Source organism: Oncorhynchus nerka, linkage group LG17 (assembly GCF_034236695.1).
Source record: "Oncorhynchus nerka isolate Pitt River linkage group LG17, Oner_Uvic_2.0, whole genome shotgun sequence".
In the NCBI taxonomy this organism is placed as follows: Eukaryota; Metazoa; Chordata; class Actinopteri; order Salmoniformes; family Salmonidae; genus Oncorhynchus; species Oncorhynchus nerka.
In genome coordinates this window covers 8,387,352-8,623,328 of record NC_088412.1, presented here as the reverse complement: position 1 = coordinate 8,623,328, position 235,977 = coordinate 8,387,352, and the positions used below count along the sequence as shown (strand labels likewise).

Below are 235,977 nucleotides of genomic sequence, written 5' to 3'. Positions count from 1 at the left end.
AGAACGTGCCTGAGGCCTGAATGACACCCTAGTCACTATTTAGTACACTACTTTTGACCAGGCCCCATAGGCCTCTAGTTTAAAGTATACTATATAGGTAATAGGGATCAATTTGGGATGTAGCCAGTGTCTGTCCCCCAGCAGCAGCAGCAGCTCAGTAGAAGGGTTCTATCAGGGATATATAAGAGTCATCTAGACATGGTTCAGGGTTGTGTCACCTTCTATCTACCATCTGTCTCTCTTGAAGGAGGAACAACCATTAACAGTGATACATCCTGGTCCTGCCCATGTTCTGAAGACTTTCAGACCTTTTACAGGCTGGGTGTCAGTCGGTTTCTGCTATCTTGTCAACTCCTTGTCATTTATTGGCACGCTAAAAAATTTCATAAGACGCAATATGCAGTGCATTCGGAAAGTATTCAGACCCCTTGACTTTTTTCACATTGTGTTACTTTACAGCCTTATTCTATAATGTATTAAATCGTTTTTCCCCCTTTCAATCTACACACAATACCCCATAATGACAAAGAAAGAACAGGTTTTAGAAATGTTTGCAAATTTAGTGTTGTGAAGAATGGTCTGCAATGTAGGTACAGTGGTTTGATAAAGAATGAATACACTCCTGAGTTCACTCTCATGACAGCCACGTTGTATTCCTTCTTTTCCCTTCGCTTGTGGACTTCAATGGACATCAGCTGTATATGACCAGGCGGAAAAAAAAAACGTTCCAACCCAAACCGCTACACACAGCCTACATCGTTGTCACCATATTAGCTAAAGTAATATAATAGTCAGCATAGCTAATATAACTAACATGTTAGTAAACCCTCTACAATCATGCAGTAACGTACAGTAATGTACAGTCAGTAAGCAGTTACACCGGCGGGACACCGGCGGGCCCTGGTGCAATAATTTAGTAATACAAAAAGCTTAACTTGACTTGGAAGAGTTTCAGTATTGTGTTGTAAAGTCATAGCCAGCTAGCTAACATAGCATCCCTCTGTTATAGCCAGCTAGCTAACATAGCATCCCTCTGTTATAGCCAGCTAGCTAACATAGCATCCCTCTGTTATAGCCAGCTAGCTAACATAGCATCCCTCTGTTATAGCCAGCTAGCTAACATAGCATCCCTCTGTTATAGCCAGCTAGCTAACACAGCATCCCTCTGTTATAGCCAGCTAGCTAACACAGCATCCCTCTGTTATAGCCAGCTAGCTAACATAGCGTCCCTCTGTTATAGCCAGCTAGCTAACATAGCGTCCCTCTGTTATAGCCAGCTAGCTAACATAGCATCCCTCTGTTATAGCCAGCTAGCTAACACAGCGTCCCTCTGTTATAGCCAGCTAGCTAACATAGCGTCCCTCTGTTATAGCCAGCTAGCTAACATAGCGTCCCTCTGTTATAGCCAGCTAGCTAACATAGCATCCCTCTGTTATAGCCAGCTAGCTAACATAGCATCCCTCTGTTTGAGCAAGCTGTTTCAGTAGGCTAAATTAGCTAGCTCAGTAAGTGAATTGTTTTTAATTCTCTCTAATTTCTCTCTTGCTTCTCCTTTATTTTGGAAGTAACAAACTTAATCAAAACTATTCAACTATTGTAGTTCTCTCTCTTTGATCAACCACGTTTTATACACTGCAGTGCTAGCTAGCTGTAGCTCAGGCTTTCAGTACTAGATTCATTTTCTGATCCTTTGATTGGGTGGACAACATGTCAGTTCATGCTGCAAGAGCTCTGATAGGTTGAAGAATGTCCTCTGGAAGTTGTCATAATTACTGTGTAAGTCTATGGAAGGGGGTGAGAACCATGAGCCTCCTAGGTTTTGTACTGAGGTCAATGTACCCAGAGGAGGACGGAAGCTAGCTGTCCGCCGGCTACACAATGGTGCTACCCTACAGAGTGCTGTTGAGGCTACTGTTGACCTTCATTGCAAAATAATGTGTTTTAATCAGTTATTTGGTGACGTGAATATATTCAGTACAGTTTTATCGAAAAAGGATAACTTTAAATGTTTTACAGTAAAAACATTTCTGCAATTCACTGAGGAGGATGGTCCTCCTCTTCCTCCTCTGAGGAGCCTCCACTGAGTCAATGGCAGGTAAGGATGCTGTACAGTTGACATGGAGGGTAAGGTCAGTGGTCAGTATGGATGCTGTACAGTTGACATGGAGGGTAAGGTCAAAGGTCAGTATGGATGCTGTACAGTTGACATGGAGGGTAAGGTCAGTGGTCAGTATGGATGCTGTACAGTTGACATGGAGGGTAAGGTCAGTGGTCAGTATGGATGCTGTACAGTTGACATGGAGGGTAAGGTCAAAGGTCAGTATGGATCCTGTACAGTTGACATGGAGGGTAAGGTCAATGGTCAGTATGGATGCTGTACAGTTGACATGGAGGGTAAGGTCAATAGCAGGTATGGATGCTGTACAGTTGACATGGAGGGTAAGGTCAGTGGTCAGTATGGATGCTGTACAGTTGACATGGAGGGTAAGGTCAGTGGTCAGTATGGATGCTGTACAGTTGACATGGAGGGTAAGGTCAATAGCAGGTATGGATGCTGTACAGTTGACATGGAGGGTAAGGTCAAAGGTCAGTATGGATGCTGTACAGTTGACATGGAGGGTAAGGTCAGTGGTCAGTATGGATGCTGTACAGTTGACATGGAGGGTAAGGTCAATAGCAGGTATGGATGCTGTACAGTTGACATGGAGGGTAAGGTCAAAGGTCAGTATGGATGCTGTACAGTTGACATGGAGGGTAAGGTCAGTGGTCAGTATGGATGCTATACAGTTGACATGGAGGGTAAGGTCAGTGGTCAGTATGGATGCTGTACAGTTGACATGGAGGGTAAGGTCAAAGGTCAGTATGGATGCTGTACAGTTGACATGGAGGGTAAGGTCAATAGCAGGTATGGATGCTGTACAGTTGACATGGAGGGTAAGGTCAGTGGTCAGTATGGATGCTGTAGTGTTGACATGGAGGGTAAGGTCAGTGGTCAGTATGGATGCTATACAGGCTAACACTAAAAATATTTGTCACATGACTATAGAAATTGAAACATAATGCTTATAGAGACAAAAAGCAACAATAGCCTATAATCAAGGGGTTAGGCTATACTGGGTCCTCACCATCATCGTTAATATCATTATTCACTGAATACCTGGATATCAGTAGACATTGAATATCCCTTTGAACATGGTGAGGCTATTAATTACCCTTTGGATGGTGCATCAATGCACCCAGTCACTACAAAGTGACAGATGTCCTTCCTCACTCAGTTCCGGAGAGGAAGGAACCACTTTTCACCATGAGGCCGATCGTGAATTTAAACCGTTCCAGTTTAATGGCTGTGATACGAGAAACTGAGGATGGATCAACCACATTGTAGTTATTCTAACCTAATTGACAGAGTGAAAAAAGGAAGCCTGTAGAGAATACAAATATTCCAAAACATCCTGTTTACAACAAGGCATTAAAGTAATTGTCATGCCCTGGCCATAGAGGCTTTTATTCTCTATTTTGGTTAGGCCAGGGTTTGACTAGGGTGGGCATTCTAGTTTCTTTATTTCAATGTTTTCTGTTTCTATGTTTTAGCCGGGTATGGTTCTCAATCAGGGACAGCTGTCTATCGTTGTCTCTGATTGGGAATCATACTTAGGCAGCCTGTTTTGCCTCCTTAGGCGGTGGGATGTTGTTTTTTGTTAGCTCTGTGAAACCTACGTTATTCTTTTGTTGTTTTGGTGTTCTGAGAAATAAAGATCATGAACACGTACCACGCTGCACCTTGGTCCACTCCTTCCAACGGCATTACAGAACACCCCACCACAAACGGACCAAGCAGCGAGGGCCGGGAGGAGCAGCGTTTACTGGAGGAATGGACATGGGAGGACATCCTGAATTGGAAAGGATCCTGGACGTGGGAGGACATCCTGAATGGGAAAGGATCCTGGACGTGAGAGGACATCCTGAATGGGAAAGGATCCTGGACGTGAGAGGACATCCTGAATGGGAAAGGATCCTGGACGTGAGAGGACATCCTGAATGGGAAAGGATCCTGGACGTGGGAGGAGATCCTGGCGGGAAAGGAGGCAGCGAGAGAAAGGGCCCAGGATTACACAGGGTCACGGCTGGCACGAAAGACCGGGAGGCCACTCCCAAAAACATTTTGGGGGGGGCACACGGGGAGTGTGGCAGAGTCAGGATTCAGACCTGAGCCCAGAGTCAGGATTCCTCGTGCTAACGTAAGGAGCTGGTACTGGTCAGGCACCGTGTTATGCGGTGGAGCGCATGGTGTCTCCAGTGCGCGTTCATTGGTCGAGCTAGAGTGGGCATCCAGCCAGGAGGGATGGTGCCAGCTCAGCGCGCCTGGCCTCCAGTGTGTCTCTTCGGCCCAGGATATCCTGCGCCGGCTCTGCGTCCTGTAACCATCCAGCCAGGGCGGGTTGTGCAGGCTCTACGCTCGAGACCTCCAGTGCGCCTGCACGGCCCAGTGTATCCGGTGCCTGCTACCAGGTCTCCTGTATGTCTCCCCAGCCTGGTGAGTCCTGTCCCTGCTCCCAGAACCAGGCCTCCTGTATGTCTCCCCAGCCTGGTGAGTCCTGTCCCTGCTCCCAGAACCAGGTCTCCTGTATGTCTCCCCAGCCTGGTGAGTCCTGTCCCTGCTCCCAGAACCAGGTCTCCTGTATGTCTCCCCAGCCTGGTGAGTCCTGTCCCTGCTCCCAGAACCAGGTCTCCTGTATGTCTCCCCAGCCTGGTGAGTCCTGTCCCTGCTCCCAGAACCAGGCCTCCTGTATGTCTCCCCAGCCTGGTGAGTCCTGTCCCTGCTCCCAGAACCAGGTCTCCTGTATGTCTCCCCAGCCTGGTGAGTCCTGTCCCTGCTCCCAGAACCAGGTCTCCTGTATGTCTCCCCAGCCTGGTGAGTCCTGTGCCTGCTCCCTGAACCAGGCCTCCTGTATGTCTCCCCAGCCTAGTGAGTCCTGTCCCTGCTCCAAGAACCAGGCCTCCTGTATGTCTCCCCAGCCTGGTGAGTCCTGTCCCTGCTCCCAGAACCAGGTCTCCTGTATGTCTCCCCAGCCTGGTGAGTCCTGTCCCTGCTCCCAGAACCAGGTCTCCTGTATGTCTCCCCAGCCTGGTGAGTCCTGTGCCTGCTCCCTGAACCAGGCCTCCTGTATGTCTCCCCAGCCTAGTGAGTCCTGTGTTTGCTCCCAGAACCAGGCCTCCTGTATGTCTCCCCAGCCTGGTGAGTCCTGTGCCTGCTCCCAGAACCAGACCTCCTGTATGTCTCCCCAGCCTGGTAAGCCCTGTGGCAGCTCCACGCACCAGGCTTCCCATACGTCTCCTCACTCCAGTGATGATCCATGGCCCGAAGCCTCCAGTGATGATCCACTCATCAAACCAAAGGACAGATTTCCACAGTTCTAATACCCATTGCTTGTGTTTCTTGTCCCAAGCAAGTCTCTTTTTCTTATTGGTGTCCTTTAGTAGTGGTTTCTTTGCAGCAATTTGCCGACGAAAGCCTGATTCACACAGTCTCCTCTGAACAGTTGATGTTGAGATGTGTCTGTTACTTGAACTCTGTGAAGTGTTTATTTGGGCTGCAATTTTTGAGGCTGGGAACTCTAGTAAACGTATCCCAGAGGTAACACTGGGTCTTCCTCTCCTGTGGCGGTCCTCATGAGAGCCAGTTTCATCACACCACTTGATGGTTTGTGTGACTGCACTTGAAGAAACTTTCAAAGTTCTTGAAATTTTCCGAATTGGCTGACCTTCATGTCTTAAAGTAATGATGGACTGTCGTTTCTCTTTGCTTATTTGTCTTAAAAAATTCCACAAATGGACTTTTAACAAGGCACACCTGTTAATTGAACACATTCCAGGTGACTACCTCATGAAGCTGGATGAGAGAATGCCAAGAGTGTGCTAAGACGTCATCAAGGAAAAGGGTGACTACTTTGAAGATTCTCAAATCTAAAATACATTTAGATTTGTTTAACACTTTTTTGATTGCTAAATGATTCCATGTTATTTCATAGTTGAAAATAGTACACATTAAGAAAAACCCTTGAATGAGAAGGCGTTTCCGAACTTTTGACTGGTACTGTAGTGCTGGGTGTTGGAAACTGCCTTGATGGCTTGACTGAAATGGCAGCAGAAGGTGAATATTGGAACTGGTGTTGCACACATATCGAGATGATGCTGTGTACTATTTTGCGCAAAATCCCTAAATGTTTGATCGAGGGGTAACACGGTCAATTTGATGTGCGAGTCGTGAACATCATCCGTAGAATCGACAGTTTGCCTTCAAAATAAAAGTCCCCCATAATGCCCATGGAAACCGATGCAAACGGATAGCAATAGTGGAATCCTGCCACAATTGGACTATATAATACTAAACAAGGTTGGAATGTTATATAAATTCAACAAAATACAATAATAGTTAATTTGACATAAAAAACAAGTAATCATTTGAAATCACACTGTGGATGTAGTGTATTAGAATTCAGCATTACATTAAGGGCATACTTATATGCACTGTACAGCCTTACCTCTGCATCTTCTGTTAATGAAATGGGGTATCAGCCTACACATTCACAATTCTGAGAGTTCCCAGAAATATCGTAGCTCTTATTGTGGAACCTTAACTGGGGGAAATCACCTCACTATTTCGTGTCTTACACGTTCAAATTTCAATGTCCAGGCTTAAAACAAAATTAAATAGGGTAGATCAGCTTTAATATTGCAGATAGATTTTGTTTTCCATCAATGTAATTGTCTGCATCATTTTCAATCCCAATATATATTTTTGTGTAAATATTGTGACGCACATCAGGTTAGCCAGCAGGGGGAGACTCGTCAAAGGCCTGGTGACAGACGGAGTCTACATCACGAGGCGATGGCTCCCTCTACTGGACGTGCCAGGTCTCGACGGGCTCTCCGGCCAGGACAAATTGGGGCTGATTACTCAGCAGCTGAACGAGTCGCGTAAAGCTGCCAGAATGGCAGCACACACGAGAGCGGGGACTGGGGGACAGTCATGCGCATTACCAGAGATAACAGAGGGAGCTCGGTTTTGTTCCCCAACAGGAAACAGCAAGATTCCCGTAACCCAGGAGACGGTATCTCCTGGAGGAGACCTGTTATTTGTTTTTTTGTTTGTTATTTAATAAACGGTCTTGAAATATATATATATATATATATTATCCTTTATTATTTTCCCATAACCCTACCACCCCTCCCCTAATTGGAGTGGAGTAAACTAATGGACAACAACACTCCTACTTCCAGCTTATTCATACTATATACGTACTATAAACATTTTAGAGACACGGTATATTGTACAATAATGCTATTTAATTTGTTATTAGTCCCACCCTACAGCTCCATTCAACCCCTCCCATCTGTCTCTAAACACCATCCAGTCCCACCCTTCAGCTCCATTCAACTCCTCCCATCTGTCTCTAAACACCATCCAGTCCCACCCTTCAGCTCCATTCAACTCCTCCCATCTGTCTCTAAACACCATCCAGTCCCACCCTTCAGCTCCATTCAACCCCTCCCATCTGTCTCTAAACACCATCCAGTCCCACCCTTCAGCTCCATTCAACCCCTCCCATCTGTCTCTAAACACCATCCAGTCCCACCCTTCAGCTCCATTCAACCCCTCCCATCTGTCTCTAAACACCATCCAGTCCCACCCTTCAGCTCCATTCAACCCCTCCCATCTGTCTCTAAACACCATCCAGTCCCACCCTTCAGCTCCATTCAACTCCTCCCATCTGTCTCTAAACACCATCCAGTCCCACCCTTCAGCTCCATTCAACCCCTCCCATCTGTCTCTTAACACCATCCAGTCCCACCCTTCAGCTCCATTCAACCCCTCCCATCTGTCTCTAAACACCATCCAGTCCCACCCTTCAGCTCCATTCAACTCCTCCCATCTGTCTCTTAACACCATCCAGTCCCACCCTTCAGCTCCATTCAACTCCTCCCATCTGTCTCTAAACACCATCCAGTCCCACCCTTCAGCTCCGTTCAACCCCTCCCATCTGTCTCGTAACACCATCCAGTCCCACCCTTGAGCTCCATTCAACTCCTCCCATCTGTCTCGTAACACCATCCAGTCCCACCCTTCAGCTCCATTCAACCCCTCCCATCTGTCTCTAAACACCATCCAGTCCCACCCTTCAGCTCCATTCAACCCCTCCCATCTGTCTCTAAACACCATCCAGTCCCACCCTTCAGCTCCATTCAACCCCTCCCATCTGTCTCTAAACACCATCCAGTCCCACCCTTCAGCTCCATTCAACTCCTCCCATCTGTCTCGTAACACCATCCAGTCCCACCCTTCAGCTCCATTCAACTCCTCCCATCTGTTTCTTAACACCATCCAGTCCCATCCTTCAGCTCCATTCAACCCCTCCCATCTGTCTCTTAACACCATCCAGTCCCACCCTTCAGCTCCATTCAACCCCTCCCATCTGTCTCGTAACACCATCCAGTCCCACCCTTCAGCTCCATTCAACCCCTCCCATCTATCTCGTAACACCATGCAGTCCCACCCTTCAGCTCCATTCAACCCCTCCCATCTGTCTCTAAACACCATCCAGTCCTATCCTTCAGCTCTATTCAACTCCTCCCATCTATCTCGTAACACCATCCAGTCCCACCCTTCAGCTCCATTCAACTCCTCCCATCTATCTCTAAACACCATCCAGTCCCACCCTTCAGCTCCGTTCAACTCCTCCCATCTGTCTCTAAACACCATCCAGTCCCACCCTTCAGCTCCATTCAACTCCTCCCATCTGTCTCGTAACACCATCCAGTCCCATCCTTCAGCTCCATTCAACTCCTCCCATCTGTTTCTTAACACCATCCAGTCCCACCCTTCAGCTCCATTCAACTCCTCCCATCTGTCTCTAAACACCATCCAGTCCCACCCTTCAGCTCCATTCAACTCCTCCCATCTGTCTCTTAACACCATCCAGTCCCACCCTTCAGCTCCGTTCAACTCCTCCCATCTGTCTCTTAACACCATCCAGTCCTATCCTTCAGCTCCGTTCAACCCCTCCCATCTGTCTCTTAACACCATCCAGTCCCACCCTTCAGCTCCGTTCAACTCCTCCCATCTGTCTCTTAACACCATCCAGTCCCACCCTTCAGCTCCATTCAACTCCTCCCATCTGTCTCGTAACACCATCCAGTCCCATCCTTCAGCTCCATTCAACTCCTCCCATCTGTCTCTAAACACCATCCAGTCCCACCCTTCAGCATTCAACCCCTCCCATCTGTCTCTAAACACCATCCAGTCCCACCCTTCAGCTCCATTCAACTCCTCCCATCTGTTTCTTAACACCATCCAGTCCCACCCTTCAGCTCCGTTCAACTCCTCCCATCTGTCTCTGAACACCATCCCGTTTTCCGTTTGCCATAACCGTGCCGTTATACAAATGTTCTGACATTTTTTATTCTCATAGTTTCTACAGATTGTACATTAAAGAATACACATTTTTGCTAAGAGCATCATTATATTATTGATTGGTTGACTATGACGTTTTAAATCACCCAGCAGTGCTATTTGAGTTAGCTGCAGGTAAACGTTACAAATCTTCAGCCATTCCTGAACCTGCCACCAAAAACAAGCCGCATATGGACAGTACCAAATCAAATAATCGAATGATTCTGTTTCTTTCACAGGAAAATGTACAGCCTTACCAGTGGATCAGTGGATCTTGGGTCCATGAAATGTAGGTGTCCCGAAGAAGGCTGATACTCCATTTCATGGATCCATAGGTACGGCTGTACAGCATCCATACTGACCTTTGACCTTACCCTCCATGTCAACTGTATAGCATCCATACTGACCTTTGACCTTACCCTCCATGTCAACTGTACAGCATCCATACTGACCTTTGACCTTACCCTCCATGTCAACTGTATAGCATCCATACTGACCTTTGACCTTACCCTCCATGTCAACTGTACAGCATCCATACTGACCATTGACCTTACCCTCCATGTCAAATGTACAGCATCCATACTGACCATTGACCTTACCCTCCATGTCAACTGTATAGCATCCATACTGACCTTTGACCTTACCCTCCATGTCAACTGTATAGCATCCATACTGACCTTTGACCTTACCCTCCATGTCAACTGTACAGCATCCATACTGACCATTGACCTTACCCTCCATGTCAACTGTATAGCATCCATACTGACCTTTGACCTTACCCTCCATGTCAACTGTACAGCATCCATACTGACCTTTGACCTTACCCTCCATGTCAACTGTATAGCATCCATACTGACCTTTGACCTTACCCTCCATGTCAACTGTACAGCATCCATACTGACCATTGACCTTACCCTCCATGTCAAATGTACAGCATCCATACTGACCATTGACCTTACCCTCCATGTCAAATGTACAGCATCCATACTGACCATTGACCTTACCCTCCATGTCAACTGTACAGCATCCATACTGACCTTTGACCTTACCCTCCATGTCAACTGTACAGGATCCATACTGACCATTGACCTTACCCTCCATGTCAACTGTACAGCATCCATACTGACCTTTGACCTTACCCTCCATGTCAACTGTACAGCATCCATACTGACCATTGACCTTACCCTCCATGTCAACTGTACAGCATCCATACTGACCATTGACCTTACCCTCCATGTCCTGCCTTCTTTATCAAAGCCCTGTATCTATAGTACAGACCATTCTTCACAACACTTCAATTCATTCGTAAGAAGTGTGTAAGCAATTTTCACCTCGCGATTGTTGACATATAAATTCATGGAATGCTTATGTGCAACCTTTGAATGTGTAATGCACGCAATGTAAGGTACGCACGCTTTTGCTTCACTCTGTTCACAGAATAATGACATACGATAGATGTTTTAGCGTGCCAATAAATGGCAAGGAGTTGACAAGATAGCAGAAACTGACTGACACCCAGCCTGTAAAAGGTCTGAAAGTCTTCAGAACATGGGCAGGACCAGGATGTATCACTGTTAATGACCTCAGGTGTTCCTCCTTCAAGAGAGACAGATGGTAGATAGAAGGTGACACAACCCTGATCCATGTCTAGATGACTCTTATATATCCCTGAAATTGTGTATAAGAGATCATACAAAATGTTTTTTAGTGATTTCCTATCTTGAATTTTTTTTTTTTGGTCTGTAATGTAGACCATCCTGAAGCTGCAGTTGATTAATATATGAAATGACTTCTTGAATTGTTTTTCTTGTTATTAACCTCTCTGGGATAGGGGGCGGTATTTTCACGTCTGGATGAAAAGCGGGCCAAAAGTAAACTGACTGTTAGAACTGTTAAGGCTCCATGGTTTGATGATGAATTGAAAAACTATATGGTTTCAAAGAGCCGGGACAAAAGGAGTGGCTAATAACCCTTTACTGGTTCCAACAGCTGACCAATCAGCTTGCTGACAACTCCGCAAACTTTTTGAAAAAAAAAACATGGTGTTTGACCAGACACAATGCTATTTCTCGGGAAACTGACTTTCAGCATGCTTATAGAGAAACCACTGAACATGTACTGACACAAATGACTGACCATTGATTGGAAATTCATAGATAACAACAAGATTGTAGGAACTGTACTGTTTGATTTCAGTGCAGCCTTTGACATTATTGACCGTAACCTGTTGTAGAGAAAACGTGTGTGTTATGGCTTTTCGACCTTACCACTTGACGCAGTAAGGAGAGTGAAGTTGCTAAATACTGTAGCCAGTAATGTGGTGAGGAGGAGGAGGAGTCTACTGTGTCCAGAAATGACTTCACTTTTAATTTTTCTGAATTCAGATCACTCAAACATGGTTTTAAGCTTTGTTTAACTATTGACAGTTACAGCTGAGTTCAAGATTGTATATCGATTCGCTCTCCTTAAATATTTGTCATCTGATGTATTAGTTGCAAGACTACAAATCTTGTAGGGATTTGTAGTCTTGCATGATGTCTACTTTGAATCTCAGAGTAAATAGAGTAGAGTATATTGATAAATGGCACATTGTCCAAGAGAGATTTAGATAGCTATCAAATCGTCACGCCAGGGTAAGCCTACACAAAACACAGGTCTTATTTGAAGTGTTTTTAAAATCCCCTTATAGGAACAAATGAATGGTTGAAAAACTATTAGAACCATTTCCCTGTTTGACCTCCAGGTTTTATGGGTATTGTGACACCTCCACTGTGGGACTCTATAGTTCCAATGAATGGCTAAATTACTTCCGGACATGAAGGGTCCAAGGAGCTCCTCCTCACCATTTCATATCAGGCTGACAGTTATTGCACATTTAGTGTAGTGATTTTCACCCCTAAAAAATAATAAATACATCTACAGGACGTAAAAACCAAACAATTTTTCAGATAAACTGACTTATTCTGAACACTCTCCCAACTTGTAAGTCGCTCTGGATAAGAGCGTCTGCTAAATGACTTAAATGTAAATGTAACTCCCAACTTTGGCAGACAAGTTAAAAATTCTCACTGAAGTTTCTAGCCACTAGCTAGCTTGGAAGGGGCTCATCAGGAGGACTGACTGAACTGACTGAATCGAATCTGTTGGCCTCCACTCGACCTTCGCTGCGCAATATACATCATCAATTTGGGCAGCAGGTGTGTCCGTATAGCCTCTCCCCTATCAGAAAGGTGTGTAGCTAGTTCCCCAGTGCTACCTAGCGCCTACTGTATGTTACAGGAGACCGAAAGGTGTCACATTCTACAGGTGATTCTTTCCAATATCAGAAAGGTGTGTAGCTAGTTCCCCAGTGCTACCTAGCGCCTACTGTATGTTACAGGAGACCGAAAGGTGTCACATTCTACAGGTGATTCTTTCCAATATCAGAAAGGTGTGTAGCTAGTGCCACAGTGCTGCCGAGCGCCTACTGTATGCTACAGGTGTTTGAAAGGTGACACATTCTACAGGTGATTCTTTCCATATTCAGAAAGGTGTGTAGCTAGTTCCCCAGTGCTACCTAGCGCCTACTGTATGTTACAGGAGACCGAAAGGTGTCACATTCTACAGGTGATTCTTTCCAATATCAGAAAGGTGTGTAGCTAGTTCCCCAGTGCTGCCGAGCGCCTACTGTATGCTACAGGAGTCTGAAAGGTGTGTAGCTAGTTCCCCAGTGCTGCCGAGCGCCTACTGTATGCTACAGGAGTCTGAAAGGTGTGTAGCTAGTTCCCCAGTGCTGCCGAGCGCCTACTGTATGCTACAGGTGTTTGAAAGGTGTGTAGCTAGTGCCACAGTGCTGCCGAGCGCCTACTGTATGCTACAGGAGACTGAACGGTGTGTAGCTAGTTCCCCAGTGCTGCCGAGCGCCTACTGTATGCTACAGGTGTTTGAAAGGTGTGTAGCTAGTGCCACAGTGCTGCCGAGCGCCTACTGTATGCTACAGGAGTTTGAAAGGTGTGTAGCTAGTGCCACAGTGCTGCCGAGCGCCTACTGTATGCTACAGGAGTTTGAAAGGTGTGTAGCTAGTGCCACAGTGCTGCCGAGCGCCTACTGTATGCTACAGGAGTTTGAAAGGTGTGTAGCTAGTGCCACAGTGCTGCCGAGCGCCTACTGTATGCTACAGGAGACTGAACGGTGTGTAGCTAGTGCCACAGTGCTGCCGAGCGCCTACTGTATGCTACAGGAGTCTGAAAGGTGTGTAGCTAGTTCCCCAGTGCTGCCGTGCGCCTACTCTATGCTACAGGTGTTTGAAAGGTGTGTAGCTAGTGCCACAGTGCTGCCGAGCGCCTACTGTATGCTACAGGAGACTGAAAGGTGTCACATTCTACCCCTCCTTTTCTTTTCTCCAATAGTTCATTTCCTGGTTGTGTTTTTTAATTTATTTTTACATTTGAATCCCCAGCTTCAATTGAAATTGGCATGGTTTATAATAAGTGCCTAGTTCCGGTACATATTACTACAGTTTGTTAGATGTTTTGAGTTTTAGGTCCCACTCTAAATTGATGCCCAGCTTATAAAGGCTTCATAAAGGCTTCATAAACACTACATAAATGTTGATTCCCAGGACCACCCATACGCATGACTGTAAGTCGCTTTGGATAAAAGCGTCTGCTAAAATGTATATAGTGTACTTTATTTCACTAAAACATTTCCAGGAAGGCCCAACCTCTTTCCCTCCTGGGTGCATAGTCAATATTGGACCTGACCTCAACTTCCCCCACAATGCTTTGCTACAGGATGACACACACTCAGAATAGTGCAGTAAAAAACTTCGGTAGGGCCTTTTTAAAATCCGTATATATATATATATTTTTACCTACTTCTGTTTTTTTTCTCCCAAATTACATTTTCTTGGTTTTGTTTTTCCAGGTTTCGAATTAAATCCACTTTTTCTCTGGTTTAACCCAGTTTTTTCTCACACTTTTTTAATAGAAAAACAACTAATTGTGATTTGTTTGTGTGTTTACAACAATGCTTAAACCACATCAGGGATTTTTTTAGTATATATTTTTTTATTTCACCTTTATTTAACCAGGTAGACCAGTTGAGAATAAGTTCTCATTTGCAACTGCGACTTGGCCAAGATTACTTTTGAGGTCTGGAAAAAATTTAAGAATCTTATATTTTTTAGTATATTTGCCCTTTAATTCAGTGCGCCCTGAACTGTTGTTTGGTTGGGTTTTCTGTAACACAGTAAGATACGTGATGTGATTCGGCCGCCAATGTGTGGATTAAAAGTCCAGCAACACTCCGTATTATTCACAGCCCCCTGAAATGACACCACATGTACATTCTACAGACCCTACTGAGTGTTACCTACAATACTTTTACTGCTGAACCCAGAATAGTTCTTGCTGTATAAGCCAATATGTATTCCATTTTCAGTGATTCGCATTGGGGCCATTTATTTGACCTTGGTACATGTTTTAAAACCCACATTTAATGCAATTGTCACTTAAATATGAACAAATATGAATCATTGTTCATGTTTAGACAATTATTTTGTATATATCATGAATGATTATTGACACAATTTCTACTTTTTCTACGTTTCAGAAATTCAGTGACCCGGAAGTACTTTTTTAGTGTTGCTGATGAGACGCTGTCACGTTCTGACCATAGTTCTTTTGTGTTTTCCTTGTTTTAGTGTTGGTCAGGACGTGAGCTGGGTGGGCATTCTATGTTGTGTGTCTAGTTTGTCCGTTTCTATGTATGGCCTGATATGGTTCTCAATCAGAGGCAGGTGTTAGTCATTGTCTCTGATTGGGAACCATATTTAGGTAGCTTGTTTTGTGTTGGGGTTTATGGGTGGTCTTTGTGTTCTCTGCACCAGAAAGGACTGTTTTGGGGGGTTTGCCATGTTTGTTGTTTTTGTAATTGTGTTCATGTTTAGTTTCTCTTATTAAAAACCATGAACTCTAACCACGCTGCATTTTGGTCCTCATCTCCTTCCCAGGAAGAAAACCGTTACAGACGCAGATCTAAAATCTAATACAAACTTGTGCTGCCATTGGACAGCAAAAAACAAGTAACTTAACATTTATTTATTGTAATTGAAAATAGTTTTAGTAGTTGCGTGTTGAGTTAGATTACATTCTGTAGCTACCTCAATCGTTATGTCAAATAATTATGGTGACTTCAGAGCAACCGCTAGCTAGCTGAAATTTAACTAGCTAGCAGGCTAAGCAAAATGCTGTACAAATCCCCCTAGATATATATAGATACAGCCACATCTCATAGTCACGTCATGAGATTTGGATTTGAAAGAGGAATATAGTAACAAATCAAATGGAGTTTCCCATCTGCCCATTTAGACTTCCTGGTGCAGCACAGACCAGATGGTGAGACAAAGGCATTTTATAACAGACCTGTTAACTTTCTTTGTTATTTTTTAAGGTTGGAACCAACATGCAGTACCTTCAGCTGGAAGAGAGGCAAGAACCGTCCACCAGCTCAGGGACAAGCTACGCTACTCACAGTCCTGTGTAATGTTCAATGTACAGTACCAGTCAAAAGTTTGGACAAACCTACTCATTCCAGGGTTTTTCTTTATTTTTCCTATTTTCTACATTATATAATAACAGTGAAGACATCAAAACGATGAAATAACACATATGGAATCATGTAGTAACCAAAAAAGTGTTAAACAAATCAAAATATATTTTAGATTTTAAATTCTTCAAAGTAGCCAACCTTTGCTTCTATGACAGCTTTGCACACTCTTCACTACAATGTAGAAAATAGTCAAAAATAAAAACCCTGGAATGAGTAGGTGTGTTCAATCTTTTGACTGGTGCTGTAATTGAACATTACACAGGACTGGTGCTGTAATTGAACATAACACAAGACTGGTGCTGTAATTGAACATAACACAGGACTGGTGCTGTAATTGAACATAACACAGGACTGGTGCTGTAATTGAACATAACACAGGACTGGTGCTGTACATTGAACATAACACAGGACTGGTGCTGTAATTGAACATAACACAGGACTGGTGCTGTAATTGAACATAACACAGGACTGGTGCTGTAATTGAACATAACACAGGACTGGTGCTGTAATTGAACATAACACAGGACTGGTGCTGTACATTGAACATAACACAGGACTGGTGCTGTAATTGAACATAACACAGGACTGGTGCTGTACATTGAACATAACACAGGACTGGTGCTGTAATTGAACATAACACAGGACTGTATGTAATTGCATTGCTGGACTTCATGTATTTGTATTGTTTACAAAAAAATACAAATAAAAGCAAGATGTATGGTTTTAACATGTCTATAATGTTTAGTTGTTTTAGCTGTTAATGATAATTCCCTAAGTGTCTAAAGACTGGACTGGGTCCAGCACCGCGTGGTATGTTGTTGTTAGGTAGGTAGGTAGGTTGTAGGTAGGTAGGTAGGTAGGTAGGTAGGTAGGTAGGTTGTTGTGTGTGTGTGTGTGTGTACTGGACTGGGTCCAGCACCGCGTGGTATGTTGTTAGGTATGTTGTTAGGTAGGTTGTAGGTAGGTAGGTAGGTAGGTAGGTAGGTAGGTAGGTAGGTTGTTGTGTGTGTGTGTGTACTGGACTGGGTCCAGCACCGCGTGGTATGTTGTTAGGTAGGTTGTAGGTAGGTAGGTAGGTAGGTAGGTAGGTAGGTTGTTGTGTGTGTGTGTGTACTGGACTGGGTCCAGCACCGCGTGGTATGTTGTTAGGTATGTTGTTAGGTAGGTTGTAGGTAGGTAGGTAGGTAGGTTGTTGTGTGTGTGTGTGTACTGGACTGGGTCCAGCACCGCGTGGTATGTTGTTAGGTAGGTTGTAGGTAGGTAGGTAGGTAGGTAGGTAGGTAGGTAGGTAGGTAGGTAGGTAGGTAGGTAGGTTGTTGTGTGTGTGTGTGTACTGGACTGGGTCCAGCACCGCGTGGTATGTTGTTAGGTAGGTTGTAGGTAGGTTGTAGGTAGGTAGGTAGGTAGGTTGTTGTGTGTGTGTGTGTACTGGACTGGGTCCAGCACCGCGTGGTATGTTGTTAGGTAGGTTGTAGGTAGGTAGGTAGGTAGGTTGTTGTGTGTGTGTGTGTACTGGACTGGGTCCAGCACCGCGTGGTATGTTGTTAGGTAGGTTGTAGGTAGGTTGTAGGTAGGTAGGTAGGTAGGTTGTTGTGTGTGTGTGTGTACTGGACTGGGTCCAGCACCGCGTGGTATGTTGTTAGGTAGGTTGTAGGTAGGTTGTAGGTAGGTAGGTAGGTTGTTGTGTGTGTGTGTGTGTGTGTACTGGACTGGGTCCAGCACCGCGTGGTATGTTGTTAGGTAGGTTGTAGGTAGGTAGGTTGTTGTGTGTACTGGACTGGGTCCAGCAGCGCGTGGTATGTTGTTAGGTAGGTTGTAGGTAGGTAGGTAGGTTGTTGTGTGTGTGTGTGTGTACTGGACTGGGTCCAGCACCGCGTGGTATGTTGTTAGGTAGGTTGTAGGTAGGTAGGTAGGTAGGTTGTTGTGTGTGTGTGTGTGTGTGTGTGTGTACTGGACTGGGTCCAGCACCGCGTGGTATGTTGTTAGGTAGGTTGTAGGTAGGTAGGTTGTAGGTAGGTAGGTAGTTAGGTATGTTGTTAGGTAGGTAGGTAGGTAGGTAGGTTGTTGTGTGTGTGTGTGTGTGTGTACTGGACTGGGTCCAGCACCGCGTGGTATGTTGTTAGGTAGGTTGTAGGTAGGTTGTAGGTAGGTAGGTAGGTAGGTTGTTGTGTGTGTGTGTGTACTGGACTGGGTCCAGCACCGCGTGGTATGTTGTTAGGTAGGTTGTAGGTAGGTAGGTAGGTAGGTTGTTGTGTGTGTGTGTGTGTGTGTGTGTGTGTACTGGACTGGGTCCAGCACCGCGTGGTATGTTGTTAGGTAGGTTGTAGGTAGGTAGGTTGTAGGTAGGTAGGTTGTTGTGTGTGTGTGTGTACTGGACTGGGTCCAGCAGCGTGGTATGTTGTTAGGTAGGTTGTAGGTAGGTTGTAGGTAGGTAGGTAGGTTGTTGTGTGTGTGTGTGTGTGTACTGGACTGGGTCCAGCACCGCGTGTTATGTTGTTAGGTAGGTTGTAGGTAGGTAGGTAGGTTGTGTGTGTGTGTGTGTGTGTGTGTGTGTGTGTGTACTGGACTGGGTCCAGCACCGCGTGGTATGTTGTTAGGTAGGTTGTAGGTAGGTAGGTTGTAGGTAGGTAGGTAGGTAGGTTGTTGTGTGTGTGTGTGTACTGGACTGGGTCCAGCACGCGTGGTATGTTGTTAGGTAGGTTGTAGGTAGGTTGTAGGTAGGTAGGTAGGTAGGTAGGTTGTGTGTGTGTGTGTGTACTGGACTGGGTCCAGCACCGCGTGGTATGTTGTTAGGTAGGTTGTAGGTAGGTAGGTAGGTAGGTTGTTGTGTGTGTGTGTGTGTGTGTGTGTGTGTGTACTGGACTGGGTCCAGCACCGCGTGGTATGTTGTTAGGTAGGTTGTAGGTAGGTAGGTTGTAGGTAGGTAGGTTGTTGTGTGTGTGTGTGTACTGGACTGGGTCCAGCAGCGCGTGGTATGTTGTTAGGTAGGTTGTAGGTAGGTTGTAGGTAGGTAGGTAGGTTGTTGTGTGTGTGTGTGTGTGTACTGGACTGGGTCCAGCACCGCGTGGTATGTTGTTAGGTAGGTTGTAGGTAGGTAGGTAGGTAGGTAGGTTGTTGTGTGTGTGTGTGTGTGTGTGTGTGTGTGTGTGTGTGTGTGTGTGTGTGTGTACTGGACTGGGTCCAGCACCGCGTGGTATGTTGTTAGGTAGGTTGTAGGTAGGTAGGTAGGTAGGTTGTTGTGTGTGTGTGTGTACTGGACTGGGTCCAGCACCGCGTGGTATGTTGTTAGGTAGGTTGTAGGTAGGTAGGTTGTGTGTGTGTGTGTGTGTGTGTGTGTGTGTGTGTGTGTGTGTGTGTGTGTGTGTACTGGACTGGGTCCAGCACCGCGTGGTATGTTGTTAGGTAGGTTGTAGGTAGGTAGGTTGTAGGTAGGTAGGTTGTTGTGTGTGTGTGTGTACTGGACTGGGTCCAGCAGCGTGGTATGTTGTTAGGTAGGTTGTAGGTAGGTAGGTAGGTAGGTAGGTTGTTGTGTGTGTGTGTGTGTGTGTGTGTGTGTGTACTGGACTGGGTCCAGCACCGCGTGGTATGTTGTTAGGTAGGTTGTAGGTAGGTAGGTAGGTAGGTAGGTTGTTGTGTGTGTGTGTGTGTGTGTGTGTACTGGACTGGGTCCAGCACGCGTGGTATGTTGTTAGGTAGGTTGTAGGTAGGTAGGTTGTAGGTAGGTAGTAGGTAGGTTGTTGTGTGTGTGTGTGTACTGACTGGGTCCAGCACCGCGTGGTATGTTGTTAGGTAGGTTGTGTAGGTAGGTGTGTGTGTGTGTGTGTGTGTGTGTGTGTACTGGACTGGGTCCAGCACCGCGTGGTAGGTTGTAGGTAGGTAGGTTGTTGTGTGTGTGTACTGGACTGGGTCCAGCACCGCGTGGTATGTTGTTAGGTAGGTAGGTAGGTTGTGTGTGTGTGTACTGGACTGGGTCCAGCACCGCGTGGTATGTTGTTAGGTAGGTAATAGGTAGGTAGGTTGTTGTGTGTGTGTGTGTGTACTGGACTGGGTCCAGCACCACGTGGTATGTTGTTAGGTAGGTTGTAGGTAGGTAGGTAGGTAGGTAGGTTGTTGTGTGTGTGTGTGTACTGGACTGGGTCCAGCACCGCGTGGTATGGATTGTTGGTGTGTGTTTAATGAGGAACATGTGACTTGGTTCCAGAGGAAAGACTCTTTCCATTTCTTTAGGTTCATCAAGTTACATTTTTGTTTATGTCGTAGTCTTTCATCAAGGTCAGGGTTTCTTGGTGTGACGTCGTCTCCCAGGCTATTGAACACACAGCACATAGAAGCCTGGGATATCAACCATTCAGAGTTGGCCTTAGTGGGAGCGACCATAGAATTCTATAGGAGTGATCTCATTCAGTAAAATATGTATCGTCATCATTACTGAACATGGCTAAATTCTGCCCATTTCCACAATGTATCTTGTTAAAATGGGATGTTAAACCTAACCCTATATAATGAAGGCAAAGTTTGATGCGTTGGTCCACCAGACCATTTGGGCGGAAGTGTCTGGGAACGAGATTAGGTGTAATGTGACTAACATGACATCCCTTAGAGCATATAACATCACTTTAGAGAGTATGACATCACTTTAGAGCGTATGCCATCACTTTAGAGAGTATGACATCACTTTAGAGCATATAACATCACTTTAGAGAGTATGACATCACTTTAGAGCGTATGCCATCACTTTAGAGAGTATGCCATCACTTTAGAGCGTGTTACGCACGCCTCTATGAAGAGGGAACGCAACACCCTGCTACAACTAAACTCTCTGTGAAGCGAAAAAGGTATGGACTGTAGGTGCGAGTAAAAAATGACAACAAGCAGAATGTGGTACCGTTTACAAGGACTTTATTCCTTTACACGGTAATATGGGGAAAAGGGGCTGGACGGAACCAAAGCAAAGAAAGTAAATCTCAAAACCTCCCCCTCTCCTATCTTACCTGCCTACCCACTACTTACCTAATTTAGCACCACCTGGTGCCCTAACCAAAATACAGGGGGTGGTCCGCCCAGGTCTTACCTAGTGTGCCTAGACAGTGGGTATGCTACGGGTATATGTATGCCCGCGGGCCTCTTGCCTAAGCACTCCCAAAGTGCCTTCCCCTTCTCCCCCTGGGAACAAATGAAACAGAATATTAAACAATTTTCAAACAAACTAACAAACGACATCAAATAAGCTCTATCTGAGCAACAAACTCACAAAATATACCAACTCTCAGCAAAATCAACCTCTAGCAAAATCTCTCAGAAAATCTCTCTACAAAAAGCACTCAGAAAATCTCTCTACAAAAAGCTCTCCCTCCTGGGCAGAACACTGGCATTTATATATCTTCAGATGGAATGGGTAATTGGAGACAGCTGTCTTGACGAGGGGGCGGAGTCAGCTCTCCAATTAGCCATGGAGTCGACCAATCAGCTGCTTGAGGGATTTCCGGAGCCATTTCCTGAAATAAACACATGCACAAACACAAACTACAACACATAAACTGGGGAACGTAACAGAGCGTATGCCATCACTTTAGAGAGTATGCCATCCTTTAGAGCGTATGCCATCACTTTAGAGAGTATGACATCACTTTAGAGAGTATGCCATCACTTTAGAGAGTATGACATCACTTTAGAGAGTATGCCATCACTTTAGAGAGTATGACATCCCTTTAGAGCGTATGCTATCACTTTAGAGAGTATGCCATCCTTTAGAGCGTATGCCATCACTTTAGAGAGTATGACATCACTTTAGAGAGTATGGCATCACTTTAGAGAGTATGACATCACTTTAGAGAGTATGCCATCACTTTAGAGAGTATGACATCCCTTTAGAGCGTATGCCATCACTTTAGAGTGTATGACATCCCTTTAGAGAGTATGGCATCACTTTAGAGTGTATGACATCACTTTAGAGAGTATGGCATCACTTTAGAGAGTATGGCATCACTTTAGAGTGTATGACATCACTTTAGAGAGTATGGCATCACTTTAGAGAGTATGGCATCACTTTAGAGCGCATGACATCACTTTAGAGCGTATGACATCACTTTAGAGTGTATGACATCACTTTAGAGCGTATGACATCACTTTAGAGAGTATGACAACACTTTAGAGTGTATGACATCACTTTAGAGCGTATGACATCACTTTAGAGAGTATGACATCACTTTAGAGAATATGACATCCCTTTAGAGCGTATGCCATCACTTTAGAGCGTATGACATCACTTTAGAGAGTGACATCACTTTAGAGAGTATGGCATCACTTTAGAGTGTATGACATCACTTTAGAGAGTATGGCATCACTTTAGAGAGTATGGCATCACTTTAGAGTGTATGACATCACTTTAGAGCGTATTACATCACTTTAGAGCATATGACATCACTTTAGAGAGTGACATCACTTTAGAGAGTATGACATCACTTTAGAGAATATGACATCACTTTAGAGAATATGACATCACTTTAGAGAGTATGCCATCCTTTAGAGAGTATGACATCCCTTTAGAGCGAATGACATCACTTTAGAGAGTGACATCACTTTAGAGAGTATGACATTACTTTAGAGAATATGACATTACTTTAGAGAATATGACATCCCTTTAGAGAATATGACATCACTTTAGAGTGTATGACATCACTTTAGAGCGTATGCCATCCTTTAGAGAGTATGACATCCCTTTAGAGCGTATGACATCCCTTTAGAGCGTATGACATCCCTTTAGAGAGTATGACATCACTTTAGAGAATATGACATCACTTTAGAGTGTATGACATCACTTTAGAGCGTATGCCATCCTTCAGCACAACATGCTACCCTTTATTAAGCACACGTTTATAGCATATTCGACATAGTGGGTTATAAATTTATGTCACATTTGACATTGGTGGTTATGTCACACAGTTATGCCATATTTATGAACCCTTTTAAAAGCATGACATACGGTTATAGATTATTTTTTAACACATTTATGTAGTGCTTATGAAGGCATTATAAAGCCTTTATAAGCTGTAAGTATTTTAAAGCAGGATCGAGTTGTAATTTCGATTAAAAAGAAACACACATTATACCTAAATTAAAGTCAAATTAAATGAACTTCCCGGTGAAATAGCCCACATAGAATATGAAAACCCATATGTAACCTCACCGAGGGAGTGTCTGGTGTATGGATTAACACACACGTATCAGTCGGTGACAAGTATTTGATCAAACATAACAGTGTCAACAACAGACTACAATAACGCATTGTTAATAAACGTAATGACATTTCACAGAAAGGAGGGCAATACAGCCTCCCTGCCACCCACCCTAAACCAACACTGTAGACGACCTGCTGTCAGACGGAGGAAGGGAATGGGTGAGGTCATGACCAAGTATACAGCTGTCTAGCTGAAGGGAGAGGTTCCACTCATGCGCTTAACTTGGATGGTATAAAGATGCCTGTATTTGACCTTGGAAGGGTTTCTATGGTGTAGCAACATATCTGACAACTGGCTGGCTGTCATTCTGTTTTGAATGGGACAGAACTGTACATTACTGTTTTGCTGCCAAGATACTGTAGCCTAGATACTGTAGCCAAGATACTGAGGCCAAGATACTGTAGCCAAGATACTGTAGCCAAGATACTGAGGCCAAGATACTGTAGCCAAGATACTGTGGCCAAGATGCTGAGGCCAAGATACTGTAGCCAAGATACTGAGGCCAAGATACTGAGGCCATGATACTGTAGCCAAGACACTGAGGCCAAGATACTGTAGCCAAGATACTGTAGCCAAGATACTGAGGCCAAGATACTGTAGCCAAGATACTGTAGCCAAGATACTGAGGCCAATATACTGTAGCCAAGATACTGTAGCCTATAAATTAATGGAATGCTTACAGTTGAAGTCGGAAGTTTACATACACCTTAGCAAATACATTTAAAATCAGTTTTTCACAATTCCTGACATTTAAATTCCCTGTTTTAGGTCAGTTAGGATTGCCACTTTATTTTAAGAATGTGAAATGTCAGAATAATAGTAGAGAGAAGGATTAATTTCAGCATTAATTTCTTTCATCACAATCCCAGTGGGTCAGAAGTTTACATACACTCAATTAGTATTTGGTAGCATTGCCTTTAAATTGTTGAACTTGGGTCAAATATTTGGGGTAGCCTTCCACAAGCTTCCCACAATAAGTTGGGTGAATTTTGGCCCATTCCTCCTGACAGAGCTGATGTAACTGAGTCAGGTTTGTAGGCCTCCTTGCTCACATGTTATTTCAGTTCTGCCGACAAATTTTCTGTAGGCTTGAGGTCAGGTCTTTGTGATGGCCACTCCAGTACCTTGACTTTGTTGTCCTTAAGCCATTTTGTCACAACTTTGGAAGTTTGCTTGATGTCATTGTCCAGTTGGAAGACACATTTGCGACCAAGCTTTAACTTCCTGTCTTGAGATGTTGCTTCAATATATCCACATAATTTCAGTTCCTCATGTGAAGTGCACCAGTCTCTCCTGCAGCAAAGCACCCCGACAACATGATGCTGCCACCCCCGTGCTTCAAGGTCGGGACGGTGTTCTTCTGCCCCATTTTTCCTCCATAAATAACGATGGTCATTATGGCCAAACAGTTCTACTTTTGTTTCATCAGACCAGAGGACATTTCTCCAAATGTACGATCTTTGTCCCCATGTGCAGTTGCAAACCGTAGTCTGGCTTTTTTATGGCGGTTTTGGAGCAGTGGCTTCTTCCTTGCTTTTCTTTTGCCTTTCAGGTTATGTCGATATAGGACTCGTTTTACTGTGGATATAGATACTTTTGTATCTGTTTTCTCCAGCATCTTCACAGGTCCTTTGCTGTTGTTCTGGGATCGATTTGCACATTTCGCACCAAAGTACGATCATTTCTAGGAGACAGAACGCGTCTCCTTCGTGAGCGGTGTGACGGCTGCGTGGTCCCATGGTGTTTATACTTGCGTGCTATTGTTTGTACAGATGAACGTGGTACCATCAGGCGTTTGGAAATTGCTCCCAATGATGACCAGACTTGTGGAGGTCTACAATTCTTTTTCTGAAGTGTTGGCTGATTTCTTTTGATTTTCCCATGATGTCAATCAAAGAGGCACAGAGTTTGAAGCTAGGCCTTGAAATACATCCACAGGTACACCTCCAATTGACTCAAATGATGTCAGTTAGCCTATCAGAAGCTTCAAAGGCCATGATATCATTTTCTGGACTTTTCCAAGCTGTTTAAAGGCACAGTAGACTTAGTGTATGTAAACTTCTGACCCACTGGAATTGTGATACAGTGAATTATAAGTGAAATCATCTGTCTGTAAACAATTGTTGTAAAAATGACTTGTGTCATGCACAAAGTAGATGTCCTAACCAACTTGCCAAAACTATAGTTTGTTAACAAGAAGTTAGTGGAGTGGTTGAAAAACGAGTTTTAATGACTCAAACCTAAGTGTATGTAAACTTCCGACTTCAAATGTATGTACAGCCTTTGAATGTGTAATGTGTTACATGGGTTCGCTTCACGCTGTTCACAATGTGGTTGCCAGGGAACAAAAACGGAGGAGAAGTTGAGACTCGCACTTCATATTTGGCGTGCCAATGAATGACAAGGAGTTGACAAGATAGCAGAAACTGACTGACACCCAGCCTGTAAAAGGTCTGAAAGTCTTCAGAACATGGGCAGGACCAGGATGTATCACTGTTAATGGTTGTTCCTCCTTCAAGAGAGACAGATGGTAGATAGAAGGTGACACAACCCTGAACCATGTCTAGATGACTCTTATATATCCCTGATAGAACCCTTCTACTGAGCTGCTGCTGCTGCTGGGGGACAGACACTGGCTACATCCCAAATTGATCCCTATTACCTATATAGTATACTTTAAACTAGAGGCCTATGGGGCCTGGTCAAAAGTAGTGTACTAAATAGTGACTAGGGTGTCATTCAGGCCTCAGGCACGTTCTTTCACTGGCGTCATTCAGGCCTCAAGCATACTGGTACATGCATCACTACACAGTTTAAACTGAACGGTTGAAGTGCTCTTAACCTGTGTAATGTTTACATATTCACCTTAGATTACAGGAAGTACGAGGCGTTTACGATTATGAGGATGTAATAAAGTGACCATGACTCTAATCTGAGCTATTAATCCATATTGATCATGTAAATAGTGATACTGATGCAGAGCTACACTTGATAGAGGTTCAATCAGGAGTATACATGAGAAAACCCCAGTAGGAAGTATTTTTGGAGGTTGATAAAGCAATTCTTAAGTGGAAATCAAACTGTAGGGCCCAAATGAGTCAAGTGAAGCTGAGATGAGCCGTTGAATTGGTTGGTTGCTAAAACAACTCTTACTGTAGGGCCCAAATGAGTCAAGTGAAGCTGAGATGAGCCGTTGAATTGGTTGGTTGCTAAAACAACTCTTACTGTAGGGCCCAAATGAGTCAAGTGATGCTGAGATGAGCCGTTGAATTGAAACAACTCTTACTGTAGGGCCCAAATGAGTCAAGTGAAGCTGAGATGAGCCGTTGAATTGAAACAACTCTTACTGTAGGGCCCAAATGAGTCAAGTGAAGCTGAGATGAGCCGTTGAATTGAAACAACTCTTACTGTAGGGCCCAAATGAGTCAAGTGAAGCTAAGATGAGCCGTTGAATTGCGGCTCTACTTTGTCTCCCTACTGACGCTTAGCTTGTTTGATTGCTGGTTGCTAAAACAACTCTTACTGTAGGGCCCAAATGAGTCAAGTGAAGCTGATATGTATGTCGGCCTGGTTACACATCCAGCATTGTTGCTGAATAGGACAATGTAAAAAGGGTCAACCTTATAATGGGTATTAGGCTATTTACTCCAAATAATGTCCACATTCACACAATATTGTTGCGTTTTCATTACTGTTTTATGCTCAAACAACTGGAGTAGAGGTAGCCTAGTGGATCGAGCATTGGGCCAGCAACCAATCCACGAGCTGACAAGGTAAAAACCTGTCGTTCTGACCCTGAGCAAGGTGGTTCACCCACAATTCCCCGGCGCCGAAGATGTGGATGTTATGGCAGCGTCCCGCACCTCTCTGTTTCAGAGGGGTTAGGTTAAATGCAGAAGACACATTTCACTTGAATGACTAGGTATCCCCCTTTTCCTTGAAAGTCCTATGGGGCCTTTGGCTGTCCCCATAGGACAGGGGTGTCAAAGTCAAATGGACGGAGGGCCAAATAAAAAAATCAGCTACAAGACGAGGGCCGGACTGTTCGAATGTTCATTGAAAAATTTTTAAATGACGCATATAGTCTAGTGAACCTAATTGAACCTACTGAAAACCTAACAAATATATTACAATATGATCAGATAAATAAAGCAATATTTTCTTATGGCTCTGTCAGTAATCTTTAATTTTCAACAGACACAAAAGACAAATTTCCTTTATATAAATATCCCCATAACATGAACATTGTATTCAAGGCACCATCAGTAGACTATATTTTCTATTTTAGCAAAAGTGGGCTAAATTTACTTCAAAGAAAAAAACAATAATAGCAATTTTCTATCATCCACTCAACTGAAATATTTTTAAAATATAATTGGATTGAAATACAAAAATAAAGTGCAAAAATCTATTAATCAAAAACAACACTTTGTTTAAGGAGAAGTAACATGCAGTGAAAACAAATATTAAATTTTAACTTTTAAACTTGAACTGAGTAAAAACTAAATATGTGATTGCACAGTAATGTTCACTTGTTTGAGGTTGAGGGTGATACTTGGTGGTGTCCCATCTTTTCCACAAGTTCATCAATGTTCGGGTAAGGCTCTGAGCTGAAGAAATCCTCAGAATTGAGTGGAGGTGTTCAGCAGTAAGTCGACTTCTGTGTGATGTTTTGTTCAGGTTCATCAAAGAAAACAGTTGTTCACTAGGTATGTGCTGCCAAACATAGACAACGTTTGAGCAGCCTGGATGCGCAGCTGGGGCATTGTGCCGGGAGGAACGGGCGAACTCCGCAGCACCCACTGCCGCATATTTTGCCCTCAGTGCATCATTGCATTGAGGTCAATCAACTCCATTTGAGGTTTGGTGGTGAGCTTTCCACGTCAACAGCAAATGGGTTACCGAGCAGTTCCAACCTGCTTTTTGTGCTTCAAAGTCAGCAAATCGAAGGCCGAAAGTCAGCGGCAAGCATACCTATTTTATCAGCCAACTGTGTGCTGGAACGCACTGGTAGAGAGCTTTCTTTCATGGTCTGGCAGCTGGGAAAGTGGCTCAAATTTTCTTTCCGCATCTGCGTCTCCCACAGAGTCAGTTTGGTTTTAAATGCCTTCACTGTACTGTACATATCAGAGATGACACGATCCCGACCCTGCAGCTGCAAGTTTATTGCATTCAGATGACTCGTAATGTCACACAGAAAAGCCATTTCACACAGAAACATTTCGTCTCGGAGTTGTGTTGTGTCTTTCCCTTTGCTGTCCAAGAACAGACAAATCTCCTCACGAAGCTCGAAACATCTTTGAAGCACCTTTCCCTGGCTTAGCCATCGCACCTCTGTGTGATAAGGCAAATCACCATGCTCCGTTTCTAACTCCGTCAGAAATGCCTTGAACTGGCGGTGATTCAAACCTTTGGCTCTGATAAAGTTAACTGTGCGCGTGATGATGCTCATTACATGCTCCATTTTCAAGGCTTTACCGCACAACGCTTCCTGGTGTATGATACAATGATAAGCTGTCAGCTCACCTGTCGCGTTTCCTCTTGCATCTTTTCCCGTATCTTCGCCACCAGTCCGCTCCTGTGTCCACACATCGCAGGTGCTCCGTCGGTTGTCAAACCCACGAGTTTTTCCCAAGGCAGCTCCATCTCATTTACACATCTTGACACCTCTTCATACAAATCATGCCCCGTAGTTGTGCCATGCATAGGACGTAAAGCCAAAACTCCTCTGTCACGCTTTAGGTTGGAGTCCACTCCGCGGATGAAAATTGACAACTGGGCAATGTCAGAAATGTCGGTGCTCTCATCCACAGCCAAGGAATATGCACAAAATCTTTTCCCTTTTTCACAAGCTGCTCTTTTAGATTGATGGACAACTGGTCTACTCTCTCGGCAATGGTGTTTCTGCTCAGACTCACATTTAAAAAGAGTTGCCTTTTTTCTGGGCAAACTTCGTCACAAACTTTAATCATGCAGTTTTTGATGAAATCCCCTCCGTAAATGGCCGGGCTGATTTAGCGATCTCTTCTGCCAAAATAAAACTGGCCTTGACAGCAGCCTGGCCTTGTGATTTGGCTTTTTGAACAGAGCCTGTCGAGATTTGAGGCCTCGTTTTAATTCCTCTGCCTTTTGTAGCCTTTGTTCCATGTCCATATTCTTGTTTTTGTGTTTCATAATGTCGTCTCAGATTATACTCTTTCAGTACCGCCACACTTTCTCCACACAGAAGACACACAGGTTTTCCAGCTACCTTCGTGAACATATACTCCGACTCCCACCTTGTTTGAAACCCCCGGTTCTCAGTATCCACCTTCCGTTTTGCCATTTTTGATGGGTATCTGAAAGTTAATTTTACTGTGATGCTGACGACTGCTGTGCCAATAAATATTGAAATGAAGCAGCCTACTGCTCGGTGCGTCACCTTTGCATTGTGGGAAATGTAGTATTGGTGCGTGTAAAAGATCTGCGGGCTGCCGGCTTGCTGCGGGCCGGTTCTAATAATAAATCAAGATCATCCCAGGGGCCGTAAAAAACCTTCTTGCGGGCCGGATGTGGCCCGCGGGCCTTGACTCTGACATATGTGCCATAGGAGAACCTTATTTGGTTCCATGTAGAACCCTCTGTGGAACCTAAAACGGTTATTCTACCTGGAACAAAAAATGGTTCTTCAAAGGGATCTCCTTCTGTCCAAAAATGATGCTGAACATTTTTGTTACTTCTAGATTAGATAAAGCACTAAATACGGCTGCTAGAATCCTGACTAGAACCCCAAAATGTGATCATATTACTCCAGTGCTAGCCTCCCTACACTGGCTTCCTGTTAAGTCTTTACTGAAGACTCATCTCTTCAATAGGTCATATGATTGAGTGTAGTCTGGCCCAGGAGTGTGAAATTGAACGGAAAGGCTCTGGAGCAACGAACCGCCCTTGCTGTCTCTGCCTGGCTGGTTCCCCTCTTTCCACTGGGATTCTCTGTTACAGGGACTGAGTCACTGGCTTACTGGTGCTCTTCCATGCCGTCCCTAGGAGGGGTAAGTCACTTGAGTAGGTTGAGTCACTGATGTGATCTTCCTGTCTGGGTTGGCGCCCCCCTTCGGGTTGTGCCTTGGCGGAGATCTTTGTGGACTATACTCGGCCTTGTCTCAGGATGGTAAGTTGGTGGTTGAAGATATCCCTCTAGTGGTGTGGGGGTTCTCCTTTGGCAAAGTCGGTGGGGTTATATCCAGCCTGTTAGGCCCTGTCCGGGGGTATCATCAAATGGGCCACAGTGTCTCCTGACCCCTCTGCCCCTCCTGTCTCAGCCTCCAGTATTTATGCTGCAGTAGTTTATGTGTCGGGGGGCTATGGTCAGTCTGTTAAATCTGGAGTACTTCTCCTGTCTCAGCCTCCAGTATTTATGCTGCAGTAGTTTATGTGTCGGGGGGCTATGGTCAGTCTGTTAAATCTGGAGTACTTCTCCTGTCTTATCCGGTGTCCTGTGTGATTTTAAGTATGCTCTCTCTAATTCTTTCTTTCTCTCTCTCGGAGGACCTGAGCCCTAGGACCATGCCTCAGGACTACCTGGTATGATGACTCCTTACTGTCCCCAGTCCACCTGGCCGTGCTGCTGCTCCAGTTTCAACTGTTCTGCCTGTGGCTATTGAACCCTGACCTGTTCACCGGACGTGCTACCTGTCCCAGACCTGCTGTTTTCAACTCTCTAGAGACAGCAGGAGCGGTAGAGATACTCTTAATGATCGGCTATGAAAAGCCAACTGACATTTACTCCTGAGGTGCTGACTTGTTGCACCCTCGACAACTACTGTGATTATTAGTATTTGAAAATGCTGGTCATTTATGAACATTTGAACATCTTGGCCATGTTCTGTTATAATCTCCACCCGGCACAGCCAGAAGAGGACTGGCCACCCCTCATAGCCTGGTACCTCTCTAGGTTTCTTCCTCGGTTTCTAGGGAGTTTTTCCTAACCACCGTGCTTCTACACCTGAATTGCTTGCTGTTTGGGGTTTTAGGCTGGGTTTCTGTACAGCACTTTGAGATATCAGCTGATGTAGGAAGGGCTATATAAATAAATTTGATTTGATTTGATTTGAGCAAGAACTGGCAAATCTGGTGCAATCCATGAGGAGGAGATGCACTGCAGTACTTAATGCAGCTGGTGGCCACACCAGATACTGACTGTTGTTGGGGATGAATCAGAATAGTTGGGTAACATAGATAAGATGTTTTATTTTCATTATATGCTTGTGAGGTACTTCTCATTTAGAATGTATCTTGTTGTACTATAGTGGTGGCCATTTGCAGTTATCCTTTCTCTGTCCTGGGGTCAGTTACTTGGGCCACAGAAAGGGGAAGTCAAGCTTGTCCTCATATGTAAACATATTAATACATTTGATTTGATTTGACCGCTGAACATTTTAAGTTCTGGACATCACCTTGTTTTCTAAGAGGTGCTATACCTTAAATAATCAAATGATGCATCATTGGAGGAGGCACGACACTGTCTCCGTTATGAAAATATAGTATTTATTGTAAGTCCAAAGTTAAAAACATTGGGGTTTTTTTCATTTTTTTTCTCATTTTTTAACATTTACATTCAGAATAAAGGAAATAATATATAGTAAAGGGGACTTCTGAAAGTGGTTGAATTTCCTTAGACAGGGCTGGAATAAACCCAAATCTGGGGCACTGTACAATAACATTTTAGAGACCCCACCCCTCTTGGCAATGAAGAGAAAATGTTGCTGTTTTAAAGCTAATTTCCTGCAATTCTTCAAATTTTGCAATGACTTATGCCATGTTCTTCTGTTATCTGATTGGCCAGTCGGCAATCTGTCCCTGTCAATGTTTACCATGTCTCAATAAAGATGTCTGACATCCTCCTTCTGATGGGTGTGAACTGACAGACACAGATTAAACAATGCCATTATAAAGGAGGCCGTCCAGCAGCACTCTGCACTTTTACCTGAAGCCCACTTCACCTGGACACTAACTATGGGGTGGACAACTCTGTGGTTGTGTGTTCTCGCTCTGCCACTAACGAGCGCCATCCAGGTGAAAGCCAGGAAAGGTAAGACGATACACGATCATTTTGGAAATAGCAGTGATTTATTTTGATCTATGCAGACAAAGACAAACAGTCAAACATAGAAATAGATACTGTATAGAGATGGCGTTAGATTACGTTTCTATCTATTTCGAGTTAACTATCAGTTAAGAACAGACACATTTAGTTATTATGAACCATTTTGGTTGGAGCAAATCTGAGTGCAGTTTGTCTAGGAGTGTCATATGTTTTAATATCTTGATTCACAATCCACTACAATGGGATATTTTGAAATAGATGCTGCGTTATGTACAGTTTACAGCAAAGTTATAAATTGTGTCTCTTTCTGATTCCATACATTTAAAGTGGGTAACGTTTTCTGTTTTCGTCTCCTCAGCGCGCCAGTCCAACCATGTGAACAGCATCTGCAGCACCTGGGGCAGAGAGCACTTCAAGACCTTCGATGGAGACGTGTACCAGTTCCCAGGGACGTGTGAATACAACCTGGCCTCCGACTGCCACTCTGAGTCCTACCAGGAGTTCTCTGTGCACCTGAAGAGGAACGAGGCTACTGAGGCTGAGGGGAACCCTACGGTCAAACACGTAGTGGTCACTATCAACGACCTGGTCTTCCACCTGACCAAGACTCAGGTCGCGGTCAATGGAGAAATGTACGTTTTCCACAAATGTTTCATGTTATGTGTCTTCTAATTCATCAGGGAAGTCACACTGAGATTGACATCATTATTCAAGTGAGCCATGAATTTTTTGTATTTTTTTACCTTTATTTAACCAGACAAGTCAGTTAAGAACAAATTCTTATTTTCAATGACGGCCTAAGAACAGTGGGTTAACTGCCTGTTCAGGGGCAGAACGACATATTTGTACCTTGTCAGCTCGGGGGTTTGAACTTGCAACCCTCCGGTTACTAGTCCACCGCTCTAACCACTAGGCTACCCTGCCGCCCCGGCTACCCTGTCATAAAAAATAAAATAATGTATTGATATCTATCTATCTATCTATCTATCTATCTATCTATCTATCTATCTATCTATCTATCTAACATCTCCTCTCTGTAAAAAGTAATGGATGTATATTATGCTGTTACCTATTCCCATCTGAGACAGTACTTTGACATATTTCCAGGGATTCCATTCTGAATTCAAAAGATTTAACTGTATTTTGTGTCTGTTTGTTGTTAATTGACACGTTGGTACATTTCTCTGTCATCTCTATCATTAATTATGTTCTCCGTCTTTATTCCCAGTGTAACTCTGCCGTTCTACAATGGAGGAGTCCAACTGGAGAGGAATGCAGTTTACACCAAACTCTACTCCAAGGTTGGCCTGGTTGTCATGTGGAACGGAGAAGATGCCGTCATGGTAAGCTTTCATAAGAATCAAAACGTTACTTAGAAGAATGCATACAGAAGTCTATTTATTTATTCGCTTTGTAAGAATCAATAAGTTCACTGAATTGGACTGCTGTCATTAAACAGTGAACGGTGTAAAACGAACCCGTGCACATGCACTGATACCATGTGTGTGACTGTGTGAGAGTGAAGTCTTGTATCTCATCTCAATATCTGTGCTGCTGCCCGTGGCAACGGCATTTCTCTGAGTCTACCTTAGAACATAGTTGACCCATCACTGTTTGCGTTAGGTGGAGCTGGACACGGAGTACACCAACCGTACCTGTGGTCTCTGTGGAGACTTCAATGGCCTTCCAGTCCACAATGAGTTTGTTCATAACGGTGAGCATTTATAACAATTATTAGCATCACGAGTCATGAGCAATATAACACGTATAGTCATTTATAACACACTTATAATCATTTATATTAAAATGTACAAGTATTTATAATAGCTTATTCCTGTAAGGTTTTATGGTGTTAAGTATAATCAATATATTCCAAGTGGCTAATATGATCATTTATTACATGTACAGTCACTTATAACGACTTTGTAAGCATTTATTTAAATATTTATAATGACTTATTTAGTTGTTATTATTACCATGCTATTTATTAATATATTCTAAGTGACTGTTTTATATTCTTACATCAAGTAACATCATTATAATTTCACACAGGTTGTAAGTTCATTAATATACATGTATACACATTTATATGCGTTTCTAATCACTTATTGATAAAGGATGACATCGTTTTATTTCCGTGCAGGTCGTAAAGTGAGCCCCATTGAGTTTGGAAACAGACAGAAGGTCCACAGGCCCAACGAGGACTGTGAAGACCCCTATGAAGAGGAAGAGGAAGATGAACCTGCAGACGTTCAGCCTAAAGACGACACATGCAAGGAGTTTGTAAGTTCTACCTCCAGTCTGTTCAGCCTGACAAGTAGACTACAGTATTTCACTTCACTTCATTCTCTTGATGTATTTGACTGCCATATGGAACCAATTAAGTTCAGATCTGGCATAATATTATTCGTATTGCAACTAACAACCTCCTCCTTCTCTTCTCCCTCTTCCTCCATAACCTCTTCCTCATCCTATCCTCCTCCTCCTCCTCCTCTCCTACTCCTTCTCTCCCTCCCTTCCACCTCTTCTCCCTCCACCTCCTCCACCTCCACCTTCCCCTCCTCCTCCTCTTCCACCTCTACCACATCCTCCTCTTCCTCCTCCTCCTTCCCCTCCTCCTCCTCCTTCCCCTCCTCCTCCACCTCTAACTCTACTTCCTCCTCCTTCCCCTCCTCCTCCACCTCTAACTCTACTTCCTCCTCCTTTCCCTCCACCTCCTCCACCTCCTCCTCCTCCCCTTCCTCCTCCCCATCCTCGTCCTCTCCTCCTCCTCCACCTCTACCTCCTCCTCCTCTCCCACTCCTCCTCCTCCTTCCCCTCCTCCTCCACCTCTAACTCTACTTCCTCCTCCTTTCCCTCTTCCTCCTCTCCCACTACTCCTCCTCCTCCTCCTCTCCCTCCTCCTCCTCAACCTCCTCCTCCTCCTCCTCCTCTACCTCCTCCACCTCCTCCTCTCCCTCGTCATTCACCTATACCTTCTTCTCATTCACCACTTCCTCCTCTTCCTCCTCCTTCATCCTCAGCATGCCCAGTGTGACCAGCTCCTGCGCTCGCCGTTGTGGAGCTCCTGTGGTGCGGTCGTGAACCCTGAGCCCTACATCCAGGCCTGTGTTCAGGACCTGTGTGGCTGCAGCAACACTTCAGATAGCTTCTGTGTCTGCAGCACCCTGGCAGAGTACTCCAGACAGTGCTCCCACGCCGGGGGACAGCCACCCCACTGGAGAACAACAGCCTTCTGTGGTAATGGGACATCTCAATAACTGTCTGGGTGTTCAGGAACACATTTACTGGATGACAGTAGAGTTGCTGATCAAAAAGTCACATGCAAAAAAATAACTATTTTATGGTCCATAGTCAGCTTCAGATGATACAAATGTCTTTAAAAATATATATATATATATATACATATACATATTTACATATAATAATAAAATGCACTATCATTAATTGTCTTTGTTTTCTTAGACAAGCAGTGTCCGTTCAACATGGTCTATCTGGAGAGTGGCTCTCCCTGCATGGATACCTGTACCCACTCTGACACCAGCTCACTGTGTGAAGAACACCTGATGGACGGCTGCTTCTGCCCTCACGGTCAGCCTTTAACCAGATCACACCTCAATGTATCAGTATAACAGTGATGATAGAGATCTAGAACACACCTCAATGTATCAGTATAACAGTGATGATAGAGATCTAGAACACACCTCAATGTATCAGTATAACAGTGATGACAGAGATCTAGAACACACCTCAAAGTATCAGTATAACAGTGATGATAGAGATCTAGAACACACCTCAATGTATCAGTATAACAGTGATGATAGAGATCTAGAACACACCTCAATGTATCAGTATAACAGTGATGTTAGAGATCTAGAACACACCTCAATGTATCAGTATAACAGTGATGATAGAGATCTAGAACACACCTCAATGTATCAGTATAACAGTGATGTTAGAGATCTAGAACACACCTCAAAGTATCAGTATAACAGTGATGACAGAGATCTAGAACACACCTCAATGTATCAGTATAACAGTGATGATAGAGATCTAGAACACACCTCAATGTATCAGTATAACAGTGATGTTAGAGATCTAGAACACACCTCAATGTATCAGTATAGCAGTGATGTTAGAGATCTAGAACACACCTCAATGTATCAGTATAACAGTGATGTTAGAGATCTAGAACACACCTCAATGTATCAGTATAACAGTGATGTTAGAGATCTAGAACACACCTCAATGTATCAGTATAACAGTGATGTTAGAGATCTAGAACACACCTCAATGTATCAGTATAACAGTGATGTTAGAGATCTAGAACACACCTCAATGTATCAGTATAACAGTGATGTTAGAGATCTAGAACACACCTCAATGTATCAGTATAGCAGTGATGTTAGAGATCTAGAACACACCTCAATGTATCAGTATAACAGTGATGATAGAGATCTAGAACACACCTCAAAGTATCAGTATAACAGTGATGATAGAGATCTAGAACACACCTCAATGTATCAGTATAACAGTGATGTTAGAGATCTAGAACACACCTCAATGTATCAGTATAACAGTGATGTTAGAGATCTAGAACACACCTCAATGTATCAGTATAACAGTGATGTTAGAGATCTAGAACACACCTCAATGTATCAGTATAACAGTGATGACAGAGATCTAGAACACACCTCAATGTATCAGTATAACAGTGATGATATTTTATATTTAGTCATAATACACATTTGGTTTAGATTTAGTAATAATAAATATAATTTATAAAGTGTATTTATACAGATTTCTGTATTTTACAGTTCTGTCCATTATACCACAAATAGCATTATATCACTATATCATGTTGTCTGTTTTCACCACTCTGTAGGGACTGTGTTAGTAACACGTCTGTTTTCACCACTCTGTAGGGACTGTGTTAGTAACACGTCTGTTTTCACCACTCTGTAGGGACTGTGTTAGTAACACGTCTGTTTTCACCACTCTGTAGGGACTGTGTTAGTAACACGTCTGTTTTCACCACTCTGTAGGGACTGTGTTAGTAACACGTCTGTTTTCACCACTCTGTAGGGACTGTGTTAGTAACACGTTGTCTGTTTTCACCACTCTGTAGGGACTGTGTTAGTAACACGTCTGTTTTCACCACTCTGTAGGGACTGTGTTAGTAACACGTCTGTTTTCACCACTCTGTAGGGACTGTGTTAGTAACACGTCTGTTTTCACCACTCTGTAGGGACTGTGTTAGTAACACGTCTGTTTTCACCACTCTGTAGGGACTGTGTTAGTAATACGTCTGTTTTCACCACTCTGTAGGGACTGTGGTGATGTTAGTAACACGTTGTCTGTTTTCACCACTCTGTAGGGACTGTGTTAGTAATACGTCTGTTTTCACCACTCTGTAGGGACTGTGGTGATGTTAGTAACACGTTGTCTGTTTTCACCACTCTGTAGGGACTGTGTTAGTAACACGTCTGTTTTCACCACTCTGTAGGGACTGTGTTAGTAACACGTCTGTTTTCACCACTCTGTAGGGACTGTGTTAGTAACACGTTGTCTGTTTTCACCACTCTGTAGGGACTGTGGTGATGTTAGTAACACGTTGTCTGTTTTCACCACTCTGTAGGGACTGTGTTTGATGACATCTCAAAGAGGGGGTGTGTCACTCAGGACCAGTGTCAGTGCAAACACGACAAGGTTTACAACTCTGGAGAAGTATTCAGACAGGACCGTGAGGAATGGTGAGTCAAAGGTTTAGACTTAAAGTGCTCAATGTAAAGTACTGTGCTGTTAACATAACAAGTTATATTAAGACAGACGTCGTCACAGAGGGTTCGGATACTTGGTTTATCCTGTAAATGACTTCATCATGTGTTCTGTGTTCTGTGTGTCTGTGTCTGTGATTCAGTGTCTGTCATCATGGTCAGTGGTCCTGTAAATGACTGCATCATGTGTTCTGTGTTCTGTGTGTCTGTGTCTGTGATTCAGTGTCTGTCATCATGGTCAGTGGTCCTGTAAATGACTTCATCATGTGTTCTGTGTTCTGTGATTCAGTGTCTGTCATCATGGTCAGTGGTCCTGTAAATGACTTCATCATGTGTTCTGTGTCTGTGTGTCTGTGTCTGTGATTCAGTGTCTGTCATCATGATCAGTGGTCCTGTAAATGCCTTCATCATGTGTCTGTGTTCTGTGTGTCTGTGTCTGTGATTCAGTGTCTGTCATCATGGTCAGTGGTCCTGTAAAAGTCTGCCCAGCCCTGCTACATGTGCCGTTGAGGAGGGTTCACACGTGACGACCTTCGATGGGAAAGCATTCACCTTCCATGGTGACTGTTACTACCCCTTAGCCAAGGTGGAAAGCAAGGTAACTGACAATTACACTATACTTTTCTGAAGAGACAATCTAGATGAGAAGTGGATGACATTTTATATGTCACAACGTTTTCTCATCATTTTTGTTTGTTTTCCCTTCTCTGTTTCAGAATGAAGCCAGTCCAAAGTTCACTGTACTGGTCCAGCTGGTTCCCTGTATAAGACAGAAGTTTGACACTTGCCTCAAGAGTGTTGTGGTCTTACTAAACAATGATAGAAACAACGTGAGTATTTCCTTCATTAAAAGACGGAGATTTGACATACACTTGAACATATACACATGTATATTATACACCATCTCTGTGTATTTACAGTCAGGTCCAAATTAAAAGGCATCCTTGATAAAGATGACCAAGAAAGACCATTAAATGAATCTCTTTGGCCACAGACACACCAATGGTGGGTTTGGTGTCAAAAAGGAGAATCATATGCAAAACAGAGCCTGATTCCTGCTGTATAAAATGGTGGTGGATCTTTGATGTTATGGGGCTGTCGTGCTTCCACTGGTCTGTATGGGAGGAATGGTCTAAGATACTTCCCAATGTGTTCTCCAATCTCCTAAAACCTTGTAGAGAAAGGCTCAGTGTTGTTATCCTCGCAGGGTGAGGTATTGAAAAATAATGGAAACAGGGTTGCTAATCATTTTGGATCTGACTATAAGTACTCACATGTAAGTGAAATGTATATACTGCACAGCTAGTCTTGTGTTGAATAGGATGAGTTGATCATGGCTGTTGTTTTCTTTTCCAGGCTTTGGTGATCACCGCCGATGGGAAAGTCAGCCACAATGCACAGATCACTCTGCCTTACAACACAGGTGGGACATGGAATGATTAACAATAAGGCCTGAGGGGGTGTGATATATGGCCAATATACCATGGCTAATGGCTGTTCTTGGGCACGACACAACTTCCCTTACCAATGGTACATTGGCCATATACTACAATCCCCCAAGGTGCCTTACTGCTGTTATAAACTGGTTGCCAACATAATTAGAGCAGTAAAACTAAATGGTTTGTCACCCCGTCTGATATACCACATCTGTCAGCCAATCAGCATTGAGGGATAGAACCACCCAGTTTATAATAAAGATTATGCACACCTAATTCTAGTTATTATTACACGGTACTTCCAAAGCTATTGACACAGTAATAAGTACAGTAATGTTTAGTGGGATTAAATAGATTTTTTTTAAATAAAAAATGAATCATATTTAATTGAATGATTATTACCCCCAAACCCCCCTTTCTGTTCCCAGCTGACATTAGTGTACGGTGTCTATATTAGGACAACCTCTGTCCCAGCAGGAGCTCTTTCAGTCTTGTTCCCAGCTGACATCAGTCTATTTGTTTTTCTTCCCATAGCTGACATCAGTGTGTTCAAGCCATCGTCCTTCCACATGATGCTCCAGACCAGCTTTGGGCTGCAGGTTCAGATCCAGCTGGTCCCTATCATGCAGGTCTATGTCACCTTGGACGAGAGCTACAAGACCAAGACACAAGGTAAGTTAACTCCCAAGCTGTAGGCATATAGCCTCTGAAGGTGAGCAGATATCAGTTATATACGGAGTTTGAATTCTACTTTATGTAAATGTAATAAACATTGGTAATCTTACTCGCCAGGGCTCATTAAAATAGTAAAGACAGCAAGAAAGTACAAAAATGTTGTTGTTTCTGTTTGGTGAAGGTTTATATGGTGTTGATTACTGTTTGGTAATAGTTTATATGGTGTTGATTACTGTTTGGTAATAGTTTATATGGTGTTGATTACTGTTTGGTAATAGTTTATATGGTGTTGATTACTGTTTGGTAATAGTTTATATGGTGTTGATTACTGTTTGGTAATAGTTTATATGGTGTTGATTACTGTTTGGTAATAGTTTATATGGTGTTGATTACTGTTTGGTAATAGTTTATATGGTGTTGATTTCTGTTTGGTAATAGTTTATATGGTGTTGATTACTGTTTGGTAATAGTTTATATGGTGTTGATTACTGTTTGGTAATAGTTTATATGGTGTTGATTACTGTTTGGTAATAGTTTATATGGTGTTGATTACTGTTTGGTGTAGTTTATATGGTGTTGATTACTGTTTGGTAATAGTTTATATGGTGTTGATTACTGTTTGGTAATAGTTTATATGGTGTTGATTACTGTTTGGTAATAGTTTATATGGTGTTGATTACTGTTTGGTAATAGTTTATATGGTGTTGATTACTGTTTGGTAATAGTTTATATGGTGTTGATTACTGTTTGGTAATAGTTCATATGGTGTTGATTACTGTTTGGTAATAGTTTATATGGTGTTGATTACTGTTTGGTAATAGTTTATATGGTGTTGATTACTGTTTGGTAATAGTTTATATGGTGTTGATTACTGTTTGGTAATAGTTTATATGGTGTTGATTACTGTTTGGTAATAGTTTATATGGTGTTGATTACTGTTTGGTAATAGTTTATATGGTGTTGATTACTGTTTCTATTTCTTCTAGGTCTGTGTGGGAACTTCAACAAGGTTCTGTCCGATGACATGAAGACCCCCCAGGGTATGGTGGAGGGAACAGCCTCTTCATTTGGGAACTCCTGGAAGGCTAATCCTACCTGCAGAGACAGAGAGGAGAGGCTGGACGACCCCTGCTCCTCAGCGTGGAGAATGGTAAGCCCTCTTCACTAACTCTTTAATTGAAGGTTAACCCTTACATAACTCAATGAAAAGCAGAACATAAGTATTTCATAAAAGTTTATGTCAACAACCGCAGTATCATGTCGTTGGATTCAAATCGATGCAGGAAGCAGCAGTTTATACTGTATCAGACATATTTGAACTCTTACCATGTTCTGTTTACTCAGAGAACTATGCTAAACATTGGTGCTCCATGCTAAGAAGTTCTGACAGCACTTTTGCCAAGTGCCATGCCATGGTGGACCCCGAGCTTTACTACAAGGTAATACATTTACTATAACTGTAACTGTTACATTTCATTGAGTTACATCTGGTTTGGAATGCTCACAATTATACATATTTGTCCTGAACTTTCTTACTGTTTTTAATGCTGTTTGTAATACTGTTTGTCATGCGAAAGCTCTGGCCAATGAGATGTGTTATATATTTATTACGTATGGAACATTTACTTAAACTTGATATTTTCTGCAGCGATGCACGTACGCTAGCTGCAACTGTGAGAAGAGTGAAGACTGCCTGTGTGCCGTCTTCTCCTCTTATGTGCGAGACTGTGCTACCAAGGGAGTGGTCCTGTCGGGCTGGAGAGAGAACGTGTGTGGTAAGTGATTTACACTTCTCATATTTATGTCTTGTCGTATATTGGTGAAAGGAGATGACAGTATAGGCCTCTCCTGACTACCAATGAAAGGTTCACTGATATTCTCATTAGAATATATGCGTTCTGCAAATGGTTCTAATGCCATCGCTAAAAGTATGGGAGACAGGGGACAACCTTGGCGGATTCCACCGCCATTGCAAAAAGTAGGGGAGACATGGGGTAACCCTGACAAATTCCCCTACTCAGGGGAAATTGCGGTGCCCGGTCAAACGGTTGTGGATGTGAAATTGCAGAGCGCGAAATTCAAAAGAAATTATTAGAAATATTTAACTTTGATACAATCACAAGGTAATACACCAAATTAAAGTTTAACTTCTTGTTAATCCAGCCACTGTGTCAGATTTCAAAACGGCTTTACGGCGAAAGCAAACCATGCTATTATCTGAGGACAGCACCCCATCAAACAAACACATGACAGTCATATTTCAACCCGCCAGGCGCAACACAAAACTCAGAAATAACGATATAATTCATGCATTACCTTTGAAGATCTTCTTCTGTTGGCACTCCAATATGTCCCAGAAACATCACAAATGGTCCTTTTTTTCTATTAATTCCGTCGTTATTTCTCCAAAATGTCCATTTATTTTGCGCGTTTGATTCAGAAAAACACCAGTTCCAACTCGCCCAATATGACTACACATTATCGAATAAGTTACCTGTAATCTTGGTCCAAACATTTCAAACAACTTTCCCAATACAACTTTAGGTACTTTATACTGTAAATAATTGATCAAATTTAAGACGGAATAAAATGAAAGTGGAGCGAGCGCCAGGTCGCGCTCCCCAAACACAACTGTATACCAGACTCGACCCTCGTTCTGAACAGCCATACTTCTTCATTACTCAAAAGAAAACAACCAATTTCTAAAGACTGTTGACATCTAGTGGAAGCCCTAGGAACTGCAACCAGATCCCTCAGAAATGTAGATTCCCATAGAAATCCAATTGAAAACATGGTCACCTCAACAACAACAAAGATTCCTGGATGGTTTGTCCTCGGGGTTTCGCCTGCCAAATTAGTTCTGTTATACTCACAGACATTTAACAGTTTTAGAAACTTTAGAGTGTTTTCTATCCAAAACCAATTATATGCATATCCTAGCTTCTGGGCCTGGGTAGCAAGCAGTTTTCTTTGGGCACTCTTTTCATCCTGACATGAAAATACCACCCCTATCCCAAACAGGTTAACAACACTTACTTACTTAATCCTCTTCCTTCCTGGAGTAAAATAGAGCCTTTAGTAAAGTTTTCCAACACTGCCAATCTTAACTTTATCCAACACTTTCCATATTTCCCTACAAACAGACAAATACATTGGTAACTGCCCAGCGTCTCAGACCTACTCTGACCAGCTCCAGAGATGTCAGCTGACCTGTAGCTCCCTGGCCAGCAAAAGCCAGGGTTGTACCAATGACTTCCTCCCCGTGGATGGTTGTTCTTGCCCGGATGGACTCTACATGGATGACAGGGGCACCTGTGTACCCATGGACAAATGCCCCTGCTTCCACAACGGGGTCCACATCAAGCCTGGGAAGTCCATCAACATTCAGGAGGAACACTGGTGAGAGACTGTTTCCATCTAATAAAGTGTCTAGCTACCTATTTAAGTGACTACTTACCTACCTACCTACCTACCTACCCATCTACTTATTTACCTAATTTACCGACCTACCAAAGCAGCAAATTTGTCATATTACCTGCTAGTATAAAAAGTACACAGTCCTGCAATGTTACTCCAATATTAAAATATCTCTTGGCATCATGTGTGTTCTTCTAGTGTCTGCAACAATGGGAAGCTTCACTGCCGTTCGTGGAAGATGCGTTCAGAGAGTAGTAAGTAGCCTTTCTGTGTCCCCCGTTCAGAGAGTAGTAAGTAGCCTTTCTGTGTCCCCCGTTCAGAGAGTAGTAAGTAGCCTTTCTGTGTCCCCCGTTCAGAGAGTAGTAAGTAGCCTTTCTGTGTCCCCCGTTCAGAGAGTAGTAAGTAGCCTTTCTGTGTCCCCTTGCTATTCATATCCAATTAATCCTCTGATGTATACAGTATTGTACCTAGACTTGGGTTCAAATACTATATGAGAGATCATTTCAATTACTTGAGTCCAGGACTAGGCTTAAATCTGTTTTAAACCGGCCCTGGAAGTATCTGAAAGATAGTATTTGAACCCAGATCTAATTTGACAACTTATTGTGTAATAATAATGAAACTGCTTCTGTTACAGCCTGCCAGTCGCCGAAGGTGTTCTTGAACTGCTCCAATGACCTGGGAGTACAGTGTACACGGAGCTGTAGGAACCCGGATTTCATGGACTGTGTGAGTTGACTTGTTGACTTCCATTAGTACCTGACCTAAGGGTTGACTTCTTTATTTAATTCCCGTCTCTCTCCTTGACCACAGTTCTCCGCAGAGTGTGAGTCTGGGTGCAAGTGTCCCACGAGTCTGTGGGAGGATGGGAAAGGCATGTGTGTGAATAAACATGAATGCCCATGCAGCCATGACGGATTCCTCTACGCCCCAGGAAAACAGATCCCAAACGGATGTAACACTTGGTGAGTTATTCAGCTTTTATGGTTATATGTTACTTTCTGATCAAAAACGATACAATGTGAGGTTATGCGGTATGATATGACGTTATATGAAACAATACCATATAAAAAGGAATGGAGATGTAAATGAAATGGAATGAGATTTCATGACACGAGATGAGGGCTTCCTTCATCCTCTCTAGCTAATGTGATCAGGATTGTATTTGAAGAGGATTTTTGACTTAGTGTCTCTCATACTGTACACATGTAGCACCTGTAAGAGTGGGAAATGGGAGTGCACAGATAAGAAGTGCCCAGGAACCTGTACCATCTACGGCAGTGGCCATTACAAAACCTTTGATGAGCGCACGTATGGCTTCCAAGGAAAATGTGGCTATGTGGCTGTCCAGGTAATTAATGCTTATCAGGGCATTTCAATACAATGCAATACATTTCAATTAAATTGTGATGTGTTTTTATACAAAAAATATGTTTGTATAATAGTACTGCTATTGTCTTCTATATTACCAACTAATCATTTAAATGGCAAAAGTCTCATTTGGTTTCTAAAGTACTCTCTCCCTCTGTCTCTCTTTAAGAACAAATGTGGGAACCGGCCTGTCCAGGACAAATTCATGGTGATCACAGAGAACATACCGTGTGGAACCACAGGCACCACTTGTTCCAAGTCTGTCAGGGTTCAACTGGGGGTAAGACTGGACAAATGATACACTCCAACAGGCGGCTGGTGACACCTTCAATGGGAAGGATGGGCTCATAGTAATGGCTGGAACGGAATGAATTGAATGGCATCAAATGCATGACTGGTTTTGATGTGTTTGATACCATTCCATTTACTCCACTCCAGGCTTTATATTGAGCCATTCTCCTTTCTATACCCGTTGGATCATAATGAGAGATGATTTGACATTCATACAAACAAAAAATACATTATTTAGCAAATGCTCTTATTCAGAGCGACTTATTCAGAGAGACGGTACAATTAGTGAATTCAACTAAAGGAGGTAAAATCACCATCACAATCATTGCAAGTAAAACTTTCTTCCAAATAGCCACTAACTGCAAAAATCAGTACGACATTCAAGACATTTTCTTTCTTCATATAAAGCTATATAAAGTGTATTGTCTGTCATAGTTTTGCAAAATTCGGTAACTTTCCCCAAATTCCCTGTTTTTCCAGAAATCATAATTGCAAATTTTCTGAAATTAAAAGGGAATAAGGAGGAAATCCTTGATTTCTGGAAAACCTGGGATTTTGGGAAAACTATTTCAAGCCTAATTGTCTATGAACAGGAAGTGATAAATCCTTATCCTTACAGAGAACAGAGCTGAAACTATCAAAGGGGACCCATGAAGTGGTGGACCTAGGAGTGGGCTCTCAGATCCAGTACCGAGTGAGGACCGTCGGTCTGTACCTGATTGTTGAGTCAGACATCGGGATCGCAGTGCTGTGGGACCGCAAAACTACTGTCCGCATCGTCCTGGAGCCACAGCATAGTGTACGTTTAGTGTTGAAGGGTTAACACATTGAGAACCTGTGATGAAATAGATGAACAAGACATCAGACATCAGAGTGCATTTTGTGTTGCTAACAGCATAGTGTAAGGTTTCACATAGAGAGCCTGTGATGAAATAGGCTTCAAAATAGATGAACAAGACATCAGACATCAGAGTGCATTTTGTATTGCTAACAGTGATTGATTTGGTACAGTACCACTATGTTTGCCTTATCGTTTCTATGTGTCTATAGGGAGCAGTGTGCGGCCTGTGTGGGAACTATAATGGAGAAGGCAGAGATGACTTCACCACACAAGGTCAGATGATAGTCAGCAGTCCTGTGGAGTTTGCTAACAGCTGGAAAGTGTCAAGCACTTGTCCCGACGCAGAAAGCAACGTGGACCCATGTGGAGCCAGACCCAACCGCCACAACTGGGCTAAGATGCAGTGCAGCATCATCACCGGAAAGACTTTCCAACTGTGTCACAAGAAGGTACAGTGCTGAAACAGATTGCTATGTATAAACCGTACAGCTAGAAACCAGGTGAAAGGTTCAGACAGAACACTGATAGGATGGTGGACAGTCAAACTTCTGAACCAAAAAATACGCCCAAATCGTTTTAAACATTGACTTTCTTGTCATCCTCGATGATTTTATTCATGAACATGTCTGTTGTTAAATGTGTTTTGAATAATTCTCTAAGAAACAAAAAAATAATAATACAGTATTAGTGCATCGTGTGTTCTCTCTGTATGTGTTTTACAGGTAGACCCTAGTCTGTACTTTGAGAACTGTGTGAAAGACTCCTGTGCCTGTGATACTGGCGGAGACTGTGAGTGTTTCTGTACAGCTGTAGCAGCCTACGCCCAGGCCTGCACCGAAGCTGGAGTCTGTGTTGCATGGAGAACACCAGAAATTTGTCGTAAGTACAACACATTTTTGGGGGTTTCATTATGCTTGTGTTCCAAAGGTCACACACTTCCACTGTTTGACTGTCAGGCATTGAAATGACTTGGCAGGTCTGGTGTCATTTGACTGTCAGGCTTGGCATTGAAATGACTTGGCAGGTCTGGTGTCATTTGACTGTCAGGCTTGGCATTGAAATGACTTGGCAGGTCTGGTGTCATTTGACTGTCAGGCTTGGCATTGAAATGACTTGGCAGGTCTGGTGTCATTTGACTGTCAGGCTTGGCATTGAAATGACTTGGCAGGTCTGGTGTCATTTGACTGTCAGGCATTGAAATGACTTGGCAGGTCTGGTGTCATTTGACTGTCAGGCTTGGCATTGAAATGACTTGGCAGGTCTGGTGTCATTTGACTGTCAGGCTTGGCATTGAAATGACTTGTCAGGTCTGGTGTCATTTGACTGTCAGGCATTGAAATGACTTGGCAGGTCTGGTGTCATTTGACTGTCAGGCTTGGCATTGAAATGACTTGGCAGGTCTGGTGTCATTTGACTGTCAGGCTTGGCTTTGAAATGACTTGGCAGGTCTGGTGTCATTTGACTGTCAGGCTTGGCATTGAAATGACTTGGCAGGTCTGGTGTCATTTGACTGTCAGGCTTGGCATTGAAATGACTTGGCAGGTCTGGTGTCATTTGACTGTCAGGCTTGGCTTTGAAATGACTTGGCAGGTCTGGTGTCATTTGACTGTCAGGCTTGGCATTGAAATGACTTGGCAGGTCTGGTGTCATTTGACTGTCAGGCTTGGCATTGAAATGACTTGGCAGGTCTGGTGTCATTTGACTGTCAGGCTTGGCATTGAAATGACTTGGCAGGTCTGGTGTCATTTGACTGATTAGAATTTACAATGCTAAGTAAATGAATATGCTGTTGAAAGAACCCAAACATGGTGACAATGTGAGGATGTGGATCTAAAGTATATTTTAGCTGCTTGGTTTAAATAGATGTCTTAATGTGGAACATTACAGTGGATGATTTTGACCAGGGTACATAGGGTTCTGATAAAAAGTAATGCACTTTATATGGAATAGGGTGCCATTTGCTGAGGGCAATGTGTATTCAGTGTATGAACCTGTACGTCTTCCCTTTTGTAGCTGTGTTCTGTGACTACTACAACGATCCAGGTGAATGTGAATGGCATTACAGCCCTTGCCACACACCTTGCTTCAAGACCTGTCTGAATCCAAATGGGACCTGTGACAACCCTCTTCCCAATCTGGAAGGTGAGGCAGCATGCTATTTGATTTGATTGGCATCAGCCTGCATGTTTGTTCCATATGCACATGCCCTTCTTTGCAAAATATCAATTCGTTTTTCTTAACCTCAACTTCATTATATGTAATAACTCAATCAAAACAACTAAATCACAATGTCTTCTTTTAGGTTGTTACCCACAATGCCCTCCAGATAGGCCAATATTTGATGAAGAGACCGGGAGTGTGTTGAGGAATGCCCACCAACAGGCCCATCAACAACAACCCCACCAACACCAATAACAACACCGTGGACACCAACAACTACCACATTGACAACAGAACCTCCAACCACAACACCAACACCACCAACAACAACACAAACACCACCAACAACCACACCACCACCAACAACAACAACACCACCACCTCCAACAACAACACCACCACCTCCAACAACAACACCAACACCACCAACAACAACAACACCAATGCCACCAACAACAACACAAACACCACCAACAACCACACCACCACCAACAACAACAACACCAATGCCACCAACAACAACCACACCAAAACCAACAACAACCACACCACCAACAACCACACCTCCACCAACAACAACACCAATGCCACCAACAACAACCACACCAAAACCAACAACAACCACACCACCAACAACCACACCTCCACCAACAACAACAACACCAATGCCACCAACAACAACCACACCAAAACCAACAACAACCACACCAAAGCCAACAACAACCACACCAAAACCAACAACAACCACACCAAAACCAACAACAACCACACCAATGCCACCAACAGCAACCACAAAAATACCAACAACAACATCACCAATACCACCAACAACAACAACACAAATACCAACAACAACCACACATACACCAACAACAACAACAGCATTACCACCAACAACAACCACACATACACCAACAACAACAACACCATTACCACCAACAACAACCACAACAATACCAACAACACCACCAATACCACCAACAACAACCACACCAATACCAACAACAACAACCACACCAATACCAACAACAACAACCACAACAATACCAACAACAACAACACCAACAACAACCACACAAACACCAACAACCACACCAATTCCACCAACAACAACCACACCAATACCACCAACAACAACCACACCAATTCCACCAACAACTACCCCCCAGACACCAGAGCCAACAACTACTCCTTGTATTCCTACCTGTGAGTGGTCAGAATGGTATGATGAAGATGATGATAAAGATAAGAGTGATTGGGAAACGTATTGGAATATCACGCAGAGTGGAAAAGAAGTGTGTGAAGATCCACAGGATATTGAATGTGTAGCTACAGACTATCCAAATACAAGCTTAGAGGACTATGTAGCTTCGACAGGCCAAGTTGTGGAGTGCGATGTTGACTTCGGGTTAATATGTGAAGAAAATAAACAAACTCAGAGACCATTTAAGTGCTTTAACTATAAGATTAGAGTCCTCTGTTGCGTTGAATGTTTATCAACAACATCACCAAAACCAACAACAACACTAACATCAACAAAAACAACAACAGCACCTTCACCACCAACAACTACCACACCAAAACCACCAACAACAACGACACCAATACAACCAACAACAACAACAGCAATACCTACAACAACAACAACACCACCAACAACAACAAAACTAATACCAACAACAACAACAACACCAATACCATCAACAACCACACCAACAACAACAACTCCAATTCCACCAACGACAACAACACCAATACCACCAACACCATCAACAACACCAATACCACCAACAACTCCAATTCCACCAACAACAACAACAACACCAATACCACCAACACCACCAACAACACCAATACCACCAACAACAACCACACCAATACCAACAACACCAATATCACCAACAACAACAACTCCAATTCCACCAACAACAACAACACCAATACCACCAACAACAACACCACTAACAACAACAACAGCAACAACCACACCAATACCACCAACAACCACACCAACAACACCAACAACAACAACTCCAATTCCACCAACGACAACAACACCAATACCACCAACACCATCAACAACACCAATACCACCAACAACTCCAATTCCACCAACAACAACAACAACACCAATACCACCAACACCATCAACAACACCAATACCACCAACAACTCCAATTCCACCAACAACAACAACAACACCAATACCACCAACACCACCAACAACACCAATACCACCAACAACAACCACACCAATACCAACAACACCAATATCACCAACAACAACAACTCCAATTCCACCAACAACAACAACACCAATACCACCAACAACAACACCACTAACAACAACAACAGCAACAACCACACCAATACCACCAACAACCACACCAACAACACCAACAACAACAACTCCAATTCCACCAACGACAACAACACCAATTCCACCAACACCATCAACAACACCAATACCACCAACAACTCCAATTCCACCAACAACAACAACAACACCAATGCCACCAACACCAATACCACCAACAACAACCACACCAATACCAACAACACCAATACCACCAACAACAACAACACCAATACCACCAACAACAACCACACCAATACCAACAACACCAATACCACCAACAACAACAACACCAATACCACCAACAACAACACCAATACCACCAACACCATCAACAACACCAATACCACCAACAACAACCACACCAATACCAACAACAACAACAACATCAGTACAACCAACAACAACCCACACACACCAACAACCACACCAATTCCAACAACAACAACCACAACAATACCACCAACAACAACCACACCAATACCAACAACAACAACAACAACATCAATACAACCAACAACAACCACACAAACACCAACAACCACACAAATTCCACCAACACCAACCACACCAATTCCACCAACAACAACCACACCAATTCCAACAACAACAACCACAACAATACCACCAACAACAACACCACCAACAACAACAACAACAATAATACCACCAACAACAACCACACAAACACCAACAACCACACCAATTCCACCAACAACAACCACACCAATACCACCAACAACTACCCCCCAGACACCAGAGCCAACAACTACTCCTTGTATTCCTACCTGTGAGTGGTCAGAATGGTATGATGAAGATGATGATAAAGATAAGAGTGATTGGGAAACGTATTGGAATATCACGCAGAGTGGAAAAGAAGTGTGTGAAGATCCACAGGATATTGAATGTGTAGCTACAGACTATCCAAATACAAGCTTAGAGGACTATGTAGCTTCGACAGGCCAAGTTGTGGAGTGCGATGTTGACTTCGGGTTAATATGTGAAGAAAATAAACAAACTCAGAGACCATTTAAGTGCTTTAACTATAAGATTAGAGTCCTCTGTTGCGTTGAATGTTTATCAACAACATCACCAAAACCAACAACAACACTAACATCAACAAAAACAACAACAGCACCTTCACCACCAACAACTACCACACCAAAACCACCAACAACAACGACACCAATACAACCAACAACAACAACAGCAATACCTACAACAACAACAACACCACCAACAACAACAAAACTAATACCAACAACAACAACAACACCAATACCACCAACAACCACACCAACAACACCAACAACAACAACTCCAATTCCACCAACGACAACAACACCAATACCACCAACACCATCAACAACACCAATACCACCAACAACTCCAATTCCACCAACAACAACAACAACACCAATACCACCAACACCATCAACAACACCAATACCACCAACAACAACGACACCAATACCAACAACACCAATACCACCAACAACAACAACTCCAATTCCACCAACAACAACAACACCACCAACAACAACACCACTAACAACAACAACAGCAACAACCACACCAATACCACCAACAACCACACCAACAACACCAACAACAACAACTCCAATTCCACCAACGACAACAACACCAATACCACCAACACCATCAACAACACCAATACCACCAACAACTCCAATTCCACCAACAACAACAACAACACCAATACCACCAACACCATCAACAACACCAATACCACCAACAACAACCACACCAATACCAACAACACCAACAACAACAACTCCAATACCACCAACAACAACCACACCAATACCACCCGAAACAACCACACCAACAACAACACCACCAACACCATCAACAACAACACCAAGAACAACAACAACACCAATACCACCAACAACAACCACACCAATACCACCAACACCATCAACAACACCAATACCACCAACAACCACACCAACAACACCAACAACAACAACTCCAATTCCACCAACGACAACAACACCAATACCACCAACACCATCAACAACACCAATACCAACAACAACAACACCACTAACAACAACAACACCAACAACCACACCAATTCCACCAACACCATCAACAACACCAACAACAACAACCACACCAATACCACCAACAACAACAACACCACCAACACCATCAACAACAACACCAACAACAACAACACCAATACCACCAACAGCAACCACACCAATACCACCAACACCATCAACAACACCAATACCAACAACAACAACAACAACACCAACAACAACCACACCAATACCACCAACAACAACCACACCAATACCAATTCGAAACAACCACACCAATACCAACAACAACAACAACAGCAATACTACCAACAACAACACCAACACCACCACCACCAACAACAACAACAACACCAATACCATCAACAACAACACCAACAACAACAACCACACCATTACCACCAACAACAACCACACCAATACCACCAACAACAACACCACCAACACCATCAACAACACCAACACCACCACCAACAACACCAACAACGACACCAATGCCAACACCAACAACACCAACACCACCAACAACAACAACACCAATACCAACACCACCACCAACAACAACCACACCAATACCACAACCACCAACAACAACAACACCAGTACCACCAACAACAACAACCACACCAACAACAACACCAGTACCACCAACAACAACAACACCAATACCACCAACAGCCACACAAACAACACCAACAACAACAACTCCAATTCCACCAACGACAACAACACCAATACCACCAACACCATCAACAACACCAACACCACCAACAACAACAACAACATCCACACCAATGCCAACACCAACAACACCAACACCACCAACAACAACAACACCAATACCAACACCACCACCAACAACAACCACACCAATACCACAACCACCAACAACAACAACACCAGTACCACCAACAACAACAACCACACCAACAACAACACCAGTACCACCAACAACAACAACACCAATACCACCAACAGCCACACCAACAACACCAACAACAACAACTCCAATTCCACCAACGACAACAACACCAATACCACCAACAACAACAACCACACCAACAACAACAACACCAATACCACCAACACCATCAACAACACCAATACCACCAACAACAACACCAACAACAACCACACCAACAACAACCACACCAATACCACCCGAAACAACCACACCAATACCAACAACAACACCAACACCACCACCAACAACAACACCAACACCACCACCAACAACAACACCATTACCACCAACAACTACCACAGCAACAACAACACCAACACCACCAACTACAACATCAACCACACCACCACCACCACCAACAACCACACCACCACCAACAACAACACTACCACCAACAACTACCACACCATTACCACCAACAACAACCACACCTAAACCACCAACTACAACGGAAGCCATAACTCTAACCACAACCCCAACGACAACAGAAGAATCAACCACAACCCCCAGGACAACTGAAAAACCAACCACAACCCCAACGACAACAGAAGAACCAACCACAACCCCAACGACAACAGAAGAACCAACCACAACCCCAACAACAACAGAAGAACCAACCACAACCCCAACAACAACAGAAGAATCAACCACAACCCCCAGGACAACTGAAAACCAACCACAACCACCCCTGTCATAGATACCACAACCACTAAAGCTCCTACAACAACACCTAAACCACCAACTACAACAGAAGCCACAACTCCAATGACAACCACATCACCAACAACCCATGAATCGGTTGTCACTGGTCCTCCAATAACACCAGAACATCAAGTCAGTTCAATACCAACCACAACTGGGTCACCAACCCCTCCACCAATCACTTGTCCTGAGTGGGACAAAGTGGTAAGTACCTCAATATAACCATCACATAATCAACTGGGCTCCCTTAACGTCAATAACACATGGCCAACATTTGATGTCAACGAGGTCGAAAAGTCCTTTCAGAGACTTATTAATTGATTCCTGTGTGAATTGTGAAAGCTCTCTGATGACGTGCAATTTTCTTTTCTCTCTAAAATATCAGCAAAATGAAACTTTCTGGCTCTGCAACTGCACTTTGGCCAGATGCATTGAAAACAACACCATTGAGATAATTCCGTATGAATGCCCAGAGCCTGAGCCAATCACATGTACCAATGGCAAGAAACCAGTGCTACAATGGGATGAGTTCTACTGCTGCCAACGATTCGTGTGTGACTGTGAGTTGTGAAAGCTTCTTCTTCTTCTCCTCTGACCTGGTCAGGAAGGTAGATGGCCACGTCCAGTTTCTGTAACTAACAAACACGTCCTTATCACTAACGTTTGGAATAATACTCAATATAAATACTCAATATAAATATTACTTCATACATTTTAAAAACAAACATTTTTGTCAGAGGATCGTAATGTCTGTCTGCTTTATAACAGTGTTTATTTTCATGACAGGCGTCTGTGAGGGTTGGGGAGACCCCCATTACATCACCTTCGACGGGCTCTTCTACAGCTTCCAAGGGAACTGTACCTATGTGCTGATGGAGGAGATGTTGCCGCGTCACCACTTCAAGATCTACATCGACAACGTCAACTGTGATCCCACCGAGGACGTGTCTTGTCCTCGATCCATCATCGTGTCCTACCGCTCAACAGTTATAACACTGAAGAATCACAACCTCATTGGAGCTGCTCAGTTGGAGGTAACTTAAGTGGATAAACTGGCTCAGAAATCAATATAAGCAATTCAGGCCATATATATGTTGAATGGCTGGATTTGGGGCCTAAAGGACTGAGAAATTATTTATGTGAAAATGAAAGACAATTCTCTTCCATTATTTCATTCTCTGAACTGAATTGTGCATTAAGTTCTCAACATCCGTAGCTTTCATTGATACAACATATGAATTTGATGTTCTCCATCAACTTAATTCAACCTGTAATGTCATGATATTAGTAAGTATTGCGGTCACCTTCCCTTTTCTTTAAGAGATCCTGACGATTGATCTCTCTCTCTCTTCCATCCCTTTTTCCTATCCTTTTCTATCCCCCCTTTCGTCCATCTGTCTTTCATCCCTCTCTCCCTGCCATCTGTCTTTCATCCCTCTCTCCCTGCCATCTGTCTTTCATCCCTCTCTCCCTGCCATCTGTCTTTCATCCCTTTCTCCCTGCCATCTGTCTTTCATCCCTCTCTCCCTGCCATCTGTCTTTCATCCCTCTCTCCCTGCCATCTGTCTTTCATCCCTCTCTCCCTGCCATCTCTCTTTCATCCCTCTCTCCCTGCCATCTGTCTTTCATCCCTCTCTCCCTGCCATCTGTCTTTCATCCCTCTCTCCCTGCCATCTCTCTTTCATCCCTCTCTCCCTGCCATCTGTCTTTCATCCCTCTCTCCCTGCCATCTGTCTTGCATCCCTCTCTCCCTGCCATCTGTCTTTCATCCCTCTCTCCCTGCCATCTGTCTTTCATCCCTCTCTCCCTGCCATCTGTCTTTCATCCCTCTCTCCCTGCCATCTGTCTTTCATCCCTCTCTCCCTGCCATCTGTCTTTCATCCCTCTCTCCCTGCCATCTGTCTTTCATCCCTCTCTCCCTGCCATCTGTCTTTCAGGCTCTTATTGATGGAGTTTCCCTGAGACTACCCTTCACGCGGCACGGTGTGAAGGTGATGAACTCTGGTATCAACATGGTCTTGGAGATAGCACACCTCCAGGTGGTAGTTACCTTTGGAGTCACTGGCTTCAGCGTCAACCTTCCTTGGCAACACTTTGGCAACAATACACAGGGTCATTGTGGTAAGGACTTAGTTTCATTCATTTGTTGTCCTCAAACTATGTATCTTGGGCATTTAAACATAAGAGCTGAGAAATGATTGTGAATCACTGAAGTTAAACAGAGAGCGGTCACTTGGTATTCTGAGTATGGTGTGAGAAAGCCTAATGGAGAAGTCTTTGAATTGATGGAAATCATTTATCCAAGGTTGGAGGTGAACAACTAGCCTGGTCCCAGATCTGTTTGGGTTCTTTTTACCAAAACCCTATGGTTGTTGTCAGATATCGAACCATAGGATTTGGCAAGACAGCACAAACTGATCAGGGACCAGGCTAGCAAACAATGGTTTGGGCTTTCCTGTCTGATGTCTGTGTCTGATATTTTTACTGTATGTGCTGTACTAAATGTGAGAGAGCTCCAACAAAGATGTCCAATGTATGTATTAGTTTTAATAGCTGCAAATGGCAAAATAAACGACTTGAACCTGAACTGTATGCATCTCTTCCAGGAACATGTAGCAACAACCAGGCTGATGACTGCATGTTGCCTGGAGGTCAGCTGGTGGAGAACTGTGCTCTGATGGCAGACTACTGGCCAGCCAAGGACCTCTACCAACCTGACTGCCATGTGCCACCTGGAATCCCCACCAACTCTCCTCTCCCTGAACCCACACAGAAGCCATGCAAGCCAGACTCCTCTATCTGTGATCTCCTGAAAGACAGGTAAACCTCCCTAAAGGCACTGTGATCTCCTGAAGGGCAGGTAAACCTCCCTAAAGGCACTGTGATCTCCTGAATGACAGGTAAACCTCCCTAAAGGCACTGTGATCTCCTGAAGGACAGTGTAACCTCCCTAAAGGCACTGTGATCTCCTGAAGGACAGTGTAACCTCCCTAAAGGCACTGTGATCTCCTGAAGGACAGGTAAACCTCCCTAAAGGCACTGTGATCTCCTGAAGGACAGGTCTACCTTCGTAAAGGCACTGTGATCTCCTGAAAGACAGGTCAACCTCCCTAAAGGCACTGTGATCTCCTGAAGGACAGGTAAACCTCCCTAAAGGCACTGTGATCTCCTGAAGGACAGTGTAACCTCCCTAAAGGCACTGTGATCTCCTGAAGGACAGGTAAACCTCCCTAAAGGCACTGTGATCTCCTGAAGGACAATGTAACCTCCCTAAAGGCACCGTGATCTCCTGAAGGACAGGTCCACCTCCCTAAAGGCACTGTGATCTCCTGAAGGACAGGTAAACCTCCCTAAAGGCACTGTGATCTCCTGAAGGACAGGTAAACCTCCCTAAAGGCACTGTGATCTCCTGAAGGACAGGTAAACCTCCCTAAAGGCACTGTGATCTCCTGAAGGACAGGTCTACCTTCGTAAAGGCACTGTGATCTCCTGAAAGACAGGTCAACCTCCCTAAAGGCACTGTGATCTCCTGAAGGACAGGTCTACCTTCGTAAAGGCACTGTACAAGTTCTCTAATCAAATGTCATGCTTAGGGTGATTTAAATGACACAAATGCTGTGTGGGAAAATTGCCAGCCACTCCATTGAACAGTCTGCCAGGAGTGGCCAGCTACTCCATTGAACAGTCTGTGCTGAGGGGCCAGCTACTCCGTTGAACAGTCTGTCAGGAGTAGCCAGCTACTCCATTTAACAGTCTGTCAGGAGTGGCCAGCTACTCCATTGAACAGTCTGTCAGGAGTGGCCAGCTATTCCATTAAACAGTCTGTCAGGAGTAGCCAGCTACTCCATTTAACAGTCTGTCAGGAGTGGCCAGCTACTCCATTGAACAGTCTGTCAGGAGTGGCCAGCTATTCCATTAAACAGTCTGTCAGGAGTAGCCAGCTACTCCATTTAACAGTCTGTCAGGAGTGGCCAGCTACTCCATTGAACAGTCTGTCAGGAGTGGCCAGCTATTCCATTAAACAGTCTGTCAGGAGTAGCCAGCTACTCCATTTAACAGTCTGTCAGGAGTGGCCAGCTACTCCATTGAACAGTCTGTCAGGAGTGGCCAGCTATTCCATTGAACAGTCTGTCAGGAGTAGCCAGCTACTCCATTTAACAGTCTGTCAGGAGTGGCTAGCTACTCCATTGAACAGTCTGTCAGGTGTGGCCAGCTACTCCATTGAACAGTCTGTCAGGAGTGGCCAGCTACTCCATTGAACAGTCTGTCCTGAGGGGCCAGCTACTCCATTGAACAGTCTGTGCTGAGTGGCCAGCTACTCCATTGAACAGTCTGTCAGGTGTGGCCAGCTACTCCATTGAACAGTCTGTCAGGTGTGGCCAGCTACTCCATTGAACAGTCTGTCAGGAGTGGCCAGCTACTCCATTTAACAGTCTGTCAGGAGTGGCCAGCTACTCCGTTGAACAGTCTGTGCTGAGTGGCCAGCTACTCCATTGAACAGTCTGTCAGGAGTAGCCAGCTACTCCATTGAACAGTCTGTCAGGAGTCCAGCTACTCCATTGAACAGTCTGTCAGGAGTTTGAGTAAAGTTATAAAACCTGTTGTAACTATCAACAATCTAACTTATCACAGACTAAATTCTCACATGCAATGATGTAGCTCTATACCCCTAACCTAGACACAAAGGTGTGTTCTGTGTCTGACAGAAACCAATATGAATCTTACAGTGTATTTGGAAGGTCTGTTTCTCATATTCTTTCATCTCTGGTTTTCAATCCACAGCATTTTTGCAGCCTGTCATCCATTTGTCTCACCTGACAACTTCTACAAGGGCTGTGTCTATGACAGCTGTCACGTGTCCAACCCAGCGGTGGAGTGCACCAGTCTGCAGACATACGCTGCTGCCTGTGCCCAGTTCGGAGTATGCATCTACTGGAGAAACCACACCGAGCTCTGTGGTAGGCTTCCTGTACTCGTTGAAAACATCCTGACTCACCAGGTTAAATAAGACTCACCTAATAAGGATAGATAAATAAGTCCACCATTGAAGAGATATGAAGTACTGTGTAGAAGACCAGGAACAAGGAACTGTGTAGATGAGACCAGGAACAATACTATACGAACACAACTTAGTGTGTGTTGTAGATCAGACCAGGAACAATACTATACTAACACAACTTAGTGTGTGTTGTAGATCAGACCAGGAACAATACTATACTAACACAACTTAGTGTGTGTTGTAGATCAGACCAGGAACAATACTATACTAACACAACTTAGTGTGTGTTGTAGATCAGACCAGGAACAATACTATACTAACACAACTTAGTGTGTGTTGTAGATCAGACCAGGAACAATACTATACTAACACAACTTAGTGTGTGTTGTAGATGAACACACAATAGAGGAGGGGGGTTTCTATTTGTAAATATTAGATTAGTGCATTTTTGTATTTGAAGTGATAAATGATGGAGATAGTGGACATCCTTGTCTGGTTCCCCTTTGTAATGTGTAATATAGTATCGGCCTTCAGTCCTACAATCAACTGATTGTAAATAATGACTGTAGTCAGAACATGTTTCCATTGTGATAACACTTTTTACATCAGCAGTTGTCACAAAGTGCTTATACAGAAACCCAGCCTAAAACCCCAAACAGCAAGCAATACAGATGTAGAAGCACGGTGGCTAGGACAAACTAGGAAGAACCTAGGAAGAAACCAGAATCTGAGGGGTAGCCAGTCCTCTTCTGGCTGTGCTGGGTGGAGATTGTAAGAGTACATGGCAATTAAAGCCAGATCGTTCAGCAACAGGTTCGGTAGAGATAGGGTCGAAACAGCTAAATCGTTGAACAGGACAGGGTTCCATAGATGCAGCCACAACAGCAGAAATTGGATCAGCATTACGACCAGGTTGACTGGGGACCGGCACAGCCAGGAGTCGTCAGGCCAGATGGTCCTGAGGCTCAGGTCCTCTGTGAAGGGAGAGAGAGAGAGAGAATAATTAGGGGTAGCATACTGAAGGTCACACAGGACACCAGAGATAACAGGAGAATTATACCAGATAGGACAGTCTGAACCTCGCCCCCCGGCACATAGACTATTGCAGTATATATACTGGAGACTGAGACAGGGGGTTCGGGTGTCACTATAGACTGAGTTGTACCTTTCTTCAACAGCCAGCGACTGTCCAGCTGACAAAGTCTACAAGCCCTGCGGTCCTGCAGAACAGCCAACCTGTGATGACAAGTAGGTTTCTATTTCGAGATTGTCTAACGCAAAAACATCCTTGCTTTCATGTTTTATGTTAACTGAGGTAGACAACGTTATGACTGTCAAATAAGACAAAGAGAAAATACCTACCTACAGTTAAAGATAGAGTTGTTGTACATAGGAAATAGGAGTTGTCACTGTAATGTTGTGTTCTACAGTCCAGACGAGTCTAGGATGAACTTCACCACAGAAGGCTGCTTCTGTCCTGATGGGATGAAACTCTACAACAAGGACTCAGGGATCTGTGTTGATAAGTGTGGTGAGTGTTCCCAGTTACTCCCATTGGTCCATTTCATGTTGACGACACAAAGATGGTTAGGACTTAACCTTTCCAAGGATGTTTGAGGTCTATGAATGTTCTACTAAATGGTGGTGTTTGTGTTTTTGAAGGATGCATTGACCCTGAAGGAGTTCCGCGAGAGGTAAGTTAGGCCTTTTGGTTTTGATTCATCGTTATTTTATTTGACTAATTAATATAGAATGTTATCTAGTCCACTGGCTCTGTCATGGATGATGCCAGAGGTTTATATGAGGACCTACTTACAGCGTCCACACAGTATTATCCACATTGTCTGAATGCCAAATGGCCCCCTTATGCCCTATATTTAGCCCCCTATGTCCTATTTAGTGCACTACATTTGACCAAACCCATTGATAGAACCACACTCCCTTCTTGTTGTATCTCATCACAGTTCAACGAGAGGTTTGAGTACAAGTGCCAGGATTGCGTTTGTTTGGAATCCACCAAGACTGTGAACTGTAAACCCAAGGTCTGCTCCAAACCACCAGTAGAGATATGCACTGGACCAGGCTTTGTATATGTCAACCAAACCGATCCATCCGATCCATGCTGCTCCAACCTCGCCTGCCGTAAGGATCTCACAACACCTTTTTACCTTACATATTATACTCAGATCTATTTCAACAGTATTGTGCCGAGCTGAGCCGTACTGTGCTGGCTTGGATATGTTCTTTTCACACGGTCCTTTCCAGCACGGGTCCAGGATCTAGGGTTGATGTGTAACCAGGCCAGTGCCGTACAGCTGGGCTCAGCTCAGTCGTGTTGAAAACACACACATAGTGAAGACATGAATCAGCTCATATTATTATGTTCATACTCTGCTATTGTTTCCCCTCCTAGGTTGTGACAGCAGCACTTGCCCACCTACCAACATGAACTGTCCTATTGGGTTCGTGCCAGTGGTTTCAGTCCCTGAGGGGAAATGCTGTCCAGAACACACATGTGGTAATGTCTCTTTACCTAGATCTATACTATCTACATGTGGTATGGTCTCTTTACCTAGATCTATACTATCTACATGTGGTAATGTCTCTTTACCTAGATCTATACTATCTACACGTGGTAATGTCTCTTTACCTAGATCTATACTATCTAGACTATCTAGACTATCTACACGTGGTAATGTCTCTTTACCTAGATCTATACTATCTAGACTATCTACATGTGGTATGGTCTCTTTAACTATATCTAGACTATCTACATGTGGTATGGTCTCTTTAACTATATCTAGACTATCTAGTATTCCTGTGTTTGTATTGCTGAGACAATACCAGTTATTTTAGACAGTCCCATGGATTGGTTGTCTGTGTCTTTCTCTCAATTGGTTGTCTGTGTCTCTCTCTCAATTGGTTGTTTGTGTCTCTTGTCTCTTTCAGAGCCTAAAAGAGTTTGTCTTCACAAAGGCGTTGAATACCTGGTAATGACAAACTATTCTGCTCTCTCATCTGAAATGTTCATTACATAAATAAACACTGTTGGTTTTTACCTGTTTTAATATATTGCATTATGTGGACAGTAAGTCTCAGACGCTATATGGGTTCATGTCAAATAGTGTCAGAGACAGTGGGTGTCCTGGTTCCCCTGTGTTAGAGACAGTGGGTATCCTGGTTCCCCTGTGTTAAAGACAGTGGGTATCCTGGTTCCCCTGTGTCAGAGACAGTGGGTATCCTGGTTCCCCTGTGTTAGAGACAGTGGGTATCCTGGTTCCCCTGTGTTAGAGACAGTGGGTATCCTGGTTCCACTGTGTCAGAGACAGTGGGTATCCTGGTTCCCCTGTGTTAGAGACAGTGGGTATCCTGGTTCCCCTGTGTTAGAGACAGTGGGTATCCTGGTTCCCCTGTGTTAGAGACAGTGGGTATCCTGGTTCCCCTGTGTTAGAGACAGTGGTTATCCTGGTTCCCCTGTGTTAGAGACAGTGGGTATCCTGGTTCCCCTGTGTCAGAGACAGTGGGTATCCTGGTTCCCCTGTGTCAGAGACAGTGGGTATCCTGGTTCCCCTGTGTCAGAGACAGTGGGTATCCTGGTTCCCCTGTGTCAGAGACAGTGGGTATCCTGGTTCCCCTGTGTCAGAGACAGTGGGTATCCTGGTTCCCCTGTGTTAGAGACAGTGGGTATCCTGGTTCCCCTGTGTTAGAGACAGTGGGTATCCTGGTTCCCCTGTGTTAGAGACAGTGGGTATCCTGGTTCCCCTGTGTTAGAGACAGTGGGTATCCTGGTTCCCCTGTATCAGAGACAGTGGGTATCCTGGTTCCCCTGTGTTAGAGACAGTGGGTATCATGGTTCCCCTGTGTCAGAGACAGTGGGTATCCTGGTTCCCCTGTGTCAGAGACAGTGGGTATCCTGGTTCCCCTGTGTTAGAGACAGTGGGTATCATGGTTCCCCTGTGTCAGAGACAGTGGGTATCATGGTTCCCCTGAAGTAATGTGTAATGTAATGAGTTACTTGTTCTTCTAGCCCAATTCTAAAGTACCGAGATCAGAGTGCCAGGAGTGCACCTGCACCAACAAAGTGGACCCCAAGTCTGGTCTTTACCAAATTGACTGTGGATTCATGCAATGTGACGAAGATTGTGAAAAGGTAACAACTGGTACAGCTGCCGTGTCTGCTCACATTTCAAATATTTACCAAAAGTTGAAATACCATTGAGTAGCTTAAATGTATTCAGTCAATGAGTTTTTATACTTTAATCGGCTGGTTTCCTAGACCCAGATTAAGTAAGTAAGTAAACCTTGTCTGATTCAGAACTGCCGACAGATTAAGCCCAGTCCTTGCTTTTAAAAATAATTCTCAATTGGTGGTGAGGCATCTGTTCTTGAGTTCTTCTATTCTGTAGAGTCTCCTGGGAAGGCAATCGGTTGTATTCACACTTTAATAACGTGTATTATCATCATCATCATTATTTTTAGTTGTTGCAGCAAGTCACTCATGTGTTCCTCTTCTCCTGCAGGGATATGAGTACCAGGAGCCAGACTACTCCTCAGATGACTGCTGTGGTAAATGTGTTCAGACCCACTGTGTCCTCCAGATCAATGGGACCATGCAGTTGTTGAAGGTAGGTACCGTTTCTGTCAGTTTAACTGTCACAGATTAACTAAGAAGTAGTAAGTAAGTCTCTGTTAAATGTCTATATTGTTTGTGCGGCTGTGTGTGTGGAACAAGCTTCCCCATAAAATGAGGACAGAGGAGTGCCTGCCCATCTCCCTAAAACCACTGAAACCCCACCTCTTTAAAGAGCGTGTTAAATAAGTCCCAGTCCGCCCCACCCACTACGAGTGGTGTATGTTGTTGTCTCACTTAGCGATCTGAAGACACATGCACTAATGTAAAAAACGTTTTGGATAAGAGCGTCTGCTAAATGACAAACATTTCATGTCAAATGTGTGTGTGTGTGTGTGTGTGTGTGTGTGTGTGTGTGTGTGTGTCCAGCATGGAGATACATGGTCTGCTCCTGGTGACAAGTGCCAGCAGTACAGCTGTGTGAAAAACGGTGATAGTTATCTGACCCAGAGCTCCAACATCCATTGCCCACCCTTCCAGCAGGCCAACTGCCAGCCTGTGAGTACAGTACACAACATAACAAGAACAGAAAGGCCAGCCTGTGAGTACAGTACTCAACATAACAAGAACAGAAAGGCCTGCTGACTGCATATGCTCTCGATTACCAACCTTATTGACAATGTTTCGATCCACAATCATTTTCATCAGATCCACAGTACAGTACACACAAAATACCAGTTTCATTTGACAGAAAAATTACTTCTCTTGTCCTAATATGAAATGTATTATGTAAAGAAAACGTTGAAACTTTTTTCTCCACAGGGTTCAATTCAGACCGCTGCAAACGGCTGCTGTAGAATTTGTAAGTATGAAAGAGAAATATTCAAAGCTGTTAACAATTTCATATCAGGATTGGAATGCGATCAGATTCATGCATCATAAAACCACTGATATTCCTAATTGATAATGATTGACAAGGAGAGCCACCTTGTAGTCAGTGAACTCAAACAGGTGCAGCTCTTTTTCATGGCCTTTCCAGACAGATCATGTATAACGATGCGTCTCCCTCCAATACCAGGTGTGGAGAAGGACAAGGCCTGTAAGGTAGGATCCATGAAGAGTTTCATCAACCACAAGAGCTGCCAGTCTGTTGAGGAGGTGGAGATGCCGTACTGTGAGGGATCCTGCAACACCTTCACCAAGTGAGTGTGGAAACAATGCGAATATTACAACCCAGTGGAGCCTCATCACAGCCATAACACCATGGGGAGGGTTCCAGTATCCAGTTTAAAAAGCCTAGTGATGGACTGAACATCATTTTAAATGAATCTCCATTGAACATGCTTCTTAGTCCAGGACTAGGTTTAATCTGTGTCTGGGACACACACACACCCCTAAATGTATTTGTGTTTTGTGAAACATGTCATTTGTTGAGGTGTCTTTGTCTCTTGGGGAGTAGATGATCTCTTAATCTCTGTGAACACCTCTCTTTCACTCCCGTCCTCCAGGTACTCTGCCATGGCTGCGTCTCTGGACCACTCCTGTGCCTGTTGCCAGGAGTCCCGGTCCAGTAACCGCACGGTGGACCTACGGTGTCTGAATGGAGATGTGGTGCCCTACACCTACCTACACGTGGAAGAGTGTAGCTGCAGACACAGCGACTGCAACAGAGCCATTAGGGTGCCTGCCCGCAGGACACGCAGCAACACGCTGGTGTAAATGGGATCTGTACTAATACAGATGGGAATGGTCCAGCACCAATCCACTCGCTGCTTACTAAGGAACACCCTGCTACCCTGCTTCACATGGCTGTTATTTATCTAATCGCTTTGATTTATATGTCAAATGTAGATTAAATCATATTTAAAATGTAGAAATGTATGCTTAATTATCTTATTAAAATGCAACCTTCAAATACTTATGTCCGTTGTTTGTTTTCTTGTAGAAGTGCATGCACCTTGTTTTAGAAAGCTTTGGTTTATTAAGCTGTGAAACCTCTGTAGCCTTCTTTACACTGGCAGTTTGAAGTGATTCCTCCCCCCTAAAACGTGTTGCACATCAGATTAGAATCTGTATATTTTCCAACAGTTTGAACAGACAAAAAGCACATGGAAGCAGATATTTCCAGCCACATTTCAAACCACCTTCAAAGGTAATGCGACTTGAGTCTGAACCATCAAATCTTGCTCAATTTGACCTCAGGTGGTTTTTATTTGGCATTTTGCTTGCTAGCTTATTTGATGACAGATTAACGTTTGGTAGCTAACTAGCTTGTTATTAATTGTTAATGAGTGAATATTCTAGAAAGCTAAACAGCTACCTAGCTAGCTAGTTGACTGCTGTGGCTAGCTAAACAGCTACCTAGCTAGCTAGTTGACTGCTGTGGCTACGTAGCTAGCTAGTTGACAGCTGTGGCTAGCAAAACCCGACTTGTTTTGAAAGTTGGATAATCTTGTCCTTCAAGACGTTAAAAGTGTTCTTACACTATGATTCTGGACATTCAAAACAACTAGGAAACGTCCATGGCAGGCATTATTGTCACCTTAGCTTGCTACTTAACCTCTGAGTGATAGGAAGCATGAGCGCCACCAATCAGCCTGCACCACTGCACACACATTACTAAGACAACTAGCGTAGCCATGTCAACAAATGACTGCTGTCTGAATACACACATTACTAAGACAACTAGCGTAGCCATGTCAACAAATGACTGCTGTCTGAATACACACATTACTAAGACAACTAGCGTAGCCATGTCAACAAATGACTGCTGTCTGAATACACACAGAAAGGTGATTTGGTCACTTGTAACTGTTTGGACAGTCAGTATTCCAAAACAGATTTGAAAAACAAAACTGATCTGAGCATTAAGGCCTGCAGTGTAAACAAGGCTTTAGCTCTTTGGTGGATGACAGTTAGAGAGTCATCCCTGACATTATAATACAGAAATATATATTTGTTGTTTTGTGTTTTATCATACAGTACTAAAGTAGTACTATATTTACAAGAGGTTAGGATTAACCCTGCAAACAAAAATTAACATCACGATATCAAATCAAATCAAATTTTATTGGTCACATACACATAGTTAGCAGATGGTAGCCTAGTGGTTAGAGCGTTGGTAGTAACCGGAATCTGTTCTTGTTCTTGTTAGAGCGTTGGTAGTAACCGGAAGGTTGCAAGTTCAAATCCCCGAGCTGACAAGGTACAAATCTGTCGTTCTGCCCCTGAACAGGCGGTTAACCCACTGTTCCTAGGCCGTCATTGAAAATAAGAATTTGTTCTTAACTGACTTGCCTAGTTAGATAAAATAAAAATAAAATGTTAATGCGAGTGTAGCGAAATGCTTGTGCCTCTAGATCCAACAATGCAGCAATAACCAACGAGTAATCTAGCTAACAATTCCACAACTACTACCTTATACACACATCTAAAGGGGTGAATGAGAATATGTACATATAAGTATATGGATGAGCGATGGCTGAGCAGCATAGGCAAGTTGCCATAGACGGTGTAAGATACAGCACATACATGTGATATGAATAATGTAAGATATGTAAACATATTATTTAGAGTGGCGTTGTTTAAAGTGATCCATTTATTAAAGTAGGAGCCTGTCTCCTGTTTCTGCAGTGTGAGTCAGCTTGATGCACCAGTACACCACCTAGACAGGACGCTAGTCTATCTCCTGTTTCTGTAATGTTCCACTTTAGGGCTTACAGAATGTGGTTGTTTTTAAATTAATTTGTATAAGACTGGAATTGGATTGAAGGGGGAGAACTCAATGGCAGTTACATTTTTTGGAATTGACCCAAAACCTTGTTCCCACCTGGAAAGAGCTGTCCGGTAGACAAGATTAAATTGACTCCAACCCTGTTTGTGTGTCTCCCGGATGCTAGGTACTCTGCATAGAAAAACACCTTGATGTCAGGTGATGTCTACCAGTAACAGGAAGGTGGAGATGGGCAGTACCAGATCTTTATCTTGTCAGCTCAGGGATTCAATCCTGCAACCTTTCGGTTACTGGCCCAAAACTCCAACCACTAGGCTACCTGCCACCCCATTTATCTTAACACGGAACCCAAACCGGCAGCGCGCGTGCGTGCGCCATCGTGCATAAATGTATTTTGTCCCCCTACACCAAACGCAATCACGACACGCAGGTTAAAATATCAAAACAAACTCTGAATCAATGACATTAATTTGGGGACAGGTCGAAAAGCATTAAACATGTATGGCAATTTAGCTAGTTAGTTTGCACTTGCTAGCTAATGTGTCCTATTTAGCTAGCTTGCTGTTGCTAGCTAATTTGTCCTGGGATATAAACCTTGAGTTGTTATTTTACCTGAAATGCACAAGGTCCTCTACTCCGACAATTAATCCACACATAAAACGGCCAACTGAATAGTTTCTACTCATCTCTACTTCCTCCAGCCTTTTTCATCTTTGAACTTATATGGTGATTGGCATCTACACTTTCATAGTATTACCACGACGACCGGCAAAACATTTCGTCTTTCAATCACCCACGTGGGTATAACCAATGAGGAGATGGCACGTGGGTGCTACCTGCTTCTATAAACCATTGAGGAGATGGGAGAGGCAGGACTTGAAGCCCGATCTGCGTCAGAAATAGAACTGACTTCTATTTTAGCCCTTGGCAACGCAGATGCTCGTTGGCGTGCACGAGCAGTGTGGGTGCAATAATTTAATAACATGGATTTCTAAATTTATTTTGCGACGCTCGCACACGTGATGTGTCCGGTCTGGTCAGCATGTTAAGGGTAACCAAGGGTCTCTCTAATGATCTTATAGGCTACTTATTGGCTACCTTCATCTCTACATTATTATAGACATGTGTAACGGATGTGAAACGGCTAGCTTAGTTAGCGGTGCGCGCTAAATAGCGTTTCAATCGGTGACATCACTTGCTCTGAGACCTTGAAGTAGTAGTTCCCCTTGCTCTGCTTTTGTGGAGCGATGGGTAACAATGCTTCGTGGGTGACTGTTGTTGATGTGTGCAGAGGGTCCCTGGTTTGTGCCCGGGTATGGGCGAGGGGACGGTCTAAAAGTTATACTGTTACATATGCATTATTTGTCTAGCTTTTCTATGCAAACATATTCAACTTAATTAAAAAGCATTAAGGCATTTTCTTTCTCGTTTTATTATTTGTTGTGTGTTGCAGTGATGTGTGACTTGTGTTGGAAATCTTGGATTAAAGAACTAATTAGATTATAGCCTTATACGGAGTGGCTGCTAAAGGTCCCGATGCTTCTGTGCACGAGCATGTACTTTACAAACAGTCTCTGCACTACTCCTTCAACTGTTCAGAGAACGTGTTACTCTAACGAATGGTGCTTGTTTACTAAAGCTAGATCAAAGCTGAATCAATGTCTACAAGATCACATAGCGATAATATTGTACATAACAGAACCCAATGTAATGCCATAGTTTAACGTTACTGTAAGAAAAATTTAAAAAACACCACACAATTTCATAAAAGATGTTAGGATGATTGTGCAAATGGTTACATTTTTTCTCTCTTTCGCTCACCACTAGGTAAAATATATGCATATGCAGATGAGAGTGAGAAATGTGAGTTACAAAGATAATGTAGAGGCAAAGAAAGTCACACGTGCGCAGAACGTGATTCAGATCTTCAGTTCTGCAGAAATGCGATCCAGGGGGGCGGGACGTGGCCGGCATATTATATAACTGCGTCTATTAAAGGGGAAATCCCGCAGTTCAAACAGTAACAATTGTAAACCCTTTTTTTAAAGAAAAAAAATAGGAGGGATGGGGCTGGAGAAATGAAACCACCCTCAAATGCATATACAAAGCTATAGATGCAAGGACTGACCATCCATGACATCAAAATTTAAGCTATACACTGTAAGTTTACAAGCAAGGAATAAGTTATATTTTTCAAGAATCTATAGGTATATCATCCATTTAAATATCCAAAAATGTATGTAGCAATCGCAGATTACTCACTGAAATCTGCAACATTGATTACCTATTCCAATACATTGACGTCAAAATTGCACAAGACAAAATTAGGCTACACAATACAATATTTAAGCACTCACTCCACCAACTATTTTTGATTAGCTGTTTCTATACGGATGTTGTTGAATGTAACCAACTGGCTACCTATCTGTCATTTCCAGAGATCCTCTCACTGACAGTAATAAAATAAATCTATATTTTGTTTTTGCCAATTATATTTTAATGAATGTGTCTCTCGTTTCAAGATGTAGCTAATGTTCACCTAAATATATTGAAACTATAAATGGCATTTTTAGACTTCGCTTGTTGTTTCACCGGAGGAATTTGAATGTTGCACAACTTGGCAGCCGTATCGATGGAGGAGCACGAAGTACAAGTGGGCACAGTTTTATCATAAATATCGCGTTTAAATAACAATTACACTTAAATAAATTGTATGCTTCACATCGGAACAACACGAAACCAATATATCAACTGCAACAGCGTTGGAGTTTGAGGTAATCATGATTGATTTAGCTAACGTCACATGGACTTTTCTTGACAAGTCTGTCTCCGCGGCTGAGTTAGCCAGCTCGCTACCTAGCTCGTTAGCATTAGCAAGCTCAACAGTCGACACTGTCCGGTTTTGGTGTGCTAAAATATGCATATGCTAAGCATTTAACATAACAGCTGGTTGTTAATTGGGTGCATTGCAACATAGTGCAGAGTGTCCAATTTAAAAACGCATCTTTTGATCAATGGGTCAAATATGTTAATTGTGTAGATGATACTTTTAAGAAAACCAATGATGCAAACATGACTATCTGTTCAACAAGTTTGAGTTTTTACCTTTTTTTGTAGGATGACTAGAATTAGGGTGACCACATCAATGGAGGCCAGAGAAAAAAAGTGTTAAAAAAATCTGGAAAATTGCATCGCGTCAGTTTGGCTGGATTCGGTGCAATAAATACAGGCTACCTGGCAGGCTCACTTTCCCGTTGAACTAATCATCTGTCTAATCGAATCCGCAGGACATAAGACTATATATGGTAAAAAATAAACAGGTAGTATTTATATATTTTAGTATACGGTTTTCATATTAATTCGAAATTTCTGTTATTTTTCCGAAGATTACTCACAAAAAACAACCCTGTCTCTGAAATTAAAACGGAGCACTGAACGTGTAACTTTACCAAGCATTTTATATTTAATTCAGCTCCTGTCATGCTAATTTGGGTGTTTGCGACTCGCAGAAACAACTATGAAGACGACAACCACAACATGGAAAATGATAAAGTTTTTTTTTACGAGCAACCTGCATAAGAAACCTGCGTCGATGTCAACAGTCACGGATGTAACGTTACTTCGGTTACGAAATCCGACTTTTTGGATAAAATGCTAATGATATCTGAGAGAAAGACCCCCACTGAACGATTCAGAACATTTTAATTATGATATTTGTTATAAAATATCAAGACAAAGGGAAGTGACATTTCGTCACCAACGTGTGATTTAACCCACTGGACACTACATAGTCTTAGCGAAGACTTTCTTAAGGCAGAGGCGCAACATAGTGAGAACCGGGAACTCTTGCAAAACAGACCAGGCCGGGTTTTGTGACGTCAATGAGAGAAGTAAATTATTATTTTCTTTCTCCCATAGTTGTTAATTTTCTCAATCTAAAAAGGCAATACCTAGATTCGAGCCAATGGTTTAAGTATCAATCAAATTGTCTGTACAGTTGAAACTGGTGTTCATCCATGAAGAGCACACTTCTCCAGCGTGCCAGTGGCCATCGGAGGTGAGCATTTGCCCACTGAAGTCGGTTATGACGCTGAACTGCAGTCAGGTTCAGACCCTGGTGAGGATCTGCGTGCTCGTCAAACTGAGATATTTTGCAGACCCACAGTTTAATAAACTGTCCAGATGGCTGGTCAGACAATCTCGCAGGTGAAGAAGCCAGGTGTGGAGATCCTGGGCTGGCGCGTTTACATTACATACATTTCTGGGGTCTTTTATTTCAGCTCACGAACATGGGACCAACACTTTGCATGATGCATTTATATTTTTGTTCTGCGAATATATAGCTCTTTACCTTACCACTAATATGCATATTCTACCCCTCTTCTCTCCCTCGCAGCCATGGCAACGTTGTCGGAGGAGGTGCTGCTGGTGGTGAAGAGGGTCCGACAGAGGAAGCAGGACGGGACCCTCTACCTGATGGCAGAGAGGATAGCCTGGGGACCAGAGGGGAAAGACCGTTTCACCGTCAGCCACCTGTATGCTGACATACGCTGTAAGTGCTGAGTACCAGGCTACCGGCAGAACAGCTCACACAACACTTTGGCTTGGCTCAGTGTTGTGATAGTCTATCTGCTGGCTACACACCCATCATGGTTTCTGATAAATAAAAAATAAATTAAAAAAAAAAAATATATATATACACATTTATTTATGTCACCTTTATTTAACCAGGTAGGTTAGTTGAGAACAAGTTCCCATTTACAACTGCGACCTGGCCAAGATAAAGCAAAGCAGTTCGACACAAACAACAACACAGAGTTAAACATGGAATAAACAAACATACAGTAGAAAAGTCTATATACAGTGAGGGCAAATGAGGTAGGATAACGGAGTTAAGGCAATAAATAGGCCATGGTGGTGAAGTAAATACAATATTAAACACTGGAGTGATAGATGTGCAGAGGATGAATGTGCAGGTAGAGATACTGCGGTGCAAATGAGCAAGAAAGATAAATAACTAAATACAGTATGTGGATGAGGTAGATAGATGGGCTGTTTACAGATGGGCTATGTACAGGTGCAGTGATCTGAGCTGCTCTGACAGCTGGTGCTTAAAGCTAGCGAGGGAGATATGAGTCTCCAGCTTCAGTGATTTTTGCAGTTTGTTCCAGTCATTGGCAGCAGAGAACTGGAAGGAAAGGCGGCTAAAGTAGGAATTGGCTTTGGGGGTGACCAGTGAGATATACCTGCTGGAGCGTTTGCTACGGGTGGGTGCTGCTATGGTGACCAGTGAGCTGAGATAAGGCTGGGCTTTACCTAGCAAAGACTTGTAGATGACCTGGAGCCAGTGGGTTTGGCGACGAGTATGAAGCGAGGGCCAGCCAACGAGAGCGTACAGGTCGCAGTGATAGGCATTATATGGGGCTTTGGTGACAAAACGGATGACACTGTGATAGACTGCATCCAATTAGTTAACCTCTTGCTTCTACTTGGGACGTTTGCGTCCCAACTAGAGCTCTGGAAATGCAAATGCGCTACGCTAAATGCTAATAGTATTAGTTAAAACTCAAAAGTTCATTAAAATACACATGCAGGGTATCAAATTAAAGCTACACTCGTTGTGAATCCAGGCAACAAGTCCGATTTTTAAAATGCTTTTCGGCGACAGCATGAGAAGCTATTATCTGATAGCATGCACCAATACACTACAACACAAAAGCACAGCAGGGGACGTAAACAAAATAATTAGCATTTCGGCGTTACACAAACCGCACAATAAAATAGAAAACAGTCATTACCTTTCACCATCTTCTTTGTTGGCACTCCTAGATGTCCCATAAACACTATTGGGTCTTTATTTCGATTAAATCGGGCCATATAAAGCCAAGATATCGTTATATGTAGACTGTGTGATAAACGAAAAAAACAGCGATTTCACAACGTAACGTCATTTTTTTTAATTCAAAAAGTAGACGATAAACTTTCACAAAACACTTCGAAATACGTTTGTAATGCTACTTTAGGTATTAGTAAACGTTAATAAGCGATAAAAATCATCCGTAGGCGATGTAAAAATCATTAGCTGTCGTCTTGGAAAAAATTTCACGAGAGAGCTCTTCCAGAATGATCTGGGCGGAGACTGGAGGTAAGTGGTGCCCCTGTTTCAGTTCAACCAAGAATCAAAGATGATTCAATTCACAAGACTCTAGACAACATGGGGATGCTGTGGGAGTTGAATGCTCGGTCTTATCTAATTCGGCTCACTGTTAACAATTGCTGGAAGTGGCGCAAGGATATTTATTTCCATTTTCTGTGATCAGGTTTTCCTGCGCTTTCCGATGTAACGCACGTTATGTTATAGCCACAGTCGTGATTTAACCAGTTTTAAAAACGTCCGAGGGTTTCTTATCCACACATTCTAACCATATGAACGTACTATATTCCTGGCATGAGTAGCAGGGCGCTGAAATGTTGCGCGATTTTTAACAAAATGTTCAAAAAAGTAGAGGGTAGGAGCAACTAGTTAAGTAGAGCGTTGGAGGCTATTTTGTAGATGACATCGCCCGAAGTCGAGGATCGGTCGGATGGTCAATTTTACGAGGGTATGTTTGGCAGCATGAGTGAAGGAGGCTTTGTTGCGAAATAGGAAGCCGATTCTAGATTTAATTTTGGATTGAAGATGCTTAACCTCTCTAGGGTACGTGGGATGGTAGCGTCCCACCTGTCAACAGCCAGTGTAACTGCAGTGCGCCAAATTCAAAACAACAGAAATCCCATATTTAAAATTCCTCAAACATACATGTATTTTACACCATTTTAAAGATACAGTTGTTGTAAATCCAGCCACATTGTCCTATTTCAAAAAGGCTTTACAACGAAAGCAAACCAAACGATTATGTTTAGGTCAGAGCCAAGTCACAGAAAAACACAGCCATTTTTCCAGCCAAAGAGAAAAGTCACAAAAAGCAGAAATATAGATCAAATGAATCACTAACCTTTGATCATCAGATGACACTCATAGGATTTCATGTTACACACATGTATGTTTTGTTCGGTAAAGTTCATATTTGTATACAAAAATCTGAGTTTACATTGGCGCATTATATTCAGTAGTTCCAAAACACCTGGTGGTTTTGCAGAGAGCCACATCAATTTACAGGAATACTCATAATAAACATTGCTAAAAGACACAACTATTATGCCCGGATTTATAGATACACTTCTCCTTAATGCAACCGCTGTGTCAGATTTCAAAAACACTTTACGGAAAAAGCAAACCATGCAATAATCTGAGTACAGCGCTCAGACGACAAATCAAGCCAAACAGATATCCGCCATGTTGGCTTCAATAGAAGTCAGAAATAGCATTATAAATATTCACCTACCTTTGCTGATCTTCCTCAGAATGCACTCCCAGGAATCCCAGTTCCACAATAAATGTTTGTTTTGTTTGATAATGTCCATTTATGTCCAAATAGCTTCTTTTGTTAGCGCGTTTGTTAAACAAATCCAAACTTACGAAGCGCGTTCACTAGGAGCAGACAAAGTCCAAAAATTCCGTTACAGTCCGTAGAAACATGTCAAACGATGTACAGAATCAATCTTTAGGATGTTTTTAACATTAATCTTCAATAATGTTCTAACCAGAGAATTCCTTTGTCTTCAGAAATGCAATGGAACGCAAGCTAACTATCACGTGAGCGTGCGAGACTGAGCTCGCGGCTGCTGCCAGACCTGACTCTTTCTCCCCTCATTCAGCCCCACTTCACAGTAGAAGCCTGAAACAACGTTCTAAAGACTGTTGACATCTAGTGGAAGCCTTAGGAAGTGCAAGATGACCCCATAGACACTGTATTCGATAGGGCAACAGTTGAGAAACTACAAACCTCAGATTTCCCACTTCCTGGTTGGATTTTTTTTGCCTGCCATACTCAGACATCATTCAAACAGTTTTAGAAACTTCAGTGTTTTCTATCCAAATCCACTAATTATATGCATATTCTAGCTTTTATGGCTTTTCATCCTAAATTCCCAATGCTGCCCCCTGCCATAGAGAAGTTAATGTGAGTCTGGAAGGAGAGTTTACAGTCAAACCAGATACCTAGGTATTTGTAGTTGTCCACATATTATAGGTCAGAACCATTCCAGAGTAGTGATGCTAGACGGGCAGGTGCGGGCAGCGATCGGTTGAAGAGCATGCATTGTATTTTACTTGCATTTAAGAGCAGTTGGAGGTCATGGAGGACAGTTGTATGGCATTGAAGCTCGTCTGGAGGTTAGTTAACACAGTGTCCAAAGAAGAGCCAGAAGGATACAGAATGGTGTTGTCTGTGTAGAGGTGGATCAGAGAATCACCTGCAGCAATAGCGACATAATTGATGTATACAGAAAAGAGAATTGGACCCTGTGGCACCCCCATAGAGACTGCCAGAGGTCCAGACAACAGGCCTTCTGATTTGACACACTGAACTCTATCGAAAGAAGTAGTTGGTGACCCAGGCGAGGCAATCATTTGAGAAACCAAGTCTGTTGAGTCTGCCGATAAGAATTTGGTGATTGACGGAGTCGAAAGCCTTGACCAGGTCGATGAATACAGCGGCACAGTAATGTCTCTTATCGATGTCGGTTACGATATTGTTTAGAACCATGACCAGCTCTGAACCCAGATTGCATAGCAGAGAAGGGATTCGAAATGGTCGGTAATCTGTTTAACTTGGCTTTCAAAGACCTTAGAAAGGCAGGGTAGGATAGATATAGGTCTGTAGGAGAAATGGGGGAGGCTTGGGCGAGTTGCTGTGGAGAGTACAGTGCAGGTGATCGGGGTCGGGGTAGCCAAGTGGAAAGCATGGCCAGCCATGATGCTGGAAAGAGAATGTGGAAATAACATTTTCAAGCACAGTACTGTGAAAAGGGGGTAACGAGAGGTTCCTTGTTATGAATGGTTGCATTGATTGTTTAGTAGTAAGATCTAAGACTTTATTCTTTCTCCCAACCCTGTGCAGGTCAGAAAATCAGCCCAGACGGCAAGGCCAAGATTCAGCTACAGTTGGTCCTACACACAGGGGAGAGCACCAACCTCCACTTCTCCAATGAGAGCACTGCCCTGAAAGACCGCGATGCAGCCAAGGACCTCCTCCAGCAGCTGCTGCCCAAGTTCAAGAAGAGGGCTAACAAGGAACTGGAGGAGAAGAACAGGTGAGGGACAAATGACACGGATCCCCTTAACTTTCTTGGTCACTGTGAAGTATTCACCAGAAACCAAACGGTACCAAACAGGTAGGGAGTTACCTGAATTTGTCCATTTAGAAATACTTCTGTTTGTTGCAAAACATTTTTGCGATTTTAATGAATACACCCTAGATCTCCATAGTTTCAACATCACGGAAAGATTCCAGCGCCACTTACCACTTATCCTTAACTAGATTGCAAAAGAAAACGGCAGCTAATATTTACTCTTAGAACGTTGTGATCATGATTTCTGACTAGAATATCTTATTGACTTGATTGTGTGTGTGTGTGTGTGCTAAGTGAATAACCAACCGAAAGGCTGTTTGTGATGTATTGTTTTCTCCTCTCTCTAGAATGTTACAGGAAGATCCGGTGCTGTTCCAGCTGTACAAGGATCTGGTGGTGTGTCAGGTGATCAGCGCTGAGGAGTTCTGGGCCAATCGGCTGAGCATAAACAACGTGGACCACTCCCTCTCCAACAACAAGCAGGAAGTTGGCATCTCGGCAGCCTTCTTGGTGAGCTCAGTGATTTAATGATGGGTTGTGTCCCAAATGGCACATATTTCCCCCCCCCCATGGTTTTAACCCATAGTAGTGCACTATAAAGGGAATGGGGTGCCATTTTGGATAAAACCGATGTTTCCCATGGTCAAACTGTCCCAGTGTCCTGTATCTGTCTTGTCTTGCCCATGCTGACTCCAAACGGGGATTGTGGATGGATAAAGCCCTTTGTGTTATTTCAGGCGGACATCCGGCCCCAGACAGATGGCTGTAACGGCCTTAGATACAACCTTACATCTGACATTATCGAGTCAATCTTCAGAACGTACCCTGCAGGTAAGACACCTCGGGTTCTCGGTCATGGAAACCAATGGGAAGAGTTGAAAACGATGTTGTCACTTCACCTACTTGGTGGTTGACACGTAATGATTGGTCGTGCTAGATGGGACTTGTTGGAATAACTTTCCAATAAATGTATGCATGCGTGACTAAGTTGCTTTGGATAAAAGCGTCTGCTACGGCCTCCCGGGTGGCGCAGTAGACTACGGCACTGCATCACAGTGCTAGCTGTGCCACCAGAGACTGGTTTCGCGCCCAGGCTCTGCCGCAGCCGGCCGCGACTGGGAGGTCCGTGGGGCGATTTACAATTGGTCTAGCGCCGTCCGGGTCAGGGAGGGTTTGGCCGGAAGGGATATCCTTGTCTCATCTCGCACCAGCGACTCTTGTGGCGGGCCGGGCGCAGTGCGCGCTAACCAAGGTTTTATTTTGATTTTTTATTTAACCAGGCAAGTCAGTTAAGAACAAATTCTTATTTTCAATGACGGCCTAGGAACAGCGGGTTAACTGCCTGTTCAGGGGCAGAACAACAGATTTGTACCTTGTCAGCTCGGGGGTTTGAACTTGCAACCTTCCGGTTACTAGTCCAACGCTCTAACCACTAGGCTACCCTGCCGCCCCAGGTGCACGGTGGTTGCCAGGTGCACGGTGTTTCCTCCGACACATTGGTGCGGCTGGCTTCCGGGTTGGAGGCGCGCTGTGTTAAAGAAGCAGTGCGGCTTGTTTGGGTTGTGTTTCGGAGGGTGCATGGCTTTCGACCTTCGTCTCTCCCGAGCCCGTACGGGAGTTGTAGCGATGAGACAAGATAGTAGCTACCAACAATTGGAAAACACGAAATTGGGGTAAAAAAAGAAAAAGTGTCTGCTAAATGGCATGTAATTATATTTATATTATTAATTATATTTATATTATATACACTGAGTGTACAAAACATCAGGATATTCCTAATATTGAGTTGCGCCCCATTTTACTCTCAGAACACCCTCAATTCGTCAGGGCATGGACTTTACAAGGTGTCAAGTGTTCCACAGGGATGCTGGCCCATGTTGACGCCAAATGCTTCCCATAGTTGTGTTCAAGTTGGCTGGATGTCCTTTGGGTTGTTGACCATTCTTGGTACACATGGGAAACTGTTGAGCGACAACCCAGCAGCGTTGCAGTTCTTGACTCACTCAAACCGGTGCACCTGTTCAAAGGCACTTGAATATTTTGTCTTGCCCATTCACCTCCTGAATGTGTGTGTGCCACTCTCTCAATTGTCTCAAGTGTTAAAAATACTTAATTAATCTGTCTCTTCCCCTTCGTCTACACTGATTTGAAGTGGATTTAACCAGTGACATCAATAAGGGGTCATAGCTTTCACCTGGTCAGTCTGTCATGGAAAAAGCAGGTGTTGCTAATGTGTTGTGCACTCTGTGTATGTACCCTTCGAATGCAGCCTTCTTCACTTCCTTGGTTATCCCTGATCACTAACTGATTGGATAAGGGACGGTGTCCAACCAGATCAGTGATGTACATAAAATAAGGAGGAAGGATGTATTATGTATTCAAACAGAGCCATGTTTTTTTTTGTATCTCTGTATCTCAGTGCTAGAGGTGTCACTACAGACCCTGGTTCAGTGGTCTGTTTTTTTTGTTGTATCTCTGTATCTCAGTGCTAGAGGTGTCACTACAGACCCTGGTTCAGTGGTCTGTTTTTTTTGTTGTATCTCTGTATCTCAGTGCTAGAGGTGTCACTACAGACCCTGGTTCAGTGGTCTGTTTTTTTGTTGCATCTCTGTATCTCAGTGCTAGAGGTGGCACTACAGACCCTGGTTCAGTGGTCTGTTTTTTTTTGTTGTATCTCTGTATCTCAGTGCTAGAGGTGGCACTACAGACCCTGGTTCAGTGGTCTGTTTTTTTTGTTGTATCTCTGTATCTCAGTGCTAGAGGTGTCACTACAGACCCTGGTTCAGTGGTCTGTTTTTTTTTTTGTATCTCTGTATCTCAGTGCTAGAGGTGTCACTACAGACCCTGGTTCAGTGGTCTATTTTTTTTTTTTGCATCACACTAGTGTCCTATATTGTCCTGTCATTGACTCGCTTAACGTTTCCTTCCAGTCAAACAGAAGTATGGTGAGAACGTTCCTCATGACATGACAGAGAAGGAGTTCTGGACGCGGTTCTTCCAGTCCCACTACTTCCACCGAGACCGCATCAACACGGGCCTGCAAGACATCTTCTCAGAGTGTGCAAAGCAGGACGAGAAGGGTACAATCACTTCTCACTCAGAGGAGAGCAGTCAATGGGTTTATAGTCTTCTGGTTTAGAAAGTTATCTTATTTTTTTTGTTCATAGAGATAAGGGAATGTCTACTCACTTCCTGGATTGGGTAAAAAAAAAAAAATGTCCAGCTCCTTTTATTATATTAGTTGTGTGTGTAAAGCCTCTACCATCTACACCTAAAGCATACTGCAAGAGAGTGATACCAATATAATAATGATGCTGCAATGGTTAGTGTCAGTTTTAATTTCTGTGCTTTTCCATATTCTGCAGGCCTGAAGTCCATGGTGTTCCAAGGAGTGAAGAACCCAATGGTGGACCTGCTGTCACTGGAGGATAAGTCGTTAGATGAGGTGATGTTACATTATTGGGCACTTTACACCATTAGGAACCAAAAAGGATCTACCTGAATTTGTCTAAAAGAAACTCTTAAATTATTTATTTTTGCAACGTTTTTTGCAAGTGAATACATTCCTACAATTTACAATCCAGGGTTTCTCCAAGCAGATTAGCCGCCTCAACTTGCTCAATTTCAACATTTATTTATTACAAGTTTTAGTTGAGGTTTAGTTAACGATTTGTCCCAAATACAAAGCTTTTACTTTTTGAAATATTTGGGATTAGCCTTTATCTTGGCACCCATTCTGGAACTGACCGCAGCTCTTTGTTAATTGTTACAGTCAATTAAGTTGCTGTGGTAGCTGATGTGTAGAGTGGTGCGGCATACTCAGACACACAGGCTTTACTCCGTGCCAGTGGCACGCTGGTCATAAGGGAATATATATATTTTTTAAGTATGGGGCCTAGACAGCTGCCCTGTGGAATGCCTGACTCTACCTGGATTTTGCAGGAGAGGCTTCCATTAAAGGACACCCTCTGTGTTCTGTTAGACAAGTAACAGACCACAGATAGTACCTCACTGTTTCACTCTTTGGTGCCGTTTTCGCATCCCCGCTTATAATCTTGGGACACCACAAAATCCAGGTGGTATTTTGTTGAATGTCGGAGAGGTTGTGAGCATTCATTCACCTTCTAATGCTGCCTGCCAGCTCACCCTCCAATTCTTAACCTTTGGTCATCCCGAGAGGTGCATTGGTCCTAGGCACTGCATCGCAGTGCTAGCTGTGCCACTAGAGATCATGGTTCGAGTCCAGGCTCTGTCGTGACCGGTAGACCCATGGGGCGGCTCACAATTGGCCTAGCGTCGTCCGTGTTAGGGGAGGGTTTGGCCGGCAGGGATGTCCTTTTCCCATCACGCTCTAGCAAATCCTGTGGCGGGCCGGGCGCAATGCACGCTGACACGGTCGGCAGGTGTACGTTGTTTCTTCAGACACATTGGGGCGACTGGGTTCCAGGATAAGCGTGCGTTGTCAAGAAGCGGTGTGGTTGGGTTGTGTTTCAGAGGACGCGCGGCTCTCGACCTTCACCTCTCCCGAGTCTCATCGCTGCATCTCCCGTACAGACAAGACTGTAACTACCCAATTGGAAACCCCAAAAAAGGGAAAAAAAATAAATAAATCCTTACCCATAAGGTGGGAAACAGTTGGTCCTCTGTGGCTCTGTTGGTAGAGCAAGGGTTGTGGGTTTGATTCCCGCTGAGGCCACCATATGTAAAATGTATGCACATATGACCAGGTGGCTTTGGATAAAATCTTCTGCTAATGGCTCATTATATTAATCAGTATGTCCTCTCTCCGGGGTTATGGGTCTAACTCGACGTGTCACTAATCACTGTCCTCTCTCCAGGGTTATGGGTCTAACTCGATGCGTCACTAAATAGTATGATGTCCTCTCTCCAGGGTTATGGGTCTAACTCCACAGCACCTTCTACGTCCAATACTAACAAGACCGTGAAGGAGAACAGTAACTCTGCCATAATCAAGAGGTTCAACCACCACAGTACCATGGTGCTGGCAGCAGGCTCCGGAAAGAAAGCGTGAGTTGACGATTAAGTACATTCTCAAAAGAGATCTTCTCTGTCGTTTTCACTGCAGACCCGTGTGCTAACCTAGCGGTCTGTCTTCATAGGGATGCTCCTAACGGTCAGGCCTGTGAGACTAGCAGTACAGATGGAAACTCTAAGGATTCGGACTTCTTCCAACCACCCATTAAGAAGGTATGATGATTATCTCTCTTACTGTGAAGGCAAATCATACAAGATAAAGGCTTGTTTAAGCGCTGAGCTTTTATAAATATACTGAACAAAAATATAAATGCAACATGCAACAATTTTTCAAAGATTTTACTGAGTTACAGTTTATAGAAGGAAATCGGTCAATTGAAATAAATTCATTAGGCCCTAATCTATTGATTTCACTTGACTGGGAATACAGGTACCTTATTAGTAGGGGCGTGGATCAGAACCACCATTGCCTCATGCAGTGCATCATATCTCCTTCGCATAGATTGATCAGGCTGTTGCTTGTGGAATGTTGTTCCACTCTTCAATGGCTGTGCGAAGTTGATGAATATTGGCGGGAACTGGAACGTGCTGTTGTACACATCGATCCAGAGCATCCCAAACATGCTCAAAGGGTGACATGTCTGGTGAGTATGCAGGCCATGGAAGAACTGGGACATTTTCAGCTTCCAGGAATTGTGTACAGATCCTTGTCACATGGAGCCGTGCGTTATCATGCTGAATGAAACATGAGGTGATGGCGGGTGGATGAATGGCACGTCAATGGGCCTCAGGATCTCGTCACGGTATCTCTGTGCATTCAAATTGGAATCAATAAAATGCAATTATGTTCGTTGTCGTTAACTTATGCCGGCCTATACCATAACTCCACTGCCACCATGGGGGCACTCTGTTCACAATGTTGATATCTAAAAACTGCCCCCCCCCTGGTTAGACGTACTGCCACATAAAAAAAAAAAAAAAACCATTGGAGGTGGCTTATGGTAGAGAAATTAACATTAAATTCTCTGGCAACAGCTCTGGTGGATATTCCCGCAGTCAGCATGCCAATTGCACACTCCCTCAACTTGAGATAGCTGTGACGTTGTGTGACAACTTAGTGGCCTTTTATTGTCCCCAGCACAAGGTGCACCTGTGTAATGATCATGCTGTTTAATCAGCGTCTTGATATTCCATACCTGTCAGGTGGATGGATTATCTTGACAAATGAGAAATGTTCTCAAACAGGGATGTAAACAAATTTGTGCAACATTTCAGAGAAATAAGCCTTTTTGTGCATATGGCAAAATTCTGGGATCTTATTTCAGCTCATGAAACATGGGACCAGCACATTACATGTTCTGTTTATATTGTTGTTCAGTATATACTGTATATTCTAGCTGTGAAACATGGGACCAGCACATTACATGTCCTGTTTATCTTGTTGTTCAGTATATACTGTATATTCTAGCTGTGAAACATGGGACCAGCACATTACATGTCCTGTTTATATTGTTGTTCAGTGTACATTATGAGCATTGACTCACAGTAAACACATTCATCACTCTGCCATGCTGTGGCTATAGGCTCTTACCCTTTATGATGGTACAGAGAGCCAAACTGTGTGCTTCCTTTCCAAGATGATTTGGCACTTTTTGTTATTAAAGCTGTGGTGTGTTTCAGGTGAAAATACAAGATGTCATAGAGTACGAGGACCTTCATAGGGAGAATGGGAAGAAGACAGTGGCTCTGAACCTCAAGAAGTCTGACAGGTGGGTTCGATATCACTGAGTGGGTGCTCTGCTTTCTCTCTGTGGTTGTTCATGGACACCGTACTTTGGAACTAGTGTGCTCTCTGGCTCGGCTCTCTGGCCCTGGCTCGGCTCTCTGGCCCTGGCTCGGCTCTCTGGCCCTGGCTCGGCTCTCTGGCCCTGGCTCGGCCCTCTGGCCCTGGCTCGGCCCTCTGGCTCGGCCCTCTGGCCCTGGCTCGGCCCTCTGGCCCTGGCTCGGCCCTCTGGCCCTGGCTCTTTTTAAATGAATGTATGTAAGTTGTCGTCTGTTCTCTCCAGGAATGGAGTCCAGTCTAATTGAAGTCTGAGTTCAGGAAGTAAATTTAAATTCCCATTCAATAATTGAAAAAAATGATTCAATGATTTCTCAATAAACTGAAAAGTAGAAGCTATTTAATTCTAAAAGTTTTTTTTTTTTAAATCACTTCCTGAACTGACTGCCTTATATTCAAATTGGGCTCCTGAGTGGCGCAGCGGTCTAAGTTACTGCGTCTCAGTGCTAGAGCGTCACTAAAGACATCCTGGTTCGAATCCAGGATGTATCACAACCGGCCGTGATTGGGAGTCCCGTAGGGCGGCGGCGCACAATTGGCCCAGTGTCGTCCGGGTTCGACCGGTGTAGGCAGTCATTGTAAATAAGAATTTGTTCTTAATTAACTGACTTGCCAAGTTAAATAAAATAATAATTGACCCCAACCCTGGTTCTCTCACATATACTTTAGTGATGGGAAGAATGGCTCTTTTTTTTACAGATTATTAGATTATTTTTTTAAACCTTTATTTAACTTGGCAAGTCGGTTAAGAACAAATTGTTATTTTCAATGATGGCCTAGGAACAGTGGGTTAAACTGCCTTGTTCAGGGGCAGAACCACAGATTCTTACCTTGTCAGCTCGGGGATTCGATCCAGCAACCTTTCGGTTACTGGCCCAACGCTCTAACCACTAACCAACGACCTCGTCGTTCAGTCCAAAAAACAATCTCATTTAGTTTATTTGAGTTAGTAATGGCTGGAGAGCATGCCGGTGAACGATGACCCCAGGTTTGAGTTTATGATTCTAAAAGCCTCTCGTTCACATGGTCTCTACCATAAAGGGGATTACTGGGGCTGCCACTTACTGGGGCTGAGACTTGTAGCCTAAAAGTGGTGTTTGAACAATTTTACATGTTGATTGCTAGGCAATAGCATACAAGTGTGATTATTTATTGATCTAGTTGTGGCTGCAATCAGATTGTGAGCAAGTCTTGATGGAATGCATGGCTTGACTGCTGTGAGGGATGAGCACTATTGTTTCAGGGGCAGAACGACCGATTTTTACATTGTCAGCTCGGGGATTCGATCTAGCAACCTTTCGGTTACTGGCCCAACACTCTAACCACTAGGCTACCTGCCGACCTCGTCGTTCAGTCCAATCAGATTGTGAGCATCTCTTGATGGAATGCATTACTTGACTGCTGTGAGGGATGAGCACAATATTGTTTTAACTCTGTTTCTCTTGAACATGCCATACAATTTTAATTAATTATATGAAGAGTGCCTTGGTCTTCATTTCTTTTTGATAACTAATGGTAATGTTGTAAATGTACCTGTCTGTTCTTGCAGGTACTCTCATGGTCCCGTGCCTCTCCTGCCCCAACAGTACACCACCAGTCAAGACATCGTCAACTCTGTCAACTGTATAAAGCAGGAAATAGCCAGCTACAAACCCTGCCTTACTCAGGTTAGACACCCCTCTGTTTCTCCGCTAATCTCGGGGAAACCCAGAACTGAAGGAAAAAAACATGCGTTATTGCGTCAGAGGCTCTGGGTTTTTGTTAGGTTCTAGGCAGGAGAGGTTGAAAGATACTGTTTGCTGTTGAAATCTGTGTTTTTTAAAATATTTGTTCTAAAGGTCTTTTTAACGGTCGTAATCCTCCCTTTTACAGGTGATGTCCAGCAGTACAGCCAGTTGTGCCATCGCCGCCCTCTCTCCGGGGGGTGTTCTCATGCAGGCATTAGCACAGCAAGCCATTAACCGTGAGTTTACTGATGAACCCCTTTCCTTCAGGTTTATTTACCTGATGAATAGTCCTGTCGGCCCCGGCCAGTCACCGACAAGGATGTTATCGCTTCTGTTTCCTCGGTTTACAGAGATGGTTCCCAATGACGTTCAGGGGGAGCTGAAGCATCTGTACACGGCTGCTGGGGAGCTGCTGAGACACTTCTGGTCCTGTTTTCCTGTCAACACACTTTTCCTGGAAGAGAAGGTGACTACTGCTTGAAGAGGGCAATCTGCAGTTCAAACGATAACAGACCTGCCTACCCCCACCACTGTTTTGATAAACGGTTGAGGAATGTAACTGCTCTGAAATCCATTGGCCGTCCATCTACTGCAACCCTCGGTCTAGAATCGCGTGGGTCGGTCTAGAATCGCGTGGGTCGGTCTAGAATCGCGTGGGTCGGTCTAGAATCGCGTGGGTCTAGAATCGCGTGGGTCGGTCTAGAATCGCGTGGGTCGGTCTAGAATCGCGTGGGTCGGTCTAGAATCGCGTGGGTCGGTCTAGAATCGCGTGGGTTGTCAGTACAGCGGACCCCAAACCGATCCAAATGTAGCATGCATTGGTCAGAAAATCGATTCAAACATTAGGACATGCCGATTTCACTAATGTTTTGTTCATATTATTATTATTATTATTATTATTATGAATTTTTTGCATCTTCCGAAAATGTTTATTCTTTTGTGCCAACTGCTGGTGCGTCCCCTCTCCATCGGTGTGGAACTAAGCAGTTAAGTGTGTTGTCATTGATCTACAAGTCATTTTGCAAGCCGATCTACCCAAGGCAATATCAGTAGCCTTAAACTAAACTGTGCACGGTGCCCAGCATCGCATGCTTACCAATGCCAGGTAGACAGCCTGATCTTACACATCTCCACTGCACCTTCAAGCATTCAAAATGGCCGAAAAAAGAAAGCATGTTTTTAAATGTAGTAGCTAAGCTACCGGAGAGACGACTCATCTGGCTATAGGTTACCTGCTGAACGGGGCTTACAATAGATTTTTATTTTAGTTTATTCAGGTTCACCATCAGCAATCATTTTGGTATTTTTTTTTGTTGTTGCTTTAAACAATCGGTGTATATGGTCATTTTTAGATGTACATGGTGAAGTTGATCATTTTCAAAACGAGGACGGCGATCACTTTGCGAGGTGCGCTGTATTGACCGAGGGGAGTGAAGATCAGCGAACTTACAAACGGTTAAATCCATTCTGTTTTGAGATGGGTTATAAACTCAGTGGTCAGTTTATTAGGTACACCCATCTAGTACTGTGTTGGACACCCCCCCCCCCCTTAGCCTCCAGAACAGCCTGAATTCTTGGAGGCGTGGAACCGTTAATCAATTGTTATCAAGGGACCTAACGTGTTCCAGGAAATCATTCCCCACACCATTACACCACCAGCCTGTACTGTTGACACCGGGCAGGATGTGGCCTTGGTCTCCGGCTGCCTCTGCAAATCCTGACTCTGCCATCAGCATGACGCAACAGGAAGTGGTGTTTGTCGGACCAGGCTATGTTGTTCCACTCGTCATTTGTGTGGTGTTGGTGATGTCGTTGCCTACTGGAGCCACTTCTTCTTGTTTTTAGCTGATAGGAGTGGAACCCGGTGTGGTCGTCTGCTGCAATAGCCAATCCGTGACGAGGACCATCGGGTTGTGTGTTCTGAGATGCCGTTCTGCACACCACTGTTGTGCTGCACCTTAATTTGCCTGTTTGTGGGCCTGCCTGTTAGCTTGCATGATTCCTGCCATTCTCCTTCCACCTCTCATCAACGAGCTGTTTTTCACCCACACGACTGCCGCTGACTGGATTATTATTATTTGTTTTGTCTCACCGTTCTCAGTAAACCCTAGACACTGTCGTGTGTGAAAAGCCCAGGAGGTCGTTTCCGGGGATCATACGGCGCTCAATCACTTAGGTCACTGGTTCCAACATTCAATCAAACAGTACCTGGATGCCCGTCTGCCTGCTTTATATAGTAAACCACGGCCACGTGACTCACTATAGGAGCAAACCATTTTTTTTGTGTACGGGGTGGTGTACCTAATAAACTGGCCCTTGAGTGTATGTATAATAATTTTATCATTTATAAACTATAAATATTGATACATCTACCAGTGTGTAAACTTGACAAGTTAATTAGTGGGTGATGGTGATTTCAGAACCAAAGTGGGGGGGGGGACAAAAAACAGGCTACATTGTCTAGTTTCCTTTATGGCTCTAATCTGATAATTGGGTGGAAGATGCCTAGTCTCCATTATGGCTCTAATCTGGTAGTGGGGTGGTAGATGCCTAGTCTCCATTATGGCTCTAATCTGGTAGTGGGGTGGTAGATGCCTAGTCTCCATTATGGCTCAGCTCAGGTGCCTACATAGTACATACATCATTTACACAGTCACACAAACAGTCTGCTCAGACAGAACCAACCCCCACACACACACACACACACACAGCCAGGCTCGTTTGGATCCGGCCCAGAGGCCCGGCTCGTTTGGATCCGGCCCAGAGGCCCGGCTCGTTTGGATCCGGCCCAGAGGCCCGGCTCGTGAGCTCCAACAGCAGCAGATTTTAATGTAGAATGGAAAATGTATGTGTTTATGTAACAAATGTTAGTGCATTGAATCGTGTCACAATCAAATCGTTCTCTAATCAAACCGAATTGCACCAAATTGTTTAAAACTATATATTTTTTTAAACGTATCGTTCCTGAATTGGAGCCCGTGTGTCTAGATGCGTATCGTATCATCTTGAAAGAGAAAGATGCACATCACGCGTTGTCTGTCGTTGCATCCATGGGGTCAATATGAATTTGAAAGGAGTTGCAGTTTTACTACCTTTTCTATCATCTCTATAGCAACAAGTGAAGGCTATTTTGCAGAAGAGAAAAAAAAAACATTTTGACTGTCGCCGTTGACTCTGTTGCCATTGACTCTTACATGTCTTTTCTCGTGTGTGTGTCAGGTGGTAAAGATGCGGTCCAACCTGGAGAGATTCCAGATGACCAAGCTCCGCCCCTTCCAGGAGAAAGTCCAGCGTCAATACCTGAGTACTAACGTAAGCCCCCCCCCCTAGAGACTCATTATTTATATCAGGTAGCTAATAGTGCCCCCCCCCCCTAGAGACTCATTATTTATATCAGGTAGCTAATAGTGCCCCCCAGAGACTCATTATTTATATCAGGTAGCTAATAGTGCCCCCCTAGACTCATTATTTATATCAGGTAGCTAATAGTGCCCCCCCCCCTAGAGACTCAGTATTTATATCAGGTAGCTAATAGTGCCCCCCTAGAGACTCAATATTTATATCAGGTAGCTAATAGTGCCCCCCAGAGACTCAGTATTTATATCAGGTAGCTAATAGTGCCCCCCCCCCTAGAGACTCAATATTTATATCAGGTAGCTAATAGTGCCCCCCTAGAGACTCAATATTTATATCAGGTAGCTAATAGTGCCCCCCCAGAGACTCATTATTTATATCAGGTAGCTAATAGTGCCCCCCCCCTGGGTCAGTGTGTCTGGTAAATACTATAGACTGACCTTTTCAAAGAGAACCTTGTGTACGGTCTACAGAGGGTGTCTTTATCTGTGACCCTTGAGAGCTCCAGGACATTATTTTCTTCATCTCAGAATATGATGTTTTAAATCTCTCCTACAGCTTACTGGTCACCTTGAGGACATGTTTCAGATGGCCTACAATAAATTCCACGCCTGGCAAACACGTCGGATGATGAGGAAAACCTGAGAGGGGAGAAACGCATGGCTTTATCAGAGAGAATGGAAAGAATGAATGAACGAGTACAAGATGGATGGGCAGACCTTATTCCACCTACCAGGCTGCTGTGTCAGAGGAGAGACAGATGGCATAGTCCCCCCCCCCCCCCCCCCCCCCCGGGGGTGAGATGAAGATTCAGACGGGTGCTGCTGTTGGACCTGTGGAGTTTTAGCAGGTCCATCAGACTGCAGACTGACACACTCACTAGGTCTCAATCACAAATTACTCTTATTCGTTTTTTTTTTTTTTTTTTGCGTTTTCCTCAGTGAATGGGATTCATGGGAAAATGTTGGGGTCATGACTCTCCGCTATAAGGTTTGAACAAACATAGGCAAACTTCTTCTTCTTTTAAAAAAAAAAATGTGTATAAAACGACCAGACTTCAGATGGGAAGTCAAAAAAGGAACTCAGGAACTGAACAGACTATGTTAAATAACAATACATTTTTATAAGCAAAAGGACTGTGTGATGTGAAGCTTAACTTAATGTGAGATGCTCTCAGTACAGAGACTGAAAGATGGAGAGCTCAGTACAGATGCCACGCCCTTTCCTCAGTCATCCCAGGCCTTTTTCCCCAGTCCTCCCAGGCCTTTTTCCCCAGTCCTCCCAGGCCTTTTTCCCCAGAGCTGAGGACCGGGTCCAGGGAACCTGTCTGTACGTTGGATGGAGGCTGGCTGGCAGGCAGTCAGGCAACTGAATATAGCAATACTATAAAGACATTTGTCTACTGTATGGCTACGTCCCATAGGGCACGCTATTCCCTAGATAGTGCACAGCATTTGACAAGGGCCCTCAGAGCCCAATTGGCCCTGGGTCAAAAGTAGTGCACTGAATAGGGTGCTATTTGAGGTGTTGACTCTGCCCCCAATCACACTTTAAAACTGCACTGGTATGTAAGTCTGTTCTGTTTCTAGCTGCACTGAAGACACCGTCTGGATGTTAACTCAAACATTAAAGTGAAATATATTAATGTTTTTTTTTCTTTTTTTCTGGTTTTTAGCTTGTTTCTTTGTGTGTTAGTAGTTGGTGAGGCTGTTGTATATAATCTATGGGTGGAAGGTGTAGGATGAAGCTGCCTCTAGACACTGATCTGAGATCATTATTTGCTTTTTTCCAGAAAATTGTTTAAATTTAGGGGAAGCTGATCCTAGATCTGTAGCTAGGGGGGAAACTACACCCCAGAATGATTTACATGTAGTTGTGTGGTCGAAAATTCTTTAGAAATGCCCAAAGGTCAGAATGAAGACTACAGTAGGCTCTCTATCGTAGCCTGGTTATACCAGAGTAAATGTGTTACGTTTGGTGGTTTAACAAGGCTATAGGCTCTCATCAGGGCCGTATTCACATCTGATCTAGGATCAGATGTATTATCTGAGAAAAGAGGAAACCCACACACTGCTCTTACTAGAATCGCTGCTCTTCATTAAGCTTTCCGTATGCGTCAGAGCAGTGGGGGGGTTTCTTTAATATTTTTTTTCACGTGTTTAATTGTTACCATGTGTAACGGATGTGAAATGGCTAGCTAGTTAGCGGTGGTGCGCGCTAATAGCGTTTCAATCAGTGACGTCACCATGCACCTGCAAATAAATATAGCTCAGATGTGCGAGTGCCTTTTTGAATTTTGATTCATTATGACCTAAAAGGCAAACAGATCTTACATCATCACTACTATTCTGGGAGGCTTTCTTTTGAATCAAGAGGAAAATAAGCTCTGTAAAGCAGTGCTTCTCTCATGTCATTGTAAATAAGAATTTGTTCTTAACTGACTTGCCTAGTTAAATAAAAAATACAATTCCCTACATAGGACTCTAGTCAAAAGTAGTGCACGACATGGGGAATATAGTGCCATTTAGGAAGCAGCCCTATCATCTCATGTTAGTGGGCTATTTTGGTGTGTGCTGCAGAGGATGTCTTGGGCATTTTCTCATGTTTCAATCAATAGAGGGTTGCTAATGGACTGCACCACTAACCCAACACTTGCCTATGAAGTGTGCCTGCGCCACTGAAAGTAGTGCACACTCACAGAAACAAGATGCGAGGGGGGGATTATATTTTCATGAACCTAAAACACAAGATTTATTTTTATTTATTTCTACAAGTATTATTATGCACAGTAAACTAATCAGCCATGTTGTATTCTACACACTGACAAACCATCACTTAGGTTTTAATTTGTAATTTTAGCTGACAAACGAATGACCATGGTTACATTCATTTAAGAACTCTTGGATTTAAACGTCAAATAAAGCAATTTTTTAGGGGGGTACTGAACAGTCTAGTGTAGTAGGGACACACCTCCTTGAAGAATAGTACCAGTAAATTCAGACTTTTCAGGAAGTGTGTCCCATCACAACCGGAGGCGGAGGAGTCGACAGTTCATTCTAGCTAGAAAGTAAACAACACACGTTAGTTAAACACACACAGCTAATGACATGAACTGATAGTAAACTGTGTATCACGAAGATTGAATCGCGATTTAAACAGCGGGGACTAATGCCTGGTAAGTTTGTGAAAAAACTAAACAAACGATTGCCTAGCCGCTAACGTTAGCTCGCTAACTTTCTCTACCCATCGCAAGCGAGACTGCTTGGTTAACTTAACGTGTACCTATCAAAACAACAATAACAGTTGATAATATGGACACTGGTCAGTCAGACACAAAGCTGACTATTCAAAAACAAATAAACGGAACTTAGTTTGCGTTTTTACACTTTAGATAGCGAAGTTATGCGATTTTTCTTTCCATTGTGGAGGCACTTTCCCCACTACGCAGGGTCCCGTGATGCCCAGCCATCGTTAAAGGACATTTATTCGTACACCACCTATACCGACAACCCCCTTTAAAGTTTACAAATGCTTTCAAATCAAGCCTAAACCAGTTACTTTCAGATGGCCAACTAAATTCAATGTAAAATGAACAAAAGCCTAACGTAGTCTCTACACAGTTGTCACAGCAAGCAAGTGTTACTTTCATTATCTAATGTAAGCTGTGGCAACTGGCTGCATTGTTGGAATGTGAAAGTTTGTCAAGTTCTTTTGCAGGGAACTAGTTGTCAGATATGGTGGTTCAAAGTCATTTACAGCAAAAACCCTTTAGCTTAGTTTCAGAAATTAAACTTTTTTAGTAATTTTTTTGCTGATCATACATTTCTCAAAAGTTTTTTTCCACTTAATATGCATTAGTGCTTTTTACAGTTATCTTTTTTTATTTTTTTACTCTTGGTAGCTGGTGGGGGGAAAGTGGAGTCATGATGTTTCCATTTGAGAGGAGGATGGTGAGAGTCATATGACAGAAGGCAGCTGAGGGTTGGCTAATACTGGTAGGTCACTATAAAACTTCCCTGTTGCGGGAAAACGCAGACGGAATCCAGACAAATTAAATGGGAATTAAACAATATTCAAAATGTATTGAACTTAGTAGGAAATAAACAAAAAATGTTTTTTAAAATTTATTAGAAAATGCATCAGTGACTCGTATTTTCCTGCAACTGTTTGAAACTGATCAGGAATGCCCTGTCTGTGTCCGTTATTCCAGAGGAAAATGTGGACGGGATATATTTTTTTCCCCCAAACTTCCCCCTGTAATTATTTCTAGTTTTATTTTTCATAAAATTGACAGTTAAGACAGAAACCTGGAGTTGTCTTTTTTCTAGGCGTGAAGATATTTCAATAAATCCAGGCGATAACAGGTTACTACACTGAGTATTCCACCCTTTTTTTCTCTCTCAAGTGTCTAAACCAAACCTTCTTTGGTGTGGTGTCGCAATAATGTTTGAATTGAGGAAGTGTGATCATAATAATTTGGTTATTTTAGTGATCCGCAGTACTTCCCAAATGCCCCCCCGGGCCTTCAGATGTAAGCTAAACAGTGCAGTTACACTTGAGATGCGTTTTAAAGGCTATGGATGAGAAATGTAATTTATCATTTCTAAACGTTTAGGTCAGTTGTATGCTGCTTCGCAATCTATTAACAGCAAGGGTTGCATTAAATGTGCGCAATATGTTTTACTGATGCATTATGGCAATATTCAATTCATACGCACAAAACAGAAACACAAGCATTCACTGTGAAACTTGATACGTGTAGGCCATTCATATATAATAGTTCATGCGTAGCACTTCGTTCATTTTATCGAATCGGTTATTGTTTTCTTGCTCAACCGGTGAGCAACAACTGTCAAACTCAGACATTTCTCTCAAAACACAGGGATGTCAATTCGCACGGGACTAGTGTTATCAGAGGAGCTTGGAGTTCGCCCCCCAAAAAACTGTAGGTTATTCAGGCCGGAATTGTTACTCTCCTGCTGTAAAAATGACTGCCATGGCAGATTCGTACGGGATTTAAATAACAGAGGTGGTGTTTAGTGCTCGTGCACATAATTCCATTACTCGACCTCCACCCAGTAAAACTAATCGTGGGATACATTTTACCGGGCTGGTCATTTAGTTATGTGCACGAATACAATCCACATTCGTAATTTTAGTCCCGTCCGAATCTGCCATGGCAGTAATTTGTACTATTATCCCAGCTCTAACTCCCAGGTCCTCTGATAATACTTATATCGTGCGAGTCGTCATCCCAGTGTTTTGAGGGATATTACAGAGTTTAACAGATGCTGCACACAATTTGTGTAAAAACATGGGAACTTAAAACAAAGCATTATGTCGGCAGCCTACAGATGAAAAGATGATCTGTTTTGTCACATATCTAGTGCCTTACTTCTCTTTTTAAAAGGTGCCTTACTTCTCTTTTAAAAGATGAAGTGGACGATATTGTGCCAATGAATTGCCAAATTAGTCAGTTAATTAAATGTCTGCATAGGTTACAGACAGTTCATTATTCTTATTGATATACATTATTATTTAGACTTTCTCCGAACTGAAGGCCAATATTAGGCTATCACTAGACAAGACAAATATCTTCACGCCTAGAATAGCATCCAGGCTTCCGTCATTAACGGTCCATTGTGAATTAGGGGGTAAAAAAATATTTCACTTTTATTTAACCAGGTAGGCCAGTTGCGAACAAGTTCTCATTTACAACTGCGACCTGGCCAAGATAAAACAAAGCAGTGAGACACAAGCAACAACCAAAATGACAGGTACATGCTGGAGTAATAATTACATAATAATACTAGTCCCGGTGTGATTAGGGTTTAGGGTTAATATCTGGCAGAATGGTGTCATGATTATTTGGATCAATTCAGTGGCCGTTTCGGTTAACACACTGCAGAGCACTACAGTAACATCGCTAATCAAACAACGCTCTCTGATTGGTGCCGCGTACAGTGTTGCCATGTTCGCGGTTTTCCAGACTTTGAAAAATATGTCACAGGGGAAAGTGTATGGGTTGCGGGTTTTGGGTTTATTTTTTAAGTTTCACCGCGGCCGCCATGTAATTTCTCTTCAAAATAAATATATACTACTGTTAGTTGTTTCTGGCTGTCAGGCAGTGAGGCAGGCTGCTGCTGAGTGAGGGGTGAGGAGGGCCGAAGCGGTGCGTGTGTTGAGAGAGCGCTACAGCTATTGGCTGAGTCATTTGAGCGAGAGGGAACTGCACTTGGTCACGTTGTGACAACTTTTATCCAGTTGTAGGTAGGCTATTTTGATTTGTCATTATGGAGACACCTATTTCCATAAAACATATTAATATGCTAGAACTGATGCACATCAACAAATAATGGAGACAGAGCGCTGGAAAATGACTTTGTGTGCACTAGAGCGCATTACATACACTATCGTTCAAAAGTTTGGGGTCACTTAGAAATGTCCTTGTTTTTGAAAGAAAATTACTTTTTTTTGTCCATTAAAATAACATCAAGTGGATCAGAAATACAGTGTGGACATTGTTAATGTTGTAAATGACTATTGTAGCTGGAAACGGCAGATTTTTATTTTTAGAAGGCCAGCATCCCGGAGTCGCCTCTTCACTGTTGACATTGAGACTGGTGTTTTGTGGGTACTATTTAATGAAGCTGCCAGTTGAGGACTTGTGAGGCGTCTGTTTCTCAAACTAGACACTCTAATGTACTTGTCCTCTGGCTCAGTTGTGCACCGGGGCCCCTCACTCCTCTTTCTATCCTGGTTAAAGCCAGTTTGCGCTGTTCTGTGAAGGGAGAAGTACACAGCATTGTACGAATTGCGTCATGCGTAAGAACAGCCCTTAGACGTGGTATATTGACCATATACCATACTCCCTTGTGCCTTATTGCTTAATCATAGCAGTCAAACAAGTTACATTGACATTCATTCATGGGAAACGATCTAGCGAGTTTAATTCGGGCAAATGATCTTTTCTCTTGCGACATATTCAAATACATCTCAATGTTTTTTATTTGTAGGAAAACCCGAAATTTGTTTGTAATGTCGTTACTACAATATGTCTTCTTAATTGGCTCGATAACATTATGGAAAAAGGGTTTATTGTATAAATATGGCAGTTCCTCTCTGGGCTATTTTTCAGGCTTTTGGCCAGGTTTTGGGCTACAAACGTTATCTAGACCTGGCAACCCTGGCTGCATGCACACTTGTACCTACACACACAATGCAACTTTTCTTCGATTTTTTTTTCTTTCTTCCCAGACCTCAAAATTGGTCTCCTGATGTGGTTTAAGCATTGTTGTCGACTTTGAACGTCCAATGTTGTTTTGTATTTTGATTTAAACAGTGTAATTTTGAGAAAGAACTGAGAAAAACAGATTGTATAGGGCTCTACATTAGGAAGTTGAATGCAGCTGAGGGTTGGTCAATTCTAGCTAGCTGAGGCTTAGCCGACTCTAGCTAGCCGACTCTAGGCAGCCGAGGCTTAGCCGACTAGCTAGCCGACTCTAGGCAGCCGAGGCTTAGCCGACTAGCTAGCCGACTCTAGGCAGCCGAGGCTTAGCCGACTCTAGCTAGCTGACTCTAGGCAGCCGAGGCTTAGCCGACTCTAGCTAGCCGACTCTAGGCAGCCGAGGCTTAGCCGACTCTAGCTAGCCGACTCTAGGCAGCCGAGGCTTAGCCGACTCTAGGCAGCCGAGGCTTAGCCGACTCTAGGCAGCCGAGGCTTAGCCGACTCTAGGCAGCCGAGGCTTAGCCGACTCTAGGCAGCCGAGGCTTAGCCGACTCTAGGCAGCCGAGGCTTAGCCGACTCTATGCAGCCGAGGCTTAGCCGACTCTAGGCAGCCGAGGCTTAGCCGACTCTAGGCAGCCGAGGCTTAGCCGACTCTAGGCAGCCGAGGCTTAGCCGACTCTATGCAGCCGAGGCTTAGCCGACTCTAGGCAGCCGAGGCTTAGCCGATCTGTAAACACATCTACCATTCCAGTGTTTAATTGCTATATTGTAATTACTTCGCCACCATGGCCTATTTATTGCCTTAACTCCCTTATCTTACCTCATTTGCACTCACTGTATGTAGACTTTTTGTTTTCTTTTGTTCTACTGTATTGACTGTATGTTTTGTTTATTCCATGTGTAACTCTGTGTCGTTGTATGTGTCGAATTGCTATGCTTTATCTTGGCCAGGTCGCAGTTGCAAATGAGAACTTGTTCTCAACTAGCCTACCTGGTTAAATAAAGGTGAAATAAAAACAATATATATATATTTTTTTGGTTTGATTAGACCGTGCTAGTCAGTCTTCTAGAAATACTTTTTCAATAGCCCCTTGACCAAGCTTTTTGACAAAATATGTTGCTCAAGGTGTGTGTGTGTGTGTGTGGTGTCTGGTACTGTGACAGCAGAAAATAAAACAATATATTCTCTCTCCCTCATTTCCTTCCCATTCTCTCCTTCTCTCTAAGCTGGTCAGGACTGTAACCATGCCCATGTTACCTGTAGTGCCTGAAGTCCAGAGTCATGTGCTGGCTGAGTTTGACTGTCTGGACCCCCTGCTGTCTGCACTCCGCCTGGACTCTGGCAGGCTTAAGGTAGGTCACGCATGCACGTTATTATTAGTTGAGAAATGTTTAGAGGTTCCACTCCAAATATTCAATTGATTTGTTTGACGATATGTAAACGGTAACACGATATGTAAACTAGCAGGCAGCATGATATGTAAACGGTAGCACGATATGTAAACGGTAGCACAATATGTAAACGGTAGCACAATATGTAACGGTAACACGATATGTAAACTAGCAGGCAGCACGATATGTCAACGGTAGCACGATATGTCAACGGTAACACGATATGTCAACGGTAACACGATATGTAAACTAGCAGGCAGCACGATATGTAAACGGTAACACGATATGTAAACGGTAACACGATGTAAACGGTAACACGATATGTAAACGGTAGCACAATATGTAACGGTAACACGATATGTAAACTAGCAGGCAGCACGATATGTAAACGGTAACACGATATGTAACGGTAGCACGATATGTAAACGGTAACACGATATGTAAACTAGCAGGCAGCACGATATGTCAACGGTAGCACGATATGTAAACGGTAGCGCGATATGTAAACGGTAGCGCGATATGTAAACGGTAGCGCGATATGTAAACGGTAGCACCATATGTAAACGGTAGCACGATATGTAAACGCTAGCAGGCAGCACGATATGTAAACGGTAGCACGATATGTAAACGGCAGCAGACAGCACGATATGTAAACGGTAGCAGACAGCACGATATGTAAATGGTAACACGATATGTAAACGGCAGCACGATATGTAAACGGTAACACGATATGTAAACGGTAGCAGACAGCACGATATGTAAACGGTAGCACGATATGTAAACGGTAGCAGACAGCACGATATGTAAACGTTAGCAGACAGCACGATATGTAAACGGTAACACGATATGTAAACGGTAGCACGATATGTAAACTGTAGCAGACAGCACGATATGTAAAACGGTAGCACGATATGTAAACGGTAGCACGATATGTAAACGGTAGCGCGATATGTAAACGGTAGCGCGATATGTAAACGGTAGCAGACAGCACGATATGTAAACGGTAACACGATATGTAAACGGTAGCAGACAGCACGATATGTAAACGGTAACACGATATGTAAACGGTAGCAGACAGCACGATATGTAAACGGTAACGCGATATGTAAACGGTAGCAGACAGCACGATATGTAAACGGTAGCACGATATGTAAACGGTAACACGATATGTAAACGGTAGCAGACAGCACGATATGTAAACGGTAGCACGATATGTAAACGGTAGCACGATGTGTAAACGGTAGCAGACAGCACGATATGTAAACGGTAGCACGATATGTAAACGGTAGCACGATGTGTAAACGGTAGCGGACAGCACGATATGTAAACGGTAGCACAATATGTAAACGGTAGCAGACAGTACGATATGTAAACGGTAACAGACAGCACGATATGTAAACGGTAGCACGATATGTAAACGGTAACACGATATGTAAACGGTAGCAGACAGCACGATATGTAAACGGTAGCACGATATGTAAACGGTAAACGGTAGCACGATATGTAAACGGTAGCACGATATGTAAACGGTAGCACGATATGTAAACGGTAGCAGACAGCACGATATGTAAACGGTAGCAGACAGCACGATATGTAAACGGCAACACGATATGTAAACGGTACCACGATATGTAAACGGTAGCAGACAGCACGATATGTAAACGGTAGCAGACAGCACGATATGTAAACGGTAGCACGCACGATATGTAAACGGTAGCACGATATGTAAACGGTAGCAGACAGCACGATATGTAAACGGTAACACGATATGTAAACGGTAGCAGACAGCACGATATGTAAACGGTAGCACGATATGTAAACGGTATCACGCACGATATGTAAACGGTATCACGCACGATATGTAAACGGTAGCAGACAGCACGATATGTAAACGGTAGCACGATATGTAAACGGTAGCACGATATGTAAACGGTAGCAGACAGCACGATATGTAAACGGTAGCAGGTAACATGATATGTAAACGGTAGCAGACAGCACGATATGTCAACGGTAGCACGATATGTAAACGGTAGCACGATATGTAAACGGTAGCACGATATGTAAACGGTAGCAGACAGCACGATATGTAAACGGTAGCACGATATGTAAACGGTAGCACGATATGTAAACGGTAACACGATATGTAAACGGTAGCAGACAGCACGATATGTAAACGTTAGCAGACAGCACGATATGTAAACGGTAGCACGATATGTAAACGGTAGCACGATATGTAAACGGTAGCACGATATGTAAACGGTAACACGATATGTAAACGGTAGCAGACAGCACGATATGTAAACGGTAACACGATATGTAAACGGTAGCAGACAGCACGATATGTAAACGGTAGCAGACAGCACGATATGTAAACGGTAGCACGCACGATATGTAAACGGTAGCACGATATGTAAACGGTAGCACGATATGTAAACGGTAGCACGATATGTAAACGGTAGCAGACAGCACGATATGTAAACGGTAGCGCGATATGTAAACGGTAGCACGATATGTAAACGGTAGCAGACAGCACGATATGTAAACGGTAACACGATATGTAAACGGTAGCACGATATGTAAACGGTAGCGCGATATGTAAACGGTAGCAGACAGCACGATATGTAAACGGTAGCACGATATGTAAACGGTAGCACGATATGTAAACGGTAGCACGATATGTAAACGGTGACACGATATGTAAACGGTAGCACGATATGTAAATGGTAACACATTGTAACCCAACATTCAGCTGGCAGGTGCAAACCTACCAGCTCTCTAGATAGTTGGGGAAACCATACCTTCCTATTTTGTCTCAAATTTCGAGCAGCTGGAGGACAAACTGCAAGGACAACTGGTAGAATAAGTTTAAATGTATTTTTTTCCCCCCTCAACATTCTGACTTGTGAGGAGCATTTACACAGTTTTACACTCCCAATGTGTCAGGCTGTATATATCAATGCATTGTTTATTGAAGCCTGATTTAATCCGACTGTGTTTTGAAAAGCCTCTCTTTTCTTGTCTGTCAGTGCACCTGCCTGGCTGTATCGAGGAAGTGGCTAGCTTTGGGAACGTCAGCTGGAGGGCTGCACCTCATCCAGAGGGAAGGATGGAAGCAGAGGCTCATCCTCACACACAAGGTAGCGTATATAATGTTGTCGTCTACTTCCTGGTAATAAAATAAAATAATAAACGGATTGACAGGATATACGACCTGTTTGTTGTTATTAGATAGATACTGTACATACTCCTGTTTTTAATAACATTGCACGAGCGATCCAGAACAGCACATCTCCTGTTTCTGTAGTGAGGCAGCATGATGTACAGTACACCCCCTGGACAGGACGCTAGTCTATCTCCTGTTTCTGTAGTGAGGCAGCATGATGTACCAGTACACCCCCTGGTCAGGACGCTAGTCTATCTCCTGTTTCTGTAGCGTGAGTCAGCATGATGTACAGTACACCCCCTGGTCAGGACGCTAGTCTATCTCCTGTTTCTGTAGTGAGGCAGCATGATGTACAGTACACCCCCTGGTCAGGACGCTAGTCTATCTCCTGTTTCTGTAGTGAGGCAGCATGATGTACAGTACACCCCCTGGTCAGGACGCTAGTCTATCTCCTGTTTCTGTAGTGAAGCAGCATGATGTACAGTACACCCCCTGGTCAGGACGCTAGTCTATCTCCTGTTTCTGTAGTGAGGCAGCATGATGTACAGTACACCCCCTGGTCAGGACGCTAGTCTATCTCCTGTTTCTGTAGTGAGGCAGCATGATGTACAGTACACCCCCTGGTCAGGACGCTAGTCTATCTCCTGTTTCTGTAGTGAGGCAGCATGATGTACAGTACACCCCCTGGACAGGACACTAGTCTATCTCCTGTTTCTGTAGTGTGAGTCAGCTTGATGTACCAGTACACCCCTAGACAGGACGCTAGTCTATCACAGGGCCTTACCCTCAATCCATCTCCTTAATTCTGAGTGCCAGGTCCCATTTTTACGGCCTTTGGTTTGACTCGGCCAGGGATCAATAAGTGTCCTATTTCTTCTATCTCAGGAGGGATCTATCACTCAGGTGTCGTGTTGTCCACACGATGAAGACTTTATTGCTGTGGCAACAAGGTAAAAATGTTTTTTAAATAACTCAAAGCATAGAAATTAATTTGAAGTTCACATGTTTACTCACTTCAGTGACTTCAACTTCTTCAATAAGTTAAGTGTCAGGCTTTTTCAGTTTGCTTTCTTGTCTGTCTGCCTCCCAGTCTGCCTCTCTCTCTGTCTTTCTCTGCATGTTGTAGGTCAGGACCTGGTTGTAGCTAAACTAGGGGTAGATTTGGGATGAAAGGTTTTCTCTCTCTGTATGTCTCAATCAGGGTCTGGTGGTAGTCTAGGTGTTAATACTATACTACTGTCTCTTGTCCTCTAGTCAGGGTCTGGTGGTGATCTTTCTGTCATCTCTGTCAGGGCCTGGTGGTAGTCTGTCTCTCTGTCCGTCCTTCCTTCCTTCCTTCCTTCCTTCCTTCCTTCCTTCCTTCCTTCCTTCCTTCCTTCCTTCCTTCCTTCCTTCCTCTCTCAGTCAGGGCCTGGTGGTGATTTGTCCTTCCTCTCTCAGTTAGGGCCTGGTGGTGATTTGTCTGTCTGCCTGCCTGCCTGGCTGTCTCTCTGTCTGTCTCTCTCTGTCTCTGTCTCTGTCTTTCTTCTCTCAGTCAGGGCCTTGTGGTAATTTGTCTGTCTGTCCTCTCTCAGTCAGGGCCTGGTGGTGATTTGTCTGTCTGTCCTCTCTCAGTCAGGGCCTGGTGGTGATTTGTCTGTCTGTCTGTCCTCTCTCAGTCAGGGCCTGGTGGTGATCTGTCTGTCTGTCCTCTCTCAGTCAGGGCCTGGTGGTGATCTGTCTGTCTGTCTGTCCTCTCTCAGTCAGGGCCTGGTGGTGATCTGTCTGTCTGTCCTCTCTCAGTCAGGGCCTGGTGGTAGTGTGGGAGCTTCAACTTGAGCGTCGTGGCAGACCAGAGAGGGTCAGTGTTTCCTGGGAACACCGTGGCCAGACGCTCACCTCTCTCTGCTGGGACACCGCAGCCCTCAGGGTGTTTGCTGGGGACAAAGGGGGCAAGGTGTCCTTCCTCCGCGCTGGATCCTCCAAACTCGGAAAGGTAGTGGGAAACTAACCGTTGGGTTTTATTTTGGGGAGGTGAAAGATATATTAGCCTGGTCCCATCTCTATTTGTGCTGTCATGCCAACTCCTATGGTCTTTGTCATGCCAAATGTCTGGCATGAGAACACTGGTAATGGTTGGCTGTACAGCAAATCTGGCACCAAGCTAGGAATAGCTACTGCACTTAATGAATTGATTATCAGGTACAGTTTTTGTTTCCCTTCCCCATACCGTGATCTATTACAATCTCCATCTTACGTATCCTGTCTAGTCACATGATCCGTTGTTCTGTGTTGTCCAGGGCTCAGCGTTTGTGATCTTCCCCGTCCAGACCATCACTACTGTGGATTCCAGGGTGGTTCAGCTGGGTTATCTGGACGGGCGACTGCTGGTGTCCTCTCTCAGCCGCTGCTACCTCTGTGACACGGAGAGGTGAGTGTGGGGACATAACTGGGGGCAGTAGGCCGCCCAGATGTTACAGAAGTGTCGTGGAAGCATAGAAGAAGATATTTTTTAAATATTATATATTTAAAAAATATAAATATATATATTAAACATTTTAATATTAGTGAGTAATATTATCTGGTAAATGTCTCAAGTTTGGTCTATAAGGTTAAAGGTACCACCCAGTTCCTCCTCCTCACGATCCACAGGGAGAAGTTCTGGCGTGTCGGTAACAAGGAGCGTGACGGAGAATACGGAGCGTGTTTCTTCCCTCTGAGCCGCGGCGTGACCGCTGGCCAACCTCCTCTGCTGTACTGTGCCAGGCCTGGGTCTAGAGTCTGGGAGGCCAGCTTCAGTGGAGATGTCCTCAGCACGCACCAGTTTAAACAGCTGCTGGCTGTACCACCTGCACCTCTCATCAGCTATAGGTGTGTGTGCAGTGGCCTTCAGGAAGTGTTCATACCCTTTTTGACTTATTCTACATTTTGTTGTGTTACAGCCTGAATTCAAAATGGACTGAATAGTTTTTATTTTATTTTTTACCCATCGACACACAGTACCACATAATGACAAAGTGAAAACATTTTGTTGTGTTACAGCCTGAATTCAAAATGGGTTGAATAGTTTTTAGTTTTTATTATTATTATTTTTTAAATATTTTTTTACCCATCGACAGACACACAGTACCACATAATGACAAAGTGAAAACATTTTGTTTTATTATTGATTAAAAATGAAATCCAGATATCTAATTTACATAAGTATTCACACCCCTGAGTCAATAATACTTCATAGAAGCACCTTTTGGTGGCTATCTACAGCTGTGAGTCTTTCTGTATAAGTCAAAGAGTTTTCCACACTGCAAGATAGGCACTTTATTCATTTTTTAAAAATTCATCAAGTTGGTTGTTGATCCTTGCTAGTCAGCCATTTTCAAGTCTTGCCATAGATTTTCAAGACATTTTTTTTTTAAAGTCCAAAACTGTAACTAGGCCACTCAGAAACATTCAATGTCGTCTTGGTAAGCAACTCCGCTTTTTTTTAACCAATAGGATCCCTTCTTTGTGAGGAATTGGAAAACCTCCCTGGGCTTTGTGATTGAATCTGTGTTTGAAATTCACTGCTTGACTGAGGGACCTTAGAGATAATTGTATGTGTGGGTTACAGAGATGAGGTAGTCATTCAAATATTATTAATTTGCGCTGTAACAACTGTGTGTGTGTGTGTGTGTGTAAACTTCTAGGTCCTAGAATCTGGGGGGATTGACTCTGGACATTGTAAGCTAATATATACAGTACCAGGGTTTTTCTTTGTTTACTTTTTTCTACGTCGTAGAATAATTGTGAATACTTCAAAACTATGAAATGACAAAGAGAATCATGTAGTAACAAAAATAGTATGAAACAAATCAAAATATATTTGAGATTCTTCAAATAGCCACCCTTTACCTCGATGACAGCTTTGCAAACTCTTGGAATTCTCTCAACCAGCTTCATGAGGTAGTTACCTGGAATGCATTTCAATTAACAGTTAAAAATTATTTGACCAAGATGGAGGGTGATGGTGTGCTGCATCAGATGCCCTGGCCTCCACAATCCCCCGACCTCAACCCAATTGAGATGGTTTGGGATGAGTCGGACCGCAGAGTAAAGAAAAAGCAGCCAACAAGTGCTCGGCATATGTGGGAACTCCTTCAAGACTGTAGGAAAAGCATTCCAGGTGATGTTGGTTGAGAGAATGCCAAGAGTGTGCAAAGGTAAAGGGTGGCTATTTGAAGAATCTCAAATATATAACACTTTTTTGGTTACTGTGTGTTATTTCATAGTTTTGATGTCTTCACTATTATTCTACGATGTAGAAAATAGTTTTAAAAAATAAAGAAAAATCCTTGAATGAGTAGGTGTTCTATAACTTTTGGCCAAATAGCATTTTGGACTGGGTAAGATGCTTCAGGGGGGCGGTCACGTGTTTACGAGGCAGAGGTCCTGGGTTCGAGCCTCTGTATGAGCAGAAGGAAGCTGGGTAAGATGCTTCAGGGGGCGGTCACGTGTTTACGAGGCAGAGGTCCTGGGTTCGAGCCTCTGTATGAGCAGAAGGAAGCTGGGTAAGATGCTTCAGGGGGCGGTCACGTGTTTACGAGGCAGAGGTCCTGGGTTCGAGCCTCTGTATGAGCAGAAGGAAGCTGTACTCACTTTAAGCCGCGTGACGTCCTTTACACTAATACTGTTTGTTGTTGTTTATCTGCAGAAGTGAGCCCCATTACAACCAAGCCCAGAAGAGTTCCCAGTCCATAGCCTTCCCCAGACTGTTATACTTTGGGGATCAGAACCTGCTGACGTGGACAGACTCGGCTATCTATGTCTTCACTCCTCAGAGTGGCCAGGTACTGCTGTGGACCGAGGTCAAAGGTTAGTAGCAGTAGCTTTAGGTAGTAATTCAGCATTCTCCAGTAACAACAAACTAACTACACTGAACAAAAAAAATATATAAACTCAACATGTAAAGTGTTGTTCCTGTGTTTCATGAGCTGAAATACACGATCCCAGAAATGTTCTATACACACAAAAAAACGTATTTCTCTCATGTTGCGCACAAATTTTGCTTTCATCTCTTAGTGAGCATTTCTCCTTTGCCCAGATAGGTGTGGCATATCAAGAAGCTGATTAAACAGCATGATCACAGGTGCACCTTGTGCTGGGGATAATAAAAGACCACTCTAAAATGTGCAGGTTTTGTCACACAACACAATGCCCCAGATGTCTGAAGTTTTGAGGGAGCGTGTAATTGGCATGTTGACTGTAGGAATGTCCACTGCTTCTTCCCCTGTGGGATCGTCAAGGGGAGGAGTCTCAGTCTCATCCATTCCTCTGTCACCTGACACATGACCACCTGTTCACCTTCACTGTCAGTCATCCTACCTGTCCAGCTACCCACACAGATTCCACTAATCTTTCAATGTGTAATGGCTGAATCACTCAATTAATTTTCTTTTTTTTTTTCTTCTCCAGACGTGGTTGAGATAGCGGTGTACCGCAACGAGCTGTTCTGTCTCCATGGTGATGGCCGCATGTCCCACCTCTCGCTGTTGTCTGTGGAGCGGTGTGTCGACAGGTTGCTACGCAGGGAGGCGTGGTGTCTAGCGGCCACGGTCTGTGTGATGTTTCAACATGCGATCGCCCCCAGCAGGGTGAGACTCGTATTACTGCAGCTTTTTCACCCCAAACCCTGTCCTCAAAGTACTCTTAAGGGCGTTTTGAGCTGTAGTTCGAATCAGACTTTTTTTCTTCTCATTTGGTTCAGTTGATTTCACAATGCCAAATGTCAAACTAGCAAAAAGTTCCTAAACAAAACCACATATCCATGCAAGCATTTCTTTATTGAACAAAAATAGCCACTCTCAGTGCCGGCCCGCCCATTAGGCAGAATTAGGCTTTGGTCTACCCCTCATAGACTCTAACTTCTTTAGCACCTATTGACGATAGTATCTTCCTTACAGAGGGTTTTTGTTAAGAGCCCCGACACTCGGTCTGAAACGTTGACACGCATCGCTAGCGGTCGTGTTTTGGAAACGGGGACTATATCTTTCACATCAGCCAGGAAATAATACAAATTAAAGGTTAAATTGATACACATCTGAGGGTTTGTGTTTCCCACACGGCCATATGTTCATGTTATAGTGTTTACTGACAGACGGAAGACAGAGGAGAACACCTGGGATTATTATCTAATCTAACGTCCTCTGAACACCTGGGATTATTATCTAATCTAACCTCCTCTGAACACCTGGGATTATTATCTAATCTAACGTCCTCTGAACACCTGGGATTATTATCTAATCTAACGTCCTCTGAACACCTGGGATAATTATCTAATCTAACGTCCTCTGATCACCTGGGATTATTATCTAATCTAACGTCCTCTGAACACCTGGGATTATTATCTAATCTAACCTCTGAACACCTGGGATTATTATCTAATCTAACGTCCTCTGATCACCTGGGATTATTATCTAATCTAACGTCCTCTGAACACCTGGGATTATTATCTAATCTAACGTCCTCTGATCACCTGGGATTATTATCTAATCTAACGTCCTCTGAACACCTGGGATTATTATCTAATCTAACCTCTGAACACCTGGGATAATTATCTAATCTAACGTCCTCTGATCACCTGGGATAATTATCTAATCTAATGTCCTCTGAACACCTGGGATAATTATCTAATCTAATGTCCTCTGAACACCTGGGATTATTATCTAATCTAACGTCCTCTGAACACCTGTGATTATTATCTAATCTAATGTCCCCTGAACACCTGGGATTATTATCTAATCTAACGTCCTCTGAACACCTGGGATAATTATCTAATCTAACGTCCTCTGAACACCTGGGAATATTATCTAATCTAATGTCCTCTGAACACCTGGGATTATTATCTAATCTAACCTCTGAACACCTGTGATTATTATCTAATCTAATGTCCTCTGAACACCTGGGATAATTATCTAATCTAACCTCTGAACACCTGGGATTATTATCTAATCTAACGTCCTCTGAACACCTGGGATAATTATCTAATCTAACGTCCTCTGATCACCTGGGATTATTATCTAATCTAACGTCCTCTGAACACCTGGGATTATTATCTAATCTAACGTCCTCTGAACACCTGGGATTATTATCTAATCTAACGTCCTCTGAACACCTGGGATAATTATCTAATCTAATGTCCTCTGAACACCTGGGATTATTATCTAATCTAACCTCTGAACACCTGTGATTATTATCTAATCTAATGTCCTCTGAACACCTGGGATAATTATCTAATCTAACGTCCTCTGAACACCTGGGATAATTATCTAATCTAACGTCCTCTGATCACCTGGGATTATTATCTAATCTAACCTCTGAACACCTGTGTGTGAATTTAACTCAGGAAGTGTAGTGGAAGTGTAGTTTAGTAGGCTGGAGGCTGTATAGCTGTATGGGTCTGTAGTTTTACTGATGAAAAAGACATTACAGACAAGACTTTACAATTTACATACATTTAAAAACATGAATATGTAATGTATCTATCAGTTCCACATACATGTCAGTACACACACTCAACCAGTAGGTCACATGTCAGTACACACACACAACCAGTAGGTCACATGTCAGTACATACACTCAACCAGTAGGTCACATGTCAGTACACACACTCAACCAGTAGGTCACATGTCAGTACACACACTCAACCAGTAGGTCACATGTCAGTACACACACACAACCAGTAGGTCACATGTCAGTACACACACTCAACCAGTAGGTCACATGTCAGTACACACACTCAACCAGTAGGTCACATGTCAGTACACACACACAACCAGTAGGTCACATGTCAGTACACACACACAACCAGTAGGTCACATGTCAGTACACACACTCAACCAGTAGGTCACATGTCAGTACACACACACAACCAGTAGGTCACATGTCAGTACACACACTCAACCAGTAGGTCACATGTCAGTACACGCACTCAACCAGTAGGTCACATGTCAGTACATACACACAACCAGTAGGTCACATGTCAGTACACACACTCAACCAGTAGGTCACATGTCAGTACACACACTCAACCAGTAGGTCACATGTCAGTACACACACTCAACCAGTAGGTCACATGTCAGTACACACACTCAACCAGTAGGTCACATGTCAGTACACACACTCAACCAGTAGGTCACATGTCAGTACACACACTCAACCAGTAGGTCACATGTCAGTACACACACACAACCAGTAGGTCACATGTCAGTACACACACACAACCAGTAGGTCACATGTCAGTACACACACTCAACCAGTAGGTCACATGTCAGTACACACACACAACCAGTAGGTCACATGTCAGTACACAGACTCAACCAGTAGGTCACATGTCAGTACATACACACAACCAGTAGGTCACATGTCAGTACACACACTCAACCAGTAGGTCACATGTCAGTACACACACTCAACCAGTAGGTCACATGTCAGTACACACACTCAACCAGTAGGTCACATGTCAGTACACACACACAACCAGTAGGTCACATGTCAGTACACACACACAACCAGTAGGTCACATGTCAGTACACACACTCAACCAGTAGGTCACATGTCAGTACATACACACAACCAGTAGGTCACATGTCAGTACACACACTCAACCAGTAGGTCACATGTCAGTACACACACTCAACCAGTAGGTCACATGTCAGTACACACACTCAACCAGTAGGTCACATGTCAGTACACACACACAACCAGTAGGTCACATGTCAGTACACACACTCAACCAGTAGGTCACATGTCAGTACACACACTCAACCAGTAGGTCACATGTCAGTACACACACTCAACCAGTAGGTCACATGTCAGTACACACACTCAACCAGTAGGTCACATGTCAGTACACACACTCAACCAGTAGGTCACATGTCAGTACACACACACAACCAGTAGGTCACATGTCAGTACACACACTCAACCAGTAGGTCACATGTCAGTACACACACTCAACCAGTAGGTCACATGTCAGTACACACACACAACCAGTAGGTCACATGTCAGTACACACACTCAACCAGTAGGTCACATGTCAGTACACACACTCAACCAGTAGGTCACATGTCAGTACACACACTCAACCAGTAGGTCACATGTCAGTACACACACTCAACCAGTAGGTCACATGTCAGTACACACACTCAACCAGTAGGTCACATGTCAGTACACACACAACCAGTAGGTCACATGTCAGTACACACACTCAACCAGTAGGTCACATGTCAGTACACACACACAACCAGTAGGTCACATGTCAGTACACACACTCAACCAGTAGGTCACATGTCAGTACACACACTCAACCAGTAGGTCACATGTCAGTACACACACTCAACCAGTAGGTCACATGTCAGTACACACACACAACCAGTAGGTCACATGTCAGTACACACACTCAACCAGTAGGTCACATGTCAGTACACACACTCAACCAGTAGGTCACATGTCAGTACACACACACAACCAGTAGGTCACATGTCACACACACAACCAGTAGGTCACATGTCAGTACACACACTCAACCAGTAGGTCACATGTCAGTACACACACTCAACCAGTAGGTCACATGTCAGTACACACACTCAACCAGTAGGTCACATGTCAGTACACACACTCAACCAGTAGGTCACATGTCAGTACATACACACAACCAGTAGGTCACATGGGGGAAAGGTGTTGTGCTGTGAGGTGTTGCTTTATTTGTTGTTTGAAACCAGGTTTGTTGTTTACTTGCGCTTTATAAGATGGATGGGAGTTCTGTGCACTCATAGCTCTGTATAATACTGTATATGAGATGGATGGGAGTTCTATGCACTCATAGCTCTGTATAATACTGTATATGAGATGGATGGGAGTTCTATGCACTCATAGCTCTGTATAATACTGTATATGAGATGGATGGGAGTTCTATGCACTCATAGCTCTGTATAATACTGTATATGAGATGGATGGGAGTTCTATGCACTCATAGCTCTGTATAATACTGTATATGAGATGGATGGGAGTTCTGTGCACTCATAGCTCTGTATAATACTGTATATGAGATGGATGGGAGTTCTGTGCACTCATAGCTCTGTATAATACTGTATATGAGATGGAAGGGAGTTCTATGCACTCATGGCTCTGTAAAATACTGTACATTTCCTTGAATTTGTTCTGGACCTGGGGACTGTGAAAAGACCTCTGGTGGCATGTCTGGTGGAGTAGGTGTGTGTGTCAGTGCTGTGTGTAAGTTGACTATGCAAACCATTTGGGATGTCCAACACATTGTTTCTTATAAAAACAAGAAGTGACAAAGTCAGTCTCCCCTCAACTCTTAGCGAAGAGAGACTGGCATGAATAGTATTAATATCAGCCCTCTGATTACAATGAAGAGCAAGACGTGCCGCTCTGTTCTGGGCTGCAGCTTAACTAGGTCTTTCTTTGCAGTACTGGACCACATGACTGGACAATAATCAAGAGAAGATAAAACTAGAGCCTGCAGGACTTGACCACATGACTGGACAATAATCAAGAGAAGATAAAACTAGAGCCTGCAGGACTTGACCATATGACTGGACAATAATCAAGAGAAGATAAAACTAGAGCCTGCAGGACTTGACCACATGACTGGACAATAATCAAGAGAAGATAAAACTAGAGCCTGCAGGACTTGACCACAAGACTGGACAATAATTAAGATAAAACTAGAGCTGGCAGAACTTGCTTTGTGGAGTGTGGTGTCAAAAAAGCAGAGCATCTCTTTACTACGGACAGACCTCTCCCCATCTCTTTACTACGGACAGACCTCTCCCCATCTCTTTACTACGGACAGACCTCTCCCCATCTCTTTACTACGGACAGACCTCTCCCCATCTCTTTACTACGGACAGACCTCTCCCCATCTCTTTACTACGGACAGACCTCTCCCCATCTCTTTACTACAGACAGACCTCTCCCCATCTCTTTACTACAGACAGACCTCTCCCCATCTCTTTACTACGGACAGACCTCTCCCCATCTCTTTACTACAGACAGACCTCTCCCCATCTCTTTACTACAGACAGACCTCTCCCCATCTCTTTACTACAGACAGACCTCTCCCCATCTCTTTACTACAGACAGACCTCTCCCCATCTCTTTACTACGGACAGACCTCTCCCCATCTCTTTACTACAGACAGACCTCTCCCCATCTCTTTACTACAGACAGACCTCTCCCCATCTCTTTACTACAGACAAACCTCTCCCCATCTTTACAACCATTGAATCTATATGTTTTGACCATGACAGTTTACAATCTAAGGTAACACCAAGTAATTGAGTCTCCTCAACTTGTTCAACAGCCACACCATTCATTACCAGATTCAGCTGAGCTCTAGAACTTAGGGAATGATTTGAATATCCTCCGTGCTCATCTGTTTACCGTTCCCAGGCCAGGAAGTCGATTCCCATCGACCGACTGGATCACCTGAGGTCACAGCTCAGTGTGACCACCCACCTGGATCTGATTGGCCAGCTGGAGGAAGTGGTCGCCAAGCTGGAGCCTCTAGACTCCGCCTCCAGCAGTCGCAGGAGCAGCATCTCCTCTCATGTGAGTCTGCCTGGAGGTCCTGTTTGTCCCTATCAGGACCCAGTAGTTCTGAACTATTAAAGGTAGTTGAAGAGATGTTATATTGGTATCTCACGATTTACAATATGTTCAGTGTATCTTAATTTGTATAGTGTCTACATAAAGACACTTTTATAACCCATACACAACACGGCAGGGTAGCCTAGTGGTTAGAGAGTTGGACTAGTAACCGAAAGGTTGCAAGTTCAAATCCCCGAGCTGACAAGGTACAAATCTGTCGTTCTGCCCCTGAACAGGCAGTTAACCCACTGTTCCTAGGCCGTCATTGAAAATAAGAATTTGTTCTTAACTGACTTGCCTAGTAAAATAAAGATAAAATAAAAAATAAAAACATGCAGGTCCTATTTGTCCCTATCAGGACCCAGTAGTTCTGAACTATTAAAGCATGCATACATAACAAGCAGTACAGAACATAAGCCTTTATGTCCTCCTTATGAATGTGTAATGAAGTCTTTGTTGGTACCCTCAATCTATTCTTTATTCAGGAGAGCTTCAACGTCCTGGACTGTGGCATCTACCGTGTCATTAGCCGGCGAGGCAGCCAATCAGACGAGGAGACCAGCTCCCTGGTCAGCCAATCGATGCTTGAGGAGGAGCGGCTGAAGGAGTTTAGCTTTGTTCAGGAGGAGGAGGAGCAGCAGGGGGCGGAGCATGGTAAGAGACTGGTCATAGGTTCTGTTTAATAACCCACCAATACCAGGAGGACGTTCTCTAACCAAACTGGGGGAGGGAGATAACAGTGTTTTGTAGCATTACGGTGGCGCGATTTCATTTTGTATGGGGAAGTCAAATGTGAATGAAACTACTGTATAATAAACCTCTTAATAGCATTACGGATCAGACCCTTTTTTTTCAATGTCAGATGAAAATGACATACCCAAATCTAACTTCCGGTAGCTCAGAAAACTGAAGCAAGGAGATGCGTATTCTTGATACTATTTGAAAGGAATCACTTTGAAGTTTGTGGAAATGTGTAATTAACGTAGGAGAATATAACACAATAGATCTGGTAAAAGATACAAATGCCTCCAACGTCACAAAAAACTATGACAAATGTTTTCAACTCGTGGGATGATGGGCGAGGTGAGTGGTGCTGCCATGTGATAAGCAGTGTCCACTTTGTCAAAGGCAGGGGTGTTAAATATGTTGCTTGTCCATTCCCAGCATGCCTCTCTCCATGGTGCTGTTGGAGAGGCTCAATGTAGCAGATATAAGCCTATGGTAGGAAGAATATAACACCATTTAGTTCTGGCAAAATATAATAAAAAAAACAAATTCAAACTGTAGAACCCAGTTCCGACCATTTTGAATGTAAAAATGAATTTTAATCAAACACAACTAAGCTATATTTTATCTCCGGATGACAAATCAGAGCAAGATGACTGAATGTAAAGTACATTATTTACCTTCAGAGGTGAATATATCAAACCAGTTGCTGTGATATAAGTGTTTTGTTGATGTGCATTATCCTCAAACAATAGCATGGTATTATTTCTTACTGTAATAGCTACTGTAAATAGAACACCGGCAGTTAGATTTATAATAATTTAAGCTTTCTGTCCATAGAAATCTTTCCCAGAAAGTTGGCTGTTGTTTACAACGTCATTCTAGTCACATGATCGAGTTTGGGGTTTAGGGACACCGATCCAGTAGTATCGTCCTCTACACATTTACCACATCAGTTTAGGGACACCGATCCAGTAGTATCGTCCTCTACACATTTACCACATCAGTTTAGGGACACCGATCCAGTAGTATCGTCCTCTACACATCAGTTTAGGGACACCGATCCAGTAGTATCGTCCTCTACACATCAGTTTAGGGACACCGATCCAGTAGTATCGTCCTCTACACATGTTTAGGGACACCGATCCAGTTGTATCGTCCTCTACACATGTTTAGGGACACCGATCCAGTAGTATCGTCCTCTACACATTTAACCACATCAGTTTAGGGACACCGATCCAGTAGTATCGTCCTCTACACATGTTTAGGGACACCGATCCAGTAGTATCGTCCTCTACACATGTTTAGGGACACCGATCCAGTAGTATCGTCCTCTACACATGTTTAGGGACACCGATCCAGTAGTATCGTCCTCTACACATGTTTAGGGACACCGATCCAGTAGTATCGTCCTCTACACATTTACCACATCAGTTTAGGGACACCGATCCAGTAGTATCGTCCTCTACACATCAGTTTAGGGACACCGATCCAGTACTATCGTCCTCTACACATGTTTAGGGACACCGATCCAGTAGTATCGTCCTCTACACATGTTTAGGGACACCGATCCAGTAGTATCGTCCTCTACACATTTACCACATCAGTTTAGGGACACCGATCCAGTAGTATCGTCCTCTACACATGTTTAGGGTCACCGATCCAGTAGTATCGTCCTCTACACATGTTTAGGGACACCGATCCAGTAGTATCGTCCTCTACACATGTTTAGGGACACCGATCCAGTAGTATCGTCCTCTACACGTGTTTAGGGACACCGATCCAGTAGTATCATCCTCTACACATTTACCACATCACTTTAGGGACACCGATCCAGTAGTATCGTCCTCTACACATTTACCACATCAGTTTAGGGACACCGATCCAGTAGTATCGTCCTCTACACATGTTTAGGGACACCGATCCAGTAGTATCGTCCTCTACACATTTACCACATCAGTTTAGGGACACCGATCCAGTAGTATCGTCCTCTACACATTTACCACATCAGTTTAGGGACACCGATCCAGTAGTATCGTCCTCTACACATGTTTAGGGACACTGATCCAGTAGTATCGTCCTCTACACATTTAACCACATCAGTTTAGGGACACCGATCCAGTAGTATCGTCCTCTACACATTTACCACATCAGTTTAGGGACACCGATCCAGTAGTATCGTCCTCTACACATCAGTTTAGGGACACCGATCCAGTAGTATCGTCCTCTACACATCAGTTTAGGGACACCGATCCAGTAGTATCGTCCTCTACACATGTTTAGGGACACCGATCCAGTTGTATCGTCCTCTACACATGTTTAGGGACACCGATCCAGTAGTATCGTCCTCTACACATTTACCACATCAGTTTAGGGACACCGATCCAGTAGTATCGTCCTCTACACATTTAACCACATCAGTTTAGGGACACCGATCCAGTAGTATCGTCCTCTACACATGTTTAGGGACACCGATCCAGTAGTGTCGTCCTCTACACATGTTTAGGGACACCGATCCAGTAGTATCGTCCTCTACACATGTTTAGGGACACCGATCCAGTAGTATCGTCCTCTACACATTTACCACATCAGTTTAGGGACACCGATCCAGTAGTATCGTCCTCTACACATTTACCACATCAGTTTAGGGACACCGATCCAGTAGTATCGTCCTCTACACATGTTTAGGGACACCGATCCAGTAGTATCATCCTCTACACATTTACCACATCAGTTTAGGGACACCGATCCAGTAGTATCATCCTCTACACATTTACCACATCAGTTTAGGGACACCGATCCAGTAGTATCGTCCTCTACACATTTACCACATCAGTTTAGGGACACCGATCCAGTAGTATCGTCCTCTACACATGTTTAGGGACACCGATCCAGTAGTATCATCCTCTACACATTTACCACATCAGTTTAGGGACACCGATCCAGTAGTATCGTCCTCTCCACATTTACCACATCAGTTTAGGGACACCGATCCAGTAGTATCGTCCTCTACACATTTACCACATCAGTTTAGGGACACCGATCCAGTAGTATCGTCCTCTACACATTTAACCACATCAGTTTAGGGACACCGATCCAGTAGTATCGTCCTCTACACATTTACCACATCAGTTTAGGGACACCGATCCAGTAGTATCGTCCTCTACACATGTTTAGGGACACCGATCCAGTAGTATCGTCCTCTACACATTTAACCACATCAGTTTAGGGACACCGATCCAGTAGTATCGTCCTCTACACATGTTTAGGGACACCGATCCAGTAGTATCGTCCTCTACACATGTTTAGGGACACCGATCCAGTAGTATCGTCCTCTACACATGTTTAGGGACACCGATCCAGTAGTATCGTCCTCTACACATGTTTAGGGACACCGATCCAGTAGTATCGTCCTCTACACATTTACCACATCAGTTTAGGGACACCGATCCAGTAGTATCGTCCTCTACACATCAGTTTAGGGACACCGATCCAGTACTATCGTCCTCTACACATGTTTAGGGACACCGATCCAGTAGTATCGTCCTCTACACATGTTTAGGGACACCGATCCAGTAGTATCGTCCTCTACACATTTACCACATCAGTTTAGGGACACCGATCCAGTAGTATCGTCCTCTACACATTTACCACATCAGTTTAGGGACACCGATCCAGTAGTATCGTCCTCTACACATGTTTAGGGACACCGATCCAGTAGTATCATCCTCTACACATTTACCACATCAGTTTAGGGACACCGATCCAGTAGTATCGTCCTCTACACATGTTTAGGGTCACCGATCCAGTAGTATCGTCCTCTACACATGTTTAGGGACACCGATCCAGTAGTATCGTCCTCTACACATGTTTAGGGACACCGATCCAGTAGTATCGTCCTCTACACATGTTTAGGGACACCGATCCAGTAGTATCATCCTCTACACATTTACCTCATCATGTTTAGGGACACCGATCCAGTAGTATCGTCCTCTACACATTTACCACATCAGTTTAGGGACACCGATCCAGTAGTATCGTCCTCTACACATGTTTAGGGACACCGATCCAGTAGTATCGTCCTCTACACATTTACCACATCAGTTTAGGGACACCGATCCAGTAGTATCGTCCTCTACACATTTACCACATCAGTTTAGGGACACCGATCCAGTAGTATCGTCCTCTACACATGTTTAGGGACACTGATCCAGTAGTATCGTCCTCTACACATTTAACCACATCAGTTTAGGGACACCGATCCAGTAGTATCGTCCTCTACACATTTACCACATCAGTTTAGGGACACCGATCCAGTAGTATCGTCCTCTACACATCAGTTTAGGGACACCGATCCAGTAGTATCGTCCCTCTACACATGTTTAGGACACCGATCCAGTAGTATCGCCCTCTACACATTTACACATCAGTTTAGGGACACCGATCCAGTAGTATCGTCCTCTACACATTTACCACATCAGTTTAGGGACACCGATCCAGTAGTATCGTCCTCTACACATGTTTAGGGACACCGATCCAGTAGTATCGTCCCTCTACACATGTTTAGGGACACCGATCCAGTAGTATCGTCCTCTACACATTTACCACATCAGTTTAGGGACACCGATCAGTAGTATCGTCCTCTACACATTTACCACATGTTTAGGGACACCGATCCAGTAGTATCGTCCTCTACACATGTTTAGGGACACCGATCCAGTAGTATCGTCCTCTACACATTTACCACATCAGTTTAGGGACACCGATCCAGTAGTATCGTCCTCTACACATTTACCACATCAGTTTAGGGACACCGATCCAGTAGTATCGTCCTCTACACATGTTTAGGGACACCGATCCAGTAGTATCGTCCTCTACACATGTTTAGGGACACTGATCCAGTAGTATCGTCCTCTACACATTTAACCACATCAGTTTAGGGACACCGATCCAGTAGTATCGTCCTCTACACATTTACCACATCAGTTTAGGGACACCGATCCAGTAGTATCGTCCTCTACACATGTTTAGGGACACCGATCCAGTAGTATCGTCCTCTACACATTTAACCACATCAGTTTAGGGACACCGATCCAGTAGTATCGTCCTCTACACATTTACCACATCAGTTTAGGGACACCGATCCAGTAGTATCGTCCTCTACACATCAGTTTAGGGACACCGATCCAGTACTATCGTCCTCTACACATGTTTAGGGACACCGATCCAGTAGTATCGTCCTCTACACATGTTTAGGGACACCGATCCAGTAGTATCGTCCTCTACACATTTACCACATCAGTTTAGGGACACCGATCCAGTAGTATCGTCCTCTACACATTTACCACATCAGTTTAGGGACACCGATCCAGTAGTATCGTCCTCTACACATGTTTAGGGACACCGATCCAGTAGTATCATCCTCTACACATTTACCACATCAGTTTAGGGACACCGATCCAGTAGTATCGTCCTCTACACATGTTTAGGGTCACCGATCCAGTAGTATCGTCCTCTACACATGTTTAGGGACACCGATCCAGTACACATGTTTAGGGACACCGATCCAGTAGTATCGTCCTCTACACATGTTTAGGGACACCGATCCAGTAGTATCGTCCTCTACACATGTTTAGGGACACCGATCCAGTAGTATCGTCCTCTACACATCAGTTTAGGGACACCGATCCAGTAGTATCGTCCTCTACACATGTTTAGGGACACCGATCCAGTAGTATCGTCCTCTACACATGTTTAGGGACACCGATCCAGTAGTATCGTCCTCTACACATTTACCACATCAGTTTAGGGACACCGATCCAGTAGTATCGTCCTCTACACATGTTTAGGGACACCGATCCAGTAGTATCGTCCTCTACACATGTTTAGGGACACCGATCCAGTAGTATCGTCCTCTACACATGTTTAGGGACACCGATCCAGTAGTATCGTCCTCTACACATGTTTAGGGACACCGATCCAGTAGTATCGTCCTCTACACATGTTTAGGGACACCGATCCAGTAGTATCGTCCTCTACACATGTTTAGGGACACCGATCCAGTAGTATCGTCCTCTACACATTTACCACATCAGTTTAGGGACACCGATCCAGTAGTATCGTCCTCTACACATTTACCACATCAGTTTAGGGACACCGATCCAGTAGTATCGTCCTCTACACATTTACCACATCAGTTTAGGGACACCGATCCAGTAGTATCGTCCTCTACACATTTACCACATCAGTTTAGGGACACCGATCCAGTAGTATCGTCCTCTACACATGTTTACCGACATACACATGTTTAGGGACACCGATCCAGTAGTATCGTCCTGCACATTTACCACATCAGTTTAGGGACACCGATCCAGTAGTATCGTCCTCTACATTTACCACATCAGTTTAGGGACACCGATCCAGTAGTATCGTCCTCTACACATGTTTAGGGACACCGATCCAGTAGTATCGTCCTCTACACATGTTTAGGGACACCGATCCAGTAGTATCGTCCCTCTACACATTTACCACATCAGTTTAGGGACACGATCCAGTAGTATCGTCCTCTGCACATTTACCACATCAGTTTAGGGACACCGATCCAGTAGTATCGTCTACACATTTACACATGTTTAGGGACACCGATCCAGTAGTATCGTCCTCTACACATTTACCACATCAGTTTAGGGACACCGATCCAGTAGTATCGTCCTCTACACATCAGTTTAGGGACACCGATCCAGTAGTATCGTCCCTCATTTACACATGTTTAGGGACACCGATCCAGTAGTATCGTCCTCTACACATGTTTAGGGACACCGATCCAGTAGTATCGTCCTACACATTTACCACATCAGTTTAGGGACACCGATCCAGTAGTATCGTCCTCTACACATTTACCACATCAGTTTAGGGACACCGATCCAGTAGTATCGTCCTCTACACATGTTTAGGGACACCGATCCAGTAGTATCGTCCTCTACACATACCACATCAGTTTTTAGGGACACCGATCCAGTAGTATCGTCCTCTACACATGTTTAGGGACACCGATCCAGTAGTATCGTCCTCTACACATGTTTAGGGACACCGATCCATACACATGTTTAGGGACACCGATCCAGTAGTATCGTCCTCTACACATGTTTAGGGTCACCGATCCATCGTCCTCTACACATCAGTTTAGGGACACCGATCCAGTAGTATCGTCCCTCTACACATCAGTTTAGGGACACCGATCCAGTAGTATCGTCCTCTACACATGTTTAGGGACACCGATCCAGTAGTATCGTCCCTCATTTACCACATGTTTAGGGACACCGATCCAGTAGTATCGTCCTCTACACATTTACCACATCAGTTTAGGGACACCGATCCAGTAGTATCGTCTCTACACATGTTTAGGACACCGATCCATCGTCCTCTACACATGTTTAGGGACACCGATCCAGTAGTATCGTCCTCTACACATTTACCACATCAGTTTAGGGACACCGATCCAGTAGTATCGTCCTCTACACATGTTTAGGGACACCGATCCAGTAGTATCGTCCTCTACACATTTACATCAGTTTAGGGACACCGATCCAGTAGTATCGTCCTCTACACATGTTTTTAGTATCGTCCTCTACACACATGTTTAGGGACACCGATCCAGTAGTATCGTCCTCTACACATGTTTAGGGACACCGATCCAGTAGTATCGTCCTCTACACATGTTTAGGGACACCGATCCAGTAGTATCGTCCTCTACACATGTTTAGGGACACCGATCCAGTAGTATCGTCCTCTACACATTTAACCACATCAGTTTAGGGACACCGATCCAGTAGTATCGTCCTCTACACATGTTTAGGGACACCACATGTCCTCTACACATGTTTAGGGACACCGATCCAGTAGTATCGTCCTCTACACATTTACCACATCAGTTTAGGGACACCGATCCAGTAGTATCGTCCTCTACACATGTTTAGGGACACCGATCCAGTAGTATCGTCCTCTACACATGTTTAGGGACACCGATCCAGTAGTATCGTCCTCTACACATTTACCACATCAGTTTAGGGACACCGATCCAGTAGTATCGTCCTCTACACATGTTTAGGGACACCGATCCAGTCCTCTACACATGTTTATCGTATCGTCCTCTACACATGTTTAGGGACACCGATCCAGTAGTATCGTCCTCTACACATGTTTAGGGACACCGATCCAGTAGTATCGTCCTCTACACATGTTTACCACATCAGTTTAGGGACACCGATCCAGTAGTATCGTCCTCTACACATTTACCACATCAGTTTAGGGACACCGATCCAGTAGTATCGTCCTCTAACCACATGTTTAGGGACACCGATCCAGTAGTATATCGTCCTCTACACATTTACCACATCAGTTTAGGGACACCGATCCAGTAGTATCGTCCTCTACACATTTACCACATCAGTTTAGGGACACCGATCCAGTAGTATCGTCCTCTACACATGTTTAGGGACACCGATCCAGTAGTATCGTCCTCTACACATGTTTAGGGACACCGATCCAGTAGTATCGTCCTCTACACATGTTTAGTTTAGGGACACCGATCCAGTAGTATCGTCCTCTACACATTTACCACATCAGTTTAGGGACACCGATCCAGTAGTATCGTCCTCTACACATTTACACATGTTTAGGGACACCGATCCAGTAGTATCGTCCTCTACACATGTTTAGGGACACGATCCAGTAGTATCGTCCTCTACACATTTACCACATCAGTTTAGGGACACCGATCCAGTAGTATCGTCCTCTACACATTTACCACATCAGTTTAGGGACACCGATCCAGTAGTATCGTCCTCTACACATGTTTAGGGACACCGATCCAGTAGTATCGTCTCTCATTTAACCACATCAGTTTAGGGACACCGATCCAGTAGTATCGTCCTCTACACATTTCATCAGTTTAGGGACACCGATCCAGTAGTATCGTCCTCTACACATCAGTTTAGGGACACCGATCCAGTAGTATCGTCCTCTACACATGTTTAGGGACACCGATCCAGTAGTATCGTCCTCTACACATGTTTAGGGACACCGATCCAGTAGTATCGTCTCTACACATTTACCACATCAGTTTAGGGACACCGATCCAGTAGTATCGTCCTCATTTACACATCAGTTTAGGGACACCGATCCAGTAGTATCGTCCTCTACACATGTTTAGGGACACCGATCCAGTAGTATCGTCCTCTCTACCACATGTTTAGGGACACCGATCCAGTAGTATCGTCCTCATTTACACATGTTTAGGGACACCGATCCAGTAGTATCGTCCTCTCATTTACCACATGTTTAGGGACACCGATCCAGTAGTATCGTCCTCTACACATGTTTAGGGACACCGATCCATCGTCCTCTACACATGTTTAGGGACACCGATCCAGTAGTATCGTCCTCATGTTTAGGGACACATTTAACCACATCAGTTTAGGGACACCGATCCAGTATCGTCGTCCTCTACACATGTTTAGGGACACCGATCCAGTAGTATCGTCCTCTACACATGTTTAGGGACACCGATCCAGTAGTATCGTCCTCTACACATTTACCACATCAGTTTAGGGACACCGATCCAGTAGTATCGTCCTCTACACATGTTTAGTTTAGGGACACCGATCCAGTAGTATCGTCCTCTACACATGTTTAGGGACACCGATCCAGTAGTATCGTCCTCTACACATGTTTAGGGACACCGATCCAGTAGTATCGTCTCTCTACACATGTTTAGGGACACCGATCCAGTAGTATCGTCCTCTCTACACATGTTTAGGGACACCGATCCAGTAGTATCGTCCTCTACACATGTTTAGGGACACCGATCCAGTAGTATCGTCCTCTACACATTTACCACATCAGTTTAGGGACACCGATCCAGTAGTATCGTCCTCTACACATTTACCACATCAGTTTAGGGACACCGATCCAGTAGTATCGTCCTCTACACATCAGTTTAGGGACACCGATCCAGTAGTATCGTCCTCTACACATTTACCACATCAGTTTAGGGACACCGATCCAGTAGTATCGCCCCTCTACCACATGTTTAGGGACACCGATCCAGTAGTATCGTCCTCTACACATGTTTAGGGACACCGATCCAGTAGTATCGTCCTCTACACATTTACCACATCAGTTTAGGGACACCGATCCAGTAGTATCGTCCTCTACACATGTTTAGGGACACCGATCCAGTAGTATCGTCCTCTACACATGTTTAGGGACACCGATCCAGTAGTATCGTCCTCTACACATTTAACCACATGTTTAGGGACACCGATCCAGTAGTATCGTCCTCTACACATGTTTAGGGACACCGATCCAGTAGTATCGTCCTCTACACATGTTTAGGGACACCGATCCAGTAGTATCGTCCTCTACACATGTTTAGGGACACCGATCCAGTAGTATCGTCCTCTACACATGTTTAGGGACACCGATCCAGTAGTATCGTCCTCTACACATTTACCACATCAGTTTAGGGACACCGATCCAGTAGTATCGTCCTCTACACATGTTTAGGGACACCGATCCAGTAGTATCGTCTCTACACATGTTTAGGGACACCGATCCATCGTCCTCTACATTTACACATCAGTTTAGGGACACCGATCCAGTATCGTCCTCTACACATGTTTAGGGACACCGATCCAGTAGTATCTCCTCTACCACATGTTTAGGGACACCGATCCAGTAGTATCGTCCTCTACACATCAGTTTAGGGACACCGATCCAGTAGTATCGTCCTCTACACATGTTTAGGGACACCGATCCAGTAGTATCGTCTCTCTACCACATGTTTAGGGACACCGATCCAGTAGTATCGTCCTCTACACATGTTTAGGGACACCGATCCAGTAGTATCGTCCTCTACACATTTACACATCAGTTTAGGGACACCGATCCAGTAGTATCGTCCTCTACACATTTACCACATCAGTTTAGGGACACCGATCCAGTAGTATCGTCACATTTACCACATCAGTTTAGGGACACCGATCCAGTAGTATCGTCCTCTACACATTTACCACATCAGTTTAGGGACACCGATCCAGTAGTATCGTCCTCTACACATGTTTAGGGACACCGATCCAGTAGTATCGTCCTCTACACATGTTTAGGGACACCGATCCAGTAGTATCGTCCTCTGCACATTTAACCACATCAGTTTAGGGACACCGATCCAGTAGTGTCGTCCTCTACACATTTACCACATCAGTTTAGGGACACCGATCCAGTAGTATCGTCCTCTACACATGTTTAGGGACACCGATCCAGTAGTATCGTCCTCTACACATGTTTAGGGACACGATCCAGTAGTATCGTCCCTCATTTACCACATCAGTTTAGGGACACCGATCCAGTAGTATCGTCCTCTACACATTTACCACATCAGTTTAGGGACACCGATCCAGTAGTATCGTCCTCTACACATGTTTAGGGACACCGATCCAGTAGTATCGTCCTCTACACATTTAACCACATCAGTTTAGGGACACCGATCCAGTAGTATCGTCCTCTACACATTTACCACATCAGTTTAGGGACACCGATCCAGTAGTATCGTCCTCTACACATCAGTTTAGGGACACCGATCCAGTACTATCGTCCTCTACACATGTTTAGGGACACCGATCCAGTAGTATCGTCCTCTACACATGTTTAGGGACACCGATCCAGTAGTATCGTCCTCTACACATTTACCACATCAGTTTAGGGACACCGATCCAGTAGTATCGTCCTCTACACATTTACCACATCAGTTTAGGGACACCGATCCAGTAGTATCGTCCTCTACACATGTTTAGGGACACCGATCCAGTAGTATCATCCTCTACACATTTACCACATCAGTTTAGGGACACCGATCCAGTAGTATCGTCCTCTACACATGTTTAGGGACACCGATCCAGTAGTATCGTCCTCTACACATGTTTAGGGACACCGATCCAGTAGTATCGTCCTCTACACATGTTTAGGGACACCGATCCAGTAGTATCGTCCTCTACACATGTTTAGGGACACCGATCCAGTAGTATCGTCCTCTACACATGTTTAGGGACACCGATCCAGTAGTATCGTCCTCTACACACACATGTTTAGGGACACCGATCCAGTAGTATCGTCCTCTACACATGTTTAGGGACACGATCCAGTAGTATCGTCCTCTCATTTACCACATCAGTTTAGGGACACCGATCCAGTAGTATCGTCCTCATGTTTAGGGACACATCCAGTATCGTTTAGGGACACCGATCAGTAGTATCGTCCTCTACACATTTACACCACATCGTCCTCTACACATGTTTAGGGACACCGATCCAGTAGTATCGTCCTCTACACATGTTTAGGGACACCGATCCAGTTTCGTCCTCTACACATCAGTTTAGGGACACCGATCCAGTAGTATCGTCCTCTACACATGTTTAGGGACACCGATCCAGTAGTATCGTCCTCTACACATGTTTAGGGACACCGACATCGTCCCTCATTTACCACATGTTTAGGGACACCGATCCAGTAGTATCGTCCTCTACACATTTACCACATCAGTTTAGGGACACCGATCCAGTAGTATCGTCCTCTACACATGTTTAGGGACACCGATCCAGTAGTATCGTCCTCTCTACACATGTTTAGGGACACCGATCCAGTAGTATCGTCCTCTACACATCAGTTTAGGGACACCGATCCAGTAGTATCGTCCTCTACACATGTTTAGGGACACCGATCCAGTAGTATCGTCCTCTACACATGTTTAGGGACACCGATCAGTAGTATCGTCCTCTCATTTAACACATCAGTTTAGGGACACCGATCCAGTAGTATCGTCCTCTCATTTACCACATCAGTTTAGGGACACCGATCCAGTAGTATCGTCCTCTACACATGTTTAGGGACACCGATCCAGTAGTATCGTCCTCTACACATGTTTAGGGACACCGATCCAGTAGTATCGTCCTCTACACATTTACCACATACACAGTTTAGGGACACCGATCCAGTAGTATCGTCCTCTACACATTTAACCACATCAGTTTAGGGACACCGATCCAGTAGTATCGTCCTCTCATTTACACATGTTTAGGGACACCGATCCAGTAGTATCGTCGTCTACACATTTACCACATCAGTTTAGGGACACCGATCCAGTAGTATCGTCCTCTACACATGTTTAGGGACACCGATCCAGTAGTATCGTCCTCTACACATGTTTAGGGACACCGATCCAGTAGTATCGTCCTCTCATTTACACATCAGTTTAGGGACACCGATCCAGTAGTATCGTCCTCTACACATGTTTAGGGACACCGATCCAGTAGTATCGTCCTCTACACATGTTTAGGGACACCGATCAGTAGTATCGTCCTCTACACATGTTTAGGGACACCGATCCAGTAGTATCGTCTCTCATTTACCACATCAGTTTAGGGACACCGATCCAGTAGTATCGTCCTCTCATTTACCACATCAGTTTAGGGACACCGATCCAGTAGTATCGTCCTCTACACATGTTTAGGGACACCGATCCAGTAGTATCGTCCCTACACATTTACACATGTTTAGGGACACCGATCCAGTAGTATCGTCCTCTACACATGTTTAGGGACACATCAGTTTAGGGACACCGATCCAGTAGTATCGTCCTCTACACATGTTTAGGGACACCGATCCAGTAGTATCGTCCTCTACACATGTTTAGGGACACCGATCCAGTAGTATCGTCCTCTCATTTACCACATGTTTAGGGACACCGATCCAGTAGTATCGTCCTCTACACATTTACCACATCAGTTTAGGGACACCGATCCAGTAGTATCGTCCTCTACACATTTACCACATCAGTTTAGGGACACCGATCCAGTAGTATCGTCCTCTACACATTTACCACATCAGTTTAGGGACACCGATCCAGTAGTATCGTCCTCTACACATGTTTAGGGACACCGATCCAGTAGTATCGTCCTCTACACATGTTTAGGGACACCGATCCAGTAGTATCGTCCTCTACACATGTTTAGGGACACCGATCCAGTAGTATCGTCCTCTACACATTTACCACATCAGTTTAGGGACACCGATCCAGTAGTATCGTCCTCTACACATGTTTAGGGACACCGATCCAGTAGTATCGTCCTCATTTACCACATGTTTAGGGACACCGATCCAGTAGTATCGTCCTCTACACATTTACCACATCAGTTTAGGGACACCGATCCAGTAGTATCGTCCTCTACACATCAGTTTAGGGACACCGATCCAGTAGTATCGTCCTCTACACATGTTTAGGGACACCGATCCAGTAGTATCGTCCTCTACACATGTTTAGGGACACCGATCCAGTAGTATCGTCCTCTACACATTTTTACATCAGTTTAGGGACACCGATCCAGTAGTATCGTCCTCTACACATGTTTAGGGACACGATCCAGTAGTATCGTCCCTCTACACATGTTTAGGGACACCGATCCAGTAGTATCGTCCTCTACACATGTTTAGGGACACCGATCCAGTAGTATCGTCCTCTACACATCAGTTTATCAGTTTAGGGACACCGATCCAGTAGTATCTCTCTACACATGTTTAGGGACACCGATCCAGTAGTATCGTCCTCTACACATGTTTAGGGACACCGATCCAGTAGTATCGTCCTCTCATTTACCACATGTTTAGGGACACCGATCCAGTAGTATCGTCCTCTACACATGTTTAGGGACACCGACATCGTCCTCTACACATGTTTAGGGACACCGATCCAGTAGTATCGTCCTCTACACATGTTTAGGGACACCGATCCAGTAGTATCGTCCTCTACACATGTTTAGGGTCACCTCAGTAGTATCGTCCTCTACACATGTTTAGGGACACCGATCCAGTAGTATCGTCCTCTACACATTTACCACATCAGTTTAGGGACACCGATCCAGTAGTATCGTCCCTCTACACATGTTTAGGGACACCGATCCAGTAGTATCGTCCTCTACACATGTTTAGGGACACCATCGTCTCTCATGTTTAGGGACACCGATCCAGTAGTATCGTCCTCTACACATGTTTAGGGACACCGATCCAGTAGTATCGTCCATTTCTACACATGTTTAGGGACACCGATCCAGTAGTATCGTCCTCTCACATTTACCACATCAGTTTAGGGACACCGATCCAGTAGTATCGTCCTCTACACATGTTTAGGGACACCACATCGTCCTCTACACATGTTTAGGGACACCGATCCAGTAGTATCGTCCTCTACACATTTACCACATCAGTTTAGGGACACCGATCCAGTAGTATCGTCCTCTCACATTTACCACATCAGTTTAGGGACACCGATCCAGTAGTATCGTCCTCTACACATGTTTAGGGACACCGATCCAGTAGTATCGTCTCTCATTTACCACATCAGTTTAGGGACACCGATCCAGTAGTATCGTCCTCTACACACAGTTTAGGGACACCGATCCAGTAGTATCGTCCTCTACACATGTTTAGGGACACCGATCCAGTAGTATCGTCCTCTACACATGTTTAGGGACACATCAGTTTAGGTTTAGGGACACCGATCCAGTAGTATCGTCCTCTACACATTTACCACATCAGTTTAGGGACACCGATCCAGTAGTATCGTCCTCTACACATGTTTAGGGACACCGATCCAGTAGTATCGTCCTCTACACATGTTTAGGGACACCGATCCAGTAGTATCGTCCTCTACACATTTACCACATCAGTTTAGGGACACCGATCCAGTAGTATCGTCCTCTACACATGTTTAGGGACACCGATCCAGTAGTATCGTCCTCTACACATGTTTAGGGACACCGATCCAGTAGTATCGTCCTCTACACATTTAACCACATCAGTTTAGGGACACCGATCCAGTAGTATCGTCCTCTACACATTTACCACATCAGTTTAGGGACACCGATCCAGTAGTATCGTCCTCTACACATGTTTAGGGACACCGATCCAGTAGTATCGTCCTCTACACATGTTTAGGGACACCGATCCAGTAGTATCGTCCTCTCATCAGTTTAGGGACACCACATACACATGTTTAGGGACACCGATCCAGTAGTATCGTCCTCTACACATGTTTAGGGACACCGATCCAGTAGTATCGTCCTCTCACATTTACCACATCAGTTTAGGGACACCGATCCAGTAGTATCGTCCTCTCATTTACCACATCAGTTTAGGGACACCGATCCAGTAGTATCGTCCTCTACACATGTTTAGGGACACCGATCCAGTAGTATCGTCCTCTACACATGTTTAGGACACCATCCAGTATCGTCCTCTACACATGTTTAGGGACACCGATCCAGTAGTATCGTCCCTCTACACATGTTTAGGGACACCGATCCAGTAGTATCGTCCTCTACACATGTTTAGGGACACCGATCCAGTAGTATCGTCCTCTACACATGTTTAGGGACACCGATCCAGTAGTATCGTCCTCTACACATGTTTAGGGACACCGATCCAGTAGTATCGTCCTCTACACATTTAACCACATCAGTTTAGGGACACCGATCCAGTAGTATCGTCCTCTACACATTTAACCCTCATGTTTAGGGACACCGATCCAGTAGTATCGTCTCTCATTTACCACATCAGTTTAGGGACACCGATCCAGTAGTATCGTCCTCTACACATGTTTAGGGACACCGATCCAGTAGTATCGTCCTCTACACATGTTTAGGGACACCGATCCAGTAGTATCGTCCTCTACACATGTTTAGGGACACCGATCCAGTAGTATCGTCCTCTACACATTTACCACATCAGTTTAGGGACACCGATCCAGTAGTATCGTCCTCATTTACACATGTTTAGGGACACCGATCCAGTAGTATCGTCCTTTACCACATGTTTAGGGACACCGATCCACATGTTTAGGGACACCGATCCAGTAGTATCGTCCTCTACACATTTACCACATCAGTTTAGGGACACCGATCCAGTAGTATCGTCCTCTACACATGTTTAGGGACACCGATCCAGTAGTATCGTCCTCTACACATGTTTAGGGACACCGATCCAGTAGTATCGTCCTCTACACATTTACCACATCAGTTTAGGGACACCGATCCAGTAGTATCGTCCTCTACACATTTACACATGTTTAGGGACACCGATCCAGTAGTATCGTCCTCTACACACATCCAGTTTAGGGACATCAGTTTAGGGACACCGATCCAGTAGTATCGTCCTCTCTACACATGTTTAGGGACACCGATCCAGTAGTATCGTCCTCTACACATGTTTAGGGACACCGATCCAGTAGTATCGTCCTCTCACATTTACACATGTTTAGGGACACCGATCCACGATAGTATCGTCCTCTACACATGTTTAGGGACACCGATCAGTAGTATCGTCCTCTACACATGTTTAGGGACACCGATCCAGTAGTATCGTCCCTCATTTACACATGTTTAGGGACACCGATCCAGTAGTATCGTCCTCTACACATTTACCACATGTTTAGGGACACCGATCCAGTAGTATCGTCCTCATGTTTACACATCAGTTTAGGGACACCGATCCATCGTCCTCTACACATGTTTAGGGACACCGATCCAGTAGTATCGTCCTCTACACATGTTTAGGGACACCGATCCAGTAGTATCGTCCTCTACACATGTTTAGGGACACATTTACCACATTTACCACATGTTTAGGGACACCGATCCAGTAGTATCGTCCTCTACACATGTTTAGGGACACCGATCCAGTAGTATCGTCCCTCATTTACACATGTTTAGGGACACCGATCCAGTTTCATCCTCTACACATTTACCACATCAGTTTAGGGACACCGATCCAGTAGTATCGTCCTCTACACATTTACCACATCAGTTTAGGGACACCGATCCAGTAGTATCGTCGTCATTTCTACACATGTTTAGGGACACCGATCCAGTAGTATCGTCCTCTACACATGTTTAGGGACACCGATCCAGTAGTATCGTCCTCTACACATGTTTAGGGACACCGATCCAGTAGTATCGTCCTCTACACATGTTTAGGGACACCGATCCAGTAGTATCGTCCTCCACATTTACCACATCAGTTTAGGGACACCGATCCAGTAGTATCGTCCTCTACACATTTACCACATCAGTTTAGGGACACCGATCCAGTAGTATCGTCCTCTACACATTTTAGGGACACACATCAGTTTAGGGACACCGATCCAGTAGTATCGTCCTCTACACATTTACCACATCAGTTTAGGGACACCGATCCAGTAGTATCGTCCTCTACACATTTAACCACATCAGTTTAGGGACACCGATCCAGTAGTATCGTCCTCTACACATTTACCACATCAGTTTAGGGACACCGATCCAGTAGTATCGTCCTCTACACATTTACCACATCAGTTTAGGGACACCGATCCAGTAGTATCGTCCTCTACACATGTTTAGGGACACCGATCCAGTAGTATCGTCCTCTACACATTTACCACATCAGTTTAGGGACACCGATCCAGTAGTATCGTCCTCTACACATGTTTAGGGACACCGATCCAGTAGTATCGTCCTCTACACATGTTTACCGATCCATCGTCCTCTACACATGTTTAGGGACACCGATCCAGTAGTATCGTCCTCTACACATTTACCACATCAGTTTAGGGACACCGATCCAGTAGTATCGTCCTCTACACATTTACCACATCAGTTTAGGGACACCGATCCAGTAGTATCGTCCTCTACACATTTACCACATCAGTTTAGGGACACCGATCCAGTAGTATCGTCCTCTACACATGTTTAGGGACACCGATCCAGTAGTATCGTCCTCTACACATGTTTAGGGACACCGATCCAGTAGTATCGTCCTCTACACATGTTTAGGGACACCGATCCAGTAGTATCGTCCTCTACACATGTTTAGGGACACCGATCCAGTAGTATCGTCCTCTACACATGTTTAGGGACACCGATCCAGTAGTATCGTCCTCTACACATGTTTAGGGACACCGATCCAGTAGTATCGTCCTCTACACATTTACCACATCAGTTTAGGGACACCGATCCAGTAGTATCGTCCTCTACACATTTACCACATCAGTTTAGGGACACCGATCCAGTAGTATCGTCCTCTACACATGTTTAGGGACACCGATCCAGTAGTATCGTCCTCTACACATGTTTAGGGACACCGATCCAGTAGTATCGTCCTCTACACATGTTTAGGGACACCGATCCAGTAGTATCGTCCTCTACACATGTTTAGGGACACCGATCCAGTAGTATCGTCCTCTACACATGTTTAGGGACACCGATCCAGTAGTATCGTCCTCTACACATTTACCACATCAGTTTAGGGACACCGATCCAGTAGTATCGTCCTCTACACATGTTTAGGGACACCGATCCAGTAGTATCGTCCTCTACACATGTTTAGGGACACCGATCCAGTAGTATCGTCCTCTACACATTTACCACATCAGTTTAGGGACACCGATCCAGTAGTATCGTCCTCTACACATTTAACCACATCAGTTTAGGGACACCGATCCAGTAGTATCGTCCTCTACACATTTACCACATCAGTTTAGGGACACCGATCCAGTAGAATCGTCCTCTACACATTTACCACATCAGTTTAGGGACACCGATCCAGTAGTATCGTCCTCTACACATTTAACCACATCAGTTTAGGGACACCGATCCAGTAGTATCGTCCTCTACACATTTACCACATCAGTTTAGGGACACCGATCCAGTAGTATCGTCCTCTCATTTACCACATCAGTTTACCGACATCAGTTTAGGGACACCGATCCAGTAGTATCGTCCTCTACACATGTTTAGGGACACCGATCCAGTAGTATCGTCCTCTACACATGTTTAGGGACACCGATCCAGTAGTATCTTCCTCTACACATGTTTAGGGACACCGATCCAGTAGTATCGTCCTCTACACATGTTTAGGGACACCGATCCAGTAGTATCGTCCTCTACACATGTTTAGGGACACCGATCCAGTAGTATCGTCCTCTACACATGTTTAGGGACACCGATCCAGTAGTATCGTCTCTCTACACATGTTTAGGGACACCGATCCAGTAGTATCGTCCTCTACACATGTTTAGGGACACCGATCCAGTAGTATCGTCCTCTACACATGTTTAGGGACACCGATCCAGTAGTATCGTCCTCTACACATGTTTAGGGACACCGATCCAGTAGTATCGTCCTCTACACATGTTTAGGGACACCGATCCAGTAGTATCGTCCTCTACACATGTTTAGGGACACCGATCCAGTAGTATCGTCCTCTACACATGTTTAGGGACACCGATCCAGTAGTATCGTCCTCTACACATGTTTAGGGACACTGATCCAGTAGTATCGTCCTCTACACATGTTTAGGGACACTGATCCAGTAGTATCGTCCTCTACACATGTTTAGGGACACCGATCCAGTAGTATCGTCCTCTACACATGTTTAGGGACACCGATCCAGTAGTATCGTCCTCTACACATTAACCACATCAGTTTTTCTTTGGTGTTTACTGTCATCTTATTTATATTTTTTGGGCAGTGTTTTTTTTCTTCTCACTTTTTACAGCATTGTCTGCTTGCATTCTCTCATCCTCCCTCCCTCTCCTCTCATCCTCCATCTCTCCCTCCATCCCTTCTTCCTCCAGATCCCCAGAGCGGTGGTGGTTTGGAGGTTACTGAACCCAGCGGTAACCACCAGTTCCACCTCCCCCTGTCATTCCGCCCCAAACACTCCCGCATCGCCCTGCAGGCCGTCAGAGACAGGTGATACATCCATCTACAGAGCCTAAAGAATCCTCTGTGACGTGATACTTTTATTAGTCCAATGCTCTGGTATATGTATATTCTTTTTTTTATTTCACCTTTATTTAACCAGGTAGGCAAGTTTGAGAACAAGTTCTCATTTACAATTGCGACCTGGCCAAGATAAAGCAAAGCAGTTCGACACATACAACGACACAGAGTTACACATGGAGTAAAACAAACATGCAGTCAATAATACAGTATAAACAAGTCTATATACGATGTGAGTAAATGAGGTGAGAAGGGAGGTAAAGGCAAAAAAGGCCATGGTGGCAAAGTAAATACAATATAGCAAGTAAAACACTGGAATGGTAGATTTGCAATGGAAGAATGTGCAAAGTAGAAATAAAAATAATGGGGTGCAAAGGAGCAAAATAAATAAATGATTTAAATACAGTAGGGAAAGAGGTAGTTGTTTTGGCTAAATTATAGGTGGGCTATGTACAGGTGCAGTAATCTGTGAGCTGCTCTGACAGCTGGTGCTTAAAGCTAGTGAGGGAGATAAGTGTTTCCAGTTTCAGAGATTTTTGTATTTTTATTCCTTTAACTTAGCCTTTAATTAACCACGATGAAAATCCTTAGAGGTTAAAAACCAACTTATGAATCACCTACTGATAGCCTACACGTTCTTGATAGGTGACATGCATCATTCTTTGTGTGGAAATCTTGTGGTGGCTAGTAATGAACATATATAGATATCTCTAGTTAGTCCTTTGTGAAAATAAGTTCTTTACTAACAGGTTGTATGTAGACTGAAAGAGAAGTGAAAGTCGTAATTTTAAAATAACTTTGCTTCAAGGTGAAACCAATGAAAATGCAGATGTTCACTCTGATAGGTGGAAAAGGGAAGTAACCCCTAACAACCACATTAAATAACAGTCTTTATTCAAGACTTACATTCACTGCCTTTCGTCTACAGATACATTCGGTACGTTTCACTTCACTTACGATTCAATTCAGATTCCACATTATTACGCTATTTGTATTGTGTTGACCGTTACTCTGGTCTTAGTGTCTGTGGTGTTGACCGTTACTCTGGTCTTAGTGTCTGTAGTGTTGACCGTTACTCTGGTCTTAGTGTCTGTAGTGTTGACCGTTGCTCTGGTCTTAGTGTCTGTAGTGTTGACCGTTACTCTGGTCTTAGTGTCTGTGGTGTTGACCGTTACTCTGGTCTTAGTGTCTGTGGTGTTGACCGTTACTCTGGTCTTAGTGTCTGTGGGGTTGACCGTTACTCTGGTCTTAGTGTCTGTGGTGTTGACCGTTACTCTGGTCTTAGTGTCTGTAGTGTTGACCGTTACTCTGGTCTTAGTGTCTGTGGTGTTGACCGTTACTCTGGTCTTAGTGTCTGTGGTGTTGACCGTTACTCTGGTCTTAGTGTCTGTGGTGTTGACCGTTACTCTGGTCTTAGTGTCTGTGGTGTTGACCGTTACTCTGGTCTTAGTGTCTGTGGTGTTGACCGTTACTCTGGTCTTAGTGTCTGTAGTGTTGACCGTTACTCTGGTCTTAGTGTCTGTGGTGTTGACCGTTACTCTGGTCTTAGTGTCTGTGGTGTTGACCGTTACTCTGGTCTTAGTGTCTGTAGTGTTGACCGTTACTCTGGTCTTAGTGTCTGTGGTGTTGACCGTTACTCTGGTCTTAGTGTCTGTGGTGTTGACCGTTACTCTGGTCTTGGTGTCTGTAGTGTTGACCGTTACTCTTGTCTTAGTGTCTGTAGTTACATATGACTGAGGTGGTGTTGACCGTTACTCTGGTCTTAGTTACATGTGACTGTGTCACTGACTGTACCAGGGTTTCTTTTTCTATTGCAATGTCTTGTGGTCAGGTAATGTCAAGATGTTTTTATTTAAAATGTATTTAAAATGTATTTAACCAGGCAAGTCAGTTAAGAACAAATTCTTATTTATTAATAGTGGCCTACCAAAAGGCAAAAGGCCTCCTGCAGGGACGAGGGCCTGGGATTACAAATTTAAAATATAGGACAAAACACACATCACAACAAGAGAGACAACACAACACTACATAAAGAGAGACAACACAACACTACATAAAGAGAGACACCACAACACTACATAAAGAGAGACAACACAACACTACATAGGAGACCTAAGACGACAACATAGCAAGTCAGCAACACAACATGACAACACAGCATGGTAGCAGCACAACATGACAACAATATGGTAGCAACACAACATAAAAACTAGCATGGTAGCAACACAACATAACAACATGGTAGCAACACAACATGACAACAACATGGTAGCAACACAACATAACATGGTAGCAACACAACATGACAACAACATGGTAGCAACACAACATGACAACAACATGGTAACAACACAACATGACAACAACATGGTAGCAGAACATGACAACATGGTAGCAACACAACATGACAACAACATGGTAGCAACACAACATGACAACAACACAACATGACAACAACATGGTAGCAACACAACATGACATGGTAGCAACACAACATGACAACAACATGGTAGCAGCACAACATGACAACAACATGGTAGCAGCACAACATGACAACAACATGGTAGCAACACAACATGACAACATGGTAGCAGCACAACATGACAACAACATGGTAGCAGCACAACATGACAACAACATGGAAGCAACACAACATGACAACAACATGGAAGCAACACAACATGACAACAACACAACATGGTAGCAGCACAACATGGTAGCAAAACAACATGGTAACAAAACAACATGGTAGCAGAACATGACAACAACATGGTAGCAACACAACATGATAGCAGCACAAAACACGGTACCTACATTATTGGGCACAAGACAACGGCACGAAGGGTAAGAAGGTAGAGACACCTTAAACTGTCGTATGGTTTTGTCTGTTTATTCTTTACTTACTACAGATACTCTACTTATGATGTGTCCTGTAGGAAAGATAAAGAGCTATATATATTTTTTCTTTTCTAAAATGTTTACTGGGTCTATGTCATAAGCGACTCCATACTCCGTAGATAAAGGCACTACTTTAGACCAGGGGACGGTGGCATTTCAGAGTGGGTTGGTGTCACAGCAGAGCTTTCTACTACATCCTAGATTCTGTGTGTCTTTTCCTCAGTGTCTCCAGTTTTGTGAAGAAGACTACTGAGAAGATCAACACTCTCCAGATGAACTCTGACCTTTGGCCACGTCCCCCTGACCCTAAGGACGGGGGTCAAGGACATGTGGAGGCTGTAGCTACCACTGTACCGTTCCCAGAGGACGGTGACCACGAGTGAGTTGAGATATTGGCTTGCTTTTTTTCTTCTTGTACTGATCTATACTATTGATTCTATATACTATTGATTCTATATACTAACTATACTAACTATTGATTCTATATACTAACTATTGATTCTATATACTAACTATTGATTCTATATATATATTGATTCTATATACTAACTATTGATTCTATATACTAACTATTGATTCTATATACTATTGATTCTATATACTAACTATTGATTCTATATACTATTGATTCTATATACTATTGATTCTATAGTCTATAGTCTGTCTTGGACAGCTTTAGCGATGTCCGCGCAGTAGGAAGCTGTCGTAATTTTCAAAGCAATGAAATGGATTTGATGCCAGACCAAATGATTGTCTCCCCCCTCCTTATTTTCCCTTGTGGTGTGTTTTACCCAGGGAGTGTCTGGACCAAGGAAATGCAGAGGCGGATCAACAGGACCTGATAACGGCTACAGAGAAAGGGATGTGAGTACAGAGCAACACTACAACCCTGTTTATTATACAGGGATGTGAGTACAGAGCAACACTACAACCCTGTTTATTATACAGGGATGTGAGTACAGAGCAACACTACAACCCTGTTTATTATACAAGACTGTACATTATATGGTAACACTAGATACATACCCCTCTGGGACATGGTAACACTAGATACATACCCCTCTGGGACATGGTAACACTAGATACATACCCCTCTGGGACATGGTAACCCTATACCCCTCTAGGACATGGTAACACTAGATACATACCCCTCTAGGACATGGACATGATACAACACATAGATACATACCCCTCTGGGACATGGTAACACTAGATACATACCCCTCTGGGACATGGTAACCCTATACCCCTCTAGGACATGGTAACACTAGATACATACCCCTCTGGGACATGGTAACACTAGATACATACCCCTCTGGGACATGGTAACACTAGATACATACCCCTCTGGGACATGGTAACACTAGATACATACCCCTCTAGGACATGGTAACACTAGATACATACCCCTCTAGGACATGGTAACACTAGATACATACCCCTCTAGGACATGGTAACCCTAGATACATACCCCTCTAGGACATGGTAACCCTAGATACATACCCCTCTAGGACATGGTAACCCTAGATACATACCCCCTAGGACATGGTAACCCTAGATACATACCCCTCTAGGACATGGTAACACTAGATACATACCCCTCTAGGACATGGTAACACTATACCCCTCTAGGACATGGTAACACTAGATACATACCCCTCTAGGACATGGTAACACTAGATACATACCCCTCTAGGACATGGTAACACTAGATACATACCCCTCTAGGACATGGTAACCCTATACCCCTCTAGGACATGGTGACCCTATACCCCTCTGGGACATGGTAACACTAGATACATACCCCTCTGGGACATGGTAACACTAGATACATACCCCTCTAGGACATGGTAACCCTAGATACATACCCCTCTAGGACATGGTAACACTATACCCCTCTAGGACATGGTAACACTAGATGCATACCCCTCTAGGACATGGTAACACTATACATACCCCTCTAGGACATGGTAACACTATACCCCTCTAGGACATGGTGACCCTAGATACATACCCCTCTAGGACATGGTAACACTATACCCCTCTAGGACATGGTAACACTAGATACATACCCCTCTAGGACATGGTAACACTAGATACATACCCCTCTAGGACATGGTAACACTAGATACATACCCCTCTAGGACATGGTAACACTAGATACATACCCCTCTAGGACATGGTAACACTAGATACATACCCCTCTAGGGCATGGTAACCCTATACCCCTCTAGGACATGGTAACACTAGATACATACTCCTCTAGGGCATGGTAACCCTAGATACATACCCCTCTAGGACATGGTAACACTAGATACATACCCCTCTAGGACATGGTAACACTAGATACATACCCCTCTAGGACATGGTTACCCTATACCCCTCTAGGACATGGTAACCCTAGATACATACCCCTCTAGGACATGGTAACACTAGATACATACCCCTCTAGGACATGGTAACACTAGATACATACCCCTCTAGGACATGGTAACCCTAGATACATACCCCTCTAGGACATGGTAACATTAGATACATACCCCTCTAGGACATGGTAACACTAGATACATACCCCTCTAGGACATGGTAACCCTAGATACATACCCCTCTAGGACAAGGTAACACTAGATACATACCCCTCTAGGACGGCAGGTGGCCTAGTGGTTAGAGCGTTGGACCAGTAACCGAAATGTTGCTAGATCGAATCCCAGAGTTGACAAGGTAGAAATCTGTTGTTCTGCCCTGAACAAGGCAGTTAACCCACTGTTCCCCGGTAGGCTGTCATTGTAAAGGAGAATTTGTTCTTAAAACTGACTTGTCTGACTTGCCAAATCAAAGATGTATAGCTAGTCTGATTTATAATACCCTTCTAAGTGAACATTTGGTTTTTAATGTTCCATGTATTGTACCCATCTTAGCTCTCAGATCCAGGATCCCTTGGTTCTGTTGGACCCAGCCTGTCTCAAAGAAACTCTACAGGAGTGGATCCCTGTGTTGGAGAGGGTTCTAGGTCCTGAGCTGGATCTAGGTCTGGGAAAGCAGAGTCCAGCTGGTGAGGAGGAGGAGACGGAAGATGCTGCAGACAACCGTCCAGAGAACGTTCAGTCTGAGATCCCCTCGAGCTCTCCTGAGGGCCAGGAGGAAGGAAAGAGAGGAGAGGATTCCCCACAACAAAATGGAGGACAAGAGGACCAGACGGAGGCTCAGGACCATCACAGACCTGACGAGGCCTCGACTGAAGAGAACCTGAGGGTGTGGTCCCCCAAACCTCTCCCCCCTGACCTCCAGGCTCACCTTACCCAGCTGGCCACTCTGTACCTGGAGCTGGGTTATTTTGGGGACCCCATTGTCCAGAAAGAGAGGGGTGTAGTAGGGGTCAATGCATTCTTGAGACGGTTCTTCTTCCTTCTGGACCAGGAGCGGGTGAGGAGGATGTGTCTACTTGGCTACGGGGACCAGCCTGAGGTCCACATCTCCTTCATGGAGGCCATGCTAGGTGTGTACCATGGACAGGTTCTATGAAACACACACACACACACACACACACACACACACACACACACACACACACACACACACACGTTCACTATTAAAAGGGCTTTTCTCCCCTGCCAGAGCTAACCCAGTCCAGTAAGGTGGTAGAGGTGATCCAGAAAGGAGACCTGCTCAAATCTCTACGCTGTCTCAGAGAACTACAACCCTGGAGCGCTCCGATGCTCCTCGCTCACCTGCACAGGTAGATAAGCCCCTCTCCTCCCTCGTCCCCCTCTCCTCTCCCTCCCTCACCTCTCCTCCTCCCCTCTCTTTCTCCTCCCTCCCATCTCTACTCTCTCCCCTTAACTCTCTTAACAGTCAACCACTGTGTCACCTAGCTTTAACAGTCAATCACTAGCTTTAACAGTCAATCACTAGCTTTAACAGTCAACCACTAGCTTTAACAGTCAACCACAGTTTCACCTAGCTTTAACAGTCAACCACTAGCTTTAACAGTCAACCACTAGCTTTAACAGTCAACCACAGTTTCACCTAGCTTTAACAGTCAACCACTAGCTTTAACAGTCAACCACTAGCTTTAACAGTCAACCACTAGCTTTAACAGTCAACCACTAGCTTTAACAGTCAACCACTAGCTTTAACAGTCAACCACAGTTTCACCTAGCTTTAACAGTCAACCACTAGCTTTAACAGTCAACCACTAGCTTTAACAGTCAACCACTAGCTTTAACAGTCAACCACTAGCTTTAACAGTCAACCACTAGCTTTAACAGTCAACCACTAGCTTTAACAGTCAACCACAGCTTCACCTAGCTTTAACAGTCAACCACTAGCTTTAACAGTCAACCACTAGCTTTAACAGTCAACCACAGTTTCACCTCACTTAACAGTCAACCACAGTTTCACCTAGCTTTATTAGTCAACCACAGCTTCACCTAGCTTTAACAGTCAACCATTAGCTTTAACAGTCAACCATTAGCTTTAACAGTCAACCATTAGCTTTAACAGTCAACCACTAGCTTTATTAGTCAACCACAGCTTCACCTAGCTTTAACAGTCATCCACTAGCTTTATTAGTCAACCACAGTTTCACCTAGCTTTTAACATTCAACCACTAGCTTAACAGTCAACCACAGCTTCACCTAGCTTCGACAGTCAACCACAGCTTTGCCTAGCTTTAACAGTCAACCATTAGCTTTAAGTCAACCACTAGCTTTATTAGTCAACCACAGTTTCACCTAGCTTTTAACAGTCAACCACAGCTTCAACAGTCAACCATTAGCTTTAACAGTCAACCACTAGCTTTATTAGTCAACCACTGCTTTGCCTAGCTTCGACAGTCAACCACAGCTTTGCCTAGCTTTTAACAGTCAACCATTAGCTTTAAGTCAACCACTAGCTTTATTAGTCAACCACAGTTTCACCTAGCTTTTAACAGTCAACCACAGCTTCAACAGTCAACCATTAGCTTTAACAGTCAACCACTAGCTTTATTAGTCAACCACAGCTTTGCCTAGCTTCGACAGTCAACCACAGCTTTGCCTAGCTTTAACAGTCAACCATTAGCTTTAACAGTCAACCACTAGCTTTATTAGTCAACCACAGTTTCACCTAGCTTTAACAGTCAACCATTAGCTTTAACAGTCAACCACTAGCTTTAACAGTCAACCACTAGCTTTAACAGTCAACCACTAGCTTTATTAGTCAACCACAGTTTCACCTAGCTTTAACAGTCAACCATTAGCTTTATTAGTCAACCACAGTTTCACCTAGCTTTAACAGTCAACCACTAGCTTTAACAGTCAACCACTAGCTTTAACAGTCAACCACTAGCTTTAACAGTCAACCACTAACTTTAACAGTCAACCACTAGCTTTAACAGTCAACCACTAGCTTTAACAGTCAACCACTAGCTTTAACAGTCAACCACTAGCTTTATTAGTCAACCACAGTTTCACCTAGCTTTAACAGTCAACCACAGCTTCACCTAGCTTTAACAGTCAACCACTAGCTTTAACAGTCAACCACTAGCTTTAACAGTCAACCACTAGCTTTAACAGTCAACCACTAGCTTTAACAGTCAACCACTAGCTTTAACAGTCAACCACTAGCTTTATTAGTCAACCACAGCTTCACCTAGTTTTAACAGTCAACCACTAGCTTTATTAGTCAACCACAGCTTTGCCTAGCTTCGACAGTCAACCACAGCTTCGCCTTGCTCAGTCAACCACAGCTTCGCCTAGCTTCGACAGTCAACCACAGCTTTGCCTAGCTTCGACAGTCAACCACAGCTTTGCCTAGCTTCGACAGTCAACCACAGCTTTGCCTAGCTTCGACAGTCAACCACAGCTTTGCCTAGCTTCGACAGTCAACCACAGCTTTGCCTAGCTTCGACAGTCAACCACAGCTTTGCCTAGCTTCGACAGTCAACCACAGCTTTGCCTAGCTTCGACAGTCAACCACAGCTTTGCCTAGCTTCGACAGTCAACCACAGCTTTGCCTAGCTTCGACAGTCAACCACAGCTTTGCCTAGCTTCGACAGTCAACCACAGCTTTGCCTAGCTTCGACAGTCAACCACAGCTTTGCCTAGCTTCGACAGTCAACCACAGCTTTGCCTAGCTTCGACAGTCAACCACAGCTTTGCCTAGCTTCGACAGTCAACCACAGCTTTGCCTAGCTTCGACAGTCAACCACAGCTTTGCCTAGCTTCGACAGTCAACCACAGCTTTGCCTAGCTTCGACAGTCAACCACAGCTTCGCCTAGCTTCGACAGTCAACCACAGCTTCGCCTAGCTTCGACAGTCAACCACAGCTTTGCCTAGCTTCGACAGTCAACCACAGCTTCGACAGTCAACCACAGCTTCGACAGTCAACCACAGCTTCGCCTAGCTTCGACAGTCAACCACAGCTTCGCCTAGCTTCGACAGTCAACCACAGCTTCGCCTAGCTTCGACAGTCAACCACAGCTTCGCCTAGCTTCGACAGTCAACCACAGCTTCGCCTAGCTTCGACAGTCAACCACAGCTTTGCCTAGCTTCATCTAGAAATCTGGTGACTTAACACTCCTCTTGTGTTCGTTTCATGTTAATTAATTCTGTGTTCCCTGTCCATAATGACCGCCCCATTATAGCTGATTATAAATCCATAATACATATTATCACCTAATGTTGTGTTAGATCTTTTTATAAACTTAAGTTGTTTTGAACATTACAAGTTTTGAACTTCTATTTTCTATTTATGGCCTGTAGGCCTCATTGACCTGATCTCATACTACTAATTTTTGAGTAAAAAAAGCATAATGTATGGATTATTTTGACTATAACAAATACTCAGATGAAACATATTGGACTATTTATCACAGACTACTTTGTGTCAAAGTTTAACAAGGACTCTCTCCTCCTCACCAGTGTCATGATCAAAGATATGATCAAGAACCTCACATACAGTATATCGTTTGGTCTTTGTGCTGCCACAGAATTAATTGTGAACAAGGCCTCAAATAAGCTTTATATACCAGAGCAGTGAGAAAAGTTCTATATATTATTGAAACAAAGTTGCGATTGTTTGGGAGAATTCCAATGGGTGTGGTTCCTGTGGGGTTTGCCATGGAAGCCAAGAAGGGGTGTGTGTGTGTGTGTGTGTGTGTGTGTGTGCTCAAACACACATGCATGTGGGGGTCTAGGAGAGGAAGTGTGTCCATCTATAGGCATATGCCTGAACTAAATTGTGTACACTAATTGTAGTCTCACCCATTCATTTCTAATGACCGGTTATTTTTGACCAGGAACGCCACAGGTGTACTAAAGTTGAATAAAACACCCAAAATGGTATATGAAATTCATCAAAATGTATTTTGTGTGTTCAGATGCCCTGTGTGGACAAAGTCATGGAACCTTATGACAATCAGATTAAATTAACTACATTTTTCAGAGACAAAACTTGTTAATTTGGGGCAGCAGGGTAGACTAGTGGTTAGAGCGTTGTCAGCTCGGGGATTCGAAGTCCAAGGTAAAACAATGTGTCGTTCTGCCCCTGAACAAGGCAGTTAACCCACTGTTCCTAGTTAAATAAAGGTCAAATAAATAAATAAATACAATTTTAAATCGGTCCAATTGGACCAGAACACAGCAAGGAGGGTTAAGCCTACTGAGCATCATAATGTCTGTCTCACTCATCTGCAGTTCATGATAACGTTCTCTAAATCACCTTCCTCTCCTCTTTGTGTAGGTTGTATGAGAAACATGGAGAGTTAGCAGTTCGCTCCTTCACCCAGTTCTATCCCACAATCCTCCCCTCTGACGTCACAGCCATGGCCAAACATAGCCACTTCCTGGCTTACCTAGACAACCTTGTCCAATCACGGGCCGAGGAACAAAGGTAGGTTTACACTAAACCATGAAGTACAATGTTTTTATAGATCTTTCTCTCCATTTAAAGAGTTAATGTATCACAGCCCATCAATATGAATACATCCAGGTCGTGTTCATTAGGGTACACAACGGGAAACATTTTATAACGTTTTGCAACAGAAACTACCCAAATCCAGGTTATCCCTCTGTGCTTCAGTACATTCTTCTATTTGGTACCTAATGAACACCATGCTGTTCTGTTTCTCTCCCTTAGACTGTCGTTCCTTGGGTCCCTCCTCCAACCAGAGGCTCTGCGACAGGATTGGCTGGGGCTGGCCCTTACCCACGATGCACCTCAAAAGAGCGACACACTGACCACAGACGGACAACCGAGATGGCACTCCCATTTCTTCAGCTGGGGTTATGGTCGTCTCCTATCCCTCCTGATACGCCTTCCAGCTGACCTGGCCTCCAAACAGAAGATGGCTGAGACATGCAGGATCAACGGGTAAAGACTATATATATATATATATACACACACACACACACACACACACACACACACACACACACACACACACACACACACACAGTACCAGTCGAAAGTTTGGACACACCTACTCATTCTACATTGTATAATAATAGTGAATACATTAAAACTATGAAAAATTACATATGGAATTATGTAGTAACCCAAAAAGTGTTTATTTTTATTTTTTATTAATAAATGTTATATTTGAGATTCTTCAAAGTAGCCACCCTTTGCCTTGTTGACAGCTTTGCACACTCTTGGCATTCTCTCAACCAGCTTCAACAGCTCAAATAAGCACAGAGAAATGACAGTCCATTATTACTTTAAGATATGAAAGTCAGTCAATCTGGAGAATTTCAAGAACTTTTAAAGTTCCATCAAGTGCAGTCGCATAAACCATCAATCGCTATGATGAAACTGGCTCTCATGAGGACGACCACAGGAAAGGATGACCCAGAGTTACCTCTGCTGCAGAGGATAAGTTCATTAGAGTTAACTGTCTCTCATGAGGACCGCCACAGGAAAGGAAGACCCAGAGTTACCTACTCTGCAGAGGATAAGTTCATTAGAGTTACCAGCCTCAGAATTTGCAGCCCAAACAAATGCTTCACAGAGTTCAAGTAACAGACACGTCTCAACATCAACTGTTCAGAGGAGACTGTGTGAATCAGGCCTTCATGGTCGAATAGCTGCAAAGAAACCACTACTAAAGGACACCAATAGTAAGAAGAGACTTCCTTGGGCCAAGAAACATGAGCAATGGACATTAGACTGGTGGAAATCTGTTCTTTGGTCTGATGAGTCCAAATTTGAGATTTTTGGTTCCAACCGCCGTGTCTTTGTGAGACGCAGAGTAGGTGAACAGATGATCTCTCCATGTATGGTTCCCACCGTGAAGCATGGAGGAGGAGGTGTGATGATGTGGGGGTGCTTTGCTGGTGACACTCAGTGAATTATTTAGAATTATCGGCTCTTAAGCAACCATGCTATTTTGTTTTGTTTTTTCACATTGTTCGCAACTTATTTTGTACATAATGTTGCTGCTACTGTCTCTTATGACCGAAAAGAGCTTCTGGACATCGGAACATCAGAATAGAACATCAGAATAGAACATCAGAATAGAACATCAGAACAGGACATCACATCAGAACAGAACATCAGAACTGGGATTACTCACCTCAAAATGGACGATGAATTCTTCTTCAATGAGTCGGACGCTTCTTCTTTGGGATCCGAACACCTCAAACTTAGATTTGTCTGTCCATAATACTTTTTGTTCCAATCTTCCTCTGTCCAGTGTCTGTGTTCTTTTGCCCATCTTAATCTTTTCTTTTTATTGGCCAGTCTGAGATATGGCTTTTTCTTTGCAACTCTGCCTAGAAGGCCAGCATCCTGGAGTTGCCTCTTTACTGTTGACGTTGAGACTGGTGTTTTGCAGGTACTATTTAATGAAGCTGCCAGTTGAGGACTTGTGAGGCGTCTGTTTCTCAAACTAGACACTCTACTGTACTTGTCCTTTTGTTCAGTTGTGCACCGGGGCCTCCCACTCCTCTTTCTATTCTGGTTAGAGCCAGTTTGCGCTGTTCTGTGAAGGGAGTAGTACACAGCGTTGTACGAGATCTTCAGTTTCTTGGCAATTTCTCGCATGGAATAGCCTTCATTTCTCAGAACAAGAATAGACTGACAAGTTTCAGAAGAAAGTCCTTTGTTTCTGGCCATTTTGAGTCTGTAATCGAAACCCACAAATGCTGATGCTCCAGATACTCCACTAGTCTAAAGAAGGCCAATTTTATTGCTTCTTTTGTCAGCTATGCTAACATAATTGCAAAAGGGTTTTCTAATGATCAATCAGCCTTTTAAAATGATAAACGTGGATTGGCTAACACAACGTACCATTGGAACACAAGAGTGATGGTTTCTGATAATGGGCCTCTGTCCACATATGTAGATATTCCATTAAAAATCAACCGTTTCCAGCTACAATAGTCATTTACAACATTAACGTCTACACTGTATTTCTGATCCATTTTGTTATTTTAATGGACAAAAAAGTTGCTTTTCCTTCAACAACAAGGACATTTCTAAGTGACCCCAAACTTTTGAACGTGTGTGTGTGTGATGTACTTAAATACTGATCATGGGTGAAGAGACATTACTTGATTTCTGCCAGAGGGGGGCGATATCATCTCACCATTAAATGCAGGCTAATGTTTTTCCATGTGTACCTGTGTTAGGACTGTTATAATGACTGTTCTCTGTGCAGGTACTGGACTGGCTATGTGTACCTGTGTTAGGACTGTTATAAGGACTGTGTTCTCTGTGCAGGTACTGGACTGGCTTTGTGTACCTGTGTTAGGACTGTTATAAGGACTGTATTCTCTGTGCAGGTACTGGACTGGCTATGTGTACCTGTGTTAGGACTGTTATAATGACTGTTCTCTGTGCAGGTACTGGACTGGCTATGTGTACCTGTGTTAGGACTGTTATAATGACTGTGTTCTCTGTGCAGGTACTGGACTGGCTATGTGTACCTGTGCTGTGAGCTCCAACGTCGTACAGAGGCTTTCTCTACCATCTGTAGACTGGATGACATGAGTCTGCTGGAGGAACCCAGTGGTAATGACTGTCATAGTAATCATTTGAATTAAGGGATTAACCTCTCAGTGTACTACTACTACGGTTTAGTAAATATTTGGTCTACATGATCACAACCCTGAATGCTCTTATTTCTCTCTCTATATATGTCTTTAACTCTCTCCTGGTGTGATTCTCAGGCATGGTGCCTCAGACCATGGATGAGTGGAAGATGCTTCTCCAGCTGTCTCAGCAGTGTAGTAACAGCAGACCGTCTGACCATATCCCAACCCCAGATCCCAACCCCTCCTCAGCTCCCACCCCCTCCTCGGCTCCCACCCCCTCCTCGGCTCCGACCCCCTCCTCGGCTCCTACCCCTTCCCTGGTTCCTACCCCTTCCCCTTCCCTGGCTCCTACCCCTTCCCTGGCCCTAGCCTCCAACGGGACCAGCCCCAGCCTGACCAACGGTGGCGCTGCAGCTGACCATATCCAGACAGAGGTGACTCCAGAGAACCTGGTCTTGCGTCTGGCCCGGGCTGTGGGCCCCGACCGGGCCCTTGAGGCCCTACAGGAGGTGGGGATGCAGTCGGACATGGAGCTGGGGCCACACTCCACCCTGGTCTGTGAGCTGCTCCGTGTGGCTGAGAAGAGACAGAGGTGGGTGATGGATGATACCAGGGACTATGATACCAGGGACTATGATACCAGGGACTATGATAACAGATACCAGGGACTTTGATACCAGGGACTATAATACCAGGGACTATGATACCAGATACCAGGGACTATTATACCAGGGACTATGATACCAGATACCAGGGACTATGATACCAGGGACTATTATAGCAGGGACTATGATACCAGATACCAGGGACTATAATAGCAGGGACTATGATACCAGATACCAGGGACTATAATAGCAGGGACTATGATAACAGATACCAAGGACTATGATAACATATACCAGGGACTATGATACCAGGGACTATTATACCAGATACCAGGGACTATGATACCAGATACCAGGGACTATGATACCAGATACCAGGGACTATGGTATCAGGGACTATGATACCAGATACCAGGGACTATGATAACATATACCAGGGACTATGATACCAGGGACGATGATAACAGATACCAGGGACTATGTTATCAGGGACTATGATACCAGGGACTATGATAAGATACCAGGGACTATTATACCAGATACCAGGGACTATGGTATCAGGAACTATGATACCAGATACCAGGGACGATGATAACAGATACCAGGGACTATGATACCAGGGACGATGATAACAGATACCAGGGACTATGATACCAGGGACGATGATAACATATACCAGGGACGATGATAACAGATACCAGGGACTATGGTATCAGGGACTATGATACCAGGGACTATGATACCAGGGACGATGATAACAGATACCAGGGACTATTAAACCAGATACCAGGGACTATGATACCAGGGACTATGGTATCAGGGACTATGATAACATATACCAGGGACTATGATACCAGGGACCATGATACCAGGGACTATGATACCAGATACCAGGGACTATGATACCAGGGAATATGATACCAGGGACTATGGTATCAGGGACTATGATACCAGATACCAGGGACTGTGGTATCAGGGACTATGATACCAGGGACTATGATACCAGGGACGATGATAACAGATACCAGTGACTATTAAACCAGATACCAGGGACTATGATACCAGATACCAGGGACTTTGATACAAGATACCAGGGACTATGATACCAGGGACGATGATAACAGATACCCAGGGACTATGATACCAGATACCAGGGACTTTGATACAAGATACCAGGGATTATGATACCAGGGACGATGATAACAGATACCAGGGACTATGATACCAGATACCAGCGACTGTGATACCAGGGACGATGATACCAGGGACTATGATACCAGATACCAGGGACTATGATACCAGATACTGTGGTATCAGGGACTAGGATACCAGGGACTATGATAACAGATACCAGGGACTATGATACCAGGGACTGTGATACAAGATACCAGGGACTATGGTATCAGGGACTATGATACCAGATACCAGGGACTGTGGTATCAGGGACTATGATACCAGGGACTATGATACCAGGGACGATGATAACAGATACCAGTGACTATTAAACCAGATACCAGGGACTATGATACCAGATACCAGGGACTTTGATACAAGATACCAGGGACTATGATACCAGGGACGATGATAACAGATACCCAGGGACTATGATACCAGATACCAGGGACTTTGATACAAGATACCAGGGATTATGATACCAGGGACGATGATAACAGATACCAGGGACTATGATACCAGATACCAGCGACTGTGATACCAGGGACGATGATACCAGGGACTATGATACCAGATACCAGGGACTATGATACCAGATACTGTGGTATCAGGGACTAGGATACCAGGGACTATGATAACAGATACCAGGGACTATGATACCAGGGACTGTGATACAAGATACCAGGGACTATGATACCAGGGACTATGATACCAGATACCAGGGACTATGATACCAGGGACTATGATCAGCTAGTTAAAAAAACATGTCATTGATTGATATCATAACAATCATCCCCTAGACAACACAAGGTTATACAAATAGGGCCAAAGACAACACAAGGTTAACAAATAGGGCCAGAGACAACACAAGGTTAACAAATAGGGCCAGAGACAACACAAGGTTAACAAATAGGGCCAGAGACAACACCAGGTTATACAAATAGGGCCAGAGACAACACCAGGTTATACAAATAGGGCCAGAGACAACACAAGGTTATACAAATAGGGCCAGAGACAACACAAGGTTAAAGAAATAGGGCCAGAGACAACACAAGGTTATACAAATAGGGCCAGAGACAACACCAGGTTATACAAATAGGGCCAGAGACAACACCAGGTTAACAAATAGGGCCAGAGACAACACCAGGTTATACAAATAGGACCAGAGACAACACCAGGTTATACAAATAGGGCCGTAGACAACACAAGGTTATACAAATAGGGCCAGAGACAACACAAGGTTATACAAATAGGGCCAGAGACAACACCAGCTCATATAAATAGGACCAGAGACAACACCAGGTTATACAAATAGGGCCAGAGACAACACAAGGTTATACAAATAGGGCCAGAGACAACACAAGGTTATACAAATAGGGCCAGAGACAACACAAGGTTATACAAATAGGGCCAGAGACAACACAAGGTTATACAAATAGGGCCAGAGACAACACAAGGTTATACAAATAGGGCCAGAGACAACACAAGGTTATACAAATAGGGCCAGAGACAACACAAGGTTATACAAATAGGGCCAGAGACAACACCAGGTTATACAAATAGGGCCAGAGACAACACAAGGTTATACAAATAGGGCCAGAGACAACACAAGGTTATACAAATAGGGCCAGAGACAACACAAGGTTATACAAATAGGGCCAGAGACAACACAAGGTTATACAAATAGGGCCAGAGACAACACAAGGTTATACAAATAGGGCCAGAGACAACACAAGGTTATACAAATAGGGCCAGAGACAACACAAGGTTAACAAATAGGGCCAGAGACAACACAAGGTTAACAAATAGGGCCAGAGACAACACAAGGTTAACAAATAGGGCCAGAGACAAAACAAGGTTATACAAATAGGGCCAGAGACAACACAAGGTTATACAAATAGGGCCAGAGACAACACAAGGTTATACAAATAGGGCCAGAGACAACACCAGGTTATACAAATAGGGCCAGAGACAACACCAGGTTATACAAATAGGGCCAGAGTCAACACCAGGTTATACAAATAGGGCCAGAGACAAAACAAGGTTATACAAATAGGGCCAGAGACAAAACCAGGTTATACAAATAGGGCCAGAGACAACACCAGGTTATACAAATGGGGCCAGAGACAACACCAGGTTATACAAATGGGGCCAGAGACAACACAAGGTTATACAAATAGGGCCAGAGACAACACAAGGTTATACAAATAGGGCCAGAGACAACACAAGGTTATACAAATAGGGCCAGAGACAACACAAGGTTAACAAATAGGGCCAGAGACAACACAAGGTTAACAAATAGGGCCAGAGACAACACAAGGTTAACAAATAGGGCCAGAGACAAAACAAGGTTATACAAATAGGGCCAGAGACAACACAAGGTTATACAAATAGGGCCAGAGACAACACAAGGTTATACAAATAGGGCCAGAGACAACACCAGGTTATACAAATAGGGCCAGAGACAACACCAGGTTATACAAATAGGGCCAGAGTCAACACCAGGTTATACAAATAGGGCCAGAGACAAAACAAGGTTATACAAATAGGGCCAGAGACAAAACCAGGTTATACAAATAGGGCCAGAGACAACACCAGGTTATACAAATAGGGCCAGAGACAACACCAGGTTATACAAATGGGGCCAGAGACAACACAAGGTTATACAAATAGGGCCAGAGACAACACAAGGTTATACAATAAACACATATGATACTAACGTTTCTCTGTTTTTCCTGTCTACCCCAGGGCTCTGATCCAGACCATGCTGGAGCGCTGTGATCGCTTCCTCTGGTCCCAGCATGCTTAGTGAGACAACACCAACCAACGCGCCTAGCGGGTCCTCAACCAACGCCATTCAGAACAACTATTACGGACAACTGCTCTGGGGAGTAATGTTAGGGTCAATTCCAATTCCAAATCAGGCAGTTAAACGGAAATTTAATTTCCAGTTATCCACATTGAAAAAAGCAATTTAATTGACTGAATTGAAATGCAATTGATCCCAGCCCTGATCTGATCCAGAGCCGATCTGATCCGAAACAAGTTAAATTACCCTTAATGTGACCACAATGCTTACTAACTACTTTTTAAACGGGGCCCTAATCATTTATGTTGTACCGTTCATGACTACTTTTTAAACTGGGCCATAATAATTTTTGTTGCACCATTCCGGAGTTACATTCCTCACCAACATTCTAGAATGCGACTCTGGTTGACCTGGTACTGTCAAGACAGAAGACTGTATTTAAGTTGTTATATTTTATAGTTGCCAAAACCCTGCCTTTACCGAAGAAATATGGGATTAATCTATAAATGATCTGAAAGTATTGTTTTTGAATTGTGAGATCCTCTGATGCATTTTCAATCCTGATGATGGTATATCTGACTTCCTCCTTGGGTCAAACTACTGCAACATGGTTATAAAGCACCTGAATTCATCGTTTTGAAGATATTTGTGAAAATATAATTTTATTGAAATGCTCTAGTCTATTAATATAATATTTAATGTGAATAATAAAATATATGATGGTGATCTGATCCACGGATTGTCATTATTACAAATGAAACTTTATTTAAAGAATGCTTAAAAATGGGAGAAAGGCTTACTCCCTCCAGGATAAATTGATGTTTTCATGTTGCTGTGTGTGGAAGAAGAGAACGACACATGCAGAGTGTCTCTTGTGCAAGCGGGTGAAGTTGTTGTGTTGGTAGTACTGTCATTAGAGATCGTATTAATAACGCTGGATTGAAACTAGTCTTTTGTTTTCTCGTGAAACGGTGATAAATCCACACCTGGAACATCAAAGAGATACAACGAGGAGGAACGAGGGAGAGAGAGAGAGAAAGTACAGAAAAGTTGTTGCTGCTGTATCTTGATGTCCTTCTAAAACAATGTCTCAAATATAAAACATTACATTTTCAATTGGAACAAATTTGATTGACCTCAAAAAAAAAAAATGAGCTTGATTTTCCAGAAACAGTCCTCATATTATCTCTCCTTCTCCTCCTGTCCTTCGCATAATCCTCTCCACTCACTCATCTCCTATCTCCTCCGGTCCTGTCTGGCCCACCTGGTCGTGTCATTGGAAGCCCCTGGCTTAGTGACAATCAGATTCAAAGGTTTCGACATTTGGGCAGAGCCACTGAAGACACTGACACTCAGTGTCTTAGAACAGAGAGACAGATAGATGGGCGAAACAGATAGACGGGACTTTTTTTTTTTTAAATATGTAATTGAAGACTGTGGAATAATATGGATGACGTCACCGTTACATTCCATGCTGTTTATCCTGATCGGAATTACAGCTGACTTTCTTTTTTTTGAAAGAGTCAAATCGGCACCTAGAATTATTGCTTCCTGATTCTTTGCAGTGGAATTCATAGCTATTGCATGTGGATGTATAAGAAAACTACTGGTCCGTTGAGTCGTTCTCTATGACAAGTGTCCTTCATACCCCATTAATGAACCCAGAGGGGGGATGTCTCTGGAGTTGTGCCTTCCTCTAATGAACACGTGTCTCTGGAGTTATGCCTCCCTCTAATGAACATGTCCCTGGAGTTGTGCCTTCCTCTAATGAACACGTGTCTCTGGAGTTGTGCCTCCCTCTAATGAACACGTGTCTCTGGAGTTGTGCCTTCCTCTAATGAACACGTCTCTGGAGTTGTGCCTTCCTCTAATGAACACGTGTCTCTGGAGTTGTGCCTTCCTCTAATGAACACGTGTCTCTGGAGTTGTGCCTTCCTCTAATGAACACGTGTCTCTGGAGTTGTGCCTTCCTCTAATGAACACGTGTCTCTGGAGTTGTGCCTTCCTCTAATGAACACGTGTCCCTGGAGTTGTGCCTTCCTCTAATGAACACGTGTCTCTGGAGTTGTGCCTTCCTCTAATGAACACGTGTCTCTGGAGTTGTGCCTTCCTCTAATGAACACGTGTCTCTGGAGTTGTGCCTTCCTCTAATGAACACGTGTCTCTGGAGTTGTGCCTTCCTCTAATGAACACGTGTCCCTGGAGTTGTGCCTTCCTCTAATGAACACGTGTCTCTGGAGTTGTGCCTTCCTCTAATGAACACGTGTATCTGGAGTTGTGCCTTCCTCTAATGAACACGTGTATCTGGAGTTGTGCCTCCCTCTAATGAACATGTCCCTGGAGTTGTGCCTTCCTCTAATGAACACGTGTCCCTGGAGTTGTGCCTTCCTCTAATGAACACGTGTCTCTGGAGTTGTGCCTTCCTCTAATGAACACGTGTATCTGGAGTTGTGCCTTCCTCTAATGAACACGTGTATCTGGAGTTGTGCCTCCCTCTAATGAACATGTCCCTGGAGTTGTGCCTTCCTCTAATGAACACGTGTCCCTGGAGTTGTGCCTTCCTCTAATGAACACGTGTATCTGGAGTTGTGCCTCCCTCTAATGAACATGTCCCTGGAGTTGTGCCTCCCTCTAATGAACATGTCCCTGGAGTTGTGCCTTCCTCTAATGAACACGTGTCTCTGGAGTTGTGCCTTCCTCTAATGAACACGTGTCCCTGGAGTTGTGCCTTCCTCTAATGAACACGTGTCTCTGGAGTTGTGCCTTCCTCTAATGAACACGTGTATCTGGAGTTGTGCCTTCCTCTAATGAACACGTGTATCTGGAGTTGTGCCTCCCTCTAATGAACATGTCCCTGGAGTTGTGCCTTCCTCTAATGAACACGTGTCTCTGGAGTTGTGCCTTCCTCTAATGAACACGTGTATCTGGAGTTGTGCCTTCCTCTAATGAACACGTGTATCTGGAGTTGTGCCTCCCTCTAATGAACATGTCCCTGGAGTTGTGCCTTCCTCTAATGAACACGTGTCCCTGGAGTTGTGCCTTCCTCTAATGAACACGTGTATCTGGAGTTGTGCCTCCCTCTAATGAACATGTCCCTGGAGTTGTGCCTTCCTCTAATGAACATGTGTCCCTGGAGTTGTGCCTTCCTCTAATGAACACGTGTCCCTGGAGTTGTGCCTCCCTCTAATGAACATGTCCCTGGAGTTGTGCCTCCCTCTAATGAACGTGTCCCTGGAGTTGTGCCTTCCTCTAATGAACGTGTCCCTGGAGTTGTGCCTTCCTCTAATGAACGTGTCCCTGGAGTTGTGCCTTCCTCATCTGACAGATCTGTATAGGGTTCTATTTAATCTAGAGATTATAATCCAAATACTGGTGCTTGAGGAAACTTCTTTTTTTTTAAGAGGATGTTTTTAAATACAGGCATCTTTAACAAAATGCTCCGTAATGTCGCTGTTCTTTATGACATAAAGAAACTCCATTTTATGGATTGTAAAATGAATCAAATGTAAACATACTGTAGATGAATGTATTGCTATTGGCTCAGTAGACAAAATGGTTGAGAAGAATCTATCCCCTCTCGCATTGCAATAAGAGCTCAAATGGTTCTGGTCAACAAGACCCGGACAGAGAGGTCTTTGATGTTGAGGAGTTGTCACCAGACACACTGATAAGTGGATTCTGGACATTCCTAATGACCACACACACAAGCACATGCGCATATATACACACACACACACACACACACACACACACACACACACACACACACACACACACACACACACACACACACACACACACACACACACACACACACACACACACACATGTGCATATACACACACTCACACACCCCTGTTGACTGTGCTGCCAGGGTATAAATGAGTCTTCACCTGTATAAGGAAGACATGCCACACACACACACCTGTTGATCACAACTCACGATGCTTAGCAGCGCCCTTTAAAGAACATATTATTAATTTGGGCCTCCTAAACAATGTGTTTAGGTTGTTAAGTCTGTATGGTACTAAATGACACAGCCGTTTCAAACGCCAGCACATTCAAATGAACACTGGTTGATGCCTGATTCAGACCTGCTTCTTTTGGAGACCTGCACTAACAAATAGATGGACATGCCACCGATGGTAAGGATGTATTTTTTTTAAATATGGCTGGACGTCACCTTCTACCTGATTTACCTTATTTACCTTCTTTCCATTCTGATATTTTAAGGCAAAATAAATGGACGTGAAAGTATACTACCTCTATGTTGATCTGAAAGTATACTACCTCTATGTTGATCTGAAAGTATACTACCTCTATGTTGATCTGAAAGTATACTACCTCTATGTTGATCTGAAAGTATACTACCTCTATGTTGATCTGAAAGTATACTACCTCTATGTTGATCTGAAAGTATACTACCTCTATGTTGATCTGAAAGTATACTACCTCTATGTTGATCTGAAAGTATACTACCTCTATGTTGATCTGAAAGTATACTACCTCTATGTTGATCTGAAAGTATACTACCTCTATGTTGATCTCGTGACAGAGTGTAAAATGTGGTTCTGGGTTCCCAGATGACCTCTATGTCATTGTTTTTATGTTACATGTCTTGTTGTTGTAGGGTCTCCTACTTGTTCTGTCTCTAACTCTGCTCTGCTGTCTACCTCACCCAGCTTCACCAGCCGAGCTAGCTCACAATGACTCAGGTACACTGTTCTGTGTGTTAAATGGCCTGTTGAGAACACTTCATATTGTCATGAGATTATCCGACATTTTTAAAAGGGGGGGTCATCCATGTTTATGACAAGAATTATCATTGGATCCTATTGGATCGTCTGTTGTATAATTAAAGGGATTGTTGGGAACCGATTATGTCGTCCAATATAATAAAGGCTAGTGTCATAAAGGGTAGTTTCATATCAGTTATTATTGATCAGTATCATTAGCTAGGTTTCCATCCAAATGGTGACAGATTCGAATATTTTAAAAATCCGCACTGGACCTGTTGCTGATTAAAACAATTAAAAAGTCATTGTGTGATGACATATTGCACACAAAAAAATGTGCTGCTTAAGTTTTCATGCTTTCATGTTTAGATATCTAAAATTCCAAATGTGTTTCAATTACATTTTCCACTCTATTACTACCGAAACTGTTGCATTAAATAGCAAATGCTCCCACGCTGGTTCTTGGCCAGTTCGCTCTCGTGCGGTTCGGTTCGGCTCGTCTACATTATGGATAAAAGCAAAAAAATAATTGTATTTGTTAAGCATCGATCCTCAGGTCACCAAAATAAGACCCTCGATATTTTATTGAAAAGGAGCATCAAGCTCACAACCTTGGACTTTCACCACCCTGTGAAGTTCATCATAATTTATTTATTCTGTAGCCTAATAGACCGTGTGCTTTCCCGACGAGTTGTAGTGGGATGACCACACAGCTGGCTGCCACACATGTCGATGCGTGACTCCAAATGGGTACTCTGCGCGCATAAAAAAAAAGGTCGGGTGGAAACCTGGTTAGAGAGAGTTTTCTGGAACATTTTGTATCTTAAAATGTATATGCACTCACTATACTTTAAGTGTGGTTAGTAAGGTAATTACACATGCGCGCCACCAGGTGGTGCAGCACTTTGAGTACCTATTGCTAGCATTGTTAGAGTATTGGAACGAACCCCGGCACACGTTGAGTGCAGCCGCTTGCCTGTTACGCAACGCTCTGGGTGAGTTATAAACTAATCTGTTTATAAAGGGCTACTACTCCTTGACTCATTCCAAGGCATAAATAGTTCCATTGGGTTATTCATTGTATTGTATCATTTCCAGGGGTTCCCTATCTGCCCTCTACGTTGGTAGAGGAGGCTCTGAAAAGGGCTTTAGAACGTACTAATGCTGCTTACGCCCACACCAAGGAGAGGTGAGCCAATAGAAGAAGACTGTCGTCAGTAAATTGCTCTGATTATTTGTGAAAAGCCATGTTGATGTTTATGAAAAGAGAAATGCTATTTACCAATTAGGGTCTGCCTGTCTCTTCATCTGCCTGCCTGCCTGTCTGTTCATCTGCCTGTCTGTCTGTTCATCTGCCTGCCTGCCTGTCTGTTCATCTGCCTGCCTGCCTGTCTGTTCATCTGCCTGTCTGTCTGTTCATCTGCCTGTCTGTCTGTTCATCTGCCTGTCTGTCTGTTCATCTGCCTGTCTGTCTGTTCATCTGCCTGTCTGTCTGTTCATCTGCCTGTCTGTCTGTTCATCTGCCTGCCTGCCTGTCTGTTCATCTGCCTGTCTGTCTGTTCATCTGCCTGTCTGTCTGTTCATCTGCCTGCCTGTCTGTTCATCTGCCTGTCTGTCTGTTCATCTGCCTGTCTGTCTGTTCATCTGCCTGTCTGTCTGTCTGTTCATCTGCCTGTCTGTCTGTTCATCTGCCTGCCTGTCTGTCTGTTCATCTGCCTGTCTGTCTGTTCATCTGCCTGCCTGTCTGTTCATCTGCCTGCCTGTCTGTCTATTCATCTGCCTGTCTGTCTGTTCATCTGTCTGTCTGTCTGTTCATCTGCCTGTCTGTTCATCTGCCTGTCTGTCTGTTCATCTGCCTGCCTTTCTGTTCATCTGCCTGTCTGTCTGTTCATCTGCCTGCCTGTCTGTTCATCTGCCTGCCTGTCTGTTCATCTGCCTGTCTGTCTGTTCATCTGCCTGCCTGTCTGTCTGTTCATCTGCCTGTCTGTATGTTCATCTGCCTGTCTGTCTGTTCATCTGCCTGTCTGTCTGTTCATCTGCCTGTCTGTCTGTTCATCTGCCTGTCTGTCTGTTCATCTGCCTGCCTGTCTGTTCATCTGCCTGCCTATCTGCCTGCCTGTCTGTCTGTTCATCTGCCTGCCTGTCTGTTCATCTGCCTGCCTGCCTGTCTGTTCATCTGCCTGCCCGTCTGTCTGTTCATCTGCCTGCCTGTCTGTCTGTTCATCTGCCTGTCTGTCTGTTCATCTGCCTGTCTGTCTGTCCATCTGCCTGTCTGTCTGACCATCTACCTGCCTGTCTGTTCATCTGCCTGTCTGTCTGTTCATCTGCCTGTCTGTCTGTTCATCTGTCTGTCTGTCTGTTCGCCTGCCTGTCTGTCTGTTCATCTGCCTGTCTGTCTGTTCATCTGCCTGTCTGTCTGTTCATCTGTCTGTTCATCTGCCTGTCTGTCCATCTGCCTGTCTGTCCATCTGCCTGCCTGTCTGTCCATCTGCCTGCCTGTCTGTTCATCTGCCTGCCTGCCTGTTCATCTGCCTGTCTGTCTGTTCATCTGCCTGCCTGTCTGTCTGTTCATCTGCCTGTCTGTCTGTTCATCTGCCTGTCTGTCTGTCCATCTACCTGCCTGTCTGTTCATCTGCCTGCCTGTCTGTCTGTTCATTTGTCTGCCTGCCTGTCTGTCTGTTCATCTGCCTGCCTGTCTGTTCATCTGCCTGTCTGTCTGTTCATCTGCCTGCCTGTCTGTCTGTTCATCTGCCTGTCTGTCCATCTGCCTGTCTGTCTGTTCATCTGCCTGCCTTTCTGTTCATCTGCCTGTCTGTCTGTTCATCTGCCTGTCTGTCTGTTCATCTGCCTGCCTGTCTGTTCATCTGCCTGCCTGTCTGTTCATCTGCCTGTCTGTCTGTTCATCTGCCTGTCTGTTCATCTGCCTGTCTGTCTGTTCATCTGCCTGTCTGTCTGTCTGTCTGTCTGTCTGTTCATCTGTCTGTCTGTCTGTTCATCTGCCTGTCTGTCTGTTCATCTGCCTGCCTGTCTGTTCATCTGCCTGTCTGTCTGTTCATCTGCCTGTCTGTCTGTTCATCTGCCTGCCTGTGTCTGTTCATCTGCCTGTCTGTTCATCTGCCTGTCTGTCTGTTCATCTGCCTGTCTGTCTGTCTGTCTGTCTGTCTGTCTGTCTGTTCATCTGTCTGTCTGTCTGTTCATCTGCCTGTCTGTCTGTTCATCTGCCTGCCTGTCTGTTCATCTGCCTGTCTGTCTGTTCATCTGCCTGTCTGTCTGTTCATCTGCCTGCCTGTGTCTGTTCATCTGCCTGCCTGTGTCTGTTCATCTGCCTGCCTGTCTGTCTGTTCATCTGCCTGTCTGTCTGTTCATCTGCCTGTCTGTCTGTCTGTTCGTCTGCCTGCCTGTCTGTCTGTTCATCTGCCTGTCTGTCTGTCTGTTCATCTGCCTGTCTGTCTGTTCATCTGCCTGCCTGTCTGTTCATCTGCCTGCCTGCCTGTCTGTTCATCTGCCTGTCTGCCTGTCTGTTCATCTGCCTGTCTGTCTGTTCATCTGCCTGCCTGTCTGTCTGTTCATCTGCCTGCCTGTCTGTCTGTTCATCTGCCTGTCTGTCTGTTCATCTGCCTGTCTGTATGTTCATCTGCCTGTCTGTATGTTCATCTGCCTGTCTGTATGTTCATCTGCCTGTCTGTCTGTTCATCTGCCTGTCTGTCTGTTCATCTGCCTGCCTGTCTGTTCATCTGCCTGCCTATCTGCCTGCCTGTCTGTCTGTTCATCTGCCTGTCTGTCTGTTCATCTGCCTGCCTGTCTGTCTGTTCATCTGCCTGTCTGTCTGTTCATCTGCCTGTCTGTCTGTCCATCTACCTGCCTGTCTGTTCATCTGCCTGCCTGTCTGTCTGTTCATTTGTCTGCCTGCCTGTCTGTCTGTTCATCTGCCTGCCTGTCTGTTCATCTGCCTGTCTGTCTGTTCATCTGCCTGCCTGTCTGTCTGTTCATCTGCCTGTCTGTCCATCTGCCTGTCTGTCTGTTCATCTGCCTGCCTTTCTGTTCATCTGCCTGTCTGTCTGTTCATCTGCCTGTCTGTCTGTTCATCTGCCTGCCTGTCTGTTCATCTGCCTGCCTGTCTGTTCATCTGCCTGTCTGTCTGTTCATCTGCCTGTCTGTTCATCTGCCTGTCTGTCTGTTCATCTGCCTGTCTGTCTGTCTGTCTGTCTGTCTGTTCATCTGTCTGTCTGTCTGTTCATCTGCCTGTCTGTCTGTTCATCTGCCTGCCTGTCTGTTCATCTGCCTGTCTGTCTGTTCATCTGCCTGTCTGTCTGTTCATCTGCCTGCCTGTGTCTGTTCATCTGCCTGTCTGTTCATCTGCCTGTCTGTCTGTTCATCTGCCTGTCTGTCTGTCTGTCTGTCTGTCTGTCTGTTCATCTGTCTGTCTGTCTGTTCATCTGCCTGTCTGTCTGTTCATCTGCCTGCCTGTCTGTTCATCTGCCTGTCTGTCTGTTCATCTGCCTGTCTGTCTGTTCATCTGCCTGCCTGTGTCTGTTCATCTGCCTGCCTGTGTCTGTTCATCTGCCTGCCTGTCTGTCTGTTCATCTGCCTGTCTGTCTGTTCATCTGCCTGTCTGTCTGTCTGTTCGTCTGCCTGCCTGTCTGTCTGTTCATCTGCCTGTCTGTCTGTCTGTTCATCTGCCTGTCTGTCTGTTCATCTGCCTGCCTGTCTGTTCATCTGCCTGCCTGCCTGTCTGTTCATCTGCCTGCCTGTCTGTTCATCTGCCTGTCTGCCTGTCTGTTCATCTGCCTGTCTGTCTGTTCATCTGCCTGCCTGTCTGTCTGTTCATCTGCCTGCCTGTCTGTCTGTTCATCTGCCTGTCTGTCTGTTCATCTGCCTGTCTGTATGTTCATCTGCCTGTCTGTATGTTCATCTGCCTGTCTGTCTGTTCATCTGCCTGTCTGTCTGTTCATCTGCCTGCCTGTCTGTTCATCTGCCTGCCTATCTGCCTGCCTGTCTGTCTGTTCATCTGCCTGTCTGTCTGTTCATCTGCCTGTCTGTCTGTTCATCTGCCTGTCTGTTCATCTGCCTGTCTGTCTGTTCATCTGCCTGCCTATCTGTTCATCTGCCTGCCTGTCTGTTCATCTGCCTGCCTGTCTGTTCATCTGCCTGCCTGTCTGTCTGTTCATCTGCCTGTCTGTCTGTCTGTTCATCTGCCTGCCTGCCTGTCTGTTCATCTGCCTGCCTGCCTGTCTGTTCATCTGCCTGTCTGTCTGTTCATCTGCCTGTCTGTCTGTTCATCTGCCTGCCTGTCTGTTCATCTGCCTGTCTGTCTGTTCATCTGCCTGTCTGTCTGTCTGTTCATCTGCCTGTCTGTCTGTCTGTTCATCTGCCTGCCTGTCTGTTCATCTGCCTGTCTGTCTGTTCATCTGCCTGCCTGTCTGTTCATCTGCCTGCCTGTGTCTGTTCATCTGCCTGCCTGTCTGTCTGTTCATCTGTCTGTCTGTTCATCTGCCTGTCTGTCTGTTCATCTGCCTGCCTGTCTGTCTATTCATCTGCCTGTCTGTCTGTTCATCTGTCTGTCTGTCTGTTCATCTGCCTGTCTGTTCATCTGCCTGTCTGTCTGTTCATCTGCCTGCCTTTCTGTTCATCTGCCTGTCTGTCTGTTCATCTGCCTGCCTGTCTGTTCATCTGCCTGCCTGTCTGTTCATCTGCCTGTCTGTCTGTTCATCTGCCTGCCTGTCTGTCTGTTCATCTGCCTGTCTGTATGTTCATCTGCCTGTCTGTCTGTTCATCTGCCTGTCTGTCTGTTCATCTGCCTGTCTGTCTGTTCATCTGCCTGTCTGTCTGTTCATCTGCCTGCCTGTCTGTTCATCTGCCTGCCTATCTGCCTGCCTGTCTGTTCATCTCTGTCTTCATCTGCCTGCCTGTCTGTTCATCTGCCTGCCTGCCTGTCTGTTCATCTGCCTGCCCGTCTGTCTGTTCATCTGCCTGCCTGTCTGTCTGTTCATCTGCCTGCCTGTCTGTCTGTTCATCTGCCTGTCTGTCTGTCCATCTGCCTGTCTGTCTGACCATCTACCTGCCTGTCTGTTCATCTGCCTGTCTGTCTGTTCATCTGCCTGTCTGTCTGTTCATCTGTCATCTGTCTGTCTGTCTGTTCGCCTGCCTGTCTGTCTGTTCATCTGCCTGTCTGTCTGTTCATCTGCCTGTCTGTCTGTTCATCTGTCTGTTCATCTGCCTGTCTGTCCATCTGCCTGTCTGTCCATCTGCCTGCCTGTCTGTCCATCTGCCTGCCTGTCTGTTCATCTGCCTGCCTGCCTGTTCATCTGCCTGTCTGTCTGTTCATCTGCCTGCCTGTCTGTCTGTTCATCTGCCTGTCTGTCTGTTCATCTGCCTGTCTGTCTGTCCATCTACCTGTTCATCTGCCTGTCTGTTCATCTGCCTGCCTGTCTGTCTGTTCATTTGTCTGCCTGCCTGTCTGTCTGTTCATCTGCCTGCCTGTCTGTTCATCTGCCTGTCTGTCTGTTCATCTGCCTGCCTGTCTGTCTGTTCATCTGCCTGTCTGTCCATCTGCCTGTCTGTCTGTTCATCTGCCTGCCTTTCTGTTCATCTGCCTGTCTGTCTGTTCATCTGCCTGTCTGTCTGTTCATCTGCCTGCCTGTCTGTTCATCTGCCTGCCTGTCTGTTCATCTGCCTGTCTGTCTGTTCATCTGCCTGTCTGTTCATCTGCCTGTCTGTCTGTTCATCTGCCTGTCTGTCTGTCTGTCTGTCTGTCTGTCTGTTCATCTGTCTGTCTGTCTGTTCATCTGCCTGTCTGTCTGTCTGTTCATCTGCCTGCCTGTCTGTTCATCTGCCTGTCTGTCTGTTCATCTGCCTGTCTGTCTGTTCATCTGCCTGCCTGTCTGTCTGTTCATCTGCCTGTCTGTTCATCTGCCTGTCTGTCTGTTCATCTGCCTGTCTGTCTGTCTGTTCATCTCTGTCTGTCTGTTCATCTGTCTGTCTGTTCATCTGCCTGTCTGTCTGTTCATCTGCCTGTCTGTCTGTTCATCTGCCCTGTCTGCCTCTGTTCATCTGCCTGCCTGTCTGTTCATCTGCCTGTCTGTCTGTTCATCTGCCTGTCTGTCTGTTCATCTGCCTGCCTGTCTGTCTGTTCATCTGCCTGCCTGTCTGTTCATCTGTTCATCTGCCTGTCTGTCTGTTCATCTGCCTGTCTGTCTGTTCATCTGCCTGTCTGTCTGTCTGCCTGTCGTCTGCCTGCCTGTCTGTCTGTTCATCTGCCTGTGCCTGTCTGTCTGTTCATCTGCCTGTCTGTCTGTTCATCTGCCTGCCTGTCTGTTCATCTGCCCTGTCCCTGCCTGTCTGTTCATCTGCCTGCCTGTCTGTTCATCTGCCTGTCTGTCCATCTGCCCTGTCTGTTCATCTGCCTGTCTGTCTGTTCATCTGCCTGCCTGTTCATCTGTCTGTTCATCTGCATCTGCCTGTCTGTTCATCTGCCTTCTGTCTGTTCATCCTGTCTGTCTGTTCATCTGCCTGTCTGTCTGTTCATCTGCCTGTCTGTCTGTTCATCTGCCTGTCTGTCTGTTCATCTGCCTGTTCATCTCTGTCTGTTCATCTGCCTGCCTGTCTGTTCATCTGCCTGCCTGTCTGTTCATCTGCCTGCCTGCCTGTTCATCTGCCTGTCTGTCTGTTCATCTGCCTGCCTGTCTGTTCATCTGCCTGTCTGTCTGTTCATCTGCCTGCCTGTCTGTCTGTTCATCTGTCTGCCTGCCTGTCTGTCTGTTCATCTGCCTGTCTGTCTGTTCATCTGCCTGCCTGTCTGTCTGTTCATCTGCCTGTCTGTCTGTTCATCTGCCTGCCTGTCTGTCTGTTCATCTGTCTGCCTGCCTGTCTGTCTGTTCATCTGCCTGTCTGTCTGTTCATCTGTCTGTCTGTTCATCTGCCTGTCTGTCTGTTCATCTGCCTGTCTGTCCATCTGCCTGTCTGTCCATCTGCCTGCCTGTCTGTCCATCTGCCTGCCTGTCTGTTCATCTGCCTGCCTGCCTGTTCATCTGCCTGCCTGTCTGTTCATCTGCCTGTCTGTCTGTTCATCTGCCTGTCTGTCTGTCCATCTGCCTGTCTGTCTGTTCATCTGCCTGTCTGTCTGTTCATCTGCCTGTCTGTCTGTCCATCTGCCTGCCTGTCTGTTCATCTGCCTGTCTGTCTGTTCATCTGCCTGTCTGTCTGTTCATCTGCCTGTCTGTCTGTTCATCTGCCTGTCTGTCTGTTCATCTGCCTGTCTGTCTGTTCATCTGTCTGTCTGTCTGTTCGCCTGCCTGTCTGTCTGTTCATCTGCCTGTCTGTCTGTTCATCTGCCTGTCTGTCTGTTCATCTGTCTGTTCATCTGCCTGTCTGTCCATCTGCCTGTCTGTCCATCTGCCTGCCTGTCTGTCCATCTGCCTGCCTGTCTGTTCATCTGCCTGCCTGCCTGTTCATCTGCCTGTCTGTCTGTTCATCTGCCTGTCTGTCTGTCCATCTGCCTGTCTGTCTGTCCATCTGCCTGCCTGTCTGTTCATCTGCCTGCCTGTCTGTCCATCTGCCTGCCTGTCTGTTCATCTGCCTGCCTTTCTGTTCATCTGCCTGTCTGTCTGTTCATCTGTCTGTCTGTCTGTTCATCTGCCTGTCTGTCTGTTCATCTGCCTGTCTGTCTGTTCATCTGCCTGTCTGTCTGTTCATCTGCCTGTCTGTCTGTTCATCTGCCTGTCTGTTCATCTGCCTGTCTGTCTGTTCATCTGCCTGTCTGTCCATCTGCCTGCCTGTCTGTCCATCTGCCTGCCTGCCTGTTCATCTGCCTGCCTGCCTGTTCATCTGCCTGCCTGCCTGTTCATCTGCCTGCCTGTCTGTTCATCTGCCTGTCTGTCTGTTCATCTGCCTGCCTGTTCATCTGCCTGCCTGTCTGTTCATCTGCCTGCCTGCCTGTTCATCTGCCTGCCTGCCTGTTCATCTGCCTGTCTGTTCATCTGTCTGTCTGTCCATCTGCCTTCCTGTCTGTCCATCTGCCTGTCTGTCTGTTCATCTGCCTGCCTGTCTGTTCATCTGCCTGCCTGTCTGTTCATCTGCCTGTCTGTCTGTTCATCTGCCTGTCTGTTCATCTGCCTGCCTGTCTGTCCATCTGCCTGCTTGCCTGTCTGTTCATCTGCCTGCCTGTCTGTTCATCTGCCTGTCTGTCTGTTCATCTGCCTGCCTGCCTGTCTGTCCATCTGCCTGTTTGTCTGTTCATCTGCCTGTCTGTCTGTTCATCTGCCTGCCTGTCTGTCCATCTGCCTGTCTGTCTGTCTGTTCATCTGCCTGTCTGTCTGTTCATCTGCCTGCCTGTCTGTTCATCTGCCTGTCTGTCTGTTCATCTGCCTGTCTGTCTGTTCATCTGCCTGCCTGCCTGTTCATCTGCCTGTCTGTTCATCTGCCTGCCTGTCTGTCCATCTGCCTGCCTGCCTGTTCATCTGCCTGTCTGTTCATCTGCCTGCCTGCCTGTTCATCTGCCTGTCTGTCTGTTCATCTGCCTGCCTGCCTGTTCATCTGCCTGTCTGTCTGTTCATCTGCCTGTCTGTCTGTTCATCTGTCTGTCTGTCTGTCTGATAATATGGGTACTGTCCTCTGTCCTTCCAGGGTGAAGACATCTCTGTCGGAGGGTGCTCTGAGACCCAGCGACCTCCTGGCTCAGTTCAAGCAGATCGGACCCCAGACCAGGAGGCACATCAGCGCAGCTGAGCTGCTGGACAATACAGTGGAACTGATCAGGGAGATGGTCTACACCAGTACCATGGCCCAGTCCAGTCTACCTGGTACTGTCTAATCCTAATCCAGTCCAGTCTACCTGGTACTGTCTAATCCTAACCCAGTCCAGTCTACCTGGTACTGTCTAATCCTAATCCAGTCCAGTCTACCTGGTACTGTCTAATCCTAATCCAGTCCAGTCTACCTGGTACTGTCTAATCCTAACCCAGTCCAGTCTACCTGGTACTGTCTAATCCTAATCCAGTCCAGTCTACCTGGTACTGTCTAATCCTAATCCAGTCCAGTCTACCTGGTACTGTCTAATCCTAATCCAGTCCAGTCTACCTGGTACTGTCTAATCCTAATCCAGTCCAGTCTACCTGGTACTGTCTAATCCTAACCCAGTCCAGTCTACCTGGTACTGTCTAACCCTAACCCAGTCCAGTCTACCTGGTACTGTCTAATCCTAATCCAGTCCAGTCTACCTGGTACTGTCTAATCCTAATCCAGTACAGTCTACCTGGTACTGTCTAATCCTAATCCAGTCCAGTCTACCTGGTACTGTCTAATCCTAACCCAGTCCAGTCTACCTGGTACTGTCTAACCCTAACCCAGTCCAGTCTACCTGGTACTGTCTAATCCTAATCCATGGCCCAGTCCAGCCTACCCGGTACTGTCTAACCCAAGGCCCAGTCCAGTCTACCTGGTACTGTCTAATCCATGACCCAGTCCAGCCTACCTGGTACTGTCTAACCCTAACCCAGTCCAGTCTACCTGGTACTGTCTAACCCTAACCCAGTCCAGTCTACCTGGTACTGTCTAACCCTAACCCAGTCCAGTCTACCTGGTACTGTCTAATCCACGGCCCAGTCCAGTCTACCTGGTACTGTCTAACCCATGACCCAGTCCAGTCTACCTGGTACTGTCTAACCCTAACCCAGTCCAGTCTACCTGGTACTTCCTAACCCATGACCCAGTCCAGTCTACCTGGTACTGTCTAATCCACGGCCCAGTCCAGTCTACCTGGTACTGTCTAACCCATGACCCAGTCCAGTCTACCTGGTACTGTCTAACCCTAACCCAGTCCAGTCTACCTGGTACTGTCTAATCCTAATCCATGGCCCAGTCCAGCCTACCCGGTACTGTCTAACCCAAGGCCCAGTCCAGTCTACCTGGTACTGTCTAATCCATGACCCAGTCCAGCCTACCTGGTACTGTCTAACCCTAACCCAGTCCAGTCTACCTGGTACTGTCTAACCCTAACCCAGTCCAGTCTACCTGGTACTGTCTAACCCTAACCCAGTCCAGTCTACCTGGTACTGTCTAACCCTAACCCAGTCCAGTCTACCTGGTACTGTCTAACCCACGGCCCAGTCCAGTCTACCTGGTACTGTCTAACCCATGACCCAGTCCAGTCTACCTGGTACTGTCTAATCCTAATCCAGTTCAGTCTACCTGGTACTGTCTAATCCTAACCCAGTCCAGTCTACCTGGTACTGTCTAATCCTAATCCAGTCCAGTCTACCTGGTACTGTCTAATCCTAACCCAGTCCAGTCTACCTGGTACTGTCTAATCCTAATCCAGTCCAGTCTACCTGGTACTGTCTAATCGTAATCCAGTCCAGTCTACCTGGTACTGTCTAATCCTAATCCAGTCCAGTCTACCTGGTACTGTCTAATCCTAATCCAGTCCAGTCTACCTGGTACTGTCTAATCCTAACCCAGTCCAGTCTACCTGGTACTGTCTAACCCTAACCCAGTCCAGTCTACCTGGTACTGTCTAATCCTAATCCAGTCCAGTCTACCTGGTACGGTCTAATCCTAATCCAGTCCAGTCTACCTGGTACTGTCTAATCCTAACCCAGTCCAGTCTACCTGGTACTGTCTAACCCTAACCCAGTCCAGTCTACCTGGTATTGTCTAATCCTAATCCATGGCCCAGTCCAGCCTACCCGGTACTGTCTAACCCAAGGCCCAGTCCAGTCTACCTGGTACTGTCTAATCCATGACCCAGTCCAGCCTACCTGGTACTGTCTAACCCTAACCCAGTCCAGTCTACCTGGTACTGTCTAACCCTAACCCAGTCCAGTCTACCTGGTACTGTCTAACCCTAACCCAGTCCAGTCTACCTGGTACTGTCTAATCCACGGCCCAGTCCAGTCTACCTCGTACTGTCTAACCCATGACCCAGTCCAGTCTACCTGGTACTGTCTAACCCTAACCCAGTCCAGTCTACCTGGTACTTCCTAACCCATGACCCAGTCCAGTCTACCTGGTACTGTCTAATCCACGGCCCAGTCCAGTCTACCTGGTACTGTCTAACCCATGACCCAGTCCAGTCTACCTGGTACTGTCTAACCCTAACCCAGTCCAGTCTACCTGGTACTGTCTAATTCTAATCCATGGCCCAGTCCAGCCTACCCGGTACTGTCTAACCCAAGGCCCAGTCCAGTCTACCTGGTACTGTCTAATCCATGACCCAGTCCAGCCTACCTGGTACTGTCTAACCCTAACCCAGTCCAGTCTACCTGGTACTGTCTAACCCTAACCCAGTCCAGTCTACCTGGTACTGTCTAACCCTAACCCAGTCCAGTCTACCTGGTACTGTCTAACCCTAACCCAGTCCAGTCTACCTGGTACTGTCTAACCCTAACCCAGTCCAGTCTACCTGGTACTGTCTAACCCACGGCCCAGTCCAGTCTACCTGGTACTGTCTAACCCATGACCCAGTCCAGTCTACCTGGTACTGTCTAACCCTAACCCAGTCCAGTCTACCTGGTACTGCCTAACCCATGACCCAGTCCAGTCTACCTGGTACTGTCTAATCCACGGCCCAGTCCAGTCTACCTGGTACTGTCTAACCCATGACCCAGTCCAGTCTACCTGGTACTGTCTAACCCTAACCCAGTCCAGCCTGCCTGGTACTGCCTAACCCATGACCCAGTCCAGTCTACCTGGTACTGTCTAACCCATGACCCAGTCCAGTCTACCTGGTACTGTCTAACCCATGACCCAGTCCAGTCTACCTGGTACTGTCTAACCCTAACCCAGTCCAGCCTGCCTGGTACTGTCTAACCCATGACCCAGTCCAGTCTACCTGGTACTGTCTAACCCATGACCCAGTCCAGTCTACCTGGTACTGCCTAACCCATGACCCAGTCCAGTCTACCTGGTACTGTCTAATCCATGGCCCAGTCCAGCCTGCCTGGTACTGTCTAACCCATGACCCAGTCCCGTCTACCTGGTACTAAACTATCACATTACACATATACTACAGAGCCGACCTGATCCGAGCCGAGCTGTGTTGGCCTTGTTACCATAGTTGCTGGAACTATGTCAGAAAACACAGTATGGTTTGAGTCAGCGGTACGGTTTGGGTTGTGTGTAAATCTCCCCCAACAGACCTGTTGAACGAGGACATGCAGGTTCTCCTGAAGGCTAAAAGCTGTTCCCCAACAGACCTGTTGAATGAGGACATGCAGGTTCTCCTGAAGGCTAAAAGCTGTTCCCCAACAGACCTGTTGAATGAGGACATGCAGGTTCTCCTGAAGGCTAAAAGCTGTTCCCCAACAGACCTGTTGAATGAGGACATGCAGGTTCTCCTGCAGGCTAAAAGCTGTTCCCCAACAGACCTGTTGAATGAGGACATGCAGGTTCTCCTGAAGGCTAAAAGCTGTTCCCCAACAGACCTGTTGAATGAGGACATGCAGGTTCTCCTGAAGGCTAAAAGCTGTTCCCCAACAGACCTGTTGAATGAGGACATGCAGGTTCTCCTGCAGGCTAAAAGCTGTTCCCCAACAGACCTGTTGAGTGAGGAGGACTTGCAGGTTCTCCTGCAGGCTTCAAGCTGTTCCCCAACAGACCTGTTGAGTGAGGAGGACATGCAGGTTCTCCTGCAGGCTAAAAGCTGTTCCCCAACAGACCTGTTGAATGAGGAGGACATGCAGGTTCTCCTGCAGGCTAAAAGCTGTTCCCCAACAGACCTGTTGAATGAGGAGGACTTGCAGGTTCTCTATACAACGGCATGGCGCAGTGAAACATCGGAAGCCATTCACTTTCAATGGAAGTAAAGCGAGAGAAGTGGAGTGGGCGGGGGAACCGTTGAGCGATGTGAGCGATGGCATTGGGCGAAGGAGCTGTACAGGGCGGGACTAAAGTTGGGGACAGTTGAACTTTATGAAAATCCTCTGCAATAACGCAAAGCGAGGGACCAATCGAAGCTCGCCATAGCTTCAAACCCCTACCGGATTGGCTGTCAATGGCTGTTGATACGTAGCACATGAGGGTGGGTGGGGGTGGCAGAGTAGCCTAGTGGTTAGAGCTGTTGGACTAGTAACCGAAAGGTTGTGAGTTCAAACCCCCGAGCGGACAAGGCACAAATCTGTCGTTCTGCCCCTGAACAGGCAGTTAACCCACTGTTCCTAGGCCGTCTTTGAAAATGAGAAATTGTTCTTAACTGACTTGCCTGGTTAAATAAAGGTCAAATTCAAAAATGAGGGTGAGGCTAGTTTGGCTAGGAGAGGCCGCTTGTTTGAACTCACAACCTCACTCCCCCCTCCGCCCCCCTCCGTCTCCCTCCGTCCCCCCCCAACAGACCCGCTGAGTGAGGAGGACATGCAGGTTCTACTGCAGGCTACAGGCTGTTCCTCTGAGATGCAGAGACCCCTCTGTAAGACTGGCTGTCTGTCTGAACGCTACCGTTCATTCACCGGGGAGTGCAACAACAGGTCTGTCTGTCTGTCTGTCTGTCTGTCTGTCTACCGTTCTTTCACCGGGGAGTGCAACAACAGGTCTGTCTGTCTGTCTGTCTGTCTGTCTACCGTTCATTCACCGGGGAGTGCAACAACAGGTCTGTCTGTCTGTCTGTCTGTCTGTCTGTCTGTCTGTCTGTCTACCGTTCATTCACCGGGGAGTGCAACAACAGGTCTGTCTGTCTGTCTGTCTGTCTTTCTACCGTTCTTTCACCGGGGAGTGCAACAACAGGTCTGTCTGTCTGTCTGTCTGTCTGTCTGTCTGTCTGTCTACCGTTCATTCACCGGGGAGTGCAACAACAGGTCTGTCTGTCTGTCTTGTCTGTCGTACCCCTGCACATTGACTCGGTGCCGGTGTCTGTCTTGTCTGTAGTACCCCTGCACATTGACTCGGTGTCTGTCTTGTCTGTCGCACCCCTGCACATTGACTCGGTGTCTGTCTTGTCTGTCGTACCCCTGCACATTGACTCGGTGCCGGTGTCTGTCTTGTCTGTAGTACCCCTGCACATTGACTCGGTGTCTGTCTTGTCTGTCGTACCCCTGCACATTGACTCGGTGCCGGTGTCTGTCTTGTCTGTCGTACCCCTGCACATTGACTGTCTTGGTACCCCTGCACATTGACCGGTGTCTGTCTTGTCTGTCGTACCCCTGCACATTGACTCGGTGCGGTGTCTGTCTTGTCTGTAGTACCCCTCATTGTCTGGTGTCTGTCTTGTCTGTCATTACCCGGTGTCCCTGTACCCCTGCACATTGACTCGGTGCCGGTGTCTGTCTTGTCTGTAGTACCCCTGCACATTGACTCGGTGCCGGTGTCTGTCTTGTCTGTCGTACCCCTGCACATTGACTCGGTGCCGTGTCTGTCTTGTCTCTTGTCTCGGTCGGTGTCTGTCTTGTCTGTCGTACCCCTGCACATTGACTCGGTGCCGGTGTCTGTCTTGTCTGTCGTACCCCTGCACATTGACTCGGTGCCGGTGTCTGTCTTGTCTGTCTTGTCTGTCGGTGTCTGTCTTACCCTGCACATTGACTCGGTGCCGGTGTCTGTCTTGTCTGTCTTGTACCCCTGCACATTGACTCGGTGCCGGTGTCTGTCTTGTCTGTCGTACCCCTGCACATTGACTCGGTGCCGGTGTCTGTCTTGTCTGTGTACCCCTGCACATTGACGGTCGGTGTCTGTCTTGGTGTCTGTCTTGTCTGTCTTGTCTGTCTTGTCTGTACCCCTGCACATTGACTCGGTGCCGGTGTCTGTCTTGTCTGTCGTACCCCTGCACATTGACTCGTACCCCTGCACATTGTGCGGTGTCTGTCTTGTCTGTAGTACCCCTGCACATTGACTCGGTGCCGGTGTCTGTCTTGTCTGTAGTACCCCTGCACATTGACTCGGTGTCTGTCTTGTCTGTCGTACCCCTGCACATTGACTCGGTGCCGGTGTCTGTCTTGTCTGTCGTACCCCTGCACATTGACTCGGTGCCGGTGTCTGTCTTGTCTGTCGTACCCCTGCACATTGACTCGGTGCCGGTGTCTGTCTTGTCTGTCGTACCCCTGCACATTGACCCGGTGTCTGTCTTGTCTGTAGTACCCCTGCACATTGACCCGGTGTCTGTCTTGTCTGTCGTACCCCTGCACATTGACTCGGTGCCGGTGTCTGTCTTGTCTGTCGGTGTACCTGTAGTACCCGCACATTGACTCGGTGCCGGTGTCTGTCTTGTCTGTCGTACCCCTGCACATTGACTCGGTGCCGGTGTCTGTCTTGTCTGTAGTACCCCTGCACATTGACTCGGTGCCGGTGTCTGTCTTGTCTGTCGTACCCCTGCACATTGACTCGGTGCCGGTGTCTGTCTTGTCTGTAGTACCCCTGCACATTGACTCGGTGTGTCTGTCGGTGTCTGTCTTGTCTGTCTTGTCTGTCCCCTGCACATTGACTGTCGTACCCCTGCACATTGACTCGGTGTCTGTCTTGTCTGTCGTACCCCTGCACATTGACTCGGTGCCGGTGTCTGTCTTGTCTGTAGTACCCCTGCACATTGACTCGGTGCCGGTGTCTGTCTTGTCTGTCGTACCCCTGCACATTGACTCGGTGCCGGTGTCTGTCTTGTCTGTCGTACCCCTGCACATTGACTCGGTGCCGGTGTCTGTCTTGTCTGTAGTACCCCTGCACATTGACTCGGTGCCGGTGTGTCTGTCTTGTCTGTCGTCTTACCCCTGCACATTGACTCGGTGCCGGTGTCTGTCTTGTCTGTACCCTGTACCCCTGCACCCCTGCACATTGACTCGGTGCCGGTGTCTGTCTTGTCTGTCGTACCCTGCACCTGCGGTGTCTGTCTTGTCTGTAGTACCCCTGCACATTGACTCGGTGCCGGTGTCTGTCTTGTCTGTCGTACCCCTGCACATTGACTCGGTGCCGGTGTCTGTCTTGTCTGTAGTACCCCTGCACATTGACTCGGTGCCGGTGTCTGTCTTGTCTGTCGTACCCCTGCACATTGATTGCCGGTGTCTGTCTTGTCTGTCGTACCCCTCGGTGCCGGTGTCTGTCTTGTCTGTCGTACCCCTGCACATTGACTCGGTACCGGTGTCTGTCTTGTCTGTAGTACCCCTGCACATTGACTCGGTGTCTGTCTTGTCTGTCGTACCCCTGCACATTGACTCGGTGTCTGTCTTGTCTGTAGTACCCCTGCACATTGACTCGGTGCCGGTGTCTGTCTTGTCTGTCGTACCCCTGCACATTGACTCGGTGCCGGTGTCTGTCTTGTCTGTAGTACGGTGTCCCCTGCACATTGACTCGGTGCCGGTGTCTGTCTTGTCTGTCGTACCCCTGCACATTGACTCGGTGCCGGTGTCTGTCTTGTCTGTAGTACCCCTGCACATTGACTCGGTGCCGGTGTCTGTCTTGTCTGTCGGTGTCTGTACCCCTGCACATTGACTCGGTGCCGGTGTCTGTCTTGTCTGTCGTACCCCTGCACATTGACTCGGTGTCTGTCTTGTCTGTAGTACCCCTGCACATTGACTCGGTGCCGGTGTCTGTCTTGTCTGTCGTACCCCTGCACATTGACTCGGTGCCGGTGTCTGTCTTGTCTGTAGTACCCCTGCACATTGACTCGGTGCCGGTGTCTGTCTTGTCTGTCGTACCCCTGCACATTGACTCGGTGCGGTGTCTGTCTCTGTGCCGGTGTCTGTCTTGTCTGTAGTACCCCTGCACATTGACTCGGTGCCGGTGTCTGTCTTGTCTGTCGTACCCCTGCACATTGACTCGGTGCCGGTGTCTGTCTTGTCTGTCGTACCCCTGCACATTGACTCGGTGCCGGTGTCTGTCTTGTCTGTCGTACCCCTGCACATTGACTCGGTGTCTGTCTTGTCTGTAGTACCCCTGCACATTGACTCGGTGTGTCTGTCTTGTCTGTAGTACCCCTGCACATTGACTCGGTCGGTGTCTGTCTTGTCTGGTACCCCTGCACATTGACTCGGTCGGTGTCTGTCTTGTCTGTAGTACCCCTGCACATTGATTGTCTGTCTTGTCTGTGTACCCCTGCACATTGACTCGGTGCCGGTGTCTGTCTTGTCTGTAGTACCCCTGCACATTGACTCGGTGCCGGTGTCTGTCTTGTCTGTCGTACCCCTGCACATTGACGGTGTCTGTCTTGTCTGTGTCTGTCTTGTCTGTAGTACCCCTGCACATTGACTCGGTGCCGGTGTCTGTCTTGTCTGTCGTACCCCTGCACATTGACTCGGTGCCGGTGTCTGTCTTGTCTTGACCCCTGCACATTGACTCGGTGCCGGTGTCTGTCTTGTCTGTCGTACCCCTGCACATTGACTCGGTGCCGGTGTCTGTCTTGTCTGTGTACCCCCCGGTGCCGGTGTCTGTCTGTACCCCTGCACACATTGCCGGTGTCTGTCTTGTCTGTCGTACCCCTGCACATTGACTCGGTGCCGGTGTCTGTCTTGTCTTGTCTCGGTGCGGTGTCTGTCTTGTCTGCACATTGACTCGGTGCCGGTGTCTGTCTTGTCTGTAGTACCCCTGCACATTGACTCGGTGGTGTCTGTCTTGTCTGTACCCCTCATTGTCTGTCTTGTCTGTACCCCTGCACATTGACTCGGTGCCGGTGTCTGTCTTGTCTGTCGTACCCCTGCACATTGACTCGGTGCCGGTGTCTGTCTTGTCTGTCGTACCCCTGCACATTGACTCGGTGCCGGTGTCTGTCTTGTCTGTAGTACCCCTGCACATTGACTCGGTGCCGGTGTCTGTCTTGTCTGTCGTACCCCTGCACATTGACTCGGTGCCGGTGTCTGTCTTGTCTGTCGTACCCCTGCACATTGACTCGGTGCCGGTGTCTGTCTTGTCTGTAGTACCCCTGCACATTGACTCGGTGTCTGTCTTGTCTGTGTCTGTCTTGTCTGTCGTACCCCTGCACATTGACTCGGTGCCGGTGTCTGTCTTGTCTGTCGTACCCCTGCACATTGACTCGGTGCCGGTGTCTGTCTTGTCTGTAGTACCCCTGCACATTGACTCGGTGCCGGTGTCTGTCTTGTCTTGTCACATTGACGTACCCCTGCACATTGACTCGGTGCCGGTGTCTGTCTTGTCTGTCGTCCCCTGCACATTGACTCGGTGCCGGTGTCTGTCTTGTCTGTAGTACCCCTGCACATTGACTCGGTGCCGGTGTCTGTCTTGTCTGTCGTCTGTCCCCTACCCCACATTGACTCGGTGCCGGTGTCTGTCTTGTCTGTAGTACCCCTGCACATTGACTCGGTGCCGGTGTCTGTCTTGTCTGTCGTACCCCTGCACATTGACTCGGTGCCGGTGTCTGTCTTGTCTGTAGTACCCCTGCACATTGACTCGGTGCCGGTGTCTGTCTTGTCTGTAGTACCCCTGCACATTGACTCGGTCGGTGTCTGTCTTGTGTCTGTCTTGTCTGTCTGTACCCCTGCACATTGACTCGGTGCCGGTGTCTGTCTTGTCTGTCGTACCCCTGCACATTGACTCGGTGCCGGTGTCTGTCTTGTCTGTCGTACCCCTGCACATTGACTCGGTGCCGGTGTCTGTCTTGTCTGTAGTACCCCTGCACATTGACTCGGTGCCGGTGTCTGTCTTGTCTGTCGTACCCCTGCACATTGACTCGGTGCCGGTGTCTGTCTTGTCTGTAGTACCCCTGCACATTGACTCGGTGCCGGTGTCTGTCTGTCTTGTCTGTCGTACCCCTGCACATTGACTCGGTGTCTGTCTTGTCTGTAGTACCCCTGCACATTGACTCGGTGCAGGTGTCTGTCTTGTCTGTAGTACCCCTGTCATTGACTCGGTCCGGTGTCTGTCTTGTCTGTCGTACCCCTGCACATTGACTCGGTGCCGGTGTCTGTCTTGTCTGTAGTACCCCTGCACATTGACTCGGTGCCGGTGTCTGTCTTGTCTGTAGTACCCCTGCATTGACGGTGTTGTCTTGTCTGGTACCCCTGCACATTGACTGTCTGTCTCTGTCTGTCGTACCCCTGCACATTGACTCGGTGCCGGTGTCTGTCTTGTCTGTCGTACCCCTGCACATTGACTCGGTGCCGGTGTCTGTCATTTGTCTGTCTGTCTTGTCTGTAGTACCCCTGCACATTGACTCGGTGTCTGTCTTGTCTGTCGTACCCCTGCACATTGACTCGGTGCCGGTGTCTGTCTTGTCTGTCGTACCCCTGCACATTGACTCGGTGCCGGTGTCTGTCTTGTCTGTAGTACCCCTGCACATTGACTCGGTGCCGGTGTCTGTCTTGTCTGTCGTACCCCTGCACATTGACTCGGTGCCGGTGTCTGTCTTGTCTGTAGTACCCCTGCACATTGACTCGGTGCCGGTGTCTGTCTTGTCTGTCGTACCCCTGCACATTGACTCGGTGCCGGTGTCTGTCTTGTCTGTAGTACCCCTGCACATTGACTCGGTGTCTGTCTTGTCTGTCGTACCCCTGCACATTGACTCGGTGCCGGTGTCTGTCTTGTCTGTCGTACCCCTGCACATTGACTCGGTGCCGGTGTCTGTCTTGTCTGTAGTACCCCTGCACATTGACTCGGTGCCGGTGTCTGTCTTGTCTGTCGTACCCCTGCACATTGACTCGGTGCATTGACGGTGTCTGTCTTGTCTGTCGTACCCCTGCACATTGACTCGGTGCCGGTGTCTGTCTTGTCTCGGTCGTGTCTGTCCCTGTACCCCACATTGACTCGGTGCCGGTGTCTGTCTTGTCTGTCTGTACCCCTGCACATTGACTCGGTGCGGTGTCTGTCGGTGTCTGTCTTGTCTGGTACCCCTGCACATTGACTCGGTGGTGTCTGTCTTGTCTGTCGTACCCCTGCACATTGACTCGGTGCCGGTGTCTGTCTTGTCTGTCGTACCCCTGCACATTGACTCGGTGCCGGTGTCTGTCTTGTCTGTCGTACCCCTGCACATTGACTCGGTGCCGGTGTCTGTCTTGTCTGTCGTACCCCTGCACATTGACTCGGTGCCGGTGTCTGTCTTGTCTGTCGTACCCCTGCACATTGACTCGGTGCCGGTGTCTGTCTTGTCTGTAGTACCCCTGCACATTGACTCGGTGCCGTGTCTGTCTTGTCTTGTCTGTCGTACCCCTGTCACATTGACTCGGTGCCGGTGTCTGTCTTGTCTGTAGTACCCCTGCACATTGACGGTCGGTGTCTGTCTTGTCTGTCGTACCCCTGTGTCTGTCTTCTTGTCTGTGTCTGTCTTGTCGTACCCCTGCACATTGACTCGGTGCCGGTGTCTGTCTTGTCTTGTCTGTGTCTGTCTTGTCCCCTGCACATTGACTCGGTGCCGGTGTCTGTCTTGTCTGTCGTACCCCTGCACATTGACTCGGTGCCGGTGTCTGTCTTGTCTGTCGTGACCCCTGCACATTGACTCGGTGCCGGTGTCTGTCTTGTCTGTCGTACCCCTGCACATTGACTCGGTGCCGGTGTCTGTCTTGTCTGTCGTACCCCTGCACATTGACTCGGTGCCGGTGTCTGTCTTGTCTGTCGTACCCCTGCACATTGACTCGGTGCCGGTGTCTGTCTTGTCTGTCGTACCCCTGCACATTGACTCGGTGTCTGTCTTGTCTGTAGTACCCCTGCACATTGACTCGGTGCCGGTGTCTGTCTTGTCTGTCGTACCCCTGCACATTGACTCGGTGCCGGTGTCTGTCTTGTCTGTAGTACCCCTGCACATTGACTCGGTGCCGGTGTCTGTCTTGTCTGTGCGGTGTCTGTCTTGTCTGTCGTACCCCTGCACATTGACTCGGTGCCGGTGTCTGTCTTGTCTGTAGTACCCCTGCACATTGACTCGGTGTCTGTCTTGTCTGTCGTACCCCTGCACATTGACTCGGTGCCGGTGTCTGTCTTGTCTGTCGTACCCCTGCACATTGACTCTTGGTGTACCCCGGTGTCTGTCTTGTCTGTCGTACCCCTGCACATTGACTCGGTGTCTGTCGGTGTCTGTCTTGTCTGTCGTAGTACCCCTGCACATTGACTCGGTGGTCTTGTCTGTAGTACCCCTGCACATTGACTCGGTGCCGGTGTCTGTCTTGTCTGTAGTACCCCTGCACATTGACTCGGTGCCGGTGTCTGTCTTGTCTGTCGTACCCCTGCACATTGACTCGGTGCCGGTGTCTGTCTTGTCTGTAGTACCCCTGCACATTGACTCGGTGCCGGTGTCTGTCTTGTCTGTCGTACCCCTGCACATTGACTCGGTGTCTGTCTTGTCTGTAGTACCCCTGCACATTGACTCGGTGCCGGTGTCTGTCTTGTCTGTCGTACCCCTGCACATTGACTCGGTGCCGGTGTCTGTCTTGTCTGTAGTATTGACTCGGTGCCGGTGTCTGTCTTGTCCCCTGCACATTGACTCGGTGCCGGTGTCTGTCTTGTCTGTAGTACCCCTGCACATTGACTCGGTGCCGGTGTCTGTCTTGTCTGTAGTACCCCTGCACATTGACTCGGTGCCGGTGTCTGTCTTGTCTGTCGTACCCCTGCACATTGACTCGGTGCCGGTGTCTGTCTTGTCTGTCGTACCCCTGCACATTGACTCGGTGCCGGTGTCTGTCTTGTCTGTAGTACCCCTGCACATTGACTCGGTGCCGGTGTCTGTCTTGTCTGTCGTACCCCTGCACATTGACTCGGTGCCGGTGTCTGTCTTGTCTGTCGTACCCCTGCACATTGACTCGGTGCCGGTGTCTGTCTTGTCTTGTCATTGACTCGGTGTCTGTCTTGTCTGTCGTACCCTGCACATTGACTCGGTGCGGTGTCTGTCTTGTGTCATTGTCGGTGTCTGTCTTGTCGTACCCCTGCACATTGACTCGGTGCCGGTGTCTGTCTTGTCTGTGTACCCCTGCACTGTCTTGTCTTGTCTGTAGTACCCCTGCACATTGACTCGGTGCCGGTGTCTGTCTTGTCTGTAGTACCCCTGCACATTGACTCGGTGTGTCTTGTCTGTGTACCCCTGTCTTGTCTTGTCTGTCGTACCCCTGCACATTGACTCGGTGCCGGTGTCTGTCTTGTCTGTCGTACCCCTGCACATTGACTCGGTGCGGTGTCTGTCTTGTCTGTAGTACCCCTGCACATTGACTGCGGTGTCTGTCGGTGTCTGTCTTGTCTGTCGTACCCCTGCACATTGACTCGTGTGTCTTGGTGTCTGTCTTGTCTGTCGTACCCCTGCACATTGACTCGGTGCGGTGTCTGTCTTGTCTGTAGTACCCCTGCACATTGACTCGGTGCGGTGTCTGTCTTGTCTGTCGTACCCCTGCACATTGACTCGGTGACCCCTGCACATTGGTGCCGGTGTCTGTCTTGTCTGTAGTACCCCTGCACATTGTCTGTCTCTGCACATTGTGCGGTGTCTGTCGGTGTCTGTCTTGTCTTGTCTGTCGTACCCCTGCACATTGACTCGGTGTCTGTCTTGGTGTCTGTCTTGTCTGTAGTACCCCTGCACATTGACTCGGTGCGGTGTCTGTCTTGTCTGTCGTACCCCTGCACATTGACTCGGTGCCGGTGTCTGTCTTGTCTGTAGTACCCCTGCACATTGACTCTTGTCTGGTGCACATTGGTGTCTGTCTTGTCTGTAGTACCCCTGCACATTGACTCGGTGCCGGTGTCTGTCTTGTCTGTCGTACCCCTGCACATTGACTCGGTGCCGGTGTCTGTCTTGTCTGTCGTACCCCTGCACATTGACTCGGTGCCGGTGTCTGTCTTGTCTGTCTTGTACCCCTGCACATTGACTCGGTGCCGGTGTCTGTCTTGTCTGTCGTACCCCTGCACATTGACTCGGTGCCGGTGTCTGTCTTGTCTGTAGTACCCCTGCACATTGACTCGGTGTCTGTCTTGTCTGTCGTACCCCTGCACATTGACTCGGTGCCGGTGTCTGTCTTGTCTGTCGTACCCCTGCACATTGACTCGGTGCCGGTGTCTGTCTTGTCTGTAGTACCCCTGCACATTGACTCGGTGCCGGTGTCTGTCTTGTCTGTCGTACCCCTGCACATTGACTCGGTGCCGGTGTCTGTCTTGTCTGTCGTACCCCTGCACATTGACTCGGTGCCGGTGTCTGTCTTGTCTGTAGTACCCCTGCACATTGACTCGGTGCCGGTGTCTGTCTTGTCTGTCGTACCCCTGCACATTGTCTGTCTCGGTGCCGGTGTCTGTCTTGTCTGTCGTACCCCTGCACATTGACTCGGTGCCGGTGTCTGTCTTGTCTGTCGTACCCCTGCACATTGACTCGGTGCCGGTGTCTGTCTTGTCTGTAGTACCCCTGCACATTGACTCGGTGCCGGTGTCTGTCTTGTCTGTACCCCTGTACCCCTGCACATTGACTCGGTGCCGGTGTCTGTCTTGTCTGTCGTACCCCTGCACATTGACTCGGTGCCGGTGTCTGTCTTGTCTGTAGTACCCCTGCACATTGACTCGGTGCCGGTGTCTGTCTCTGTCTTGTCGTACCCCTGCACATTGACTCGGTGCCGGTGTCTGTCTTGTCTGTCGTACCCCTGCACATTGACTCGGTGCCGGTGTCTGTCTTGTCTGTAGTACCCCTGCACATTGACTTGGTGCCGGTGTCTGTCTTGTCTGTCGTACCCCTGCACATTGACTCGGTGCCTGTGTCTGTCTTGTCTGTAGTACCCCTGCACATTGACTCGGTGCCGGTGTCTGTCGTACCCCTGCACATTGACTCGGTGCCGGTGTCTGTCTTGTCTGTCGTACCCCTGCACATTGACTCGGTGCCGGTGGTGTCTGTCTTGTCTGTCGTACCCCTGCACATTGACTCGGTGTCTGTCTTGGTGTCTGTCTTGTCTGTCTTGTCTGTAGTACCCCTGCACATTGACTCGGTGCCGGTGTCTGTCTTGTCTGTCGTACCCCTGCACATTGACTCGGTGCCGGTGTCTGTCTTGTCTGTCGTACCCCTGCACATTGACTCGGTGTACCCCTGCACCGGTGTCTGTCTTGTCTGTCGTACCCCTGCACATTGACTCGGTGCCGGTGTCTGTCGTACCCCTGCACATTGACTCGGTGTCTGTCTTGTCTGTAGTACCCCTGCACATTGACTCGGTGCCGGTGTCTGTCTTGTCTGTCGTACCCCTGCACATTGACTCGGTGCAGGTGTCTGTCTTGTCTGTAGTACCCCTGCACATTGACTCGGTGCCGGTGTCTGTCTTGTCTGTCGTACCCCTGCACATTGACTCGGTGCCGGTGTCTGTCTTGTCTGTAGTACCCCTGCACATTGACTCGGTGCCGGTGTCTGTCTTGTCTGTCGTACCCCTGCACATTGACTCGGTGCTCGGTGTCGGTGTCTGTCTTGTCTGTCTTGTCCCCTGCACATTGACTCGGTGCCGGTGTCTGTCTTGTCTGTCGTACCCCTGCACATTGACTCGGTGCCGGTGTCTGTCTTGTCTGTCGTACCCCTGCACATTGACTCGGTGCCGGTGTCTGTCGTACCCCTGCACATTGACTCGGTGCCGGTGTCTGTCTTGTTGTACCCCTGCACATTGACTCGGTGCCGGTGTCTGTCTTGTCTGTCGTACCCCTGCACATTGACTCGGTGCCGGTGTCTGTCTTGTCTGTAGTACCCCTGCACATTGACTCGGTGCCGGTGTCTGTCTTGTCTGTCGTACCCCTGCACATTGACTCGGTGCCGGTGTCTGTCTTGTCTGTAGTACCCCTGCACATTGACTCGGTGCCGGTGTCTGTCTTGTCTGTCTCGGTGCCGGTGTCTGTCTTGTCTGTCGTACCCCTGCACATTGACTCGGTCGGTGTCTGTCTTGTGTACCCCTGCACATTGACCGGTGGTGTCTGTCTTGTCTGTAGTACCCCTGCACATTGATTCGGTGTCTGTCTTGTCTGTCGTACCCCTGCACATTGACTCGGTGCCGGTGTCTGTCTTGTCTGTCGTACCCCTGCACATTGACTCGGTGCCGGTGTCTGTCTTGTCTGTCGTACCCCTGCACATTGACTCGGTGCCGGTGTCTGTCTTGTCTGTCGTACCCCTGCACATTGACTCGGTGCCGGTGTCTGTCTTGTCTGTAGTACCCCTGCACATTGACTCGGTGTCTGTCTTGTCTGTCGTACCCCTGCACATTGACTCGGTGCCGGTGTCTGTCTTGTCTGTCGTACCCCTGCACATTGACTCGGTGCCGGTGTCTGTCTTGTCTGTCGTACCCCTGCACATTGACTCGGTGCCGGTGTCTGTCTTGTCTGTCGTACCCCTGCACATTGACTCGGTGCCGGTGTCTGTCTTGTCTGTCGTACCCCTGCACATTGACTCGGTGCCGGTGTCTGTCGTACCCCTGCACATTGACTTGGTGTCTGTCTTGTCTGTAGTACCCCTGCACATTGACTCGGTGCCGGTGTCTGTCTTGTCTGTCGTACCCCTGCACATTGACTCGGTGCCGGTGTCTGTCTTGTCTGTCGTACCCCTGCACATTGACTCGGTGCCGGTGTCTGTCTTGTCTGTCGTACCCCTGCACATTGACTCGGTGTCTGTCTTGTCTGTCGTACCCCTGCACATTGACTCGGTGTCTGTCTTGTCTGTAGTACCCCTGCACATTGACTCGGTGTCTGTCTTGTCTGTCGTACCCCTGCACATTGACTCGGTGTCTGTCTTGTCTGTAGTACCCCTGCACATTGACTCGGTGCCGGTGTCTGTCTTGTCTGTCGTACCCCTGCACATTGACTCGGTGCCGGTGTCTGTCTTGTCTGTAGTACCCCTGCACATTGACTCGGTGGTGTCACCCCTGCACATTGACTCGGTGCCGGTGTCTGTCTTGTCTGTAGTACCCCTGCACATTGACTCGGTGCCGGTGTCTGTCTTGTCTGTCGTACCCCTGCACATTGACTCGGTGCCGGTGTCTGTCTTGTCTGTCGTACCCCTGCACATTGACTCGGTGCCGGTGTCTGTCTTGTCTGTCGTACCCCTGCACATTGACTCGGTGCCGGTGTCTGTCTTGTCTGTAGTACCCCTGCACATTGACTCGGTGTCTGTCTTGTCTGTCGTACCCCTGGTGTCTGTCTGCCGGTGTCTGCGGTGTCTGTCTTGTCTGTCTGTACCCCTGCACATTGACTCGGTGCCGGTGTCTGTCTTGTCTGTCGTACCCCTGCACATTGACTCGGTGCCGGTGTCTGTCTTGTCTGTCGTACCCCTGCACATTGACTCGGTGCCGGTGTCTGTCTTGTCTGTCGTACCCCTGCACATTGACTCGGTGCCGGTGTCTGTCTTGTCTGTAGTACCCCTGCACATTGACTCGTGTCTGTCTTGTCTGTAGTACCCCTGCACATTGACCCGGTGTCTGTCTTGTCTGTCGTACCCCTGCACATTGACTCGGTGCCGGTGTCTGTCTTGTCTGTCGTACCCCTGCACATTGACTCGGTGCCGGTGTCTGTCTTGTCTGTAGTACCCCTGCACATTGACTCGGTGCCGGTGTCTGTCTTGTCTGTCGTACCCCTGCACATTGACTCGGTGCCGGTGTCTGTCTTGTCTGTCGTACCCCTGCACATTGACTCGGTGCGGTGTCGGTGTCTGTCTTGTCTTGTCTGTACCCCTGCACATTGACTCGGTGCCGGTGTCTGTCTTGTCTGTACCCCTGCACATTGACTCGGTGCCGGTGTCTGTCTTGTCTGTCGTACCCCTGCACATTGACTCGGTGCCGGTGTCTGTCTTGTCTGTCGTACCCCTGCACATTGACTCGGTGCCGGTGTCTGTCTTGTCTGTCGTACCCCTGCACATTGACTCGGTGCCGGTGTCTGTCTTGTCTGTCGTACCCCTGCACATTGACTCGGTGCCGGTGTCTGTCTTGTCTGTCGTACCCCTGCACATTGACTCGGTGCCGGTGTCTGTCTTGTCTGTCGTACCCCTGCACATTGACTCGGTGCCGGTGTCTGTCTTGTCTGTCGTACCCCTGCACATTGACTCGGTGCCGGTGTCTGTCTTGTCTGTCGTACCCCTGCACATTGACTCGGTGCCGGTGTCTGTCTTGTCTGTAGTACCCCTGCACATTGACTCGGTGCCGGTGTCTGTCTTGTCTGTCGTACCCCTGCACATTGACTCGGTGCCGGTGTCTGTCTTGTCTGCCGGTGTCTGTCTTGTGTCGTGACTCCCCTGCACATTGACTCGGTGCCGGTGTCTGTCTTGTCTGCCGTACTCCTGCACATTGACTCGGTACCGGTGTCTGTCTTGTCTGTCGTACCCCTGCACATTGACTCGGTGCCGGTGTCTGTCTTGTCTGTCGTACCCCTGCACATTGACTCGGTGCCGGTGTCTGTCTTGTCTGTCGTACCCCTGCACATTGACTCGGTGCCGGTGTCTGTCTTGTCTGTCGTACCCCTGCACATTGACTCGGTGCCGGTGTCTGTCTTGTCTGTCGTACCCCTGCACATTGACTCGGTGCCGGTGTCTGTCTTGTCTGTCGTACCCCTGCACATTGACTCGGTGCCGGTGTCTGTCTTGTCTGTCGTACCCCTGCACATTGACTCGGTGCCGGTGTCTGTCTTGTCTGTCGTACCCCTGCACATTGACTCTGTGCCGGTGTCTGTCTTGTCTGTAGTACCCCTGCACATTGACTCGGTGCCGGTGTCTGTCTTGTCTGTAGTACCCTGCACATTGACTCGGTGCCGGTGTCTGTCTTGTCTGTCGTACCCCTGCACATTGACTCGGTGCCGGTGTCTGTCTTGTCTGTAGTACCCCTGCACATTGACTCGGTGCCGGTGTCTGTCTTGTCTGTAGTACCCCTGCACATTGACTCGGTGCCGGTGTCTGTCTTGTCTGTCGTACCCCTGCACATTGACTCGGTGCCGGTGTCTGTCTTGTCTGTAGTACCCCTGCACATTGACTCGGTGCCGGTGTCTGTCTTGTCTGTCGTACCCCTGCACATTGACTCGGTGCCGGTGTCTGTCTTGTCTGTCGTACCCCTGCACATTGACTCGGTGCCGGTGTCTGTCTTGTCTGTAGTACCCCTGCACATTGACTCGGTGCCGGTACTCCTTGTATGTAGCCTCGTTATTGTTATTCTATTGTTATTATTTCTGTATTTTTGATTGAAATATTGTATTTTTAAAATATTTTTAACTCTGCATTGTTGGAAAGGGCCCGTAAGTATTTCTCGGTAAAGACTTCACCTCTTGTATTCGGTGGCATGTGACAAATACAATTCGATTTGATCTCTGGCTGTCTGCTTGTCTCTCTTTCTCTCGCTCTGTCTGCCTGTTTGCCTGACAATGTCCAGCCAGTAGGGTTCAGGTTGAAACTACAGTGTGAAAAGACAACGTCCAGCCAGTAGGGTTCAGGTTGAAACTACAGTGTGAAAAGACAACGTCCAGCCAGTAAGGTTCAGGTTGAAACTACAGTGTGAAAAGACAACGTCCAGCCAGTAAGGTTCAGGTTGAAACTACAGTGTGAAAAGGAAATGAGTGTTTGATTTGACATGACTTGTAGTTTGTGTGTGTCACCCACATTGTCAACCCTCTCCAGACAGCACCCTAAGTGGGGTGCGGCCAACACCCCGTACTCCCGCTGGCTCCCCCCAGAGTACGAGGACATCAGAGGGGTCCCTAGGGGCTGGGACCCTGAACACACCTACTATAACTACACCTTGCCCCCGGTAAGAGTCCTATCCTATCTACTACATCCTTCCCCAGGTAAGAGTCCTATCCTCTCTACTACATCCTGCCCCAGGTAAGAGTCCTATCCTATCTACTACACCCTGCACTGGTAAGAGTCCTATCCTATCTACTATACCCTGCCCCAGGTAAGAGTCCTATCCTATCTACTATACCCTGCTCCAGGTAAGAGTCCTATCCTATCTACTACACCCTGCCCCAGGTAAGAGTCCTATCCTATCTACTACATCCTTCCCCAGGTAAGAGTCCTATCCTCTCTACTACATCCTGCCCCAGGTAAGAGTCCTATCCTATCTACTACACCCTGCACTGGTAAGAGTCCTATCCTATCTACTATACCCTGCCCCAGGTAAGAGTCCTATCCTATCTACTACACCCTGCCCCAGGTAAGAGTCCTATCCTATCTACTATACCATGCCCCAGGTAAGAGTCCTATCCTATCTACTATACCCTGCACTGGTAAGAGTCCTATCCTATCTACTATACCCTGCCCCAGGTAAGAGTCCTATCCTATCTACTATACCCTGCCCCAGGTAAGAGTCCTATCCGCTATACTACACCCTGCCCCAGGTAAGAGTCCTATGCCCCAGGTAAGAGTCCTATAACTACACCCTGCCCCAGGTAAGAGTCCTATAACTACACATGCCCCAGGTAAGAGTCCTATAACTACACCCTGCCCCAGGTAAGAGTCCTATAACTACACCCTGCCCCCAGTAAGAGTCCTATCCTATCTACTACATCCTGCCCCAGGTAGGATAGGACTCTTATCTACCACACCCTGCACTGGTAAGAGTCCTATCCTTTCTACTACACCCTGCACTGGTAAGAGTCCTATCCTTTCTACTATACCCTGCCCTGGTAAGAGTCCTATCCTATCTACTACACCCTGCCCCAGGTAAGAGTCCTATCCTATCTACTACACCCTGCCCCAGGTAAGAGTCCTATCCTATCTACTACACCCTGCCCCAGGTAAGAGTCCTATCCTATCTACTACACCCTGCACTGGTAAGAGTCCTATCCTATCTACTACATCCTGCCCCATGTAAGAGTCCTATCCTATCTACTATACCCTGCACTGGTAAGAGTCCTATCCTATCTACTATACCCTGCACTGGTAAGAGTCCTATCCTATCTACTACATCCTGCCTCACCCTTCTCCCTCACTGTAATAACCTCACCCTTCTCCCTCACTGTAATAACCTCACCCTTCTCCCTCTCTGTAATAACCTCACCCTTCTCCCTCTCTATAATAACCTCACCCTTCTCCCTCACTGTAATAACCTCACCCTTCTCCCTCTCTGTAATAACCTCACCCTTCTCCCTCTCTATAATAACCTCACCCTTCTCCCTCTCTATAATAACCTCACCCTTCTCCCTCTCTATAATAACCTCACCCTTCTCCCTCTCTATAATAACCTCACCCTTCTCCCTCTCTGTAATAACCTCACCCTTCTCCCTCTCTCCTCCCTGCCCCTCTCTGTTCCCTCCTCTTTTTTCCCTCCTCTCATCCCACCTCACTCTCTCCTCACTCCCCCTCTCTGTTGCATCCTCTCCCCTCTCCTCCAACCTCCTACCTCCCTCTCTCCTCCTCTCCCTCACCCTCCCCTCCTATAATCTCCTCTCCTCCCACCTCCCTTGCTCCCTCTCTCATCCCTCCCTCCTCTCTCCTCCCTCCCCCTCTCTGTTCCCTCTTCTTTTTCCCTCCTCTCATCCCACCTCCCTCCCTCCTCTCTCCTCCAACCTCACTCTCTCCTCCCTCCCTCCCACCTCCCTCTCCTCACTCCCCCCTCTCTGTTGCATCCTCTCCCCTCTCCTCCAACCTCCTACCTCCCTCTCTCCTCCCTCCCCCTCTCTGTTCCCTTCTCTCTCCCCCTCCCTCCTCCTCCAACCTCCTACCTCCCTCTCTCCTCCCTCCCCCTCTCTGTTCCCTTCTCTCTCCCCCTCCTCTCCTCCAACCTCCTACCTCCCTCTTTCCTCCCTCCCCTCTCTGTTCCCTCTCCTCTCTCCCCCTCCTCTCCTCCAACCTCCTACCTCCCTCTCTCCTCCCTCCCCCTCTCTGTTCTCTCCTCTTCTCCCTCCTCCTCTCCTCCCTCCCCCTCTCTCCTCCCACCTCCCTCCAGGTGCGCCTCATATCCCAGAACGTTCTCTACACCCACAATGAGAACATCTCTCTGGACTCATCTCTGTCCCACCTGCTGGTGGAGTGGGGTCAGTGGATCGACCATGACTTCGCTCTGACCCCTCAGAGTCCCAGCACAGCTGCCTTCAGGACCGGGGCCGACTGTACCCGCACATGCAGCCGGGACACTCCCTGCTTCCCTATAGAGGTGAGGCACTCCCTGCTTCCCTATACAGGTGAGACACTCCCTGCTTCCCTATACAGGTGAGACACTCCCTGCTTCCCTATACAGGTGAGGCACTCCCTGCTTCCCTATACAGGTGAGGCACTCCCTGCTTCCCTATACAGGTGAGACACTCCCTGCTTCCCTATACAGGTGAGACACTCCCTGCTTCCCTATACAGGTGAGGCACTCCCTGCTTCCCTATACAGGTGAGGCACTCCCTGCTTCCCTATACAGGTGAGGCACTCCCTGCTTCCCTATACAGGTGAGGCACTCCCTGCTTCCCTATACAGGTGAGACACTCCCTCTTTCCCTATACAGGTGAGACACTCCCTGCTTCCCTATACAGGTGAGACACTCCCTGCTTCCCTATACAGGTGAGACACTCCCTGCTTCCCTATACAGGTGAGACACTCCCTGCTTCCCTATACAGGTGAGACACTCCCTGCTTCCCTATACAGGTGAGGCACTCCCTCCTTCCCTATACAGGTGAGACACTCCCTGCTTCCCTATACAGGTGAGACACTCCCTCTTTCCCTATACAGGTGAGGCACTCCCTGGTTCCCTATAGAGCTACAGGTCAAATCAAATCAATCACAATTTATTGAAAGTGTAGTTGAGGTCTTAACACAATTTACAACAAAAAAAATGCAGTAATTTAAAAATTCATAAATGATTTATACCCATTGATTGTTTAAGAATATAACTTATAAATGCCTCATGAGCTTAGTTCAACTGTCCCACTCCATCAGAACCCAAAATAAAAAAATGGTTTTACTCCAATGTTTGTAAACAAAGTAAATGTAAGGGGCAGGGGCAGGGCTGTGGGCCCGAAGGTTGTGGGTTCGCAGACCACCATGGACAAGGTGCAGGGCTGTGGGCCCGAAGGTTGTGGGTACGCAGACCACCATGGACAAGGGGCAGGGCTGTGGGCCAGAAGGTTGTGGGTACGCAGACCACCATGGACAAGAGGCAGGGCTGTGGGCCAGAAGGTTGTGGGTTCGCAGACCACCATGGACAAGTGGCAGGGCTGTGGGCCAGAAGGTTGTGGGTTCGCAGACCACCATGGACAAGGTGCAGGGCTGTGGGCCAGAAGGTTGTGGGTTCGCAGACCACCATGGACAAGGTGCAGGGCTGTGGGCCAGAAGGTTGTGGGTTCGCAGACCACCATGGACAAGGTGCAGGGCTGTGGGCCAGAAGGTTGTGGGTTCGCAGACCACCATGGACAAGGTGCAGGGCTGTGGGCCAGAAGGTTGTGGGTACGTAGACCACCATGGACAAGGTGCAGGGCTGTGGGCCAGAAGGTTGTGGGTTCGCAGACCACCATGGACAAGGGGCAGGGCTGTGGGCCAGAAGGTTGTGGGTTCGCAGACCACCATGGACAAGGCGCAGGGCTGTGGGCCAGAAGGTTGTGGGTTCACAGACCACCATGGACAAGGGGCAGGGCTGTGGGCCAGAAGGTTGTGGGTTCGCAGACCACCATGGACAAGGTGCAGGGTTGTGGGCCAGAAGGTTGTGGGTTCGCAGACCACCATGGACAAGGGGCAGGGCTGTGGGCCAGAAGGTTGTGGGTTCGCAGACCACCATGGACAAGGTGCAGGGCTGTGGGCCAGAAGGTTGTGGGTTCGCAGACCACCATGGACAAGGTGCAGGGCTGTGGGCCAGAAGGTTGTGGGTTCGCAGACCACCATGGACAAGAGTAGCGGGGAAAGATCTCCTTTACAATAAAGGCATTGCATGAATCTACCATTTTGTTTTTTGCGGGTTCGAGTGCAAGTAGCCTTTTATAAACACATTTCATGCAATTCTACATAAGTTTACACGACTGGAGAGCCTAGCAGGATCTTTTTTCACTACACTAATTACCAGGTAATAATGGACAGAGAGGGGCTTATGCATCTTCTCATAGGCCTATTTCTCCAATGCCAAATCAGTGTGTCTTGTATGTAACGAAACTGTCCCCCCGTTTTAATTCAATCTGAGACGTCATTATGAATCTGAGCATGGCCTAGACTGAGTAGACCTACCTACGCAAAAAAACGTGGCAGCAACACATTGGTTGAATCAATGTTGTTTCAATGTCATTTCAATGAAATGACGTTGAACCAACGTGGAATAGATGTTGAATTGACGTCTGTGCCCAGTGGGTCACAAGTGTTTCACCTAAAAGCTGTCTGGGTTTAAAACATCTTCTATATTACAAAAATGATAGCGACATAATTAGATCACTTCACAATCAAAGATGAGGGTCGGCATTGGAAACACAGCCTAATAACAGCCTAATAATCGGGGCGGCAGGGTAGCCTAGTGGTTAGAGTGTAGAGGTGGCAGGGTAGTCTAGTGGTTAGAGTGGAGGGGCGGCAGGGTAGCCTAGTGGTTAGAGTGGAGAGGTGGCAGGGTAGCCTAGTGGTTAGAGTGGAGGGGCGGCAGGGTAGCCTAGTGGTTAGAGTGGAGGGGCGGCAGCGTAGCCTAGTGGTTAGAGTGGAGGGGCGGCAGCGTAGCCTAGTGGTTAGAGTGGAGGGGCGGCAGGGTAGCCTAGTGGTTAGAGTGGAGGGGCGGCAGGGTAGCCTAGTGGTTAGAGTGGAGGGGCGGCAGGGTAGCCTAGTGGTTAGAGTGGAGGGGCGGCAGGGTAGCCTAGTGGTTAGAGTGGAGGGGCGGCAGGGTAGCCTAGTGGTTAGAGTGTTGTACTAGTAACCGGAAGGTTGCAAGTTCAAATCCCCGAGCTGACAAGGTACAAATCTGTGGTTCTGCCCCTGAACAGGCAGTAAACCCACTGTTCCTAGGCCGTCAATGAAAATAAGAATTGGTTCTTAACTGACTTGCCTAGTTAAATAAAAGTGAAAAAATAAATAAGCAACTAAATCACTGAAATATAGACAATTCATCAATTGCAAATGACATGGCCCTCCCTAAAACCACACTAAACCCTGCCCCCTGAGTGAATTTGAAAAAGCGTGGTCCTCCCTAAAACCACACTAAACCCTGCCCCCTGAGTGAATTTGAAAAAGCGTGGCCCTCCCTAAAACCACACTAAACCCCCTGAGTGAATGTGAAAAAGCGTGGCCCTCCCCCAATTTCCTCCAGGTCCACATTTTGTACATTTCGAACCATCCCTAAATAAACACTAAATAGCCTCCAACGGGGTTAAAACTATAATGTTGATATCATGGATGGTCAGTCTTTGCATCAGCTCTGTCTATGAATCTGAGAGTGGTTACATTTCTCCTGCCCCATCCCTCAGCTTTTTACCAAAACAGGGTCTGGGAGCACCCCTTTTAAAAATGGTTTTAACTGCTGATTGAAGCTTTAAATAGCTACTTCTGGCCAGTCTAATTCTTTCCTGCTCTGAATCTATTCAGTGTGAAACGCGCACACACTTCCCCTCTCCCCAGATCCCGCTGTCAGACCCTCGTACTGGTATACAGAGCTGCATGCCTTCCTTCCCCTCTCCCCAGATCCCGCTGTCAGACCCTCGTACTGGTATACAGAGCTGCATGCCTTCCTTCCCCTCTCCCCAGATCCCGCTGTCAGACCCTCGTACTGGTATACAGAGCTGCATGCCTTTCTTCCGCTCGGCGCCCAGCTGTGTCAGGAGCGAAGCCTTCACCGGGGCCACACCCCACCATCACCGGGAGCAACTGAACGCCATCACCTCATTCGTGGATGCCAGTATGGTGTACGGTAGCTCCTCCCCCATGGCTGCGGCCCTGAGGAACCACTCCTCTCCACTGGGTGTTCTGGCCCTCAATGACCAGGCCTCAGACCAGGGTCTCGCCTACATGCCCTACCTGCCTCGCCTACAGGGACGCCTGGATCCCTGTGGGCCACGAAGCGGGTCTGAGGCCAACTCCACTGGAGCCACAAGTGCCTCTGACACATCTGCTACTGCACCAACAGAACAGGAGAATATTACATCCTGTTTCCAAGCAGGTATGTTACAATCCATCAATCAATTAATCAATCAATCAATCAATCAAACAAACAAACAAAAATGTATAAAGACCTTTTTTCAACATCTCTCACAAAGTGCTTTACGGTAACAACCTAGATATCTGCTGCTATAAACTGTGTGCCTAGATACAGAATGTTTCTATAGCAACGCGCATGCCCCGCCCACCTGAGGGTCTGTCTTTTTCAGCAGTATTTGCTGTGTTTGAGGGATGCAAAATCCACTTATCACTTTAAATCTGGCTGGGATTGATTGCTTTCCTTTGACTCTTCCCGACTCTTTTATGGTCTTGCTTGATGTTTTCCCCCCGTTAACGTTACCACCTCGGAGATGTTCGCAACGACCTGTCACACACACCCCGCTAATGGCTGACATGGGCTCAATGGGAGACCTGTCACACACACCCCGCTAATGGCTGACATGGGCTCAATGGGAGACCTGTCACACACATCCCGCTAATAGCTGACATGGGCTCAATGGGAGACCTGTCACACACACCCCGCTAATGGCTGACATGGGCTCAATGGGAGACCTGTCACACACATCCCGCTAATGGCTGACATGGGCTCAATGGGAGACCTGTCACACACACCCCGCTAATGGCTGACATGGGCTCAATGGGAGACCTGTCACACACACCCCGCTAATGGCTGACATGGGCTCAATGGGCGACCTGTCACACACACCCCGCTAATGGCTGACATGGGCTCAATGGGCGACCTGTCACACACACCCCGCTAATGGCTAACGCACCTTCTCCACACTTACATCACAAGAAAGAGTAGAAAGATTATTTTTATTTTGATGGGTGTACATGTTTTAAATGGTCTTTTTAAAAATATATATATATTTTTTTCAGATGGTGTCCTGCTATTGACACACCTGTTGAATTATGCAACAGAACGTGGCAACAACAGTAATTAATGATGAGGCAGTCGAGACAGTGCAGATGAGTGCTAATAGGGTAGACAGAACAAGTGTTTGGTGGTTTGCAGTCCTACTACACCCATGTATGTTAATTCATTCATATATATATATATGCAAATACTCCCATATGTTTATGCAAATGAGGCACACATAATTGTCTTTGTTTTAACACAAACTATTCAAAATCCCTGAACACCATTCATTATAATGTCTAAGCAAGTCAAATGTTTTACGCTCTATAATTCAGACAATATTTGAATTATATTGTATTTTATTAGAATTGTTTTTCAAAATCTTTGAACAGTTTCTATGACCATTGCTAATGTACTGTAGCACAGCTCGGGTTAAAGATTGTGGTGGAAGTTCAACACCAGGGACACTCTAAGTCTTAATATGAATGATTGTTCATTGTCCGTGATCTGAAGAGGTTCCAACTCAATGCATCATAATACACATGTCAATCAGGAGCTCTGCCTGGGCAGACCCAGCAGTTGTCTTATATATACGGCTATACAGAGACAGGTTATATTTGCATGATTTAGTATAATTAATTAATCATTTGTTTTTGTGTGTTTTTTTTCCCACCTTTATTTAACCAGGTAGGTTAGTTGAGAATGAGTTCTCATTTACAACTGCGACCTGGCCAAGATAAAGCAAAGCAGTGTGACACAGACAACAACACAGAGTTACACATGGAGTAAACAATAAACAAGCCAATAACACAATAAACAAGTCAATGACACAGTAGAAAAAAATAAAGTCTATATACAGTGTGTGCAAAAGTCATGAGGAGGTAGGCAATAAATAGGCCATAAGAGCGAAGACTTACAATTGAGCAGATTAACACTGGAGTGATAGATGAGCAGATGATGATGAGCAGATGATGCAAGTAGAGATACTGGTGTGCAAAAGAGCAGAAAAGTAAATAAAAACAGTATGGGGATGAGGTAGGTAGATTGGTGGGCTATTTACAGATGGCCTATGTACAGCTGCAGCGATCGGTTAGGTGCTCAGATAGCTGATGCTTAAAGTTGGTGAGGGAAATAAAAGTCTCCAACTTCAGCGATTTTTGCAATTCGTTCCAGTCACTGGCAGCAGAGAACTGGAAGGAAAGGCGGCCAAATGAAGTGTTGGCTTTGGGGATGATCAGTGAGATATACCTGCTGGAGCGTGTGCTACTGGTGGGTGTTGTTATCGTGACCAGTGAGCTGAGATAAGGCGGAGCTTTACCTAGTATAGACTTATAGATGACCTGGAACCAGTGGGTCTGGCGACGAATATGTAGCGAGTATATAGTTTCATTCATGTGACAGACCAATACTGGTTCATAACATGTGACAGACCAATACGTCTAGTTATTGTATGTGTATGGGTCAAACTTCCTGTATTCTGTTGTCTAGGTGACTCACGGGCCAATGAGCACCTGGGGATGATAGCACTCCACACATTGTTCCTGAGGGAACACAACAGGCTGGTCAGTGAGTTGCACCTCCTCAACCCTCACTGGAGCCCAGACACCTTGTACCAGGAGGCCAGGAAGATCATGGGGGCTGTCCACCAGGTACACACACTATGTGTTTGTTTCCCAGACAGATTCCTCCAGGGTCTGGGTTCTAGGTGCTTCTGTTTTCCAGACAGGTGAAGCCTCCTCCAGGGTCTGGGTTCTAGGTGCTTCTGTTTTCCAGACAGGTGAAGCCTCCTGCAGGGTCTGGGTTCTAGGTGCTTCTGTTTCCCAGACAGGTTCCTCCAGGGTCTGGGTTCTAGGTGCTTCTGTTTTCCAGACAGGTGAAGCCTCCTCCAGGGTCTGGGTTCTAGGTGCTTCTGTTTGTGTCGTGGTGTCGTGTTTTTTGTTTTCTATATCGCAGGCAGTGGCACGGATATAAAGTTAGAATACTGCCTCACCCCTGATCTCCTCATCCCTCAGATACTGACCTGGGATCACTATTAGAATACTGCCTCACCCCTGATCTCCTCATCCCTCAGATACTGACCTGGGATCACTATTAGAATACTGCCTCACCCCTGATCTCCTCCTCCCTCAGATACTGACCTGGGATCACTATTAGAATACTGCCTCACCCCTGATCTCCTCATCCCTCAGATACTGACCTGGGATCACTATTAGAATACTGCCTCACCCCTGATCTCCTCATCCCTCAGATACTGACCTGGGATCACTATTAGAATACTGCCTCACCCCTGATCTCCTCATCCCTCAGATACTGACCTGGGATCACTATTAGAATACTGCCTCACCCCTGATCTCCTCCTCCCTCAGATACTGACCTGGGATCACTATTAGAATACTGCCTCACCCCTGATCTCCTCATCCCTCAGATACTGACCTGGGATCACTATTAGAATACTGCCTCACCCCTGATCTCCTCATCCCTCAGATACTGACCTGGGATCACTATTAGAATACTGCCTCACCCCTGATCTCCTCATCCCTCAGATACTGACCTGGGATCACTATTAGAATACTGCCTCACCCCTGATCTCCTCATCCCTCAGATACTGACCTGGGATCACTATTAGAATACTGCCTCACCCCTGATCTCCTCATCCCTCAGATACTGACCTGGGATCACTATTAGAATACTGCCTCACCCCTGATCTCCTCATCCCTCAGATACTGACCTGGGATCACTATTAGAATACTGCCTCACCCCTGATCTCCTCATCCCTCAGATACTGACCTGGGATCACTATTAGAATACTGCCTCACCCCTGATCTCCTCCTCCCTCAGATACTGACCTGGGATCACTATTAGAATACTGCCTCACCCCTGATCTCCTCCTCCCTCAGATACTGACCTGGGATCACTATTAGAATACTACCTCACCCCTGATCTCCTCCTCCCTCAGATACTGACCTGGGAGCACTACTTGCCCAGGGTCCTGGGTGAGACCTCCACCTCCCTCCTGATGCCTCCGTACAAGGGCTACGACCCTGAGATTGACCCCAGCATCGCTAACGTCTTCTCAGCCGCCGCCTTCCGCTTTGCCCACGTCACCGTGCAGCCGATGGTGGCCCGCCTGGGCCCCGGGTACAGCCTCGCCCCACAGCACCCACCTCTGCCCCTACACCACTCCCTCTTCGCATCCTGGAGGGTCGTACAGGAGGGTGAGACGTTTTAAATTACGGCCCGGTTTCCCGGACATAGATTAAGGCTAGAACTGGACTAAAAAGCATTCTCAATAGAAATGATCCATTGAAATAGGGCCAGTTTCCCGGATCCAGATTAAGCCTAATGCTGGACTGAAAACCTAATGTTTTTAGCAGATGCTCTTGTCTTACCCTCTTGTCTTACCCGGAGAGACTTAAAATCAGTGCATTAAACAAAAGTGAGTAAAATGACCACATACAGTGAGCTCCAAAAGTATTGGGACAGGGAATTTATTTGTTGTTGTTTTGGCTCTGTACTCCAGCACTTTGGTAGGAAATGATACAATGACTATGAGGTTAAAGTGCAGACTGTCAGCTTTAATTTGAGGGTATTTTGATCCCAATAGGGTGAAAATTACATCACTTTTTGTACATAATCCTCCCATTTTTTAGGGGACTAAAAGTATTGGGCCAAATTCACTTATATGTGTATTAAAGTAGGACAAAGTATTTGGTCCCATATTCATAGCATGCAATGATTACATCAAGCTTGTGACAACACATTTGTTGGATACATTTGCTGTTTGTTTTGGATGTGTTTCAGATGATAGATAGAAATTAATGGTAAATAATGTATTGTGTCATTTTGGAGTCACTTTTATTGTAAATAACAATAGAATATGTTTATCGGCCTCCCGAGTGGCGCAGCGGTCTAAGGCACTACAGACCCAGGGAGGGTTTGGCCGGGTGGGACTTTACTTGGCTCTTTGCGCTCTAGCGACTCCTTGTGGTGGGCCAGGCGCCTGCAGGCTGACATTGGTCATCAGTTGAATGGTGTTTCCTCTGACACATTGGTGCAGCTAGCTTCTGAGTTAAGTGGGTGGGTGTTAAGAAGCGTGGCTTGGCGGGTCATGTTTCGAGGAAGCATGACTCGATCTTCACCCCCTAAGCCCGTTGGGGAGTTGCAGCGAAGAGGCGACTCTGAGATACTGGCCTTCTAGGCAATCTTCCTCTGTCCAGTGTCTGTGTTCTTTTTCTCCATCTTAATCTTTTCTTTTTATTGGCCAGTCTGCGATATGGCATTTTCTTTGCAACTCTGCCTAGAAGGCCAGTGTCCCAGAGTCACCTCTTCACTGTTGACATTGAGACTGGTGTTTTACTATTTATTGAAGCTGCCAGTTGAGGACTTGTGAGGCTTCTGTTTCTCAGACTAGACACTCTAATGTACTTGTCCTCTTGCTCAGTTGTGCACCGGGGCCTCCCACTCCTCTTTCTATTCTGGTTAGAGCCAGTTCTGTGAAGGGAGTAGTACACGGCGTTGTACGAGATCTTCAGTTTCTTGGCAATTTCTCGCCTGGAATAGCCTTCATTTCTCAGAACAAGAATAGTGTTTCACTGTACGTGTTTCAGAAGAAAGTTCTTTGCTTCTGGTCATTTTGAGCCTGTAATCAAACCCACAAATGCTGATGCTCCAGATACTCAACTAGTCTAAAGGACAGTTTTTTTGCTTCTTTAGTCAGAACAACAGTTTTCAGCTGTGCTAATATAATTGCAAAATGGCTTTCTAATGATCAATTAGCCTTTTTAAAATGACAAACTTGGATTAGCTAACACAACGTGCTATTGGAACACAGGAGTGATGGTTTCTGATAATGGGCCTCTGTACACCTATGTAGATATTCCATTTTAAAACATCTGCCGTTTCCAGCTACAATAGTCATTTACAACATTAACAATGTCTACACTGTATTTCTGATCCATTTGATGTTATTTTAACGGACAAAAAAAAGTAATTTTCTTTCAAAAACAAGGACATTTCTAAGTTACCCCAAACTTTTGAACGATAGCTGATAATGGGCCTATGTACGCCTATGGTTGCTGATAATGGGCCTATGTACGCCTATGGTTGCTGATAATGGGCCTATGTACGCCTATGGTTGCTGATAATGGGCCTATGTACGCCTATGGTTGCTGATAATGGGCCTATGTACGCCTATGGTAGCTGATAATGGGCCAATGTACGCCTATGGTTGCTGATAATGGACCTATGTACGCCTATGGTTGCTGATAATGGGCCTATGTACGCCTATGGTTGCTGATAATGGGTCTATGTACGCCTATGGTTGCTGATAATGGGCATATGTACGCCTATGGTTGCTGATAATGGGCCTATGTACGCCTATGGTTGCTGATAATGGGTCTATGTACGCCTATGGTTGCTGATAATGGGCCTATGTACGCCTATGGTTGCTGATAATGGGTCTATGTACGCCTATGGTTGCTGATAATGGGCCTATGTACGCCTATGGTTGCTGATAATGGGCCTATGTACGCCTATGGTTGCTGATAATGGGCCTATGTACGCCTATGGTTGCTGATAATGGGCCTATGTACGCTTATGGTGGCTGATAATGGGTCTATGTACGCCTATGGTTGCTGATAATGGGCCTATGTACGCCTATGGTTGCTGATAATGGGCCTATGTACGCCTATGGTTGCTGATAATGGGCCTATGTACGCCTATGGTTGCTGATAATGGGCCTATGTATGCTGATAATGGGCCTATGTACGCCTATGGTTGCTGATAATGGGCCTATGTACGCCTATGGTTGCTGATAATGTACAGTTGAAGTCGGAAGTTTACATATAATTAGGTTGGAGACATTACAACACGTTTTTCAACCTCTCCACAAATGTCTTGTCAACAAACTATAGGTTCGGCAAGTCGGTTAGAACATCTACTTTGTGCCTGACACAAGTCATTTTTCCAACAATTGTTTACAGACAGATTATTTTACTTATAGTTCACTGTATCACAATTCCAGTGGGTCAGAAGTTTACATACACTAAGTTGACTGTGCCTTTAAACAGTTTGGAAAATTCCAGAAAATGATGTCATGGCTTTAGAAGCTTCTGATAGGCTAATTGACATCATTTGAATCAATTGGAGGTGTACCTGTGGATGTATTTCAAGGTCTACCTTCAAACTCACTGCCTCTTTGCTTGACATCATTGGAAAATCAAAAGAAATCAGACAAGACCTCAGAAAAAATTGTAGACCTCCACAAGTCTGGTTCATCCTTGGGAGCAATTTCCAAATGCCTGAAGGTACCACGTTCATCTGTACACACAATAGTATGCAAGTATAAACACCATGGGACCACACAGCCGTCATACCGCTCAGGAAGGAGACGTGTTCTGTCTCCTAGAGATGAACGTACTTTGGTGCAAAAATTGTAAATTAATCCCAGAACAACAGCAAAGGACCTTGTGAAGATACTGGTAGAAACAGGTACAAAAGTATGTATATCCACAGTAAAACGAGTCCTATATCGACATAACCTGAAAGGCCGCTCAGCAAGGAAGAAGCCACTGCTCCAAAACCGCCATAAAAAAGCCAGACTACGGTTTGCAACTGCACATGGGGACAAAGATTGTACTTTTTGGAGAAATGTCCTCTGGTCTGATGAAACAAAAATAGAACTATTTGGCCATAATGACAATCGTTATGTTTGGAGAAAAAGGGGGAGGCTTGCAAGCCGAAGAACACCATCCCAACCGTGAAGCACGGGGGTGGCAGCATCATGTTGTGGCGGTGCTTTGCTGCAGGAGGGACTGGTGCACTTCACAAAATAGATGGCAACATGAGCAAGGAAAATGATGTGGACATATTGAAGCAACATCTCAAGACATCAGTCAGGAAGTTAAAACTTGGTCGCAAATGGGTCTTCCAAATGGACAATGATCCCAAGCATACTTCCAAAGTTGTGGCAAAATGGCTTAAGGACAAAAAAGTCAAGGTATTGGAGTGGCCGTCACAAAGCCCTAACCTCAATCCCATAGAAACTCAATGGGCAGAACTGAAAAATCGTGTGCGAACAAGGAGGCCTACAAACCTGACTCAGTTACACCAGCTCTGTCAGGAGGAATGGGCCAAAATTCACCAACTTATTGTGGGAAGCTTGTGGAAGGCTACTCGAAACGTTTGACCCAAGTTAAACAATTTAAAGGCAATGCTACCAAATACTAGTTGAGTGTATGTAAACTTCTGACCCACTGGGAATGTGATAAAATAAATAAAAGCTGAAATAAATCATTCTCTCTACAATTATTCTGACATTTCACATTCTTAAAATTAAGTGGTGATCCTAACTGACCTAAAACAGGGAATTACTACTAGGATTAAATGTCAGGAATTGTGATTTGGCCAAGGTGTATGTAAACTTCCGACTTCAACTGTATATACCTGTGTGTGTATATATGGGTTTTTTTTTTCTATACATTTGCCAAAATGTCTAAAAACCTGTTTTTTCCTTTGTCATCATGGGGTATTGTGTGTAGATTGATGAGGAAAAATAATATTTAATGAATTTTAGAACAAGGATGTAATGTAACAAAATGTGAAAGAAGTCAAGGGATCTGAATACTTTGAATGTACTGTATATTCTACACTGTATATATGGGGGATTGGAAATTATGCAGTCAATGACATGGATGGAAGTCAAAACATTATTAAACCTCTCATCTCTCTCCCCCACCTCTATCCCCCCACCTCTCTCATCTCTCTCCCCCACCTCTCTCATCTCTCTCCCCCACCTCTCTCCCCCACCCTCTCATCTCTCTCCCCCACCTCTATCCCCCACCTCTCTCATCTCTCTCCCCACCTCTATCCCCCACCTCTCTCATCTCTCTCCCCCACCTCTATCCCCCCCACCTCTCTCATCTCTCTCCCCACCTCTATCCCCCACCTCTCTCATCTCTCTCCCCCACCTCTATCCCCCCCACCTCTCTCATCTCTCTCCCCCACCTCTATCCCCCACCTCTCTCATCTCTCTCCCCCACCTCTATCCCCCACCTCTCTCATCTCTCTCCCCCACCTCTATCCCCCACCTCTCTCATCTCTCTCCCCCACCTCTATCCCCCACCTCTCTCTCTCATCTCTCTCCCCCACCCTCTCATCTCTCTCCCCCACCTCTCTCATCTCTCTCCCCCACCTCTATCCCCCACCTCTCTCATCTCTCCCCCACCACCTCTCTCTCCCCCACCTCTCTCATCTCTCTCCCCCACCTCTATCCCCCACCTCCCTCATCCTCTCCCCCACCTCTATCCCCCACCTCTCTCATCTCTCTCCCCACCTATCCCCCCCTCTCTCATCTCTCTCCCCCACCTCTATCTCCCCACCTCTCTCATCTCTCTCCCCCACCTCTCATCCCCCACCTCTCCATCTCTCCCCCACCTCTCTCCCCCACCTCTCTCATCTCTCTCCCCCACCTCTCTCTCTCTCTCTCCCCCACCTCTCATCTCTCCCCCACCTCTCTCATCTCTCCCCCCACCTCTATCCCCCCACCCTCTCATCTCTCTCCCCCACCTCTATCCCCCCCACCTCTCTCATCTCTCTCCCCCACCTCTCTCTCTCTCTCTCCCCCAACTCTCATCTCTCTCCCCCACCTCTATCCCCCACCTCTATCCCCCAACCATCTCTCATCTCTCTCCCCCACCTCTATCCCCCACCTCTCTCATCTCTCTCCCCCACCTCTCTCCCTCCCCCAACTCTCATCTCTCTCCCCCACCTCCTCTCTCATCTCTCCCCCACCTCTCATCTCTCCCCCACCTCTCTCATCTCTCTCCCCACCTCTCTCATCTCTCTCCCCCACCTCTCTCATCTCTCTCCCCCAACTCTCATCTCTCTCCCCCACTTCTCCCCCACCTCTCTCCTCTCTCATCTTTCTCCTCTCTCTCCTCCTCTCTCTCTTTCTCTCTCCCACTTCTCCAACCACCTCTCTCCTCTCTCTCTCCCACCTCTCCCTCTCTCTCCCCCAACTCTCTCTCCCCCAACTCTCTCCCTGCCTCTCTCCCACATCTCTCACCTCTCTCTCCCTGCCGCTCTCCCACATCTCTCACCTCTCTCCCACCCCTGTCCTCCTTCTCTCCCACCTCTCTCTCTCCCCCACCCTCTTCTCTCTCTCCCTCACCTCTCTTTTCTCTCCCTCACCTCTCTTCCACCCCTCTCCTCTCTCTCCCACACCTCTCTCCTCTCTCTCTCCCCCACCTCTCTTCTTTCTCTCCCTCACCTCTTTTCACCTCCCTCCTCTCTCTTCCACCTCTCTCCTCTTTCTCCCCCACCTCTCTCCTCTCTCTCCCCCACCTCTCTTCTCTCTCTCCCTCACCTCTCTCCTCTCTCTCCCTCACCTCTCTCCTCTCTCTCCCTCACCTCTCTCATCTCTCTCCCTCACCTCTCTCATCTCTCTCCCCCACCTCTCTCATCTCTCTCCCCCACCTCTCTCATCTCTCTCCCCCACCTCTCCCATCTCTCTCCCCCAACTCTCATCTCTCTCCCCACTTCTCCCCCACCTCTCTCCTCTCTCATCTTTCATCTCTTCTCCTCTCTCTCTCTTTCTCTCTCCCACTTCTCCAACCACCTCTCTCCTCTCTCTCTCCCACCTCTCCCTCTCTCTCCCCCAACTCTCTCTCCCCCAACTCTCTCTCCCTCTCCTGCCTCTCCCACATCTCTCACCTCTCTCTCCCTGCCGCTCTCCCACATCTCTCACCTCTCTCCCACCCCTGTCCTCCTTCTCTCCCACCTCTCTCTCTCCCCCACCTCTCTTCTCTCTCTCCCTCACCTCTCTTTTCTCTCCCTCACCTCTCTTCCACCCCTCTCCTCTCTCTCCCACACCTCTCTCCTCTCTCTCTCCCCCACCTCTCTTCTTTCTCTCCCTCACCTCTTTTCACCTCCCTCCTCTCTCTTCCACCTCTCTCCTCTCTCTCCCCCACCTCTCTCCTCTCTCTCCCCCACCTCTCTTCTCTCTCTCCCTCACCTCTCTCCTCTCTCTCCCTCACCTCTCTCCTCTCTCTCCCCCACCTCTCTTCTCTCTCTCCCCCACCTCTCTTCTCTCTCTCCCTCACCTCTCTCCCACCTCTCTCAGGTGGTATAGACCCAGTGCTGCGTGGCCTCCTCCTTTCCCCAGCCAAGCTCCAGATGCCAGGCCAGATGATGGTTGAGGAGCTAACTGAGAGACTGTTCCAGGCCCAGGGTGGGATGCCACTAGACCTGGGTGCCCTCAACCTGCAGCGGGGTCGAGACCACGGCCTGCCTGGTAATACTAGTACTATATTACTATATTATATAGACCACGGCCTGCCTGGTAATACTAGTACAATATTACTATATTATATAGACCACGGCCTGCCTGGTAATACTAGTACAATATTACTATATTATATAGAACACGGCCTGCCTGGTAATATTAGTACAATATTACTATATTATATAGAACATGGCCTGCCTGGTAATACTAGTACAATATTACTATATTATATAGACCACGGCCTGCCTGGTAATATTAGTACTATATTACTATATTATATAGAACATGGCCTGCCTGGTAATACTAGTACAATATTACTATATTATATAGACCACGGCCTGCCTGGTAATACTAGTACTATATTACTATATTATATAGACCACGGCCTGCCTGGTAATACTAGTACAATATTACTATATTATATAGAACATGGCCTGCCTGGTAATACTAGTACAATATTACTATATTATATAGACCACGGCCTGCCTGGTAATACTAGTACTATATTACTATATTATATAGACCACGGCCTGCCTGGTAATACTAGTACAATATTACTATATTATATAGACCACGGCCTGCCTGGTAATATTAGTACTATATTATTATACTACAATACTGTATTAGTACCGGCCTACCTGGTCCCTGCTGGTTATATTAAACAGTATACAGTACTTATAGTATACTCTCAAACATACATGAAGATGGCCCAACTGAACTTATCCTTGTTCTCAAATGTACATGTTAGAAGATGGCCCAACTGGACTTATCCTTGTTCTCAAATGTACATGTTAGAAGATGGCCCAACTGGACTTATCCTTGTTCTCAAATGTACATGTTAGAAGATGGCCCAACTGGACTTATCCTTGTTCTCAAATGTACATGTTAGAAGATGGCCCAACTGGACTTATCCTTGTTCTCAAATGTACATGTTAGAAGATGGCCCAACTGGACTTAGTTCTCAAAAGATGTTCTCAAATGTACATGTTAGAAGATGGCCCAACTTATCCTTGTTCTCAAATGTACATGTTAGAAGATGGCCCAACTGGACTTATCCTTGTTCTCAAATGTACATGTTAGAAGATGGCCCAACTGGACTTATCCTTGTTCTCAAATGTACATGTTAGAAGATGGCCCAACTGGACTTATCCTTGTTGTTGTTTTATCTCCATTTATTATTATTATTATTATTATTCATTCTTCTACCCCTCTTCTTCTATCTATCCCTCCATCAATCTCTCCTTCCCCTACTTCCTGCTCTACCAGGTTACAGCTCGTGGCGTGGGCTCTGTGGCCTCTCTGTTCCCAACACCACCTCTGACCTTGCAGGTAGATAGATAAACAGAATACTTGATCATTATAAAAATAAAAAAACATTCTAGCCAATCTCATTGAGAACTTGTTTTCATATTTGTATACAATGCTCTTGTTATCCTTGTGGTCCTCATAATTCCTAACACATACGTGTATACAATGCTCTTGTTATCCTTGTGGTCCTCATAATTCCTAACACATACGTGTATACAATGCTCTTGTTATCCTTGTGGTCCTCATAATTCCTAACACATACGTGTATACAATGCTCTTGTTATCCTTGTGGTCCTCATAATTCCTAACACATACGTGTATACAATGCACCATACCACATTTAAAACCACAAAGGATAATATAGGGGGGAAAAAAATGTGTTCCAACGTATTTCCATCATGTTCGTCTGACCTCTGACCTGGCAGGTATCCTGGGTAACCCTGGTCTGGCTGAGAAGTTCCTGCTGTTGTACGGGACGTCCCAGAACATCGACGTATGGGTGGGGGCCATCTCAGAGCCTCCTCTACCTGGGGGCCGGGTGGGACCCCTCCTGGCCTGTCTACTGGCCAAGCAGTTCAGAGCACTGAGAGACGGAGACAGGTGAGATGAGATGGTGGTTTGACTCGTATTGTGTAACAGTAAGGCTTCCATCCCTGTTCTACCCCAAACTGGGCTCCAACCTGGGACCCTCTGCACACAGCAACACTCTCTAAACGAGGTGTTACAAAGGTTGTGAAACACAAACGCATGTAATAACAATTAGGCTGGAATTCAATCCGATCGGCCCTTTGTGGCTCCATTTAAAGGCATTGTTACCGCTGTCGCAGAGATCACAGTCTAAGTAAATGCTGCAAATACCGGGTCAATCTGAAATGACCTTTAAATGTGACCCGCGCTGCAACGCGGATCGTCCGCAGACCGGATTGAGTCCTGGCCTTAAGACGAGCGTTTGCAATATAAATTGTTTGAATGAATACATTGTATATTGATAATTTCCAAAAATACATGAATCTCATGACCATCGACACTTAGTGGGAAAAACATGAAGAACATCTGCTCTTTCCATGACACAGACTGACCAGGTGAATCCAGGTGAAAGCTATGATCCCTTATTGATGTCACCTGTTAAATCCACTTCAATCAGTGTAGATGAAAGGGAGTAGACAGGTTAAAGAAGGATTTTTTTAAAGCCTTGAGACAGTTGAGACATGGATTGTGTATGTGAGCCATTCAGAGGGTGAATGGGCAAGACAAAATATTTAAGTGCCTTTGAACCGGGTATGGTAGTAGGTGCTAGGAGCACCAGTTTCAGTGTCAAGAACTTCAATGCTTTCCACAGCGAATTGAGGCTGTTCTGAGGGCAAAAGAGGGTGCAACTCAATATTAGGAAGGTGTTCCTAATGTTTTGTACACTCAGTGTGTATGTCTGAGATGCTGCCCACCCAATGTGTCTGTTTTGAATCGGCCCTACAGTATGTCTGCCTACCCATTAACCTCTCCCCCTCTGTCAGGTTCTGGTGGGAGAGAGAGGCTGTGTTCACCAGCACCCAGAGAGCTCAGCTTCACACCGTGTCCCTGTCACGCATCATCTGTGACAACACGCACATCACACGTGTTCCCTCCGACCCATTCAGCCGTACGGTCAGCCCAGAAGACATGCTGGCCTGCAGCCACCCCCTCATCCCTCACCTTAACCTCTCTGCCTGGAAGGAGCCTGACACAGGTACTATTCTCCTAACCCTCATCCCTCACCTTAACTTCTCTGATTGGATGTAACCAGACACAGGTAGAGAAAGAGGGAGGGAAAATATAGAGATTGGACATGGAGTCAGTAAAGGAATCTAGCAACTACATGGTATGCAAGATACGTGTATTTAGTAGATGAGGGATTCTGTGCAGAGCCTTGCTCAGGCCGCTCCTCTCCAACAGGCTGTTGACTTTCATCTGACCTCCTCAGGTGTGGTCCAGTCCCCAGGTTACAGACAGGCTTCTCTCTACTGTGACCTCATCATCATTAGGTTATCACTGTACTTACTCCCCCCCCCCCCCTCCCTCCTCCCTCCCTCCTCCTCCTCCCTCCCTCCTTCCTCCCCCTCCGTCCTCCTCCCTCCCAGATCCCAGTTGTGGTCCAATCCCCAGGTTACAGTCAGGCTTCTCTCTGCTCTGTGACTCCGTCATCTACTACCAGTGTGGTCCAGGCTATCAGCTGATTGGTCCATCCTCTGTGACCTGTGACCCCAATAGCTATCAATGGAGTCCTGCTCCCCCAATCTGCCACGGTAGGGAGTGGGCTGGGGGTGTGTGTGTGTGTGTGTGTGTGTGTGTGTGTGTGTGTGTGTGTGTGTGTGTGTGTGTGTGTGTGTGTGTGTGTGTGTGTGTGTGTGTGTGTGTGAGAGAGAGATTTTAATTAAGGCACTACAGTCGACATGCATGTCTTTAGTTTTGTATTCTGACTGATTTGCTGTAGATGTCGATGAGTGTGCCGATCAGCCAACCCCGTGCCCCCAAAACACGGACTGCCTCAACACACCCGGGTCATATATGTGCACAGGTAGGAAGTTCTATACATCTATATAATCTATTCATACTATACATCTATATAATCTATACAACTATAGAATATATTCATACTATGCATCTATATAATCTATTCATACTATACATCTATATAATCTATACATCTATATAATCTATACATCTATATAATCTATACATCTATATAATCTATTCATACTATACATCTATATAATCTATACATCTATATAATCTATTCATACTATTCATCTATATAATCTATACATTCTACACATACAATCTATTCATACTATACATCTATATAATCTATTCATACTATACATCTATATAATCTATTCATACTATACATCTATATAATCTATACATCTATATAATCTATTCATACTATACATCTATATAATCTATACATCTATATAATCTATACATCTATATAATCTATTCATACTATACATCTATATAATCTATACATCTATATAATATATTCATACTATTCATCTATATAATCTATACATCTATATAATCTATTCATACTATACATCTATATAATCTATACATCTATATAATCTATACATCTATATAATCTATTCATACTATACATCTATATAATCTATACATCTATATAATCTATTCATACTATTCATCTATATAATCTATACATTCTACACATACAATCTATTCATACTATACATCTATATAATCTATACATCTATATAATATATTCATACTATTCATCTATATAATCTATACATCTATATAATCTATTCATACTATACATCTATATAATCTATACATCTATATAATCTATACATCTATATAATCTATTCATACTATACATCTATATAATCTATACATCTATATAATCTATTCATACTATACATCTATATAATCTATACATTATATACATCTATATAAACTATATATCTATATAATCTATGTCTATACATTATATACGTCTATAATCGAAACATTCTACACATCTATACATTATATACGTCTATACATTATAAACATCTATACATTCTTTACATCTATACATCTTCTATGCATTCTATACATCTTCTATGCATTCTATACATCTTCTATGCATTCTATACATCTTCTATAAATTCTACACTTCTTATAATGTCTCTGACCATCAGATGTTAGTCAATACTAATGTACCTGACCATCAGATGTTAGTCAATACTAATGTCTCTGACCATCAGATGTTAGTCAATACTAATGTCTCTGACCATCAGATGTTAGTCAATACTAATGTCTCTGACCATCAGATGTTAGTCAATACTAATGTCTCTGACCATCAGATGTTAGTCAATACTAATGTCTCTGACCATCAGATGTTAGTCAATGACCATCAATGTGTCTGACCATCAGATGTTAGTCAATACTAATGTCTCTGACCATCAGATGTTAGTCAATACAGATGTTAGTCAATACTAATGTACCTGACCATCAGATGTTAGTCAATACTAATGTCAACTAATGTACCTGACCATCAGATGTTAGTCAATACTAATGTACCTGACCATCAGATGTTAGTCAATACTAATGTACCTGACCATCAGATGTTAGTCAATACTAATGTACCTGACCATCAGATGTTAGTCAATACTAATGTACCTGACCATCAGATGTTAGTCTAATGTACCTGACCATCAGATGTTAGTCAATACTAATGTACCTGACCATCAGATGTTAGTCAATACTAATGTACCTGACCATCAGATGTTAGTCAATACTAATGTACCTGACCATCAGATGTTAGTCAATACTAATGTACCTGACCATCAGATGTTAGTCAATACTAATGTACCTGACCATCAGATGTTAGTCAATACTAATGTACCTGACCATCAGATGTTAGTCAATACTAATGTACCTGACCATCAGATGTTAGTCAATACTAATGTACCTGACCATCAGATGTTAGTCAATACTAATGTCTCTGACCATCAGAAATTACTTGTTTACATTTGGCAACACTTTAGTACTACAGATTGAATAGAGTCCTTAATAAACATATGAACAAGTGTTTGTGGTGTGTTCCAGACCTGGACCTGTCCTCCCTGTCTACAGTCTCTGTAATCTCTGCAGTAATAGCTGTGGTTGGTGGTGTGGCCATCTTGTTTGTGATACTGACCTGTTGTAGAAGGTACGTCATTATTATGATGTTCAGGTGATAACGGTCATTGTAATGTATCGGGATTGGGGTTCATTTCATAATGTCTTTGTCAATTCAGGAAGTAAACTGAAATATGATGTCTTATTTCATTCATTGAAAAGTATAACTTACTTAAAAATGTTTTATTGAAATTAAATTAACCCCAACCCTGGTAGATGTTGCTTAACAAATGTTATGTAACATTTCAAAAATAGTATTTCTGTTTTTTTAAATATTCTTGCAGGTTTTTTCCAAAGAAGCCAGAATCGATAAACGGAACCGATAAACGGAACCGATAAACAGCGGTTGTTGTAAGCGGGAGGGATAACCAAGAGACACCTCTGGAAATGTAGTCCTTAACATATTTTATTACATTTTAGTATTTTGTTTAAAAAAATGTGACATATATCTTGAATGTGTTGATATTAAAACGTAACTTCAGATTATTTGTTAGATAATAACCTGAAAATAAGAAATAACTGAATTGTAAACCCTGTTTTAGACCACAGTCACAGTATATATATAAAACCTCAAAAGGTCTGACTCAAAATGCAAAGTACTTCGCCGTACAGTATTTGGACAGTGACCATTTTGTTGTTGTTGTTGTAGTTCTGTTAAGTGACAAGAAATGACGCAATACATTATTTATCATTTTAATTTCTATTGGCCACAACAACAAAAAAATCTGAAACCAAAACAAAACAAACAGCAACAAGTTTTGAATTACAAGCTTGTCGTTGTTATTGTGTGATAGAAATATGATACTAAACTTTTCACTACTTTGATACACATAAGTGAATTTGCCTAAAAGTTCAAATGTACATAAAGTGCTGTAATTTCTAAACGGTTGACCTGAAAATACCCTCGAATTAAAGCTGGCAGTCGGCACTGAAATCCAAAGTGCTGGAGTACAGAGCCAAAACAAAACAACGTGTCACTGTACAAATACTTGGATATCAGTGTATTTGTCTGTTCTAGTCCACGTGTTTGGAGCTCATAAACCTGAACAAGCTAACAGCATTAAAGGGTGTTACAGATTTATTTTGTAATATATATGTTTTGTCATCACATACCCTGGATAGGTGCAGTGAAATGTGTTGTTTTACAGCGTCAGCCGTAGTAGTACGGCACCCCTGGAGCAAATTAGGGTTAAGTGCCTTGCACAAGGGCACGTCGACAGATTTTTCACCTTGTCGGTTCAGGTATTTAAACCAGATAATATTCGGGAAGAAACACTTGTCCGGAACACTTGTGCATTTCGCTCGCACACTCGCATTAACATCTGCTAACCATGTGTATGTGACAAATACATTTGATTTGTTAAAAAATGTATTCTTCTTAGTATTAGTATTCTCAGTATTCTTAGTATTAGTATTCTCAGTATTCTTCTTAGTATTAGTATTCTCAGTATTCTTATTAGTATTCTTAGTATTAGTATTCTCAGTATTCTTATTGGTATTCTTAGTATTAGTATTCTCAGTATTCTTCTTAGTATTAGTATTCTCAGTATTCTTATTAGTATTCTTAGTATTAGTATTCTCAGTATTCTTATTAGTATTCTTAGTATTAGTATTCTCAGTATTCTTATTAGTATTCTTAGTATTAGTATTCTCAGTATTCTTATTAGTATTCTTAGTATTAGTATTCTCAGTATTCTTATTGGTATTCTTAGTATTAGTATTCTCAGTATTCTTCTTAGTATTAGTATTCTCAGTATTCTTATTAGTATTCTTAGTATTAGTATTCTCAGTATTCTTATTAGTATTCTTAGTATTAGTATTCTCAGTATTCTTATTAGTATTCTCAGTATTCTTATTGGTATTCTTAGTATTAGTATTCTCAGTATTCTTCTTAGTATTAGTATTCTCAGTATTCTTATTAGTATTCGTATTCTTATTAGTATTCTTAGTATTAGTATTCTCAGTATTCTTCTTAGTATTAGTATTCTCAGTATTCTTCTTAGTATTAGTATTCTCAGTATTCTTCTTAGTATTAGTATTCTTGGAACGCATGTCCCGGTTCGGTACCTATGACAGCTTTCCTGACCGGTAACTGCCACTCTGAGAGAGACAGGTCGCTTTCCAGGCTGACTATAGGCAGCATTTAATGGTTTGCGTGTCAAATTGCTTTATCATATGATCAGTCAGGCAACTGCAATGTAGTCAGTCTGGAATGCCGTGGGCCACATTTATGATTACCAGTATATTCTTGGATATTCGTGCCATATTCCCCTCCCTTCAAACCTGTTTAGCAACAACTGTGGGCGTGGGAGGGAGTCGGCTGGAGGCTTTTTGTATTAGCGGGTAACTAAACCATCCACTTCTTGGTAACAACCTAAATCTAGTGACCTGCCTGGGCCCTGAGGTCAAATATGTCTCTTTATTGGGAAGATTCCACAGTACATGATTTGTAGGCTACTTCAGGCAGGGCTTCTGTGGGTTAAAGCCACACTAATGCTGAGCGATTAACTGGCATTTCGGTTATATTTTTCATTTTATAAACAACTAATTCACAGATGTTGGTTCAATTATTTATTTTCCTGTGACCTCAATGCACACCGTGAAGAATTTTCTCTAGAGATTAAAAACAGATCCAGGCTGAACTGTGCGATGTAGTAGGGAGTTGTAGTTTCCAGCAGGCTACTATTCTTCATAGTTTAATTGCAGAAAACGTGGTAATTAACTACAATGACCATAATCCATTGCACACCTACTTGTCCGTTCTGTGTATATTTTATGCCTGCTACAGAAGAGACAAAATAATGCATGATCGATCATGAGGGGATATTGAGATGTGATGACTTGGAATGAAATAAGTCATCAAATGTTTATACACAATAACTGAAATATTTTATTAAGGTAAAGTAATTGTGTTGTTACAGCATTCAACCCACATAATGCATAGTGCATTTAATGTAAAATATATATCAAAATCAGTGATTCTTTTTTTTTTTTTATAATCGAACGGACACCAAACCGACCTAAAAAAGCACTAAATCGCTCAGCACTACGCTTTTTAATTTGCGCAAAGTGGCCAACCAAGGCACCCTAAACAAAATGCAGGCAATGCAAGCAAATGCATCACATGGTATTTTCACATACAAATAGAACTCCGGCCTCGATCGCTGAAGCGGCGTTCCAGATCGCTGGAGCGTTCCAGATCGCTGGAGCGTTCCAGATCGCTTGATAGAAATGTAAACATAACAGACGTCTCCACTATCACGGGAACATTGCCTTTACATTTAAATCACGCTGTAACGCTGAACTTCAGCAACGCGGATTTAATAGAGCCCTTTATTTTTATGATACATCTACATGACTTTTTTAAATTTTAAAACATGATTTGAGCAAATATAATTTGCCAAGACTAATCATTGCAGATTCAAGACACTATAACACAGACAGCAGACTAGACCAGACACAACTCACTGGTCACTATATATTTACTATCAATCAGCGTAACTGTGTGACTCTTGGAGAATACGATCATACTGGTTGTTATGTTGCCGGAACAAGGCGAAGATTCCGAGCTCATAAACATGACTCTCTCAACCAATCAGATCGAGCCTTTCGCTAGACCCGCAATAACATCTGCTAAACACGTGTATGTGGCCCAATTAAAATGTTGATTTGTGTTTTTTGATCAAGCATTTAGCTGAAGCCCGCAATGCTGCTGTTTTGGAATGGATGGAACTGCGTTTAGAGCTGTCAAATCGGTGAGCAGTTGCTCACGAAGCCACACCCACCCCCAAGTTCAGAACGAGAAAGTATAGGCCATATAGAAATAATGACACTCAAATTGGAAATCATTAAACTAAATAATGACGTGCACATTCCAGTGTTCGAAGTGGTAAACAACACTGGATTTCTCTTAATGAGACTCTGTGCAGCCAACGACAATGTCCACTTCAGGTATAATGCCCGGGGAGCTGCTTGTTGATTTCACAGCTCTTAACGCAGTTGTTCCACCTCCGACGGCGTCAAAATATCAGCCATGTGGATGTCGGCTAAAGTGGATTTGATTTGAATCGGGCCCTAAGGCTACGTTTATACAGGCAGCCCAATTCTGATATTTTCCACAAATTGGTCTTTTGATCAATCACATCAGATCTTTTTCTGAGCTTTTAGCATGTTCTGCACAAATGACTGATGATTGGCTGAAATAAATTGATAATAAGAAGATTTTGGGAGTTGTTTTGTTAGACTTCAGTGCAGCTTTTGATGTCATTGATTCATAACCTTTTGCTGAAAAAACTTGTTATGGATTTCCATCCTCTGACCTATTATGGATTGAGAGTTAACTATCTAATAGAACACAGAGGGTTTTCATTAATGGAAGCCTCTCTCATGCAAATTCAGTTGACTGTGGTGTACCGCAGGGCAGCCGGTTAGGGTCATTATTGATTTCTGTTTTTACAAATGACCCTCCACTGACCTTGAATAAAACCTTTGTTTCTATGTAACAGACACCTAACATAGAACTCCAGTCAGTTTTAGAATGGGTAACTAGCAATAGGCTGGTGCTGAATTATGCTTTTAGTTTTTGAGATATTTTTCCGACAAATTACCCACAACGCTAAACCTTGTTTAGGTATTTTATTGAATAATGTGGCTATTGAGCAAGTTGAGGAGACTAAACTGCTGGGTGTAACCCTAGATAGCATGCTGTCATGGTCAAAACATAGACTCAATGGTTGCTAAAATGGGAAGAGGTCTGGCCACGATAGGGCGTTGCTCTATCAAAGTGTCAGTAACATGCATGTCAGTCTCTCCTGGCTCAAAGTTGAGGAGAGATTGACTGCATCCCTATTGGTCTTTGTGCGAGGTGTTGAAGATACCAAACTGTCTGTTCAAGCAGTAGGCACACAGTTCGGACACTCGTTGGTTCAACACAACACATGCCACCAGAGGTCTCTTCACAGTCCCCAGGTCCAGAACAGAGGCTGGGAAACGCAAAATATTAAATAGAGCCACGACTACATCAAACTCTCTGGGACCCCATGTAACTCAAGCTAGGGGACCCCAGGTAACTCAAGCTAGCATTAAAAACAGATATAAGAACACCTTATGGAAGACTGTGAAGAGACACAGACATTTTGATATATCTTTTGTATTATAACCTGCGCATTAGACCTAGATGCCACCAGAGGTCTCTTCACAGTCCCCAGGTCCAGTGTGCCTACTGCATGTACTCGTATGAAGGCTATGTGTGAAGTTTTAAAAGCATGTATTTCAGTCCTTGACTAAAAATGTTCTTTCCGTACTATGTATTGCTTCCTGTGGACCCCAGGAAGAGTAGCTGATGCTTTTGCAGCGGCTAATGAGGATCCCCTAATAAATACCAGGACCAATTAGTGGACAAAAGACCAGAATCGAGCTGCCTGTGTAAACGCAGCCTAAGAGGAAAGCAGTTACTATTGCACGTTCAGACGTGAATAGTGTTCATTTAGTTTGATAAGGCTTTTCAGATATGGTATAAACACTACAATATATGGTGATGTATCCATGCAAAGCTACACATTATTTGGTCATGGGGCAGCAGGGTAGCCTAGTGGTTAGAGTGTTGGACTAGTAACCGGAAGGTTGCAAGTTCAAACCCCCGAGCTGACAAGGTACAAATCTGTCGTTCGTCATTGAAAATAAGAATTTGTTCTTATTAACTGACTTGCCTAGTTAAATAAAGGTAAAAAAATAAATGTATGGCTTATATATTATTATTATACAAAATAGAGAATTTTAAATGACATGTTACAGGAGTGCAAATACAACTGTCAATTTAAAGCGATTATATTTCCCAACTAGATAGTTTTTAAAAACTGAATACATTGGGAGTGTTAGGGAGAGAGACAAACAACGTATTGCTTAATCATCCATGGTTGGTTTATTATTCCATTACGTTAAATAACAAATGACTGTAACCTCTGTTTCTAGGATAGTCATTGCTAAAACTGTCACAGCATCCAGAATGAAGACGAGGATATTTGAGAAGACTGAATAGGCATTTCGTTCAGGAACTTGTATTTCTGGTACTGTGTAACTGCAAGTCGCAGCACAAAAGTGGCAGCTCCTATTCATCTGGGTATGTGTAAATGTTCTTGGCAAATAAAGTGAATCTGATTCTTTATTTAACTGAAGTACCTGAATGTAACAGGATGTGCACACTATTTCTGAACTCAGCAGCCTAAATGCAGCTATTTTCAGAGTATATCCCTGGTTCTAAAGTGAGACCACGGTGGTTCTAAGGAGAGAGGAAACAACGGTGGTTCTAAAGAGAGAGGAGACAACTGTGGTTCTAAGGAGGAGGAGACAACGGTGGTTCTAAAGTGAGACCACGGTGGTTCTAAGGAGAGAGGAGACAAGTGGTTCTAAGGAGAGAGGAGACAACGGTGGTTCTAAGGAGAGAGGAGACAACAGTGGTTCTAAGGAGAGAGGAGACAACACCTAGGGGTAATGCCGCAGTACTGGAGGGTATATGGCACTGTGTGAATGAAAAGTGAGCAGCATAGTTCTCCTGAAGCCTCCATCCGGTTTCTGTGTCCCGCATGTCCTTCTGAGGGCTTCTCACACTACTGAGCCAAACCAAGCCCAGTTCAGGTTGGGTTGTCCTGACAGTGTGAAACCGGTACAGGTGATCTGACTCTCAAATCGTACAGTTAATTGGTGACTCCTGTCATTTAGCCCTGGGCCGTGTTCACTGAGCACGAAGAGGAAGAAATGAGCTCATTTTCATTGTCCGTTGCACAACGTTTTGCTCCGGTTTGCCCTAATGAACACAACCTAGGTCTACGGTGACATCTCCTCCCATCTGTCCTCCTATTCCTGGTCTGTGAGGTAGAAGCCCAGCTTGGCCACAGTCATCTCCCTCCGTAGACGTGTCACCTCCCAGAACATCTGTTCCGCTGGTGGCGGGCAGAGACAAAGACAGAGAGAGACAAAGACAGAGAGAGACAAAGAGAGAGAGAGACAAAGAGAGAGAGACAAAGACAGAGAGAGACAAAGACAGAGAGAGACAAAGACAGAGACAGACAAAGACAGAGAGAGACAAAGACAGAGAGAGAAAGACAGAGAGAGACAAAGACAGAGAGAGACAAAGGCATGAGGGTTGAAATGGTTTCAGTCAAGATTCAGAACGCCAGACAATATTTAATGTCTGCATTAACAAATATAACTTATTGCCATTGTCATTTTTCACTGTTAAAATGGGTCTATTGTTGATCTCGCTCTGTGTCTATCTTTTAGAAGGGGTGGGGTGTCTGACTTACCATCATGTCTGACCAGGCCCTGCTGAATATAGCGGATATAGGTGAAGAAGTTACACACGGCTGTGATCTAGAGGGGCGGAATTGAGGAATGGCTCACACACACTTTCAAACAAAAGTTCTCTCACATAGGCCTAAGTGATAAAAAATAGTCCTATTTATATGTCTGTAGATGTTGAGGAGGATAAGTGAATACATACATTTTTATTTTCAAAACATTTTGAAATACATTTTTCAAAAAAACAACAAACATGGTTGCTAGGTACCCGTGCCCTGCTGGAGGGGGAGATATAGTAGTAACTCTCTTCGTCACCCAGTTTGATTTGGTGCTGACAGGACCGGGATATCCCGCTCAACGCACACTTCCTGTTATAGAGGCAGAGAGAAAACAAAAACACCAACTAACTCACTCATTTATGGAATTCTACGGCGTCGGGTTTCACAGACACAAATTAAGCCTCAACATATACTTAAAAAAGCTCTTTCAAGGGAGATTCTCCACTGAACAAGTTCTTTCGTCGAGGACTAGACTTAACCTGGGTCTGGGAAACCGGGCAATACATGTAGAAGACATGACAACATGATGGTTAGTTGTTTAACATCAGAAATAAAATGGCCTTAAAAGCTGAACACTGGACAGATGGAGTCGCTTCCTCCACACGGATGGAGTTAGATACATCTGAGAAATGTTAGGTATGTTAGACTACAGACAAGATGCCTTACAAGACCTGTGTATGTTAGACTACAGACAAGATGCCTTACAAGACCTGTGTATGTTAGACTACAGACAAGATGCCTTACAAGACCTGTGTATGTTAGACTACAGACAAGATGCCTTACAAGACCTGTGTATGTTAGACTACAGACAAGATGCCTTACAAGACCTGTGTATGTTAGACTACAGACACACCTGGAGGACAGACAAGATGCCTTACAAGACCTGTGTATGTTAGACTACAGACACACCAGGGGGACAGACAAGATGCCTTACAAGACCTGTGTATGTTAGACTATAGACAAGATGCCTTACAAGACCTGTGTATGTTAGACTACAGACACACCTGGAGGACAGACAAGATGCCTTACAAGACCTGTGTATGTTAGACTACAGACACACCTGGAGGACAGACAAGATGCCTTACAAGACCTGTGTATGTTAGACTACAGACACACCAGGAGGACAGACAAGATGCCTTACAAGACCTGTGTATGTTAGACTACAGACACACCGGGAGGACAGACAAGATGCCTTACAAGACCTGTGTATGTTAGACTACAGACAAGCTGGGGGGACAGACAAGATGCCTTACAAGACCTGTGTATGTTAGACTACAGACAAGATGCCTTACAAGACCTGTGTATGTTAGACTACAGACAAGATGCCTTACAAGACCTGTGTATGTTAGACTACAGACAAGCTGGGGGGACAGACAAGATGCCTTACAAGACCTGTGTATGTTAGACTACAGACACACCTGGAGGACAGACAAGATGCCTTACAAGACCTGTGTATGTTAGACTACAGACAAGCTGGGAGGACAGACAAGATGCCTTACAAGACCTGTGTATGTTAGACTACAGACACACCTGGAGGACAGACAAGATGCCTTACAAGACCTGTGTATGTTAGACTACAGACAAGATGCCTTACAAGACCTGTGTATGTTAGACTACAGACAAGATGCCTTACAAGACCTGTGTATGTTAGACTACAGACAAGATGCCTTACAAGACCTGTGTATGTTAGACTACAGACAAGATGCCTTACAAGACCTGTGTATGTTAGACTACAGACAAGATGCCTTACAAGACCTGTGTATGTTAGACTACAGACAAGATGCCTTACAAGACCTGTGTATGTTAGACTACAGACAAGATGCCTTACAAGACCTGTGTATGTTAGACTACAGACAAGCTGGGGGGACAGACAAGATGCCTTTGTATGTTAGACTACAGACACACCTGGAGGACAGACAAGATGCCTTACAAGACCTGTGTATGTTAGACTACAGACAAGCTGGGAGGACAGACAAGATGCCTTACAAGACCTGTGTATGTTAGACTACAGACACACCTGGAGGACAGACAAGATGCCTTACAAGACCTGTGTATGTTAGACTACAGACAAGATGCCTTACAAGACCTGTGTATGTTAGACTACAGACAAGATGCCTTACAAGACCTGTGTATGTTAGACTACAGACAAGATGCCTTACAAGACCTGTGTATGTTAGACTACAGACAAGATGCCTTACAAGACCTGTGTATGTTAGTCTACAGACAAGCTGGGGGGACAGACAAGATGCCTTACAAGACCTGTGTATGTTAGACTACAGACAAGATGCCTTACAAGACCTGTGTATGTTAGACTACAGACACACCAGGAGGACAGACAAGATGTCTTACAAGACCTGTGTATGTTAGACTACAGACACACCTGGAGGACAGACAAGATGCCTTACAAGACCTGTGTATGTTAGACTACAGACAAGATGCCTTACAAGACCTGTGTATGTTAGACTACAGACAAGCTGGGAGGGCAGACAAGCTGGCAGTGATCAACAACAAGACATGCATGGCTGAGTGTTGGAGGGCATTTTGATGAGAGAGGACAGTGATACAGGACAGTGATACAGGACAGTGATACAGGACCGTGATACAGGACCGTGATACAGGACCGTGAACAACACAGAGCACAGAACAGTTTGTTGTTAGTGGAAAAGGAAAAGGTAATGAAATGATTCGCTCCTAAAGTTACTTACATCTCTATTGCTGCCTTCAAGCCACTGGGGAAAATAATTCAATCAACATTTGATTAGGAAGCAGTGCCACATTATCAGTGTAGCCCCATTGATTCAGCTCATTAGGACTCCAGAGGAAACCCCCGAAACCCATAACAGATTTGAAGAGAAAAACTAAACTAATCCATACAAAGTCAGACCAATCAAGTTCGCATAATTTTATCATGGAGTCATGAATAATGATATTCATTATAGATGACAGGTGTAATTGTGAAAAATCACCAAGAGGAAGGAGAGAGAGAGAGTTTATTTGAGCATGAATAGTTATTGAATGATTACTAGAGACAGATGGGTGTGGTTCAGTTGTGATTACTGTTGTCATGACCAATATCACGATCCTCTCTGACGTATCACAGCAAGGAAACAAAACATGAAGCGGACTACATTTTCTGAGGAAAACAGCCTTAAAACATTATAATAAAGTTGTGATAACGTTTTAATAACATTGAGGGATGACTCACTTGGGCCCGCCACACACTATGGCGTTGGCTTTGACCATGGATAAAGCTGACATGGCCACCGGCTCGATGGTTAGAGAGTTGTTCTCCACTGCACTCTGGACTGACTGAGACAACTGTGTCCAGAACACAGGAGTCACAATGCATTAATACAACAACAAACTATACATGCAGACAAAAGCCTTTCGCCTCCCGACACATGTACATGCATTAACATGTTATGGTATTCTATTATGCTAATAGAATAGTTATGGTATTCTATTATGCTAATAGAATAGTTATGGTATTCTATTATGCTAATATAATAGTTATGGTATCATATTATGATATTAGAATAGTTATGGTATCATATTATGCTAATAGAATAGTTATGGTATCATATTATGCTAATATAATAGTTATGGTATTCTATTATGCTACTATAATAGTTATGGTATCATATTATGCTAATAGAATAGTTATGGTATCATATTATGCTAATATAATAGTTATGGTATCATTATGCTAATATAATAGTTATGGTATCATTATGCTAATATAATAGTTATGGTATCATATTATGCTAATATAATAGTTATGGTATCATATTATGCTAATATAATAGTTATGGTATTCTATTATGCTACTATAATAGTTATGGTATCATATTATGCTAATAGAATATTATATTATGCTACTATAATAGTTATGGTATCATATTATGCTAATATAATAGTTATGGTATTCTATTATGCTAATAGAATAGTTATGGTATCATATTATGCTAATAGAATAGTTATGGTATTCTATTATGCTAATAGAATAGTTATGGTATTCTATTATGCTAATATAATAGTTATGGTATCATATTATGCTAATATAATAGTTATGGTATCATATTATGCTAATATAATAGTTATGGTATCATATTATGCTAATATAATGGTTATGGTATTCTATTATGCTACTATAATAGTTATGGTATCATATTATGCTAATAGAATATTATATTATGCTACTATAATAGTTATGGTATCATATTATGCTAATATAATAGTTATGGTATTCTATTATGCTAATATAATAGTTATGGTATTCTATTATGCTAATAGAATAGTTATGGTATTCTATTATGCTAATATAATAGTTATGGTATCCTATAATGCTAATATAATAGTTATGGTATTCTATTATGCTAATATAATAGTTATGGTATTCTATTATGCTAATAGAATAGTTATGGTATTCTATTATATTATGCTATTAGAATAGTTATGGTATTCTATTATATTATGCTATTAGAATAGTTATGGTATTCTATTGTATTGTGCTATTAGAATGGTTATGGTATTCTATTATATTATGCTAATAGAATAGTTATGGTATTCTATTATATTATGCTAATATAATAGTTATGGTATTCTATTATATTATTCTATTAGAATAATTATTGCATTCTCTTCTATTATGCTATTAGAATAGTTATGGTATTCTCTTCTATTATTAGAATAATTATGGCATTCTTCTATTATGCTATTAGAATAGTTACGGTATTCTATTCTATTATTAGAATTGTTATGGTATTCTATGTACCTCAGATCGTGTGAAGGAGAGGCAGGGGCTGATGTCCTCCCTGTATATCCGCACCAGGAAGGCTGAACTTCTGTCCAGACTAGGTCTGTTTTTCCAGGTCAAGAACTCTGCATACAGAATGCTGTCCATCTGAGAGGAGATATAATTGATTAGTTATTTTCCTGTATTTGATTTACTGTGAATATGGTTTGATATGCAATATAAACTAGGCAAGTCAGTTAAGAACAAATTCTTATTTACAATGACGGCCTAGGAACAGTGGGTTAACTGTCTTGTTCAGGGGCAGAACAACAGATTTTTACCTTGTCAGCTCAGGGATTCGCTCTTGCAACCTTTCGGTTACTAGACCAACGCTCTAACCACTAGGCTACCTGCTGGTTACTAGACCAACGCTCTAACCACTAGGCTACCTGCTGGTTACTAGACCAACGCTCTAACCACTAGGCTACCTGCTGGTTACTAGACCAACGCTCTAACCACTAGGCTACCTGCTGGTTACTAGACCAACGCTCTAACCACTAGGCTACCTGCTGGTTACTAGACCAACGCTCTAACCACTAGGCTACCTGCTGGTTACTAGACCAACGCTCTAACCACTAGGCTACCTGCTGGTTACTAGACCAACGCTCTAACCACTAGGCTACCTGCTGGTTACTAGACCAACGCTCTAACCACTAGGCTACCTGCTGGCTATACACCAAGTCACTTGGCTCTGTCATAACCTCACATGGTCTCTCCTATCATTGCTATGCAGACGACACACAATTAATCTTCTCCTTTCCCCCTTCTGATGACCAGGTGGCGAATCGCATCTCTGCATGTCTGGCAGACATATCAGTGTGGATGACGGATCACCACCTCAAGCTGAACCTCGGCAAGACGGAGCTGCTCTTCCTCCCGGGGAAGGACTGCCCGTTCCATGATCTCGCCATCACGGTTGACAACTCCATTGTGTCCTCCTCCCAGAGCGCTAAGAACCTTGGCGTGATCCTGGACAACACCCTGTCGTTCTCAACTAACATCAAGGCGGTGGCCCGTTCTTGTAGGTTCATGCTCTACAACATCCGCAGAGTACGACCCTGCCTCACACAGGAAGTAGCGCAGGTCCTAATCCAGGCACTTGTCATCTCCCGTCTGGATTACTGCAACTCGCTGTTGGCTGGGCTCCCTGCCTGTGCCATTAAACCCCTACAACTCATCCAGAACGCCGCAGCCCGTCTGGTGTTCAACCTTCCCAAGTTCTCTCACGTCACCCCGCTCCTCCGCTCTCTCCACTGGCTTCCAGTTGAAGCTCGCATCCGCTACAAGACCATGGTGCTTGCCTACGGAGCTGTGAGGGGAACGGCACCTCAGTACCTCCAGGCTCTGATCAGGCCCTACACCCAAACAAGGGCACTGCGTTCATCCACCTCTGGCCTGCTCGCCTCCCTACCACTGAGGAAGTACAGTTCCCGCGCAGCCCAGTCAAAACTGTTCGCTGCTCTGGCCCCCAATGGTGGAACAAACTCCCTCACGACGCCAGGACAGCGGAGTCAATCACCACCTTCCGGAGACACCTGAAACCCCACCTCTTTCAGGAATACCTAGGATAGGATAAAGTAATCCTTCACCACCCCCCTTAAAAGATTTAGATGCACTATTGTAAAGTGGCTGTTCCACTGGATGTCTTAAGGTGAACGCACCAATTTGTAAGTCGCTCTGGATAAGAGCATCTGCTAAATGACTTAAATGTAAATGTAGACCAACGCTCTAACCACTAGGCTACCTGCTGGTTACTAGACCAACGCTCTAACCACTAGGCTACCTGCTGGTTACTAGACCAACGCTCTAACCACTAGGCTACCTGCTGGTTACTAGACCAACGCTCTAACCACTAGGCTATCGGCTACCCAACAGCTTACAGTCCTGTGAAAAAGTATTTGACTCCTTTCTGATTTTCTCTATTTTTGTATATTTTTGATACTGAATGTTATCAAATCTTCAACCAAAACTAAATATTAGATAAAGGGAACCTGAGTTTACAAAAAATAAAATGGATACTTATTTAATTAACAAAGTTATGCAAAAAAAAATCCCCTATGTGTAAAAAATAAATTCCCCTTACACTCAATAACTGGTTGTGCAGGTAGCCTAGTGGTTAGAGCGTTGGTCTAGTAACCAGCAGGTAGCCTAGTGGTTAGAGCGTTGGTCTACATTTACATTTAAGTCATTTAGCAGACGCTCTTATCCAGAGCGACTTACAAATTGGTGCGTTCACCTTAAGACATCCAGTGGAACAGCCACTTCCTGTAGTTGTTGATCCGTCTCTTACATCGTTCAGGAGGAATTTTGGCCCAGTCTTGCATGCAGAACTGCTGTCTGTGAGCTGATGCTGAAGAGCAGCTGGGTCATGCAATGAAACAATGATCCAAAACACACAATCAAGTCTACATGAAAATGGCAAAAAAAAACATTTAAGTGTTGAAATGGCCTATTTAAAAGTTCAGACTTAATCCCAATTGAAATGAGCAGTTCATATGCTTGAAAACCCACAAATGTTGCTGAGTTAAAGAAGTTCTGCATGGAAGAGTGGGCCATAATTCGTCCAGAGCGATGTTTGAGACTGATCAACAACTCCAGGAAGAGTTTGGTTGGATTTAATACAGCTAAAAGGTGGCTATTTCTTTTCACACAGGGGCATTGGGTGTTGCATCCCTTATCAGGTATGAAGATAAGACTCAGATTCAGACCACGTCGAATAAACAACAGTTTAATATTCTAACAGGGACAGGTCAAGGCAGGCAGGGCTCAGTAACCTGGAAACGGGAGATAAAGGGCTGAGAGACATGGGTTTGACCCTGGACACATGAGAGGTGGGATGTATACGAAGGGTACGGGGCATCAGAAGCAGAGGGTCTAATGATCTGGGAGATGGGAAACGGGCCGATAAACTGGGGGGAGAGTTTGCCGGATTCCACCCGAAGGGGCAGATCCCGGGTGGATAGCCATACCTTCTGCCCGGGTAGGTGGGGCAGATCCCGGGTGGACAGCCATACCTTCTGCCCGGGTAGGTGGGGCAGATCCCGAGTGGATAGCCATACTTTCTGCCCGGGTAGGTGGGGCAGATCCCGAGTGGATAGCCATACTTTCTGCCCGGGTAGGTGGGGCAGATCCCAGGTGGATAGCCATACCTTCTGCCCGGGTAGGTGGGGCAGATCCCGGGTGGACAGCCATACCTTGTGCACGAGACGATACCGGGGAGCCAGGGTCTGATGGCGATCTGCTTGTCGTCGATACCTGAAGGTGGTCTTGAGGGCCGACCGGGCTCTCCTCCAGATACGACGACAGCAGCGGACAAACATCCTGGCCAACCTCCTCTTCCTGCTCAGGGAAGAGCGGTGACTGATACCCCAGGGAACACTCAAACGATGATAGGCCCGTGGCAGTGGGGCTGGCAGAGACCAGGCAGCGCAGAGTGGTCTCGAGGTCCTGGTTGATTTGATCCGACTGGAGGGGCTTGAAGGCAGAGGAAATGAGTGGTAGCGGATAACGGTTCTTTACAGTGATGTCATTGAGTCCCCGGTAGTCAATGCACGGACGCAGGGTCTTGTCCTTCTTCTCCACGAAGAAGAATCCTGCACCAGCGGGAGAGGAAGAGGGACGGATAAATCCAGTAGCTAGGGAGTCCCCAATTTAGTCCTCCATAGCCTTGGTTTCAGGTCCCGACAGCGAGTACTGACGACCCCGGAGTGGCGTGGTGCTAGGGAGAAGGTCAATCCCGCAGTCATAGGGGCGGTTCGGCAGAAGGGAAGTGGACCGGGACTTGCTGAACACCTCCCGGAGATCCTGGTACTCCGCGTGGATGGCGGAGAGATCCGGAACCACCGAGGACCCAAGAAGACATCCTGGGGCAGGTTGCGCGGACTCCAGCCCATGATGGCACCTGTAGACCAGTTGATGAGTAGGTTGTGTGGCTGGAGCCAGGAGAATCCCAACACCATGGGGATCTGGGGGGACTTGATGAGCAGGAACTGAATGGTCTCGCTGTGATTCCCTGACACACGTAGGTTGATGGGAGTGGTGTTATGGGTGACCCGACCTATAGAGCGCCTGTCCAACGCTCTAACATCCATGGGAATGGAGAGGGGCTGAGTGGGGATGTTCAGAAGCCAGTCTGGCGTCCAAAAAGCTCTCATTGGCCCCAGAGTCAATAAGGACCCGGAGAGATTGGACTGGTTTCCCCACAGCAGAATGACATGAAAATGGGTTTGAGTAAGGGAAGCAGAAAAGTTCCTCATATGGCCCACTAGAGTACTCGTTCCTACCAGTGAGTCTGGTTTTTACCAGGCACGAGGACACAAAATGACCAAATGTCCCACAATACAGACAGCTCCTTGTGCTGATCCGATGTTGCCGTTCCACTGGCGACAGCCCAGCCCTGCCCAGTTGCATGGGCTCAGGAAACAGTGCCTCGGCCAGTAACCCAGAGGTGGGGTAACGATACAGGGCGGCAGGCAGGCTCAGGTTCAGGCAGAGGTCGGTAATCCAGAAGGGGGCAAAGGTACAGATCGGCAGACAGGCTCAGGGTCAGGCTCAGGCAAAGTGGTCAGGCAGGCGGGCTCGGAGTCAGGACGGATAGGGGTCAAAACCAGGAGGAAGAGAAAAGAGAGACTGGAAAAAGCAGGAGCTGAGTACAAAACGCTTGTTGACTCGACAAACAAGACGAACCGGCACCAGACAAACAGAGAACACAGGTATAAATACACAAGGGATTTACACAGGGAAGACACCTGGAGGAGGGTGGAGACAATCACAGACAGGTGAAACAGATCAGGGAGTGAGAACTCTGTTTATGAAATGAGTATCCATTATATTTTTGTAAACTCAGGTTCCCTTTATCTAATATTAGGTTTTGGTTGAAAATTTGATAACATTCATTATCAAAAATTAGAGAAATTTTGAAAGGGGGCAAATACTTTTCCACAGCACTGTAAATAGTTTAGTGTCGACAGCACACTACAGCTCATTACCACTTCCACATTCTACCCCCAGAGGGCAGCAGCAATCTTGTCCAAATGCTGAGCCTGCTTGATAAGCGCATCAGGTGATGGTCGGTCAGTGTCCCAGTTTGGCAGAGCCGTGAGGCTGCTGGTTCGTTTAGTGGCCACGAGCCTTTCCGTTTGTTTTCGAGTTTGGGCTTTTAGTACATATTTATGTTATGTCACCATCTGAACAAATAACGATTTGTTTGGGCTGGCCGATCCAAGAGGTCAAGAGGGAGCTGACCCTGGACTTAAAGCTAAGGTATCCTGGGTACATACATTTAACATCTAGGCACATACGCTGATTTCACACTTACAGTAGATGAACATCTTAAATCAGGTTGAAGGTTAACTGGGCCTAAGACTTAGCAGTGCAACGATATAAGTGCAACAATATTAGCAGGCTAGTTATCGGTTTGGTAACAACTGTAAGTGCGGGAAGACGCAAGACAGATGCCTTCCCTTGGGGAAAGGGAAATGTGAGAACCATTTATGTTTAAGTACCATATTTAATGTAGTTGTTACTTGTTAGTCTATAATTATCTGTTGTGTAATTAGGTACCAATGTCATTACTTTTAACCGGTTTAACTGTCAGTACCAGGGTTGAAGGTTATGGTTAAAGTTTGACACTGGACTGAATTCAAGGACACACTGATAATGAATCTGTGACACTGTGTGTGATTCTGTAGAATCTGATGATGTCACTTCCTATAAGCCTATTCGGGCTAGTGTTTAGGTGCTATGTGGTTAATATAGAGGTAACTACCAAAATAAAGGAAATACCAACATACTGTGTCTTAATAGGATGTTGGGCCACCATCAACCACCAGAACAGATTCAATGCTCCTTGGTAGAGATTCTACAAGTGTCTGGAACTCTATTGGAGGGACGCGACACCATTCTTCCACCAGAAATGACATCATTTGGTGTTTTGTTGATGGTGGTGGGAAAACACTGCCTCAGGCGGCGCTTCAGAATCTCCCAAAAGTGTTCAATTGGGTTGAGATCTGGTGACTGAGACACACCCTCTATGTTCCTTTGAGAGCCCTCTTTCAGTCACTGAGATCTGATGACTGAGACACACCCTCTATGTTCCTATGAGAGCCCTCTTTCAGTCACTGAGATCTGGTGACTGAGACACACCCTCTATGTTCCTTTGAGAGCCCTCTTTCAGTCACTGAGATCTGGTGACATACACATCCTCTATGTTCCTTTGAGAGCCCTCTTTCAGTCACTGAGATCTGGTGACTGATACACATCCTCTATGTTCCTTTGAAAGCCCTCTTTCAGTCACCGAGATCTCTTCTTCTAGCCATAATGGGCAACTGGGCATTTTTATATATGACCCTAAGCATGATGGGACGTTAACATGACCCTGAGCATGATGGGACGTTAACATGACCCTGAGCATGATGGGACTTTAACATGACCCTGAGCATGATGGGACGTTAACATGACCCTGAGCATGATCACGTTAACATGACCCTGAGCATGATGGGACGTTAACATGACCCTGAGCATGATGGGACGTTAACATGACCCTGAGCATGATGGGACGTTAACATGACCCTGAGAATGATGGGACGTTAACATGACCCTGAGCATGATGGGACGTTAACATGACCCTGAGCATGATGGGACGTTAACATGACCCTGAGCATGATGGGACGTTAACATGACCCTGAGCATGATGGGGCGTTAACATGACCCTGAGCATGATGGGACGTTAACATGACCCTGAGCATGATGGGACGTTAACATGACCCTGAGCATGATGGGACGTTAACATGACCCTGAGCATGATGGGACGTTAACATGACCCTGAGCATGATGGGACGTTAACATGACCCTGAGCATGATGGGACGTTAACATGACCCTGAGCATGATGGGACGTTAACATGACCCTGAGCATGATGGGACGTTAACATGACCCTGAGCATGATGGGACGTTAACATGACCCTGAGCATGATGGGACCTTAACATGACCCTGAGCATGATGGGACGTTAACATGACCCTGAGCATGACGGGATGTTAATTGCTTCATTAAACTCAGAAACCACAACTGTGTGGAAGCAATCGCTTTCAATATACATTTGAATCCCTCATTTACCCAAGGGTTTCCTGTATTTTGGTAGTTACCTGTATAAAAGTGCCTTCTCAGAAGGGTTTCCTGTATTTTGGTAGTTACCTGTATAAAAGGGCCTTCTCAGAAGGGTTTCCTGTATTTTGGTAGTTACCTGTATAAAAGGGCCTTCTCAGAAGTGTTTCCTGTATTTTGGTAGTTACCTGTATAAAAGTGCCTTCTCAGAAGGGTTTCCTGTATTTTGGTAGTTACCTGTATAAAAGTGCCTTCTCAGAAGGGTTTCCTTTATTTTGGTAGTTACCTGTATAAAAGGGCCTTCTCAGAAGGGTTTCCTGTATTTTGTAGTTACCTGTATAAAGGGCCTTTCAGAAGGGTTTCCTGTATTTTGGTAGTTACCTGTATAAAAGTGCCTTCTCAGAAGGGTTTCCTGTATTTTGGTAGTTACCTGTATAAAAGGGCCTTCTCAGAAGGGTTTCCTGTATTTTGGTAGTTACCTGTATAAAAGTGCCTTCTCAGAAGGGTTTCCTGTATTTTGGTAGTTACCTGTATAAAAGGACCTTCTCAGAAGGGTTTCCTGTATTTTGGTAGTTACCTGTATAAAAGGGCATTCTCAGAAGGGTTTCCTGTATTTTGGTAGTTACCTGTATAAAAGGACCTTCTCAGAAGGGTTTCCTGTATTTTGGTAGTTACCTGTATAAAAGGACCTTCTCAGAAGGGTTTCCTGTATTTTGGTAGTTACCTGTATAAAAGGGCATTCTCAGAAGGGTTTCCTGTATTTTGGTAGTTACCTGTATAAAAGGACCTTCTCAGAAGGGTTTCCTGTATTTTGGTAGTTACCTGTATAAAAGGACCTTCTCAGAAAAGATAAGACATTTTCTTTGCTTCTGCTCTGGAGATGTTCTCCCTGAATTCTTGTATTGACTGGATTGATGTTGATTGGCTTTATAGGCCACTGTTCTCCTTTTTTTCACCCTGAATTCCAGTTACGATAATGGGCATTCACTTAGTCACTTAGGTCCATATAAATATTATCTAGATAACATTACTCCATAGACAGGACAAAGAGACATTGACTTAGTCACTTAGGTCCATATAAATATTATCTAGATAACATTACTCCATAGACAGGACAAAGAGACATTGACTTAGTCACTTAGGTCCATATAAATATTAAGATAACATTATCCATAGACAGGACAAAGAGACATTGACTTAGTCACTTAGGTCCATATAAATATTATCTAGATAACATTACTCCATAGACAGGACAAAGAGACATTGACTTAGTCACTTAGGTCCATATAAATATTATCTAGATAACATTACTCCATAGACAGGACAAAGAGACATTGACTTAGTCACTTAGGTCCATATAAATATTATCTAGATAGCATTACTCCATAGACAGGACAAAGAGACATTGACTTAGTCACTTAGGTCCATATAAATATTATCTAGATAACATTACTCCATAGACAGGACAAAGAGACATTGACTTAGTCACTTAGGTCCATATAAATATTATCTAGATAACATTACTCCATAGACAGGACAAAGAGACATTGACTTAGTCACTTAGGTCCATATAAATATTATCTAGATAACATTACTCCGTAGACATTCACTCACATGTACATTTTATTGTGTATTATTCTGTGTTTTTTTGTGTGTAACATTAATGTACTTTGTCTTTTTTAAGCACATGAACAAATTAATTTCCCCCTGGTAGGAAAACAAAGTTGATCTATTCTAGTCGGCCGAATAAATAAATAAATAGAACTGACCCATGAACCATAATTGACATCCTGATCATACTTTTAAGCATGCCTCCATATACAAAGCTTCCCAGGATATAGAGTATTCTAGAAGCTATGATCCCTTGATTGATGTCACTTGCTGTATCCACTTCAAATCAGTGTAGATGAACAGGAGGAGACAGGTTAAAGAAGGGTTTTTAAGCCTTGAGACAATTGAGACATGGATTGTGTACGTGTGCCATTCAGAGGGTGAACGGGCAAGACAAAAGATGCAGGTGCACCGGTTTGTGTCAAGAACTTCAACGCTGCTGGGTTTTTCCATACTTCACAGTTTCACCACCCACCACCCACGGTCCACCACCCACGGTCCACCACCCACGGTCCACCACCCACGGTTCACCACCCACGGTTCACCACCCACGGTTCACCACCCAAAGGACATCCAGCCAACTTGACACAACTGTGGTAAGAAGCATTGGCGTCAACATGGGCCAGCATCCCTGTGGAACGCTTTCGACACCTTGTAGAGTCCACATGGGCCAGCATCCCTGTGGAACGCTTTCGACACCTTGTAGAGTCCACATGGGTCAGCATCCCTGTGGAACGCTTTCGACACCTTGTAGAGTCCACATGGGCCAGCATCCCTGTGGAACGCTTTTGACACCTTGTGGAGTCCACATGGGTCAGCATCCCTGTGGAATGCTTTCAACACCTTGTAGAGTCCACATGGGTCAGCATCCCTGTGGAACGCTTTCGACACCTTGTAGAGTCCACATGGGTCAGCATCCCTGTGGAACGCTTTCGACACCTTGTAGAGTCCACATGGGTCAGCATCCCTGTGGAACGCTTTCGACACCTTGTAGAGTCCATGCCCTGACTAATTGAGGCTGTTCAGAGGGTAAAAGGGGAGGAACTCAATATTAGGACGGTGTTCATAATGTTTTGTATACTCAATGTATAGGCGCTGTTATAAAGTCTATTTTAATTTCAGTTGTCCCAAAGCGTTTTACTGTCACCCCATCCAAGGCGCAAAGACCAGGCAGAATCACAGTGGCAAAGAAACAACAAGAAGGAAACCTTGAGGAACCAGAGGTTTGTGGTTACCTGGCGGCTGAGAGACCGTGGCCTCTCCCCCTGCTCTGCCCAGTAGGGTTCATAGGTCACAGAGACAGAGTGACCTGGAAACAGACATAGAATCAGCAAGAGGAGCGCAGGAACAGTAGGCTGAGAAAGGAGAGAGGGAGAGAGGGAAGGAGAGATGGAGAGGGAGGGAGGAAGGGAGAGAAGGTGAGATGGAGGGAGGAAGGGAGAGAGAAAAAGAGGGAGGGAGGGAGATGGAGAAATGGAGGGAGGGAGAGAGAGAAAGAAAGCGATGGGAGGGAGAGAGATGGATGGAGGGAGAGAGAGAAAGAAATGAAGGATGGGAGAGAAAGAGAGATGGAGGGAGAGATTGAAAGAGAAAGAAGAAGAGGGCAAGGAAAGATGATGACGATCAAGAGAAAACAGGAAGAAGGAAGAGGATCACATGATGTAAGTTAGAGGAAGATGAAAATAGAAAGGGAAGAGAGGAGAGAAATACATTGACAAGAGTTATAGTAGGAAGCAGAAGTAGAGATATAGTAGGAAGCAGAGTTATAGTAGGAAGCAGTAGCAGAGTTATAGTAGGAAGCAGAGTTAAAGTAAGAATCAGTAGTATAGTTATAGTAGGAAGCAGAGTTATAGTAAGAATCAGTAGCAGAGTTATAGTAGGAAGCAGTAGTATAGTTATAGTAGGAATCAGTAGTAGAGTTATAGTAGGAAGCAGAGTTATAGTAGGAATCAGTAGTATAGTTATAGTAGGAAGCAGAGTTATAGTAAGAATCAGTAGCAGAGTTCTAGTAGGAAGCAGTAGTAGAGTTATAGTAGGAAGCAGAGTTATAGTAGGAATCAGTAGTATAGTTATAGTAGGAAGCAGTAGTATAGTTATAGTAGGAATCAGTAGTATAGTTATAGTAGGAATCAGTAGTATAGTTATAGTAGGAAGCAGAGTTATAGTAAGAATCAGTAGCAGAGTTATAGTAGGAAGCAGTAGTAGAGTTATAGTAGGAATCAGTAGCAGAGTTATAGTAGGAAGCAGTAGTATAGTTATAGTAGGAATCAGTAGTATAGTTATAGTAGGAATCAGTAGTATAGTTATAGTAGGAAGCAGAGTTATAGTAGGAAGCAGTAGTATAGTTATAGTAGGAAGCAGAGTTATAGTAGGAAGCAGTAGTATAGTTATAGTAGGAAGCAGAGTTATAGTAGGAATCAGTAGCAGAGTTATAGTAGGAAGCAGAGTTATAGTAGGAAGCAGAGTTATAGTAGGAAGCAATAGAATAGTTATAGTAGGAAGCAGAGTTATAGTAGGAAGCAGAGTTATAGTAGGAAGCAGTAGAATAGTTATAGTAGGAAGCAGAGTTATAGTAGGAAGCAGTAGAATAGTTATAGTAGGAAGCAGAGTTATAGTAGGAAGCAGTAGTATAGTTATAGTAGGAAGCAGTAGTATAGTTATAGTAGGAAGCAGAGTTATAGTAGGAATCAGTAGCAGAGTTATAGTAGGAAGCAGAGTTATAGTAGGAATCAGTAGCAGAGTTATAGTAGGAAGCAGAGTTATAGTAGGAAGCAGAGTTATAGTAGGAAGCAGTAGAATAGTTATAGTAGGAAGCAGAGTTATAGTAGGAAGCAGAGTTATAGTAGGAAGCAGTAGCAGAGTTATAGTAGGAAGCAGTAGCAGAGTTATAGTAGGAAGCAGAGATAGTAGGAAGCAGAGTTATAGTAGGAAGCAGTAGCAGAGTTATAGTAGGAAGCAGTAGCAGAGTTATAGTAGGAAGCAGAAGTAGAGATATAGTAGGAAGCAGAAGTAGAGATATAGTAGGAAGCAGAGTTATAGTAGGAAGCAGAGTTATAGTAGGAAGCAGAGTTATAGTAGGAAGCAGAGTTATAGTAGGAAGCAGTAGCAGAGTTATAGTAGGAAGCAGTAGCAGAGTTATAGTAGGAAGCAGTAGCAGAGTTATAGTAGGAAGCAGTAGCAGAGTTATCGTAGGAAGCAGAGTTATAGTAGGAAGCAGAGTTAAAGTAGGAATCAGTAGCAGAGTTATAGTAGGAATCAGTAGTAGAGTTATAGTAGGAAGCATTAGTAGAGTTATAGTAGGAAGCAGTAGTAGAGTTATAGTAGGAAGCAGAGTTATAGTAGGAATCAGTAGTAGAGTTATAGTAGGAAGCAGTAGTAGAGTTATAGTAGGAAGCAGTAGTAGAGTTATAGTAGGAAGCAGAGTTATAGTAGGAAGCAGAGTTATAGTAGGAAGCAGTAGCAGAGTTATCGTAGGAAGCAGTAGCAGAGTTATAGTAGGAATCAGAGTTAAAGTAGGAATCAGTAGTAGAGTTGGTTCCCAAGACCATTATTTTCATCAATAGTGTCCAGTGAATTCTACTAGATGAAAAGCCGAAATGAGTATGACATCCTGGCATTTAAAGCAGACAATAACAAAAACGCACATGCTATAAAATGTATTTTTTGCAAAAACACAAAAAGCCTACTACTTAGAACAGCATTATGGGTATTCAGACACAGCCGGTCTGTACTCTGAAGGCAGCTGGCCCTACCTCTTTGTCCTCTCTGACTGGTTGCAGGTCAGAGGGCAGGTCTGAGTGTCCACCAGGGGCCAATGGGAGGGCACCACTGGCACTCTTGTTGCGTGCGTGTCCCCCTCCGTGGTGGGGGCTGGCACCCCTGGACCTAGTGCCCGGGGAGAGGAGCTGAGGGTGGGCCCGGCGGTTAGGGGAAGACGGGGTGGAGGTCAGGACCATGGTCTTCAGGGCTGACACCTCCGCCTGCAGAACATCACTCTGGGGAGATACAAGAACACAAGTGGTTATAGACAGTAGTTATGGATTGTACCCCCCCCCACACACACACACCTCTCTAACCCTTAAGGATAAAGTCTTTAGTTTAAACAGGAGACATAAACAGACCTTTCCCTGAGCCTCCTTCAGCTGTTTCTCTGCTGTTGCTTGTTTCACGTTGGCTTCACGCACCATCCTGTGGGCTTCCTAGGGAAACGGCAAAAAGAAAAAGGACATAGTTAACATGCAAGATTCACACCTTTCTGAGTCCAGGTGTACTTATACCATCGCCAGTTCAGCTAGCTGTACGTTGTAGCAGGCCTCGTAGTCAGTCCTTCACTAGTTCAGCTAGCTTTAGGTTGTAGCAGGCCTCGTAGTCAGTCCTTCACTAGTTCAGCTAGCTGTAAGTTGTAGCATGCCTCGTAGTCAGTCCTTCACTAGTTCAGCTAGCTGTACGTTGTAGCAGGCCTCGTAGTCAGTCCTTCACTAGTTCAGCTAGCTGTAAGTTGTAGCAGGCCTCGTAGTCAGTCCTTCACTAGTTCAGCTAGCTTTAGGTTGTAGCAGGCCTCGTAGTCAGTCCTTCACTAGTTCAGCTAGCTGTAAGTTGTAGCATGCCTCGTAGTCAGTCCTTCACTAGTTCAGCTAGCTGTAGGTTGTAGCAGGCCTCGTAGTCAGTCCTTCACTAGTTCAGCTAGCTGTACGTTGTAGCAGGCCTCGTAGTCAGTCCTTCACTAGTTCAGCTAGCTGTACGTTGTAGCAGGCCTCGTAGTCAGTCCTTCACTAGTTCAGCTAGCTGTAGGTTGTAGCAGGCCTCGTAGTCAGTCCTTCACTAGTTCAGCTAGCTGTACGTTGTAGCAGGCCTCGTAGTCAGTCCTTCACTAGTTCAGCTAGCTGTACGTTGTAGCGGGCCTCGTAGTCAGTCCTTCACTAGTTCAGCTAGCTGTACGTTGTAGCGGGCCTCGTAGTCAGTCCTTCACTAGTTCAGCTAGCTGTAGGTTGTAGCAGGCCTCGTAGTCAGTCCTTCACTAGTTCAGCTAGCTGTACGTTGTAGC

General features: G+C 45.1%; 7 protein-coding genes across 11 annotated transcripts in view; 6 read left to right on the top strand and 1 right to left on the bottom strand.

The window, feature by feature from the left end:
• Window positions 1-32,230: 32,230 nt before the first annotated feature.
• Window positions 32,231-48,673, top strand: muc2.1 (mucin 2.1). Its single transcript, XM_065002922.1, is given in 27 exon segments — window positions 32,231-32,350; window positions 32,724-32,997; window positions 33,594-33,708; window positions 33,989-34,079; window positions 34,509-34,648; window positions 35,389-35,605; window positions 35,831-35,956; window positions 38,004-38,118; window positions 38,590-38,740; window positions 38,859-38,972; window positions 39,499-39,565; window positions 40,113-40,250; window positions 41,240-41,383; window positions 41,386-41,403; window positions 41,598-41,692; window positions 41,902-42,028; window positions 43,397-43,652; window positions 43,869-43,924; window positions 44,308-44,399; window positions 44,484-44,635; window positions 44,883-45,021; window positions 45,211-45,321; window positions 45,952-46,131; window positions 46,383-46,622; window positions 46,896-47,052; window positions 48,187-48,315; window positions 48,476-48,673. Coding segments are annotated over 27 exon segments (3,633 nt in total). The 5' UTR covers window positions 32,231-32,274; the 3' UTR covers window positions 48,589-48,673.
• Window positions 48,674-49,822: 1,149 nt separating this feature from the next.
• On the top strand, window positions 49,823-54,160 carry LOC135561311 (probable cyclin-dependent serine/threonine-protein kinase DDB_G0292550). Its single transcript, XM_065002755.1, has 3 exons — window positions 49,823-50,845; window positions 51,082-51,479; window positions 53,704-54,160. The coding sequence occupies exons 1-3, from the start codon at window positions 49,823-49,825 to the stop codon at window positions 54,158-54,160; spliced, it is 1,878 nt and encodes a 625-aa protein (XP_064858827.1).
• Window positions 54,161-54,404: 244 nt separating this feature from the next.
• On the top strand, window positions 54,405-65,913 carry LOC115144673 (intestinal mucin-like protein). Its single transcript, XM_065002926.1, has 18 exons — window positions 54,405-54,631; window positions 54,813-54,987; window positions 55,214-55,461; window positions 56,365-56,548; window positions 57,034-57,247; window positions 59,210-59,385; window positions 60,605-60,674; window positions 60,857-60,957; window positions 61,089-61,120; window positions 61,391-61,568; window positions 61,840-61,944; window positions 62,376-62,416; window positions 63,454-63,576; window positions 63,947-64,051; window positions 64,426-64,554; window positions 64,819-64,858; window positions 65,075-65,198; window positions 65,505-65,913. Exons 1-18 carry the CDS (start codon window positions 54,491-54,493, stop codon window positions 65,713-65,715), a joined length of 2,397 nt encoding a protein of 798 aa, XP_064858998.1. The 5' UTR covers window positions 54,405-54,490; the 3' UTR covers window positions 65,716-65,913.
• Window positions 65,914-70,313: 4,400 nt separating this feature from the next.
• gtf2h1 (general transcription factor IIH, polypeptide 1) lies at window positions 70,314-91,157 on the top strand. Its single transcript, XM_029685678.2, has 15 exons — window positions 70,314-70,503; window positions 72,126-72,281; window positions 76,732-76,924; window positions 77,311-77,473; window positions 77,701-77,794; window positions 79,894-80,043; window positions 80,329-80,408; window positions 81,855-81,991; window positions 82,084-82,171; window positions 83,639-83,727; window positions 85,348-85,465; window positions 85,671-85,761; window positions 85,876-85,991; window positions 88,745-88,837; window positions 89,438-91,157. Exons 2-15 carry the CDS (start codon window positions 72,128-72,130, stop codon window positions 89,522-89,524), a joined length of 1,653 nt encoding a protein of 550 aa, XP_029541538.1. The 5' UTR covers window positions 70,314-70,503; window positions 72,126-72,127; the 3' UTR covers window positions 89,525-91,157.
• A 715-nt stretch (window positions 91,158-91,872) lies between these two features.
• On the top strand, window positions 91,873-153,115 carry hps5 (HPS5 biogenesis of lysosomal organelles complex 2 subunit 2). Of its 2 annotated transcripts, XM_065002923.1 has the most exons (21): window positions 91,875-92,054; window positions 97,335-97,460; window positions 100,526-100,636; window positions 101,548-101,612; window positions 102,445-102,637; window positions 102,942-103,072; window positions 103,294-103,512; window positions 105,332-105,492; window positions 106,093-106,271; window positions 112,096-112,254; window positions 112,779-112,947; window positions 133,736-133,853; window positions 137,005-137,160; window positions 137,577-137,645; window positions 139,700-140,277; window positions 140,397-140,517; window positions 144,505-144,654; window positions 144,901-145,134; window positions 147,668-147,774; window positions 147,933-148,389; window positions 152,324-153,115. In XM_065002923.1, the coding sequence occupies exons 2-21, from the start codon at window positions 97,353-97,355 to the stop codon at window positions 152,382-152,384; spliced, it is 3,546 nt and encodes a 1,181-aa protein (XP_064858995.1). In that variant the 5' UTR covers window positions 91,875-92,054; window positions 97,335-97,352; the 3' UTR covers window positions 152,385-153,115. The 2 variants fall into 2 exon arrangements, with proteins under 2 accessions (XP_064858996.1, XP_064858995.1); XM_065002924.1 differs by lacking the exons at window positions 147,668-147,774; window positions 147,933-148,389; window positions 152,324-153,115 and adding an exon at window positions 147,422-147,661 and having other exon boundaries at window positions 91,873-92,054.
• Window positions 153,116-156,300: 3,185 nt separating this feature from the next.
• On the top strand, window positions 156,301-211,151 carry epx (eosinophil peroxidase). The gene is made up of 18 exons (XM_065002925.1): window positions 156,301-156,529; window positions 157,015-157,099; window positions 158,219-158,309; window positions 166,742-166,917; window positions 171,444-171,576; window positions 186,546-186,675; window positions 188,815-189,021; window positions 192,555-192,966; window positions 195,313-195,473; window positions 196,781-197,039; window positions 203,945-204,115; window positions 205,373-205,435; window positions 205,840-206,014; window positions 206,926-207,137; window positions 207,529-207,693; window positions 207,882-207,965; window positions 209,999-210,101; window positions 210,355-211,151. Exons 1-18 carry the CDS (start codon window positions 156,512-156,514, stop codon window positions 210,407-210,409), a joined length of 2,700 nt encoding a protein of 899 aa, XP_064858997.1. The 5' UTR covers window positions 156,301-156,511; the 3' UTR covers window positions 210,410-211,151.
• A 4,816-nt stretch (window positions 211,152-215,967) lies between these two features.
• The window catches only part of rab3il1 (RAB3A interacting protein (rabin3)-like 1), a 31,306-nt gene continuing 11,296 nt past the window's right edge, over window positions 215,968-235,977 (bottom strand). The window contains exons 5-12 of one of the 4 annotated variants that reach the window (XM_029650036.2): window positions 235,055-235,132; window positions 234,686-234,928; window positions 222,200-222,328; window positions 220,631-220,743; window positions 220,131-220,154; window positions 217,620-217,734; window positions 217,372-217,438; window positions 215,968-217,008 (exon numbers count right to left, since the gene is read on the bottom strand). In XM_029650036.2, coding sequence (XP_029505896.1) covers window positions 216,923-217,008; window positions 217,372-217,438; window positions 217,620-217,734; window positions 220,131-220,154; window positions 220,631-220,743; window positions 222,200-222,328; window positions 234,686-234,928; window positions 235,055-235,132 — 855 coding nt within the window. In that variant the 3' untranslated portion in view covers window positions 215,968-216,922. The remainder of the gene's footprint in view (window positions 217,009-217,371; window positions 217,439-217,619; window positions 217,735-220,130; window positions 220,155-220,630; window positions 220,744-222,199; window positions 222,329-234,685; window positions 234,929-235,054; window positions 235,133-235,977) is intronic. The other 3 variants (XM_029650037.2, XM_065002928.1, XM_029650038.2) reach the window with 3 other exon arrangements.

Coding starts and splice junctions, on each gene's coding strand:
- gtf2h1 (XM_029685678.2), top strand. CDS start 72,128: ATGGCAACGTTGTCGGAGGAGGTGCTGCTGGTGGTGAAGAGGGTCCGA. Junction 85,466..85,670: donor ACAAACCCTGCCTTACTCAG/GTTAGACACCCC, acceptor TCCCTTTTACAG/GTGATGTCCAGCAGTACAGC. Junction 85,762..85,875: donor AGCACAGCAAGCCATTAACC/GTGAGTTTACTG, acceptor CTCGGTTTACAG/AGATGGTTCCCAATGACGTT.
- LOC135561311 (XM_065002755.1), top strand. CDS start 49,823: ATGTTTATCAACAACATCACCAAAACCAACAACAACACTAACATCAAC. Junction 50,846..51,081: donor ACAACAACAACAACACCAAT/GCCACCAACACC, acceptor CAACAACATCAG/TACAACCAACAACAACCCAC. Junction 51,480..53,703: donor TACTCCTTGTATTCCTACCT/GTGAGTGGTCAG, acceptor CAACAACACCAG/TACCACCAACAACAACAACA.
- hps5 (XM_065002923.1), top strand. CDS start 97,353: ATGCCCATGTTACCTGTAGTGCCTGAAGTCCAGAGTCATGTGCTGGCT. Junction 100,637..101,547: donor GGCTCATCCTCACACACAAG/GTAGCGTATATA, acceptor CTTCTATCTCAG/GAGGGATCTATCACTCAGGT. Junction 112,255..112,778: donor GGAGCAGCATCTCCTCTCAT/GTGAGTCTGCCT, acceptor TTCTTTATTCAG/GAGAGCTTCAACGTCCTGGA.
- epx (XM_065002925.1), top strand. Junction 158,310..166,741: donor TACGCCCACACCAAGGAGAG/GTGAGCCAATAG, acceptor CTGTCCTTCCAG/GGTGAAGACATCTCTGTCGG. Junction 195,474..196,780: donor TCATGGGGGCTGTCCACCAG/GTACACACACTA, acceptor CTCCTCCCTCAG/ATACTGACCTGGGAGCACTA.
- LOC115144673 (XM_065002926.1), top strand. CDS start 54,491: ATGACAACCACATCACCAACAACCCATGAATCGGTTGTCACTGGTCCT. Junction 61,569..61,839: donor CTGCTCCAACCTCGCCTGCC/GTAAGGATCTCA, acceptor TTCCCCTCCTAG/GTTGTGACAGCAGCACTTGC. Junction 64,859..65,074: donor AAACGGCTGCTGTAGAATTT/GTAAGTATGAAA, acceptor CTCCAATACCAG/GTGTGGAGAAGGACAAGGCC.